Source organism: Cyrtonyx montezumae, unplaced genomic scaffold (assembly GCF_038088225.1).
Source record: "Cyrtonyx montezumae isolate F1298 unplaced genomic scaffold, pur_monq_1.0 scaffold_11, whole genome shotgun sequence".
NCBI lineage: Eukaryota > Metazoa > Chordata > Aves > Galliformes > Odontophoridae > Cyrtonyx > Cyrtonyx montezumae.
The window spans coordinates 13,069,940-13,334,707 of NW_027071837.1; the positions used below are offsets into that span (position 1 = coordinate 13,069,940).

General features: G+C 40.8%; 5 protein-coding genes across 6 annotated transcripts; 3 read left to right on the plus strand and 2 right to left on the minus strand.

Moving 5' to 3' along the window:
- The first annotated feature begins 494 nt into the window (after window positions 1-494).
- Window positions 495-90,282, plus strand: AMMECR1 (AMMECR nuclear protein 1). 2 transcript variants are annotated; one of them, XM_065729633.1, is made up of 7 exons: window positions 495-666; window positions 26,417-26,948; window positions 59,664-59,774; window positions 82,376-82,490; window positions 84,947-85,037; window positions 86,716-86,812; window positions 88,890-90,282. In XM_065729633.1, the coding sequence occupies exons 1-7, from the start codon at window positions 495-497 to the stop codon at window positions 89,002-89,004; spliced, it is 1,233 nt and encodes a 410-aa protein (XP_065585705.1). In that variant the 3' UTR covers window positions 89,005-90,282. The 2 variants fall into 2 exon arrangements, with proteins under 2 accessions (XP_065585705.1, XP_065585706.1); XM_065729634.1 differs by lacking the exons at window positions 495-666; window positions 59,664-59,774 and having other exon boundaries at window positions 26,488-26,948.
- Window positions 90,283-102,283: 12,001 nt separating this feature from the next.
- TMEM164 (transmembrane protein 164) lies at window positions 102,284-140,751 on the minus strand. The gene is made up of 7 exons (XM_065729635.1): window positions 140,642-140,751; window positions 139,917-140,455; window positions 125,425-125,474; window positions 124,239-124,305; window positions 113,300-113,378; window positions 103,406-103,506; window positions 102,284-103,012 (listed from the first exon to the last, which is right to left on the minus strand). The coding sequence occupies exons 2-7, from the start codon at window positions 140,379-140,381 to the stop codon at window positions 102,806-102,808; spliced, it is 969 nt and encodes a 322-aa protein (XP_065585707.1). The 5' UTR covers window positions 140,382-140,455; window positions 140,642-140,751; the 3' UTR covers window positions 102,284-102,805.
- A 48,321-nt stretch (window positions 140,752-189,072) lies between these two features.
- On the plus strand, window positions 189,073-201,190 carry ACSL4 (acyl-CoA synthetase long chain family member 4). The gene is made up of 14 exons (XM_065729622.1): window positions 189,073-189,618; window positions 189,895-190,072; window positions 191,308-191,417; window positions 191,508-191,646; window positions 192,250-192,400; window positions 193,560-193,683; window positions 194,517-194,588; window positions 195,323-195,462; window positions 196,418-196,590; window positions 196,776-196,850; window positions 197,083-197,274; window positions 197,807-197,921; window positions 198,603-198,760; window positions 200,256-201,190. Exons 1-14 carry the CDS (start codon window positions 189,268-189,270, stop codon window positions 200,411-200,413), a joined length of 2,136 nt encoding a protein of 711 aa, XP_065585694.1. The 5' UTR covers window positions 189,073-189,267; the 3' UTR covers window positions 200,414-201,190.
- A 4,410-nt stretch (window positions 201,191-205,600) lies between these two features.
- KCNE5 (potassium voltage-gated channel subfamily E regulatory subunit 5) lies at window positions 205,601-205,912 on the plus strand. The gene has a single exon (XM_065729793.1). It carries the CDS (start codon window positions 205,601-205,603, stop codon window positions 205,910-205,912), a length of 312 nt encoding a protein of 103 aa, XP_065585865.1.
- Window positions 205,913-212,396: 6,484 nt separating this feature from the next.
- On the minus strand, window positions 212,397-218,564 carry NXT2 (nuclear transport factor 2 like export factor 2). The gene is made up of 4 exons (XM_065729623.1): window positions 218,492-218,564; window positions 215,394-215,480; window positions 214,382-214,526; window positions 212,397-213,488 (listed from the first exon to the last, which is right to left on the minus strand). Exons 1-4 carry the CDS (start codon window positions 218,504-218,506, stop codon window positions 213,310-213,312), a joined length of 426 nt encoding a protein of 141 aa, XP_065585695.1. The 5' UTR covers window positions 218,507-218,564; the 3' UTR covers window positions 212,397-213,309.
- Window positions 218,565-264,768: the final 46,204 nt, after the last annotated feature.

Consider the following 264,768-nt stretch of genomic DNA (forward strand, 5'->3'; position numbering starts at 1 on the left):
GTACGCCCACAGCAGACAGAGGTTTGCAGAAATTAGAACTATGCAGTTCCCAAGATCTCTGTAAAATATCAGCTTGTCTGACTGCTTTTAAATGTATTAAGTACAACACTGCTATAAGACAGTCGCTACATCACAGATGCTGCAGCTGAAGCAAACTTTTATGGCCATATTTCTCCTCCCATCTCCAACAGCAGAACTTTCCTCCACACCGAACTCGTAAGGGTTAACTGCCATTGGCTGGAGGAGGGGGAAATCGGAGGTCAGCTCCCGTTCTGACACCAGCGAACTCCCGAACTCGCAAGTTACTCCTGAAGCATGTGGCTTCATTGTAGCTTCTTCCTGCCAGCGATTTCTCACTTTAATCACACACCCACAGCAACCCAGATCTTTAAATTCAGCAATTCTTTCTCAGGTTTCAGCAAGTCATTGGCAGCCTGAGCTATTTTTGGGATATTTTCTCTACTGCAGATGCAGCTTAGGAAAACGCAGGGAGCATGCTAAAGACCTGCAGCTATTTGCCTTGTACAATTTGCTCATTTCTCTTTATTTCTCTGTTTTCCTGCACCGATCACTTAAAGGACAATCTCTCTTGCAAACAAAATCCCCGGAGCCTGATTAGAGGGACCGAAGGCTCCCAGACACGGATTGCCTGCCAGCCACAGCACGGTAAGGACATGGACACTTTTGGCTAGCCTTGCATTGCAGTTTTCTAAGCTTTGCTGAACGTTTATTTGTGTCCATCGCTTCCAAATCAACACTGCTGGCATGGCAGGCAGTCTCCAGCTCCTGGTCTCCATTTTCATTCCCTAAAATCCTCAGCACTTGTAAGTAACACGTTTATACTCACCGTCTCTTTGTGTTCTAGGAATCAATGACTGACACTGATTTTGATCGGTTCCAGAGTTGTTCTTTTTCCTCACATTTCAGAATCTTTTAGAGATTTGTGATTTTTAATTCTGACTGAAATTGTGGATGTTTCTATTGCCTGATCTTCCCGATTGTAGATACATTGCTAGTCTCATTATTTAGCTCTGCAAATAATGCAAATCAGGGACTCGTTTTGTGTACTGTAGATAGAAACATTTCTAAAAAGAGCTGCTATTGCTGATTTACAGTTCTATATGGATCTTTCTTGTCCTGTGCACAGGTTCTGCTATAATAACTTAATGCTGCCACTACAAAGACAAATACCCTATAAAACCAACGCAGCAGCTGTACTGAAAGTGAATAGGTTTTATCGTGCAGTTCTTTCTGTACAGACTCACAGACAGGCATGAAGTGAGCCCTGCAGCAATGGTGAGATGCCAGTTTTACAGGACATGCTGTTTATTAAAATACTTGTAAAAATTTTTTACTGCTGCAGGAAGATGAATGCAGTTCATTTCTAATGAATATACAAACCAAATTCTGGGAATCTCTGGTGACAGAAACTGGGAAGGGGATTCATTTGATCCTTTACTGTACCCAAGGCTCTTTAGAAAACCGGCATTGTTTTAACTCTTCCGGATTAGTAACATGATGACTGCAAAATGAGAATCCTCCTGAGGGTTTCATGTATGATATCCAAATATTTGACTGCAACTCAGTGTATGCTGTCCTAAGGAGAGGTTTCAGAAAGCCTGACTTCACACCGGGGGAGGGGGACCCTCCAACAGAAGCAGTCAGAAGCTGTCTGCATCTGCTGCCAGAACAGACAGGAGCATAATGGACAAATGTAGCTCCATTACCTTCTGTGTAAAAATGCTTAGGTGTTATCATTTACAGAAAAAGCAAAAGTCATCACAGCCTTTGAAACAGTATTTTTGGAGGATTTTCAATCTTCACCTTCCCCCTTTCAATAAGGCATATTTTCATTTTCTAGCCTGAACATGTTTCTTGAGGGATTTAAAAAACTGATCAGAGGGATGGGGGAAATGCTGTAGGTGTGCAAGTGGATTGCAGGTCTTATGTTCACCAACAAAGGCATTCAGACACTTGATTCTTATTTAAAGCTTAATTTTCAGCACTGGAAAGGTACCCACGCTGATACCTAAAGAACTAAAAACAAAAGCAAAGCAAACAAAAAAAAACCCCAGCAGTCATGCAGGATGTAATTAATTAAACTTGGAGTGCTAGAAGCCAAAAGGAAAGCTTCAGTTGCTATTAGTAGGCTTAGATTCAGGCACTTGAGATGGTATTTTTGCTTCAGAAAGTGCCTCATCAATTTTAGTAGACAGTTTCTAAGATACTACGTTCCCTGAACAGCAGACTGATCTCTGAGCCTGACTCCCCTCCCACAGGCAAACCTCAGCCTCATTTCCACTGAAGTCATGATACTAAATCAGCCTAATGAGATGGATGAATTCGTCCTTTGGTCATCAGCTCCATTTTGCACTCAATCTCAAATGCTTGCTGGAAATCTTGAGACTACACATTTCACAGAGTGCATGCAGAAAACAGCGATTATGGTTGGATGTGTTTTTGCTCAAACTTAGCAAAGCATTAGATTGTTTACTGTTAACAGAGGAATTGCAATGTCATCAGGCAGCGTACAGGGCATGCATGTAAATCAAGATCCCTTATTTCTCTCAGAAAAAAGTTATATTCAGCACAAACAGAAGCAAAATGAAGTTCTACTGACAGGACAAATCTGGGCAGGATTTAATGCTTAGGAATTTAGCAACATAAAACTCATTATAATCATATTTCTATAGATAAACTATTCAGGTGTCACATGTGTGGGCTCACTTTAGAAAATGTCATTCTAAATCGTGCCACTGAAAAAATATATTAATAAAAAGACAATGAATGTCAGAAAGAAAATAATCTGAATAATGAAGGAGATGCCATCTAGGGTATATTAACTCATTTTCTAAAAAAATTGTTGCATATAGAAGCTCTCTGATTCAACAGAGAGCATAAATCATGGGGATTAACAATTCTCCAAATGTTTCAAACTGAGAACCCACTCATGCTGGGCTAATACATTCATTTTGTCTTCCCAGAGACCCTTAGCCCTTTCACACAAAGTCTTCAAGATAGGACCACAGATAGCACCTCTGCTATTAACAGAAACATCTGCTTCTGTCAGGGATCATAATTCCAGTACACAGGCTGTGTCCCAATCAACATGAATACAGCCCCCCAGTAGGACCAGAAGAAAAGCTGACTTTCAAAGAACAGGCTGAAATCACCTCCTGCTCTTCCACCTCCACTGCTGCTCAGGCTGTGCAGCATGCCCTAGCACAGGTCACACCATGCATCTCTCTACACACACACTCTTCTGCTGGCTGAGGCTGTCTCACACCCTTAGAGCACCAGATAACTTGCCCGACTCCTGGCATCTGTGGGAAGGGGCAGATCTAGGGGAAGACAGCAGCTCTCCATGCTTTTTTTTTGTGGGTTTTTGTGTGTCCATTTACTTCTAATGAGCCACACACAATACACTGAAGATTAACTGACCCTATAAATACACTAATATATAATTCAGCAGCAGCAATGATGTGAGGCACTCTATAACTCATACTTGATGGCCTGCGCCTAGAGAAAAGCATATGCAGAGAGTTGACAGCTATCAGAAAGGGCAGTGGCTAAAGTAGAACAGATGCTGATTTACAGCAGAACTTGTTCTAGAGGCAGAACAGAAATGTAAGGCACAATTAGTCCTTCACTTCAACAACCACAGAGTTTAGTCTCTCCAGTTCTGATGACATCCTCAGACACATACTGCAGTTGATATAAATCAGTTACTACACATAAGCACCACCATGATAATTGCTTTTATTCTCTACACCTAACATTTTCTTGTCATTTTATTGTTTCAATTTTTAGCTTAAAATTCAGTTTAAAAAAAAAAGATAAATTGATCCTGTAGTACTCTGTAAAGAGCTTCCAGGTGTTATAGGTCTCAATACTCAGCTCACCAACCTGCAGTAAATTTCCATGCTGCGATGACCTGCAGAGCCCTTCGTTAAAATCAAAGGAAGCCTTACTTTCTTGACTGTCACTTTGCACCAGACTGTTTCAACTCACTCCCTCAACTGCATCAAGTAGAAAGAGGACACAACAAAAAGTGAACAGCATAAGAATTCTTCAAGGGTTTGGTTTTAATTTTGAAAAATTGCAAAAACACACTGCATACTTTACTAGAGATAGGACACACAGATGACATCCATTAAGTACTAGCGAGTCCTAACTTAGAATAACTACAGTTCTGATCACTCACATTCCAGAAAGATGAAGATGTATCATAACATAATGAGCTGGGGTTATAAGTGCTGTTGACAAAGATGCCAGCAGGTGGGTTAATTATTCAAATGGTATGACAGTATTGGCCCAAGAACAAAAAGACAGCTAGAATTAAGGGGGATATACTGGAGCAGTAAGATGGAAGCATTAATTTATCATGAAATGACCTACCTTTATTCTCTCTTAAGACAGAGCATGATCAATTAATTACTATAAGCACTGTCTGTTTTTACAAGTTGCTGCAACACTACAGTCACCACAGAGTTGTTTTCTAGGTTACTATAGTCCCCTGGATTTGTGTCATATAAGGGAGGTAAGAATTAACTCCTGGATGTAACTTACGGATGAATGCATAGGTACAATAATTTACTTCAGTGGATATTGTTCCTTTTCATATCACTTGTATTTCTATACAAAGTGTTATTAAGAAGTGTTACACAGATAACACTGGTGTGATAACATCAGCTTCTATCAGGCACACAAATGAAACTGTGATTTGAGTTGGGGAGGAATGAATGGAGCAAACTTGTTTTTCATTGGTACTCTGAAGAACATAGGAAGTTTGTTATGAAGCACAGTTTAGAATATATTGAACACATTTTAAATGTAAACAAATACCAGTGCTAAAAGGTCTGTTGACAATCTACCTTGACTTTCACAAAACCTTTGACACTGCCTGCCACAGCATAATCTGGGGGAAGATGGTGGTGGCTGGAAAACTGTGCAGAGGAAAAGGACCTAGGGGGCATTGGCCAACACTTGGCTGAACATGAGCCAGCAGTGTGCCCAGGTGGCCAAAAAGGCCAGTGGCATCCTGGCTTGTATCAGAAATAGCATTGCCAGCAGGAGCAGGGAGGTGACTGTCCCCCTGTCCTCAGCTCTTAGGAGGCCACACCTTGACTACTGCATTCAGTTTTGGGCCCTGCACTACAAGAAAAGCACTAAGGTGCTGGAGCATGTTCACAGAAGGGTAACAAAGCTGATAAGGGTCTGGAGCACAACTCTTATGAGGAACAGCTGAGGGAACTGGGATTTAGTCCGGAGAAGGCTTGGGGAGACCTCATAGGTCTCTACAACTGAAAGTATCTGAAAGGAGGTTGTGGCAAGGTGGGGGTCAGCCTCTTCTCCTGGGTAACTTGTGGTGGATCTAGAGGGAATGGCCTGAAGGTGCACCAGGGGAGGTTCTGGCTGGATATTAGGAAAAGTTTATTCTTGGAAAGAATAAAGATGCATGGGGACAGGCTGCCCAGAAAGTTGGTAGTCATCATCCATGGAGGTTTTCAAAGAACCTCCATGGTGGTACTATAATATGTGGTACTAAGGAACATGATTTAGTGGGCAGCGCTGGTGGTAGGTAGAACATTGGACTACATGAGTTTAGAAGACTCTTCCAACCTTAATGATTCTATAATTTTTTCAATTTTTACTCAAAAAAAAACCCAACACCCACCAAATTGATCCAATAGCTCATCAAGCTGCCTTCACTTTGGACAGAGAAGATTGAGAGCCTGAGGCATGTATTTCATTTTTCCTAAAACAAAATAAAACTGAATGCCATATGGATAAAAGAATATAGTCTAGATCTGAGCTGATTTGCTGCTTGATGCCAATGCAAGAGAGCTTTATCTGTCAAAACCATGCCTGAGTATCAGAACTTGCTGCTGTGTAGGTACTACAGCTGCCACACAGACTGCAGGTGGTCAAACTGCAGTAGCTCAGGGGTCTTTTCCACAGGCTACAGTACCAGCACAAGAATGCTTTAAGTAGAATTTCTTTTGCAATTAGCCTTCAAAAATGAATGGCTGTTCTTTACCAAAGAACGTTTGCAAGATATCCCTACAAAATTTACGACTGAAATTCCACCCTTAAAATTGGAATCAGTTACTTCAAGTTTCACAACGCTCAAAGTGTTTATATTATCTTGAGACTGTAAGGCAGTGAGCTCCCAGAGCAGCAATAGGGAGTACAATATATCAAAGAGATGCATTTGAAGATGGCATGTCCATAAAACAACAGTGACAGGAAACAGTTCATCTGCAGTCACTGGGTAATTTTACTTCAACCAGGGGAAAGGGATAAATCCACTGGAAGAAATGACCAGATCTCTGGTATTTAAAATAACTTATTGCCATTAAAAAAAAAAACTGTTGAAAGAGGCAAGCTAAATACTTTAAAATGTTACCTGTATAAAAACTTTAGTTAATCATTTAAAAAGAACATTGCTTAAAACTATTTGGGAAAACAAACCACTGTCATTGAAGGCTCAAGAATTCAGTGACAGCACTTTGCAGTCTGCAGGACGGATAGTTAGTGTCTGATGCCATCTTTTGCATTTCTAAATACTGGCTCCAGTTAAGCACAGATGTAATAGACCCCTTAATTTCCTCCCTCACATTGGTCAACCCTTCTTCAGTCAGCTCCAATGCATATTTCTCTAATCTTGCAGATTGAGTGACTTTGGTTTTTGCTATGTGGGATGATCATAAAGAGAATCATCAGCAAAGAAATAAAAAAAATATATTTATTGCTGAAAGTTCAAGGCCAAGCCAATAAGACAGATCACCAATAATATAGTTTCTGCATGTATCATCCAATTCCAACCTGTCCTCACCAGGTAATATCACCTACTCTACCACCACCTGTTAAAGTCAGATTTATCTGAAGCTTAGGTACACAAACTCAATGTAATACCTCAAAGAATTGGTTTAATAAACATTACTTCCAATTGTTATTCTTTAAAAAGTAAAGTTCTGCTCTAACACTCTCACATTTACCCCTGAACACTCCATGATGTAACTGTTTTCTTTATGCCAGACAGTATTCGCTACCCTCAAAATCTACAGGCAAAAAAAAAACTCAAATGAAATAACTTTGTTTGCAGAGGTCAAATGCCTCAAATTAATACTATTAAGTTATGTGAAGTCTTTCAGATATGACATTAGATACAACCACTTTAGATCTAGTCATGTTTAACTTAGTGATCTAAACAAAGAACACTTCAGCCCTGTCGAACAGGCTGACCTTACAGAAGCCTCAAATTTAGTTCTTTCATGCAGTTTGTCTGTGCTGGTATTATTTATAGACACACTAAAATGGGAACTTCACCCTGGCTCAGCTTTGACTCATTGAATGGCCTTGGGCATCACATAACCTCTGTCTCCAGTTCACTATCTGCATAATGTGTTTGTCTATCCAGTGACTTTACAGAATCATGTGAATATAAATGAGGCACTTCAGAGAGTTTTCAGACTGCAATACACTGGCTTCCCTCATAACCCAGAAGTACTTTTTATAATGTATTCCCTGAATTTTAACTCAGACTTCTCTTCATCAAGGCAGCCAAACTGTTTAAGCAGGAGGAACTATTTAAGACTTCCAAAATAAGCATCCTGAGATCAGTAACTTAAGAGAGAAAGGAACCATAGCCATATAAAGCTTGGATTCTCACAGTCCCAAACATCTTTATCTGTAAATGCTTTTAAGTAAGCTCCATACTGCCCAAGGAAAAAGGAAAAAAAAAAATAGAAGAAAGCTTCATTTTCCACCTTGAGAAGAAACAGACAATGTGGATAGCAACATTTGCACCAGAAGGAAGAATCTGTTGGTTAATCCAATAAAGGAGTTGTATTATTTTGGAATCTGAGTGCAGGACAATCACATTCACTTTACTGCACCAGAAGACATAATCCCACCGTGCAGCTGAGATCATAAAAAGCAAGTAAGTTAAGCTTTTGTGTTAAGTTTTTAAGTGTAGTTACATATCTTCCTGTTTTCCCCGAAACCATTCTTCACCATGACCCCCCTGTGCTCTGAGTACAGTCCTTTCTGTCTCAGAAAAAGACCCTTTCTCCTCAAGGAAGGCCCTCAGGGGACTTCTAAGACACTGATATGGAATACTCAGATGTTCATTAATTTTTAATGCAAGCCTGAAGTAGATGCAAAAATAAACTATAGACTCATCTGACATCAGTTTAAAACAGAAAGAAGAATCATCAAAAGTTGAGTAGTTCAGCAGAGATCATTGTATCAGTGAATGCCAGGAGAATCTCCACGCAGCAGCTTTACAAGGCCCAGGCATTAGGCTAACTAGTGCTGCCTCAATGGGTACAGCAACTGAACTTTGTCAAGATGGTATTCTCTCTGTTCATTCATCCATTGTTATTTTATTTTTTCCTATGACTTGGCTTTCCTCTTTATTTGTATCATTCCAGTTCAAAAGAAACAGATGGCAATGTAAGGGAATACTTACAGGGCACATGAAGTGTATGTTGAATGCCATTACCTTTAATTATTGAGAAGAAAACTGTTCCTCAAATTCAGGCCCTCTCAATTATGTCATCTTGGAGCATGGCTCTCTAGATAGCACAGCTCTCAGGGAATGGCAAATGCTATTCCATTTCCAATTATGTCACTGAAGTGCAGTGAGGAAAAAAAGTGTATTACTCCAATAAGGCTGCATGTATGTAAGTATGAATGCATAACAGACGCCTGAAATTGAACACACCTTGTCTGTCCATCCATAAGGAAAGAGAATTCAGAGCTCTAAACTAACCCACAGCTTGTGCTCTTGTAGAACTTGGCAACAGGACAAGGAATAAGAAATCTAAAGCTGATAGGATCCTCAATAATTACAGAAATGTTATGACATAACTACAGATATTTTATACTGTGCTTGAAAACACTATTTAAAGTTATAGTTCAAAATAAGCATGCAAAAATAACCAAGGTTGAATTCATAGGCAATATTCCCACTGACTTCAATAGGACATTTACTTGTTGACAGTAGCTGTAATTCTGGCTTACTGTCTTTCCAGTAATCAGGAAAGAGTTACACCAGCCTAAAACCTACTCTTAAATCCAAATCAAGCAATGCTTAGGAGCTGAGAAAAAGGCATTTTTTTCCACAAAACTATTTGCATTTGGGCAGGACTTCAGATATAGCATCATTGAAGCAACTTACCCATATAAGAAGTTCTAGAAATAAAATTAAAAATCCTCAGAGACAGATCAGCAAGAGGCAGTCTGTCTACATTACTCTCGATATCAAGATAATCAGAAAGCAAGACTTGAAAGTCGCTCAGTGGTTGAGGAAAATAAAGTATAACATACAATTTGCAATGAAAAACAAGAAGATACCCCACCCTACTGCGACACTAACAGAAGCAAAGCTGAAGGGTCAGTAATAGCCCACAGCCAAAATAAGAGTACTGCAGCAGTTTCTTACACTGGGAAAAAAATACTTATTCATAGGTAGGGCTATCTTTATAATTGTTGTGATGATAAAGTATATATTTAGGTACTTGACTGTATTATCTGACAGATTCTACCACAGAGAAACTTTGCAAGGGGAAAAATGAAAACAACTGAAGCAGCTAAGTGGCCCATTATGTCTTCTCAGAAGAAGAAACAATGAATTATTTATGATGAATGTGATAAGCAAAACCACTAGGTTTAGAGCTTAGCTATAAATACACTTTTTGATGCAGTTATCGATTTACCATTTAATGATGGTTGGTTAAGGGATGAGGTTTCCCAGGGTCTGTATCCATTACTATTACAGGACAAGTGCCAAGGACTTGTGGATAATTGCTGTTCACCAACTGATATATTGCACAGTACAGCACTCATACTTCAATGACTGGTTAGGTCAGGGTGTGTTATTTAACGCTGACAGAATGAGTCAAGTAAAATCCCTGAATCAGCACTCTATATATGAAAACATAAAGAAGTAAGAGTTATATAAAGTACCCTCTTGAATGGTAGTTTGGGAACTGCTAGGTTGTATTCAGTAACTAGCAACTATTCTCATCCACTGTAACTAGTGCTTCACACGGGAAAGAAAATGAAAAGACAGCTCCAGCGCCCAAATGGCACTGCGAGTTTCTGCCACTAGAGTGCATCAACGCATATACGAAGGTTAAACCTCTTAGAACTCTGTAGCATTAAATTCAGACTACTGCTATGTCATCAGGCAAAGCCAAGCAGCACCAATTGACTGTATTTAATCATTTCCTTAACTGTTAGAACTTGCCTTCAGTTATACTACGGGAAGGTCTCACCCCCTCACTCTGCTTTCACTGGACCCAGGTTTTGACACGAATACTGAATAACACAAACAGCCAGGGACAGTCCTGCCAATTTTAAGACTGATTACACCTGTGTTCAGCTCAGTGAGTGAGATATCACTTCCAGGCTAAGGCTTCTACTTTGGAGGCAGGTAATAAACCTGTTATTTTGTACTGAAAAAACATACAACCATTCAGTGTAGGTAAGTGCTGCTCCTTGTTTCTGCCCATGTTAGATATGTGCTGAGCAGCTGCACATTCCTCTTGCAAAGGAAAACAAAACACATACCTATGCATAAACTGAAAATCTACTGTTGTGCAGAGAATGTGGATGCTCTGCTGTATTTAAGTAAACCAAATTGAAGAGAGTCTATAAAAGTCCCCCTCTTTCATAGCTAAAAAAATCAGACCAGTTAAAATTAGAAGTGCGTAGGCATAAAACACTGCCAGGATCAAACAGAATATGTTCAAATGTACATATTTAGAAATGCTAAAAATCAGGTTCTGCCTCCATACTTTGGAGAGTCAAGGCTTGGCCCTTTCTCCATCTGTAAAATCTCACAGAGAGCACACCCTTCTCCTCTCTTTTTGCTCATTTTTGCCTCTTTGGATTGCATGCTCTTATTAGCTACTTTGATTACAAGAGCTAGATCTTAGTAGTAATTTTTCACCACCCATAGTGCCAACTTCTTGTTGAAGATTTTAGCCCAACCCTATTAACTATTCTTTAAGATACACCAAACAACAAGAATAAAAGCCTTCCATGTGTGTAGATAGGATATCCATGGGAGAATATTCAGATCTGTAACCCCGTGCATCTTCAAGTGGATTTCTGAATGGAGACAAGCAGCAGTTCATTCACTATGTCCCATACCTCCCTTAGGAAAGGTCCTGATACACTTTTCCTTTCTTGGAAACTCAAACATTTTGACCCTACAATCTTTGGAAAGGAAATACTCAAGAGACTCCCTAGGCTTGTCTGTCTTCTGTCACTGTGTTCGGGCTGCTGTATCCTTCTGCAGTGACATCTCTACCCTCACCGGCTGAGCCCCTCACTAGCGATACTGTAGTTTGAGTGTGAAGGCCACAAAGTGAACTTGCTGCTTTTACAAAGGGGGAGGAGCATCCAGTAGAAGGTACTTAAATTATGTCCTAAGGCAGAATTAAGTTGATTTATGTCAGGGATTATTTCTCTCTCTCCAGAGAAGTAGAAGTTACACAGCAAAGTTTGCATAGACATAGACACACAGTGCTGTTTTGGGCCAGACAGCCCCTGACAGCACCTGAGAACAAAAAACACCGAGGCAGACCTCTGTCCTCCTGCAGCCCCTCCCACAGCACCTGCAGGCAGGGGTCCCAGCTCTCTCCTCAGGCAGGTGTCAGACCTACCCTGTCTGCACCGCAGGAGCAGCATCAAGCTGAGATATGCTGCTCACAAATTGCCAGTGGGTCATTTCTGCACAGGAGGGATTGGGCTCCTGCATCTACCCCAACACACCTGTCCCAGAGCAGAAAACAGAAAGATGTGGAGGTCCCCATACTGCATTTGTTGTTCTCATACCAACAAGAAACATTTTTGATGAGAACAAAATGACCTACGAATATCTGGGATATTTCTCCTTCCTTTTAAGGAAGATTCAGACCCAAGAAGGAATGTTCTTCCAGCCCTGAGACCTCAATCCAAAGCCCACAGTCATCAGTGCTGATTTTAAGTCTGGGTCAAGTCATAGCCAGTTACCTCTGCAGAACAATGAAGGGGAAAAAGGAAAACGTAACCAGGAAAGCTACCTCCTCTAGAGGAGGAAAGGCTATTGCCTCTAGATTTTTTACATTGAAAAAAGGCAGCATAATTACAGATTTTTTAAATACATAAGAACATGTATTCAATTGCCTGAAAGAACATGATCTAACTTCTTGCATTTAATTGTCACGGGTAGAGGGGGAAGATCAGTAAAAACATGCCAGAATAAAAAAAAATGTTTCCAAACAGAACACTAAAATAAGTTACTTGAATTTTAAAATTCTCTAGCAGGGATTGAAACAAACACTGCACCACATTTTCATTGCTCTAGAGTCAGAACAAATTCAATACAAAATAAAACCACTTTTTCTTGTACCACTGGAATACAGGCAGCAATGTACAAGCTCAGAAATAATTTTATTAACATATAGATGTGTCTAAATGTACCAATATCTGTATACCTGAAGTTTAACCATCTGGTGAATATAGTTCCTAAATTACAGAAGGTGAAGAGGGCCCATTCTTCTCATCTTGCTTGTTTCTTATGAGCAGCATACTGAAAGTTCCCTAGACCTGAGGAAGACAATGCAGCTGAACAAGGAAGGATTTCTGCCCAAATGTCATCAAGCAGCTTGAACTTCATGCCCCCCATTTAAAATTTTAATTTTAAAACAAGGCCTCTGTACCTTTGAATAAATACAATTGGTAACATAGCTAACTGATTCTAATTATTCTAATTAAAATTGGGGTTAATTAAAAATTCTAATCCATTATAGAAAAAGTAGCTGAAAGGAACAGCTCTTGCAGCATCTGTATACTTCAGTCTCTCAGAAATGAGATGTGTGTGCTCTCTCAAGAGCTAAGATGCAGTTTTACATTTAACACAAGTATAGAGATGCAGCAGATGTTTATGTTTTCCTAAGGAACCTATCTCTGAGTTCTTGTCATCCCAATCAGAGCAGCAAAGCAAGCTGGGACACAGGGCAGGGTAATGCAAGAGAAAAGATAAAGGTAACACTTCTATATATATCAGCATCTAGATACAGAGCATACATACTGCCTTCAGAAGCTTTACTCCTCGCAGCACAAGTTTTTATGGCAAAATTGTAACCAGAACAGAAACACTGTTCATTATAGGCTTAACTAATATATGTATACTGCCTACTAACATTAAAAACGTTCTTGAGTCCTATATTATGTTTCCTCCCCCCATTATGAGAGCACTAACATTTCTAGGAGATGATGACATCCAATAAAAACAGATTAAATTTGCACAGCTGTTTGCAAGAAACAGAACTATTTTTCAATCTGTACTTTACATAAACAAAGCTGATAATAGCAAGCCTTTTTGTGAATGAATTATTAGCAATGAGCTCTAATCTGGGTAGTGCATACTATAAGGACACCACAGTGGTAGACAAATTTGATTTGACAGGGTTTTTTTTTCCTCTAGCAGAGAAATAACAGGCTGAGGTCACTTCAAATAAGTGTTTGAAATGCAATGTACTATTAGTATTTCAATAACTGCCAATTGCCTTTACTTACTGTAATTACTCTTTCATAAGATTTTGAACAAATGTATTTTGCTGTATGCTACAAGACAACATATCACAAATTAAGATATTTCAAATTGAGACTTGTCTGACTACAAGCACATTCTGAAATCAAGGGTTTAATCCTAATATCAATTATACAAATATACCCTCAACTGCACCCATTTCCTTGTGTCCTTCGAAAAGGAAGTAGAACTCCTATAAAGCTCCAGAAAGACCTGATACAGGCAGCGTCTAAAGTGAGAAAGAATGGGACAGGTTCCTTAGCAGCGTCTGTAGTCTGGTAGGACAAGGGGAAATGGTTTCAAACTAAAGGAAGGGAGACTGGATATAAGGAAGAAGTGTTCATTTCTTTTTTAAATAGTAAGGGTGGTGAGGCACTGGAACAGGTTGCCAGAAATGAGGTGGATGCCCCATCCTTGGAGACGCTCAAGATCAGGCTAGATGAGCTCAGAGGACCTGGACAAGCTGTAGGCGTCCTTGTTCATTGCAGAGGAGTTGGACTAGATAGCTGTTGGAGATCCCCTCCAACTTAAACGATTCCATAATAACAATTACCTAAGATATTGACAATAAAGACACTAATATTAAACGCTTTGTAAACAAGTAACTATCTTTCCCAAAGATGTGAGATATTTTGAAACAAACACTGAAGGCTTCATAACAAATGACTTCATAATATACTGGTTTTGAACATGGAGTCTCCTTCTCTGGAGACATCCAAGACCCACTTGGACACCTGCCTGTGTAACCTGATCTAGTGAGCCTGCGTCAATAGGGGGGTTGGACTTGACGATCTCTAGAGGTCCCTTCCAACCTCTACAGTTGTGATTCTATGAAAACCAAAACTAATAAACTCCGATCCTCTAATTTATCTCTCGTATGAAAGATATGTGAAGGATAGTTACCGTGAGTGGCTATTACTTCCCTAGGGCTTTGAATTTGTGAACGTATGAATACCCTTATTTCATATGCAGTAGGTAGAACAGGCTTCCTGGATTGTCCTAATGGATCCTTTAAGACCTGAAACTCTGCACTAAGGCAATAACTGCAATCAAACCACATATTTCAACCTGCAATCCACAGGACTCAGGAAACAGTTCATTTCCCTGATGAACAATTTGTTTTTAATCTGTTACAGGGTTTAGAGACAGGCATTTTTCTTTTTTCCTCTGAAGCACCAGCTCAGCCCTAGCTGTCTGTACGTAAGTCCAAATGCTAGCTGCCCAGTTAATATCACAAGTTCAGACACTGCCAACAGACTTCCAACATTAAAAGTAATGTAATTCAGTAATGTATAAATCATTCTTCCACTACGCAACTTACAAAGTTCATCTGTTGATTCTTATTCCAAAGCAGGAAGAAATCATTCCACCTTCCCTTAATGGTTTCTTAAATAATTCTCTGGACTTTGCATATCTCAAACAGCTTCTGATATTTTATTTTTCCCTAGTAGAGACAGCTATATAAAGAGGACTAGAAAAGTCCTACTACATTAGATAACTCTGTTTTGGTTAATATATTTCTAGTCCTTGTGATCCTTTTTATTACTGAACAACATGATCCTCAACACACAGCCCTCAGACAGTTCCCTTGATGCATCCTCTCTGCTCTGCTATTTTTGTTTTTACAACCCTTTTTCCCCTCAAACACACTGCGTAAATTACGCATGGAGTACACCTCATGCCAAACTACAGCTTTAGACCTCAAAGTAAAATATAAATATGATCACATTTGATATGGCTGCATTACTTACTGAGGTTAGCACAATATAGTTCACGACAACTTGGGATGGGATCTTAGGAAAACATGCTAACATAAATAATGTAACTTGAATATCTATGTGTGCACAAGGTCTTTCACATCTCTTTACCTCTGCACTGGGAAGAGCAGTACATATGTCACATATAGTCATACTTCCCTATTCTGTGGAAAACTAACGTTCCCACTCTCTCACATATAAATTCATACAGAAAACTCAGATCTTTTTCATAAAGATTTCTCCTTCGTAAAGCCTATGAAGATAACATGTAAGACTTGGCAGGCAAGAGTTATGAATCTAAGTACTCACAACACTTAGAACAATATTAATTTGATCTACTTCTGATCCCTTATCTTTTTAATCATTGACATAGGTAGTATAATGAAAGGCATTTTACTCACCTCTCTTCTCTTTTGTGAATTCTCTGTGTTTGCCCTCTAACTCCTGCTCTCAGCATCTCGTACTCCCCCTCTCTGGCACCCAAGGTAACACTGTGGGAGCTCTTAGAGTCACCACAGAGCAAGGGTTACAATCCACAGAAAAACTGTCCCCTGTGAGTCCATCAGCAATGTGCTAACGTGACAGCTTAGCAAGTATTCGAGACTGCCGCTTCCAGCAAAATAACTGTCCTGAGTGGTATTTGTCATATACATGGCTACATAGCCCTCAACAGAAGAGCCCTGTAAAATACAAGCTTAATGCATATGTCAAACAGGATGCTCATAGGAACTCGTGACATGAGCACATCAGTAGATGCACATACTGAGCCAGGATCTTGGGAAATGAGCTTTCTGCTCCCTTGTTTCCACAGCTGAAGACACTGAGGAGGACAGTCAGACATCTGCACGACGTACAGCCTGGTACATAACTAGCAGAACGAGAGAAAGCATCCCAAACCAAACGTGTCCAAGCGATCTCAGCCACTTCCAGCAGGAGTTAGACAGAGCAAGGCCTGGCCCTCTCCTCAGGCTGCGTGACTCAGGTTCCCCTCAGCCCCAGAGGTACAAGCTTCTCTCGGCAGCCACGAATTCATCTCAAGAGTGATGGCAACTACAAAAACATAGTCTGTCACTCCGCAGGGTTTCATTCAGTACGTATGTACACAAGGTACATATAGACACACATATATACGAGAAGCATATCTTGACACTGAAAGCCATCCCAGCCCCGCAGCAGTCGCGCTCCACGACAGCCGGCAGCTCCAGGTCGCCGCGCGTGAACCTCCCGCCGCCACCCGGCAGCGCCCACACGCCGCGCGCTCTCGCGAGATTCGCGCGTGGCCGAGGGACACTCCGCGTGCGCGGCGTTCCCCCGGCGAGGCAAGGGCGCGCGGCGGGCTGCGGGCGGCCCGGCCCTGCGGCGGCGGCACGCGCTGGCTGCTAGCGCTGGTGTGCGTCACCGCTACTAGCGCGCTCCCTTTGAGATCCAAATTCCTGTTCGCCCTTAAAGCAGGGAGATGACCAACTCCGGGCACATGTAATGCAGCGGAAAGCACAGCAACAGCAGCAAGGTCTAAGGTCGCAGCAAATAAGGATTTGCTGAAATGCAACAGCCACAAGAACAGAAATAAAGAAGCTGCTCACCTTCAGAAGGCCACAGGGTACACAGGGAGCTCCAGCACGATATCCCCCCTCCACTGCCAACCCTTAAATGAGGTCTGGAAGGGGTGGATCCTGGCTCCAGCCCTTCTGGTCACTCAGTGCATTGCACGCACCTGAGCTCCCCTGGGCTGGCCCTGCCCTCCACCAGGTGCTCCATCACTGCTTCAGGCCATGACTGAGCATTTCCACTACAGCATGAAAAGTTGTAAGTCTGCTCACTATCAAGATTGAAAACATAAAAAATAGCAGAACCCTCATTTTCTAAGAACTTCAGAAATTATTCGTGTATGATATATATATCAGTAATGAACAGGTTCATTTCTTCCAGCCTTACTTTGCTTGGTTCTCTTACAGGCTCAACTACCCAATTTCTGAAAACTTTAACATCGCTATTCCAAATCTAATTCCTTCCTTCTGTGCAATGTGAGAGTTACTAAAAGGCAATTTCTAAATAGCTATCTATGTTCATGTACTTCTAAAGTAGAAATCACGCTATTTTTACTGTGGAAACATACGTAAGATATTATTACTGCCCTGTGAAGTTTGAAGTAAAATTCAAACAAGACGAAGATACTTCTTCTGTATCATACAGTTTAGTCTGTAGATTGTTTGTCAAGATAATTAGGTTTTAAATGACTAAATATAGACTATAATTATTATCACTGAAATATGGCTTTTAAGTGCTTCTGTTTGCCAAAAGATGCCATTTCTTTTAAGTCATTTCTGTATCTCTGTGTACTGCAAAGCGTATTTTTCATGCCTTAAAAAATATCTCACAATAATGAGGAGACCTTTTCACAGATCCTGCAAAGTTAATTGAAACAAATTGTAAAGTTAACTGAAGCAAAGAAAGCTCAGTACCAAGGTGAAGTCATCCTTGCATAGGGTTCATATTTAGTGGGCAGTCAAGCCAACAACACTACTAAAGGGAATAAAATCTGGTGTGTGAGATTTAATGATTTAGAAAGTAGAGGGAGTATTAAAATGCTGTACAGGGACATAGTCTGAGAGAGTTGATGAGCCTTAGGTTTTACTACTCACATTCGCCTATATGATTGGATGCTGTATATTATAATGCAATATTCAGATGTTCAGAGCAAGGCTGTGACACTGCTGTATAAACCATGTAATGCAAAAGGATTCAGCCTCCACAAGGTACGTCTTCGTAGGCATAGTTTTATGCTTTTAAAGGTTTTATGAAATATAACCTTTCATACTGAATGAAGGTACGAAAAACAAGATCATGATCACCTTTACAAACTTGTTCAGCTTTATTCTTCTAATTCTTTACATTCATCTGAAAATCTCAATCTGCCATAGTTAACTCATTCTGTAGCCCTTCCCTATGTTACAAATTTGTTGTTTTCTGTTCCTACTTGTAATCATGTATTTCTGTTTCTTCAGTGAATTTAGCATGGCATCTTTGGCCCCTTCTTTTTTCTGCTTGCCCTATTACAGATTAAGCTTTATTAATAAGTGTGATTTCTATAGATTCCTACCACCATTTTTCAAAATAAATCTCTGCACTTCTTTAGGCTTAACATTCTGCATTTAATCAAAGAATAATTAATGTAAACCATCTTGAAATTGCTGCCTTTTCACAGTCTATTAAAAGCCCTTAATTTATTCCAGCGTTAATATCTTTAGATATTTGATTAAATAGTAAAGAATGAAATGTCTGTTCTCATGTAGTGAAATGACAGATTGCAGATTAGTAAAAGCAAAGAATGCCATGTTTCATCTTTGTTATGCTACAGTATTTAGGACTGTGCATTTTCTATCTAACAATGAGTTAATCTCCACGCTGCCACAATTTTTGAATTTTGCAGAAGAGTAAACATCATAAAGGACAGATTCAGCTTTTTATTCTAAGAAATGATTAAATAAATATGTAACAGTATATAAACTGTACAAAACATAACAGATTGCAGCAGAATTGTCAGATCATGGCCTGAACCAATGGTTGAGCACCACATAAGAACATGTGGCTAAATCAGGGAGCTCAGGTGCAAGCAATGTACCTAAATGACCAGAACGGGTGGGCTATGCGTCCACCCCTCATTTAAGGGTTAGCAGCCAAGGGGGCAGCACCTCTCTAGATAGAGACTGTACTTTTTTTGTGCTATCATTGGTTATTGGAAGGTGTGAACTAACTTTTCTTCTTTGTTATTCTCTATTATCCTATAGTGCTTATATCCCATTGGAAGGTAGCGTCATCACCTTCTTTTGCTGTACTTATTAGTGAGCCAGCTAAGGTTCTAATCTTTAAAGGTTCCCATCAGGAGACCTTTAAAAATACTAAATTGGCATTTTTAAGTAATGTAATGGGATGGTTTGGATGGGAAAGGATCACCCCTTTGAATGAGATCTTGCTAACGTGCATCCCAAAATTCTTAGGATCCTCACATCATGGGATTGTTTCTATAATTGAAAAATAGAGCCCCTTGGGGGATGGTGGAAATATCTGAGTCCCTAGCCTGTGTGGGCCTCTGTGTGTTTTCATGCCCTCAGCAAAGATATACTGATTACTAGAGAATGACAGTTGGCTGTATCCACTGCGGCGTGGCCACTGTTGATGGCTTTAAATCAATTAAACGTGTCTGAAGAGGCTTTGGCTGATGGAAATTAACTACTATGTGACTGAGTTGAAAAACTTAAATGACAGGTCACAATACTGATGGGGAAAAAAGCCAAATCTGATCATTCTCCTACAAAAGGTCTGAAACACCTCTTTAGAAACTGCTGGAGACCCTGAACAAGGGAACCTGCGTGAACTAGACTATAAATAAAAGAACTGAAAGGTCAGATCTTGAGGTTCCACTTGAGCTGAATCCCTTTGAGATCTGACTGATGGTAACTCCGTGAGGAAAATACAAGATAGACGGGTGTGGGTGCCCACAAACCAGTGGCCCCCCACCCAAACTACATTATATAATAGCACTGCCATGCATGGCAGCTGAACTTATAGAGCTAGTACGGCAGTTTAGGCAAAAACCCAGAGGAAGTGTATGAGCATGGCTGCTCCAGTTATATGACACAAGGGCAGAAAGCATTGTTGTAAACGGACCAGAAATTTCAGGACTGGCATCCATTACTACTCACCCCATCCTCAGGCAAAGATTATATATAACAGTCCAACATAATGAGGAAAGTCATTCATTAATTCCGTGGCTGACGGCCACGTGTTGAATAACACAGCCAAATAAAAATGATATACCTTCAAACACTTACAGTAACCTGTGGAAGACTTAGACTTAGAAAACTATATTAGAGATTTAGGTATGAAAGAGGCAGTCTATGAGGATGCCTTTGGAAGTCTGGATCTGATAAAATTTTCAGCAGGAATGAGAGATCTCATCCTGAAGCAAGCTCTACCACACCAGTATGGTACTTCGGTGTCCATACTGAAGCCTCTAGTGGCCTCAGAAGCCATAATACATCAGGCTGCCCAATTCGTGGTGAATCTGGAGGAGACAGAGAACCTAAAGACCAGGTGCAATCTCCAAATGTTGGTGGAGAGGTTGGAAGTCCATCTGTGATCACAGCTTATGTGACCAGCCCCTAAAGTAGTCCAATCTGGACCCATTAGGGTCTCAAGAAAACAAATGTTCAGCATCCTGATTAGGGCAGGAGTTCAATTTTAAAAGAACAAAAGGAATTAGAATTATAGAAAGGATTTCACAAGAAACATGGAATCTAGAGGATTTCACAGTCCCATAAAAAAAGAGTAAACTTCCTCAGACAGCCTGGGCAGCCGTGGCTGAGCCATTGGAGGGAACAGACTTGGGGACTGTTGATCTAATGATGTGATAGGGGAGATGAAATCCCCCAGAACTAGGGCCTCTAGAGGGGACCAGAAGCCCTATGTTGAATTAGCAACTCATTGGGCCTGAAAGAATATTCAATGGGTTAAGGCACTAGTGGATACTAGGGCAGAAACATTGGTTATATATGGCAACCCAAATAAATTTTCAGGCACCGTGGCAATTATAGGTGGGTTCAGGGAACAGATGATCTCCATAACTCAGATGTGGCTGAAACTGGGAGTTGGGTGTTTCCCACTCCATTGGGTGTCTATCGTCCCAAGAATACATACTGGGGATAGGCATCCTGTGGGATCTCCAGACCAATGTGGAAGAATTCAGAGGAAAAGAAAGATGTACTAAATAATGCTACGAATCCTTGTGGCTGTACCCAACATCGCCTCCCTCATGAGTACCTTGAGTAGAGAAATAAAAACATTATCATTGCATTCTGGGACTAGCAAATGTGTTTTTAAGCATTCCAATTGCTAAGGAATCCCAAGACCAGTTTGCATTCACATGGGAGGGCAGGCAGTAGACTCTCCCTGTCCTTCCTTAGAGGTACATGCATTCTCCTACCTATTGTCATAATCTGCTGGCACCTGACTTAGCAGATTGGAACAAACTATCTGTCAAAGTGCACTACATCGATGATCTCATGTTAATATCTGACTCGATGGAGGCATTAAAGAAGGCAGTAACTTCACTAGCTACCCATTTACAGGAAAAAGGGTGGGCCATAAGCCCACAGAAAGTACAAGGATCAGGGCTACCAGTCAAATTTCTAGATGTTGGCAGGTCAAGTAAGACCAAGGTCTTACCCAGGGCAATCATAGTCCAAGCGTTCCAGTTCCCACAGCACCAAAACAGTGGCAGGAGTTTTTGGGTATAGTATGACAGCGTCTTTATGATCATCAATATCTGGGGTAATTGTTATTCATCATAGAATCATGGAATATAATTGTTGCATTCTGATCAGATTTTATTTCTCAGTAATTACATTTTATCCTCCTAAATTACTTATTCATTTGGAAACAAAAGATAACAGTCTTTCCTAATGCACCCCAATTGCTGTGTCCTGCAAGATTGTTGCTAGGTTTCAGTAGGGGTGGCTGTATGACTGCACTGGATAAACAGATACCTACATATTGTTGTGAAATTATTAATTTATTAAAGCAAGCACTTTGGACTCGTCACAGATCAGAAATGCCATTAATACACATGGTTGTTCCACAGTAGTGGAAAACATTTTGTGAAGGAGACCAACTACTAACAGCCATGTCAAAAAATATGTCCTAAGGCTTATTATTAATGTATTAGCTAGCATAAATCACTCCTCTGACCGCAGTGAAACCATGCTGAATTTATAGTAAGAATATAGCTGTGTAAGCTACATATTCCTTTATCACCATGCAATGGAAAAACACATTCAAAAGGATAGGATATTGCAGTAGTACAATATCTGAGGACGACTGCAGCTCACAGAATTAAGTGAAAGGAGTTCCATGAAAAGCAACTTCCTCACCTTTCATTTATTTCAAGTGTTTTGATTTTTAATTAAATAGCTTTTCTGACTCCATTGACACTTTTAAAACATAATGTTTTTTACCTCTAGGTAAAGGATTGTCCAATCCCAGATATATAAATAAATATCACATATATATGTATATGTATATATACATATATATATGTATATATTTTTTTCAAATCTATGCCTAATTTTGTAGTACAAGCACAGATGGTTTAAAAGGACCAAACCCTGCCTTTGTGTAAGAGTGATAAATGTCTGTAAAACAATGTTAATTTTAAAATAACACAGACTAGATTCAGAGCAAAGTGAAATTATGACACAGCTCAAGATATGAAACAGGATTCCAGTAACACAACATGCGAGGACCTTTTGTCTGCTGGCTGCTATCACATCCTGAAATGAGCTTTTGTACAAGATTTTTTAGAAGAGACTTCAATAAGGCCTTAATATATATGGAACAATAGCAGGATATGGCCTCTAACTGGTAGGAACAATTACTGTTCTCAGACATGTGCAAGTTAGCTTTATTGGATTTGGTGCACACTTTCTGGCCTAGATACAGAGCTGCATCTAATTTCTCATGGGCACAGCTGTGACACAGTGAGCTTAATAAAGAACAGCAACTATTCTGTCTAAGCAAAATATACTGAGGAAAACTCATCTGAGCCTCGAGAGTGTGATAAACCAGCTTGGGAATAACGTGAGAAAGCAGACCAGGCAAAATCACTTTCATCCTAGCTACACCCATAATGCCTCAGAGGCTGCAGTGCAAGCGGAGAGTCGTCTAGACAGTCTCCACAATGGGTGGGAGCACATCAGACCAAAGGAATTCTCAGCATGTAAATCTTGCAGTTTCATGGCAGAGCCATCCCAAAAAAGATCATTATGATGGAAAGATACAAAGATAGAATTTACCCTCTGAGTTTTGGAGAATGTAAGTACAGACTCTTCTCCTCCACAGTTAAAACTAGCAACTTCATAGCGATTCTGGCTGTATACGCTGTACAGAAAAAAAGAAAAAAACAAAAAATGGTGGTATAATGTTTCCTTTAATTCTAAGAAAATGATATATTTGGAAAAGAGGGCTTTCCATTTCCCTTTCTTTCATTCCCTAGCTCTGACTTTTCCACAGTCTTAAGTATGAACTCCGTCAGCATCAAGGCTCCTTTGTCACTCATCTCTTTCCTCCATGGTCTTTATCACCTGTATTGAAAATTCAAATGCTGAAGTATCATTTCGGAGAGTTTTCCCCTAACTATGTGCAATGCCCTGTTAGCCTGCATTTCCTCATTTTTCAGCAGTACTGAAAAGTTGCCCAGAGCTAGTGGCTCTCAGATTTGTACAGTCCCCAAAGAATAGAGCAACGCAGTTATGTGTCACCCTCTGACACACCAGATGGGAGAACCGATTGGCTGAAAGACAATCGAGGGAAAATAATAATTGTTTGTCAGCTTGATCCTCTGCCTCACATCTGCACAAACACCTGCACGAACACAGCAGAACGGGTGGGACAGGAAAGAGAACAATTGGCTGAGGTAGAGTTGCTTAAATCGACTGCTTAAGTTACTACTGCTGCAGAAACACACGTGAAACCACAGCCTAAACGTGCTATTTTGAGGACTCCTGTAAATCTCTCACCTGTCACAGTCCCAGTTAAAAGAATTGATACTAATAGGGCAAGGATTATATCACTCCTGCTTACAGTGCAGCCCAATTTTGGCTCATTGTTTCCTTGTTCTCATTGCTCTTATTTGCAAGTAGATTACAACATACTCAAAACTCACTGATCATCTTTTGGCCTAATACCTGACTCCCTTAAAGGCAGTGCCAGGTTCATCATGGATTCCAAAGGGGTTGGACCCTTGGAACCAGACCAGTTGGACAAGCCAGCCTGTTTCATTATTGTTGTTTGATGGCAGTCCTTCAGAGCAGCTTTGGACCACTGAGAAATGCCATTTTGCAAGCAGTTTTAATTTGCTTACCACTATGACCCTAAAAGTGCTCAAAGAGAATCACGGGTTGTGATTTTTAATTAAAAAATAATTGAAATCTCTCACTTGGTAACAGGTGACAATTCTACAGTCACTGGGACTTGAGCTCTATTGCTCACCTTGTGTTCTAACAGCCAGTCTGAAAGAAGAGCTACCTCTCATCTGAACCACACTGATTTAAGTGTACTACCACCCCTTGTAATGATAAGAGATTTTTTTCTACTGAATTCACTCAGTGCATTTCACAGCATGAACATCAATCATCTGGAGAAAATGTGCTGCAGTTAGCAGTGTCACAGAATTGTAGGGGTTGGGAGGGACCTCCAACCCCTCTGCAAAGCAGCTCCCTACACCAGGTTGCACAGAATACAGAAATACTGTGCAAATGAGGGAACTCCACACGCTCAGGGTCCTTGTAATAAGGCCAGCAAAGGAACTTTAGCTTTAACTGAAGCAAAGGGCCAATGAAACAGATGTTGCAATTAACCAAAGCCATCTCATTCAAAGAATAAATTCTTATTCATACATAAATTGAATAATTCCATTGACTTCTGAAAATTGTTTTGTAAATCCACAGAGTTCTTTCCATTTCAAGATAGTGACAAATGTTTTGGACAACAGAGTTTTGTCTTCCTGATTCCACTAAACGAGAATTTGTACAGTTGTGTTCACATATTTGCTTCTGTCTCAACAAAAGGTGAATTTGGTATGTATTGCATTGCACTGAGGGAAAAACAGGAGCACGACTACTGGTAAGCATGCAGGAAGATACAGATAAGAACATCTGCAGAAGTGGAAAAAGTAAAGTGCTTTTAATGAATGAATAACATAATCAATTGACCCTTTCCTTCAGGGAGCAGTGCAATACAAGATTTAACCAAACAGACAGTTGTGCACTGCTGGTGCTGCTGACACTGCACAGGCTGTCAGTCCTGGCTCCAGCACTGACACCAAACATCACGGTTTTCTGTCCCAGTACAGTGAGCAACTCACATTTCTATCCTTATCATCAGCTTTTGCAATTGGTATTTTTAAACACGGTTGTGTTAAAGATCGTAGTTGAAAGACTTAGGAAAGGACAGAATTCAGTACCTGCGGAAACTGTTTTCCCAAACGCAACAGAAGGTGTCACTGCTAACTGGTTTTAAGCTAATGAACCCCATAAGGGGAAGACACTGCCTTTGTTTCTAAGGAGACTTGAAAGTTGTTTGAGAGAGGGGAACAGGAAAAGAAAAAAGAAAAAAGAAGAAAGAAAAAAGAAAAAAGAAAAAAGAAAAAAGAAAAAAGACCATTTCACACCATCTGATTCCTCTCCTTTTTGCAGGAGAAATCATTTCCATCTAAACAAAGAAAACCGAATCTCTAAGTAGTTTGTAACCACGAAGGCTTTCTGTAGGCTACATTTAAGTGGGGACAGTGACTTTGAGCCTCTCTAAACCTGCAGTCTTTAGCTATACAGTTAACCTGCGTGAGACAGCCCTCACTCCCTCGCCTACCTTGACGTTGTAGCGCTGCTATTCTGTGTTGAACAGCTGCCACCTCCCATGCCAGAGACAGCTGCACAGCACTGCCGGTGATTTTTTTTTTTCCTGATCGTACGTATAGGTTTTTAAGCACCATAGTGCCATCGCGCAGTGCCTGGGCAAAGCTAGCCCTGTGCCAGCTGCCCCGGGAGGCGAAGTACCGCCGGGGCCGTAATTCAGGCAAATATGGAGGTGAACGAAACCGTGGCCGTCCCGTGTCGTAGGGGCACCCCGGCACTAACAGAAAGCATCCCCTGGCAGGCGGAGGGCACCTCAGGTCACCTGCATTATTCAGCCCCCGGGGGCTGCGCTGCTGCCGAGCTCGGGTCCGGGGTTATTTTTATTCCTTCCGCACGCGGGGTGGAGTTGCTCCACTTTCCCCACAGGAGAAGGAACGCTCGGGGCGGCTCAGCGGGAGGGAAGGGGAAGGGGAAGGGGAAGGGGAAGGGGAAGGGAAAGGGAAGCGGAGCGCAAGGCCGGGTGGGGGGGCCGGAGCCGCTCAGCGCTCGCCCTAACGCAGCTCTCTCTGTCTCTCTTCCCCCCTCCCCGCCTCCATCTTCCTCTCCCTCCCGCTCCCCATTCATTCTTCCCTTTCCCTCCGCCTCCCTCCCCGTTGCAGGCGGAGCGGGCCCGGCAGGAGGCGGAGCGGGCCGCCGCACGTCCCCCAGCCGCTCGGCCGGCCCCCCCGCCATGGGTCGGAAGCGCTGCGTGGGGGGAGACGGCTCCAAGATGGCGGCGGGTTGCTGCGGGGTGAAGAAGCAGAAACTCTCCAGTTCCCCTCCGTCGGGCTCGGCCGGCCCGGGAGGCGGCGGCGGCGGCTCCCACTGCGGCGGGGCGGCGGCGGCGGGCGGCGAGCCGGGGGCGCTGCCCCCGCCTGGGGGTCCCCGCCTCAACGGCCTCGGGGGGCTGGCGGGGGGCGCCGCCGGCTGCGCCCTGGCCCCGCCGCTGCCGCCCAGCTGCGGCGGGGGCCCCGCCGGCCTCTCCCCTCCGGCCGCCTCGCTGCTCGCCTCCCCCGGCGCCGGCTCCGGCGGGCCCGGCTGCAGGAAGATGGTGGTGTCGGCCGAGATGTGCTGCTTCTGCTTCGACGTGCTCTACTGTCACCTGTACGGCTACCAGCCCCCGCGGAGCCCCCGCTTCACCAATGACCCCTAGTGAGTATCGCCCGACCCCGCGCCTCGCGCGCGCCCGGCTACCCCGGCCGGGCACCCCGCCGGCCCCCGCCCCCGCGTGGCCCCGGGCCCGGCCCGCCGGCGCCCGCGCCCCGCGCCCTGCGGGTCCGGCCGGGTTCCGCAGCCCCGCGCCCTCCCGGCCCGAGGTGCGCCCCGGAGCTCCGCCGCCTCCTGTGCCCCGCGTGCCCGCCGGCGCCGAGCCCGCGTTGAAGGGTGCCGGGTCGGGCTCGGTCCCGGCTGTCCGAGTGGCTGCGGGCCGCGCCGGGACCCCTCCGCTAAGCGGGCTCTGAGCGCGCGTGGTCCGCGTGAGCGCGGGCTCTGCTCCGGCGCGGTGTCACGGTGAGTACCTGGAGGGATACCCGCTGTGTGAGCGCTGGTGTACCGCTACGTTCAGGCACCTGGGGTGCTGCTTGGTCCCAGAGTCCTTGCTCTGCAGCAACCCCTGGAGACAATCTCGTATTAGATATACCAAACCCATCAGCCATCTACCACGTCCAAATTCCAAAGTTCCGAATGGATCACAGCTAACACCTGTCAGTCACACCCGCCTCTTCCTCCCAAGCCTGCTTGCGAGAGCCTCCACCCAGGGCTTCGAGAGCCCCCACGAAGGGCCGCATTGTGCGGAGCTGGGCTGTGCTCGCCGGGGTCTGTGCTGAGCCCTCCCGACCTGGCAGTGCCAGTAGTGTGCCCGTGCTGCTGCCAGCATGGCTGGGCACTCCAGAGAGTAACTTTTCTCTGCAGGAAGTTACTTCCTCCTGGCTGGGACATTACCAACTGTGCATGCTTTGGGAATGCCAAGTTAATGTAAGGGGTTGCTGAAATCATTTCCACCGTTTTACTTTGCTTTACAATGGGATGGAGCTTGTGTGGTGAGTTTTGGGCTTCAGAAACTCAAGCTCGAGCTTCAGCTGAGGCTCCAGTGAGGGATCCACAGGAGCGCATGCACTGCTCCCTCCCAGCGCCGCATGACTGTTGGGCTCTGGGCAGAATGTGCTCTTTGCTGGTATAGCAGAAGCGTTCCTGTGTGTGTCCTCCATTCACATGCACCCTCACCAGTGCAAGTGGTTACTGTGCAGTCCATGTTTCATTAATGAGATGTAGTGTATACCTCTCGGTGTTAAAAATAATGTCATGTTTTAATGATCTTGTTTGGAGTCCTTGCTGTTCTAACACCCAGGATCTATACATCTCTTGCATACTTTCAGCTGCTGTCATGACAACCCAGCTCTGTGGATTCCTACTTAACCTGCCACCCCAGCAAGTCCTTCCTATGCTCTCTTCATAACTCCTATGTGGTTACATCAGAGTACCAGTAATGAAAGGAGGGCAGGGAGACTCCGCTGTGAGTTTCTTTACCCAGGTAGTTTGTACATCTGTGTCTGTCTTCTTGTAGATAGTGATGTTGAGGAGCTGCTGCTCTCAGTGGCCATTTTGCCTTGCAGTGTCCTGTGTCTGTTCTCCATCCCAGACCGTCGGAGGTTTCCATGTCAGCTTTGTGCCCTTTCACTCTTTCATTGCCACAAGAAAGTTGAATTCTGTCCTTGTCTCCCTGTAACAGCATTATTGTATCACCACGGTGTGTTTTCGGTCGTGTCACAATGTTTTGCTGAAGAGATTAGTGTTACTGTCCGTGTTCTGTTGGGGGAAACTGAGGCAGAGGTGAAGACCACAGAAATGCTTTCCAGCAGCACTTTGATTCTTCTGGGTGACCTTCACCTTTCTTCTCCCACTTACTCCTTTAGAAGTGTCAGAATAGCAAATTAGGGAAATACAAATCATTTTGCTTTAAATTCATGTGTGCGCTTAGGTGTTGCAGGGATTTAGTGCTTGACCTTACAAAAAGGTTGCTGTGCCAATGGCCTTCTGCAAATGGTACAGCCGTTACAGTGTCTGATGCTGTTTGTGCTTACTCCCGTGCTCCTGCTGGCGTGCACAGTTGTGCTGTGTGTCAGGCTGGAAGAATGATCTAATTATCATTTTATTTTTTCCCTGGTTGGTTTTGAGAGATTGGTTCCCTCTGGATCATTGTGTGGCTTCACAACCACTTGTGCCTGCACAAGTGTGAGGTGGGAATAAGCGGACAGATGGCAGAACTGCTGCTTTCAGCAGCCTCGTGAGCTGATTATGTTTGTGTGGTTGGGGAGACAACTTTGAAAAAGTTGTTCAGTATTACATGTAAAATTCTAGGTCAGTGAATAATTTGCTTCAGCCAAACGTTCAGAGGCAGCCTGGCTTCCAGCAGCCGGAAGGTTTGCAGGCAGACTTATCAATAACTGGGTAACTCACAAAGGTAGGATGTTGTATTTGAAGCTGAGATTCATCTTGTAGAGCTCAAAGGCTGAATAAGATCTGGTGTTTTTCAGTGAATGGGTGTTGCAGCTTTCTGCCAGGAATCCTTCTGCAAGTTTTGTCCTTGTATTACAGTATCTGGTCTTAAAGTAGTAGCCTAAAATAAAAGTCAGTGATTGAACTCTAGAAATATATTTTTAATTATATTAATTACAGGGAAGATGAAAGACTTGTAAGCAGGTATCCTCACCCAAGCATTACTCATACTCCTTGCAGGTCTTTGAACAAGAAAACTGGGCAGGATCAAAGAGGGGCAGGCTGCTGAATCACTTGGGCCAGAGGTTCTGGTGTGTTGTCTTCTGAACAAAGGATGCTTGCAGTGCCTCCAGGTTTTTGGAGCCTTTTTCTGCTGAGCTGAGGACCACAGCAAGGCTTGAAGGGAAGGGATTTTTGAGCAATTCTTGAAAAGGAGACAAAAAATGCCATTTTTGAAAGGGTGCAGATTTCAGACTTGAGCACAGCCCAGACATGGGGTTAAATAGCTGGCATTTTTGTGTCTCTGACTGTAATTTCCAAAGCACAGGATACAGGATGCTGATGGAGGGCATTGCTGGAAGGTGCTGGTTCAAAGACAGATTGGATTCAGAAGAAGAAAATGGGAACATGCTGAATGTGTCCAGCAGTGTCTCAGCAAGGGCAGATTTGGTAGATCCATCATGCCACAGGCTTCCTTTTCTTTTGCAGTCTTCTGTTGATCTGCCAACGTTTTCCTCTATTACTGTCTTAATTGAACAGTGTTTTACTTAAAATTTCACATCCCTGTGATCTGCTCCCTAAGACATCCCCTCCCTTCTTCTCAGGGTGTGCTCGACAGAGCATGTCCTTTACTCTTGCTTCTACCAGTGTGGTGGCTCTCAAACTGCACTGGTGGGAGTGGAAGGAATGTAAAAATTATCCTGGAGGTATGAAAGCTGATGCAGAGTTTGAGAACTGCTACAGCAGACTAAAATTGTCACTTACATAAAATATCATTCAGACATTGTTCCTGAAACTCAGCTGGATGAGGAAAGTTATGGCACAGAGCAATTAATTAAAGGCAGGGTTTTTTGCTATAGAGGTTTAGAAGTGCTAATGAAAATAGAATGGAGGAGTTTCAGAAAGTGTTGTAAAACACTTTACGTCATGCATTTTGGGGGAAGGAAAACCAAATAGCCTTTTTCCCAGTATTTTTTACCTTGCAAACAAATACTTCACATCCCATTATTTCCTTTCTGGTTTGGTTTGGTGTAACACACCCCATTCCTTCACGATCAGTGGAAACAATGCCATGTCCTGCCTTCCATTGTGGAAGTGGGAAAGGGCCGCCCACCAGCAGGCAGGGACTGAAGGTTCATGCTGCTCACTTTTTCTTCTGTCAGGAAGGTGCTTGAGTGGGAATTGTGTGTGCATGGATGTTGTCCCAGGATGGGAAGTGTTCAGAGAGTTTAGCTGAGCTGTGCTGTGCTGTGGGAAATGAGAACTATATCCCTTAAAGATTCTCAGATTTCTGCTTACTGTTGTGTATTTCCTTTAACATGCAGAGATCATCCTTCTGAGTTTCTGATTCTGCGCAGCATTTGCCTCATCTTCCTAGCTCTTCCTGTCCTCTGTGATTGCCACTCTTTGTAGAGAAGGTGTACATTGGGTTATTCGTTCACTAGCAGTCTGCATCCTTCCTGAAGGTCACTTGGGAACAGGCTGCTGCTTGGCAGGATTGTTTTGGTGGTGAGCACCTTTCTTTACTTGACACAGTTTGTTAGGGGAATGTGTGTTCTGCCCCCGCCAGCTGGTACTGGTAACCAGGAGCGAGGTTTTGCAGCTGGAATGGCCATTGCCAGCCATGCCCTGTTTCCTGCCTGGCTGAGGAGATGGATGTTTACCACGAGTGCCTTGCATCAAGTGCCTTACTGATGGCTTGCTCATATCCTCCTCATCTTGCAGGGGGACTGTGCCAGAGGCATTAAATGGATTCAGCTGATGTGCATACTTGTGGTGAGTCTGGTGCAGGAGGAGGCTGCCAGCCCCATGCACGTGCAGGGCTCCGGCTGCCGGCAGCCACAATCATTGCCACCACTCGTCTGCCCAGCTGCACCATCTCCTGTGACTGAAGGGCTCAGAGTTAAGCAATTTTCCAGGTGATATCCAACCTTAATCCAGTTAGCTTGGAAAGGCTCCAGTTCTTTTCTTCATTGATGTCTTGTAGTATTCTGCATCAGCTGTTCTGTTTGGCTGCAGGAATGAGGTACAGCTACGCTGTGGGATTGGTCTGCTTGACCTTTGTACTTCCTTGTGCTTCCAGGTCTACAGTCTGTCAGGTTACGTGTTCTCAAACAGCGTGGTGATATCACATCACCTCAGTTCTTAGCAAAGTTAGGAGGCATTTAAATTCAGTACAGTTTTAGAACATACCGCTGGCTCATTTTGTGCTGACCCATTTTCACACTTCCAAATGAAGTTGTGATTCTGCTCAGAGTGAGTGTAAATTAACCCTGTAAGAAAGAAATAGTTCCAGGGTTTGTTGCTGGCTGTCGAGGAACAGACTTGGTTTGTGTGCAGATGTATTCATGTGCCTGCTCATCTGTAAATAAAAATGTCATTGCTTGCAGGTTCGTAGGATTACGTGCTTCTCATTTTCTTGTTTCCTGACCAGTGCCTCGCTTCCTCTTTTAGTCTCTACAACCTATTGTCACATGTAAAGTTGGAGCCTTGTGCTGGGCTCCTCGTTGGTGCTGGTCTGTTTCTTTACGATCGTTTTTGTAAAACCTTCTGAAAATGTAACAAAGAATGGATTTCAGAGTACAGATTTTAAACAAGGGAAAAAGGTAAATATTTCCTCTGCAAACCCACCCCGAGTTCAGCTGTACCTACTGACATTGCTGTTGCTGATGTCAGAAGTCTGAAATTTTGCTGTTGCTCTATTGCACTTGCATGGCAGTGGAAACTTACTCTGTGCAATAATTTGTATTTATTGTCACACTCAGTGATGTTACACAACAGCTATAATGATTGCTTGGTCACAGCTAAAGATCAACACCAGTCATAAAACAAAAAACAGCATTGAAAAGTGCAGACAGCGAAGTGTTCTCCGGTGTCTGTGCGTCTGTCTGACTTCATTCTGCTTTTCATGTATGTCTCATGCTTTCTTACTAACTCCAGCATCTTCTTCTGTCTTAACACTGTCTGCACTGTTGAACATGAAGTGGTGGTTCTTTCAAAGTGGTATCCTGTGGTGGAAGTTTTTAAAATACAGTGCAGTAGAAAATGTGTGTTTTGGCGGGCATTGGCAGTGCTCAGCAGGGAATTCCCAGCATATTTTAAAGCAGGGCTGGTGACTGCAGTCTGGTACAGCAGAGGAGGAAAGTGAACTGAGCTGTATGGCTTCTGAACTTGCCTTTACTGGTGAGCTCATCTTCTGTTATGACTGGTGAATGAAGCGAATAATGATCTGATAAACTCCAAATTGAGTTAAATATAACATAATGAGGACTTTTTGCTTCATAAACTCATTGTAGTGAACTGCTCTTATGTTTATATTAGTACAAGGGATTGCATCACTGATGGCCTTAAGAAAGGGGCCCCGCTTTTGCTTCTTCAGCTAAAAGCAGTCACCACAAAGCTGTAAGTGCTCTGCTGCACTCTAATGCTACTTTTGTAGAACCGTTTGTTCCCCTGTTCCTCGTAGGGTAGGGGTGAGGTAAGGTGAGGAGTCAGCAGCCACTTCTCCTGTGCTGTCCATCTGCTCATTCATTTTATTGCCTCCTGTCTTTTAGGTACATTGGGATCTTCTATCACCTTTCCTTTTAGTGTGTCTTTCTGTTGAAGAAACTTGCTTAATAAAGGTTTCTGGGGATTTTGCAAATTTGATTTTTGACACTGTTTCTCATAGCAATATATTTCTGTGTGACCTGTCTGCGTGTGAGAAATATCCTGGGTCTCTGTATGACTTTGTGTATATGTCCTTAACATCCTTTGCTATCAATTACTGAGAATTTAATTATTTAATACAAATACTTGTTGAGTTACTAAAATCTGTTTTGCCTCATCTTTAATTGTGAGCTAAACATGTTATTTCTTATGACTCATAACTGTAACATCATCTAGCATCGAATACTAAAACAAAATAAACTGTCTTATGTGTTAAGTAACAATAGATATCACCCAACTGTATGGGCATTTCTGGTATCACACCTTTTGACTACATGTTGCTGTATAGGGACCAAGTGCTGTTGTGGACAACTTTTTGGGTCTAGCACAGCTCACTTAGTGTAGGGATGTAGGCTGTGACCAGTCAGTGAATGAAATGTGTTTATCTAGCTCATAGTTGTTGGATCTCTCAAGGCTCCTGCCATGATTAATGGAGCAGGCCCAGTGTGCCAAGTTACCCATTTTTACATTAAGTACTTGTTTGCTGCTTATTGCAGACTTCCTGTAGCATCAAGTTATTGTCTTCCAAAGGACGTATGCTAACGCAGATTTTTGAGCCATGTGCTGGTGGTTTTTTATGTGGCAAGAGCCTCAATGCAGGAATGGAAAGGTGCAAATTATGTAAAAGACATAGTGGGCTCCTCAGAGTTTGGCCAACACAGAAACTGTTGCTAGGCTGGAGGCCAAAACAAGTCCAGTCAGGCCCTGACCCTCGTTAGCAAAGCATTATGAGAATGCTTGACCTTCTTTATGATGTTTATGTTCCTATGGAGTGGGGTGATACATTGGTATGTTACATTGGTATGCAGTTCAGTGTTGCAAAGTTTGCATCTAAGTAACAGCTTGAGGCAGCTCAGCAGCTGTTCATTCACAAACTGGCAAAATCTATCCTCAAAAACAAAAGATGCTGGAAGTACAGTGTCTATAAGATTGAAGAATGAAGATGGTCACAGTGCTGCATTCAGAGAGCAGTTAATAATTTGAACTTGGAGTGATATGTGATGGAGATTTCCTTACTGTTAGTGCTGTGTTTTATGCTGACTTATGTTTTTGCTCTGGTGTCTTTCAGCCTAGTGCTGGGACAAAAGTAGGCATTTATCCTGTATTTTTGTTGTAATTGTCACATCCCTTCATGCTTGCTCTTCCCTTCTTGTATCCCAGACTGCTCATGTGCTTCTGTGCTTTATAGGATGTGTCTTCATTTTTCTGGTCTGGCTGGACTTCGGTAACTTCCTGAAGGCAGTGCTTGTTGTGTGTGGGTATTTCATAGTCACACTGAATACCTGCAGCTGAAGATATTAAAGTGCTGATTTCTTGAGAATGACATCTGGAATGCAGAACAGATCTGCTGAGTTGTGGCAAGGTCACTGGGACAGCAGCTGTGCAGAGAAGTGTATATCTTTGCAGGGCACATGTGCCTTTCTGTGTTTTAAGGAGTGAGTTCTTGTATTCCTTGATGCTTCAAAAATAAATATTTTGTGCCCTTCTTCCCTTTAGCTTAAATCCTGTGGCATTGTTTGCAAGGTCATGCTTAGGACTGAGGTGTTTGTAATGTAGAAGTCCATAATCATACTCCTGCTATTTATCTTCTGCTTCTGTGCCAGCAGGATTTCTCCTCTGCAGGCTCCACTGGCACGGGGTGGGTTCAGATCTGTGACACAGACTGCTTGTCTGGTGTCCATGTTGGAAGTAGAAGAGGAAGAAGGGAAGGATCTGTGTCATAATTTTCAAATTAGCATCAGAATTACTTCTGCTTCAACCTATCCAGAGAGTTACTTTCCTTGTTTTCCACTTGGTATGGAGCTGAGTTGTGTGTGTATGAAGATCTAGAGCTCGTGAGTTTCAGGTGCCTTAGAAAAGGTGGGAGAAGTGTGTGATGCTGCACTGATGGGCATGCAGCGTTTTGGGCCGGTGAAGTAAACAATGCTGTTTCCAGCTCTATTTTCCTGTTGACAGTAAGAAAGTAAGGACAGGGTGCTACACGGTTTTCCTTACCCACTGAGGAAGCAGAAGTTCAGCTGCCAGTGAATGACATTGCAAGGCAGATCTTTTCAGTATAGATAATGGTGCTAAAACATTGACTTTTGGAGGTTATGTATGTTATGCAGAGATTGCGTGTACGCTTTACAAGGGCAAAATAAAAATATCTCTTTTCTAGTCCTCCGTACTTACTTTGATTGTAACATTACACAGCCAATGAATGCCAATGAGAAAAATGTGCCAGCTATCTGCACGTAGACTTTCTGCAGGGAGAGCATTGGAGGCTGGGGACATGGCTGGAAAAACTGTGGAAAAGATGTAGTGAGGGAAGGAGCCACCTCCACGGATGGCTGCAGTGCTGGCAGGGAGTTGTGTAGCTGTAAGTGATGCATCTTTTAGGCAGAACGGAACAAAGCTTCAGCGACCCACTGGCCCACTTGGAAAACTGCAAGCCAGGCAATAGGAGAGTTCTTTTAGTACAGTGTTGTACAAGCAATTATTTGAACTATGAAGAACTGAATGGAAATGTAGTATTAAAGCTAATCCCTATTAACTTGTTGGGAAAATGTGTATTTCTGGTGATTAGTTCTCTTCCTTGAGAAGTAGGAGTATAATTCAGGTTCTCGTTCAGTTCAGTTAGAACTGAAAAGTATGCACATACAGGCAGCAGAAATCTTATGTGGGATATACACCAACACAGTCTGAGATCTGAGTTCTCATAAAATCAGTGGGAAAGAAGTTGAAAGAAGATGAAGATAAGTGCTGTTAATTTGGAAGGAACCCTGGGTAAAAACAAGTATTCAAAATAAAGGATATAAGAGAATGCAGACTTTCTTATTTCAAGGAAAAACAGATTCAAAGAGATAGACGTTGCCATGCATAGTGGCCACTGTGGTCCTTCTTAACCTCAAGTATGCACTGTTTGCCATGTTTGGAATATATTTTAGTGCAGAAGTCTGCACCATCACAGAAAGTAGTTCCAGTAGTGCCTTTCTTGGTAGAGCATGAAATTTGTTATTTGCTGTCAGCTTTTTTTTTCTTCTCCTTTCATTTTGGAGGATTTTGAGGTGGTAAGCTTTTTCCATACACAATACAAGTAGCTGGGTGTAACCTACTTGAAGTTTGCCTGCTGCCGTGTACTGTTCTGCTAACATACGTGGGTTGTCTTCCTTTTTAAATGTGTCAGAAGTCCTCAGCAGCAGATGAGTCTTATTTGTCATGAGCTGAAAGGGGTGTAGTTATGCTAGACAGAATTGGTGAACGTATAAGGTGATGAGCAGTCTGCTACAACTTGTTTTATGGCTGGAAACAGGACCTTCCTGTCCCTGCTAAATAAATAGGCTATTCCTAAATGCTTCTGAGTATGACTGTTAAAAAACAAAATGTATGTACCCTTCTTGAGATTGCTGTAATGTGTAACTTGAATTATGGAGGCTATTCCTAAAGTATTCATTGAAAAGTTGTGAAATTTTGTCTTGGTTTTAAGTCTTGCTTCTGTTTTTGTTTTTTTTTTTCCCCTAAGGAAAATTGCTGAGCCATTCAGAAATGTTTAGACAAGGTTTCATTGTATTCCCAACTGTTTATCATCCGTTTTAGAAGTCCATATGCTGAAAGTTGGAAGTATTTGCTTTACCTCAGAGTGGTAGTCATCTAAATGTTCGGTTTGTAGAAATAAATCCAAGGTTTAAGCAGCATAAACGTCATGCACATCCTTGACTGTCCCTTTATGTGAAATGTTTAGTGGAAATTGCTCTGGAGGAGAAAACAGGAGAAGTCCAGAGCAGCATCTGAAATTCTGACACTGGAGTTTAATTCCTCAGAGACAGCTGAAGTTTCTTGAAAGAACCTGTTGCAGAGAGATCAGTAACTGTCAGGTGCTTCTGGAGATAATGCCTCTATTTGACTTTAAGTAATGCAATTATCTAAAGAGAGGGAGGTAGTCTTACTTGAAAATGTTGCCCGTGTGACCTGTGATTGTTTGTAGTGCCCACTTTCTCTGTCTTCAGGTCTATGGAGGAGGCAAGAGTGACTCGAAGCATGAAGCTCTGCAGTGAGGTTTGGGAGAAGTGTGTTTAGTTCCTGATGGTGTCATTATGGTGGACAGATGTGGATGTGACCTTGTCTGTCTGCCAAATGTTCTTACCAATAGAAGATACTTTTAAGTCTGCTTTTAAGTTAGTAGCAAGAGAGACCATAGAAATTAGTTACTGCTGTTGGAATTATTCTTTCCTCTGACTGGATTGCCAGGAAACTCCAGACACAACTCAGGATTTTTTTGCCTAAATTGGCAACTTGGAGAACTTGGAGGCGTATTGGAGACATTTGCTTTTCTTTTTCTTTTTTTTTTCTTTTTTTTTTGTACTGTTACCCTTTATATCTGAAACGAATTGTAGTTGTATTTGTGTTAGCTTGAGTCCCTCAAAGGCTTTTGTCGCTGTTCAATTAAATAAAATTTCAATGGACATTTTTTCAAGGATAGTTTTCTCCATTCGGGTGCTCTTGGTCACAGGATCTTCCTTCGTGTTTTTAGGCTTCTGTTCAGTGAATCCTTTCTCTGAGCAAAGCTTAAGGCAGTTGCAAGTCTGCCAACACAAGCTAAAGACAAGACCTTCCATAAATTGTATTGCATAACTGCTTCGTCTCTATATGTTCTATTTGTCCAAAAAGAATGGTATCCATGGGACATTTTAGAACCAAGAGAATGTTGTGATAGCTATTTACTGCCCTGATAGAACCAGCGAACTATGGTTCTATAATGAAATAAGATCCATAGATCTATTGCATTTTTAAGAATGTGGATAAGCAGAAAGAGAAGGTAAGGTGACTGAAGAAGCTGCATGCACTGGCTGCTTCCCCAAATGTTTTTATAACCTTTGCAAATTTGTAGTTTGGGATATCTTGAGCCACGAGTAATGTCTTTCACATAAATCCTCTTCCCCCTGCCGAGCAAGGGGTGGATTATAATGAAATTTTAATGAGGCAAAGTTGTGAGGCAGATCAGAGTGCTAAGCAGGAATGTTTGAAACTGGATGAAAATCAGTATTGAAAAATGAAAATGAAAATCAGTGTTCTGTACTTAGGGGGTAATGAAAAAACCAAAATGTTTTTCTCCCCTTGGTGTTTCCCAGGTGTTACCAGTCGACTGCCAGTTACCTCTTAGTCATCATCACGTTGTATGTACAAGTGGCTATTTTGAGGAGAAATTATCATTAGGACCAGAAAGTGTCTAAGTGCTGTGGAGATCTTAATTGAAAGCCTCTATGGTTCTTCTACTCTCAAAAGCTGTTTTCTGGTTGCAGGGCAGCCTGGGTGCCTGGAAGAAATGTGAGATCAGCTAGTGAAGGAAGAGAAGGGCCGGGCTCCTTCGGAGGATCAGAGCGATGGCTGAGGCACAAAACTAGATTGCTTGGGGTGGGCGTGTGCATCTCTGTACTGCTGTGTGTGTGTGCATCTCTGTTTGTGTATATATAGTGAGAGAAAGACAAAGGGACACAAATTAGTTGTTTAAATTAAATGCCAGTACTGCCAACAAAAGGATATAAAATGACAGAATAAATTTACATGTAGGGTGTAAGATTTCCACTTACTGGAGCAGTATGGCTTTAGAGTAACCTTTTTAATAGGATTATAGAGACAAAAAATCCTAGTTTAGCAATATCCTAATCACTTTATGATAAATACATGATGCTTTACTATCAGTAATGAGCACAATAGTTTGTATGGTTTAAAAAGTACATCATCATCTGTGCTGGATTGGATTTGGTTTTCAGAAGTTGGTGTGGGCTTTTCCTTCTCTTCCTATGGTCCCACTGCTGAAGGGGACTGATGGAGGGCAGTAATCCTGGTCCCTTAACAGCTTCTGCTTTTGCAGAATGTTCTAAATTGAAAAATCATCTGACAGCAGTGTTTTTGAGGATGAAAACATTAGTTTTGCTGTTGAAGGTCTGTTGTGACAATGTGCATCTTTTCCATGTCATATTAGTGTCACTTTATTTCTGTCTTAAAAATTGTTTTGTTTTTTTTTCCATTGGAGCTTGCAGAAGTTCATAAAGCATACACATACTTTTGTACAGCTTTACCAGTTATTAATGATCCATTGACACTTCTGTCTTACAAATTCAGTGCTGTTGTTAATAACATCTGTCTGCTGTCTGGCCACTGTATTTTAAACCAAGACACCAAGGATATTTTGTTTTGTTTTATTTTGACATAGAACATTATAAAAGAGCGGTAATGGTGGATTGAGTTTGCTATCTTATCTGTGAAGACTGTTAGGCGCCCTCCCTGTGGGTGGCTTCTAAGAGAACGTGGAAGATCATTGGCTTTAGTGTGAGTTGGTAGGTGGTGGGCTTGACTCTGTGAGCCCTGCGTGGGTGTGGCAGGACTGCTGCTGATGGAGTGATGTTGTGCCAGCAGAGTGTGTAAGCCCACGCTTTAGTGCCCAGCAGGACTGCCTGATGCCAGTGCAGGCCCACCTGTTGCTTACATGGGAAGAACAGTAGGTGCCCATTTGCAGCTGCCAGGTGTGCTGACTGGAATTGCAGCCCTGAGTCTGGAGCCTTGAAGCATTGTACTGAGATACCCCCCAAAAAAGAAAGGAACTCTCTTCAGGGAATTCATAGGTGTTCTTTCACAACCTTTAAAAGCCATTGCTTTTGTATGTGTTCTGATTTTTGAAAATGGTTTGGCAGTATAAGTAGTTGAATGTTTCATCCTCTGGAATAAAGATTTGTCTTCTGTGGTTTGGCCTTTAGAAACTAGTGCACAAACAGCTAACTAATGCACGGGTTTCATAACAACAAAATAATATTGCCCTTGAGGTCACTGGTTTAATTCACAGCTGTTTCATTTCGGTTCACTCAGTGTAATGACTGAGTGATGTTCGTGTGGGATCTGCTCGTGGGTCTCTGTGGTATGTACCAAACGACCACCTTCGGCAGAGCCGGCGATTCCATATAGCATAAATACAGCAAAGGTTTTGTGACAGTTGTGAGATGCAGCGTTCTCAGAGAACCCCAGTACTGCTTCTGAGAGGCTGTGTGTGTTGTGGTGGTGCCGCAGCTTTATGAGTGCTTCAGAAATGTTGTCTAATTTGCAATTTTAAGATGAATGCTGTTTTCTCTTCGCTTTCATAAAGTGGTATCTGGTGGAGAAAAACAAAATAAAGCTTGAATATGCAGCTTTTAATGTGTCGAAATTAAAATGCATCGTGGTTATTTTCCAGTGTTCCCAGGCTGACGAGATAGCTTTTGAAATTCAGTTTTGACATTTGGAGGGATCTTACTCAAAGTGTTCTGTACATAGTTATGAGACAGTGTTTGTATCTTGTGTACTTGAGAGAATATTTAATTTTAGAAAGATGTTTAAGCTTTGTTGTGGAAACATTGTGGTCTCTTTGCTTGAGGGTAGTTCTAGGTCTTCCAGAATTATTTTTTCCTTTAGTCTTGTTAGTATTGAATAGCTGCCTTATGCAGTGCGTTGTATCCTGCGAGTCACTGGAATAACATTATAGACTTGAATTGCAGTTCTGTAATCTTTTTAAGCCAGTGTATGATGGGGATGCTGCTGAAAGGGGATCAGACTTCTCCTACGTATCACATCTATTGCAAGCACAGTTAATGGTGTGACTGGTTTGCTGGGCTGGGTAACTAGCATGAGTTAAACTCAACTTTTGGATAAGACTCTGTGTCCATGGCAAACAGCACACACACACCCTCACTCCTACTACATGCATTGATCACGGTGTGCTTGCTGTGCTGTTTCTGCCTGATAAGTCAGCAGCACTAACTGCTGCTTTTTGTCAGGCTATTTTTTCCTTTGAGTTGTAAGTCTTTTTGCTGAGCCTTTTAGTATGCTAAATGCAGGAGCTGGCTTAAGGGATTGGGACTTCCCATACTATCTGGGAAGGGATGGGACCCTCACAACCAGCCCTTGTACTGATTGTAGGCTGCCAAGAACTGCAGATTAAGTTGCTGTAACCTGGATTTGTTTTTTTGCATTGAGAATATAACTGCACTCTTTGTTGAGATGACTACAGTGTTAAGGTATCAGTGGAGAGTAGTACAGGAGAGTCAAGGTTGTTACTGGCTTCTATTTTTGTATTTTTTGGGGGGGAGGGGGGGGCTGGTTGGATTTGTGTGGAGGTTTTTTTAATTTTTCATGATGTCACAACTGATTTCTCCAGTTTTGGGCAGCATCAGCAGGTAGATTGCTGTTCGGGTACGTCTAGAAGCTATGGGAGAGGAAGCAGCCATGACAGACTTCTTTTTTGTGTATCTGCTGTTGGTGGCACTGCCAGTTTGCCCTACATCCAACTTCCCAGTCATCAGAACAGAGCTCACAAGCTGGAATAGAAGGCTAAACAAGGATATGGGTTTTGTTTGTTTGCTTGTTTCATTTTTTTTTCTCTACTGAGTTCATCTGAGTCCATCACGGTGCTCTAAAGCATGTGGTTGCAAACAGTGCAACGTGTAGCAAAGCTGTGCATCATCGTGTTACGGTGATGACGTTTGCCAGGAGCCTGCAGTATGTAGCACAGAAATGTGCTGACTGTCGCAGAGAGCCTCAAGTCCCTGTTGGATGGCTACATTACATCTACAAGTTTTTAAAAGTAATCCTGATTGATCCCTTCCATAAGACTGTCAGGTGTTCACCTGGGATTTCCAGATGAATCAAACAAATTAGAGGCAGCTGAGGCCTTTCTAGGACTCTCATTTGCAGAAGCTGTTCATACTCTTTCCCAGTAGACTACATCTTAGTGCACAGTGATCTGACCATTTAATACTTAGCAGGGAAGGAGGTCACACTTGCTTTCCTCTTATGCCAATCTCTGGGCAGTGGCATCCAGCAGTTCTTCAGTTTCAGGCTTAAAACTTTCCTGTAAACATGTGGTCCAGGTGAGCAGTACTAACTGGTCTGTCCAGCCTAATGCTCCATCTGTAATTAATTCACACTGACTTAGCCTCTCTGACCTACGTGCTGCAAAGATGGATGTGGTTGTGCCTCCAACTGCTTCACCAGCAAAGACCAGCACAGTGTTCTCTCTCCGTGAGAGCCCACTTCTTTCTAGTTGTTTTCCTGCTTTTGAGGTTGTTAAATAACTTTGCAAGGTACTATGCAGACATTTTTAATCCTTTATTTTGAATTTACCTTTGACCTCATATGTGTTTTACAATCTCTTCTGCTCTCAACTGCCCTCATTAAGCAAGGTTGCTGTTTTCAAAAGCTGTCCTGGTGTCCGAGATTCCCTCAGTAGCTTCCCTGTCAATCCATAGGTTGAGTTTTCTCAAGTGCTTTGTTTCCTCTTCTAACTGTGGTGAATGTTTTACCTGGCCATTCAGTACAGTCGTGAATGTTTGACCTGAACTTTTCATGCAGCGTGCTGTGTGCTTTGGGCTTTCTTGGGGGTGCTTTTTCATTTTTAACAGCCTCCAAGCTGTCACAGTCTTTTTGTATCCTGGATTGCTTTTTGCAATTAAATGTTTACATGTCCTTCACATATGGTGCCCTCCTCACCTGGGATTCCTGTTGGAATTGCTAGCTGACCTGGTGGCCTCTCAGTGCTGTACCTTACAGTACCTCTCCTCCCACCAAGTCTGGGAGATGCCTGTTGCACAGAGGGTGTCAGGTGAGGCCAAGCATCTGTGCTTCCTGTGTGTTATTGGGAAATACTGGCAGTGGTGTTGGGAAGTTCTGAGACTCCTATTAGCGTGCCAGTCTGTCTGACTCCGATGTGAGTAATGCGCTTGCCTGACAAGTTCTTCCTGCTTCCATCATACCTAAATCCTTTCTCGTTGTATCCCTGATTTCCTACTTTAGCCTCTTTCTCAAGCCTCACACATGGTCTGACAGTTTCAGAAAATACCACCATGAGAAGTCTGACTGTCCTCTGCCCAGTGACCCGAGCTTGCTCTGCAGAGCATCCATCCTGCATTTCCATACCCTGCCTGCTGCTACTGGCAATGGACCTCAGGGACTGCAGTTCTTTTTTTTTTTTTTGGTGGATCATGAAGCAGCCAGTGCAGATGCCCCCTGAGGTTGCCACCTTTGCATCTGATATGCATTGTGTCAGCAAGTGCTCAGTTGCCACAAGCACAGTTGGCTGTGAGTCTGCTTGAGTCATCCAGTGCCCCTGATCCTCCCTCGCCTTGGAGCCTTGTCTGCTGCAAGGGCAGGCCTCCTTGTTCAGCATGCTTCAAAGAGATTAGCCCTGCCCCAACCTCTGACCGCATGAATGCTTGCGATGGCAAAATCCATGACGAGGCATGGGGCAGAAAACAAGTAGGCAATGTGAGAACACCTTTTTCAGGGGCATTAGTAGTTCCAGATTATGAAACTGCAGGCTCATACAAAGCAATATTCTTTTTATTGTTTAGATTTGTTGTCTTGTAATGAAAGTTAAGCTTGTCAGTCTTCGGATACAAAAAATGGATTTTTGCAATATAATAAATAAAAGTGAATTTTGTTGTATAGTGTGCAGCATCTCTATATCTGCATGACTTCGTGTTTGGTGTCAGTAAAAGAACTCACCCTCCCAAATGAGAGTCTGTTCAGCCCTGTATGTTATCTCCCAGGGGTGGCTGTAGGCAGACACCTCTGGAAGGCTTAACTTGAGGGGAAGTATGTAAAAATTCTCCTGTACCCCCACGTTCTGCAGCTTGGGGTGTCCTATAGCAGAGCTCGTGTCCCTGTGTTTACTTGATGTCTCATCATATGGCAGTGACATTACCTCAGCCTTGCTGCGAGTAACAGACTGTGTGTTAAAAGTGGGGCCTGACGTATTCTGTCTGTGTAGTACTGTGTCTTTCTGTCACTTGCAGAGGAACCAGTGATGGTCATCTGGCCTGCTGCTAACGCGCTGTGCTGCTGCCTGATTGCAAAGTGCTTTTTTCTCTCAAGGGGTTTAACTGGTTGGCATGGTTATGTTACATTACGAGCAGTTTTTTTTCTGCCTTGTGCCTTACTGCTCTGCCTAATCTGCTGAAGCAGAAACATGTCTGAGAAATTCTCTGCTTTTTCCAGCAATATTGTGTGGTCTAATAAAAGTAATTTTATATTTTAATTTTATATTTTCAAGTAAACTTACTTAGGTCTCTTTGGTTCTTCTTAAGCTGTGCCATATGCATTTCTTCTCATGGGGTGCAGATGTAAGCAGTTATCCTTGCCATGTGTTGCTACCCTTGCCTCTTCTTCTCTTGGTTGTGCTGACATTGCTGTGTGTGCTCCTGCACAGAGAAACAGAGCAGAGAAATTAACTGCTTTAAGTTAAACTGGCAAAAAGGAGATGCATTGTTAATTAGATCAGTTCCCCAGTCACGGGTGCCTGTTTCAGAGCAAGGAAGGAAGCTGTGTGTCAGGGGATGGAGATGCTGGGTGAGGCTGTTTGTTCTTAACAGGAGCTCTGAAATTCACTGTTACTCAACCATCTAAGCAGTCCTTTGTGATTTAGGGGGTAGAAAGACACAGAGGTCATCTCATCATCATTTCTTGTCTGAAAACGTGATATCTCTATGCCCGTGCTGAGCAACTGCTGTCTGTCCTACTGATGTTTAAAAACATCCAATCTCCTCAGCATGCATAACTTTCAAACTAGTGAGATCTCCCTGGTTTTGAATCCTCTTTGAAAATCAAAGCCTTTAAAAGCACAGTTGGTAGCAGGTCTTTGCCATAAGGAAATACGAATTCCATCTGACACCAGTTCCAGCAGCGTGTTCAGTCTACCTCTGAACTGCACTCTTGTTGGTTCAGCTACCTGCTGAAGTTCATTGCAGATCCTGCATTGTCTTAACAGTGTTGTCTTGTGACCCAGAAGATTATCCTGTTCCAGCTGTAGAGCTGGTGAAGTTTGAATTAGAGGCCAAATGCAAAATGTGATGAGCTTGGCTTTTCAGCTCATCTTGCTGCCTTATCGTGAGCTTCTTAAAAGTGGTACCAAAATAGTGGAAGGTTTACTACATTCTCAAAATAATTCATTTTAGAAAATATTGATTGCATTTTAATTTAGCTTCTCATTACACAATTCTTAGTGCCTGAACTCTCTTGCAAGCTAATGTTCCATAGTGGACCTCTAGAATATTTAGTTAAACATGAACAAGGATCAATGACTTCTAAAAGAATAGCTCTGAATGTTTGGCTTAGTTGCAGTTTGTCCTTCCAGCTGACACCTTGGAATATAAATGTTAAATAAATGTACATACTGGTGTTAAAAAGAGTCCTGCGGAGAACCATTTTCTTCTTAGGTTTCTTTAAATATGTCTCCTTCCTTTGAAAAGTGTTTTACTTCAGCAGAAGACTTCTCTGCATTACCTTCTCACAGACATGGCATGTGGTCACCTATTGGCCAAAGCTTTTTCTGCTCGTGCCTTTGGGTGCATTGTGTATTTGGCAGATAATGGAAAGTGTCTTCAAGTCCAGATGGATGCCATTATGGCAGTATGTCTAGTGTCTTGCTTCTATAAAGTATGTGTGAATTCAAGGGAGCTCTTTTCCAGACCAAGCTTTATACGTTTCTGCCTGCTTCTTCTCATTCATCTGTTATTTTGAAAGAGTAACTTGCCTCACAGGTAGCTGAAATACTCTGAAGTGTAAGTTATGAATCATTTCTAATAGGAGAATCCTGCTTATGTCTGTAATATAATCTTATGTGACCGTTTTATTACTACAGTTCTTTCTTTCTGTTGATGCCTTGTCCAACTGCTACATATAATATTTCATCAGAATAAAAATAAAACTAAAACACCGAGCATCCCAGTTCCTAACGGTCACTGGCAGTTGAGGCAGAAGTGTCAGGTAATTAGAAGGAAAAAAATCAGTCTCTTTGGCAATGAGAACAGACTTTCTTTTAAGGTAGCATGTGTAGACTGTAAAGGTAGGAGTTCTGTTTTAAGCTGCTGTCTGAAATCTATGCAAAACAATATTCTCTGGTTCTTGGCTTGTAGTTAATATGCAGTAACTACTTGTGAGCATGCTGTAAATGGTCTCGGCATTTGCCTACTCTGTTATAAGAGTGGGAGTGATGAGGAGCTAAACTTTCAGACTTCTATTGCCCTCAGAATGCTGTTTCAACTTTTAAACCGGACCTGGATCAAGTTGCTAACAACTGAAGAGGAGATGTGTACTAGCAGCTCACTAATTGTGTTTGTTGCTTTCTTTCAAATGACTTTCCAGTGGCTTCAAAGAAGGGGGAACCCAGGAGCTGGAACTATTCTTATCCACTCCCTTCAGCATCATCTTCATTATTCTTCACAGGAGAGCATTTCTGAGGCCTTATACAGCTTTACAAAGCATTTTGAATGGGTGTTCTTAAAGCTTTTTGTTTTGGATGTATGTGACAATGGAATTTTAGGAAAAGCTGCTGCCAAATCCTTTGAAAGATGTCACTGGGAAAAACAAAACAAAAGAAAAAGCTACTTGAAGGAAAGTTTTCACTGTAAATACTGGATCACAATTCCAGTTTACAAGTAGAATGATCATAAAGTATACATTAAACTTTTTGTAGTACTGTAATTGCTTCCACTTTGACTAGCAACACTTCCAGTTATGTGTTTAGGATGACTGTTGTGTCCTCTGACAAGTTTCACTTTAACGTTGATGTCTTTAACTCAGGATACTTGCTCCTCAATGGTAGTCTGCATGGTGTGGCATTGGAGAGATAAGTAGTGCCAGGGCTTTTAAGTGCCTGTTCATTTGTTAACGTTTGTTAATCTGACTGCATTGAGTATGTGAGTGTTGAGGAGCAAAGTTGTTTTTAGTTATGGAAGCAACATATTTTTTCAGTTGGTCCGTTTCCTTGAAAACTGAGTGGGGAAGTGACTGTGCCTGTGTCCTGTCCACTCTGAAACACCTCAAATGCAGCCAAAATTATTAAATGCAAAATACATATTGAATCAGATGCAACGTATTCCTGATTTGCCTGTCTGCTGCTGCAGAACTTGTTTTCTGGGCTATGAGAAGGCAGCAGTGGGTTGGGAGAAAATACCGGCTTGGCTTTAATAGTTTCTATGAATGAAGGTGTAGCAAACCAATGGTTTGAAAATATGACAAAGTTTGTGTGAATTCATTAGGAGAAGTGTGATGTATGAGTAATAATAAAGGTATCAGGATGCAGAATTATATTTCTCAGGAATATTTAAATATGCCCCATAGAAAGTCAGTGAGTGCAGACTCTGAGGTAATAACTTTAATGATTTGTACTGACACTGAACTGATTTATTAACTTCATAGTTACAAAGTTGGATTTTCTGCTCTGGTTCATAATTGTGCAACTGGGGAAAAACTTGCTAAAGTAGGTCAGAGCATAGATGTGAACAGTTTTATGATGTAAACATCCATATCATTGTACCATTTTATTAAATACTACAGGTTATGGTGTCATAATGACCTAGAACACACTGGCACTTGTTCTTGGTTTCTTCTGAGAGTGGAGCACAAGCTGAGGTACACTCCCTGCCCTGGGTGAGCTTAGTACGTGGGCACGTTCATGTTCCTGCCGCGCTCTGAGAAGACGAGCCACGTTTTTATGCTGTTCTATAAATTCAAAATCTACCTTTTCATAATGTTGTACTGAGTTTCTGAGAACGTGCTGAATGCTCCAAATGTCTTAATCAAAGTGAGGGTTCTAGAATCTATGAAAGCAAGCAGGGACCCATTTAGGGAGAAGACCTTAAGCTCAAGAGTGTTGCCGTGGGTGTATGGCAAGCAGTAGCCCAAGTACTATTTTATTTCCTCTTCCCCCTTCTCAAAAGCTTGACACAAGGGAGATAGACTTAGGTATGAAAATGATGGTGGAGGGAGGAAGGACAAATGCAAGAGGAGATAGAAAAAGAAGGGGGAAAAAAAAAGAGAAACGAAGGACAAAAATGCTGAGAATGTAGAAATGTAAAAATGAGCATGGTGGGCAGGAGAAGATATTTTGAAGTATAATGAGTTTGGAGTCTGATGGAGGGAGAAGTAAACACTTCAGTTGTCAGTTCACCAATGAACAATTGGTGTTGATATTTGCATGTACCGATGAGATTTGGCATTGGGAATGCACAGCACGCTGCTGTTTCCATAAGGAGCCATGTAGAGATGAGCTTCTGTGCCTTCCTCCTCAGTGCCATTCTTTTCATCACCCTTCCCTTGAGCAGTAGTGACAGCAGACACTGCTGCTGCATTTCTATAAATGTTCCTTGAATAAATTGCAGTTCTGGTTATTTATTCCCATGGTATAATACCATGTCAGATCTCATATTGTATGAGGTTGGTGGAGCTGGTCTGAGGGGTGTTACGTGGCTATGAAACAGTGCCCAGTGAGCAATTCCTGTGCTGGTACTTCACAGGAACCAGGTGGGGCTGGGCTGAGCACAGAACTGTCCTATCTGCCCCAGTGCAGCAGCGCTGTGCTGGTAAGTGCCCATCTGGGAGCACTGTGGGAGGCGGCCCTGGGGTGCTTCCCCCGGGCACCTTGTATGGAAAATGTGTGTAAGACAGTATGCTTTTTTGGGGGGGAAAAAGGGCAAAACTTAGTGACTTATGATGTTAAAATGGAGAGATTTTTTTGTTTCCAAAGTCCATATGTTTACCTTGCTGGCCCAGGTTCAGATAGGATTAGCAGAAGTTTACAAGATAGAAAGCTAAACCGACTAGCCAGGGGTAAATATGGAAGAGCGGGGGATCATGCTGTGCATGATCGCAGAAAGGGCTGTGATAACTCCCTGGTGAGGAGCTTTGGCATCACGGTTGCCACGGACGTTTTAAAGAGGATGTAAACCTCTGTCCCATTCTGGTAGTTGCTTTTTATTACATCTGTTGTTTGAAGCTCGCTGACTTGTTCTGCTCAGCGTTCAGAGGGAGGTGTGAAAGGTGGTTATTGTTTTTTGTTTTTCCTTCACTTCCACAGTCTTCTGGCAAAGCTGTGGATTTTCACTTTTATTTCTCCATGCTTTTTTTCCCCTCCTCATGTATTCTGCAGCTGTGTCCTCTCCTGCCTTTTTTGTGTGGGTGACAGCTGCGTGCCACTGTTCTTTATCAGTGCGGAGACTCTGAAATCTGAAATGACTAATGGTTTCCCTGTTGCATGTGTGATTCTGACAAGAAATAGTAAACACGGAGGCTCTGTGAACACTTGCTAAAATTGGCAGCCAGGGTGCTGGAATAGCCGGGTGGTGTTGCATTGGCTAATACTTGGGGCATATCTGGAAAGCTGTCTCTACAGCTGTGTGGAGAAAATTGCTTCTAAGGTTAGATTTAAAAACAGCTGAGAAACCTGCCCTACTGTATTGGGAGCCCATGATCCCAAACCAGCTGCTTCCCAGAGCAAGTGAGCTCTGGCCTAACTGCATAGGACCTGTGTTGGATCCTCACTTAAATTCTTTAATGTCTTGGAAATACATCTGGCATTGGTGGCCAAAGGACAGCCTCGGGGACTGAAGTTCTGAAGTCTAGGTGACTTAATTTTGTTTAATGACTTAGCAGCTCTCCAGGTGTATAAAGCTGACATCTGCCGATGGAGATGTAAAACTGCTTGATGATCTTGGAGCTCGTGGTGCTGGAGAGCTGCCTGGAACGTTGCTGAAATAGTGTAATCGGAGGTGGTGTGAGCTGATTAACTGGTGTAACCTTCTGGTTAGTGCCTGTGTGCTTGGCTGGATGTCTGCAGACACTGCAGCCAGCCGGTCCCACAAATAGCTTGATTTATGCGCAGCCCTGCTTGTCATTGTGTGAATTTGGAGAAGAAACATTACATTTCAGAGAATCCCAGAATCTCGCCCTGAAAGCAGATACAGAGCCTTGAAGATGTATCAGTGACCCTAAGAAAAAGAGTGCTGGGTGGACGACGTGTCAAGGTCCTGTCCTGAGGAGGTGCCCGGAGGCCTGGTGCTGCTGCAGCCTAAGCACTCTGAGTTTGGCACCCGTGTGCCACTCTGACAAATAGGATGGTTTTAAAAGTTGATTCTTGAAAGTGCAGTTACATAGTGCTTCAAGTCCTTGTGTTTAGTTTCAGACACCCTTGTGGGCTGGCAACATTTAAAACCAGAGGATAGAGGTGCGTAAACCTGATCTTGTTCTGAGCTGTGCTTCTCTGCCTACGTGGAATGTAACTTTTGTTGTTGGTTTTGTTCCTCCGAGGAGTTGCAAGCCTTCAGATCTTTTTTTAGCAATGCTAAATAAGCCTACATAACCAACTAGTGTGATTTCTGAGTAGTTCTGGATTTTGTTACGTGTAAATATTTATTTTAGCAAAGCGAACAACGAGCTCAGAAACATATGTTGTAGGAACTCCATTTATTTCATGAAGTTGTGGACTGTCTTATGAGAATTAGAGGGAGAAAGTGCGCAAGGCAGGCGCTGAATATGGAGTAGTGTCTGACTGAGTGTCCATCTGGGTGTACCGAAGTGCTCTCCATCCCCCCCTCACCCTATAAACTGTTATTTCTTTCTTTACCTTTCTGGAGTGCTGCCCGTGTAGTCTCAACTTGTATAATGGTAACATAGCATTATAATATAATAATAAAACATAGCACTGGTTCTGCTGCTGAATGAACTGCGTATCAGCTGAGCTGAGAATTCTTATATTTTTCTCAGTTTCAATTGATGAATGGATGCAATCTTAATTATGGTGTTATGGGTTTGCTTTAGAAAATAACTTTCCATTAAGTACTCTCCTTTATTTTTAACCCCGATTATGCTGTTATTTAAACTAGATTTTCTTAAAATAGTAGCTGCTTTCTGACCTTCCTTAAGATTAGCTGCTTAGATAAGCAGAACTTGCTAACAAATTCACACCTAGCAGTTGATGTTCTCATTGCAAGACTCTTCTCTCAGGGGCACGTTATGATTGCAGGAGAACCACTAAAAAACCAAGTCTGTTGAATGGGTGAGGAAATAAATCTCTAAATGATTGTTTCTCTATAAATAGAGTAGTGTGAAGAGTTGCTCATTTGATCACCCAGTGTTAATAATACTGAAATAACATGCTGCGCCGTTAGAAGCATTTGGTAACTTTTTCAGTAATTATATAGGTTTTAAAGTAAAAATTTGCTGAACTTACAGCTGTTATGTGAAGCTGGTACGTAGTGCTGTTTGTCTTTGCATCGCTGCATGTTTAGCCATAATGAGCCTTCTTCATTGAGTGAATGTGTTGAGGAAGTAACACAGTATTGACTCTCATGAGGAAGAAGAGCATTATCCCAGACAACATTACCTTCTGTTAGGGGAAGTGCATGTTTTCAGACATGCTCAGTCCTCTGCATTTTGCTAGAGGAAACCTTTCTCCAGGTAAAAGGACGGGAAGTGGTGTGTGTGTGTAACTGGCCACATTCAGAATAATGGATTTCAGACACTACTCAGCAAGTAATTCTTTTCCCTATTGTGTAAAAGTAGTCAAGCAAGTAGTGTTTTGTGTTCTTTTAAACTCATGACAAAATATGTGCTAAGAGGCACTGTAGTGGAAAAACTAGCTGATGGAGAAACAAGAAACCTTTAAGGTGAGCTCATTATTGGGAAAGAGAAGTGACAAAAATTGCCCTACCCCTGAGAAGCTTTTTGTATTGGTATTCAGATAAGGAAAGGTGCCATGGGCTTCTCCGATTTTTCTGCTTTAAAGCCTGTTTTGAACTTGTAGCTAAAGGTGTTGAAGAGACTGGCTGCTGTTTGTGATTCAGAAAATGCTTATGCTCTGAAGGAAGCCTTGACTAGTACCTTGAACATGCTGAAGCTGCTCAGTCAGTAGTGTTTTCTGATCATTAGTACATAAATAATGTTACTTACATCTCTCTGCTCACTTCTGTAATACTGCTACAGAGAAGTAAATGTGCAGAAGAGTTGAGGTGAATGTACTTTTTCCTGGATGTTTTATTTCTGATTTTATAAGTTTGTAAGGACAGTCGTCAGTCCCATAGTTTAACCAGAAGTTTAGTATGTGAATTGTCCCTTTGGTGTCTTAGGTTGTGTCACACAGAATGAGCGAATGTGTCTGCAGTGAACATCAGGAAGATAGTTGGTCTGTCCTCTTGTTACATGGCAGAACCAGTTGTATTTACTGTATTCCTGATAGTGGCCTACTTATGTAGGCCTTCAAAGATAGTCTGATGATGGCAGCTGAACATCTTTCCAGGAAGGGAGTCCAGGAAGTTTGTGCCTCTTATTGTAATGATTTTTAAAATTAATTAATACCTGAATCAGTTTTTTTCCTGCTGTAATTTAATGTTATCGTTTCTGGAACTATCCACTGTGGATATGGAACAGATTATTCTCATTGCCTTTGCAAAAAGCCTTTTTCATATTTGATAGCTGCTACACATAGACTCTTCTTCCTGAGTGTAAACCATCTTTTCCATCTGCTTGGTCTGGGTAACAGCTAGCAGGTCTCTGGTGGCTCCTGCCACTCTCTTCTAGACGCCTGTATTAGTCAGAACCTTTATTGGAGTGCTATTTCCAAAATCTTGTCCCTATGGAAGCTTGGGCTTTACCAGGGTCTTGCTGCTTTTGTATGACTATTCAGTGTGTTTTTACTTCCCAGTACCAAGCATATTTACCTCCTACACAGGCCAGGTGTTTAACTTCAGAATTGCTGTAAGTTCACTTGTGCCACACTGTCTATTTCTATCATTAAATTACTCCTATGTAAGCATAAAACTTTTCACTTAGGAAATTATATTCTGTAGAGTTCCCTTCTTTCTATTACTGTACAAGTCTTTGGTTTGACAAGGTCATCTTCCTCTTTGCAACAGGTCCCCTTGTGGTGCACGTTTTTTAAGTGTGTTGTCTTTCCCATCACTCAGATAATTAATGAAAACATTGACAGAAACAAGACAAGAGTAATATGGCACATGGGATACACTTCTGTAGAGCACTGCTCAGTGAAGGCCTCTGTTTTGATGGTGAGCTCCACTGGTGGACAGTTTTGATCCTGACTCAGATGTCATCTGGGCCATGTTTTGCCACCCTGCTTATAAGACGGTATCAAAAATTCTTACTGAAGTCAAGATATGGTATTTTAATTCTCCCTATCTGGCAAGGCTTGTTACAGAGGGTGAGTTTGGTTTGATGTGAAATATGCTTGTCAGGTTGGACTGTTACCTATCCTGCTTCGTGGGAGTTTTTCTTGTAGTGTTTTTCTTTGAATTGGAGCTCACTGTGCTGAAACAAATAAGAGCATCCTAAAATTCAACCAGCCCAAAAAAGCTTTTTTTATTGTTCTGGGCCTGCTTCAGTTACTTTAAATACATCTAAGCTTTAACTTCAGCTGGTCCAAAGTACTTGAAAACAATCTAATTTGCTTAAATGTTATTTCTTCCTATTCTAGCCACCAGCATTGAACTTTTTTTATGGCTTGTATTAACTATATTGGTCCAGCAATTATAGGTGATGTTGGTTGTGGGTTTTCTGTTGTTTCATTTTTTTCTTTGTCTTTCTTTTCCACTTTTCCCTTTTGACGGTTCATCTAATTCTTTTCATATTCACTTTAAGGGTTTTTTTGGTTTTTTTTTTTCAAATGGGAAGGAGGCAGTCAGGAAGCTACTAGAATCAAATCTAGAATGGCTTCTTCATTTAATTTGCACACCCTCTGAGTTTAGAAACAAAGGAACAAAAACAACAACGGGAGGGAGAGCTGCTTTGCCTTTCTTGTGCCTTACATGTGTCTAGTAGTAGGCCTTGGAGCACGCTGTGTGCTTTTCTGAGTGTGTTCCAGAAGGGCACCCACCAGATTTTTGTTGTTAGTGACTGGTTCCAAAATATCATCCATCATGTTTTCCCTTTCATCACAGGCCTAGATACTTTCAACATACCTCCCTCTCCTGTGCTGGGGAGCATGTGCGTGGATGCCCTCGCTGGAGTTATCAGTGAGCGTGGCCACACCTCCTTCATTACTAAGCTATTTTCTCTTACATTGAGTAATGTGCATTAGCTCACTGAGTTGAGCCATCCATGCCGCAGCCTGGAGTATAACAAAGCTTGAATTGCCTCAGTTAATAGGGAGACTGCTGTCTGTGATTCAGACAAAGGCTGACACTGGTCGTGCGAAGGCTCTCAGCTGACTGTTGTGATGGTAACTTTAATTTCTAGTCCGAAGCAATAGTGCACGACTGTTGAGCATTTTTGTCAGTTTTAGTGTGGTTCTGAATAAGACATGAGTAAGTTCTAAGTTAAAAAACATATAAATGTTAACGTTTGTAGAATTCAGGAGCAGTAGCTTGCACTTTGGTGAAACAAAGTGGATTGCATTTTAGCTTCTTCAGAGGACTTCCTGAGCATGTTGTAGCTGGAAATCCTTAGAGCTGAAGTGAGAGCACTTTGGTCCTACAAAGGGACAGCGGCAGTGACCTTTTAATTGTCTGATCCTATAGCCGTGGATATCAAGAAATATTAGGCCTGTAAAGACTTCCTTCCCTTTCTTTTTATGAAAATGGTTAAATACCTTCTATTAATATCTCTTTCTAAATACCAGTTTACCTTTCTACTCATTAAGTTAAAATAATATCACTTTATAAGTTTCCCATTACTTGGGAATCTTCATCAGGAATCAAAGAAGTCCTTGCTCATCTTTGATAAAGGTAAATGAATATCGCTGATCTCTTACCCTTCCTTCTCTTTCTTCTTTCCTCCTTCCTGTCCATAACAAGGAGGGAAACTTTTCGTAGTACTTCTTACAGTTCTGAAAAAAGACCAATCTTTTCATGCTTTCTGCTTCTTCTCCCACTCTTCAAATTAAAAAATTACTTCACTTTTTAATTAAGTACACTGGAAGTCAGCTTGTCTCCAGTGCTACCTTACATTGAAAGAGTATATTTTTAACAGTGCTAACTACCCAGTGCCCATGTAAGCTGTTGGCATGCTGACTCTTTCTGTGAAAGCTGACTGATTACTAAAATAGCTTGCACACTTCAGCTTTCAATTGAAATATTTTCAGTAACGTGTCACAGCAAGTAGGTCAGTAATTTTGTTTAGAGTTGGCTTTTTTGGTAAAACATTAACAAGAAGTATGTGTAGGGCACTGGGGTAAGCACAGTGAATAAGACAATCCTTGTGATTCTTCCTTTCAGTTTTTATATAGGTTTATACCTTTCACCTTCATGTACCGTGCTCCAGTTCTCCACAAGTTGCAACGGATTAATGCTCAACTGAAGCTACATGGCTGTCCTAGTTTCTTCATTAATGAAAACAGTGTAATAGTAGCTGAAGTGAGGCAGGGAGCAGGGCTCTGGGTGACCCACGTTCTTCTGCTTCAACCACACTTTTTCTGGCTAGCCTTTATGGTTGGCATTTAGGATGAGTGGGATGCTGAGTATATGTGTATGTTTTAGTCTGTTAAGGCACTAATGTCTCTAATTGCAATTAATCTCTAATTGTATGCCCCTTTTGATGACAGCAGTTCAACATCAGAAAAACAATGTTAGTTTAAACCTTTAAATGCTGCAACCGTCTCTTCAACTAAGTTTCCCAAATGAAGGCAGGGGGCAAACAATGTGTAATCACCTGGTTACCAGCTGGTGTAGCAGATAACCGAAACTGTTGTCTGCTTTGCAAGATGTAGATTAGGGCTGGGCAAGACATGTTGATAAATACTAAATTAGGCAGTGGCGGGTTGGAAAGTGTTTGTTATCATCTGGTCACCTGTGAATTTGCTGACAGCAGTGAGCAGCTTTAGAGGGAAATATTTTTTCAGTGTTTAGCTCATAACTTTTAGTCCCTCTCCTAAATCATAAAATGAAGAACCTCGTGAAAGAGAAATGATTGAGAAGTTTGCAGAAGTGTCTTAGGGTCTGGGTTTGGTCCCTTCTTCTGACCCTGTGCACTCTGAAACATCTTCCGTCATTTTTCAGCTTCTGGGTGCTCAGGGTGCTCTGCGCATCTTGGGCTGTTTGTGCTGGCAGGAGGCTGTGTCAGAGGTCCCTGGCACCGTGGGGAGGAGCTGGGCAGGTACATTTCCAAGTCTCACAGTTCAAAAGTGCTCACTCCCAAGCCCAGAGCTTTTTTGTTTTTAAATGAGATGCTTCACCTGAACTGAATAAGAGAATGGCGTGAAGCTGAGTGTTGGAGTCTTCACAGGCAATTGCAGCATCTGCTTTAATGAATGTTTAAAAAAACAGCAACAAAATAAACAGAACCAAATCTTCATACCAGGTGGGAGGGAGCCTGAGCCAGAAAGGCAGGAGTGCTTCTCCCCCATGCGCTCTGGCATTCGCGTGGGATATGTGGGTTCAGACTTCTTCAGGCAAAAAGACAACCCAGATCTCTTGCCAGCAATGCGTATCCTGTATGTTGCTGGATAAAAGGGATTCCCAAGCATCAGGTCTGCCTCCTCATCTGCTTCTGCTTTAGATCTTTGCTCCTATTGCTTTTCTTTCAAGCGCCTGGATGTGCACATTTTCATTTAAGGTCTAATAAGATATTGCTCAAAAAACAACCAAACAGCAACAGACTTTTTCTGAAGGAAAATGGATGAAAGAGGAAAATAAGGATTTTTGCAAGTAGAAAAGTTATATATTTACTTAGCTATATATTTACTTAGCTGTTCTTGATGTTGACATCTGGAATTTGGCACTGTACTGCAAACCCAAGATCTGAGGCTGTTGTAAAGTTTATTTGTGGATTATTACAAGCCTTGAAACATATGAAAAGCGTTGGAGGCATGGAGAAAAGAGGCAGCAGAAACCAGGGATGCCAATGAAAAGCAGAAGAGCGTTTCTAGAAAGAAACAAATTCTTAGCATAATTTGCCTAGTTCAGGTGAGCAAGTTTTATATTGGCTCTTTAGTGTAAGAATAGAAATGCTCTGTGAAGCTATGAATGACAGGCTTGGACATGGTACTAGGCTGTGAGAGTCAGCCCTAAAAGGGAGCAGTGTGGATAGTTCAGAGATGGAAGCATTACTGCAGGTGCAAGACCCTCCTCAGTAATAATTCTGCATACAGATCTGGCTACCAGTGTTCGGGATTGAAACTGGAATAAGGTGTTGAGAAGAGCTGTGATGATCAGAACAGAAAGAATTCTTTTAAGGGAAACTTAACGAATGTGACCTGTTTTAGCTCAGCATAGTGAAGACTGAAGAGACAGAAATTCTTTGTATGTTATTCCCCAAAGTATTTATACAAAGGAAGGGAACAGAGCTCCTTAAACTGAAGGGCAGTGTTGGTGGAGGAATAGCTAGGTACAAGCTATGGGATGCATTTCAGCAGGAAATCAGGATGTTTCCTGAGCTCTTGAACTTCAGTGAGGCTTTGAGGCAACTTCCTGATTTTTCATTTGGGGTTCTTCCTTCTCCCCATTATTTCTAGAGTTTTTTAAGGTAGAGAACATAGATTATTTATGAAGGAAGTGGTATAATGTAATTTTTCCTTATGCTATTATGAGCTGTGAAGATCTCTTCTGGCCTTATTTCTAGAATCTTAACAGTTGGAATCCTATTTGGTCTCTGCATTCTCTGAACTTTGGTCTATGTTGTACTTTGAAGACATCTGCAAAGGTCTTTAGGAGAAGTAATTCTGTTTAGTAGGCTTAAGTCTTCTGTGTAGACATGCTGATACTTTAGTGGCCCCTGGGGAATGGGGAGGCAAGAGTTGAGGAACACAGAAATTGGAATGCTGGAGAAACACCTTTTGCCAGATGTTGTATTTTATATCATCTGTACCTATATAGTGCTTTCAACTAATGAGCAGAGGTTTGAATTTAGTATTACTCGTAGTACAAATGCACAGCTATATAACCTCCGCTCTTTCTGTTGGTACTCAGCGATAAGAACTTTCAAAACACATGTAAATGTCTCCATCTGTTTGGTGGTGGTCTCAGCACCTTTTCTGATAATGTCCTTGTAAAGTAGCTGTAATGAGACACCCTAGAATTCCATTTTGACAAGAAAGTAAATGTATGTGTTTCCTGGAATGCCCTCTGCTAAGTGTTTTACAGGTTATAAATCTCATAATCCAAAGGTAAAGGTCAATAGAATAAACCCTGTGTGCAATTTGAATCTTTCTTGGGCTTGTTTCTGAGGGAGAAGGTATCTTCAGGAGCATTGCAATCTGATAATTTTGTCAGTAACACTGAGGTGAAACTGAGATACCATTCTTGGAAACGTTGGTCAAATGTTGCTTGTTGATTTGGGTGAAGGAGTAATTGCACAATATCCTATCTTATACTACTGTGAGGTAGCAGTCCCTTTTGGCTTTATGCTTGTCAGTGGATTTTGTTCAAGGATAATTGAATACCCTGATGGGGAGGGACCCACAGGGATCACTGAGCCCACCTTAGTTTGGGGTGAAGCGAGGTTGTTTGTTTTTTCATTTTCCCTAAACAATTTAAAATTAAACCATAAAGGCAACGTGCAGTAAGGAACATCCTTATGTGTCTGACGTGGTTGCAAGTGTTCTAAATGTCAGCGATGCACCTCATGGCTCAGCTTTTGCACAGCATGCCTGTAGTCTTCGTGCTGAGAATGATGTAGGTTTAGGCCTCAATAGCCAATGATTTCACATAAGAATTAAGACCATGTTTAAGGTGGAAGGGCTGGAGGTGTTTGCTTATGTAGAAACATAAACTTGTGATCAAGAACACTGTGTCAGAACATTCAGCTAAAGTGACTTATTTTTTAAGCTTACCAGTAAGGGTAAGAGCAGGTGTGTTTGTGTCATCCACTTTGACTTGCTTGCTTTCTGGGGGAAAAATATATATTTTTTCGTCTCTATAACCACTGTTTATCTCAGGATTGGAAGTCTCTTTCTTAGAGTTTAGAAGAGTGGTTATCCAGGAACCGTGCACGCTTCCCTGAGAAGGTCAAGTTTCTTTAGCTTTTGTTGCTTCTGTATTGATGCAGGGCTACAGGACTGAAAAGAAGACTTTTGTCCCCAGAAGTTGTGTGGTTCCTTGTGAGCCTAGTACCTGGATTAATGCAAAGTTGTTTGTTAACAGAAATGTTTCTTTGTAATGGTTGAACTTGTGATACATACAGCTTATTAGGAGTTTTGGTCTGCTTGGGTAAGATTCTTGAATACGAACTGGAGATGATTTGGGATTCAGGGAAAGAATAACTTGTTAAGGTAGTCCTTTAACTTTGGAGGATGTTCCTAAGTTCGCTTGCTTTTCAAAGCACTTCTTGCCAGGTACTTCCAGAGTAGTTTCTTGCCATCAGTGTTAAAGACCAAAGTGTATTGAGGTGGAGAACTAACCTGACACAGGTGTTTTTCTCTTCTGTGAAGGCTTCTTTATTTATAGATGTCTAAGATGAGGCTTTTCCCCTTCTCAGGAGAAGGGCAGGATGTTAAGCATACCCTATCTGCTACCAGCAGAACTTTGTTCTGGCTATTAAGTATGTTGCTAGTATTTATTTCCTGATATATTACATGAGCAGCATTTCAAGAGCAGTCAAAAGAATTGCAACTTAGGTATGTTATTTCTCCCATTACTGAAAGGAAGGGCACTGTTACTGACATTCCACACTGTCAATAATGCTTCTGTGATCATGTCTTTCTTTTTTCCTTCCCTACAACAGCCCACTGTTTGTAACGTGGAAGATTGGTCGAGATAAACGATTGCGTGGATGCATAGGTACTTTTTCTGCCATGAACCTGCATTCAGGACTCAGGGAGTACACACTTACTAGGTAAGACTTTGTTTTCTGCAGCCTTGACTTATGTGTTTAAATACTGTATTGGGGAGATGATGGGTGTGCTTTGGTTTGTTTTATTTTTTGGCTGTGTCATTGTACTGATCGATGTAAACTTCCATCTCCTTTGGATGCTAATTATTGCCTGGTTATTTGACTATTTGGTGTCATGAGATTATGTTTTAATTTAAAAACCATAACTTGAACCTTTATTTTTATTTTTTACATTATTGGTTTGGAAAACTGTTCTCCAGTAGCTTATTGCAACTCACTGCTGTAGTGTTTTCCCCCTGTATCCAGACAAATTTTAAGCTTAATAGTTAATGTTAGGGCAGAAGACCAGAAAGTCAGATTTTGGGATTATCCTATTCACGCTTCTAAAACAGCAGGTATTCTCACCTCTTCTCCATCAGGTGCTTCCAATCAGCATTCCAATTTAATGCTACAAATTTCCATTACATGTTACTCTTCAGATACATCCCAGCCCCTGAGTGGGAAGCTTCTGGATGAGGGAGGTAAGTGATGATAATCCTTCACTCCCCGGCAGCATAATCCTTCATTTATTTTGATCTACACCTAAATTCATTCACCTTAATATTGTTCCATTTTCTTTGCATAGAGTGAAAACTAATAAGTTGATCACTAGAGCTAGTAGCAAGCTTTCTACTTGTTTTTCTAAGTTTTCTTTATTTTCTAAAGAATCGATGGGATTCTGTACGCACAGTTATAATAGATTGTTCACGGTGCTATAAAGTAGAAACTACATGCAGGCATTTGAAGATCTCTAAAACTGTCATCTCTTAAAATAATTGGTGCCTCCCAATTGCTTTGGATTGGAGGCTTCCCTCCATTCTGAGAACTTCCTCTCCTGTTAAAGCATCATGTAAATCTCAGTATGAAGTAAGATTAGTATGGGGAATGTTCTTTGTTATGTGTCTCACTATTCTGTTTCAAGCTTTTCATTTTATGCTTACTTCTTCTCAGCTTGAGAAAATCAACTGCTGGAGTCCTTTATAAACTTCTGAAAGATCTAGTTACCTTAATTGTGTTGGTTTTATTGTGTGGTCTGGAATATTTGTGTGCCCTTTAAAACCTTAGGGGGGCAAACAAATCAGTGAGAAGAAGCTTATGATCTTAAAGTAATTCTTCTGTTGAAGGTTAAATGCCTTACAATCTTAGATATTAGTGAGTCAAAAACAGAAATAACTCAGAAATGACCATTGAAATGTAAAGTTCCTATTTGAATGTACCAAAACTTTGTTCTTTTATCTCAATTGTTATTTAAAAAAAATAGATAGGGATACCTGTGAGCAGTTTCCTTCACGATGTTAGTCTTTCCAGCTACAGGGCTTCCAGCAGAGTATTTGAGGAGTTACAGAAGCAACTTTGACATACCTCAGAACTTTCAGAGCTCCACAGGCCTTCCTAGGAGGCAGCAGAAACCAGGAGATGGTAACTTGGGCTGTAGACTGTTGGAGAAGGCGCAACAGTTCCTGAAAGTGAAGAAAAACTTCTTCAGGCAAGGCAAAATTAATCAAAGTAGGTAGTGTGTGAATGGGCTGTCCATTTCAGAAAGTGCAACTTAACATATTTTTTAGTTGAGAATGATAATAGGCAGATATTCTTCTGATTTCATTTTACTTTGATGCTGGACAACACATTTCTTCGGTTACTCTAAGGGTATGGCACTGCTGAACAGAACCAAGTTGTCTGTTCATTCTTAACCTTTTTCAGCACTCTCCTTGGGATTGTGACCCAATTTTCAGTGAGAAAAATATTCAAGACCAACAGCTGTTCTTATATGTCCTGGTGCTTAGCAATCAAAATATACAGTTTCCATCAGGTGAGATTTTATTACCGACGTGCTGAATAGTGTTTAGGATCACAACAAATAAATTTTTCCTTTATTCTAGTAGTGATCTCTAATTGTATAGTGTATACAGTGTGTGGTGTGTCTCTCTGCCTGCACAAAATAGTGTAACTTCTGTCAGTAACGTAATAAGAGTTCTCCTGAAGTGAACAGTTTCCTTCCAGAGACGGAGATGCACACAAATTCAGAAAACCTTTCTTTTGTTTCTGTACAAAAATGCTGATGATGTGTAACCAGGAGAGTCTCTCTTCCCTGTTTTGAGCTCTGTTGACTGTTGCAATGGTATTGCCCATACATTCTAAGCTGGAAATTTATGTAGAGTGATTTGTCATTAATTGGATGCAACTTGCTAAGTCATGGGGAGAGATGAGAATACCCACGGTTTGAAAACGCTAATACAGTATTCCTAATAAAATCTTAGAACTCAATTTTCTCTGTGTATCAGTGGTGCAAGGAAAGAAATTTTATTATTAGAATCCTTTGCAGAAATTTGTGACAATTCAGTTTTAGTAAACGTATTTTGAAGGGACCAAGAGATTACTTGGATAGATATCTATCCTTTTTGAGAATATTTTAGTGCATTGAACATTTAAATTAGGATATAAGTTGTTCATTGTGGGCAAAATAGTCCTTTAGATTGAATGTGTAAATATCCCAGCTGAATGCATAAAAGTAAATCAATCCAGATTATGAAAAATACCTTGTGTTTTACAGCTCCTTGAAGAAAATACTCTGAACTTGGAAGCAGGTTCCCACAGAATTTCCTCACAGGTTGATAAATTATTTTTTTCATGTATTCTGTTCAGCAGTAAGACTTAGGTTTTGGTCTTGAAGTTCTAAACTCCTGTTCTCTTACACTTCAGGCATTGAAGAAAATAGTTTTATTTACCCTGTACTTTTTCTTACACTTAGTAGATCTAACAAGTATAGTTGTAGCTGCTTTTGTTTTATCCTATCAAGGCTAGAAAAAAGTGTGTGTATATACATATATATATATATATATATATGAGGGGAAAATACTAGAGTCGATGGGGATAAGGAGAGACGTTATATAAATCTCCTGTCATAGAAGAGGGCAGTGAAAAGAGCCTGGAGATCTGCAGGCCTTGGATTGGAATAATGGTAGAGAACTGGAATTAAATTTTGAAGTAACATGTAACCCACCCTTCTTAACTACTACAGACCTGCGTTTACTGACTGTGTGATGTCATCTGTCTTTTTGTTGTGCGTTCTACTTAACGTTCAAATGGGAGAGCTGAGTACCTTCATGGTTTCAGCCTTCCTTTCATAGATGTGGCTGGTGAAGATGCAAAAACAAAGAGGGAAGCTTGGGGTGAGAAGCATAAAACTAAAGGAAATGAAACTTGCAACCCAGCTGTCTCATAATTGAATTTGGATGTAAATTCTAGATGTGGCTGTTGGCTCCTGGCAGCACCATCGACCGTGCTGTGTGTGTCAGTAATTTCAGGAGTCCTGGTCAGTGGTGCTGCCGTGTTACCTGTCTTCTCTTCATGAGAAACGTTGTTTCTCCTGTTGAACACGGGAAAGGCAAATCACCTGCAAGACTGCTGTATGGCAGACTCATTTAAGAGGTAAAATAGAAAACAAAATTGATCGTGTTGAAATAGATGTCGGCCTTATTTAGTTAAGATTAGAGGCAAGTATTTGCACAGGCAGGGTAGCTCCCCTCTCTGTTCAGCTGAGCTTACCATTCTGTTTAATCTGTTTGTTTTGACTAATCATAGTCTCTTTCAATCTGCCCTGTATCTGCCCACACAACCCAGTGCTCACTTCACAAAGGCTTTGCTATCAGGCGGCGTTGCTATGGCTGTAGATAGGCACTGCTGCTGACCCAGGGCACGGCGTGCTGGTGTACCTGTCTGTCGTTTTGGGCTTGGGAAGTGGGGAAGGTATGGGGGTGTTTGATGCTTCTGCTGTGACCTTCACTGTTCACAGAAGTCAGACTGAATTAATTCCTGCCAGTAGCATTTCATGTGATGTTTCACAGAGCAGTTGTTTCTGGGCTGCCCACTGATAGTACTCTGCAGGCTGTCTTACAGTGTGGCTTTGAGTAGAATACTTCTTGAAGCCAGCTGTTTTACTCTATTACTACTCTATGTCTGTGAGCCACCAGTGAGAAAGTCCTCGTAATTGTGAGGTGAAACTTACGCTTTCAGAGTTAAACTGTGGAGCAGTGTGTAGTTGTCTCAGCCTGAACTCAGCAGCATTGTGCTATTCTGGTATGTTAAACATTGCCTGTAAAGCCAGGAAGCATCATACTGTGTCCGTTGCTTGCTTTTCATTTGTTTCTGTGAAAAGCAGGTGTGCAACAGGGAAGTCGGATGTCAGTGATAACTGGAGTTTCTAGCATTTGTTGGTTGCCTCTGAGTTTTCAAGGATGAGGCAGAGGGCTCAGAGTGTGCTGCTACTATAGATGACCAGCAACAGATGGAGAATTTCAAGGTGAGAAAACATACTTAAGGAGAGCTGTGGTAACATTGTTCTGTGTTTGGTTGAGTGGATAGACGATCCTTGCAGCCAGTTATGCATTTGAGGAGCCAGTAGCAATATACATCTGGAACTTTTAACTGCCACTAACCCTTCAAGATGCCATTTAGTTAAGCTGTTAGCGGGGATGCAACCTATACGATCGACTCAGCTTTAATAAAAGTGCAAAGGTACTGTACATGCTGTCAAATCCATTTGAAACAGTGAGGCAGCAAGAAGCATAAGATGTCTTTTGCTCATGCCATCATATCCCTCACTGAGTGACAGTCTGTGCAAGTCTGCAGTTAGGAGCGATTTCAGAGCATCTGATGTTCCTGGAGAGGTAGGAATTGAGATACCAAACTGATACTTGGTAGTTGGTCATTTTTCCCTTAGTCCAGGGTCAGATGTTTGACTAATGAAAGTTCAAAGGTACTGAACAAGTTTTGGGATTGTTTCTTTGTTAATCAGTACTGTAAACTTCACTGAAAGTTTGGTAGTTTGTGTTATTGCTGTGACATGGTCAGTATAAGGTAGAGGCTGCTCTTCATGTAGTTGGAATAGTGGAGAGGGTAATTTAAGCTTGAGGGTTTCTCATCACATTGTAGCAATCTCCAGTCCCTAAAACTCCCCAGTGAAAGAGAGGTGTCTGAGCCTAAGCTATGTTCAGAAGAGGCTTAGAAACACGTAGGCTCTATAGCCGAGTAGTGTTACTGCTCAGAAGGGAAGAAGGACTGTCTGCTTCAGAGAGGCTGGGATTATACCTGAGGAGATGGCAGGCTGTATTAGGGCAGTACATAAACTGGTTTTTACTAGATCAGTTTCGAAACTATCTGCCATCATGACTCAGAGATAAAGTGTGAGGGCAAAAGGTATGGCATCTTTAAGACATTATGCATGGCCACAGGATTTGTGAACAGCCAGTAGTTGAGATTATCCTGATTTGTTAGGTGTTATGTACTCCTCAGTATATGTTGTCAACCGTCTCTGTCTACTGGTGTGCACTGTGCCTTATTTACCTTTATGTATAAATGGTTTGCAAAGGTAGCTGTGATTTTCTTTCCCTTACAAGCTTAAATGAGTTTTGCCTTATGGTCCCCAGTGGTTGTCAGAACTAGGCCATGTGCTGTTTCTTCCCTCTTTCCTCACATACACAAAATAAAATATAGGAAGTGGAAGAGAAATTGTTAAAAATGAGTGCATTATAATTAATATCAGTAATGAGGGGAAAATTAATGAAGGTATTTTTTGTCAACAGTAGTTGGATATTATTTTTGTTAGAAAATGGATCCCTTAAGTTTTTGAAACTGGTGTCTTAAAAAGAGTCAGGTTGTTGTAAGTGAGGTAGGATGCATGCAGAGATATAATCTCTTTTATTTGGCTGATGCAGTTGCAAAAATTAGATAAGCTTTTAATTCACATGCCTTTCTGTAAGTAAGCTGTTACAAAAGTCCTTTTTAGTAATTAACAAACTTTTTTATTTAGGAGGCAAGTTAATTCAGTAGAAGCCTAGTCAGGTTTTCTTTATATTTTCATTTTCCCTTTAAATTACATTTATGTTCCCTTCTGATTGTCTTTGAAGTTATAACTTTGCATGTGAAATGCTAATATAGGAATATGGGGTTTCCAGATGTGGTCTGGGCATTCACAGTGTTAGTGAAGGTAAGGTGCACTGTGTTAACATTTGTATTTTTTCCATATCTTTATAGAAATTGCACCTGATTTAATAGAATTGCCTTAAATTCTGAAGTTGGAACAAGACTAAAATATGTTGAGAGTTCCGCAGTAATCTTTGCTTTATTAATTACTATTGTGTGCATTTAATGTGGTGGGGTTGACCTCCAAAGGTATTACTAATAGTCCTAGACATCTCTCTCCCCCTTATTATTATTACCCAAAATGCTGAAGTGCATAGTTTTAATATGATCTGTTGCTTCAGATATCTGAAATGAAAAGGTGATGTATTGACACCTTAATTTTTAAATGATAACTGATTAACCTTAGTGAAATTGAGGCAACATTGTAATAAAACATTATGCAGACTCATGTTTACCTGTTTTAAGTGTAGATGTTATATTCTGCTGAAACCTGAAGCTGTTGATATTTCTAAGTCTCATTTTAGGCAATAAAACCTTGTTTTGAACTATTGTAGACATGAATTCTGCAAATACCACTTCAAATTGGGTGAACCTTCAGATGTGTCATAGTGGAATATAATTGTTTAGTAATAAAATGGATTATTATGTAAACTCACAGTACCAGGAACTCTAAGTGAAGTATACAAATCTGAATTTATTGAGCCAAGCTTAGTTATTCTGAGTGAGTCAATCCAGTAAGTAGATCTGTAATGATTCTGTGCATACAGTGCCAGGTTGTTATTTCAGGGAACTGTTGCTTATCAGAACTGTCTCCTGGCTTTTCTCAAAACGACAAAGCTAAATTGCATACGGGCTCTAGGAAGTTGGGGAAAAATCCCTTCTGCTTTAATGATGGATTAAATGTTTCTCCTTATTTCATTATGAAATGTAAATGAAATGATGTTATTGTTCAGATAGAAGAAGCTTGTTTTTGTAAATACGTTTTTGTATGTTTGTATGTGTAGGGATATAATAACTGCCTTTTTTTTCCTTTATTAAAATGGGGGGTGGGAGTGCTTGCAGTATCAGTTTTGTAATTATTGGTCTATTATTCCTGAGAAAACCCTGCTAGACCTGTGGACTTAATGGTACGTGATATGCTGTTTCCTTAGTAACACTTCCTGAAAGAAAGCAAGGCAGAGCACTACAAATGGGAGGACAGGAAAGGAAGAGGATGTAAAGATGCCCTATCAAAGCTTTTTAAATAAAGGGAGGGTCATTAAATATCGGCAACAATTTTACTGGGAAGACTGAATCAGAGAATATGAATTCTTGGCTCAGGGAGGTGTGTTACTGCACTGGGTGGGATAAACTTATTCTGTGAGGTGACAGTTTATGAAAGGTAATTGGAGGTCTAGGAAAAATGGAATTCTGGAATTGAAGATGATCAGTGCAAAGCGGCTGAGTAAGGTTGGGGGGCTTTCTGCTGGGGCTGTCCTACGTGCTAGGTCTCAACCTTAGAAGAAAACTCTCTGAAAGTAAAGTACTTATTTCGTCATTATATTGAAGGAAAAAAAAGAAAATAGCTGTAGGCAAAAAGAACAAGCATTAAAGCCCAAGAATTCTGAGAATATGCTTCATACAAAATGCATTGGAAAAGTCAAATTGTCTTGCATTAGTTGGTATGATTTGTAGTATCCAGAATAAATCAGATATTCCTGAAATTTGACTGAATGTTGATGAGTAACTGGGGATATCCCACAATTACTCAGACTTTCCAGATGGGTTTCAGGGAGGAGCCATGTCGTTTGTGACTCTAGGCTTTCCCACGATGCTCGTGTTTTTCTTGTACTTCCCACACAGTCTCCTTTTATGTGAACAAATGGTGTACACCCCGGGAGTTCAAAGGCGCGGGTCTAGGTGGGTTGGCACACTAGTTGGGTGGAATGTCAGGTTTTCATTTGGCTTTGAATGTTACTTGACATAAATAATTGGGAAGCAGGGTGGGGTTAGGGAAACTGGCAACCCTGGTTATCTTAGCAAAGCTTTAAAATTCATTGCCAACACTCATTCTTCCATTAGTGATATGGATAGTCATTGGTATTCCAAGGGGTTTTCTTTGGTTGGCTTTTTCATCTTGTTGTATGACAACTCTCAGAGGGAATGTTCTTCAAACTGTTTCCTAAAATATCTGTTAGAATGAAAGTTGTTTTCAATTGAGAGTTTCAATGATTTCTTAGATTCTTAAGCACTACAAGAAGGTATCAGATTAAGAGGCAGTGCTGATAGCAGGTAGAATTGCGTGTTGACACAGGAGAGAAGCGTAGATGGAACGTGTCTCACAGCAGTTGTGTTTTAGAGGAAGATTTTGCATATATGGAAACTTGTAGCTAGGACAGAGAAGAAGTTGGCATAAAGTTACCTGCTTCTGGGCAAGCTTCTCTGTTCTCAGCTCAGCAGGAAATGTTTATTTTTAATACTGAGTAAGGGACGTTTCCCACAACTTTATTACTAAGGAGGGAAAAAAGCCCAAAACCAAATAGCAAAAACAACCCTTGGGAAGTGCTACATATGAGAGGGATGTTGACATAGATTGTGCCTCACTTCCTAATATGCTTGAAACTGAGGTGCAGCAAGTGGTGTATTTGATACCTGAGATAGTAGAAATAAATGCAGTCTTTCTTCTGTTCAAGAAGCTACGTTACATGAAATCTACTGTTTTAGTAGATGTTATCAGGGATTAAATGAGGCTAAAGGAAAAAGAAATGTCTCTTACGTGTACAAGCTGTTAAAATCTTTAAACTCTGTAGCTTTGTGTGGGAAGGACTGTGGGAAAGGAGTCTCGATTAAAGTTTTCAGTCTGTCAACACCTCCTCCATTTAGGAGTTTTCTGATGCTTCCTTTTGAGACTGTATAACGAAGCCGCAGCACGAACTGGGTGTGGGAGACCAGGCTCCAAAAGCCCTCATTATCTCTCTGCACTTTAACACAAAAATGTTGAAGCTCTTAAAATGTAACTTGCTATTTTCATAGTCCAGAGTAATGAGAATTAAAATGCACTTGTAAGTTATAGCAAGATTTTATGCGTTTTTAAACAGTGCCAACAGATACTTGTTTCTGAAACTCATTCCAGTTGACACCAGGAGCAGAGAATCTATTCCTCATGTCCTTTACAGTTGAGAAGGTAAGAAAGCCTTTGGAAGAAATAGCCCATCTGCCTCTGGTTGGACGTGAGCAGCCATGTGCAGTGCTGAAGAAAGTCTGAAGACTTCTAATCCTCAAAGCCTCTGACTCTGGGGCTCTCCAGCAGTCTCATAGCCCCCAGCAGCCCGTACTGTTACTGCTTCTGTCATTTACATATCTGTGGGAGTGGGATTTCTGAAGAAAAGAGGGGTAACCTGGCTTGACTTTCATCACTGACAAGTGACTGAAGTTTCACTGTTCATTTGTTGCATTAGAATAGATGGGCACATATGTGTATCTGAAAAAGAACAGGTTTTTTTCCTAAACTAATTTTAAAATAAAATACTAGGGACAAAAGGAGCTGAGGTTAGTCTCTTCTCTTTGAACTCTTCATGACATTTTCAGCTGTACTCATGAGAGATAGCAACCCATACATTTTATACATAAAACACTCCATCACAGATTTCTGCTTTTGTGTGAATTTTCAAAACGTTTCTAAATATAATGGAGGGTTCATAAATAGCCACTCACAGGAGCTTTTTGACCACAGTGGAAAATGTATTTTTTTGTTTTGTTTTTGTTTTTTTACTAATGGTACCAATTTGCAGTCTACAGAATATCTTAGTTTACAGTAAAGTTTGTTGTTCTGTTGCATAGTGTTTTTTCTTACTGTGTATTACTTGCAATAAAGGGCCAGTAGTCATGCAAGCAGTCTCTCCATCTGTGCAAGTATATGTATAAATAACTGCCACGATAACTTAGGGAACTTGTACAGATGTTAAGGAGTGCCCTGATGAGCCTGAGCACAGCTCTTGGGGAATTCCCCATCTGTCATAAAGCTGTAAGCCCAGCCTCACTGAAATAGGCTTTTGTGCAAATGGCAATTATTAATGTGTCATGTAAGCCATTATTTCAAAATAAGGTCGGAAACTTTTATCACCAAGAAAGTGTGACTTTGTTAAAGTGAACAGTGTTGTGCCTTTTTATTTTTTAGCGAGTTTTGAGTTAAGTAGATTTCATGTGGTTTGGATGGGGAAAAGGAAGAAAAGCTCTTGGTTTTCAGACATTTTCATTTTCAGACATTTTCAACATTTTGATATTTCCAGCTCAGGTAGTTCTAATGGCTTACACTATTCAATACCATGAACTGAAATGGATTTCTGAAGATGCCTGCAACATACGATTCATCGGAAGTTTAGACACTGACCTACCTGTGAGTAGCTGTTGTGGGATTTCATTCCACAGCAAAAGCCAGGTTAGACGTACGTTCACTGTGGTGCATTCTGGAAGCAACTGTCAGTTCAGAAGAGTTGTCTTTTCTGTAAGGTAAAGTTGATGAAATTAATGATTTAGAGTAAAAATATATCTAGTGTGATGAAAAAATCAGCAATTCCTTGTCTTCAAACATTGGGTTATACTCTGCTCAGTTGAAGTGTCAGTATAAAGCCAAAGATGTTTAAAGCCAAAATGGATTGACTCAGTTGTATGCACGTTGGAAGAGCTTTGAGTGACTGCATTTGAGGAGACAGAAATCCAGCCATGTGCATACGTAGGTACTTTTAACAGCTATGGTTCTCATGGAAGGCAATGAAGAGCTTGTTCTGTTACTCTTAGGCTGTTTGTGTGTTTTTTTTCTAGATGTTAATACTCTGCAGATACACAGATAGCATGTTGGTTCTGCCATGAAGAAAAAGTGTGTTTATATTCATGAATGCACAGAAAGGGAGAGGGGAAATGTGATTTTTAAAATAACGAGAAGGTCACTGCAACCTCAGCCCTCTGAGGGTATTGCTGCTTTTCAGCAGAATTATTTTCACACATTCTGTCAAGGAATTGTTTTGTTTCTGTTCCCAGAAGCTTCTACACAATTTGCAAGCTAGTTAGATGGCCCTTTCTCATCTGTGCTGAGGATGCATTCTGCAGTTTGCTCACTTAGCTAGAGAGGCTTTTTTTCCTTTGACCTAGACTGCTAATCCCTCGTTGCAAAGTGCAGCAGCTGTGCTTTGTCTGTGGAGGTCTCTGCACCGCATGCAGCCTCGATTGTTGGAGCAACCCCCTCTTTTGTTCAGCTTTTTCAGTTACTAAAAGGGTGACTTTCTGTTTTCTTGCTCCATGAACTTGAAAGGTTTTATTTGAGGCCTACAACACATGAGTATTTTCAGAAATGCTGGTTTTCAAGAGCTGTTATCTCCAGTTTCACAGAACTGTTTGAGTATTCCTGACGTTCAGGAGGTGAAACGTTTGTGAGCTGCATTCTATAGAAAGTGATGAAATCTAGTTCCATTTAAACACTTTAGATGTGTTGATTGTAGCTCTATTGAATGTAATTAAAAATAAACCAGTTTTCTGTCCATGTTGTATCCTCATTCAACACTGAATGATCAAACTTCAGTTGCTCTTGGGATAATTTGCTCAGTTAAGCATTTTTAAATATATATGCAGCAATCTATATATATATTGAAGTAGTTTAAAGCTAAGTTAACTTGAGAACTAAACAGAATTATTTGCTCTTTTAGGCTTTTACTGTGGTGAATGGCAGAACTCCTATTGCCTTCAAAGGGAGAAGAATTAGGCTTGTAGATCCTCTAAGAGGATATTATGTGAAATATTTAATTAGCAAATTTGACATTTCAATTAATTTGTTATTCAAATATATTTATGTTTATACTTTGAGTTCTAATGATCTTTTATTCTTTAGCTGAGCAGAATTTTCAAATGCATGTAACACTGCCAAGTTTAATGCATTCCTTCACCACTTACATTACCATTTGTGAGGTTGCAGACAGATGCAATGTAGCCTAAACTGAACCTTTTGCTTCGTCTTCATTTCTGAACTTTACTTTACATTCCTGCTTTTTTTTTTTCTACTCAAAATCTGGTTTCATGTGGAAAGCACATGGAGAGCGACAGCTGGCAGATTTGGAATCAAACATAATGTGTAGCTGAGCTTGCAAAGACTCTCTTGCTTAGATATCTTGACCTTGGATATAGTGATCTGTGACTGCCCCATCCAGTTACTTCTATAAGCTGAATATGTTGGTGGTGGCACTGCAAATACCTCCTGAACTCAACAGAACTGTGGCAGAAAACGAGAAGGAGTACAGTGGTAAAGCAGTGAACTGATGTCATGAAAGACAGAAGTGGTAGATTTCCTAAAAGGGAAAGAGAAGTGGTGTACTGAAGGCTTCATAGTGCAGTGCAAGGAGGGAGGGAAACGTGTAGGCAGCAAAGCCTCCAGGTGCGTGGAGTGGGTATGTGTATGTAAAGCTTACTCTGTTTTTGAATTGGTGTGTAGAGTTATTGAGCAGTCATAACTTAGTCTGCAAAACACTGAGAAAAATGTTGAGAACCCTTGCTTGTTGCCTTTAATAACAAATTAAGTTTTGTTCTAATGCAACAATTCTCATGCAGGAGTGTCTACACACCGAAGTGCTTTCTTTTGTGCCTGCATGTTCCTGTGAAACAAGGAGTGGCTATTTCTTTCCCTGAGGTCTTACTACACGTGCTGCACCACAAGGCATCCATCCTGTGCCCATCTTTTTTACTATATTTATAAAAACACTGAGAATTAGATGCCACGAGTTCATACATTAACCTTTACACTGAACAGTGCTCACGTTTGCATCGCTTTGTTGGTGCAATGTGTGCAAGAGATTGCACTCGGGGTAGAACAGATGAAAAAATACCACGAAAAAGCATCCGGTTTAACCATATCCAGGCTGAGTGGAGGTACCAATGAGGAAGGCATGTCTTAGGGAATGTGCCAGGGTGCTGTTCAGCTCTCCTTATTACCAGTGGTCTTATTCCTGTCCATAAGATTGTGTGGATCCTCAGTAAGCAGACTGCTTTCATCAGTATCTTCATAGTTTAGAATGTTTTATTATCTTCATATCTTTTTCTGTGAAATGTTTAGAGTGAAACGTCACATGAATATGACGTTTTTCCTTCTCTGTTCAATTACTGCCTATTCTAACGTGCTTTTTGCTTTCCTTATTCTTAATCTGATTGTAGGTAATTCCCTGAGAACTGTGGTTTCAAACTATACACCATAGACTATAGTTTCTGGATTTGTAATAAGCAATATCAAAATTGAGACCGTTAAATTCCATCTGCAACATCAACTGAGTTGAATCACATTGGCAACTTTAAAAAAGCAGTAGAAAGTGTAGTTTATAGTGCTTCCAGTGACAAAGTTGTGCTAAGAAAATTGAGTAATCTCTTGAAAGCCTGGAACAAAAGTTGGATAGAAATCAACATTTTTTTAAACAAGTCACAGGAAATTGAACATGTAAATGTTCAAACGATATTCCATATATTTAGGTATCACTGCACTGCTGGGTTTAAGAACGTCTGTTTTTCCATATCTGTTGAAGAGGATTTTAACAGTGCATGAGGAACTAAAAATGTTTTTATTAATTTCTTCTTTCTTACAGTTATGACTTGAACACTTCTATAGGAGGTGAGCACTGTTCTGTGAGTTGGTGACATTGGAGCACTGTTCTGTGAGTTGGGTTGAGTTGAGCAGTAAAGTGGCCCAAAAGATTTTGAGTGACTTTGGTATCTGTTTTGGGGTAAAGTGGTCAGTACTGAAAAACCTGCTGAAGCTGTGAAGAACTGCAGTGATAACTTAAGGACTGGAGTGGTTAATATGACTTGAACTTAAGAGTTCTATATCTAATTGAAGAGTTCGCTTTTGTTAATTATCTAAACTTTGCCATCTGCTGGAGAGGCTGTTAGTGGCACTGTGATTTAGTCCAGTTGGAGCTCAGTTAATTTCAGCTTGTCTTTTATGTGCTCGCCAAACAAAAGCCTGCATGCCAGACCCTGGTCAGTTTTGCTACACAATTTTTTAATGAGCATCTGGAGCAACAGTGGTAACCTGACTGAGCTATGGTGTGGGATTACTGGAAGTGCTGTGGATTTGCTTTTGATGTGTATCAAAACAGAACATCTCCATCACAAGTGTCATCCTTCAGCTTCTTGAATGTTGGCATAGGTATGACACAAAGTGTCACACCTTTCTCAATTGTGTGGTCCTGCTTTATCCCTGCATGGTAAAGACGGAGAATATGGGGAAAGGCAGAAAAGAAGCTGCACTTAGGAAGATAGTATGTGTGCAGCTGCCACAGAGCCCTGTGCTGAAGGAGCTGCAGCACCTCTCCTACGAGGAAAGTCTGAGAGAGCAGTGATTGTTCAGCCTGGAGAAGAGGAGGCTCGGGGGGAATCTAGCCTCTCCCCGAAGGGAAGGTGCAAAGAGGGCAGAATCAGGCTCTTTTCGGTGGTGCCCAGAGTCAGGACAAAAGGCAGAGGGCACAAACTGGACTACTGAAGGTTCCATCAGAAAACAGTTTTCAACTGTGCATGTGACAGAGCAATGCCAAAGTAGCTCAGGGAGGTGGAGCCACCTTCTCTTCAGGATGTGGGCCTGGGCACCCTGCTCAGCTGGCCCTGCTTGGCTCCAGTTGGTCCAGCTGGATCCTGAGGTCCCTGCCAACCATCTGGTGATTCTTTGATAAACAGAAACTGTTTCCACTTGTGATTGCAGTCAGTATCAAACTCAGGATGTATTTATTTTTAATTTTTAATATATTTCCATGACTCTTAACCTATGTGCTGTGATGCCTGCTATGGAAATGATTTTGCACGAGTTCAGTTATTGATGAGTTTGTACAGCCTGAGGAGCAGATGATAAAAACATCCATCTTCATGTACCGCAGAGATAGTGATGAAGAAATGGTTAATTGTGGTATATCCTAATTGCCTCTGTTCAGATTTAAGTAATATTACAAGTGAAATAACCTGAATTATTCTTTTTATTCCTCATATATTTGAATTGTTTAAGTTAGTACTTGTGTGAATGAACCTTTTGAGAATTCCCAGTACAATACAAACGTTGAGGAAACGCTCTGCTTTATAGCCAGTTTTTAATCCAGCTTTTGCTAACTCTTTGTTCATTACATTTTATTTTTCTTCTTAAAGTAGTCCCATTTAGTGGGGACTGTTAAGTTTTGTTGGGTTCCGTTATTACCACCAACGGTCACTTCTGGTTTGTTCTGTTCTTGACCATGAACCATTGGACATGACTTGCACAGCACTGCAATTAACACAGACTCCACCTGGGCACCTCTGTCATAACACACAGAACTGACACTGTCCCGCGGGGGAAGATGCAGCTTTGGGGGAAGACGTTCTGCAGTGAGCTGCAGTACTGATTCAGAACCTTGTCCCTGGTTTCCTGAAGCGTGTCTCAGTGGCAAAAATAGATGGAAGGCGTACCAGCCAAGCACTTCACGTGTCTAAACACTTAATTCAGGAACACGCTTTTAGTTGTCTTTTAGAAGAATGTTATTGTTTTCAAAATCAAAGCAGCTGTATAAAATAGAGTGTCAGAGTATTCCTTTTTCCTCTTAAAATGGAGGGCTGCAGCTAAACTGCTGGAAGTGTGCAGCCCGTGGCAGGGAGGAGACAGACTGGGAGAGAGCTTTCCTGGCATGCTTCAGTTTTCAGGAGTTAGGAACATTGACTGAAGAGACAAAATGCCAAATCAGTATTTTATTTCTCCTACCTGAAACACTGCTGCACTGTGATAATTAATTAGGCAAAGTTATAGAGCTATTTCTGTGCAAAATGTCAACAAGTGTGGGGTTTTTTGTTGTTTTTTTTTTCCTCCTACTCTGTGACTGCCACTTAGCAACATAATGTGCAGGAAGTAGAAATGTTGTTCTTTCCCCACATGTAAGGGAGGGCTCAGGAAAAGCACAGAACGCGTCATTCACAGTTGTTTTGTTTCCTGGAAATTTTGAAGTCTGACAAAAAAGAAAAAAACAATGGTAATTTTGGATGAATCACTCCTGGAGATCTCCATGTAAGCTGGTGAAACTGCCAGCTGAAGTCCTCTTTCTGAGAATGAGTGTGCTCTGCCCCATTCTTCTCACTTTATTTGTAAGCGTTTTGTGACACGGAAGCACTAAGGCTGTTAGGATTGCTGCTTTCTGTGACATGCATAAGTGCTCTTCAATTTCTTCTTTACTGAAGTTAATTAAAAAAAAAAAAGTAAAAATCTCAGCTACTGTCAATGATGTAACTCTGCAATGGGACAAACATATTGTTGTTTTGTTTTTTTTTCTGAAATCCCGTCGCCAAACATCTCCTGTTGCTGTTACCTGGAATGCAGCAAGCTTGCCACCTGTTCCTTTCAGGATGTTTTATCTGAAGCCCTTTGGTCTTGGTTTATCAATGTAGGACCGTTTATTTGTAAAACTAAGTTACCTCTGCTAAGCATATTCCTCTCGATGAATGAAGAATAACAACTGTGCTCACTGAGATGATTGAAAAGGGTTTTCACCAGGCAGTGTATGAAGTCATTTGCCTGCAGTGTAAAAGTAGTGCCGTGTACTGCGTGTCGAGAGTGTAAAATCTGGCCTTGTACCTGTTGTTCATCACTGTGCTGACCGTATTCAGAAAACTGTTGTTTACTTTAGGTGCTGAAAATTATAGTTTGGTTTATTTGTGCTCTATATAGGAAACTGGATTAAGAATTAAGAAGAAATGATCAGTACTAGAGTGAACTCAAAAAATAATGGATTTTTTTAAATTCATTTAAGTTTTTCTATTCTGTTTTGATTAATCTTCTGAGAGCAGTATTTCTACTCTGTAGATTGAGCAGATTGTGGAAGAGAGGCTGTCACAGAAGGATTTGTAGGAGTCAGAATTTGGATTCTGTTCTTGATTCTGTCTCTGGTTCACTGCGTAAGCATCCTAGGTTGTGTGAGTCACTCAATGTCTCTGCCTCACGCTTCCTCTAAAAGGAGAGTATTATTTACATCGTGCCCAATATTTGACTGCTTCCTTTGCATCTTATTCCTCTGTGTCATGTTAAAGCTCCCAAAGTAATTTCCAGTATTTCTTCACTGTACCCAATTTTGCCTACCCAGTTTGGGTCTGCCAATGTGACTTCCCACAAAAATAATTTAGTGAGAAATTTAATTATTACTACATTATACAATTATAAAATAGAATTTAATTTGTTTAATGCCTTCATTTGTCTATGGATAAATCCCTCTCTACTTTCTGCGGTGTCCACATACCAGCAAACTTTACAGAAGCTGTACCTTCAATCATGATGATTTTCATGCACCTCTGAACTGGATAATGTAGTTCCATTTCTGAGTTTGATTTCCCCCATTTCTATCCTTCTCTCTGCCAGCTGGCTGCCACATCACATTAAGAACCAGAGGTTCTTAAAGTCTGAGGTTGATTATTGTATTTCTTTTAGCATTTCTGTGCTCTGCAGAGATTACATCTGGAGAGTGCAATTGTGAATTGTGCTCACCTGCTCATACTGTTGTTTCGGATGATTCTGAAGAGCTGTTCTCATAGTACTTTACTAAAGCAAGGTGTAGTCCTTAGGAATATAAGCTTTAATTATGTTGTCACTAAATTTCATGCTGCTACTTGTAACTCAGAATAGCTTAAACAATTTCCTTATCTTTACATCTTTTCGATGTCTTTAGAGAGTACGCAAGCTTTTTAAATATTCTCAAGTACAAAGGGAAGTGAAACATGAAACGTGAAGTTAGTGAAGAACATATTTCTGGAGAGCTTCTGGACAGATGAGCTTCATTTAAGCAGGAGCTGAGATATGTATAGCACAGCTCAGCCCAAGAAAATGTGGTCGTTGAGCAGTACTTTGTGTTTTCTTGGCTGGCAATAGGTCTGTCTTAGTAGGACACTCAAGACTGCATAAATCAAGTATATTTAACGAGAAATGCTGTGCGTGTGTGCATGCATGTTGTGTCTAAAAATAGTTTTCTTTGAACAGGATTCAGTTCTGACTTTGCCTGCTTTGCTTTTAACATGAAGCAGAACCCCATGTGGAAAAACTAATGTCATTTTATTGGCCAGCTAAAATTCCCCCTGCTTGGCACTGCTTCTTTTCAACTCCTCACAAGCAAGTACTTCTAGTTAGTCAGCAGCAGGGTATGTAAATTCATCCTGGGCATTAGGAAATAAAGAGCAGATGGCGTAGAAAATGTTTTATTTTAATAGTGTTTTTTCCTTTAAAGTTGCTTTTTTTTCTTTTAAGTTGAACTCTGCTTAGTTTTTCCAACTTACTTTACTAATTGTTTCCACTTACCTCTCCTTCATTCTAAGCTCAGCAGAAAAAAATGTGGAGTTTATTTTTAAATCTCATACCTAATATACCTGTCTTTGCTCCAATTGAATCCTTCTGTATTTCTAACAGAAGAATAACAAAAGAATATGGCATTGAATAAAATGGTAAAGTCACGATCTGGTAATGCTTCTGTCAAATAAAAACAATGGTTTCTTCTGCTAATGAAGAATGCCTACACACGATTACATAGGGACTTCATTCTGAGCAGCTCAGACCAGTGACAAGTTTAAGGAAAGTGAACCTATGTTTTCTTGTCTCTCTGCTGTGCTTGCTTTGAACCGGTCAGTGCAAGTCATGCTAACAGTAAAAGTGAAGTCGAAGTCTGAATTTATCTTTGTAGAGTCTGTGATAGAAATCTTTGTAGAGTGTGTGAAGTATATAATAAGTGCCAAACTGTTGTCTCTAGAAACTGAAATTCTTTTTCCACAAAACAGGAGCTACAAAAGTTAAAGCTCGTGCAAACTTTCTTACTGTGGGTAAGTGCTGAGATCTGCTGGCGTTTCTGACTGTCTGTTAACCATCGCACAAAGCTAAGCTCTCAGTGTGGACAGCTGCCCGTGAGGAAGTCTGCTGGATGCCATCCACTTGTGCTGAAGTCATCACGATAGTCAGTAGATGGTGACTGATTAAATATACCTGAGATAAATTCTAGACTTACTCTGAATAACTGCAGTTTTGAGGGTTACAGATGAATTCAGAAGGGAAACATGTCTAACAACATCTATGTTTCCTGCCAACCAAATGTCCAGTTTGAAGCTAGTTTTCATAAATCTGACACAGGATATAATTTCTGGAGTACTCCATTCTCATACATTTCAGCATAGGCACACAGAATATTCTCAGTGTAGACAACCAGTACAAACAGATGTGTTCTCCTTGGCCTCTCCTTCAGTTTGTTTTGTTGATTGTCAGCGCAAATTTCTCCAGCTGCATCTTGGTTTTACCTTATGGGGACAGAGTTGTTCCGAATGAAAAAACAAATTGTAACGTGAGATCTGGACATGGGGAAAGGAGGAGCATAATATTCTGTACTGAGCAGTTGTGGTGGCATCTTGAATTCCAGTCTCCGATGGCTTTGTTCTGCAGATCGCTCGCTTGTCTTCAGCAGCAGCAGTGCTGATACTGGACATGTGCGAAGATGTCCGTAGCACTGTAGGTGCTAGGGAGCAAATTCCCTGCAGGGCGTACAGACCAAAAAGGCACGTAGTTGTGAAGGAATAGTCTCAGGTCTGGCCCACACGGCGCTGTCATGTGATGAGCAGTGCTGTAGGTGTTGCGAGGTCGTTACGTGGAAGCAAGGCGCTGTGCCAGTTTCAAATTAGCAAATAATGGAATGAGCCAGTCAGGATCACTGGCAGTGTGTGTACTGTGTACCGTGCTGCTCTGCTTTCACTAAAGTTCACCACTTTGTTGGCTGTGTTTGCCTGAGGCTTTCTGCCTTTGCCTTTCAGCTTCCACTGAATTCACAGGAAGGTTTTGTATCGCAGCTTTTTATCAATATTCAAATTCATCATAATTCACCCATTTTGTGCGTAATTATCACCGCATTTGAGATGTGCCTTACACACCATGTGTGATGTTTGTTTCCAGACAGCTTAGAAGTACGTTAAATTAAGGGTGGATCCCTGACTAGCAGTGCCAGCACAGCAGGTCCTCACTGAGTGGGACTTTGCCTGGACTTCAGCTTGTGTGGTGGCTGGGATCAGGCTTATCCCCACAGCACACAGCCTTTGCCACAGAATGTTTAAACTCAGAAGTGCATTCTGGCAGCTTTAGGGAGGGGAAGCGAATGCTGGATAAAATCCTGAATCAAGCTGTGCCAAAAGGAAGAAAAAAAAAGCCTTTCTGTTTTTCTGAGGGTCATAAATTCTTACAGTAGGTGAAATGTTTTGCATGGTAAGATTGTTGTGTACATTATGAAAAACAGGGTTAAATGAGGATGGCATATCCATACATGCTGTTGTTTTACAAGGTAACTGAACTTATAGTTTGTTAATGAAATGATGCTTGTGTCTTTGGTGCTTTTTGGTGGTGTATCCAAATAGCCATAGTTACAGTTCTAGCTGGTTATATGATAGAGTCAGAGTATTCCTCAGGGAAATGAGAAATTTGCATGTAAGCAAACTTGTAGCAGCACCAGATTCTGTTTGGATCACATTTTTGTTAATCAAAATATCAGAAGAAGATCAGAGTTTCTGAGGAAATTTCAGGAGTGTGTTTGCATGCACTTAAAAGCTCTCCATGAGTTTATTTAATAAGTGTGGAGATCCCATCTCTGGCTCCGAATTCCTAAGCTTTAAACAGCTGGATTCCCAGAGCATTCTGGGCAAGCACACACTGGGTATTTGTGTTCTTGTATTTATCCCTTTTGCCATCTGCTGCTGGTTCCTGTTTAATACTAGGCAAGATGGACTCTGGTTTGAGCTGTCCCTGTTCAGAGTATCCTCCCTTTATGCTTAGATATGTTTTTCCTATGAGGAGGAATACGAAGGCTGAATTAGCCGATCATATTTTCATCTCTCTTCAACTGTGGCCATGTAAGTAGATCCCTAATGAATGAAGCATCAGGTAACAGAGAAAGGTAACTGATTTCCCACAGTCACACAGCTGGCTTTGCAAATCTCATCAACAGAATCTTGGAGATCATCTTTGATACATCTTCAGTGAATGTCATTACTTAAACATCACGGGCATTATGCTTTAAATCCTGTTAGCATTCCCAGTTCTTCACATGTGTGTGTGGCACTACCCAACATAAATAATAGATTTATCTTGCTTAGTTACGTATAGTCCCAACATCTTCTCTCCTTGTCCATGGCAGCTTTGACTAGGCTTGCCTAGAATTACTCCAAAACACTGGGTAGAACAGACCTACCGACTGTTTCCTAATTTTACAATGAATGTATCTCCGTAATGAAAATCTGAATTTCTTATCCATTTTATAATGTAAAAATAGCGATGTTTGGAGAAGAACCACCAGTAATTCCAGGACTGCATTCTTTTTTATTTTTGTGATTGTAGCATGTCTGAAAGAAAGCCTGCTTTCCTCCCCACATCACCAAGAAGGAAAGGTTCTATTGTAATTCTTCAGTGTATGGCATTCATTCAAAATGGAATGCTATTTCTGGTGAAATGCTTTTGTTTGCTTTAATAAAATGAGACTCCTCTGTATTAAAATGATATCAGCCATATTCTGAAGGCCATGGGCACGGCTGTAACTGTATTGGCTGACAGCAGCTGCTGGCTGCAGGCCAAGCAAAAGGAGTAAGAATGATCAAGGTTTTATATGAAACATGTGAAGAACTTGGTAGTTATTTAACAAGTCTCTTAATGATAGACTCTCCTTGCTTAACAAAAAGCTTAGTTAGCAGATCACTGTTTGTGTTGGAGATGAGCGTGTTTATATTCATGTGTCATATCTAAAATCCTAAGGAAACAAGAAATGGTGGGATACCATATTTGCCTTAACCTTCCCTTTTCCAGTTGAACCAGTTCTTAACCAAACTCGTGCAAGTAGGTTCTTAGCTGTTCCTCTTGGTGGTACTGCTTACTGTCTGTTCATGCTTTGCTTTTCAAGGGGTCCTGGAATGCACACAAAAGGTTTTTCCTGTTTCTGAGTTCTGTCAACTGGGTGTGTGTTCATTTGTAGAAGGGTACCTTACCCTGAGGATTAATGTGGCTCTTTGCAAGCTTCCATGTTACTAATCATTACCTCTGCTTTGCAGAACACCTTCAAGTCCTGTAGGTTTGCAAGTGTAGAAGTCCTGGATGTTTCTCTAAAAAAGGTTTCTGTTAACCTTTGCTAGTAAGCATGAATATTATTATTGTTATTTGTAGAATATTCTGCTTACTTGGATTTATTTATTTGTTTATTTTTAAATTAAATTCTACAGTCTGGTTACTGTATTACATTTGATTTTTGCAGGCTGTAAATTTTTCCCTCTGTATTATACAGTTGAACCTTTTTCAAAAGGAGTTTACTGAATTGCAGGTAGAACAGCACCTTTTCCTGTTCAACTTTTGCCAAAACTTTCTGGTGGTTCATTAGTAAGTAGCAGAGTCCTCTCAGGAAGGAATGGCCCTCAGAGCTCCACCTGACTGGCCAGCCAAGAAATCTGAAGCAGATGTCTAAGAGGTTGAGGATGTCAGCGTGTTATGCTGACAACTGGATTATCAAACTGGTCATCATTTCATCAGTTGTTGGGTTTTGATGGTTTTTTTTAATGATATTTTTCAATTGAGCCATTAGATCTTTGAACTTTATTTAAAAAAAAAAAAGTATGAAATTGTGTTTTGTCTTCAACAGTGCCCTTAAAGATAGTCGTTTCCCCCCAATGACGAGGGATGAGCTGCCACGGCTTTTCTGCTCAGTGTCTCTACTCACTAACTTTGAAGATGTATGTGACTACATGGACTGGGAGGTAAGGATTTCACACGTCTCATGAGAAAACATCTTTGGTACCAGGAGCGTCTGTAGCAGAACTCACACCATTTAAATGATCTGCATAAGTTCAGTGTAGTCGCTGTTGGGCACTCTATACAGATTGTTCTGTGTAGCGATTCAGGAGATCATTTTGGTAGAACTGCTGTTGCCTTGGAAGCCTCAGCCAGGAAAATGGAATACAGCTGATTCCATTTCTCTTCCTTTGCTTTCAGAGCAAGTGCCCTGCACAGACCACACCAAGCCCTCATACAGTGAGGCCACGTAACTGACAGCTCTTGTTTTCCTGTGCTCCTTATGCATGGAGCAGAATCTGTTTTACTTGACTGGTTCTAGGAAACCTGCATGAGTTCTCTCAGAGCAGCAGCATAAAAGCCACAGATTAAGAAGTTTTTAGAGTTATTTCTGAGAAGGTGTACTGGAAGAAGTGTTATTCTGTATTCTTACGTTATTTCCCAGGTGATTTGGTTTTAGATGCTTGCAAAAAAGCATTACTGGACTTAAGATCGTCTTCACGTCCCAGCCAGGATGATTGTTGTGCTGTACTTTTAGACTGTATTTGAACAGATGGAAAATGTTTGAAGTTGTTGTATATGCTGCTGGACGTGTTACAGTGCCAGAGACACCTCACAGATTAAGAGCACTTTCATGTAATAATGGCTTCCCTTTAACGATGGCTTAATTCCACTGGATATTTAAGAATTCTTAATAGAAGAAGAGGTTTCCTGTTGGGCCCACACATAACAAATATGCATTGAATGGAAATGTCATTTGTTGTCACAGATGACAGATGAATCTTCTACATTTTATTCAGGAAAGGGAGTAAGACCAATAAAGTGTTATTTCTGTTAGTTTGCAAATCAAACTGTCAGCATTCTCCTAGCATGGTGCCTAAAAATCACGCAGTAACTTTGCTGAGGATTTCCCAGTAGGAGCAGACTGGAAACTGGTGTAAGCTTAATAGCTGACAGTGATCCCATGGAAGGGCTCCATGAAATCCCTCCCACGGTCTGCTGGTTAGCACTTGCCTTCTAAATATGGCTGAACTACTCTTGGCTGTAACGGTCTGACCCAATGGAGCACCCATCTTCCTCTGATCACAGTGACCACACATTGTAGTATACACGAGATGAGATTTCAGAAGGCCTTGAGCTGTGGAAGGCTGATGTGATGCTTCTCAGGAAGTTGGAGGCAGGTTGTATTTTACAGCAATCTGAAATAGCATTCTTGTAATCTGGTAGCAACTTTTCTGTTCTAACAAAAAGCCTTTCAAAATTGGTATGGGCAAAGGTGTGCAAAGGAGGGTTACTAGAAAGAGATATTTGGGGCTTAAGTGCTGATCTTTGTTTGCAGCGCTCTTGCAGCTGTGAAAACATACTTTGTTCTTATTTTAGCTATAAACTAAGCAGATTTTAACCTCAAACACCATTTCTCTTTACTTTCAGGCTCTTTAAGTTCATAATTACATCATCTGAGTATACAGATTTGAGCTTTGTAGTGGTTATGTATCCATTTTATGAATGTTAAGTAGTGAAATACATGAAAATTGACAGTGAATTCAATACGTTAGTCTCTAATTTTTCCTTTGTAAGGAATGGTAGTTTCATGCAGAAAGTTTGTGGAGGCCGTGCCCAAGACTTCTCCTGTGTCTCTGTGCTTATGTAATACATAAAAAGCACAGACATTAAAAAAATAAAGCAAATATGTGAATTGTACAAGTGGACATTAAGAGCTCTGTAGATGTCTCCTAGTTGTTTTCTCACTGTTGTGTGGTTGTGTTAAAAGACACTGTCACTGGAAAAACTGTCAGAATGTTTCCTATTAAATTTTGAGCTGAAAAACAAATACCATGCAAAATACCATGACAGCCTTTTACTGTGAGCTCTTCTTTTCCTCGTGTGAAGTGGGAAACTTTGGCTTTAAGTAGAAATAGCATCTCAGTATTTGTGTGTGAAAACAGAAGTATTAATGTTTTGAACTCCAGAGTAACTTCTTGTTGTGCCTTGAAAATGGCAGTTCCTAAATAATGCCCTGGAAATGTACCTGGCCTCTTTTGTTTTCGACAACTCCTGGATAATATACTTCTACTGCCTTGAGATGAGGAATTTTGGTTTCTGTATGGGAGGATTTTCAGGCATGCTGCCATACTCCTCTAGTAGCATGGAAACTGCAAGCTGAATGCTGACCCATACACGAGCAGGAATTCTGAGGGCTTCAGGGTCCAATTGGCAGTGACTGGTGCCCGGGCATTCTGTCAGCAGTTGTTTCTGCACCTCAGCTGGGGTTTTTGCAAAAAGACATTTTGTTTGAACATCATCTGCAACTGTGTGCAAGGTGGCATTCACCGTCGAAAGGTTCACGTGTCGAGAGCTTTATCATGCTAGGAATCTCGTCTCTTTTTTTTAATGTACTAATAAAAGTGCCCATTTCTTGCAGGTGGGTGTACATGGCATTAGAATAGAATTCATCAATGAAAAAGGATCAAAACGCACCGCCACCTACTTACCGGAGGTTGCAAAGGAGCAAGGTCATTGTTGCACTTTATTTCATATGATCTGGTGAAGAATTTAAACATACGTATAAATCTGAAATGCAATATTTGACCTTGCACTGATGTCAGATGATGGAGCAATATTTAATTGTAAGAAAAGACTCTTCTATAAAATGCCAATTATTTGTCTGTCTCAATCCCCCTGTAGGGACTCAGTAAATTGTAGCTGTTCTGAAGCAAATCCTAACTACAGTGAAGCTGTAAGAAAGTAAATTGTGGAGGGGTGGTACAGTGCTGCTACCAAATTTCACTTTTATTTTTTGCCAAAAGTTGCTAATTTTCGCTTAATTGTTACCCTGTGATGTTTAGACATGCAAAAGCTCTGTTAATACACAGGCTGTCTGCAATAATGATCTTAACAGCCAATTTATTCCCAGGTTTGCAGTGGTAAAGCTTTTCCCATTAGGTATTTGCTTCTAGTATTTAATTCCTGCTATAAACAGCGGCTTCTGGGTTTTTGGATGGGTGGGAAAGGATTATTCTCATACTAAAGTCCAAAGTAAGGTTACTAATGTTCCCCTTTCAGCAGGAGGACCGACTTTGGTTTGTGGATCAAAAAGCCTATATAAACAGCAGCTTTTGTTGAACAGCTGCTTATTGAGCCAAGCTGCTGGGGCTTTCACTGCTCACTAAAATTTTTCTCTTTCAGGCTTAAAAGTGTGTCTCAGCTTTTTAAATTTTGCATTGCCACTTCTTCATTTTCCTTCTGGTATACTAAGTAATAAGAATGAAACCTTCATTAAGAGATAGTAGATAATTTTGTTTCGCAGTGGTCACTTAAAAGCTCAGATGTGTTCCAAGGCAGTTCTTTTCCTTTTTCAACCTAAGGTTGGCCAGTTACAAAAGGGCTCTTCTGCTAAGACGTTACAAACATTTTTTAGTCTTTTTTTAAATTCAGGAATTGGGGGAGGGGTTAAATTTCTCAATAGTTGTGGTAGATTATGCATTACAATCTGACTCTTAAAATTAGCCAATACTTGTTTTTTTCTTGTTTCTTTTTTCTGTTTTAAAAATGCAGTGTGACAAACTTAAGTCTATTTTTAGAAATATTGGGCTTTTTAAAACAACATGTGGGAGTTTTGAACAGCATGACTTTATTGACAACAGTAATGAATCTGGATTTTTGTTGTCACTTTTTTAACTAACCAATCTGCCACGTATCACAGATGTTCTGAAATCAGAAATATCACTCTTAACTTTACAGTGATATTTATGGAGAACACTAATGCCTGAAGTTCTCTCCACCCGTTCAGTTAATAGATCTTTTGAATTTTAGTTCATACAGAAATGAAGCTTTCCATGCTGCCAGAGCCATTTAGGATGTATGATTGGACTGTGATTAATGATCTGAATGACTCAGAAAATTACAATGTTGTCACTGTCAATTACCTGGATATAGTGGGTCTACTTTCAAAATATTTCAACCCCAAGATAAAAATGTGTTGTTGGTAGAGCAAGCTTTATGCCTGATGAAATGCTGCACAGCACCTTTCCCTCAGTTATCTCCTCACGCAGGAGAACGTCCCGTGTTTCATATAGAACTTCAGGAGAGCACTTGTGTTACCAACTTCAATACGTACCGTACTGTGTTTTTGCAACATCTCTTCCTACTGCTGTAATACTCATGAATTTTTACCACTGTGAAATTCAACAGGATGGGACCACATTCAAACCATAGATTCCTTATTGAGGAAAGGAGGCTACAAAGCTCCGATTACTAATGAATTCAGGAAAACCATAAAGCTAACCAGGTATGCATTGCAGGATACTCCAGATAAGTCCTGTTGGTTTGGTTTTAGTGTAATGTGTTCACTTCCTGGTAAGTGGTTGCTTCAGATGTTAACAGTAAGCCTTCCTGTATATATTATTAATAATTTTCTTTCTTTTCACAACAGGAGCACAGACTTCTGAGAATATCTGTGCTGTGTGTTAAACACAATAGGGATTACAGGCACTAAGCGAGGAAGAAAGGGCTGCTAAGTAGCTTGCTACATATATACCAGGGAGTTGGCATATTTTGTTTCGTAACTCTTGAGAAATCCTTGCAGCGTGTCAGCTCTGCAGTTTTACTGTTCGCTCATTGGCTGCAGTGGATCTCAAGGGGCTGTTATTAAGGGGGATTACTTGCCATTGTCACGTTGTATTTGAGCAGTTGGCACTCTTGTAGGGCTGCTGCTTTGGAGGCTGCTGTGCCCGGAGCTGGGCTTTTCCCTCCTGCAGTGCAGGGGCTTCCTCTCCTAACGGCGCTGGGCATGCAAACTGGGGAGCTGATGTGACAGGCGCATCAGGTGTTCTAGGAAGGAAGACATAAGTGCAGTGCTTTATTTTGTACTCAGACACTCTTATATTGTGTGCCAGTGGTAATACTCGTTTAATATAATGTGCTCATGAGGGCTCACTAGCAGGTTGGAGCCAGAATGTTTTAGAACTGGCCACAGATATTCCACCCATAAAATTGTACAGTGAAAGGTGAAAGAGCAGATGTCAATAGGAAGCCCTGTAAAACAACATAATTTCATAATCATGCAGTACAAAGTGACTGCTGAGCTCTAGCTATTTATTCCATGCTTTGAGAACTAAGGATTTATAAATTCAGCGTCATAAGGTATTGACTGATAACCCATTATGTTCCTTTTCTCTGTTTGGGGATAACAAACACTATGAATGCAGCTCATAAATTCAGTAGTTAGAAACCTTGATTGACACCGTTATGCTTCCTATCTTTTGTCAATTCGTAGGGACTCACAGCTATACAGAATTTGTTTTTAAAACATTGGGTATGTTGCCATCGCTTCTGTGTACTTATTTCTTTGGGAATTCTTTCCTCCTTCCTGTGACCAGCAGCCGTTCGAGGCAGTACATCGTTAAGCAGCGCTGTTGTATCAAGGAAATGTGGGCACTGTGGTGCACTGAAGCAGAAAGCTGCCAGCGTAAGGTGTTCTGCTCCGTCCGTCTGGCAGAGGCAGCACAAACAAATGCGTTTGCCACCTGAGTTGCTGCAGTTGGTAGCTCAACAGTAGTTTAAATTTCTGTGTTGGGTTGCGAGTACAAGCTGTTGAGGCGTGTGTTGTGCTTTTTCAGACCTAAAAGGGAAAAGAACAACCCGAGCAACTCCAGAAGAGCAATGCCATAAACAGGGGAGGTGGCAATTTTTTAAACCACTGTAGCTGGATTCACCAGCTCTCATCTGTAAGATCTGTTATGCAAGGTCTTTCTAAGTGACATTTGTGACAATGTGGAATAGTGTTATTTTTGAGTAGATTTCACAGTTTTATGGATGTAAATGTGGCAATATGTTCCTTGTTGTCAAACAATACCAATGCAGATTTATCTGAAGGATTTTTTTGGTGGGGAACCGGTTCTGCTTTAAGCTATGTATAGTTTCAAAGGGGTATAACTCAGTGTAATGTCGTTGGGTTTCTTTTAAAAGCAGAACACACTCAACATTACTTTTTAAAAACGGCCCCAGAATTGGTACTTCAGAGCTTCTCTCTTTGGTTATTTGTTAGAGGGTTGGCTGATCATTTCGAACACTCTCAGTAAGTCATCACAAGTTCAAATACCTTGAGTAAAGTAGTAGGCAACAATTTTTAATAGCTTTTTTAATAGTTAAGATATTTTTCATAAGCACTTATGTTGTGACTTGTCATGTGGTTCAAGAATACCCCCAGAAAACATGTCAGTTCTCTCCATGCCCTTGTGCAACTGAAGTTTGTCTTATACTTCGTACCAGAAGCACAGAGCTGTTCTCATCATTCAGTTACCATATTTTAGTGCTGCTCATAGCTGCCCCATTGATCTTGAATTTGCTTCTTTGCTCTTTTCTAGGTACCGTAGTGAGAAGATGACCATGAGCTACACAGAGTACCTTGCCCATCGTCAGCATCATCACTTCCAAAATGGCATTGGGCACCCCCTTCCACCGTACAACCATTATTCCTGACACTGAGCCGCATGACCAGTCACTGGACCTCTCTGCAGACCTCTTCCCAGGAGACCCTGCCCCTTCTTGGTCTAGCTATCTCTATTACTGTACCATTTTATGATGATAGTTTCCGTTGCCATTTTGAGGCTTCTCCGTAGTTGGGTAAGCTCACTGTGGCAACGGGAGGGAAAACTGCATTATTACAAAGATCCCATACTTTTTTATTGAATCACTGCAGATTTTTTTGCAGCATATATAGCCCTTGGGTTTTTTATGAAATTTTAAATTTCTACTTCATTAACATTGAATTATATCAGTCAAGACTTTCTGTGACTGTGGATGGAAGGAAGAGTTTAAGGATTACAGTTAGGGATTCTTTGCTCAGAAAAAAAAAAAGGCATTCATGGCTTTTTCATTAATAGTTCTGTCAGGGAATTAAACATATCAGATTCAGGTATTATAATAGACAATGAATTGCATTTTCTTAACCTTCTTAATAGTAGTCTGTGGTAGAATATTTCATAGACTTTCTTCTTCCCTTTGGGTTCTTCCATGAGCTCCTTTGCTCATCCATCCAGGTCTCTTGCCTGGTTGAGTAAGGACTTCATGGAGGAAAACAAAGGGAAGAAGAAACTATGAAATGTGGAAAAAGGAGCTGGCCACATGGGAGGAATATAGGAATGCTGTCAGGACCTGCAGGGATGCAGTGAGGAAGGCTAAGGCCCACTTGGAATTAAATCTGGTGAGGGAGGTTAAGGACAACAGGAAAAGTTAACAGTTTTTTTTTCAGTATGTCAGTAGCAAAAGGAAGACTAGGGAAAATGTGGGCCTGCTGCTTCAAGAGGTGGGTACCCTGGTAATGGGATGTTGAGAAGGTGGAGATGCTGAACACCTTCTTTACTTCAGTCTTTACTGATTAGACTGTCTCTCTGGAACCTCAGACCAAGGAGTTAAGAGTCTGAAGATAAGAAGACTTTCCCTTGGTCCAGGAGGATCTGGTCAGAGAATCACGTAGGTGAACTTGACTCAGCAAAACCAGTGAATCCCCATGGGATGCTCCCACAAGTGCTGAGGAAGCTGGCAGAAGTGATTGCCAAACCACTCTATCATCCTGGAGAATGGGAAAGGCACCTGAAGACTGGAGGATAGCCACTGTATCATTCCAGCCCTCATAAAGGACAAGGAGGAAGAGCTGGGGGGGGGACTGCAGGTCAGTCAGCATCACCTCTGTCCCTGGAAAGGCGATGGAAAAGTTTGTTCTGGATGTCATCACCAAGCAAGTGGAAGAAAAGAAGATTATCAGGAGTAGTCAGTGTGGATTCACCAAGAGGAAATCACACTTGACTAACTTGGTAGCCTTCCGTGTTCATTGCCAGCTGGGTAGATGGGAGGAGAGCAGTGGATGCTGCATACCTTGACTTCAACAAGGCTTTAGACAAGACTGTGCAGCCGTTCAACAGGACATGTACAGGTTGGTAAGCAGGGCAGAGAGGAACCTGATGAGCTTCAGCAAGAGCAAGTGTAGGGTCCTGCATCTGGGAAGGAATGACTGCGTGCACGAGCACAGGTTGGCGGCCAACCTGCTGGAGAGATGTTCTGCAGAGAAGAACCTGGGTACTGGCAATGAGCCAACAGTGCGTCCTTGTGGCTGAGAAGGCCAACATTAACCTGGGGTGCATTAAGAAGAGCATGGCCAGCAGGTTGAGGGAGGTGATCCACTCTGCTCTGCCCTGGTGAGGCCACATCTAGAGTACTGTATTCAGTTCTGGGCTCTCCAGTTCAAGAAAGGCAGAGAACATCTATAGAGAGTCCATGAGGGGCCTGGAGCATCTCCATATGATGAAACGCTGAGAGACCTGGGGCTGTTTAGTCTGGAGAAGAGAATGCTGAGAGAGGATCTCAGTACTATTTATAAAAACCTGAAGTCTGGGAGTCTAATGTATGACGCCAGGCTCCTTTCAGTAGTGTGCAGCAACAGGACAGGGGCAATGGGCAAAAACTGGAATGCAGGAAGTTCCATAACAAACATGAGGAAGTTTACTGTGAGAATAACAGCACTGTAACAGCCTGCCCAGAAAGATGGTGGAGTCTCAATTTCTGGAGATATTCAAGACCCACCTGGATGCCTTCTTGTGTGATCTGCTGTAGGGAACCCGCAAGAGATTGGACTCAGTGATGTTCAGAGGTTCCTTCTAGCCCCTACAGTTCTGTGACAGTATCTCACCCCTGCAGTAAAGATTTCATGTAGCTGTAAATGTAGGTCGCTCTGAATGTAATGCCTCCTATTTATTTCTATGGAAACTACAGTAGACACAGAGCACAGTGACACTACTTGATAAAGAAAATTCTCATCTAGAAAACACTACTTTTCAACAGTCACCACCATTAGCAGAGACTGCCCCTCTGCTCCATCTGTCGCACAGCAACAAAATGTAATGGAATATTGTCGGGAAGGTTCATCCTCTACTACCATCCCACCAACATCTGCCTCTGATGTCATGGGCCAACATCATAAAATAGGAGGCATTACTTTCAGAGCAGCCATTGTACGTGAACTTCAGCTCCAGCACAGCCAGAGTTTGAAGGCTCATACACAAAATACTTTTCTGGACATGGAGAAGCAATTAAACATAATGAGAGGTGAGGAGCGTGCTCAGAATCACGTGGTCTAATTGGACATAATCCAGTAGGATACCTTTGTCTCCCATTCTGCACTGGAAGCTGAGGGCAGCCCAGCCCTGTCATTTGCAATGAGACAATGCCTTTCTGATGATCTCAATTTAGAAGTTGCATTTGTTTTTAGAAACAGATTGGTGAGTAGCAGATGTCATATTAGGAAGAAAAATGGATTTAGATTTTAGTGCCTTTGACTATGACATGACTATACTTGCATATAAAATTCATAGAAAAGTATAGCAAATGCGCCAGACATTCTAGCAATCTCTGTTGAGTTCTCTGCTGCTCTGGCATCAGGTTTTTGGGGATTTTCTAAAGTGAGATATTTTTCATTTTCTTTTCTTTAGCTTATTTTAGAAATGAAAAATCCCTCTTTTGTTCTTGCTTGTGCTTTTGCATTTGTTGGGTTTTACCAAGTCATGGATAGTTGGGTAACTTGTTTAAAAAAAAAAAAAGATTGTGTTGTGGAAAAGCACAGGACAACTATGCCATAATTTCTATGTTTTCATCTATTGCAGGAATAGTAATTGAGAGCTCAAAGTATTTTCTAATAATTTGCATAATTCTCCACAAGGTAAGAGAAGGAAAACCGATGGGAACTTTTAACAACTGTAAAAATAGGATTTATGAAGTGGTACGTGTGGCATGGTTGCAAGGCGAGTACGTGCCAGGAGCTACCTCCTTGCTCATGTGCCTGCAGATCTCCCACTAATATCTGCTGTAGTTCAGTGCATGTCTTAGGGGGCTCCACATCCCATCTATTATGGAAAAGACCTTCCTAATATGGACGAGTCGACTATGGGAAGCAGAAATTCCAGAGACTTTGAATAATGAACGTTTTTAGAAGTACATATGTAACTCATATGGATAAATTAAGATTGAGTTATGTTGTTAAAGAGAACAAAAAACAAGACAAAAAATGTTCCAAAACACAGATACGGATAAATTATCCCTTATGTGAGGTTAGAACGCCACTTCATTTGAAGGAGGTTCTTGTAGAAGGTCTCTTGTATTCCTTCATCCACAGCATCCGATGTCCAAATATTTCCATTTTCAGTTGTGATGCCTTAATTTATAAGCAGAGGGCCTGAAATTTCAGGAGCCAAGAGGTGCCAGGCAGACGCTGCAAAAGCTATTAGATGTTTATACAGAGGCTATTTTGGATGATACTGTTGTCTTGTTTCTACTTGGGGGAGCGGTTTTAAATGGATTTGTTTTCAAGTGGAAACTGTGAACCGGTGGCTACCTGAGAGGTGTTTTGTTTTTGTTTTTTTCCTTGCCCTTATAGGGAAACTGAGCACAAACTGAATCATTCTGCTGCAAAAAAAAAAAAAGAAAGAAAGAAAAAAAAAAAGAAAAGAAAAAAGAAAGAAAAACAAAAAAACAACCAAACAAAACACAAATTCATCCAACCCCATCTTTATCTGTCATCTCGTTACAGCACGCTCACGCCGCTGGGTGAGCCCATCGTTAGAAGTTTTTTAAAAAGATCTATTATATATAAAAAATATATATGTATTGAAAGGTGCTAATCAACCTCAAGCAGGTCACGTGACTGGTCATGCGGATCTAAAATCATATCAGATTTTTAAAAAAAATCTTCGATATATGCAGATGTTATACAGAATTTCTTACCAGTGTAATAATAATATACTGATGAATAAACAATCCTGCGGGTTTTTAAGGACAAGGTCAGCAATACTCCCCACCATGGCTTGGGGGGGAAAAGGATAGTTTTGTCTCCTTTTTGTATACAGCATAATGCACAACGCATTTTTGTCTATCTATCTCCTAGTAGCTGTTGCTTACAAATAGAGTTAAAAGGGTGTTATACAAACTGTAAAGGTGTGCTTTTGACATGACTTAATGCCAGACCCTTCTGGACCAGAGTTTTGTATCACTAATTAAAAAGCTGTTACAAAGTCTGCGGTCAATCAGGTTGTATGGTATTTCTTTAGAAAAGATTGGAATAATCAGTTTATCTACAGTGTTTCCAGGGCACCTACCTCCTCAGCACGCGAGTGCTGAGAATACTGCGGATTGTTTCTGTGTAATTGTGGGGTTATTTGTACAAAATGTGCAGTTCACTGGGACAGAATAGGTCTGTTTGCCTACAGCGAATCGACAATTGCTTTCACAAATGCCATTCTCATAGTTACGTTTATTTCCCTTTCAGATATTTCACTGGATTTAGATGTGTTATTATTTTTTAATTTGGGGGTGCTTCGTAAGAAGTTAAGGTGCAACCAAGTACCTAATTTCACTTTTTTTTAAGTTGGAAAGCTGATTTTTGATAAGCACTAATCCATCTGCCTTATTCCTTGAATTGTTATTATTTTTAATTATTCTTTTGCTAAATATTTTTGAAGTCCCCCTTCTGTAAACCGAGACAGCAGATCCCCAGGCTGGCGCGACGCTGTTCGCCGTGCCTCAGGTGGCCTTCCTTCTGCCTGCACCGCTGTAGCACTGACCTGGCGCCATCTCAGCCCCGGCTGGTCACAGCAGGGGAGGGCACCCGAGAGCCCTGACCTCAGATACAATGCTAAGAGAGTCAAATCCATTTGCACACCCTGGCGTTTGTATACGGACCTCTTGTCTTCACATGTGCGGGTTTTTAAAATTGTCGTCTGGAGTAGGTTACATCTCTTGTGTGTGTTAGACCGAACCAAAGAAGCCTCCAGCCATGCCCAGATGCTGCTCCTAAAGCCTGCCTTCCAGTCCTTGCAAAAGCCCCGCAGGATTAAATGTGTTAATTTTTTTATTTTTGTACAGTTTCTAACTGATTTTTGCTAGTGATGTTAATTGAATTAAGTTTATTTGGGGAGTCTGAGTACCTCCTCCATTTAAATAAACTGGTGACTTTCCTTTTATGTTTAAAAAAAAAAAAAAAAGGAAAAAAAAAAAAGGAAACCCAAAGTGTGCCTCTAAGATTTAAAGGGTTTCTGGTTACATTTATTCTTAAGACCAGCAATGATTCTTTATATACAAAGATATGTTTTCCTCGTTTTTTATTACTGTTAAATAAAAAAAATAAAAACCTCTTTCTTTGCTCTGGACCCAGTAATTGTGCTGGTACATAAACGCACTGAGAAAACAAACTTTTGTTTGAAACTTTTGTAACAACTTATGACTGTTTTTGTATATCGAAGTTGATTCTTTTCAAAATATTTGGATCTAGTTTCTAAGTTATTTTAGTGTTTTATATGTTACAAAAAAAAAAAAAAAAAAAAACCTTTAAATTGCTCACCAGCATCTTGAGTTATCTAATGCAGTGGTGACACAGAGTGGGCTTGGAGCTGCCTGGAGTAGCTGACAAGGCCTCTCTTTTTCTTCCTTTCTTAGTAACTTGATTGATTACAAATTATATCACAGATTTCCTGAGCCCCCTTCCTTTATAACTAGATCCTTCTTCCTTCCACATTTAATTAATTGCTATTAGTGTGAAGAAACTGTTGAAATGGGCATTTTAATATAAGTATGGCTTACAAAGATAAAATGAGGAAAAAGAAAAAAAAATTATATAGAAGGTTATCTGTGGGTCTGTGAGATATGGCTGTGGAAAGATATTGTAGTAGTTTTAACACTATTGTTATTATCTTTTAAATCATTTACCCAATAAAATAAGGAAAAAGAATCACCATTTCTTTTTATGTTTCTCTGCTTAATCGTGTGGCTTTGTCGGTTGATTGCTTTTAATATTTTTTATTTATTTTAATTTAAGCATTCACAATTAATGTTGACTGGAAAAGCTAATGCTGCTTCAGGAACGGTTGCCATTTGGTTGTGCGTGCTGCACAAGGGGATGCTGAGGGAATTCCAGCATCAGCTCATGTCTAGTGTTGTGCTTTTTACATCAGACTCTGAATGTTGCATGATGTCCAGTAAATACAGATCTGTGTTCTGGATTGAGTTCCCTTTTCTCTGAAAAGTGAAATCAATTTCAACTGCTTAAAAATGTTGCAAAGCTGCTCACAATGCTGTAACCAGCACAGTGCCTGCACTGTTCCAGGAAAGGAGACCGGATCAGAGCAGCAAAATGTGCATCAGAGTGTTTTGATCTCACCTGGAATAATTTCAGTACTTTTTCATATTACTTTCTAGGTGTGATTTTATAGAATATTGAAGCTTGCTTTGCCGTGAGGGATTTTTCTGGCCTGACAGAGCCAGCTAATGTGCAGGCTGACACGTTGACCGCATTTCATGAAAAAAATGTAGTGCTGGGTTTTCACTGACTGCTGTGGGGCTCCTGTGAAGATTAAGGAAGAAGTCCTTTTCCCTTCTCCATCTGTGCTGATACCACAGGGATGTTTTATTTCAGATGGGGAAGGAGAGCGTTCCTGCAGAGCAACAGAGCCACAATCCATCTGATGGCAAAACACAGTACCCACGCATGTAAAAGTGACATGGAAAGCTGTTGCCAATGCCAGTGTCCAGTGCACTGCTAGAAAGGTGTGTTCTACAGGTCAAGTAAGTGTTAGTTAAAGGAATTTCTTTCCTCTCAAGGATAACCTCTACAGCAAAGCAAGGAATTTCTAATGTTGCTCTGGAATTCAGCTCTGAATGTGGAAATGTTTTTGCTTGTCTTTGACGAATGTGGTTTCAATAGGTTTCATATCTTTCTTTAGCTGATAATATTCTGAAATCAAGAATAGTAGCCTTTAGATGCTGGTAACTCTGAAGGGAAGATCTGCTTGAGTAAATAGCTTCTGTTGCTGGATTTGCATTATTTTACAGACTCAGTATCATTTGTCTGAAATGGGTAAAAGTCTTCCCAGGCCTCTTAGTCCAGCAGAATGCACCACTAGTTCCCTCCTGAAAGCCTCCTGCTCTCTCTACACCAGACAGGTGTGGGGTTATCACAGAATAAAAACCAAACTTAACAGTACCAAATATTAGGGATATTTCAAAGAGGGCAGGTTGGTTATTCTTCCATTCAGCATTATTGCAGTGTACTTAGATGTCCTTTTAATTACAGTCAGAGCTTTTCAGAAATGCAGTAATGATGGCAGTTGTTTGCCATCATCTACTTGTATGAGACTGGCCAGAACGCTCTGGTAAATTACAGAGTTTTGAGCTGAAAACTCTTGTACCTTTTCTGTCTTCCTCTCGAGTTGACAGAGTACAAAACTAAAAAAAGTTATCTACCAAATACGTAGCAAGAAACATGAAAGCAGAGTAAACAAGCACATCATAATGATATTTCCAGAGCTTTTTACATGAAGGACACGAACAGGATATTTGAATAGTGTCTAGAGGATTTGTGTCCTACAGTGAAGTAAACTCAGGCTTGGCTTGTATTGCTTGCCAGATAACTGGCATAGGCCATACTTAAACGCTTTAAAGTTCTAGAAACATTTGCTTGCAGAAAGCGCATCACGCGAGACAAACTCGATCTAGCAGTACAGGCAGCTTAAGACACAAGAAGCCAAATTCTTATTGATGTGCTGACCACCCCTCTATTATCAAGTCCTTCTATGAATCTAGCTGTTAATATGAACATTCCACTTCCACTGCTAATTTCAGCTTTCTTACCTACTTTCAGAAAACAATGAACAAGACAGATGCAGTGCTTAACGTGATTAGAACGACAACAAAATTACAATACCATTAAAATGCATTTATTTGTTTTAATTCAAAGGTTTAAGAACTATTTGCCCAGTGAGCTGGGCTTAGGGCACAGCAACCAAAAAATCAGACCAAAATACAAAAACAAGTACACAAGTTATCCCTTATTTGTAAATGTTATCTCATAACCAAGTTTTAGCACATTAAAAAGTTTACAAAATTCATAACATTCCTACAAATTGTTCAGAACTAACAGCATACATGGCAGTTGGGCTTCTCCACAACCAGCCTTGACATTGCCATTCCATTCTGTGCCTGGGTAGCACTAGAACAAGAGCATTGGCTAATGGGAACTGCAGGCTTTCAAAGACCACTATTGTGCTTCAGTCCAGTCTGAGCAGTTCCACTTCCCTGGCACAGATTGGTTGGTGAGAGCAGTGTGGGTATGCTTCCTGTTCTGCCTGCTGCATCCTCTGCAGCATTGAGATAATGACTCAGTAAATGCAGAAATAATTTAAAAAAAGTACAAAATTGACCCTGAAGAAAAACAACATTATTTAAAAAACATCTTGGTTTTAACTAAGTTACAATAAAGCTGCAAGACAAGTATACAGCAATATCACATGGAGCACAAGATCACAAGAATCAACGTATTTGTTATGTATCTTGTCACTAGAAACGAAAACATCAGCATTGATCCATCTGCCCATAGAAACCTTCCACCTTTTAACGGAGGGCTGATACATGCCCTCCTTTTAGCTTTTTTGAAGCTGCATTAACTATTAGGAATAACTTAATTCCTAAGGATCCGCCTCAAGTCAAACAATTTAAGGTGACAAGCGATAGGATGTGACAAAATGGCCTCAAGTTGCACCAGGAGAAGTTCACACTGAACATTAGGAAGAATTTCTGCACAAAAAGAGCAGTCAGGCGTTGTACTGGGCTGCCCAGGGAAGTGGTGCAGTCCCCATCGCCGCAGGTATTTCAGAGATGTGTGGATGTGGCACTGAGGGACATGGTAGCTGAGGTTAATGGTGGGACTTGATCTTGAAGGTCTTTTCCAGACTAAATGATGCTACGGTCCTATGACTTGCAAACAGCAAGAACATCAAAGTCTATGGTTGTCATTTAAGTATAGATGCACTGAAAGCAAATGCCTATGGTTTACACGCAAGAATTAGAATATAAAAGTAAAATGCAGTACTTGAACAGTTGCACACAGACATTTCTGAAAGGAACATACAATTAGGCTTTAGAAAATGTTACAAAATATACTGAAATATCAAAACCCTGATTGTGGCCAGAGACAGAGGGATAAATCTATAATGAGGTACTCCGTAGTTTTAAGGTATGCAAATGAATGACTTCTCACGTCTCCCAGCCTCAGCAAGGCAGCATCTGCTTAAGCACAAGTGAGCTTTGCTTATAAGCAGCACTTGTCAAGCCCTAAGATGCTGAATCAAAACCAAAGTACAGGTGTGCATTCAGAGTTTTGATTGATGTATATAATTATGATCAAGAGCTGTTAATTTCACCCTTCAGAAGAACCAGAATGCAAATCTCTATTTGATGCTTAAACAGAAGGAATTTAAAGAGATAGAACTCATACACTGCCTACAGTACCTGAATCCTTAAAAAAAATCCTATCACTGCATCTGTACTGGACAGCTAGAACCTTGGCACAATAATCTCAACATTCACAGGCTATCAGCAGATCTTATGGTGGGTGCAGAAATTTTAGCAGCTCATTTTTGTGCTTTAGAAGGCTACTTAGACAAGGTCTGCATAAAGAAACCAAACAATTCTACTATAGTTACTAGAGAATCATTTATGTGTATACCTGAAAGTAATCTAGACGGTCATTCACTAACAGAAAGAGTAAGCAGTTTCACTGCTCCTCGCTTCTTTTGTTTGAAGTGTCTGTGGTACTAAAGATTAGAGACACCTGTTCAAACATCTGCCTGCATCCATAATTCCTCCAAAGTCTAGACTTGAGCACCACACAACTTTTTCTGGTTCTGTGCATGACTTGCTAGTGGACAGCAAACCAATCCACTTTAGGGTGAGTTTCTATTACCTGCTCTAACACCTCTAAAATACAGGCTACTGTTCAAGGAAACAGTCTGCGTGGCTGTGTCATCTGCCTCCTGCTCTGCACTGTATCTACTCCTAGTATCTTCATAACTGTTAAGTACTGAGAAAAAAAAGATGTCCTGATGACAGAGGGCCAAGACTACCTTAATCATACACTGCACTGCTCCAACATAAAACATCACCAGACTCAGGCAACAGCTTAAAGCTACTTCAGCAATTGTGTCCGTAGTGCCACAGGAGAGAATGCCCATCAGCATTTATGAATAGCAACATGGTTTTGCTCTTTAATTTCCAGCATAAATAAGAAAAAAAATCTACCAGAAATTCATCTATATAGCATAACAATTCATATAATAAACCATTCGTGGAAAAGAAAACCTGCCAGGGAAGAGAATGGATATTCCCATGTGAAGGTTAAGTATTCTATTTTACTTTTCAAACCAATATCCTACACATTGAACAAGCTCTGTCATCTGCAAGACAACTGAAGAGTAAAATATGTGAATTTCCATGATGTTTCATAAGTTCATTCCCTTTCTGCTCCCTTCTGCCCTATTCTTCCCCATGTATGAAGCTTGTGTCTCAGGTGTGCTGACAACTTTCTGTGGAGCTACACCATAAAACAAACTGAAAGACTATGTTTAAAAAGTAATTATCAGGAGTTGGGGAGATCTGTGACCTAATCTACGTGTTCCTGCTCTGGCAGGGGGGCTGGACTAGATGATCTTTTGAGATCCCCTCCAATCCCTGACATTCTGTGATTCTGCGGACAATAGCTCATCCAACTTCATTGATGGTGTACAACCAGCAAAAGAAGCCAGTACAGCTTACCATCAGGAAGAGGGGAAGACTCAACTGCCCTTCCTCCTTCCCAGTGGTTCCACTCTTCTGCCAGTCATAAAATCCAGATGCTCATAAAATCCTTACTGAGTATAATAGCTGGTTTACTTCTCTTTTCTGAATTACTATATTCAACTAGGCATTTTAGCATCTTAAGTAAAAAAGTCCAACATGCACCAAAACCAGGAAGGTACGAAAAGAAAATATGAGTTTCCCTCGATTTTAAGTCAGAAGGACTTGCAAATTTTGCATTTTAAGAGAAGAGACTGCACTGAGCTTACTTAAATGTTTTTTGCTTCTGTAGTCTTAATTAACCCAAGGCGGTCAATGATGATAAATAGGAGCTGTTTCAGACTTGTTTGCAATGCTATGAAGCATATGACTAGACATAGGAAATGCTGTCTGTTTTTTTAAAGCAGGAAAGATTATTAAAAAAAAATAGTAAAATTAGGCAAATAATAATCTAATGTTTGCAAAATTTGGCAAGATCATCCTACTGTAATAACGTTGCTTTTCAACAAGACTAGATCAAACACAAGGCACTTTGCCAAGCCTTAATAAAAAATCAAGATACACTCAACAGTAACTGTGGGAAGGAAAGAACCACTGTACACATAGCTGTTCATAGGAGGTGAAAATTCATCTCAGCATCCATCAGCAACATCATGTATTTCATCAACTGCAAATGAAATACTGACTCTTGAATTAAGCATCACATCTGATTCTGATCAGCAGCTAAATAAGTAGTCTTACACAGATGAGTTCAGAGTTTCAATACCAATGCATTTTTTCTTTAGCTCACCCCTCCACAAATACACAACACATGCCCTGCTTTACAGAAGCAGTAGTGAGACGGCTCAATAAAATTAATTATGTACTTAAGCATTTGCAGGATGAGTAATTCACAGTCAACTCTATAAGCTGGTAGTTCTTACTATCAAGTGCTTACCTTTCTCAAACTGAACACTGTAGTAGTTCAGTCTGTGCAACTGGGACTAGCTTAGTAGTTCAGGTCAATCTCACATCTCAGTTTATAGTAAATAATAATAGAGGACGGCTGCTTTATAGACATGGAAGAAAGCCAGAAGCTAGTTTGCAAATTTGAGTGTAGCAGAAAGCACTTATGGGAGGTCTACTCAGAAAAAAAAAAAAATGAAGAAACAACCAAAACATGCAAATGAAAACATTTGAAGGAGTCATCTGTTCCCTCCCCAGTTTTTTGCTTATCTCGCAGGAGAAAAGTCAATCACTTGTCATTCTTATTTCTCTTGTTGAGGTATAAGTGACTGTACCTTAACATCAGAATATAACTTCAGGTGATCCATCCAGAGGAGGTATGACGGTTTTGTTTTTATCTAGTCACAGCTATGACAACACAATGCAAATGGCAACTAACAAACTAATGTTCTGTACAACAAAATTCCTGCAACCCTGAAATATAATAGGCTGCACAACAATGGATGCACAGTTAACTATCTGGAAGAACAAAGTAAAGCTGTCCAAGCATTCCCCCCTACAGTTTCTCCCCTGAACCAGTTTACTATTTATAACTCTCTCTACTTGCATCCTGTTCTATTCCAGCACTCATGTTGACAAGAACATCTAGTCATACTACTAAACTGGAACATTGCCTTTGCAGTAGAGGCCTCTGCTGATTTCACATTTCTTTTTATACTTGTGTTTTAAAAATCAGTATGAAGAATGTATTAGAGCTGTGGAGACAGAAAATAATTTCATTCTGTTTCCTCACCAACCACTCTACTAAGGATCAAGGTAGAACACAGAGGAGGAATGTTTAAAATGCTACTAAGTGAAAAAAGAAAACTGTTTACATTGTATGTTGCATCTCTACTCAGTCTCCAGTCTAAGCTAAGTGACAAAAGCATTTTGTTTAAAGGCAGGTCAGTATAGTTGATTAAATAACTGTTATAACTTACACATAACATGGGCTTTTTTTTTTTTAATAATTTCTGAACAGTGTTTTTCCACTCACTCAAAATCATCTCCAAAGTATCAAGATCTGATGGGACCTCACAAGACAGATATTTATCCTTAGCAGGCTAGAAAACAAAGTTATTGTTCCCCAGTATTTTCAACCAGCTCAAAGGAAACATGCTTTGCACTTATGATCAGGAGATCAGGTGTATGTTGTTCCACCACCACCATTCTGCAACATTTAAGTACTAAGAGCTAAGTCATGACCATGCATTTAAAGATTTGTTCTGTTCACATCAGTGGAGAACTGGAATTGAGTTTGATTTCTTATTCTGTGGTATAGCTGTACTAATGGAAAAACTGTACTTAGTGGAAAATAAGTCAAAATGAGGTAGCGCTGCCACTCTTTTTGCTGGAATGTAGATAGATGCTCACCTAATTTTAAAGGGTAGATTAGCAAGATTCTACACGAAATGTATAAAACAGGAACCTCTTCCAGAATAAGGCCACTAATGTTGCCACTGGCAGTAGGCAGTGAGAAACAGCAGTTGAAAGAAAAACCCTCAATTGATAACAGAGGTGTTTGTGAGGCCAAAAACTGCAGGGAGAAATATAATAAACACATTGTCTTCTCATCCCTCCTCTTTGTTTTCCAGTATGAATGTACGTGTCTCTGCTTCCTGTACATACTGCTCCGTGGGGAGACATTTCAGTCTATTTTCTTAGCTGGAAGTCTAAGCAAGTCCACACTACATTTAAAGATGGGGTCAGCACTGTAAAACAGTAAGATTACAAGCTTCCCATGAGTCATAGTCATGACAGTCTGATGTCCAGATGCCCAAATTCGATACCAGCGCCCATAAAAAGGATCTGAAATGGCTGGGCATAACATGTTGTTCAAATTCACTTCTGTAACCTAGGAAAGGGACAACAAGTTTATAAATTAACGTGATTTGTACTGCACTGATTCAGACACCAGAAATGATAATTTTAAAATTACCATGATAATCAGAGTTGCTGAATGAAGGACTGTCACCTAAACACAAGCAGGGCAGCTTTCAGAAGGAAAGCAGAAATGAATTCAGTTGTGTATTTAATAGATGGATTTATGCAGGTACATGGCTGACTTATGAAATGTTTTGCAATACTTGTGAGACATTAGATACAAGTGTCCATTAGAACATGCAATTAAAAAATCTGCACACAAGTAATCTTATCCACATCCATCTGGACAACTTGGCAAACTAGTCAGTGTGTTTACGTTCAGTGTACTTGCAAACTATCCATTTATTAACCTCTATTTACTTACCAGTCCCAGAATTTGCAAGATGCTAAAGTGATATACAAACATAAACCCAGTAGATAAAAGAGCCCACCAGAAATTGGAGAGTGGTTCTGGGGTGTAGATCCCTTGAAAAGAAAGGAATACATTAGTGTTCAGTTAGTATTCAGCTGAATTGCTGTGTCCATCAAACACTCATGAATAATCTTCTCTTTTCTCTGTGGATGCTAGGGCATCTGGCTTTAGCTGATAACGTACTGAATATCATTATAATAATTAATATTTGAGAGCTTTATTTCTTACCTGGAGCATCCAAGATAATTTCCTCCCCTCCTCCCAGTCCAGCATTAAAACGTATAATATATTACATCATTAAACATCCCTAATCTTCACAAAAAACAGTGATTTTTACCTTATTTTTCTTCTGGCGCAGAAGAAATCATTCTAAAATGCAACAATGGTATAAAACGAAGTCTTCAAAAAATCATGCTACTCATACTTGCTCAACACCTTACTCAACCATACTTACTCAACATACATACTCATACTTACTCAACACCTGCTTCTTATGAGGACTGTGAGTTAAGCAAGCACAAAACTAACCCAGGTAGTGGAAGGGTGCAATATTCATATTAACCTTTGCAAGCTATCAATTTGGCAATTACCAGGAAGATTTAAGAGACTTCAGCATATGCTGTACAAGTCTGCTAGACATCCAAATCTTACTACACATACCCTAGCTATGACAGTACTCAACGGACCAAAGCTGGTACAAGTGTGCTTATGTGTGGTATTTTACATAGATAAAGGAAATAAGTACTGTTATCTGCTTTTGCCACAACAACGTATGGTGGCGCATGCTGTCTCAGTTTTACAGACCCAGAGGACTGTTGTCTCAATCCCTGTTGCCCTTTTACAGTCTTTTTTTCTGCATAGTTTTTTCCCCACAGCTTTTACACATTGTGCCAGTCTTGCTTGATGTTGAAGTAGCTACCTGAAACAATCTAATTTAAATACAACTTTCTGCAAGTGAAAGTATTCTTACCAATATTACCTGTGCTTTATGTTCTAAAACTGTTTATCCATTCACTGTCGACTCAGCATTACAGCTTCTCTGTTGCTAGTCAATAGAAACTGAGGAATTGATTGCATGCTTGAATTACTGCAGCACACATGCCCTCAATATATCACTCATTATTAATTTAACAAGCGACAATTTCAGTGTAATTATCCAAAATACAACTGCACACCATGTTCAAGAAAGCAAATTGTTACAGGGTGCTACCACAATAAATAGGAGCAGGGAAGCTGCATCGAAAGCATAAGGCAGTAAGATTTCTTATCAAATGGATGGGTGAAAGTCAGAGGAAGCAAAATCCCAAGGCAGAAACAAACTCTATATGAATAACCTTAAGTGAAGTCCTGCAGTTAAAGGGAGAAAACTCACACAACTCTAACTCTCAGAGCATGCTAGCTAAGTATGTTAGAAGTGCTGGTAACCTATTTAGTATCTTATCTAGAAACCATAATGGGAATCTTCACTTGACTAGCGATTAAATTCATTAAACTCTTCTGCCTGAAAACATCAGTAAGACAGCAGGTAAGTGAAACTACCTCACATATAGTTTTTCATTGCAGACATAAAGAGAAGAGCAACTAGCCTTGGTGTTGGAGATCAGGAGACCAAGGCTCTATTTTTGGCTGCACCATCAGTTTTAAATTCATAGATTCATAGGTACATTAGGTTGGAAAGGACCTACAAGATCATCTAGTCCAACCATCCTCCTATCACCATCCCTACCCACTGCACTACTAAATCAAATCCCTTAGCACCTCATCTAAACGCTTCTTGAACAGCACTAGGGATGGTGCCTCACCCACCTCCCTAGGCAGGCCATTCCAGTGCCTGACCACTCTTCCAGAGAAAAAATGTTTCTTCAAATCTCATCTAAATTTGTGCTACCTCCAAAGCTGCAGCATAAAGAAAATATAATTTGACTTGCAGAACTTTTTAATGTCGTCTCTGTAGTCTTATAGGCACATTTAACCAAGATGCAAAACAAAATAAGATTTAATAGAAGAATAGCTCAGTTGTAAAAGACCTACACAGATCATCATCAAGTCCTGACTGCTCCAGGCTGACCAAAATAACACATATTGTTGAGGGCTTTATTCAGAATTCCTCTTCAGCACTAGCAGGGTTGGGGCATCTAAAACTGCTCTAGAACAGCTCACAAGAATTGGTAGTAGTGCTATAACATATTTGGTTTCACGTGAATTTGCCTGGTTGTCAGTTGCTTATCTTACACCAGAAGTTTCTCTAAAGCTTGGAAGAGATACTACTGAGGTAAACACTCAGAGAAGCTAGAATCCAGAGACCTTGGTACTGAGGACAATTTGGGAGACTGAGTATGTAGGCAGAGGATAAACACTAAAACGCAGTAAAATGTGAATCCAGCTATGAAACAGGAGTGGTGAGAGAATGCAGTCATTAGAAGATGCAGTAAATCACACAAGATGACAAAATAGATCAGTGGCATGGCTAGGCTTTGAACCCATGCTTCTTGTGTCCAGCTCCAGTCCAGTCAGGGAATCATGTTTCAAAAGACACTAAGCAGTGCTGTTCCAGCTAAGAATTTCACACTCCTACATCCTCTCTTTGTTGCAGAACTTAAAAGAGAAAAAAACACTGGTGACTCTCAGCCTATACAGCCTCACTATATAATAGAAAATTTCCTCCTTGGTGGACTCACAATCCCGAGAACAATGGCACTATTTTCAGCAGCAGCATCATTATCTGGACATCAAGGGACAAAAAGGAAGCAATGACCTCCACAGAAAAACATTTCAGAGGGCTCTGGATTCCCAAGTGTATTTTGGGGAACTAATTTTAAATTCATACTTGGGATATTTTCTGTATGTTTCTCACTGGATAAATAACCACTATAGATTTTATTACACTGCAGTCCTGCCATTCAACAGATGACCGTTTAACAGAGCAGCGTGATCTATTTTCTGTAGCATAATCTTAACAAAACACACAAGCAGGAAAATTGAGACCCAGCTGAGCGGTGGCTTGAGTGGCCTGTGTTGGCTTTGGCAAAAGCTATTTGCTGCTTAGATGGGAAATCAATTTCAGTATGTAGCAGAGAGTTTTGCTGTCTCTCTATCCACCAAGGATCACAGGCAGTTCTTACATGTTAAGCACTTCCAAAAATTTAATCCAGCTGCCAGCCCAGCACTAATCTAATTCTCAGAAATGCTCATGCTCCAGACAGTTGAGACTGTTCCAAATCAGGGTCATCCAAGTAGGCTCTAACATTTGTTCTTGTGTTGAAATGCCATAGCAGCAGATCCTGCAGTTTAGATCAAACATCATTACTTTAGTAGCGCTGATAGGAAGGATTTCACCGAAGTTGAAGGGCTTATGAATCATCATCAGCTTCTGAAACAAGTATTTGGATGACCTTGAACAAGCTATGCATTTAATTTTGCCATCTAGAAAATGGAAGCATGGCTTTAATAATCTCAAGATCAACAGAAATACTCAATTTCTTTTAAAAAGTTTTAAAATCATCTTTTTTTCCTATGTCTTGCTTTCGTTCCCACTATATTTTGTAGTGATTTTCCAGTTTAGCAGCCTCCCAAGTACAGCTAGACCTGCTTAATCCAGAATTCAGCAACTACTGCAATTTCTTCATTTTCAAGATTGTAAAAAAGGCAAGGGCAAGCTTACTTCCACTTTATTTCCCTTAATAAGGAGTTATTTCCAATAGTGCGTATGTTTTAGCCTACTAAGGTAGCCTAGAGTTTCCCTTCCAGCAGAGGAAGGGATGAGCTAGTTCTCACCTGAAACGTGCCATTTCCCCACAGCTGTTCTGAATCCATGTGTTGGTTTCATATGCTACCCTATGTAGTGGAGGAGATGTATCCCTCATTATAACATATTTCACTTAGACTGGAGATAAACTAGATTTACGACTACCTAACTGTAACTGACTACATAATCAATTTTTTCCTGAATTGCAAATGTTTATAATAAAGCCTGCTTTATAACTTCATTTAAAATATGTGGAAGACTATTACTAAATACAAGCAAGAGTCACAAAGTGGCTGAGAAAGGGTACAACAGCTAAAAATGCCTTTAAATGTGCTGATTTCCCACTCTTGCCAGCAAGTCCTTAGCAGTCAAAGGGAGAGCATGAGTTTGGTTCCCCAGCTGCTTTAACTGTGCTTCCTTCTGTACCTCTTATATGTGTTCTACATCTTACAAGAGAGCCCAGCATCTTATTAGATAAAACACTGCAGTGCCCTTAAGGAAGCTGACTCTACAGAGCAGCTTCTGTCCAACCTCTGAAGTGTCACAGCAGCATGCCTTGTTGCAGGGGGAAGTTCATGAACTTCTACTGACTTTCTCTCATTACTAGAGAAATTCTTCTCTTCCGTTGCCACCTTTGAAGACAGATCAAAAAAGAAAAAGGCCTCATGACTCGAGTCAGAGAGAAAGTTTCTTTTTGCTTATGAGAAATAAAGCATTTGCCTTATAAGATGAAAATTCTCTCTCTGCTCCTAGCAAACAGCTTATCTACTTAAGTACTGAGGATCAATCTGTCCATTTGTGCTTAGTGTACAACAACCAGGACTTAAAAAGAGATGGGGACAGTTTAACGTGGCTGTCCAGATTTTGTCCCAAAAGGAGACTTTTTATTCCTTGCCCTAAATTACAATCAAATTAATTTACCATCTCCACAGTGTGGAAAACCTTGTTTTGAATTGTGAATTTTGAGGATTTGCACAGCCACTTTAGCAGAGTGGATGCTAATGACCATCTCCCCCTGCAGGAGAAATTGTCAGAACCATGCAACAATTGAGTGGCACCAATACAAAGGCCTCTGATTGAGCATGTAAGATCTTCAGGTACAGCTATTCATACATCAGATTGCTCCATAAAGTTACAAAACCCTAGGAACACCACCATGCTTGTCTACTTCATCAAGTTATTAAATCTTCCAAACAATAGTGGGGATCTTAGAATTCAAGAAAGAACATCTCAACACTGCTGTTAGGGAGTCCCTAGAAATTAACTCTTATTCCAAACTCTTATTCCAAAGCTCTGAAATCAGGGGCACATCTAATCTTGTCAAATCCCTCCAGAAAACCTGACCGAAGTAGTTTAAGGACCAAGATGGTAAGAAACTGAGATATGAGGCTATTAAGTGCAGACTGGAAACTTCTCATTGTGTTAAGAGTGTACAGTTGGCAGAACTGTCCTCTACGACACACTGAAAGTTTCTAATACTTTATTCTTAGGTCAGGTTAATTAATGTACTGTTGAAATAGCCCCGACAGTTCATGACATTACATTTGCCCAGTTGCCACCTCCCTAAGCTTTCTACCAGCCATCTGTACCCCAGTAACAAAAAGCATACTCAAGCATACTCGTATGTTTTAGAAGACCAGCTTAGTTGTAATTAATGAGTTTTCAATGAAGGGGTAGATTCCCTGAGGAAGATTCATGCTGCTGTGGTCCTATCATCTTCCCTCCACCCTGACATTTCATTTCTTGCACCTTCCCTCTGCCAGTCCTACCACTCATCCCACAACAATCCAATCCAGGAACTACAAAGCTGTGGCATACTTTTTTTTCCCACTGGGAAGTGAAGACAACAGAAAGCAGTGACTGTATCCACAATTCTGCACCCATCCTATTGCTCTGGCTCAACCTACCTAGTTATTTCAGGAATGCTGTGTCCTGCCAGAGCGTAGTATAATTTTTGGCAGAGTTCACAGGCAATGTTCATCCAGCAAGAAAGCTGAGAATAGCAGATGTGTTTCGTGCAAGAGCTCCCTTGAGTTGGGAATCTTCTGTGCTCACCTATTATAACTTCACTACCTCTGTTGTACATGAGACCCTCTTACTGAAGTTAAGAAACACATGAACCACATCAGCATTTAATTTGCCCAGGCTGGCATACATGTGTATGTATACATAAACACATGCACTTTTAGAAAGGAAATATGTTAGAAGGTTAAGTAATGAAATTTGTACTCAGTCAGCACAGAAAGAGAAGGAAGAAGAAAGTGATGTCTTAATCCCTGAATGGGAACACATCCTTGAAAAATGAGGCCTCAGTGAGTTCGCTGAGTGACATTGCTGAGAGAGATGCTCAGAGCTCAGCCTTCAATTTGACCCTAAGCATGGTAATTTCTGCACACTGACAAGGGGAGACATGAAGGCGATGCTGGTAGAGCAATGTGACCTGTCTTGCCCACTGAAAGGAGTAACAGGGAGAAAAGAAAAAGAATTACAGCCCTCCTTTACTGTCACCCAGTTTCCTGTTCAAAAGAAAACACTTTAACAGGTAACTGAGTCCGTGTACATGACTGATGTTTGATTAGCATGCCAACAGAATCTGACATGCCATGATATGTAGAATGAACCTCAGATCATCTCTGCTCAATCCTCCTTAAAGGAATATTAACACTGAGGTCCTAACAAAGCAGTCAGTAATATCAGTAGGTTCCCAATAAAACTGAAGGAGCAAAGGGTGACGCTTTTTCCATATAAAACCTATTCCATTTTTTCCTACCAGTTTTCTTCTCCCAATTATAATCTTCAATTCTCTGATGAAAATTTCTACATAAAGTACAAAAAAATACAAAATAAAAAAAGAAACCTGCACGACAGTCAATGTCAGTGGTGATAAAGCAACTTGCATGGGATACAGTGAGGACAAAGAATATGATGTACTCAAAGCATCTTTAAGCAAGCAAAGGTGTGAGTAAAGTGACAATATTTGCACATGATTTTAGGCTAATTTTCACAATACTCACACATTTAATCTCCTGTGGCATTAGTAATAACTACTTACAAATTTCATGAATGTTTTGTTAATGAGGTATTACAGTCAGTCAGGTGTCCAGGACCTGACCACATTAAGGAACTGAAGCATTATTAGTTACACAGTCGAAGGCAATCTCAATTGAAATAATTAGCCAATAGCTTGCATAGAAATGTCACTGCTATCATGTCAACATTAGATGGCAGCAAATACCTGTACATTGATAACAGGCAAAAATGTACAACTGTGACAACTGTACAACACAAAGCCCTTCAGACTACAGTTTTGTAGGCCCCAAACAAGTATCTTAAAATGACACATACTACAGGAACTTTAAAGACACCAGAAGAACTGATCTGGTGACACAACATGAGCTTGGTGTGTCATTGCCTGCAGTAGTACATGGCTGGTCACACTTCTTTGTCCCTCTCCTTTCTGTAATGATTACAAGTTTGGATAATTTCTACAAATATATCGCATATTAAAATTCATAAGTTCATAAGTTCATAAGGTTGGAAAGGACCTATAAGATCATCTAGTCCAACCATCCTCCTATCACTATCTCTACCCAACTACTAAATTAAGTCCTTTAGCACCTCATCTAAACGCTTCTTGAACAGCGCTAGGGATGGTGCCTCAACCACCTCCCTAGGCAGGCCATTCCAGTGCCTGACCACTCTTTCAGAAAAGAAATGCTTCCTGAGGTCTAATCTAAATCTTCCCCGTCGCAACTTGTGGCCATTCCCTCTTGTCCTGTCATTACTTATCAGGGAGAAGAGGCCTACCCCCTCCTCACCACAACCCCCCTTCAGGAAGTGGTAGAGTGCAATAAGGTCTCCTCTGAGCCTCCTCTTCTCCAGACTAAACAATCCCAGCTCCCTCAGCCGCTCCTCATAAGACTTGTGGTCCAGGCCCCTCACCAGTTTTGTTGCCCTTCTCTGAACACGCTCCAGGGCCTCAATGTCCTTCTTGTAGTGAGGGGCCCAAAACTGAACACAGTACTCGAGGTGCGGCCGTACCAGAGCTGAGTACAGGGGGATGATCACCTCCCTGCTCCTGCTGGCTACACTATTTCTAATACAGGCCAGGATGCTGTTGGCCTTCTTAGCCACCTGGGCACACTGCCGGCTCATGTTGAGCCGAGCATCAACCAACACCCCCAGGTCCTTTTCCTCTCTACATTCTTCAAGCCATTCTGCCCCAAGCCTATAGCATTGCATGGGGTTATTGTGGCCAAAGTGCAGGACCCGGCACTTGGTCTTATTGAACCTCATCCCATTTTGCTCAGCCCAGCTGTTCAGCCTATCCAAATCCCTCTGAAGGGCCTCCCTACCCTCAGGCAGTTTGACACATCCTCCCAGCTTTGTGTCATCTGCAAACTTACTGAGGGTACACTCAATTCCCTCGTCTAGGTCATCAATAAAGATATTAAACAAGATGGGCCCCAAAACTGACCCTTGGGGGACACCACTCGTAACAGGACGCCAGCTGGACTTAACTCCATTAACCACTACCCTCTGGGCACGGCCCTCCAGCCAGTTCTCCACCCAGAGAAGAGTGAACCTGTCCACACCACGGGCTGCCAGTTTCCTTAGGAGAATACTGTGGGAGACCGTGTCAAAGGCCTTGCTGAAGTCCAGGTAGACTACATCAACAGCCTTTCCCTCATCTACCTGTCTGGTCACCCAGTCATAGAAGGAGATGAGGTTGGACAAGCACGACCTGCCCCTGGTGAACCCGTGCTGGCTGGGTCTGATCCCTTTATTGCCATGCACGTGCCGTGTGATCTCCCTCAATATCATCTGTTCCATAACTTTCCCTGATACCGAGGTCAGGCTGACAGGCCTGTAGTTCCCCGGGTCTTCCTTACGGCCTTTCTTGTAGATGGGAGTCACATCGGCAAGCCTCCAATCTTGTGGGACCTCTCCAGATAACCAGGAATGCTGATAGATGGCAGAAAGTGGCTCGGCAATCACCTCTGCTAGCTCCCTCAGCACCCTTGGGTGGATCCCATCTGGCCCCATGGACTTGTGGCAGTTCAGATGGAGGAGAAGATCTCTGACCGTCTCTGCTTGAATCACAGGGGGTGCATTATGCACCCCGTCCCGGACTTCCAGGTCAGGGCAAGTACCATTTGGATAACTGTCCTGTCTATTAAAGACAGATGTGAAGAAGGCATTGAGAACCTCAGCCTTTTCCTTATCATCTGTGGTTATATTCAGACAAATCTGCACTACCAAAGACAGATTAAAATAAAATGTGGCCAGCATATGCCACTAGCAAGAGAGAAAACAGAGTGACCTTTTGAATTATGGTACTTTATCCTCTAGATCGCTTTTACTTGGCCTCACTCAGTAGCAGGCAGGAAAAAGGTTACAAACCTATAACTGCAAATCGTGACTGCTGGTATACAGTACAAAACATTCAGCACAGTGGAAGAGGCTGACCAAGCTTGTTCTGAGCATTCTTTAAATTGACATCAACACCCCTGTATTGTCATTAAAGACTACTGAACAGCAGGACCATACATTACAACACTTTATTTATGGTATGAAACTATTCAGCTCTGACAGAAAACGCATGTCGAGGCTAATCAACACTAGAGGGGAACAGAGCATCACCTAGATGCAGATACACTACATTAACTTCTAAGGAGCAAAGATCAGAGTACCAGTGCTCAGTGGGATTATTTGGGATACCTAGATTTGCTGAACAATTACAGTACAAAATAATGCAAGATAGTAAAATGGATGTCAAGTGAGGAGCTCATTACCCTAATGCATCTCATTTAGGGACATGCAAGAAAGCAACAGTCTTAAAGATACAGCACACAACTTAGAACATTAAAAAAAAGCCACGGACTACTCAAGATGACAACGCATTAGTCCAACACACACTAGATACAAAAATCTTCATTTTATGTTATCAGAGATGCAACTCCAACATACCACCAGAAACTGTTAAGTAACAACATACAGTAAAGTGACAAAGAGAGAATAGATTTTGTGGTAAGCATTTAGAGCAGCATGTTCAATGGCTAGGACCAGTTCAACACAGGAAGGGTAAATTGCCAACCTACCTCCTTTTCTCAGCAGATAGATGGGCACAACATAGAGCATCACATGCTGGATGTAATAAATTTCCATTTCAAATGGAAGCTGAGGAATAAGGAAAAATATTTGTAAAGAAAAATATTTGTAAATGTTTTTCATCGTTAACAACCGGAACCATTTTTCTTATGCCCCATCACAATGCATTCAGTTCAGTTCCTTTGTCACCAATGGCTGTTGCAAAGCAATGGCAGACATTAATGGTCAGTGGTTAGAAAATGCAGCTAGCTGTGCACATTCCAACCCCTTACCACAAACACATTGCAGCATTTTTCAAAGAGAATTCTCAAAATTGGTCTGAAGCACAACAAAGGGGAGAAAACATGAAACTGCTCTTTTCCTGGTTAATGTAAATTTCCAGTAACAATGCAAAAGCCCCAAGGTAATCAAAACAGAAGCTATATGAACAAACACATCATACGTCATACCTGAAAAAGAAAACTTCACTGCTAATTTCTATGTGATAGAATTCTATAGAGATGACTTTTGCTTGCAAACATTTAAAATTTTAAAATACTTAAAAGTAATCGCTAAGAGATGCTGTGCAAAAATAAACACTGCTCTATGGCAACGAGCTTCCATGTGTGGAACTGCCCAGTGTGTCTAACACAACAGATGATATCAGTCAGTCTTCAAGCTTTAGAAGAATGCAAATAAACAAGTAATCCGTTAGAGGTAAATCAAGTATTTTTCACCTGCCTAGTTTTTGGGAAACTACAATTCATCATCTGTATGCTCGTGTAACTTTTGCAGGAGAAGTCAGACAGATTGCACTAAAATAATACTCTGCTAAAAATAACTTGAACCACAACTCCCAGTTCATTCTGAGCCCCTTAATCCCAGCCCAACTAATTCTAGCTCTTCACTAGCTAGAAAAAGTGGCAGAGTGCTCTGAAAATCCTTCCATTTGTAGTTGTTTTTGCCTGTCTATCTGTTAAAAGATTCAAATTCTGAACTTCTAGTTCAGAATTCAAGCTCTTGTTGCAGCTTACTTACAAAGCTGAAAAAACATGGTTTGTTATTTTATTTCAGTTGTGAAAAAAATGGACAATACTACCGAGTCTGAATATTCATTGGAGTAAAGCAAAGCCATCAGCTTCGACTCAAATGTAATGTCATTCCACAGGCTAACATGAAACCAGATGTAAGTACTCCCTTCTTGGCTCGTGTTCCACTTCTAGACAAACAATTAACTAGGAAGAAAAAAAAAATTAAGAGCCTTCCCATTTTGTTATTGTTCCAAGACAATGAACTCATAATATTGAAACAAACACTACAAAAATTTCTACATCAACAGAATTGCAGATAGGATCTTCATGGAGCTTTCTTCCTATAGAGTAGCTAATAGACAGCAGGTAAGTAACACAGTGAGGTTTTAAATTCGACAAAAAAAAAGAAGTCTTAATTTTTATTTTTAAGATGTTAAAACCATCAGCTGGATTTTTTAGTGCTGGCATCCCTGAGCTGACAGTATCACTGTCCTTTTTGCAAACTTCAAGATGTTCTGCCAGCTCCTGAGAGACAGCAAAAACAAACAAACAAAAAAAACCTTCCATACAATCTGCTGGGTCATTTTATTTCAAAGATTCTGTACCAAAGCATGGAAGTATGTGAGATAACAGCAGGCAAAAGCAAGAATTTCACAGAAATTGTGAGGTGTACTGTATTAGAGCCTTTTCTTCTGTTGAGCACTGAGAGCGAAGAAAGGGAATCAAACAATTCAGAAAGAAACTAATGCAGTCCTCCTCACACTCCTGAGAAACAATAGCTCCTGATACACACAACACAGCATGAGACACTTGCTCCTGCCAAGGAGCGTTCTCTGGTCAGTGTCTGTGCCTTCGGAAGGGCTCCTGCACTCACTGAGCTGTGAGGGTCAGTTACACAAACACAGTGCTTTGGTCACTTCTGAAAACAGAGTGACAGTTGTTTTCCTGCAGTAGTGTTGACAGTATTCGTTTGTGCGAAACAAAACATTCTTTTTTCCACTATGAAAGATTGTTTGTTTTGAAGATGGGTGCATTTCCTGGCATAGAACTGAAAACGCAGTTTCTGTACAGCCAAGCACTCAGACTACAGTCAGACAACAGGAAAAGACACACACAAAAGATGAGCTATGAAGCTGTACATAGCAACTGGCTCAGCCAGTTCTAAAGGTCTCATCTGTAAGTTATTTTATCCATAAAGCACTCACTCGCAGATAGCAGGTAGGAATCATGTACTCAGAGAGAAAACTGAAAGCAAAGACAAGGTGGAAGAGATCACCCATTGAGCCAGGACATGGAGATCCTCTTTGTGAAAGCAGCAAAGCAAGTGATTAAGACTGACAAATTCAAAAATCAAAAAACCACTTATTCACACAATATAAGTTGAAGTGCCACATTGGTCCATCTCATCTTTGACCATAGGCACTCACAAAGGCCACGTGTATCTAAACTCGGGCTCTGGCAATCTCTGAAGCAGGCCCTAGTCCCTGGTCCCAGACTTGTCCTGGGTAGAGAAACCTTGCAGCCATTCTAAAGGGTGGCACCTCTCTCATAACAAATCAATGAAGTATCGATAAGAAAAATAATAATCTATATATTTCTTCCATCCACCTGTCCCCACAGAGTGCCAGAAACACTGCCTACTTGCTCCCAGGATGGACCAGCCTGAACTCTGTATATTAGCTGTCAAATTATTTCATGTATTTTTGGACTCGTCCTTATCAGCATCACACTTCTGGCATTGCATCCCATCCTTTCCTCAGAGTTTTAAAATAACTAAGGGTACGACACAAATGGACAGATCATCCCTTGCTGCTGCTAACTTGCATTCTAGGCTCCCTGACAGCCTCAATGAATACAAAGTACAGGCTACCTTGCTACTGAAGATAAGCAAGTTTTTCTCCTTTGAAGAATCTTTGAGGAAAAGCAGATCTGCTCATTGTTCATTCATAGGTTTTGACTTTGGTATAAAATCATATACATTTCAAAATATATTAAACAACACTGACATACAGAATTCTTCTAACATACACTCAGTACCAAAACATGCTAACAAAGCACTCTAAGTATTCAGACCTCTCATTTTAACATGCTGCATTGACATTTCTGTTAGAAAACAAATGGCAACTTGTTCTTCCAGGAAGAACATCAGCCTACGATGTTGATTCCAAAGTGCCACACTCCCCAGGCACATGCTTAAAGGTCCTCTGGTAAATACCAAGAACAGCAAGCACGCACTAAGCCTCCATCCCAGGGAGGCATCAGTTACATGCAGTGCTACTGGGCTAAATAAACACCACGCCATTGCTTGTGAGTCTGAAGGAAGGAAAAACTGTATGACGAAGGATTAGAGCACACCTTGTTCTTTCTGAGTAGAAGTCACAGCCATCAACACATGCTCACTGAGCTGTAACAGGATAACCTAACTTAAACCAGGCTCTGCTCTACAGAAACAGCGAGCTCCTTCTATTGACTGCACGAAGCTTGGAAAAAAAATCTCAAGACAGTGCAGAGTTAAGCCCAGAAGCCAGATATTCAGATGAGAATTTCCCCTCCAGAAAGTGCAGCACAAGATCCATTTAAACAAGCTTAAACCCACAGGCAGCTGCTTTTCAGTGGCCCATGAAGTTGCTACTTCGCTGATTTCTGAAAGTAGCACTCCTGTTAATTATTCATAGGTTCATAGGTACATTAGGTTGGAAAGGACCTACAAGATCATCTAGTCCAACCATCTTCCTAACACCATCCCTACCCACTGAACTACTAAATCAAATCCCTTAGCACCTCATCTAAATGCTTCTTGAACAGCGCTAGGGATGGTGCCTCACCCACCTCCCTAGGCAGGCCATCCCAGTGCCTGACCACTCTTTCAGAGAAAAAATGTTTCCTCAAATCTCATCTAAATCTTCCCCAGCGCAACTTGTGGCCATTCCCTCTCGTCCTGTCATTATTTATCAGGGAGAAGAGGCCCACCCCCTCCTCACCACAACCCCCCTTCAGGAAGTGGTAGAGTGCAATAAGGTCTCCTCTGAGCCTCCTCTTCTCCAGACTAAACAATCCCAGCTCCCTCAGCCGCTCCTCATAAGACTTGTGCTCCAGGCCCCTCACCAGTTTTGCTGCCCTTCTCTGAACACGCTCCAGGGCCTCAATGTCCTTCTTGTAGTGAGGGGCCCAAAACTGAACACAGTACTCGAGGTGCGGCCGCACCAGAGCTGAGTACAGGGGGATGATCACCTCCCTGCTCCTGCTGGCTACACTATTTCTAATACAGGCCAGGATGCTGTTGGCCTTCTTGGCCACCTGGGCACACTGCCGGCTCATGTTAAGCCCAGCATCAACCAACACCCCCAGGTCCTTTTCCTCTCTACATTCTTCAAGCCATTCTGCCCCAAGCCTATAGCATTGCATGGGGTTATTGTGGCCAAAGTGCAGGACCCGGCACTTGGCATTATTGAACCTCATCCCATTTTGCTCAGCCCAGCTGTTCAGCCTATCCAAATCCCTCTGAAGGGCCTCCCTACCCTCAGGCAGTTTGACACAACCTCCCAACTTGGTGTCATCTGCAAACTGACTGAGGGTACACTCAATCCCTTCATCTAGGTCATCAATAAAGATATTAAACAAGATGGGCCCCAAAACTGACCCTTGGGGGACACCACTCGTAACAGGACGCCAGCTGGACTTAACTCCATTAACCACCACCCTCTGGGCACAGCCCTCCAGCCAGTTCTGCACCCAGAGAAGAGTGAACCTGTCCACACCACGGGCTGCCAGTTTCCCCAGGAGAATACTGTGGGAGACCGTGTCGAAGGCCTTGCTGAAGTCCAGGTGGACTACATCAACAGCCTTTCCCTCATCTACCAGAATACTTTAATATATACTTTTTCATAGTTTAACTGTATGTATGTCTAACAACAGCTCAAATACTTCACCGTAGAAGAGCTCTCATTCCATCATCCCCTATAAAGACAACAGAGCACAACAGAAAAAAAAAGAAAAAAAAAAAAAGAATTGAAGGATTCCAACTCATAGGCCCTAGCCTTTGCTAGAGCAGCCCTAGCACAACCTAGTCATTCTGTATTGGTCACCTTCTTCAGCATCAGCAGTAAATCAGACTTGTAATCTGTGACAATTAGTTTCCTAAATATGATCAGTAATCCAGAAATTAAAACCACAAACAGGTTTATTTGACCAGCAAAGCAGGCCATAGTACAGATCAGAGAAGAGAAACGTATACAAAGGTGTACAATACAAAACTCATGGGACAAACAGCTACTAGGTCTAGGTAATAAATGATGTTACTTCTCAGCACACTGAGGATTGGGACAGCAAATGAATTACTTAGCAGAGGAGAAATAACTGCCAGAGAAGTTTAGGAGACAGGTCTAAAGACAGACACAAAGACCTCAAACAAGCAAAAAACCAACAAAAATACACAATAACAGAAATAAACAAGGGCTATTATGAAAAGAGACTCCTCCCAGTCTTACCAGGATTCATTTCTCCAGCAGACATTCGAATAGGCAAATGGCCCAGAAGCTGCTTAGTGTTCCAGTTACTGCTACACTACTTGGGCACTTCTACAGCTCAGGCACCTCCAGCTTACCCAACACAGGGCAGAAAAGCAACCTCAATTTATGTAAATAGAGGGAAAGAGCAGAAAGAAAAAATGGTACGTAGAAATAAAAGGAGTACCTGGGCTGCAGAAAGCATCTGCAGAGGAGTATTACCCATCTGTGTGACATGTGAAAATCTAAAACTGCTTCCTAAAGTTTTATTGCAACAAGTTCTTTCCATTGTATTTTAGGGGCGATGTTTCAGTTGCCTGCTATGCACCCTCTTCTCTGCACTTTATAAAAACATATACACTCAAAAAAGGTTTCAAGTAGGTATGTCAGTCAGTACTAATTTAAGCTTTATCTAGTTCTCATTTTCAGCTAACCCTACTGGTGCAGAATATTATTATATATTACTGAGGGAAATAATCAGCATCTGTACCTGCTACCAATGCGTGTTACCATGCGTGAGCTCAGTCTTAAGACTCCATAGAAAAGCTGTCTGCAGAGTACATTACAATACATTACAGGGCTAGGAACAGGACTACTTCTACTAGTCTACAAATGCCAGAAAATCCAGGTAGGGAAGCCCTCAGGATTCCAACCTATAACACACCCAAGTTCTGACAAGTTGTAAGACAGTTTACTTTCTGGGCCTGCAGCTACAGAGGATGAAGTTTACTAAGGAAGTCAGGAAAATATGGCGCTCAGTGCAACACTGATCTCAACTATATGCATTTGTTCTTCCAGTAGGGTTTTAAGTATTAGACTAGCATTATATTTGAAGTTTACTGTGTTTCATAAGGCACAAGTGTCCTGGAGACAGACCATTTTTATCATACAGACCAGCTCACATTGATGGCACGATGGGTTTTATCAGGCATTTGTAGAGTAAGTGTAAAAAGTTTTAGATAATAAGTAATACCAGCTTCAGAAACAGCATTTTTCCAGTTCCTCTAGAGATAATATTTGGACTACTTCATGCCACCAGCAGATGGTAGATTTTTATTATCAAATAAAGTTGTGACTGTAGTCTGCATTTATACATCATATAGATGTACATAATATAGGTAACTGCAGAAAGATGCAGAAACGTGAGCGTTAGGACCTACTAGCAACCAAAGCACATTTTCCCCTCAGACCCCAGCATGCAACTGTCCTGTTATTTTTCCTTGTTCCAGATAGATTAAGCCAAAGTTTAGATATAATATCACATGCTACCACAACCTATCCCATTTTGCTGTTCAGACAAAGACATCTCAGGCAAACTGTTTAGTGTAGTTAATTATTTATCATCTTAACATGCAATAGAAGTGCAGTAGACAAAGATCAGAGGTGCTACGTGCTGTGTGCAGTAAGTACTGCTTAGAGTATGATTCTGTTCCTAAAACAGATTTAGAATGTGTAATTCTCAAGCCAAATAGCTCTAATAATAGAATATAACAGCTTCTGGAAATATTACAACTGCACTATCCCAGCTGCATGAACAGAGACAGCAAGTTCAACATCTCTGGGACTTGTCCTAATTTTTACTTTATCTATATCAAAATTTCCAGGACATCAACTTGAGGAAAAAAAAAAAAACCCACACAGAAAGAGCCCTCATACTTAAAAACCACCAGCAAGTTTCCTTTAAAACCTGATCAATGCAACACACAAGTTCAAACGTTTATAGTTAGTCTATACACTTGTTTTTTGTGGTAGTTAGATGAGTTTACTCACATAGCCATATTAAACAGAATAGAAAGAAGTGATCTGCTTACGTATTTCTTATACCTTTACAGGGTTTCCACCTGGGAAGCTAACTATATAACTCCTTTAGCATCTTCTCTAAAATCTCAGCATCTTCAGCTAAAACCTGATTTAATTTTTCGGATGCAAGACTCTGGAAGGCTGAGCCACCTGGGGCTGTTCAGCCTTGAGAAAAGAAGACTCAGAGGGAATGTGATCCACGTCTATACATATCTAAGGAGCAAGAGGCAAAGGGACAAGGCTGGACTCTTCTCAGCAGTGTGTGGTGATAGGATGAGGGGAAATGGTCACAAACTGAAGCATAGGAAATTCTGCCCAAATGTGTGTGGGAACTTCTTCACAGTGCAGTGATGGAGCACTGGCACAAACTGCACAGAGAGGTGGTGGGGTCTCCTTCTCTGGTGATGTTCAAGACCCACCTGGACACCTACCTGTGCAACCTGGGCTGGGAGCTGGGGGTTGGACTCAATGATCCCTAGAGATCCCTTCCAACCCCTACGACTCTGTGATTCTGTGACAGCATTTAAGGCTAGATTTCAAACCCTTTTCATAATTTTCACTATATTAATGTGCATGCTTGCTTTACAACTTGTAAAGCCTGTTCAGTAGTTCATTATCTCACATACCAAAAAACTGATGGATTCCAGATGACTTGTTCTTACCATGGTATTTTGTAGCATAAATAGGCCTATCATTCAAGTTCCTTAAATAACACAATTCCATCTCCCTCCCTGCTAAGTGGTGCCCTTGCAGTACTGAAAATAGAAAGTTGATTAGCTGAGCATGCTAAATACAACACAGCATTCATCTTACGGTCACCTATAACTTCATGCTTCTATTATGTATAAATCCTGACATTCACTAGTTCTTAAACAACCATCTGTCACACCCACCGAGATGACAATTAGTTTTTTCATTCCATATCAATAAGCTGCAAAAGGCAGAAGATATTTACAAAGAAAAAACATATTTTTAATATTTTCTCCTGCTCCTCACTAGTGATACACAATTTGCTGCTGTGTACATGCCTGCTGCTCAGCTTGCTAAGTTAGCAGGCTGATTTAGCCAAGGGACCACAGGTCACCAGTGAGCACCTGCTGTCTGTGAGACAACCAAGAGGCAATCCACTTGGAAGAGAGAGGATAAGGAGAATGTCAGCTGAAGACAATGAAAACTATGCATATTCTAAGCTTAAAACACACCTTACACATGATGAAAGGCATTGTGGTGCTCTGTGAAATACACCAGTTTGGTTTTACAGTCTCACAAAGTGATGAGAGACGTCTTCTGCTTTCCAGTGCCCAGGGACCTCAGAGCTCTTGCTCATCAGTCCCTACAAGGCATCCCCTTCCCCACTTCTACAGCAATAGCTGTGTCAGGTGTCCAATTTTTCGTGCTCATGTGCCAGATACAATATATTACAACTGTTTGCAGACACAACTAAGAACACGTTTTTGTATAAAATGCACACAACAAAATACATATGTTAAAGTAATACATTAGTGAAATTAAAAAAAAAAAGATATTCTCGATCAAGTCAAACATTTCTTCATTTAGATTCTATATAACAGCACTGACAGAATTAATGCTTTTTTTTTTTTCTTTTCTTTTTCTTTTGTCTACCTCCTAAGTTGTAAGAGAAGTTCCTTGCTTTTGGGACAATGTCAGTGTAAATGACAATGACATTTACAGAGCAGAATGTGCATCCACCATGTCAGAATTCAGGCCAAAGCATCCATGCTATAAAACATCACCCAAATTATCTTGTGCCTGAAGAAACATTGAAAAGAGACTAGCCTGGCAAGCAGCTGTTAAGCCAAAAATAACCTAAGCTGTATTTATTCCAAAAATACTTGCTCTTCAACATTATCCTTTGCCTCCTTTATCCCTAATTAAGGACAGATTTTTGTAAGTAGTCCATATTTTTCCTGTTTAATCTCCCCCTCCCTAATTAAAATGAGATCTTCAAAATAGCAGAGAAAACACAAGCTAATGATTAAATATTTAAACATTTTATCCTGAGAAGGTAACATAGAAAAATCCTTTTGTCATGCTAACTTAAGAACTAGTTTGAAATACAAAGTGAGATTTGTTCTCCCAATTATCAGGCAAAATGAGTACAGGATTATTATTATTTATTTATTTTAAATGTTCCTTCAGCAGTGGTTAGTTTTATTAAAACACATTGACAAACTGCACATAAGCAGCTATATATGTGTATATAGACAGATATGAACGTATATACACATGAATATGTGTTTTCCCCATATATATTTTATATATTTTTTCCATATATATAGGTAAGAACATATGTAGCAGAGAAGGAAGGACAACATTAAACTCGAATAAACTGTATGGTTATTTTACTACTAAAATCCGAAAAATGGTTCAACTTTCTGTGTACACATGTTCCATGTAGTGAGGAAAGTAATTTCTAATATGTAAAAGTCTACAGATGGATTATCCTCTCTCCAGTAATTAAACTGTGTCTCAGGGGAATTTTTTCTTGTTTTAAACAGGGGAAGAAGGAAAGCATGCACAAGTCCAAAGGAAAAGCCTCGGTTTTCAAGTCTCCTAGGTACCAATGTGGACAGCCAACATGGCATATCATCAAAATTCAATACAGATGCTGATTTATAGACTTAATCCTGTTAAGACTGTCAAGATTTGTAAATGGACAAGCACTAATGAGATTTGTAACAAGAGTCTGAAGTCCCTAACAATATCATTAACTCACATGCTATGCAGATATAGATATGAATATATTATCCAGATCCTGTAAACGTGTAAGCAGATGAATATAAATGAACTCTATTTTAATAAAGAGACAAACAGTTGCAAAAAAAAAAAAAAAAAAAAAAAGAAATGATCTTTGCAAATTTGTCATGGCTTTCTATACCAGGTAGAAGTTGGTAGCTCTTTTCTTATCCACCAACGCTATAACCCCATCATAGGCCACTAAATTTGTCCGGCGCTATTTGCTGTTTCCGAAGCTACGTTGGCTGTCACCAATCACCTCTTTGTTTTCCATGCACTTTTAGCAGAGTTTCCAAGAGGATCTACTCCATAACCTTACCTTGCCAGGCACAGAGGTGAGACTGACCAGCCTGTTGTTTCCTGATTCTTCCTTTTACCCTTTTTAAAAATGGAGTTGACCTCTCCCTTTCCATTCACTAGAACCTTCAGACTGCCACAGCTTCTCAAGGATGAAGGACAAACACCTTAGCTAGCAATTTCGTCCACCAACTCCTTCAGGATCCCCAAATACATCAAATTAAGTCCCATGGATTTGTGTATACGCCACACGCTATTCTATGAATTTTATTTCATAGCCTCTATGTTTTACCTCTGTTCAGAGGCCAGGCCAGAATTGTCAAAGTACTTTCATCTACACCTAGAATATAGCAGTGGTAACTCTCCACACTGATTTATAAACATAACCACAGAACTTTCGGGATTGGAATTTTGGCTCCATCACAGTGACTTGCACCAGGAATCTACAGCCTGGTAAAATGAACTACATACAGTCAAATGAACCAAAGGACAAATAACCTTACAGATAAAAACTTTTAGAGATAAATTAAAAAGGAAAAGGAAAGATATAGTACACTCACCAGGCGTGTATTAACAACAGGAAACAGCAATGCCAAGAGAGCCCCATTCAGCATATGCATCTGCAACCTTAGGAAAGAGGAAGTGGTATTGTCAGACTGGAAATGAAATACAGTATTTTCACTTTTTATGCAATATCTCCTCAATAAAAAGCAGTCAGATCTGAGAAAATTTGAATAAAGCCACAGTTAAATGCAATAACTAGGATAAAGCCTCTCTTTAAATACACATTTAAATACTTTCCTAAGTAGGACTGCTTTCTGTAATGAGCTTTGGATTCCTAGAAGGCCTAGGCTGCCCATTTGTGTTAATCCAGTTCATGATACAGCTGTTAAATGATTGGAATTTTGCTGATCATTTGTCATTCAGAGCTTGAAATAGTATATTTGTTAAGTTTTTACTCCTGAACAACTTCACATGTGTACAACTTCAAAAGTAGTACAAACTTCAAATGGTTCTTCAAATGTCATTTGTATGTCAGAGTGAAAATGCTGCAGCCACAGAGCAGCGCTTCCATAAGGCATGCCCCCAGAGTCATTTTTCCAGTCACTGCATACACTTAGACAAAAAAGAGCAGCACAAATTGCCACGGTGGTGACCAAAGCTATTCTTGATTACGTTTCCGTCTAGGAAGTCCCACGACCCTCCCCACACTCCAACTAGTTGCTCCCTGTAACTACTTATCAGGCTCTGCCTGCACACTGGAAACCTTTGTGGTTCCAAAAATTAGTAACAATATACAATCTTTTCTAAAATGCTGCTTATCTTTGAAAAACAACTCAAATCCAGCAAGAATTTGTTTTAGTCAATTGTCTTTTTAAAACTAGATACATATTGTGTATGTACAATGTTCACTGAAGACCAAATACTAATTTTAGTGAGGATGATCAAAAGATATGAGGCACATGAAATTAAGCTAACAAGCACACGTTAGTCTGTGGGAGGAGGAGTGTAGTTTCAACTGTTACTGAGCTAATGTATATTGCTAGTGAGACCAAAGCTATCAGAACAAAAGAACCAGGGGTATGTGGCTCAGCAGTCAGTTTAAGCCATTACCTTTCACAAGGTATTGCTTTTCAGTCCAACTTACATGCATATACATCTTAATATTTAATTACTTAAAGCTGTGATTAGTTTCTAAAATACATTATGCAAGTAGACAGAAATAGAGTAAACAGGAGGCATTACCTGAAGAGAATCATTGCAGCCCGACACGGAGGGCAAGCAAGAAGAAAAATCTGAAATATCAGAAACAAACATTAAATTAATGATAACATCTTTTAGACTCCATTTTCAATATCTTTCCTTCCAAGCTCTAGATGCAACAACCCGTTTCTAACCAGAAGAACTGTTTTACAGTAAAGATAGAAAAGTCTAAAAATCATCAAATTAAATAGCTTACACATTCCTTAGGTAAATTCACATTTTCTAGGTTTAAAAGGATTATGGAGAAAGAGCAGCATCTAGGGTTGAGCTTCTGCCAGTGCCTAAGGAACACGTCCAATTCCAGTCTATTTGATACTATCGTTTATTTCAAAAACAAAACAAAAACAGTCTTTCCAAGGCCTCACATAAAGCAGATTACTGTGCTATCAACCCCAGTCATCAGTGTCCTCACTAAGTCCTCACTGTGCTAGTGACCAAGTGTTTACACTGACAAGTCTCCCCTTCACTTCACAGTGTAGGTCCCAGCTCTCAAAGCTTAAAATTGAGATGGTTCTATAAAAGCCTCTTAGTACCTCCCCAGATATGGCTACCACAGCACCTGTTCTACAGGTGAGCTTAGCATTCATCTTCAAACGTGCCCACTACATTACTCAGGAGAGTATTTTCAGAAGTCCTGCAAGCACATGGCCAATTATTAGCCAGACATTTCACAGGTCCAAGAACAACACAACACAACTGGAGAAGATTGTTTTTATTTGCAGATCACACTGCTTCCATAAATAGGATCTGATTTAAATCATTACATAGTAAAACACTGTTGCAACTATGCCCCATATAAATTCAGAGGATAATCACCATCCTTCGATACTGCTATTTAATACCTCTCACAGTAAGTTAAAGCACTTCATATCAGCAAGTCTTTAGAGATGAAGAGATGACATAAGTGCTCGGCGATAATTACACTGTATGCTACTGAAAATAAGAGAAATCCTGCACAGTTTGGTCTACTCTCTGAAAAAAATATTTTGGCAAATAAAGGGAATTGTGATTTTTTACTGCTGTTGACAAAATAAATTCACAATAGATAATTCTCTGCCAACATACAAAACAAGTTACCATTAAACCACTGGAAGGAGCGAACATTTGGAGAATATGCCTCTTTTGCAGACAACTCACCATAATTTCCTTCAAGTGCTGCAGGGCATATCTGTGCTGTACCTCTGACATATTCAACTACTGCCAAGTCACATACCTGCTGCAGCACCTGTAGAAAAGCTGATGTCCAGCTGATACTATTGATCCCCTGTTTCAAAGTGGGGCTTACTGTCATTGCCAAACATGAATGAAATGTAAAAAAATTCTGAACATTTTATTTCCAGTTCAAGTGAATACACAGGCATTTATTTCTCTGATTAACTTACTTGTATATTTAATTCAAGTCAATCAGACTCAGTAACAGTTTAGAACATATAGAATGTTTATATATGTATGTATTCTCTAAGTCATACAGAACTCTAATACAGGCAAAGCAAGAAAGAGACAGAACCGAAAGCACCTCAAGATATTTTCCTCAGTAACAGTGTTGCAGCCCAGGATTACTCCAAAGCCTTGTATTCAAAAAGCAATTCAACAACTCAAGACAGGCTAAAGGCCAGAAGAACACAATAGATGCAGGATGACAATCCTCTACTAGATATTTTCTTGTGCTGATGAAAACAAGAAAAACAAATACATGCCAGCAACTTCTGTGAGGGCACGTAACATCATACAGCTGTTCTCTGAAGTGTCTAACAAATTACATCTCCTTTTTCCATCACTGCATATTTTCACAACGAACTTTGTTTACTACCTAAAATACTTTAAACTATGGACTACCCTTCATTTGAAAACCATAAGTATTTTCTGCCTGTCTCTTAATAACTCTGTTCCTCCTGTGCTACCTGCATGCATTAAACTTTTTGAACACCCCATGCTGTATGTTAACAAAAGGAGATAATGGCATTTGGAGTCTCAATAGTTCCTCCAAAGTTTTCAACTCAGCTATCCCATGGCTTCCTTCAGCTCCCAAGTCTGACAGATAGATGCTGCTTTTGAAGCATAGTTCATTCACATCAATGTGGAAAAAAAAGCTGCTCTTTCGGTATAAAATATATTTTCTTATTTCTTTCATCTTAAATAATAAAAAATAAGTTTCTTTTATCCTTTGTATGCACAAAATAAGCAAAACAGGACTATGTCTTAACCACATCACTCACTTCCTTTCCTGGCACAATGCAGAGTGCTCCAAATACCAAGCCAGCACACTGCCTAGTGGCTGAATGTCACCAGAGTATAAACAACTGCTAATATTAAGGAGTATGGCACTGTCACACAGATTGAGATGAACGTCTGAAAGTACTTCACTACCACGAAGACCAACAAAGAAGAGTAACAGATTCACAGCTACTCATTTTCAGGTCAGCTCTACTGTAAGAAACAGTTTTGAGAACTAAGGAGGCAAAACAAGTATTAAATATTTTCAAGCACACAACTCCCTTGGTTATGGGGGAATCTTTCAGAAAACATGTTTGAGGGCAACAGTGAAAGCTGGAACATTTATGTTCAAGCTTTATAATAATGTAAGAGATTTCAAATGCTTCAGAGTTAGCAAACTAGCACCAAGCAGTTTCTCTCTAAACCTGTAAGTACCTAATAACCTGTTAAAAGGGATGCTTCACTAGAAACATTTGGATTTGATGTTCAAAGAACCACGTCACCGAGTAGATTTAAACATCATAAAAAAGCATTTCTGTGAGTTCAACTCACGGAGTAATTAACAGCCTGAAAATAATCAAGTTCCTAGCAGACAAGCTCACAGTCTCTAACACAAGTGTTCACATCCTCATCCCAAACTCATATTACATTTCACTGTCAGACTGGAAATAAAACCCTTCGCCTTGCAGGAAAGAAAAACAGTGTTTTGTACACCGAACAACATCACATCGAATTAGTGCATAGCCGTGAAGAATTCTCACTCTCTGCTTCCCTGCTGGCACTCCCAAGGATTTACACACACAGCCCATCACAGATGTTGCCTCCACCTCCTCGCCAGGGCACCGCACAGCACTGCTGAGAACAAGGCAGCACCTCCTTTCAAGTACCCTAGGATGGGCTTCTCCTCCTTCAAGGCAGAATAACTGTATTTGCTTTGAAAGAAAAATTCAAAGTACCAACTTCACTGTCCTCCCCTGTTCTGTCAAATGTGTTATCTGTTAAATGTGTTACAAAGAAGTAGGAGGAAAGAATTAACCAGAAACCCAAGATCTACCAAAGAAAGCATTTGGGGAGGGAAAACCAAGCTATAAAGATGGACACCCCCTTTGTGTTACATGTTGTACAATAGTTCTGGGCACAGTTCTGACAGCTCCTGTCCACTCTGACCTCTCTCCAAAAAGCAGAGATTGGCAAGTATGACCAAAGGACTCACCGATCTGTTAAAAAATGAACAAAGAAACTATAAGGTATAAGGGAAAGAGAGGGTACAAAATCACAAGTAGCCTTGTGGAAACGTACAGACAAGGGATAATATAGTGAATAAGGACATTCAAGACTTTCATCTGCCACACGACCAGAAGATTACCCAGTTTTTCCTCAGGCAATAAGCTGTAAGGAAATTCACAACACTGTTAGATCCGCAAACTGAGGTTCACTTCAACTTTAAGGACCTTGATGAAAGTCAAAGTCAAAGTCAGAGTCATTTGTAACTGCTCTGCCATAAATACCATTGTCCATCCCAATGGGAAATATTTCTAGCATGAGAAACTGCCCAGCCAGCACCCCCTGCACAAACTCAAGTACAAAGGTCACACCACAACACATGACAGATCAGCAGGGCTGTTACCATTTGGAGACTAACATATGGGATTGCTCTGCTTAACTGTTCCTTTACCAAGACAAAATCAGAAAGAAACAGACCTCACAGCTAACTCAGAAATGGGTTGCAAATCCATCTAGTCCACATTCCCCTTCTTTGAACCATAGTCTAAAAAGTTCTAAATAATACCTACGGGATTAGGACAGACTGGAAGGCAGAAGGAAAAGGAGGGTATTTTTCTCCCTGCAGCAGTAATTTTTGAATTCTAGAACACACAGGTATGTGAATTTGCCATTAGCTATTTCATGCAGTTGCCAACAAATATCTTGTTTTATTTCCATGAATTTCAGAGAACACAGTTTTCTTATATTTGTTCGTATAAATTGTTTGTGTTACTGCAGCAAGTAGAAGAGCCTCTAAGCAAAAGGCCTACCCTGAAGACAGCAAGATCATAACTTTGCTGGAGTTTATTGAGAAAGCTTCTTTAACTACTGCACGATCACGTGAAAGACCACAGATCTGAAAGTTGTCATTTCTACCCTTAGACCTAGGAACTGTGACCTCCAGCAAAACGTTTCTTCCTCTGGTTATAGATCAACTGTTGTCTCTAAGGAGTGAACACAGCAAAGTCTATGAGGACTCACTCCACCATTAAGTGAGGTCAATGGAGAGGCAGAAACATGCATAACAAAGGTTATTTTATTTGATCAAAACAAACTGAAGAGATAAAAAACAATGATTCGAAAGGTAGCAGTGGAAGAAAAGAACAAGTCACACAACTGGTAGCCAACAACAGGACACAAGGGAATGGAACAGCTCTACACAAAGGAGATCCAGACAGGAAACTGGGAAAGATTTCTTTATAAATGAAGGTGGTCAAACACAGGAAGGGGCCTCCTAGAGAGATAGCAATGCCCCACACCCGCCAGCATCCAGGTGGCATTTGGCCAATAACCTCACTAATGTGCTTAATTTCTGGTTAGCCCTTTCTTACATGTATTAATGTACATGCCACAGCTGAGGAGATTTAAAGATGTTAAAAAAAATAAATTACCTTTTAAAGGTAAGGTTAAGTGCTCTTCAGTGTGAAAAAAATTCATCTCCCATACCCCCTTGCCCCAGAGATGAAACATAAGGGTTTCAAGGTACATTCCAGCAGCCAGATAATATAAAAGATGCAGAACGCTTTAAACCCTGAAATGCATTTTTTGCAGTAAGTTCAAAGCAATCATCCCATCATTTATCAGAAAGCAGCAGTTTAACAACTCCATCACACAGCTTCCATTTGGTGCCCAGGCTTATTTTAGATGTTGCCCGTTTGTGCATAAATTATCAAGTAAACACAAAACTGTAGAATCATTTAAAAACCATCTGTCTGCCTTCTAAAAAAAGGAACTTTAAACAAGAACACAAAGACTAACACTGTTTTAGTGTTACTCTTAGAGACTGCCAAATCTGAGGAGAGAATGAGGATCAGAAGATCTTACATTATCTTTGTTAAACAGCAGCTATTTGAGTTTGCATAATATTTTAGTATAAAAAGCACAGCTCTCCTACTACAGCTGTCAGGAAAGTTCAGAGATTACTTAATTTGTCCAGTAGAATTTTTAATTTAGCATTAAGAATGCTCATAATTCAAAGCAACACTTCTGGCTGATAACTAAGTAATACCACAGTAAGAGTAGCTCCTGTGATCTATAGAGGAGACTTGGGAGAAATACAAGCGTGTCAGCCCTTCCTTCCAGCCTCACAGTTCCACTGAGATAAAAGAAGCACATCAAACTATTTCCATCCTCTACTCTACAATCTAATGTTCCCTAAATTATTGATGGTCCCTTGAACATCTCTGGTTAGCCTTCCCTTCCACAGGTTTAGCTGCTTTACTCACTGAACCAGTATTCACCTTCTTTTACAGTCTTAGGTGAAAGATTTGTAGATTTCTTATGTTTTAGGTTTAATTATTAACACAGGACTAAGCTACTTCTAAGTGTGCAGTAAAGTTAGTTAGGATATCTTAGGAACTGGGATTTCAGAGAAAAGATGTCCCTGAGCTTATTTTTCTTCCCCGTTCTCTCATCAACATTTGCATCATCGCTTTGCTGTCAGTGGCTGGCTTACTTCCTCTTCCATTCCTAGCCTAACACATTTAGAAAAACCTGTTGGACAAAAACTTAGGGGGAAAAAGAACAAAAAGACTGGCAAAAAAAAAAAAAAGGTAACCAAACCTCCAGCTTCTTAACAAAGCTAATTCATACAGAATTTAGATTAATTTCTGTTTACACCTGCTACTGACACTGCGGGAGCTTGCAAGGTTTCCCAATAAGATTTTCATCTGGACACTGACCTATCTTCACTTTCATTACTTTCTCCCCTGAGCATGACATTCCATATCCACTTCCTACAGTAACAAACCTGAGAGAACAGATGCCTGCTCTACCCATCCAGGCATTAAATTTCAGCTCTTCATTAACCCATCCTACAAACAGCATCTCCTCACCCACCGTTACTCTCCATCTACCACAGATAAACATGTTTTCAATTCGGTCTTCAAAAAAAAAAAAAAACCAACCCATCTTCATGCAGGGAAAAAAAAATCATATAGCTACAAACAATTAGAACATCCCACAAGAAAGTTATATTTTCAGCACACAACTTGGATGGTCCACTGAATGCTTCTGGCTTAGATTTTTTGGCTACACTGGGCAAAGTGTTGGCACCTTAGGCCTCAAGCAGTGAAGGACACAACACCTGCTTTCCACACATACTAAAATTCAGCTGCTCCCTGGCCTTCTGCAACACTTAACATAGACATAACCCTTTGTTCAACTGAAGAAAAGCAGTAAAAAAAATATGGATAAAATGCTTTTCTCCCAGTACTCTGGGCTTACATCATAGAACACCATATGTGGAAAAAAAAAAACCAAGTAATTTGCACCCCACCAATGATTCCTCAGCAAATATCCCTAATTTGTTCTTCATATTGATAAGGAGAATTATTATTCAGAGAAATCCTTATCTACCATATCTTCAACTAATCATTTTTCACATTTATTAGTTTAGACTTGAGAGGCATGGGCTGATATTTCTGTGCATAGAGAGGCTTTACCATTGAGAAACCAAGAAAGAGTGCTTTTTTTTTTTCTTGTACATTAGAACCTTAGAGAATAAAGAGCACTTTAAGTTTGTGGGTTAACACACAAGTCAGATGTCAGCAGGCTTCTACTTCTCCAAGTGGCAATTACCCAACCATTCTGTTACATGTAACTAACCGGATATTTGGAAATCATTTTTGATTGTGTACAGTGGACTATAACAAGTGTATCCCCTACAATGAGAAGCATCTCAAAAACTTTAAGACAATAAACATGTAACAGGGTTTTAATACAAAGCATAATTTTCCTCAAAGAAACAGAAATACTAACACAATCCATAAAGAGCTACAACATATGACATCATATTCCTGATAAGTTCCTGAAAAATGCCACCTACTATCAAAGTATTACACTAATAACAATTAAATTCCCTTGATACAACTTACTTGGCAATCTGAACAAACGTGAACCCTTACTGTATCTAACTAAAGCCCTGAGGAAGTGCCACGAGAAACTTGAGCCCTATTACACATGCAGCAGGTTTCAAATTCATGGCACAGAACTTCCTCTGGGTGAACATCGCCACGGTTCAGGTTGCTGTACGTCATACACCTGCTGCAGAGAAGCTCCCCATCTGCTACTACAAGAGCAAACACGCAGAGCAGTGTAAGGGAGACAGCAAAGGAGCATTTCTTAAGAATGGAAATCAGAAGATGAAAGTCACCCCAATCCCTGGAACACTTATGGTGTCCCATACAGTTACTTCTGTTGTTTCATTTATCCTACAACTGCACTGAAGTTCCTGTGGGCATCAGACAGTGCCTCCTGAAAGATCAGTTGAAGCTGCTAGCTGTTTTGTTAAGCTGCAAAATAAGAAGAAATCCTAAAATGTAGTATGCTTAATGGTGAAGCATGTCAGCACTGGGCAGAACACTGAAACCAATCCTAAGAGCCCCATTCTCCAAAGTAAATGTGACCCTGTGTTGCTCAAACTACATAAATTACATTTTGATTAATATTTGTATCAAGTCTATGATTTTATCAAAATAACATCCACTTTCCTAATAATTCCTCTAGTTTAGGTAATAAACCTCAGTGTAAATATTTAGGCTAACAAGCTTTTTCCATCTACAATTACCAATTACAGAGTCCCTACTTTTTAGAGCATCATAGTACTTGTTGTTTCTCCCCTTTTTATTTCTTTTCTCCTAAGAATACACAGGATAAAGGGGAGAGTTACCAAAGTATGCATTCCACCCTCAAACACAGCAGGTATTTCTAAAGCCTAGCAGTTCAATCTAGATCTTCAACACAGCACATTCCTCAACTGGAATACTCATTGTACCATGAGATAATGTCATGATCTGCAGCACCTTGAGCAAAGTAGATGTGTGCCTTTTCAGCTGAAGATACAGCATGTGCTGGCCAAATCTTGTCCAAGGGGCTGAACTGTAATCTCTTCAAAGACAGCAAATTGTGATTTGCAGTCTTAAAACATTTGCTATTCTTTTATATTTATTGAAGAGGCTTATACTATTGTGAATAAGAATCCTTGCATTAACTCATAGTGATATTTCTCAATTCCTTTACTACAGACCCAGATTTACTAAAAATAAGCAAAGGAATAAACTACCTATACAGTGTCATACTTATCATAGAAAAGCTTCTCTTCAGCTCAATAAATTGTGACATTAATTACAGCATCAATTAAAGCCTCTAAAAAATTGTAACAATTTAAAAAAAAATTAGTTACTGAAAAGGCAGATTAAACCATTTGAGCAGCCATGTCTTCTGTTAACTGAATGCCTAACTATTAATCCAGGAGCATCCCAGACCAAGCATGAAGGAATTGCTTTTTGCCCCATGATACATCACCTCATCCCTGTGGCCCCTGAGCTGACACTGTGCTTCCAGAAGGAAAACACACCCATAGGTTAGAAATAAGACTTGCCACGAAGAACTACTGCTGCTTTCTTTGCTTTAATTATGTTTTCCCTCTGCCCTTCCCTCCACACGTTGTGATGAATTTCCCTTCTAGGAATCAGCTTGAATAAGAAATATCAGAGATTAGTTCACAGTTACAGAGGAGCTTGTACCGAGGTCTAAAAACCAAGCAGCACACTTCATAGACTGGTATGTTTGTGAGCTGTGGCTGGGCCCACCTTCCACTTAAGTGATGGACTTTATGGCTACCAGACAGTGCCCTGAGCACCCAGAAAGGATTGCTGCCCTTGCAACAGCAGTCTCACACTCCTCCTGAATGTACAGATTTGGGAAGAAATAGTGCCATACTCCAAACACACAGCATTGATTTTCATAAGCCTTTTTTGTTTGTTTGTTTGTTTTGTTTTTAATTTTTAATCCTTAAAATGACAAATTCAACTAAACCTTAGTTTTATCAAATCTCCTGAAACCTAATCCTGACTTCCAGAGTGCTTTAGAAGTTGCAAGTCCCGCAGGTTTGAATGTATCAGCATACATAAAAATTACATAGATAAGGGAAATCTACAAACATTTTTAAAAAGGTAGCTTTAGAAATACACATTTGAGGTGTACATTTTGAAAAATGCATAAATTCATGGGAAACTTTGCCTTTGTCTTTTTACATCCTGCCTGAGGACTGTAACACATGCAGCAGTGGACAGAACTATTCAAAGTATCTTCTCTTTAGAAGGCTACAACCTGTTAAGAACTGAACAACTCACTGAACTTTTACTTGGAGGCAGTTGCTTACGTTACCCAGTAGTACCTCTGGCCATTATTTAGTGCCATTTCTATAAAAATTGAGAGTATTTCTGTAATCTAAGTGTCAGGATATGAATGCCTCCTTAATTTTAGTTCAAGGTTTTGAAGAGATAGAATATGGAAAACATACATACTCTTGCAGATATTACAAAGCATTAGGAGCAGTGCGTACAAATGAAATCCACACTCACACAGCAGCATGTCTTGCAGAGGACAGGAAGGATCCAGGTGGCTAAGAAGCCAGAGCTGGAAATAATGAACACAGGATTTAGTATTTACTGAATTACAGATGCACTTAGCATTGATTTTAGTTACATGAGCATCAGCTCAAAACCACTGGATGAAACTGGACTCCTCATTACGTCAGGCTCATCTTTTCCTTACAGCACACAAATACCTGTCCTTAGCTGCATTAAGTGCATTCAGGGTACAACTGGAAGAGAATTATGACCATCTACCAGCTTAGGATCTACCTTAAAGAAACAACACTGTAGGAAGAAAACTTGCAAACAGCCTTAAAGAAAACTTATCCTGAGGCAAAAACCAACCTAAATCTCATTTCATAGCTTGGCGCTAAGTCATCATTCTGAAGTAAGGCACTGGCACATTTAAAACAAAGTGGACAACTCAGAACATCCTGAAAGAGCCATCTGTACCCCAACTCTGACTGCTGTGTAGGAGTTCTTCCTACATCTTATTTTCCAAATCTCTTTTCCACAATACAGACTAATTTTATCTCTGGGTTCTAGTTTATATCTGTCTACATTTAATCTTTACTGCCCGTATCTCCTGCTGATGCCCTGTGGAGTATTCAGGACAACTGCATTTCATAGATTCATGGTACATTAGGTTGGAAAGGACCTACAAGATCATCTAGTCCAACCATCCTCCTATCACTATCCCTACCCAACTACCAAATCAAATCCCTCAGCACCTCATCTAAACGCTTCTTGAACAGCGCTAGGGATGGTGCCTCACCCACCTCCCCAGGCAGGCCATCCCAGTGCCTGACCACTCTTTCAGAGAAAAAATGTTTCCTCAGGTCTAATCTAAATCTTCCCCGGCGCAACTTGTGGCCATTCCCTCTCATCCTGTCATTATTTATCAGGGAGAAGAGGCCCACCCCCTCCTCACCACAACCCCCCTTTGGGAAGTGGTAGTTTAATTTATACCATTTAGTTAAGTTACACTGACTGTGAGCAACAGTTGCAAAAGCCTCTTCCACAAAGTATCTAAGGAGATCAGCAACATAGTAATTCACTACTGGGGGATGAGCGCTCCCTCTTGCTGAGGCAGAAACTTTAAATATCTCCTTCACATTCCTAATTTCAGCGCAATAAGTGGTTCCTAAAATATCCTAAAGGATTAATGTCTTAAAAACGTAACATAGTCTGCTAAACATACGCTGGATTTTTTTTCCTGCTTTGCAGGGGGAAAAAGTTGACAACAAGCTGTTGGAACTCATTTTTTAATAAGGAAAACCCCACACAGCTTCCCCGCTCATATGCCTTGTATGCTGGATTTGCAGCAGTGTCACTGATCCAGTCATACCAGCCATACACTCAGTCCTAAAATGACTATACATTTCTGAAGATTCTTCACAGAGCTTTTTTATTGCACCACGTCCTGTCCTTCTGCACAAAAACACCCTCAACAGTACAGAAACAACGCATTAAAGATACAAGATTTTTCATTTCACTTTTTGCCTAAAACACAAATTTATAACATTCATTTATTTCTCAATGATGCTGCGCTTACATTCCTGGTGAAAAAAACATTGTTTCTAAGCTAAGCAAGACACCAGCACCAAGAATAGGGCTGGAAACGAGCAGCTGTGTTTCCATATTTATCCAAATAGGTGGCATGATGGCAACAAATTTAATCTCATAACCAAGACAACAGCTTCGCCAGTTAAATACCTTCATTCAACCAACACTCCACCCTTACATTAACACATGTACACTAGTTTTTTCTGCTTATGAAAAAATCTGATGTGAACATGGGTGGGTGTGATAAGCAGAAACTGGACATCTGATCAAAACAGACTCATTCACAGACCACAGCAGCCATACCTTGCACAGTTCTGTCTGCTCAAATGCACCACACCTATAATTCCCATTTTATTTTGTCGTTTCATTTCAGCCTTAGGTCTTTCAAAAACGGGAGTTTTATGCAGATGAAGTCTGAAGGACAATTTCCAGTTCCAAACATTTTTTTGGCCTAGAGCCCAGAGCTTTTGCTGCTCTGAGGTGAAACAGCCTCACATGAAGAAAACAGAAACTGAGCGGAAGAAGAGACCCTTACACACAGCTACTGTTGGCTTCCCTCTGACAGGGCTGCAAATGCTACAGCAGGCTTCAACTCTTCACCTCCTACCTTGCTCATCCTCACATTCAGGCCCTGCAGCAGCATAACGTACAAGCTACTGCGAGAACAGAATTGCAAAACAGATGACGTTTTCATATATTTCATCTTGCCAACCTGTTGCTGTCAGCAAGCTCAAGCCAGAAGAACACTTTCAAGATTCTACTTACTATGTATTATTTTTCTGCTGATGGAAGTCATCATCTGTCACTGTTTCTAAGCTGTTTTCTCTGCTGAAAGCTGTCTGTTTCACAATTATTTTGTTCCCCTACTTTAAGCCCAGGCCCACTTCTAACACATCTGTTTCAGGATGAAGGGGCATTACTTTTGAACTTCATTGACATATCAATGTTCTCAACTTCACAAAATGCTGTAGTGCCATTTCTAGTGAGTAATCAGCACAGGATAAAAAATAAAAAAATAAAAAAAGAAGGCATCACAACTGCTCTGAAATAGATTAAGCATTGTCCATGTCTGACTAGAGAGGTTAAGCCTCTACCACTGAAGGAGAGCACTAAAACGTGAGCTAAACAGTTACCCCCTGATTTACCCCTAAGCACTAACTTTTCTTAGAATCACAGAATGGTTTGGGTTGGAACCAAATTAAATGTTTGGGAACATTTAATTCCAACCTCCCTGCTACAGGCAGGGACACCACCCAGTAGGGCAGGTTGCTCAAAGCCCAGTCCAGCCCAGCCTTGAAGGCCTTCAGGGTGAGAGCACCCACAACCTCAGTGGGTAACCCATTCCCTGGTCTCACCACTCTACAGTAAATAATTGCTTCCTATTACCTTGTCTAAATCTACCCTCTTTCAGTTTAAAACTATTTTCCCTCATCCTGTCACTACATGTCCTTATAAGAAGTCTCTCCACAGCTTTCCTGTAGGCCCCTTCAGGTACTGGAAGATCGCTATGAGGTCCCCTCAGAGCCTTCTCTTCTCCAGGCTGAAGAGCCTCAGCTCTGTCAATCTGTCCTCACTGGGGAGGTGCCCCAGCCCTACGACCATCTTGGTGGCCCTCCTCTGGACCTGCTCCAGCAGCTCCCTGACCTTGTGTCCAGAACTGGACATAGTACTCCAGATAGGGTCTCATGACAGCAGAATAGAGGGACAGAGTCACCCCCCTCACTCTGATGGATATTTCAGATGGCACAATCACAGAACAGTATTATAATACTATATCTAAGCATTTAAATCATAGTGGTAAACTGTCATCATCTTCTTCCCAGAGAATTAACAGGAAACATTCCAGTAAACAGTGAGCGTTGCCAAGCAATGGAATGTGGCTATATTGTTTTATTTTTCAATTATTTGTACAGCTCTTGGAAACCTTCTGTTTTCCACTTCCTTACCAATACTAATTGATTGTGCAACAACTGTTACCACTTAATGGAAAGCATTTCTACTATGGTGTAAAATACTGACCTAATGCTGCCTCACAGCTTTGGAATTCACATAACCTACTAATTAAATTCTGGAACAGGAACTTATTTTCTGTAGATGACCCAAATATTGCTGTAAAAGCCCGTTTGACCCCTCTTGAAAGGATCTCCATCAGATCTTTAGCGTGACCAGTTAGACATCTGCAAACTGAGACGAGGAACGGTACAGGTCCAATTTTGGATTGTTATTTCTCACTTCTTTTTAAACCATAGCAACTTTTATGAAAGCTTTTTTACGACAACCTCTGATTTGTTATTGTGTTTTAATGATGTAAGATGCCCAGTGTCGATGGTAGAGTATTAGCAAAATTAATCAAGGATTATTTTTGACATCCCACATTCCTGAACAATCTCAGTAAGTTAAGTACACACATGGAACTACTCGTAAATAGTTGTAAGCTTTAGATCCCACAGTTCACTCACTGATTGAACTGAGCAGCCACACCAGCTCTGTATTATCATCCAGCAGCAACTAAGCCACAAATTGTTAAAGCACACAGTTTATCCGTTAGTATCAAGCCACCTCAATTCATTCACCACATTCACCATTGTGTGTAAGACAAGGGTAACACCTGTTTCATCATCACGCAGCTTTTAAAATTAGAAAAGCAAAACAAGGTTGTCTGCACCAAAGAAAAAGAAAACACCTTATTTGCTTATTTAACAACTTCACACCCTTGAAAGCCACTGGCTTGAAAAAAATTATGTGTAAACCGCACAGGCTCTTGAGCAGTAACCTTGTTCCTAATCAAACCTGGTGCAAGTTTTCCCACTGCAGATAGTAGAAACAACATTTTCCGGTGTTTTTTTCTTCCAGAAAGCCTTTCCAGCCACACAGCTAGACATTAACGTTAGCCACAGTTTCACCTTTTTTGCCTCTCCACGTTCAAGTAAAAGCCACGTCCTAAACGGTTCATCCAACCCCCCCCACCTGACCCTTCGCCAGGCACTTCTGCTTCACAAACCGACCCGGGGACAAACCTCTCCTTGACAGCATAAAGCCAAAGCCGGGCCTTACCTGCATCACGGTGACCACGTGGCAGGGGTTCAGCAGGTAGATGAGCGTCCTGGTGGCGAACTTGAAGCCCACCTCGAGCCCGAAGACGAGGCACAGCACCACGAGCAGCAGGTTTTTGCCCAGGCTCTCGTGCTTGGCGCGCGGCTGCAGCAGCAGGTGTCCCTCCAGCTCCCCGAGGTGCAGCTGCCGCAGCTTGCAGAGGGCCAGGAGGATCTCGGCAGCGCCCAGGCTGAGGAACACCGCGCTCTCCACGGCGCGCTGCCGCCCGGACAGGAAGGCCGCGCACTCCGGCCCTCCGTTGCCGGCGAAGCTGGGGTCCACGCCGCCGTACAGCCAGTCCAGCAGGTTGCGGAGGCCGTACCGGGACATGGCGGGACGGCGCCCGTCCTCCTCCCCGTCGCCGCCCGGGTGCGGGTGGGAGCAGGTCAGAATCAACGCCGAAATGCCGTCGGGCCGGCGGAACATGAAACGCCGGAGGTGCCGCTTCCTCCCCGCGCCTCGGGGCGAGAGCTCCCTTCCTTCCCTCGGCCGTCGGCAGCCTGCAAGGAGACGGACGGAGCGGCGGATGAACGGAGCGGGCACCGCCGCCACCACACGCTGCCGCCCGCGACAGGACCCCCCCACTGCGCCCAGCCGCCCCTATACCCGCCCCGCGCCGCCTTAGCCTCGCGCGCCTCGTCCCCCAGCGGCCGCCGCCCGCCCCTTCTCGCGGGCCCACCCCGTACCACGGGCGACGGGAACGGGCCCGGAGCGCCCGGCCTCGGCGAAGGAGGAAGCGGCGCTCTCCTCAGCGGCGGCGAGCCCGAGCGGGCGGGCTGCTCCCCGCCGCCCCGCCGCCCCCTTCCCGGCACCGCAGCATCACCCCACCGACGTGCCTGCCTCACGCCGAAAAATGGACGAGCCCCCCCGGATTGGCTGAGCGCGGCCTCCCGCCCCGCCCCCGCTCCGCCCCGCGCGCTCCCGCGGCCGCCTTCCTCCCGCCGCTCCGCGCGCTGCCGCCCCTCTCTCTCTCTCCCCGACCGGGGCGAGTGCGGGTCACGAACGTCAATTTGGATGCGAACTGCTCGCGTTATCAGAAGCGAGGAAGTCGGGCGGTCGCTCACACAGACACAGCGATAGGACGAGAGGCAACGGCCCCCGGTCGTACCAGAGGTAGTTCGCGCTGGATATCAGAAAAAATATTCTCAGAAAGAGCCGTGCCGCGCTGGCACAGGGAGGGGGCACGGACCCTGGAGGTGACGAGAAAAGGGTCAGCGTGGCACTGAGGGACGTGGTTAACGGGCTGTAGGTGGACAGCCGGACTGGGTGATCTTAGAGGACTCTTCCAACCCTAATGCTTCCACACAAGATGCGTGGGAACAACCCCATTACTTGCTGAAGTTTCATCACTGCAGCCTGGTGATATGAACTGGAGGGCTGCACGTGAAGGAAATGGTGTTACTGACTGAGAGCAGCAGAAGTCAGTAGCAATCTCATTCCCTGGCTCTCTCCACACCACCTCCCACCTGATCTTTTTTGGTGCTTCTACAGTCCCCTGCACCCAGATGCCCTCAGAGTGGAGGGAACCAGCAGCACAGCACCCAACCAACACACTCATCGACATCTCCATGCCTCGAGAACCCCCAGCAGCCCAAGACTGCCACACCAGCTAGGGCTGGTCTGAAACTAAAGGTGCACCCATGGGCCTGTCACTACGAGTCAAACAAAAGAAGTTTCTGCAGTGCTTACATATTGAGCCTGTTCTCCCTTAGTCACATATCCAGGTTTCCTGCACCCACCCAGTTATGAGAAAAAAAGGATTGCTAGAGTGTGACCACAAGAGGTTCATTTCCTTGTGAACGCAATCTAAAGAAATTAATGTCAGGCGGTGTTCTCAGATACAATATGTTGCTATTCTATTTATAGGTCTTTTTCACCTATACAGTGAACTCCTACTATAGAGGAGCTCAGAACAGGAGAGATCCCAGAAACAGCCCACAGGCACTGCAAGAGGTGACAGGCTGGATGAAACACAGATGCCTGCAATTGTAGCTGCAGTAGTTGTCCCACTGTAAGTGCCTGAGAGATGGACACACTCCAGGTTGTTCGTGGCAGCAAACAGCCCAGTTGGTAGGCTTCATGAGGCAAAGACCCTCTGCTTATCTCTGCAAGCAGCATTCCTGTACTTTACAAACAGGGGAAGAACTGCCCAACCATTGGTGCTAGTGCTGAGCTGCTCATGGGCATTCTACGATTGTTAACAAAAAGCATGTAATAAAAATTGCCATCATTTGTGGGTTTTTTTTTAGAAAGAATGAGTATATATTTAATATATAAGAACATTTATGTTGCATACTCCATTTAAGTCAACATAATTGAAGGAAGAAAGTTATAATTGTAGTAAATAAGAACCAGGTGAAATCATGCAAGTGTTCAAGCCTGATCCACTTCTACTACTGCTTTCTCTGATTGTTTATCACCATTTCAATAACATTAGTATCACTGTTAAAAATCTCAGAAAAAGCTCTGACAGAATAGCGCAGATCTTAAATCTTGCTTTGAGTTAATGAGGACCTATTAGAATAGGAAAGTGAAATTGCAAGGGAGTGGTATGGCCTCTTTCAAAACTGAATAAATGAAAGCTTAATACCACTGCCAAATAGCCTATGTTCCATAATAAGCATAGAAAGAACATTTATGAAGTCTTTTGCAATAAGAGTTCATTACTGTATTGATTATTTCTACCTGAATATGCTGGATGGTTTCTGTTAAAATGTGTAGTCAGCAAGGCAACACTCTCCTAGAATTTCATTATCATTTAAATGGTAAAGAAAATCGAAGTGATCAGTGCCTCTGTTGTACCAAACTTCAAAAACAGATCACCTGCAGGCAGATAGTTAGAACAAGCGATGCCAAGAACAAAATGCTTGCAGCCTGGATTATGGAAAGAAAGGATTAAAAGCACTCAGTAAATGTTTTCAAATTGTCTGAGTTTAAAGAATAGGATACAATGATAATTAAAGAGATAATTGAATTAAGAAAACAGATGAGATGCTGAGAATAATGGAAGAAGCATCTGTGTCTTGCAGTTGTTCAAGGTGGTAGAAGGTAATTAAGGGGGAAAAGCCAGTGAAATGTAGATTGGTCAATGTAACCAACTTCAATCCCCAGAAAAATCCTAGGACAAATCATCTCACAAACTACTATTAGCACACAGAGGATAACCAGAGAATGATAGTAGTCAACAAGGACTTGCCAAAAATAAACCACATCAGATAACTTGATTATTTTCCCTTCAGTAAGGAAGGACCTTCCAGATAGGACAGAACACATCAGTTTGATTAGGTTTTTGACAGTTACATGACATTTTCATTAAAAAGTTTGAGAAATATTGTCTGAATACATGCATTACAGTGTCTACACAAAACTGATTGGAGAGCAAGCAATAGTTCACTGTCAAAAGGAGAGATACACCAGTGAGTTCCTAAAACCAGCTGTCACTCACATTCTGTTTGTGAATGTTATTAATAATAAAGACAAGGGAATAGAGAACATCCTCACCAATTTTGCATGTGAAATAAAGCTGAGGAGGATAGATTTATTTTTTTAATATTCATGGCCATTGTGAATCACTGTTTAAAAAACAACAGTGAAATCCAGTAAGAACAAAGTGAGTCATAGCACATGAAAGTAGCATAATCCAGCTGCTACAAACCACCACTGCCTTTCTCTTCCACATGCTACTCGTTCTCTCACACTGCCTTATATGCTAGCCAAAGCTATTCTGGGGCTTTACGATTGGTATGGAGGAAACTGATGAACATCACCATTTTAATCTCAGAGGCAGTTGTAACCTGTAAGCGGGACAGTGGTAACTTCCCAGCTCTGTTTAACTCTGCTTTCAGTTATGGTGATGGATGAGGTGACCTCTCTAGATTTCTACAGCCCTATTTCTCTGTGATTATCTACTCATTAAAAAGCAGCACTGTTGGTATAAAACTGGGTATCTGGACACAATCAGTACCCTTTTGCAACAGCACAGTATTGGTAGTTCACATTCAGGTTGATTCACTGCAAAGTCAGGAGATCTGGGTTCTCCAGTCCTGATCTGCTGACTGACTTACACAGCTCCTTCATTATCTCTGTTGGAGTATCAACTTCTTTCAGAAGCACTCTGAACTCTGAGTAAGAATTGAGTAGTACTGACAGAGCACTGAGCACTTGCTCTCTTCTGTTTGTTAACCGCTTCTTCTCTTCCTTTCACTAAGGAATTTATGTTCTCTTTAAGACCCATTGTAAACATACATAACTCATATGTCAATAGGAAAGGATCTTTAAAAGTAATAAATTCCTGCAACTAAAGTGTTTGGACAAGAGCCTCAAGGATTTTCTTCTACATAACTTCAGATTTATTTTTGTCTGTGACATTTTAAAATTACCAAAATAGTGAAATCTAACATCAATATGTGAAGACATGCCAGGGTCTCAAGTGTACCAGAAGCCATCCACCCAGATCAGGTTCACACGGAGCCTCTGCATGCACAACATCTGCCTGGGGGCTCCCTTTTAGCTCTGCCCCAGTGCCAGGGGATTTATTCCTGTTTCATGAAAGAAACCTGAAGAATAAAACAATTATATCCTAAATTCACACAATAAGTCTGTGGCAACTGCAATGCAATAGAAAGCATAGCAATAACAGCACAGTAGCAAAGCCCTAACCTGCAGCAGATGATGATATGCTCAAAATATCATAGCAGCCATAAACACAAAAACAAATGAAAAAAAAACTACTTACCCCAGAAGACCTCAGACACACAAGAATCTCAAATGAGATGCTCACCTCCACTGCCAACCCTTAAATGAGGTCTGGAAGGGGTGGATCCTGGCTCCAGACCTTCTGGTCACTCAGTGCACTGCATGCACCTGAGCTCCCCTGGCTTGGCCCTGCCCTCCCTCCAGGTGCTCCGTTACTGTTTCAAACTGTGACTTTGCATTGCCACTACAGCAGACAAGACAGATCTGAAAAACCTATGTTTTATTCTCTTCTGTTTTCTCTTTTCTCCTCCCACTGTTACTAAACATCTCTTGGTTAGCCATGAGCAATGCCATCCTGCCAGGATGAGCGTGCCTTGTGAAGAGAAAGGTTTGCTTTGTTCCCTCAGCTTGGGAGTTAATGTTATTTTACGTGCCTGATCTAGGTAGTGAGAAGTGTGTTACATGTGAATTCCTACTCTTGCACTCATAGGTACTAGGAAGGAAATGAGAAATGCCTACCAAAGACAGAAAGCAAAGAGTCCATGTGGACTGAAGGGAAAAGCAGGAATGGGGACAAATTTTGCACAGCACTGTTAGCTGCCAGTTAAAGTACTGCAGTTTGTTTACTCAGATTTTTAATAAAATAATATGAATATTATGTGCAGCATCTTTGATCTGATCATCTTTGGAGACGCATGTGGTGTCTGAGTCACAAATCTATCCTTCTTATGCACTTATAATGGAAGGTGGGTTGAGTCTGCTTGTTAATCTGTCATTTCCTGTATGAAGAATAGCACTTGGCACAGTACTGCAATCTGAAGTATGCTTTGAGCACTCAGAATGAGACTTGCAATAGCCACAGAGTAGCAGTTGCAGACTTGGGGCATGAATATATTCAAGTCATGTGCACAGAAAGCAACAACATTTCTGCTGCTTAGACTTGTAAACCAGAAGGTTTGTTTCAGTTCAAAGTAGAATCTAAAGCTTTGGATTTCTAGCTGCCCCCTCTTCTCACCTGGCCTTTTTGCAGCACAAATTGAATCAAACGTGTTTTTCTTTCACAAATAAGGAAATTTAGTTCCCTGCTCTGAATAATTTGTAAATACATGCTTCTTCTTTTCAATGTTGTTTTCATTGTCAGCTTGGCTGTGATATGCCTAGATGAGATCTACTAAGTCCTGAAATATTTTTACAGTCTTCGGAAAATTCTTCCCCCTTTTTCCACCTTTCAAAAAGTAATCAGAATCATGGTCATCTGTAGAAGCAGTGCAAACAGTGTTATACCAACTGCAGCAAATGCTGCTTACTTCCTTGTTTCGCTCTATTGACCATGATCAAGGGAAGCAGACTGATCCATTCTGAGCCTTATTTTTAAACTTTATCATACTTCAGTGGCAGGGCTAGAAAATATCCATTCTATTCTTCGAAGATGTTTAGTTTAGGAAAAATACCTAACCAGGAGCATTTCTTCCACTGTTAGTTTTCACAAATATATTTCTCCTGGCTCATGCTTGATCTGAGCATGCAAACAGTTCAGATATAGGTCTCTACCCTCAGTTTCCAGAGTAACTGTTGGCAGCTCGTTCTCAAGTTTTGACCAAAAAAAATAAGTATTTCCCCTCTCAGGGTGCAAGAACAAGATTTCTCTCAGCACATCTTCCTGCATGCTGGTATCAGCAAGTGAAATATTCTATTAATCTATAGATTAAATATTCTGCCCCCTAAACAGAGATGCTTGTTTAGGCACTTTTTTAGAAGACAAATTATTGTCAGTTCTCACTTTTACAACTACATTTGCTAGAATTGGCTACAGGACAGCTACCCAAAAAGAGTCTGTTTGATAAACTTAGTGCAGAGCTGTTTTTCCTTTCCTTTTATTTCCTTTGTTGTTACTGATGTTTTTCCTCACTAAAACGTATTTTAACAGTGATACTACCATTTGTTATACTGAATACCCTCTGTTGTCTCAGTTGTTCACAGATGTTATTTATGAATTTAAATCAAGGCTTGTTGAAGTGTAATTGTTTATTTCCTCTAAAAGAATCTTGTGAGAAAGATGAAAGTCTGTATCACTTATCATACCTCTCCCTGTCAGCTAATTTAGCTAGAACATATGCTAGACAATACAGATAAATAGTAAATGTCAACTTGAAACATTCAAAATCGAAGCTTAAAAAGATTTCATATTTCCTTTACATAAGAAGCTGCAATATTAATAGGCACAAAACTGGTTGGACGTAAAAGCAGGCAGAAATAAAGACAAACCTTTGACATGTGAGACTAACAAGATAACAGTTCTCCATTTTGATTGCCCTACCCACATGGAAGTTAACAGGTCAAACTGTACTGTCAGTAAGTGGTACAGCTTGAAGGTGTGTCTGAGAAATGGTGATGTGTTTCTTTGTAGGCTTGTGTGTTAAATGAGTAAAGGAATTCTTTGAAGACGTTTGGAGCTTAGGAAAACAATATTTTCCGTTAAGATGAATTCGAAAAGAATTAATCTGATATAAAACATATCTTAAGAAAAAAAAGTTATTAATTAATAATTATTAATAATTAAGTAATGAATTAATTAGTTAAAGCAGTTATTAGCATTTCTCCTAAGCTTGAAATATCTTCAGAACTAAAAGAACAATATTTCCATACAATGGTAACTAAACATTTTATGCCTTAAGTGTTTGATGATATTTACCCTCGTGTTTATGTCCTGTGTTGTTCAGCTATTTTTCAATTCTCAGGGCAATTGCTTTATTACATGTCCCGTGCCAGCACCATATTATTGCTAAGTATAATAAAAGGCATTTCACAAAGACCAACACAAACTGTTTTCCTTGGAAGCTCAGCCTCAACAGCACTTTTCTCACTGTTGCCTTCTGAGCTAAAATGTTATGCTGTTAACATAATGCACACTTCTACATGCTTATATTCACAGCAGTTCAATAACCCTCCAGTCAACATTAGCCAACCTTTCAACAAACCAGACTCAAATAGAAGGTGATCTCTGAAACACCTATGGAGAGCCCTCAAGATGCTTCTCATGCTGTAAAATGAAGTTAGAGAATCAAATCAGGTCTGAAGTTGATTGCCATATTAGTGTTACAAGAACTGTTAGCCTGCTTTGTGTTCGTTGATTTACCCATGGCTGACATATACACAGTTGGATGGTTGGTATGTGATTCTTTAAGCCTAGACAGATATGCAGGGGGAAGACTCCGTGCTTTCCAGTTTTGTTCTATTTTGCTGTAATTAATTGGACACACTGACAGTCTTACTGAAAAACACTTTAATTCTTATCAATGAAACCTGTCAATCAGAGACAGAAGAGCTTACATGCTAACAGAAAAAACCAAACTTTTAGGAAGGCTTGTAAAAGGATTTTAAGAGTGTAAAAATTGAGATATTTATACAAAACTCAATTTTTTAAAATTTGCAATTACCCACTAATCATATGCAAATAATCTCAGTGTTCAGCAGCTTTGATCAAAAATGGTACATAATGTGGATAACAAGAAGGAGAATTAGAAATTAAAAAGATAAAGCTGTATGCAGATTCTGAATATAGATCAGTGCTTAAAATAAGAATTATTTTTCCAGAATTAGATCCAGAATTGTACGTTGCCCATCAAGAGCCTGAGAAGCACAAGTACAGCTGCAGGCACTGACACAGCAGCTTATTTGAGGTCAGTGAATCAAACTTCTCCTATGGAACAGAGCCCTTCCTGGCCACTGAACTCTTGAGGAAACTTCAGTAGCCAGAGTGACCTTCTCCCACATCCTCAAATCAGTAAAAACAATGTCAGTCTGAAATATGCTTTATTTGTTTTCTACTGTTGGTAGTACACCAGATTTCAACAGAGCAAACAAAACAACATCGTCATGACAGTGCATGAGAATGAAGTTGACCTTTGAGCAAATTCTTCTCATCTTTAAAGGTAGAAGTAAACACCTTGAATGGGGCTATGGAGGTGAGGCCATACATACTCCAAAAAGATAAATAAAAGATAATCAATGTACTATATCAAAACCTGTTTTGTGTGCACGGAAAGGGTCTATTTCCAAAATTACACAGTCAAGTAACAGGCATTTTTCTAGTATGAATAGGAAAGAGACTATTTTAGATGAACGTGATGAAAATAGATGGTGAGTATATGTATTAGTTCTTTCATGTCAGTAATAATTCAAATTGCCAAACACGAGAAGCTGTGGGAGTTAAGCACTAGAGTAATAAATCCATGATCAAAAGGAAACATGGTGTCTGCATGTGGAGACGGCAGTGAGATGGTGAATGGCGAGTAGAAAATAAGAATTTTTAGATCTGAAAGTACAGCAGCCTCACATAAGACAAAATGATACTGAAGTTCTCTGCTTTTGACAGACTTTCTCCATCGATTTTGTTGAAATACTACACGGAACAATGAGCCCTCTAGCGGTTCATCCTCTTACATTCTCATAACATTCTGTGTCAACTAATACAATTAAACGTTTTCAGTAGCAGCACCATTTGTGTTAACTCTTGAGGACATTGCCACCACTTTTCTAAACATGGGAAACGAAATAGTAAGAACTGGATCAGTTCAGCCTCAATGCCTGAAATGAGTACCAGTAGAAGAGATCCAGGATCACACCCTCTTAATGTAAGGTAGTCTTCTGAAAGGGAGTCTTATTTTAAATACCAAGAAATACCGAGTTGGATTCCAGTGATGACAGGGCATTTGGCACCGGGAGCTTGGCAAGGGCCTAAATATATCAAGCATTGTTTACTTCGTACATGGATAGAATAAATGCTGGATAAAATGGTCAAAGTCTGCAGGAAGGAAGGAAGGCATTGCGTGCTCTCCTGTTATTGCTGAGAGAAGGAAATAGATTTAGCAGTTATCCAAAGGGAGGGAGCAGAAAGAAATCAGCTCTAAGTTACAGCAGTCACTGGGCTGAAACCAATGATAAGTAATCTGATTTAAGTATTCTTGAAATGCATAAAGATTGCATTTTTAGGAATGCACTGACATGCAAATATAAGAGGATTTTTGCTTAGGCCAATGTAATGCAAATTGGTTAAAGGAAACAAGATAGTCAATCTCTGCCTTTAATCCCACCTCAGCATTTAGCTGGGTCCTGTAGCCAGGAGCTCCTTTATTAGTATTACATCAATGGATGTATGCCAACAGCTTTCAGTGATGCAGTGGGAGAGTTGAAAGGGTTGTTTTTTTCAGGCTGGTCAAGGTGTGACTTCTAGATAGATCAGCCCCTTTTGTTTCTTTAGTCTGTTTTATGGGTCTTGGAAATATTTACCACCGAGCTCTCTAAATTTATTAGGGCTCAGAGTTTGTGTATGTGTAAGTGCTTTAATTGCTCGACTGATGAATTGCATCACACTTAGACCCAGCTGCTTGTTTTGTCCTCTGTGAGTGCTAGGAGTTTTTCTGTGCTCTCAGCCTCAATACAGTCTTATCCTGCCAAGACAGGGGCTCAAGGCTGCAGTGCTCACTACAGCCATGCTACTCAGTGGACTCACTAACTGATTTTTCCCTTCCAAAGTTCTGACTAATGGTGAAAAAAGGCACCCAAATTATTTTCTTTAAACAAAGCATCCCTAAACAGAAACGAGAGGAATTAGCAGAAACTGTACAGTGAGTGCATGGCTCAAAAGGAATGCTCAGACCTCCAGAAGTACACAATTGAAAACTTTGTCCAACAAAGGGGAAAAGAAGTAACAGAAAGATATCCCAGCTTGAAAACAGTCATGTAATTCATGTTTTCAGATCCATTTGCTGCTGGCTATAAAGTCCAAGGGGTACAAATGTCAGCAAGATAAGCAAAGAAAGCTCCAGACATCGGGCCACACAAACAGAATAAAGTACAGATTTCTCATTAAAGGATTTCTTTCAAACCTTCATATCAATACTAGTGCACGCTCTCTCATATTTGGATAATGCCACTGAAAATTAAGCAAATTAAACATTATATATTTAAAATATATTTGTATAATTGGTGTCTTTACCTGTGGAAGTATTTTTACAGTATACACTGCTACTACTGGGCAGGGAGGTGGTATTATATGGAAGGAAGTACAGCATAATCAATGCTTACTTAATTGGTGTTATTAAAATAATTGCCTGTATTCTGATTACTATTTTGTAATACAAAAGAAACCTGACAAACAATTCCTTTGAGTGGTGCATAATCAAATTCAAAACATTCTGCTGACACAGTTTCAACCACAGTGTACCATCCTACCAAAGCACTGATTTCTGTGCTGAGATCCTCAGGCTACTAGAATTATTCAATGTCTTTTGGCCGGATGGTTTTGATGACTGGTAGGTCTGCCTCTTCTCCCATTAAAATACGAAGCAAAAAAATGGTGCTGTTGCAACAATATGGGAAAAATATAACTATACTTCAGTATGAGCTTTGCCAGATGACATCACTACGGGGACTTCTGAGGATTGAGGCAGGATCTGATCAGTTTTTATAAGTATCAAAAGGGAGGTGAGAGGCAAATGGATGAAGCCTGCCTCTTCTCAGTAATGTATAGTGATAAGACAAGGAGCAATGGCCTAAAACTTGCACATAAGAAGTTCCATGCAAATATGTGAAGAACTTCTTTACAGAAAGGGTGACAGGGCTCTGGAGCTGGCTGCCCAGAGATGTGGTGGAGTCTCCTTCAATGCAGATATTCAAGATCTGTCTGGACATCTACCTATGCAACCTATTGTAGGGTATCTGTGTTAGCAGAGAGGTTGGACTCAATGATCTCGAGGTCTCCTCCACCCCATGCAGTTCTGTGATTCTGTGATTTGTTATTTTCATCTATTCTAATCATATACTGTCATCCAAAATCTGAGAAGAAAACTCTCTAACTTCAGTGTGGTGTTAAAGTACCAGAAACCACACGCAGAAATTACTTGCTCTCTTCCTCATATTCCTATTTTTATGTTTTATCAGTGACATTTTTATTGTTTTATTTTATTAAAGGATAAAAGTTGCTATCATTCTCATGAGCTCATGTGAAGCATTTTAATAGAAGGTGATGTGGCAGAGTGTACAGAAGCTCAAGTTCTCATTGTGTAATAGAATATTTGTGATAATCTGTCCTCTTGAACCCTTTTGCTGTACTCCAAAAGTCAGAAGTTCAAGGAAAACATTTCATTCAAAGAAGAAAATTAGAGTGACAACACAGGAGGCTACTAATATTCATATGGCTTAACACATCAGCTCTCATTTATTTAACTGTCAGAACCTGACAATTTTCCAGTTTTTCTCCCTAATAGTTCCCTTCCTCCTTTCAAACGAAATATCCATAATATACCGTAAGAACTATTATTTTTAAAATTACATTAATAAAAAAAATTTAATGGACCTCACTTTCTGGGTCATAAGAGCATGAGCAGTCAGTTTCTTCCTGCATTTCACAAACATGCTTCCAAAGCAAGTTGTTTCTCACAGTAACTGTTAAAGCAGATCTATATGTGGTGTAGCTTTATACATACTAAACACATTTAATAAATTACACAATTTCTACATTTTACTTTGTTATTATGTACATTTTATATCCTTAAAACTTTTTGAATGAACTCCCAGATGAGACCAGAAATGCTAACAAACCTGTTAGGATCCTAGACATTAGTAAAAGCAAATTGTTAACTCTGGGCCTGTGAGCATGGAGATGTCCATTTATCAGTTACTGAGTGAGATAGTGAATTATCTTTTACAAGCCACATTTTCCTCAGTAAAAACCTGGCTTAATTTTCTATTATCTGGACGGTTAAAGAAAGATGTTATGTATTCACACACTTTCTAAAATAGTTTGTCAACAGTAGTTGGTATTTTGAGGCTATTTATTGTGCACACTCTCAAAATAATGTCATACAGAAGTGTGCAACCTTCTCAACTGAAGCACCTGTCCATTTGATTGCATATGAAACTGTGGACAGTGCACAGCAGAAAACACACATAGGCACATTTATCTGAGGTTTAGTCCATCCCCATGTGCCTGAGTCCTCCTCTCAAGAAGGCTCCAGGAGCCCTGAGAGCAGCCTTTCAGTACCTGAAGGGGACTGTAAGAACGAAGGGGACAGATTCCTTAGAAGGGTTTGTTGTGACAGGACAAAGGGAAATGGTTTCAAACTAAATGAGGGGAGATTTAGATCGGATATAAGGAAGAAGTGCTGAGGCACTGGCACAGGCTGCTCAGAGAGGTGTTGGTGCCCCATCCCTGGACACTCAACGTCAGGCTGGACAGGATCTGAGCGCCTGATGGAGCTGTGGGTGTCTCTGCTCATTGCAGGGGATTTGGATTTGTTTACCTTTAAATGCCCCTTCCAACTCCAATAATTTTACGATTTTCTTAATGGGATAAATTATACTAGACATCAGCGACTGCATTTTGCAATATTGCCTTCTGCTAACATTTTTTTTCATTTTTATTGATAACAAAAAATAAGCGTGCACAGCAGGTGGCAGCACAGCTCCTGCTTGATATCAGCCTCATCTGTACCTCAGAAAAATCTACAGTCCCGTACAAGTTGCTGCTATTAAACAAACGTCCCTTCCTTTATTCAAAGCAGCTAATGGAAGGAGAAGGTTTCCACAACATATTTAGAAATGTATAAATGCGCTCTACTGATTTCTCCCTGCTAGTCAGGCTGCCCTTGGGATCCTTGTGGAAGAGTGATAACCAATCATGACGCTGATAGTCACACATACCGTGGGATTTTTAACACATTTGTTCCGGGTTTGGAAAATTAATCCAAGCTCACAAAGTTCATTCACCAGCTCTAACAACTGCACCCATTCTGTCTCCAGGTTTGCCTACAAAACTTGATGTTATCACTGAAGGCTAAATACCTTACTTCCTTTTTTAATTGCCTTACCTAGCCTGTGGGGGAAAAAAAAGGAGTAATGCTTTTGGAAATGCTTTGATCATTAGTTAAAACATGACTGCATTTGTTCATAGTATTTTATGTTAAGACAGACATTTTATCTTGCCTTGCTAAAAGCATTTATTTACTTAGGTATTTATTTGCCTGAATCACACATTTCAGGCTCTGGCTGAAGTGTCACCCCACACCCAGGAGACTTACGAGATTACCAGGCTTACTTAAACTACTGCAGACCTCCTGTGGTGCTGAACATGGTTTGGTTGTTCTGAACTTTTTAATCCAGTATTAAGAGGAATTGCCACCAAGTTACACCGTAGAACAATCATTAGCCTAATGTAAGATCTTGAGCAGCCAGTTTAAAACTGTTTAAGCCTCATGGTTATCTCAAATCCTCTACCACTATTTTCCCAGACATTTGTGTGAACACTTCCTGTAGCACACAGGCTAGATCTGTCCCCAGTGTAGAACCAAAGAAGTCAACAGAACCATACTGGAGATGAATTTTGTAATGTTTGACAACATTTCAGTCATCTCTATTGCTGGCCTGGCAATGCCAGAGCCCTGTGTGGCTGAAGTCAATGGAAGCTCATTAAGTGCCTGATCCAGTTCGTGAGCCTTGGTTGTGTGGAAATACCTGTCCCTGCTCCTTTGCTTTGTGTGACAGCTTCCTCACATTTAGTTTTTATCTACTTTATGTTGTATATAGGAATAGCACAGCGGTGTCATTCACTGTTTTTAACACACACCAAAAAAAAAGAGAGAGAAAATAGTTTAAATAACTGAAATAATAGTAAAATCTTTTCCATTAAATAAGTAGCATTTGCTCATCTGAAATTCCCACCAGAGGCAGCGGACAAAGCTTGTCCCACAAGATAACCAGGACTGACTGAAGATTTCACTTCAAGAGCTCTGAGAGGTCTATGAACAGAAAGGCATCCTGATGAAAGCAAGCTCCTCATTGTTCTTAAGCTTGGGCGCAGGCTGAAGTTTACCAGATAGCTTCTGTGAGGTAGTGTAAGCAACTATATATGACTTAGCTAAAGGCCCAAGAGTGTTTTTAAAGGCAAAATCGATGTACTCTTATTTACAGGTCTCACACAGTAAAAGTTAAGGGCAAAACACTGAGAGTGTCATATTTATATCATAGCCTCTTCTTTCACAAATTAAATTTATCAACAAGAATTTGAAATGGAATGCTATATGTGATAACACAACTATAAAATATAAAGCTCGCCAAATGCATTCTAAGATTTCCTGGACTTTCAATAATTAAAAAAAAAAAAAAGATTAAAAAGTAAGTCTTTATCCAAAGTGTTCCTCTAGCAAGGTGTTTGAGCTCTCTTCTTTCTTATGTCCCCAGTAAAGAAAGGCTGCAGTGAGAGGCTAATCTTTAATAGGCAAAGATTACATGGAAGAAGAGCTAGGGATTCAAATCTATCATAAAAAAAAAAAAAGTTAAGCTTCACTAGACCTGTTGTTCATAGGACTAGATGTTTATTTCTCAAAGCAAAGAATATTTCAGGCTATAGTCTTTCTCTGCTGTGGTCAGCTATTTCTGAGAAAGGAAGTGAACATCAGTGTAACACTGAACAAGAATGTCGTTTTTAATACTCTGTTCTTCTGCAACATGTTGTCAAATGTTCATGTTGAACTTTCAAACTTCCTGAGCGCATTATAAAAGAGATGTTCCATATTTCTACATTCTCTGTACTTTATTGACTAATACTAATCAGAATTTCAATTAAACACTGCACTTGGAAATGCAAGGTGTTGCAGACACTATTGTAAAGGCTTATAGCTGAATGTGTGTCTGCCACCAGCACTGCCTGAGGGATGAATGGGATGCTCAGAGAGATGCAAAACTCAGCTGCACAATTTGTACTGACAACGTTCCCGCAGGTACTGGAATAGTATATAGCTACAGATGAATCCAGTGAAATCAAATACAAAGCCAGAGTTCTAATCAGCTGCAAACGGAATAGGTGGCTATTGCAGTTCTGTAGTGCTCAGCCGTGTCAGAAACACCACTCCACCTTCAGTCATCAAAAATATTTCAAATTTACCCTTCAAAATGTTAGAATTAAAATAAAGTGAGAGGATTTTGGCAATCCAATTTATCTCAAAGTATTTCTTGTTTTGTTTTGATTTCATATACAGTAAGATGATACCTGAGTTCTCCTCTTCCTGAGTCAAGAAAACATAGAAACATAGAAACACAAGGTTGGAAAGCACCTACAAGATCATCTAGCCCAACCACCCTCCAATCACCATCCCTACCCACTAAGCTACTAAGGAAGTCAATGCTAAGCCAAGATTTCAAATGAGCAAAGATTTGAATGAAAATTGCTTCACTGTGAAATGACAAATGAAATCTAAGTTGCAAAATCTACATACTTACTACCTACAAATATCTTACAGATCCTTCGGGTATTGTTTTCTAAAACCATTCCCGTTAACATCTTTGAACACAGACTCAGGTGACTTGACATTTGCATTTACTCACTGACAGAGTCCAAACGCGTGCTCCTTCAGAGCGGATGCACTGTGTGTATGGCAGCAGGCCTAGGCCTGCTTCCAGTGGTGTTCTCATGGGCTGGGAACCTACAGGACCCACTCTGTTTTTTTACTCATATTTAAACATTTCTAATCTCCTAAGGTTTTGCTGGACTGCCTTTTCTTCTTCCCTTTTACCCATTATCTCTAGCTAATTCTTCCTTTTTCTGGAGTTCATTTGAAAAAAAAAAGCGGATGTGGAATTGTCAGTATAAACAAGTTGTTTCTTCTGTCACTGGACACTCTGGGATCTTTTGTCCTGCACAGGAAGATCCCTCTCTGCAGGTGGACAAGATCTTTCCTGGTTAATTGCCTTGATAAGCTTTCTGCTTAAAGCGTTTTAACCCTTCTGTAACATTTAAATTCAACATTGCAACACTCTGTACTGTAACTGCAAAGCTGGTGGATGTCCAGGGGATATTCTTCCCCTCCACCCCGCAGACTGACAGGTTTGTTTTGGAGAACCTCAGCACAAAGCACATTCCTGTGACAGTACTGGGAAGTTCAATGGAAGCAGATTGCAGGCTGGATTCTCAGAGAGAAAGCTGGAGTAATGGGGTATGTTCAGATATAAATACTTGTGGAAAGAATGGGGAGAAAGAGGGAAAGGAGTTAAATGATGTTCTGTTATGTGCTTTGTGAGTCTTCGTATTATAGAACTTAACTTACAATAAGAGAAATTCCCACATAAGAAGGAATGAACATACTGCTCAAGACAATAGACAGTGTTCTGGGATTTTAGAGCTTACCTAAAATACACAAATAAAGTGAGAAAAAATGTATTAGAGGTGTATCTGCTTTGATTTAAGAAACCCTTTACATTCTGAGTACGTGTGCAGTCCTCTACTATATACTCTGCATCTGAGATTTTTAAAGTTTTCCATGCTTCTCATGCACCAGAACTAACTGCTGTTTAACCTGTGAAGAGAGGAGAGGTGTTACTGCTGCTGTGCTTCACTGTCCTGAGCTGCTGGCTCAGACTGCTGCTGCTCCTGACTTTTCTCCTAAAGGGTATTACTGTAAATGTTGATCAACGATGGCTAAAGAAAATATAGTAGTGCTGTTTGTGGCCTTGATCAAGACAGAACAAAGCCAAAGTTTGTCAAGAGCAACATCTCTTATTATAGTGACATGGTTGGAAGCAGTAATGAAAATAACATTTGAAAACCTGGTAAGAGATGGGATTGCTCAGATATTTGTCTGCTGACTTTAAGGTATCTTCCATTACCCTGTCTCTTTTGGCACTACCTGTTAATTTCCTCAAATTGCTACAAGTCTTTTATCCGACGATGCTTCTGTTGGATATTAACAAAGAAGTGAAGTTATCTAGGCAGCATGGGCTAAAGCTGAAACTCCGCCAGCATCATCTTTCTCAACCAGCATTGTCCATTAAGAAAATAGGTCTGTAAGTGATACTATTCACCTAAACAAAAAATAAACTGTTATCATGGCCTTGGTCAGCTATGTGTGATACCGATATCTGGGCTGTCCTTGGGAGCCAGCTACCCTTACAGATAACGTGGTGGTGTCCACTTTCAGGCAGATCTCAATCCTGACTGTAAGAACTGCAGAGGCGGAGGAGACTTCAAAATGTAGCCCTTCCCCCCCAGCAAGGTTTCACTCACAGGCATTTAGTTCTGTAACTACAACAATACCAATTATTTCTGCAGTGTTTTGTGTATGTATTATCATGAATAAATTAAATTATTGACTCTGGAATTAGAACTCCTGAAAGAAATGAAAGCATCATCATTAGAACTACTGTATTAATAAAACATATTCTATTTATATTCATACATAATGCTATTTATTATAAAGATTATATATTATATGTGTGTATATAGATAGATAGATTATATAGATTATTTTATAATCTATCATTATAAATGGAAACAAATCAATTATGACCCAAAGATTCTGACAATGAAGCTACCACGCACAAGAAGTGTTGACTCATTGACCGGAAAGTGCTACTAAGAATACAGGAAATTGTTATTCTAGCATCTTTGTCCACATAAACAAGAGCCTACTTGGATGAGCAAGAGTCTCATGTGGATGAAGAGAGGTAAAACTGTACGAGAGCCATGTTTTGTGGATGGCTTTTAAAGAATCTGGCAAAGATGACCAAGAAAATAAATTGGTACACAGTAGTAGTATAACATATGAAAATGCTAAAGGGGCACCACCACTGCAAACCAATTGAGATCCATAGAGACATTTTAAAAGGCTCTCATCCAAAAATGTGTGTGCTTTTCTCAGTGGTCCACATTGTTATGGACTAATGGGAAACAACGAATGTGGGGAATCAGGGTTGATTGCAGGGATAAATCAAGCTGCAAAGAAGGAAGTTGCACTTGAAAAGATATGACTGAACATTTTGTTGCAAAGAGAGAATGAAAAGATTGCAATACCAACAAAACCCAGGCATTCTGACAAGCTAGGCGAGTGAGATTCTTACATGCACTCCATCCTGCAAATTATGACAGAAAGGATGGAAGCTGTAAGGCTGTCTTGTAAGGACTCCTTCATAAGTTTAGGAACAAGCTGAAGCAGAACTGCTGGAGCACGTCAGGGCAAACTGACAACTTGCTCTAAATTAGACAGGATATGCAGAATAATTTAAGACTGCAAGGCTACCTAGCTGCTTTAAAGCATATGTAACACTAATGTCCTGGGGCTGTGAGTTTTGTGTGTGGCTCTGTAATTGCATTCTTTGGGCACAGTAATCTCTCAAAACAAAAAGGAAAACAGGAATCAGTTTGTTCTGATTTGTATAAGGATATGTAAGTACATGAACAAAATGTTCCAAGTGACATTTATACAGTTTGATTTCAAAAATCACACAACGGAGTCCACAATAACAACAAAAAAAAGACAAGACTTGCATAAATAGATAGCGATTTTTTCACTACTTTCCAGAGATTCTCTAAGACATGATCTTACATGAATAAATAAATGAGTTCACAGTTTGCTAGTGCTGAGGTCTAAAAGTTGATTAATGGCTTTCTTGTTTTAAGAAATGGAACGCTAATAAAGAAAGAGAAGTACTATTTAATTTTCGTGTATGGTTAGATTATTTTATAGGAAGACAGTTCTTCTAAAATAAGTAATTCCTTGTGCACCAAAACATGTTTTGGGCACAAGACTACGTCTGACCTTCATGCAAATCTGCTGATTTATATTTGTCCCCCAAACCTGCAGGAACAACCAGAAGTACATAAGCAATAAGTTGAGTAACTCTTATCTCACCACTATTACTTCTCACATTACGAATTCTGAGAAATACGTGCACGTGTAAGAACTACTTCTACAGGAGTGCAGCAGAGATACATTCTGTGCCTATTACACATTCTGAAATGTGTGTCAAGCAGCAGTCAGCACACAGACACACATGATTAGGACCTGAGAATTTTTTTTTTTGGTCACATCATATTTTTATAAAAACTGAGCTCAGATGACAAATCAAAATAAAGTTAAGGTGAACAGGAAATTACTGTTTTATCACCTAGGTTCTAAATTTAAGGGAAAAGGTACTGACTGGGAGGCTGGCTTTGCCACTTTTGTCAAGACAAGCTTCTGCCATGGCATATGTAAGAAGAAAATCTATTGAGGCCAAGGCCCTGAATTTTAGTCTTTGCTCTAGCAAACATTCAAAACAGTTTCAAACTGAATTAAGGTGCTGTAGTTTAAAATATTATGATACTCTTACAGGAAATTGCAAGACTTGGGGATTCATAACATTAAGAGCATGGAATAGACTGGCAAAAGACAGTTATTTAGCCATACTTCATAGTAAGCCTGGCCTGTGAGGCTAATGCTAACTGTGGTTGTGCTTTTATGACTGGGTTTTGTGAAAAAATAAAAAAGCATTTTCATAGCATTCTATTTTCTTTCTTTTGGATATTTCTACGGAGCACTGAACATATATCATTATGTGAGTTGAAGTCCTTGCAGTGGCTGCTCAAAGTGTGCTCTAAAGTCCAAAAATCATTCTTAGTATTTTTTATTTGTACAGTGACCTGATGACAGTACAGTTACATATGTTCTAAGAATGAGCATGTAACTGCACCACCATTATTAAATTCAGAGTGCCAGATCTTTTCCTAGATTGATTACAGTACAGTACAGGAATACCTCTGTCAATACCACTTTCTTTTCCTAAAATGTACCTTCATCTGTGTCCATATAGCATCCTATTAGGGGTCTGAAGCTGCGATCCTGGTGGGATCTCCAGTTTTGTCACAAACTGCACATGAAGACAACACTGAAACTCCATTCTCCTTTGACTGCTCTCAGCAGTAGTGCAAAGTGCTGATTTGACTCACAATCGTTAAATAATAAGTGCCCACTTGGACAGAAAAATCCATCCACATACACAAAAACAGGGCAATGTGTGCTCCCATAGCTACAGTATGTTGAAGCCTAAAGGACAGTACATATTGTCTCTGAAATGCTGCTGATATTCAGGTCTCATTTCATAGCAGATACCTTGGTAATACCACAATAAGCTGTCTGCCTTGCTGCCTGGAAAGAAAGTTACTGCCAGCCACTGCCTCTGGAGAAAACCATAGCTAAACTCTGCACGGTAATTAATGGGAGGTTTTAAAGAATACAAATGTTATGTCTGCAAGCAGATACATGTTTCTGTTTCATGCAAGGAATATAGCTTAAAAACAAATATTCAATTACATAATGTAAGTATACGTTCAATAATTTCAAGTCAGTGTAAAATTTCCTACACTCTGACTTGAGAATGAAGTCAGATTTGTATAGAACAGAGTAACAGAAATGATTAGTTTCTTTGTTCAGGGGACCTACCAAATTTTGCCTCCACTTCCTGCCTCCTCCCCAAAAGCCTGTTGGCTGCAGATACTAGATGTGATAAGAAAAAAAATAAATCTTTATGTAAAATATACAAATTGGTTATTTGATGGCAACTGCTCTAAGCACATTTACATGTTATTTTCCAGTCTGATTTGATGTATAGTAGTAAGAAGGGAACTGAACTACCTTGAAAAAAAGTATCAAAGAAAGAATTAAATCGTATCTCCAGAAGTGGGCCCCTTCTCCTAAAATACCACCCTGCATTTAAAAGGCCATCTCCCACCTACTTGAAATTCCTCCTTGAAATCAATAATCCTTTCTAGCACTTCTCTATGTCTGACTTCTATGTCGTTTGTGCTGTGTTTTCTTTTAAATCTTGAGTCTGTGTGGACAGAACTAGAGTGCACAACAGCATGTTACACCTGCTAGAAGGATATGACATGGAGATCTAACACGCTTCAGCCTTCTTTTTTAATCGTGCATCCTAAATTAATTAAGAAATAGCAGAAACAATTAAAAACCTTCACTGGCCTAAGACAAAACTGAGACAGCTTTCTTAGGAGCACTGGCTACAAAACACAAAGGAAGTTTATGTGCAAAATGTGTTTTCCCTGTTTTGAGGAGTCTGACTGTACATTCTGTGAAGAAACAAGATTGCATCAAAAAAAAAGAACTTGATTTCACCAGACGCTGCTCCTAGCACAAATAAACAGCCCACGAGCCTTCAAATATTGATTTTCTACTTAGATTAAAAGAGCTGACATTATGCAATTCTGCTGAAACAAGAGCATGGTGAGAAACTGTTGAGAGGTTTCATCTCATTGCAGTTGAAAAGCAGAGATCTTCTAGATTGGCTTTAGTCTCTCCTCAACATAGCTTTCTCTTGCTGCTTTTTGACCTCCATGATAAATATGAAAATTAGAGATGGTACAGAGCAATGACACTGCCTGGGAAGTTCTGTTATGCTGATAACGCTCCTCACAAATCGTTGCTGTTTTTTTAGCTACTAGGAAGAGAGAAAGCAGTTACAATGCAAGAAAAAAAAGAGCCCTTTCATTTGGAGTTGATTTTAAAGATAGTGTGACATACTGTTATGTCAAGGCAGTTTTTATTTTTGGTTGTGGACTCCTGAAATATTTGCAGAGTACTTTTAGCTCTTTTCTAATGACTGGAAGCTTCCTGACAACAGGTTTGCTTTTCTTAGCTACCTTTTCAGAAAGCTGGGGAAGTATTCTGCTTATCCTCAGGGTATTGCTAGTCAACCCTAACTTAATGTTTATAAACAGAGAACAAATAAATCTGTTTCTGATTTCCTTTCAGCAGAGGATGTTTGGAACATTTTGAAGAATTTGTTTAAAAGTAACTTTTTCTTATGACAAACAAAAGGGCATCTGCTACATCACTAAAACCTCCATCCTCCCTTAGGCATTTGCATACCTATAGCTAACAGAAAGGTCCCCCATGGTGCTGTCTGCTAAACCTCCACAGAACAGGGTGCATTAGAACTTCACGTGCACACCTTCTCTGTAGTAAGCTTATATTCGGACTCATTATTGTAATTGGAACCTGACAGGTTATATTTTTTCCTTAGATGGTAATTAATCAAAATTTGTTTCCAACTTGGCTGAAGTTATCAATTTGACACAATTGTTTACACCTTTAAAGCAAATAAGATTCCCAAGTTCTTGGTTGCACACTGTATCATCCCACTAACCAGGCTCTTTGTAACTATTTTTACCTGGTATAAGGTACCTTGCTGTGGTTTAACTTTTGTCTGGGCAGCACAGTTGTTCGCTCACTTTTCCCTTCCCAGTGGGATGGGGAGAGAATCAGGGGAAAAAATGTAGAACTTGTGGGTTGAGATAAAAATATTTATTAAAATAGAGAGAAGAAAAAGGTGCTAGGCTTTGACCATTTACAACAATCTGACCTACAGCTGCATTGGAATGCCACCCTTTCTCTCAACTACCTACAAGAGAGAGGCAGGGCTGGAGCAGATCCCAGCTGGGTTATCCGAGTACACAGCCCACTGTGGGGGCAGGCATGCATCTCTGAGTAGGAAGGGCTTTTTGTCATCCCACTGCAGGGACAGCTGCTAGCCCAGTCCTAATAAAACTGTCATCAGACCCTTCAGGCACAGGAAAAGGTCAGAGGGAGAGGAATGCAGAGGACATACCTCCTGTTTAGCAGAACCCCTGGCGGAGTTCAAAAGGCAGGAGAGGGGGGAGGGAGTACTAGGGTCAAAGGCTTAGAAACCATTTAAGAGATGGACGTTTTGTTGAGCACGGGAGACAACGGCACTGAACCTGAATGTCATTCAGCAGTGACAACATGAGAGGACACCAGGAATCTCCACTGACCTTCTCCCTGTGGCACACAAGCCTGGCTCACACAGGGTCAAGATGAGGTAGCCGAGGTCCTAAGCCTGGTGAGGTCTCCTTTTGGCAGGGTGAGAAGAGCTACAGTCAGCAGGAAGGCACAGCCCGACGCGTTTGAAATTGATGTGGAAGCAAGAACATGCAGTCTGACATGGAGGGATGGAAGCCCCAGCCTGAATCTGTTTGAAGCACTGTGACACTGCACCTGGAAAGCACTAGGCCTGTCAGCCCAGAGCAGAGATCAATGGGGCAGCAGTGCAAGGAACATGATACGCATCTGCATGGAGAGGATACAGAAAGATAATTCATCATTAGTTAGCATAAAAGTCAAGGGATATCAAGTGGAAAGGCTCTGAGCACCCTGTTGACGGCAGGGGAACCCTTAAAGGTCCCTTCTGAATCAAATGACTTTGTGATGGTCCTATGATGAAATATCACCCATCTCAGTCCTCGTGATCAACTGCTTTGAAATCGGCACAGCCGGAGCTGCAGTGGCTGATTGCGGTACAGGGCGGCTGTTCGGGAGGTTCCAGTCCCTCGGGAGCCGAGTGAGAGCGGCCAGTCCCGACAGATCCCGGCAGCTCTCTCTCGCGAGAGGCTGACGTGACGTAGGCGTTGCCAGGGCAACGGCGGGGGTTTTTAAACGGTCAGAACGCAGCGGTATCACTCAGTCTTCGTGATCAGCTGCTTTGAAATCGGCGCAGCCGGAGCTGCAGCGGCTGACTGAGGTACAGGGCGGGTTTTCGGGAGGTTCCTGTCTCTCGGGAACCGAGTGAGAGCGGCCAGACCCTACGGCTGTTCTCCGAGAGGCTAACGAGGTGTTAACGAGGCATAGGCGGTGCCAGGGTTTCAGCGCCCTCACCCCTCAGCTGAATAGGGCTCAGGGAGGGCAGCGAAGTGTCACTACCCACTGTTTGTTTGTTTGTGTTTATTTTATATATATATTTTCTAATTATTATTATTATCTATTTTTAAGTTATTACAATTCATATCTATACATATATTATTATACAGTATTATTTATTTATTTATTTACTTTCAATTTGTCATTTATTTGTTTTTATTCTTTTTTGTGCCATGGTCCCTACTAGACAGAGGGCTTGCCTTTAAAAGGCTGTGGCGACCCAGACAGAAGGTCTGCCTAGAAGCGTGGCTACACAGGTCTCTGGTTGCAAGGAGTGCCAGAGCCTGCTGCTGCTGGATGAGGGTGCTAAGCAGTTCTCCTGTGCAAGGTGTGAGCAGGTGGAAGATCTGCTTAGCATGGTGGCTGAACTGAAAGAGGAGGTTGAGAGACTGAAGGCCATCAGGGACTGTGAGCGGGAGATTGACTGGTGGAGGAGCTCCCTAGAGCGCCAGAGAGAAAGGCATGGGGGAGATCCCCTGCAGTTGGTGGTGGACTCCCTGACCTGTCCCCGTAGGGCAGAAGGGGGATATCTGAGGGATAGGGAGGGCTGGCAGAGAGTCCCTGCTCGGTACCGTGGGCGATCTCCCCCTCTGCCTCCCCAGTGTCCCCAGATACCCCTAAGCAATAGGTTTGCAGCACTGGATGTTGAAGAGGTGATAAGAGGTGAAGTGCAGGAAGATTCCCCCAGGAGGTCACCAATGGCAAGGCAGTCAACTCCGCACATTGAGACTGCTGCTACTAAGAAAGAAAGGAAGGTGATCGTAGTGGGTGGCTTGCCCTGACCTGCAAGTCTGGGACGGGCTTAATAATAATGCATAATGCACCCCCTGTATAAGTGCATAATGCACCCCCTGTGATCCAAGCAGAGATGGTCAGAGACCTGCTCCTCCATCTGAACTGCCACAAGTCCATGGGACCAGATGGGATCCACCCAAGGGTGCTGAGGGAGCTAGCAGAGGTGATTGCCGAGCCACTTTCTGCCATCTATCAGCATTCCTGGTTATCTGGAGAGGTCCCACAAGATTGGAGGCTTGCCGATGTGACTCCCATCTACAAGAAAGGCCGTAAGGAAGACCCAGGGAACTATAGGCCTGTCAGCCTGACCTCGGTATCAAGGAAAGTTATGGAGCAGATGATCTTGAGGGAAATCACACGACATGTGCATGGCAACCAGGGGATCAGACCCAGCCAGCACGGGTTCACCAAGGGCAGGTCGTGCTTGTCCAACCTCATCTCCTTCTATGACTGGGTGACCAGACAGGTAGATGAGGGAAAGGCTGTTGATGTAGTCTACCTGGACTTCAGCAAGGCCTTCGACACGGTCTCCCACAGTATTCTCCTGAGGAAACTGGCAGCCCGTGGTGTGGACAGGTTCACTCTTCTCTGGGTGGAGAACTGGCTGGAGGGCCGTGCCCAGAGGGTAGTGGTTAATGGAGTTAAGTCCAGCTGGCGTCCTGTTACGAGTGGTGTCCCCCAAGGGTCAGTTTTGGGGCCCATCTTGTTTAATATCTTTATTGATGACCTAGATGAGGAGATTGAGTGTACCCTCAGTAAGTTTGCAGATGACACCAAGTTGGGAGGATGTGTCAAACTGCCTGAGGGTAGGGAGGCCCTTCAGAGGGATTTGGATAGGCTGAACAGCTGGGCTGAGCTCAATGGGATGAGGTTCAATAATGCCAAGTGCCGGGTCCTGCACTTTGGCCACAATAACCCCATGCAATGCTATAGGCTTGGGGCAGAATGGCTTGAAGAATGTAGAGAGGAAAAGGACTTGGGGGTGTTGGTTGATGCTGGGCTTAACATGAGCCGGCAGTGTGCCCAGGTGGCCAAGAAGGCCAACGGCATCCTGGCCTGGATTAGAAATAGTGTAGCCAGCAGGAGCAGGGAGGTGATCATCCCCCTGTACTCAGCTCTGGTGCGGCCGCACCTCGAGTACTGTGTTCAGTTTTGGGCCCCTCACTACAAGAAGGACATTGAGGCCCTGGAGCGTGTTCAGAGAAGGGCAGCAAAACTGGTGAGGGGCCTGGAGCACAAAACTGGTGAGGGGCCTGGAGCACATGAGGAGCGGCTGAGGGAGCTGGGATTGTTTAGTCTGGAGAAGAGGAGGCTCAGAGGAGACCTTATTGCACTCTACCACTTCCTGAAGGGGAGTTGTGGTGAGGAGGGGGTGGGCCTCTTCTCCCTGATAAATAATGACAGGACGAGAGGGAATGGCCACAAGTTGCACCAGGGAAGATTTAGATTAGACCTGAGGAAACATTTTTTTTCTGAAAGAGTGGTCAGGCACTGAATGGCCTGCCTAGGGAGGTGGTTGAGGCACCATCCCTAGCGCTGTTCAAGAAGCGTTTAGATGAGGTGCTAAGGGATTTGATTTGGTAGTTGGGTAGGGATAGTGATAGGAGGATGGTTGGACTAGATGATCTTGTAGGTCCTTTCCAACCTTATGAACCTAAGTCTCTAAACATAGAGCAGTAATTTTCAAAGAGCATGAACTAGAGCAGTGAGACTACATCAGGCTGTGGGTGTCAGAAGCTTATTAAAAAAGCAATTGGGTTTTTCTTGCACAAATTTGTCCATCAAAGGGCAGGAACGTATTACTTTTAGCTACAAATGACTGAGCTGTGGACTTCATTTCCTTCCCCAGAGGTTACAGGTCACCATGGAGAGCAGCAACCACACAGTGATGTCCTGGCTCTGACCCAGCACAGCCATCCCAGGGGGCCTGGTGCTTACAGACAAAAACATGCTTCCTACCAACCTTCATTACCTCAAATCTTAAGGCTATGAGAGGTATAAAATACTTATCTTAGCCATTGGCACACTATAAAAAAGAACTGAAAAACAGTCTAGTGTATCTGTTTTAGTTGGCAAAACAAAAAAAAGTTTGTAGGTTTGTTTGCCTGACCTTTCCTTAATACAGAAAGGTCTAGATCAGAAAATATTTAGTCTGCACGAAGCGCATCTGCCCTGAGGCATCTTGCACAACTCTTCATTAGCGATGACCTGACAATAAGGTAAACAATGAGGTTGGAAACAAATTGCAACAAAGCAAGAGTAATGAGGCGCTGCCCTAAAAATCCTGTAGCCCAGGCAAAGCAAAACCCACACTCTGCTCAGCCTCCACGCAAGGAGGTGATGCACTCTTTGCTTCTCTAAGTACCAAAGGCAACAAACACCCTCACTACATTCTGCTGCTGCCAGAAGCTGCTCGCTCCTGCCAGGTGCTGTCTTTTATAGGAACAAGCGCTTGTTGCCAAACACAGCCAATGCCAGCTTTTCCATCTCCGTTTCACACATCCCATCCCACTCCATATGGGGTGGGGGAGGACCGTGCTGGACTTCTGATGAGAGCATGACACGTTTTCCCTTCTTAACGCGTTGATGTGGCTCCGTCTCCTTGACAGCGTGTGTGGAAGCCTCAGACGTGTGTGGCCATCTGGCGAACTTGCATGAATCACGGGGATATTTGTGGCCTCTGGCTCGGCGAACTGCGCCGCAAGGAACCCGTCCGCCAGAGCTGCGGGTGAGACCCTTTTCTCGCACCGAGCAAGTGCCCTCAGCTCAGCCTGGCGGTGTCCAAACCCCACGTTTCGGCGGGGTAAAGGACCCGACGGCCCGCGCCCCGCCCTCGCCCCACTCAATCGGGGGCCCCGACCCGCCCCCGCCCCCTTCCTCCGAGCGGCACGTCAGCAGGAGGAGGGCTGCACGGCGGCGCGGGGGCTCGCTCCTCCTCCCGCTTCCCCTCGCCGAGCCTTCTCCCCTCCCTCCCGTCCTCAGCCATTTTAGCGGGCGGCTGAGCCGCGCTCCCCGTTAGCGGCGCGGGGCCGAAGCCGGGCGGGCCGACCCGAGCGGAGGTGAGCGCGCGCGGCTGCGGCGCAGCGTAGCGGCCGGCGGGGCCGAGGCCGGACCGCCGCCGCCCCGGGGTGGGGGGACGAGGTGAGGCGCGGGGCCGCGGGCTGAGCTCCGGGACCGTGCGGTTCGGCGCTGGGGCGCGGGGCTCGGGGCAGGCGCTGACCCCCGGGGGTGGGACCGCAGCCCCGCCCGCCTGGGCGGGTCAGCTACGGGGAGGCGGGGGTTACGCGGGGTCAGGGCGCGGCGGCTGTGGAGAGAAGCGCCGCGTCCCTGCCGCTGCTGCGGGGCAGTCCTGCAAGGGCCGGGGCTGCGGGCCTGCCCGAGGCCGCCGCCGGCGTCATCTCCTCCCTCGCCCCCTCTCAACCCCCCCCCCGTGGATGCAGAAAAGGGGTTGGCTCAGGATGTGGTCTGATGCTGATGTAGCGCGCGCAGGAGCCCGGGGAAACGCGATTCGTGGCTGCGCACAGCGCGTGTTCTGTGTCGTGGCGTGAGAGCATCTGTTAAAGCACAGCAAGGAAGGGGCTGCGGGTTTCTGTTCTCAGTGCCCGTGGCAGCCTAAAGTCCTCCGCGTGCCTCGTGGGTGTGCTCCCACCCGCAGGCGGGGCTGCACAGCAGCCTGCTGTGCCTTAAGATCTGCGTTAAGGACCTGATGGCCGCAGCCCATCAGCGCCAGGTTAAAGATACATTCCCGTCATCATTTTGGTTTTGTTTTCTTTTTCCTTTGGGAAACTTACAGCGTTAAAAAAGCCGGTATGGCATGCTTTGTCAATTACTACTAATGATGAATTTGTAATTGTAGCCCTGCCAATTCCCGGTGTGGAAATCAGCAAAAAAAGCTGCGAGGAGCGATTAGAAACATGTGATCTTTATATTTTTGGTCTGCTCTTCAGTTGCTAGGATTTGTCATCTCTTGCAAACTGCAGTAATTACAAGCATGGATTATTTTTCTCTTCTAGCACGTGAGGAATCTTTATTTCTAAGCAGGCAGATCCCCAAACCGCCGCTTCCTCACAAATGAAAGCCATCACTAACAGAGCTCCCAAGTTTTGGGAGAAAAGAAAAAAAGACTTTTCTTTCTGTTCTTCACCTGAAATTTGCACTAAATACAACACTACAGAAGCCTTAATTATTCCCACACAAAAGTTATGTTAGTAAATATGCATTTTTAACATCCTTCTCATTTTCATGTATTTGACAGTTTCCCTTCACTGTGGTTTTAAACTACACCATCATTTAAAACTTAACATGGGTGAGGCAGATTTCCCCCCCACGCTGGGGTGAACCCTGTGGCAAGGTTCATGAGTGCTGGGTGCTGAAGGATTTGCATTGCATGGAAACTCCCCTCATGTTATCAGTAACACTGCACACAGCACATGGTCCAGGTGACAGCAGTGCCCGTTGTCTGAGTGATCCAACACTCACCAGTGCCTATCAGTTCTCAGCATCATAAACCACCAGTGCTCCCCCTTTCTAACGACGGGGTCATGCTTCAGCCCTTTTATGTAACTCTGGAACTGAGGCCAATCACTAGATACAGATATATTCCAAGTGATGTCAGGCTACACACCTGGTGAAACAGATGCACCTTGCTGTGCTGCTCTAAATGAAGCTGATACGCAGGTGAGATACTTCAACAGTAGTAGAAGCCAAATAAACACGCACCATCTATTGAAGTTAATCATTAATAGAAAGGTAGTAACTGTGACCAAATTGCACTCAGAGTGAACAATGAGTGCTTGTAGGTAAGAAAAATGTTTTTAATAAGAAATTACTTAAACTGAAAAGAGTTGGAGTTAATTATTAAGGGAAATAAGTAATAAGCATGTGGGTACTGTGCTTCAGGACATGCAAGCTTTTAGGAGAAAGGGGGGTTTCCCTCCCCTTTCACAGTGGAGTCCCCTGCGAGCCTTGTCATCCTAAAGGTGAGCCATCTTCTCTTTTGTATTATTTGTATACTGTTTATATAGAACTACTTAAAATATACCATCCCCTATACTATCTCTTTGCGGAGTACCATCCTTGGGAGTTATTTACCCCACAGATGTGCTTTACTGTAGACAGAAATTATTAATGCTTTGTTATTGCTTTTCCTTGTTTTTCCATCTGAGGGGGAAAAGGAAGCTAGGGTTGTCCATAATTCACTTGCAGCAATAGCTGCATGTTTCCTCAAAATCTTGAACTCTGTAGGCAGGCATGTGAAAAATGAAAGCTGAACACAGCACTAGTTACTTCTGTGGCCTCCTGCTCACCGGCTAACTTGTATCACACTGAAACTGACACACTTCAAGTGGTTCAACAGGTTTCTCTCTTCCTTCCTCAGAGCCATGCGGTCTGCATGAAGCCTGAGGAGCTGGGGCCCTTTCTCATAGGTTACTGTCTGTGTTCTGGGTGCTGAGTCTCCCAGGTGGCTCTGTTAGGATGTGCTGGAGCTGCAAGGAGCTTTCACAGGTTTTATGTGAACCCAGACTGAAAGACACTTACATAATGAGGCTCACATTGCAAAGAGGAAGGCTGACTGGTTGCCAGGATTGCTAGGGAGATGTGGTTTCAGTTTTCTTTTTTACAATAGATACTTAATGTGATCTGCATTAGACCTGCTCAGCCAAGATCAACAAAAGTAATGGACAGAACCTAAATAAGCTACAGCAGATGTTCTTTCCCTTCTTCTTAGAGCTATCAGTTTCTGCCTAATACTTAATTGCAATACTGATTGCAAGATACGGCTTTGATCATACATCAGATGTGCCTAACATGATTTACCTGACCACGTGTGTGATGCAGAGGTTAGGAATGGGTGGGGGTGGTGATTCCTCATGCCACTGTTATTGCCCTAGATAGGGAAACCCTCCCACTCTGCAGGCTGCTGTGCTGCTTTGGGCATTTGCTGCCATAGCTCTTTGCAGCTCAGGAGTCAAGACTGAAGTTGGTGCTGGCCTGAACCTGAGCTTCTATAAAGGTTGAATTTGGCGAGGAGCACATGAGAAAGGTGCATTGGTACAATTTGCCAGGGTGTTATTTTACATATTAAGGTGGCCCTAATGATGGTAGAAACCTCTGAGGGACGTTGAGCTATTATTAAGCATGGGAAATGGATTGCACAGGCAGTCTTTGGAAACAGAGAAGCTGTGTAAAGAAACGTGATTGTGGGTATGGAGTTAAGAGGGGAAATGCTTTCACGTAGGCAATGTATTGCCAGAATGCTGATTTATTTAATGAATTATTTTTAAAGTTTGCGTATGTGAGCTTCTTATGATGGGAGTGAGGGTGGAGTTAATGATGCTGGGGCATCACAAAGTTAGCATGTGTTATGTTTGCTTTGCTTTTTTGATTAATAGCACTGTAAGGTGAACAACATAAGAAACTGCTTTCCTTTTTCCTTCAGATAGAGCTAAGATCTTAGACTTTATGTTGAAATAATGAAGTACTTTTCACCTCATTAAAGTGTTTTGTAAGGAATCCTAGATACTGATGATCTATCTTAGTAGGGGTAATATCAAATCATTGGATGTTGTGCAGCTGGGAGATCACTGGGCTTCAAGGGGATATCTTTATCTCCAAAGTGGTGGCATAGTGATCCACCAGTGATTACAGACTTCAGGGTGTCCAAGCCCAATCCCTTTAAATCTGACACTCTTAACGCCCAAATACCAGCATGGGGGGGAATACTAGTGAAGTACTGTGTCTTTCACTACACTGAAAGAAGTGTGATTGTTGATTCCCTTCAGCATGATACTGTTCAGTGTGTTACTGTTTCATCAGTTGAGCATCATTTTCTAAAAGCACGCTTGTAATTTGTCTGTTAGGCAGTACATTTTCATTTCTTTACTTCTTATACATTCATTGGCCTGTCAAAACCAGCTATTAAGTATTAAAATCCAGAGCAGAATTACCTGTGTGTGCACCTGTTGCACTGTGTGCAATGCTCTAGTTCATCTCATGGATGTTGCTCACTGATTTGTCAGTGTGTGAGGAAAATGCCCTTATTTTCATTCACTGCTGATCAGAAATGCTTTTTAGCGTAGATGTAGTACAGCAGTTAAAATATTAATGCATATATCAATGGAAAAAATAATCTAGCCTGTGAAATTAGAAACAAGTTGATATGACAAGAACACGCTTAAATAGCACACTGTATTCCGATACTTGTACTTTTAACACCTTTACTAATGAAAGACTTGCAAATGAGTATTGTATTAATTCTGAAGTGATGCTCTTTTATAATGCTACTTATTCACTTGCTGTCTTATTTTCTATAATAATACACTTCATAAAAATGCTTGTGTTCAGAAGACTGTCAGTGGGTATTCAGATTTGTAATAAGTAGCTGCTAATGACATGACTAGACTAAGTCATTGTGTTTTGCTTCCAGAAGAAGCATGGATGACACATTAAAAAAATAAGTTCTTAATGTCCAGCTACTGGTTATGTTTTGCATGATTTCTTCTTAGATATGTACCACAGAAGTGATTTATTATTTAAAGATACTTCTTGATATTGTGCAACCCATTTTCAAGTGAAAACAGTGTTAGCACAGCATATTCTGTCCTTGTTCTACTTAGCCAGGTGCCTTACCTAACTGTTTAGCATTCTAAATTTGTCACCCCTCTTAATATATGTGACTTTGATTCTAGGAGACACAGCAGTAGACTCACATAGCATGAAACAATGTTTGTTGTTTTTTCTTTTTTTTCCTCTTTTTAAACCTCTCTTCTACACATTGTTAAGATATAATATGTATTCTGAACTGCAGCTTAACTGAGTGTTATTCTGTGTATATAACTACTCAGTTTCAACTGTACTTACTGGAGTTAGATGCCTGGTTTATAAAACTGCTTTTCTGTGCATTTGCTGTGCAACTTTTACTCAAATTACTTTTCAATAGTAGCCTGTTTAAATAAGACTCCTACCTGTATGTCCTTCCCTGGCAGTCCTCAAGCACACCCTGTGTGAGGTGAGACCATTCAGTGCAGCAGTGCACAGCCCTGCACGTGGGGGCTGTGTCTGCAACTGCTGCCATCTTCACAGAGCCTGTGGGACAAAACAAGACTCCATTAGCAGCTGCAATACAGTTTGTACTTGATAGTAACCAGCACTGTAATTGTGATAGCCAGTTAACCGTTACTCAGTTCTGCTTTTTAAGAGGAATTCACGACTTTCCAGTCACCTTTGGAAAGCTGGTTGGAAGCTGATCACCTTACATAGGTAAGCTGGGGAAATGATTGGCCAGTGAGCAGTATTTCTCCAAGGAACACTACAAAGCTCTTGAGTTCACTCAGAAGGCTGCTCAGAAACACTGTCATGTTCATGAGAACAGTTTTTCACATCTGATAGCTGAGCTGTTAATGCCAAACTCAGTGCACTGTTCCTGTGCTGGTTGTACAGGTCTATCTGGAGTAGCTCTAGGCATATCTCCCTGTTCTTGAGGGTCCAAACAGAATGAATGGCATGCCAGAATCTGAAACAGGTGCTTGAATTCTTAAAACAACAAGATACTTCAGTATAATAAGATTCTTCTGAATTACTTCCAGTGCTGCAGATAGATAATCTTAGGTATAGCAACCTATGTGCCAAAGAGCTACAGATCCTGTTAATCACTCCTTTAATGCTATTTTCTGTTAAGCTAATTATTTACTTTCTTAACAGAAGAAACAGAGCATCCTGAGAAACAAGTGATTTCTCAGTGATATCCCCTGTGGCACTTCTTCGTTTGCAGGCTCCTAGCTGGGCCTGGCAGCAGGGCTGTATCCTATTATACACCCTGCACTCCACTCCTTTGTCAGAAATGGAGAGCAGCATGCCAAGTAATTGAATGACTGCCCTGCCTGGTGACTATCCCCTAAGCCTTCCTAATGGCCTCATCTGCACAGATTCTGCTCATGGAAGTAGAAGAATATTAGCACAGAGAAGATCTGAATACATTGCAGGTATGAAATTAAGTATGTAATTTCTTGAAGAGAATTTCTTTGTTCAGTGCTGGTTGTTGTAATAAGCAGCTTTTTTGGCTTTTGTTTTTTTTTCCCTATTTCCCGATTCAAGAATGCAGGAGGAACTGCAGAAAACAAATAAATGGTTTCTGCAGAGCACACGTATGCCCTGAGGCACTTCTTTTGTGGCTGTCAGAAAATCTTTATGTATTGCAGGAAGAGCAGTGCTGACACTTGTATTTAGTTTTAAATTAAAGTCTGCTTGGGCAAGCACATTTTTCTTACCATCGTTACACCTCATTAGCACAGATGTTTTTACAGATACAAACAGAATATTGATATATACAGTAGCTTGTCCTGTGACCATATTCCAGCTTGTCATTTTCTTGCTGTGGAGCCCCAAACCTCCTGGATGCAGGCAGGCTCCTGTTGTGCAGCCTGCCCAGAGTGTCTCTCTTCTGCACAGGATTGTGTGCCTGCTCAGACCCATATCAGGCCACAGCATCAAGTGGGCATGCCTGTTGATTCCTGTCCTAGATGTTTTCTTATATTAGCTACTGCTGGAGTATATGACTTATGCTGCTTGGTTCAGGAAAACGTGACGAGCTTGAAACTCAAATTAATCTCTTGCTGATCTTTTAAAGTGAAAGCTAAAGGTGTGCACTGGTTTTGAGAACAGAGCAACTTGTTCATTTCACCTCCGGTTACCTGGTTCAATAGCAAGCCTCATATGAGACAGTATTTGCTAAAATATGAACTTTCCCAAAATAGAAGATCATTTTTCTGTGTTTCTGTACTGATTATTTATCTGGCCACAAGTCTGACTCGATATCCTAAATAGGTTACTATTTTCTGAATGTATTATTTGTATTTCTGCATGCTAGGAGCCACCGTACTACTTGAAGCAGGAAACGTACTGAGAAAGCTCTGTGTAGAGAGACACTGGATTGCAAACAAGGAGTATTCATCTCCTAATGCTCTGCTCTGTCAGCTCTCAGCTCAGTGAAGATGCTAATGCTCACTGTCTGTCAGGTTAGGCTAGAGATCTACTTAAGTACTACAAAACCTTAGGTCTGACTTTGAGTGCTGCAGTGCACGGTTCTATACATCTTTGTGGTGAGTGGTACGTACATCTGAAGCAGTCTTTCCAAATCTAAATGAGTGCTGCCACCAGTGTTCCATTGAGCTAACAGGGTTATGAGGAACTGGAGTTATGATCCTTGCCGAGAAGAGGGTGCAAGTGTCTTGCTGAAAAAAATAGTGAATTTGGATGTAGATGCTCAGGTCTACCAAAACATTTCACATTGCCCAATCATCTGTCAGGCACTTTGTTGTCTCCTCCCCAGCAGTTACATATGCAGTCCCTTTTTTTGAAAGATACTGCTATTTTCAGTTACCTGAACTAAGTGGAAAATGACTCACTATGTATTCTACTTGCAACAAGCATTTTATCTGGTAAGCTTGAGGAACTGAGCAGCCTGTGAAATGTCACTGCTCCAGATAAGCTAGGTACTTTGGAAAAGCTGGAAACTGCATATCACTGTGCACTAAATGTTAGTTCATAGCAAAAACAAAACCTTGTAATGAGAGTATTCTTTTTGTAGCTTGAATTCTCAGCTCGATAGTCAGCTGCTATCCCTGCACCATACAACCACGTTGGGTTAGGAAGTTTGGTAACTAGCAATCTGACCTTCAGTAGGAGCTGACTGATAAATGAGCTCCCAATAAATAATAAATTGCAGATATTAAAAGTTTTTTCTGAGGTATATAAAATCAATCTGCAATCAGTATTAAGACATTTCTGTGCTTGCAAATGTTTGTTGGTGGGTTTTTTTTTGGTGGCTTTTGTGTTGGCAGTGAGGGGGAGGGAGATAAGGGTTTTATAGTAAAGGTTGAAGTAGGTAGGTTATCACACTGTGGCATCTGGTTGCTTTTCTCTAACACAGTACTTACATGAACACAGTAGGCCTGCAAGAGTTGCAGCCAGCACTCCTGCATCCTGCCGCAAGGGGCAGACAGAAAGGGACAGAAAATGTGGGAGAGAGCTGCTTGTTGCAGCAGCAGCTCTGCTACAAAGCTGCAGTGTAAACGTGCAAGTAATCCTATGTCAACTGAACTAAACCGAGGCCACTTCCTCCTCTGCACTCACATCTGTCTGACTGCATGAGGAGTAGTCGCTTCAGGTAACTGACCTGACTTTAGAGTTACACCTCAGTGCCTTGCTGCTGAAAATGCAGCCCAAGGGAACAGTCCCTGTGAGATCAGGGTGGATTTGGGTTGAGCTGGCTGCCATGAGCCCAAACGTGCAGAACCAGCAGTTCATTGCCCTGTTTTCACTTCTCTGTTGGAGCCTCCATTATGCCGAGGTCATATTACTGTGAACCCAGTTATGCAATTTGCCACAACCATGTATATCTCAGCATTGGCTTTATGATATTTAAATACTCCAATCCCTTTTCTGTTCTTAGCATGACACTTCTTTGCATTCTGAGAACTTAGACACTCAAATAATCACAATGTTACATAGGTCAAGTGTAGCTTTACAATATTTTCCATAGCTTTGAATGTTATATTAAAAGAGAGCTGAGACAAATCTGCAGCTACTGGTAATGTCAAATGATAGCCGAGCAATGTAACAATATGGGGGGAGTAAAAAGGAAAAAGATGCAAGAGTCTGTCTTGTGGTGTCTGTGGCCTTTTGCAGACCTCGAAGCAGGAAATGAGGAGGGAGCAGTTTGTCTGGCCCTCGTAGCCCAATGGTTTGTTCTTTGGTACATTTCTTTACATAAAGACAGCTGCATGTACAACTGATCCCTGCTGTGTGCTTGCACAGTGTTGTTTCCTACCTGAATGTAGGATAATTGTGTTTTTGTTCTGTTGTTAGCTCAATATGTGTTTAATTTTCATGATGGGAATGGATTCTCTGTTTATTCCATAACCATGCAAATAGTTTTGCATTTTAATGAGCTCCACTGTGTTTAAACAAGTTGGTCAGAAGCACTTTGGTTATGAGGTGTATCTGTGTGGGGAACAAGAGGATGGTGCTGTTTGTAATATAGCAGGGTAAGAAAGTGGGAGTTGGAATGGGTAGGAATGAGATCATGCTTCAGAAGAGCACAAAGAGCATCCAGCTCATATGGTGCATGACTTGACATCCCGGGGTTGTCAGTACTTGGTCTGTTTGTGGATTATACGTCTTTGCTCTTCCAGTTTGTAGCAGAGAAGCTGTATAGGCCTCTCAGTATGTCACTGAAGTTTGGTCTTCAGAGCATATTTTTCTTATGAGCCTTCAAATAACAGCAATTTATAATTTCATAAATCTGGGCAGAAAAAACCCAACATATTAAACAGCCTGGGAATTTTAGTCCAACATAAACGAAGATTAAAAACTTGTCCCAGGAGACAGCTGGTTGTGTTATGTGAATGCTCTAACGTGCTTTGATGAATTATGACCACATACACAGAGGGTTATCTGATACACAAAAACAAATATGAATTATTTTCAGATCATGCTAAGTAATAAAGAAGGTGATCAGATGGTGAGCAGTCTCACTCTGTTTCCCCCCATCTGTCAATGTAAAAATATAGCAGTTACCCAGTATAGCCTACGCTCACTTTAAAAGAAGATATCCTATTGTTTGGAGATCAGTCCTCGTTTAACATGGATCATAACTTCCAGAATGTATGCATGGAAAGGAGATACCCGCATAGCTTGTGTGTATGCCAGTGCTACTTTATATTTTAGGAGCACTCCAATTGTTTTGATGCTTGTTTTGCTACCTCCCTGAAGTGGGGTCTGTGCCCAGATACAGAGGGGTCGAGGGGGGGTGATTCTGTTCTCTGAAAGCCCACAGTGGATAAGGTCTCTGTTGGCTGTTTCTCTGAGTGAATTCTTCCATGAGATTGTTCTTCGGGCAGATAAAACTGTTTAATATGTTTGTTACATATTATCTCCTAGTTTATAAATTTACCTTCAGCTGAAAAGCTGGAAGCAAAAAATATTCCAGTAACATGGCTAGCTGTCATGGTTAAAATGACACACCACAAAACCATGACACTAGCATTATCCAGATTTACCTTTAATAAGTTCAAGAAAGGTAAATTTGAATCCAGGGCTATCAAGACTTTTAACAGTGAGGCTCTTAAAAGAGTAAATTGTGAAGCTTTTTGTCAGGCCCAGTGTTTGGCAGTGTGTGACACGCTTCAAATATCTGAAGGCACTCAGTACGTATAACTTAGGTGAAAATGCAGCACTTTAGAATGATATTGTAATGAGTTCTCCGTGGTATCCTGTGATGCAAAGTACAAGATCACTCTGTTCCATGTTTTCAAATAGCAGGTACTATTTTGCAATTGTATAAATGAGAGTGCCAACAAACAGCTGACAAAGCTTGCATTACCAACCCAGGAAAAATCTTGGCTCGAATGGTCTGTTTAGATATGTCTATAACCTCAGAGGTGCCCAGATTTTTCACTGTTTAATACTTTCCTTTTTCAGATATTCATGAATTTATCTGCCTGCTCACCTAGAAACATTCCAACTGCAGTTGTGTTAAAGGTAAAGACCGAGTGGTTTGTTTTTTTGTGCCTGTGAGCAGATTGATGGCAGTGGGGGAATGGGCACTTAACTAACCAAAACCCTGAAACAGTGAACTTTGAGTACTGATAAACTCAGAGCACAGACTCTATTTTTAAGGAAACAATTCTATCAGAGTTAGCTTTTTGAGTATTTCTGCATTTGTTAGCAAATCAAACTCTGTTTTTGTTGTTAGCTGTAAACTGCTCTTGAAATACACAGTGTCGTATTAAGCATTTTTCTCTCCTTTTTTCTTTTTGGAACAAAAGTATTCCTAAAAATAAGCTGAAAGAATTGTCAGCAGTGCCAGTCTGCTCCTCTTGCTTCTTTCAGAAATGAAGCCCTAAGACTGTCCCTTTAGGTTAAAGCTGTACAAATAGTTTCTTACTTTTACAGTTGCTACCGTTACTCCTGCTTGATTCATTTTTAAAGTGATCCAATTACCTAAATGTCACATCAGGCCAGTTGAGTCTTAAATTTGTGCTCTAAAGCAAATAGCCACTCAGACCCTTTTTACATCTACTGAGCCAGCAGGGCTTGAACCAGGTCTTTCAGGAAGCTCAGGAGCTGTGTTAGCATGTGGCTGTCCCAGGCTAACGAGTGTTGCTTAGTGGTAGAACGCACTAGTGGAGGTGAATGGTGTGATCCTGTGGCTGCACACCTCGCTGGCAGAGCTGCCTTGCTCTGTTCCATCCCTGCTTTGAGCACATGGTACTTGACCCAGTCCTGTATGTCCTCTGCTGAATCACAAAAGCGACCTGGATGTTTTGGACTGAGAACATCCAAAGCTGCCTGCCTCTGAAATGTTGACCAGGCATGCTGATGTTGTTATGCCTTTGAAAAGGTGATTTGTGTATGTGTGACTAAGTTTTTCATAAAATCAAGCAAAATTCCAACAACACCAAAACCCCTTTAAAACTGTCAGGGGGCTTTTTTTGTTTTTAACTTTTCCTGTTTGTTACACTTCCTTTCTCTAAGAGTTGCTAGTTTCTTCCTTAATTTCCTGTCTTGGTAAAAGCTCTTGTGTTTGGAGTACTTCTGTTTGGTCTTTTTTTGTTGTTGTTATGGTGGTATCACAGTGATTGAGCAAAACCGTGTTCAGAGATGTTACATCTAAAAATTGAATCTCCATATAGCTTTATAAGATAAAATATACTGAATTGTGTTGGTCATCAAAGAGCTGCTACAGTACAGTCAGTCAGTAAGACTGCCTTGCCTGGTAGAAAATGCCACCACCAGCGTTATAGCCCTTGCTGACGTGTAAAACCCACAACTCCTCTGACTAAATTGGTGTATGTTCTATTTATTGTCTATGTACAGCTCATCTCCAGACTATACCCCCAGATATTCTATATATAAAAATATTGAGTTGCAAATAACGTTATTAAAAGAAATGAACCCTAAAAATCTGTCTGTCACAGAGCACAGTGTGAAAGTAGCAGAAAGCAAATTCAGGAACAGAACACTGAGAGTAAAGTGAGTAAAAACTTAAAATATGAAGCTCTGTCTTAGCTGGAGTTCTAAGATTTAGCTGTGGATTTAGAGATGAAAGAAATGTAAATATCTAAGTCTGTCTGACTAGGATGTACCAGACAAGAGACTGCACTAAAATTTTGCAAAAATTAAAGACCACAGTCAAATTTGATTCCTTAAACAGACAGAGGACATCACTGATTTTTTGCTGAGGAATACTGTGCTTGTGCAGAACATTACAACATGCTTGCTGCCAATGCTCTTAACTTTCATTGACCCTTAGACCATATCCTTCTGCAGCTTAACTAGTTGCACAATGAGAATAAAATGAAAAATAGTGATGGCTCATGCCCCTCAGGGGCGTCCATCTCAGAGGCCATGGGTGGGAACGCTTCTCTTAAATGTGTTTTTAAATGCACTCTCAGTCATCTGTGTATCAGAACATCTGCATGGAGTTTCTTCAAATTGCAAATAAAATACAGCCTGATTTCCCGAAGTAATACAGAATATGTAGAACCTCTGTGTTAAATTGCACAACAGTTGTTGTCAGCGAGGCATTCAAGAAGAAGAATATAATCTGCCAGGGTAACCACAGTGAAAAGGAGAAGCTGTTGCAGAGCATTGCTGTGTATGGGTTTCAGTGGAGTGTGGGAGGTTAATTTCACTGGAATCTTTCACTGGAATCCTTCACTAGAGCATTAAAGATGGGATTATGATCTGTCCTTACGCTGCAGGTTTGGCTGCCAGACTGGGCTTGAGTTCTTGCACTTTGGCATTTTAATGTTTGAGTTGCTCCATTCACAAAAAGGTTATTATGGAACAGTGCTGATCCATTTCAGGAAATGTATAAATGTAGGAAGTAGCTGTCAACAACCGGCTTGCTTCTGTTCATATTACCAAGCTTTTGTTAAACAAATGGACCAGATGAATCCTATTTAAAAAAATAGGAGAATAATTCAGTACTCGCTTTCTCCTATGTAAGAACTTCTGTTCTTACACAGTCATAGATTCATACTCCTACTGTATTTTGTATTGGTAAATGCTGCTTTACTTGATGTATTTCTAGTGAACTGTCACAGGAGCACATAGTCTCGTACAGCTAGTGCTGCACAGGTATTTGCTAACATACCAAACATGGGGCCATGAAGCAAGCATGAATATTTAATCTATGTAACAACAGCAGTATATAATAATGGTTTTTCTACTGGAAGCAAAATACTAGTTAGAAAGTACAAAAAATAACTTGTGTTCCTGCAGTAACTTCCCCACCACATGTCCATTACTATTACAGAAACAAGAACACTACATCTGACTGTGAAGACTGTAAAAGGTCATATATTACTTGTAATGTGTCCTGAAAACACAGGCAAAACTGAGTGCTTAACTGATCCTTATGTAAAAAAATGACTTTGAGTGAGTGTTCACTTTTGTAAGAGTGCTCCAACTGGGAGACAAAAGCAAAATCAGACTGGCCCTTTGCTGCTGAGTGAGGGGACCTGGCAGCGTAGCTCAAGAAGCTGCCTGAAGGAAGTCAATCGTGGGAGTGTGGCTGGTCCCTCTTGATGCCAAATAAGACAGCTCAACTTAACAGTTTTCTGATGCCCCTATTCCATACAAAATAGTGGGAATGTCAATAAGGGCAGCATGGAGTTTCACTTGTGCTTTTGTGTTGTTTTACTTCTCCCTTTTCCAGCCCAAGCACCTTTCTTTGGCCTGTGGTCAGCATCTTGGATCACATTTTCAAGTTAAAATCACCCTGAAACATGAAGCTCTAAACAAACACTGGTTATTAAAGGTAGAATTAAATGTTTCCTTGTCGTTCCATATTTTGCACAACTGCACAAACAGCCAGTGATGCAGACCTGGACAGAACAGCATGCATGTTCAGAATTTTTCTGGTACCTGCTTCATCAGCAATGCTGGGCAATACGACAAGGCTGAAGAGGGCAGCTGATCTCCTAAAAAAGGGAGTGTTTTCCAAAAGTTTGACTTGTCTGACCTCAAAGGAGCTGTGACTTTCATTCTGGTGAAGCAAGTGATAAGACTTTTTTGTAATTTTTATTAAAACCAGTTTCACTAATTATTAGATTACTTGAGTTGGGTTATAGAATTTCTCAAGGGCAGAGTTTGTGTTTTTGCCTGGAGGGTCTGGCAAGAAAAAGCTTACAAATGATGAGGAAAATTGGCCTTTATATTTGTGGGTCTCAAACTGATCTGATCTTCTAGACTATGTAATCCAACAGTTGTAGGACAGTCCACTACTTCTGTGTTGTTGTGAAGTAATTTACTGCTGAGAAAGAAGCAGTGAAAAACAGAAAGATGATAACTTAAACCGCCTTAGTTGGGTCATTGGAACCACATAAGCCATAGCCTTTCTGTTGCAAAATGATGCTGTAGCAAAGCACAGACTCAGAACTGGCTGCTCTGTGCAATCGTTACATCATGCAGGATGGAGATTATCAATTTCTAATCAGTTGCTTTTGGAGAACTTCCATTGCCACACATCCTCTGAAGTTTGCCCGTGGTCATTCTGCTTGCCTTTCTGCATGCCTGTCTGGTGAAATGCTAGCACTGCATCACTGCTGCTGAAGCACAAGAGTGCCAGTAACATTTTCCATTGTGCCTGATGAGTCTGAGATGTTTAAATCAGGATGAAATGTTTTTTGAAGAGTACAGAGTGTGTGCTCTCATTTTTGCTTTTAACTTCTGTACCCTTTAGACTGAGTATATTTTGTAGATGTTGGAGGAGATTGGAGGCCATATCAGCATTTTTCAGTTGAGTGTTTACTGTTTTTCATCCTCTTCTGAAATACCCACTGTTCAAGCCAGCAAGCTGTGTTCACTTCCTTTAGCAAGAATACCAGTGAAACAAAAGGTTGCTTTTCAATTCCTTTACCACAGGAAAAAAATAAATAAATTGTTTTAACTTCAGTTTAGTTGAGTGCTGGCATACACAATATGGCAGTATGTGAAGTGGACTGACTCAAAACCTCATGTGCTGGAGGGCTATGATCAGATTGCAGCTTGACCAGTACAGGGTGTAGAGTGTAAGGAGTGCAGAGTGCAGGAGTGTAAGGGAGGAAGCACTGCAGTGAAGGAGCCTGAAGTGTTTACAGTGCAGGTTCTGGGTAGAATTCAGAAGCAACAGAGGTGGGCCTAGAGGAAACACTTTCCCAGTGCAGTGTGTTCTCAGTGGACAGTTCTCAGTTGTGAAATCATGTCTCGGCCTTTTATGTTTCCTGCCCTTGGGGCACACAAACAGGTCTTATCCTTTCATTAAATATTTGCTTGCTGTCCTGTAAAGATTAGGAGAGACAGTTTCACACCACTCTGTTAGATAATTAGGAAATGCAGGGTAAGTTCAACTGGTCTGGCTTCCATTACAGTGATGCTGGAAGTTCTGCCAGCAGATGTCTGCTCTTGACGCTTATGAACTGATTTTCACTTTTTGATTTATGTTCCATGTATGTGTGTTTTGAGGCACTAAAACGATAATGATTTTTTTTATTGAAACTAAAAATAAATGTGATCTTTGCTTAGTCACTAAGTAAATGTCTGCATTCACCACTTGTTTCTTCTCCCAGGCAGTAGTAAGAAAAGCAAAACTTCCTAATAGAACATGTGCTTTTGCTATTTCAAATATGTATGTTGTCCTGAAAATAATGCCTCCTATTTATTTCCATGGAAACTACAACAGATACAAAGAGCACAAAAACACTACTTGATAGAACAAATTCTCAGCTACAAAACACTGTTTTCCTACGTAGTCACCAGTGTGCACCTCTGCCACCAGTGATCAAACACCTGCATGCTATGCTCATAAAAGTTTGTACCAGCGGAGGTGTCCCACTGTCACCACTGCTGAAATGCACCACCCACCCCTCGCTGTGCTCACAGCCACTGATTGCTCTCCAGAAACATTCAGCAAGCATCAGTGAATGGCAGTGGGTGCCATGTTTTCCACATGGAGGAATTCACTTTCACCCCTTCATCTCATCCACACCTCCATGTCAGACACCGTTGTGTCAGACTGCCCCTCTGCTGCCATCTGTCACACAGCAACAAAATACAATGAGATGTTGGTGGGAAGGTTCAGCCTCTACTGCTGTACCACCACCATCTGCTTCTGACATTGCTGGCCAACGTCATGAAATATCAGGCATTATTTTCAGAGCAGTCCTTTTGGAATGTATATATTTAAACAGGGACTCCAAACTTGAGTCAGGATCCTCTCTGTGTGACTTCCCCCTCCCCTGGTTTTCAGACACAGGCACTTGTATTTGCACTGTATATACAGAGCAAGAGCTCTTGAAAACTCTCAGACTTTGAGTTGCATTCAGAAGCATGTCAGGCACCTGCTGGCGCTGCTCTGGAGCCTTTCACTGCCTCCAACATGCAGAACTGTGTAAGAGGAAAACATGGAGAAATGTGCCTGTGAGGAAGGAACAAAAATTGGACCTTGTGTACTTTTTTCTACCATGAGTAACTTGCAGTAATACTGGCAGAGTTTGCTTTCATAAAAAAGAAAAACAACACCGATATGATGCAAACACTGAATCATTTCCCTTCATTTTTCTTCCTTCAAACTTTCTAACTACAAAATAGTTGTAATTAGTCCAAAGCTTCTTCTGACTCTTAAATGGAAATATTCTCTCCTCCTTGTGTGTGACATGAGTATGTATAGGAAATCAAGAACTGCAGTGAGCCGGGGAGTGTGTGCTCCTTGTTTGTAGTGTTCAGCTTGCTGCTCCCTTCTGGCAGTGCTGTGTTTCTCAGGGATTCTGTAATGTAGTCTCTGAGTTCCAGTAATGGAATGAAGACTACGAGATACTGATTAAATTCCCTTGCAAAAATGGGCTGCAATTAATAACTCATCTATTTATTCCAGTTGGTTTGTTTAATTGGGTTTTTTTTTCAGCATGTGGATCTGCCTTTCTGCTTGTAAATTATAAATGCTCACTGTGCTTTCCAGAGTGCTCAGATCTTCCTGATTGCTAGAGACATTCCAGCAACAGTTGTTATGTATTCAAAATGCATTGTTTTGGAAGATTTTGGTACTCCCTGAAAGGGGTCAACCTTAAATGACCGTGCTAAAGCCAGGATTGTGTCTGCCTTTACAGGGGAGCTCAGTCATAGAACTGGGATTTCCTCTGGTGTTTTTAAACTAACAACTCCTTATGTTGCAGATCCCAGTTCTGTGTGGGTTTGGTTGTAAACCGGAATCTTTTCCTGTCAGCATTCTTCCTAGAACACTTCCCTAACTTAAGGAAAAAGCATTTAAAAAGTTACAGTGAATGTTCTATGTGGATTGGTAGAAATGTTTTCTTCTCATGACAATAATATTTGGTAAACTGGATCCTTCTCATTATTATTTAAAATGAGAAGGAGAACAACAAATGCTGTTATTCACATACTTTCAATATTAAGCCTTTATGGTGTTTGAGGTTTGGCTAATTAAAGCTTTTCCAAGTGAAGGTAATAATTTGCTGCCTTATTAGAATTAAACTGCCTAGGATAAAGTTTCTAACCACAGGTACTTCGGGTTTTGAGTTGCACTCACAAGTGTTAGCTGTCAGTGCAACTGCTGCATAACCCGATCTGTGCTGTTCATATATCTAAATGTAGAGATAAAGATTAAGGCATTTCTCTCCAAGGCAAAAACTTCTCCCTGTTTCCCCCCACTTTTGTCCTTACTTGGTCTCGTAATCTTTTGTTATTATTCAAAAGCTTATTGTTATTATTATTGTTATAATTATTTTCATTTAAATTCATTTAAAAAAAAAATGAAATGTTTGGGAATCTGTCCTCTAATTTCAAGCCCTCCATGGCCCTGGCTGCAGGATGGGAATAAAGGGTTGCGTGTTGCCTGACTGCAGCATTTAATAGAGAATATCAAATGAGCAGCTCTTTGGTCTGGCATAAAAGTCAGCTGGTACTTGTGTGAGCATTCACTCTGTTATTTCTGTATAGCAAACTTGAACTTCCCAAGTCTGTAAACACCCAGCATGTACTAATAACAAGGACAATGTGACCTCGTGGATGAGCACGCTGATACGTATGCTGTAACATAACACTGTAAATGTTAAATGAACTCTAGTCTACAGAGACACCATCTCAAATTTGATAAAAGAAACTAATCATTTGAGGAAAATCCTTTGGAAATGCTGAAAACACAGCTATCCAGGAGGGAAACTCTGTCTGCTTGTGATTTGGTTGTTTTCTTAGACATTCTTAGTCATGCCTGACGCACGCTTACTGTTATTGCCTGGAATGTGATTTCCTACATCACGATCTGGAAGTTCTGCTGTTTCCAAAGTAGACAGATTAGCTTCCAAACATTCTAGTTACATTGCACAATTAAGTGGAATAATATGTTTTGTAAGTCAGTATAAAATACTACATATTCTAAATATTCTAACATCCTGTAATAGCTTTACTTTGATTTTAATGTGCAGTACACATTCTTTGCTTCATGAGCAAAGCTCTCTGAGAAGATAGCTGTTGGCTTTGGTGGCAGCCAGCATTTGTTGTGCCTTGTGGGTATCTGACTGTGCATCGGTACGGATGTTATATCCCTCATCATCCCTTTCTCTCAAAGACTTATTAAACTTTAAAAATGACATTGAAGGCCTATGGTGTAATTTGAATAGCTCTGTCTGGCTTTTAACCACATGGGATTGGTATCCAGCTACTTTTTCAATTTCAGTAATGTCGTTCAGTTATGAATTGTATTTAAAATATGACAAACATTCACCGAGCTTGAGTACAGGATGGTCTCAATTCATACACTATTCTTCTTCAGGAGCTTTAGGGCAGAGATTCTAAAACCAGCAGTGGAAAGAACAATTTCCTCACAACATTCTCTCTGCAAGGCAAAAAATACCCACCCTAAAATATACTTCCTTTTTATTTTCTGTTTGAATGCAGATCTAATTGACATTGAATAAAACTCGGACGTCGCTGTCAGATACCTTGTAAGTACACGTGTGTGTGCATATATGCATGTGTGTGCATGTATCTGTTTTTATAGGAATATGCTCAAAGGGAAAAGTAACGTTTCTCTTCTTTGGACTTAGCAAGTTTTTCCATCTGCCTGCTGTTAAGAATTCCAACTGATTTATGTCAAAATAGAAGCATTATAAAGGACCACAATGAGAACAGAGTAGCAGAGTTCTCCGTTTATAAACACTTCTAAAAGTATTTCAAACTAGTCTGAAATTTCAAGATGAAAGTAATGCAACCTTTAATGCTTGCTTATGTGACCTTTAACATAACTGCCTGCAAGTTATGTTTGTACATGCAATTAATTCAGATGTTTAGAATGATTTCAGCAGGGCATCAGTCTTACGACACAATCTTCTTTCCCATTAAGATCCTTTAGTCATTATTTTGTTATTTCAGGCAGATGTTCTGATGAGGTTTCTGTGTTAGTCTTAGCAGTACAGCTGTCTTGTTTTAAGTACAAGCTCAACTGCATCTTTCAGAGTACTGAATTAACTGGGATGAGAACATCAGATTTGTGATAAAAACCACTGACCTTCATTTTAGAGAACTGGTGCTTGCAGGGGAAGAGGAGTGATCTCTCCTTTGAGGTTTGACAGTTTCCTGAGCAACTGATGATGAAGTTAACTAAAGCAGAACAAGCACATAAGCTTTGAAAAGAATGTAGAATTTTCTGTTAATGTAAGATCCTTTCTGAACAAGTCTGAGCTCAGTTTAGTACATGACACATTCAGTAGTCATTTTAGAATACAGGTTTAATTAAAAATGTACCAACATGGCAGTCATGTTATTTTGAGTACGCGAAGATCTCTCCATCTTACACTGCATATTGTTGATATTGGCTACAGCACAACTGCACATGTTGGGAGTCTTATTAAAGACCAACAGCCTATTAATAGACCTCTGTTGTGCTGTTGGTAGTTGAACCTGAAACATTAATTGCAGCCTCCCTCACCTGGGGTGGCAAACACGTTAATAAAGACACGCTTTGGGGCGTGCCTACATTCTTTTAATGCTTGATGGAGCCCTGCAAATTTCCTATGTATTTTCTTATCAGATCTTGTCCACGAAAGATTGAGCTTTGCTATTCAGCAAAGCTAGTCAGCATTGCTCCTTTATGTGTCTGAGGTACCGTGCCTTTGTCAGTGCACCTTTGTCTTTCATTTTTCCTGTTCTGTGTGTTTGTGCTGTGTTTGCATGCCGTGTTTGCATGCCGTCCAGGTGAACATAAGCACCTGTGTCATTTGTGTGCCAGTATAGACCAGTTACAGACAAGTGGGGTGGCCACCACTGTGGTTAGTGAAGTGGTTTTGTTCCTCTCCCACTTTGGTCTTTTTTCAGGCCCAGTTCTCCTTAATGAAGAAAGGTTTCCGACAAAATCTTGCTAAATTCTGCTTCATTTTAAATTGGATTCCATTTTCCACACTTGGAGTTCTGAAATGCATATATTGAAATAAGGTGTGATTTTTTTTTCTTTTTTGGGGGGAATGGCTAAATCAGTGCAATCCCTTTTCAGGAGTCTGACATTCATAGTCGAGAATTAATTGATCAAAAATACAGGTGTTGTTGTGAAGTTAATAAATGTTGGGATATTGCATAATTCTTAAATTACAACATGAAGGTTTTTGAGGACTGTATACATTTTTATCTGAATACAGGTTGACTTAACAATCTGAAAGGCAGTAAAGACACCTACTCAATCTTTCTACTGCAGTCCAAATATTTAGGGGGAAAACAGCTTGCCCTTTCCCATCGTTACGCAACTGAAGCATTACACAAACAGTTTAAACACAATGTTAAGATGTAAGAGGACAGACTTCATATCTACAGCCCTGAACAATTCCAACAGAGATGGGGGGGAAAAGCAAATATTTGTGGATGGAACAAACAACTATGGTAGAGTCATCCTCTTTAATCAGAGCAGATGCAGTGATCCATCATGCAACCACACGTATCAGTTAATTCAGTCTCCTTGGTCTTGATGCATTTGAGGTGAAGTCTTAAAGGACTAGAACTAATGGACTTACTGTAATACTAATTCTTTTTTTTTTTTTCCTGCTCTCTGCTTGGCTCTGGTCTTCACCCACAGGTGTCCGCTGCTGGCTTTCAAAGGTTACTAAAATTTTAGCAGCTGCCTTGAAACCAAGCTACCTAAGCTTCACTGTTGCTTCTCCCTATACCACACTGCGCTGCCGCTTTCGCTCTTGCCTGCTCAGAACACACTAAGAGATTTTCTTTTTCAAATACCTACAATGAAACTTAGGCTAGAAGTATGTGCCATTCTTTTGCTGCCTGTGTACTTGTTAATATCTGTATACAGTATGCTTGTATTTATTCCGTGGTATTTTCTTACCAATGCTAAGAAGAAAAAGGCTATGGCAAAGCGTTTAAAAGCTAAGCCCATCTCTGACAAACCTGGAAGCCCCTACCGTTCCGTCACTCATCTTGACTCACTAGCAAACATAAACATTCCTGGAGCAGACACGCTGGACAAACTGTTTGACCACGCTTTAGCAAAGTTTGGGAAAAAGGACTGTCTTGGGACCAGAGAAATACTGAGTGAAGAAAATGAAATGCAACCAAATGGAAAAGTTTTCAAAAAGGTACAGTTTACCATTAAGCACTTAATTCTGTTTTGGTTCTGAGCTCTTCTACATTTTGGCTCAACAGCAGAAGCAATATTAGAGGTTTAATCTATTAATTTAAAATGTACACTTCATAGTAGTTAAAGAGTAATGTGCTAGAGGATGCGCTCCTTATTTCGCTACAAGAAAAATGGAAGCGCTTGTTGTGTTGAGCACCAACTCACAAAAGCAGGAAGAGCTGTACCAGTCACTTGTTATCACAGTGGTTTTTTCTGTTGTTACCCCCTCCTCCAGCTAATCTTAGGAACGTACAGATGGCTGTCCTATGAAGAAGTAAATCAGAAAGTGAATCGCTTGGGGAGCGGACTGATGGCGCTGGGGCTGACCCCAAAGAGCACTGTTGTTATATTCTGTGAGACCCGAGCAGAATGGATGATTGCAGCCCTGGCCTGCTTCAAGTACAACTTCCCTCGTGAGTGCTGAACCTGTGTACTTCCAATATATTTTAGAAGCATTCTGCACTACTGCTTTGACTGTTAAGAGAATGTGCCAGTCCTGACATTGATGGTATAAGAATTTATTGAACTTATTCTGTGTACGGCCTGAGTTTTGAAGTTTCCAGTATATTCTGTACATAGTAGAGTTCACTACACTTTACTTGCTCATATGTATAAGCCCAACCTTTTGGACTGTAGCAACATTTTAGACCTTAGCATGACAGAAAGGCCGAGTTCCTGTTCCATTTTTAAATATGTGAGGGCTTAGTAGTTGCATTTTACCCGCAGACTGAGGAATGTTTGTAGCATTTTCTGTCTATATTCTGACTTCCAAACCTGAAATGTAAAAGGTTACTGGAAGAATGATAACCAAAAGGAGATGCTAGGCTGAGGGGGCAACCTGGTAACATAGCCAATCTGCTCAAGTTTGTTACCATACATGCTTTTCTTTTTTACTTTATTTAAGCAGTTAAAATATTTAATCTGACTTACATACAGCCTTCTCAGTGATGAAGGAATGTTACTACAATCGTGTAACATCTCTTTTTTAATCCTTTCTACATGATCGCTACTTCACAGGAATACTACATTTTTTAAATAGTCTTTGGAGGTTCAAATTTGAGGTACCAGTATGACACTGAAGGATTTTCCTTCAGGTGGATTCCTCAGTGCCTGTGAGACACTCAGTAGCATTACTTTCTCAGTAGCATTACTCTGGGGTTAGAAAATAATCTCACCCCATGAACACCAGTCTGATTTCTTATTCTCATCTCTGCCCTGCCCCCATCAGTAATTTCATGGGAGCAAGGAAGCAGATGGCACAGAGGCTGGAAGCTGGCACTGAGCTGGAAGTGCAAAGCAGTAATGGTGGCTGGTGCCCTGCAGTGCTGAGTGTCAGCTCTCCTGCAACGTTCTGGTTGTGGAGCACTCAGAGGAAGAATACATTCTCAGCTGCTTACTGTGCAACTGCTTAGTGTGTTTTTGTTGAGTTTTAGTGGATCTTTTTGTTCCTACTATTTCTCTCCTTCCATATAACTGTCCTCCTCATTCCAGAGATCTCCTGTAGAATACAATTCTGATATGGGAAGATTAAAAGCCGCTTTGTTTCCTAGTTAAAAGAATCCCCATTGAGCTCATTCCCCCCACAATGCATTGCAGTGAGCCAAAGAAAGAGCCTTAACTTCTGTGTTCATTCTCTCTGACATAACAGTTGTTACCTTGTATGCTACGCTGGGTGAAGAGGCAGTAACCTATGGTCTCAATGAGTGTGAAGCATCGTATCTGATCACCAGTGCAGAACTTCTTGAGAGCAAACTTAAGGTATCTTTACCCAGCTTTACCTGCTTCCAAGCAACCCTGCAGTAATTTTACAGTGCATACATTGCTAACTATTTTCTTTCTGTTCTGCAGGCTACGCTGCCACAGATCTCCTGTCTAAAACATATAATTTATGTGGACAATAAGACAATCAATAAATCTGAATACCCTGAAAATGTTGAGATTCATAGCATGCAGACAGTGGAAGAGCTGGGAGCCAAACCAGAAAATGGTAAGTGAATCACTTCAGAGATCTGATCAAGCAATGTGAATTCAGACCTGATCAAAGAGGTTGGGTAGCAGAAAAGGCAAACTTGCCAAGTCTCAGACACAAGGGAAGTGGCAGAATGACAGTTTATCCTCTGCCCTTTAAAGAAATGGGTAATCTGTTGGATCCCTATTTACTGTCTTGTACCTTTGTTCACATTTCGGGTATTTCAGGATAAAACTTCAGTTTCTAAAATACAAGCAGAATAACTCTTTAAGACTGCCTTTTTTTGGGGAAGTGAAGTGAATCTGGTGCAGTGTTCCATTTTCTGCTACTCTTATTCACCTTATTTTCACTGTTTTTCCTAAGAAAAGAAAAGCACTCGAGGGTATTTTTGCTTGTGAGCTTGGAAGTGTCTTTTCTGAGCCAATCTGATACTGGAAAGCATCCTGAACAACCACAATAATCATTACCTATCTTTGCTACACTGAGCAGCCTGGAGTGACTGAAACGTCTTCAAGGAAGGAGAAAATCGAACCCTGATCATCTCTTTTCCTTACCTCAGTGGTCTGCACTTAGCCAGAAAGTAGGTACGAATTAATGCAATTTTTCTCTTGCATTTTGTAGCAAGCATTCAGCCAAGCAGACCTGTTCCCATAGACCTGGCTCTAGTAATGTACACCAGTGGCTCGACTGGGAGACCTAAAGGAGTGATGATGCAGCATAAGAACTTGATAGCTGGAATGACAGGACAGTGCGAGAGAATACCTGGGCTGGGGTAAGAAGCTTTGTTGCCAAGCACTGGAGAGGTAAAACGACCTCTAAAAGTGTGTAAGTTTGTGGAAAATCTGTTGCTGGCACCAGCTATTGTCAAGCTCCTTGATTTTATTGTGAGCCAACTAATCTTTAATTTATATGAAATACATGTTGTGTTTGTGATCTCAGCCTGCTCTTTGCAAAGTACGCCCTTCTAGATCTTATCCCACATGCTTTTTCTGCTCTGTTTTGTTTGTTTGGTTTTTTTTCCCCACCTTTATCTAGAGCTCTGGGATGGATTTTTGTACTCTTCTATGCATTAGAAAACATCATATGAAGTAATTATTCATCTAGTCAAATTTGGGAAAGTTTTCCGCTAGACATTTTCAGTCAGCTCAAATCACTTCACTTCAGGAAATAAATCAGATCCTACTACTTCCACTCATCTAGAGACTCCTGCTGGATGGATAATACACATGCTGCTGAATCTGCTCCAGTACACTGCACTGAAATGAGCAGAGAAATAATGAACTGTTTTGATGACAGTATAACCATCTGCAAACTCCCTCACGAATATTTTGAGAAAACATTTTGTGAATGTGGATGTCTTTGTCACTGCATTCACAAATGCAGCTAAGGTAACCTACAATAAACCCTTTGTGTGGTAGGATATAAGAGCCATTCTGACCTGATGTTGGAAGCTTCTCTAAAGTAACAGCTCTAAGTTTATTCTTGAGAAATCTCTGTGTTTCCTGAAATAAGCCTCCATTACCTCAGTGATCAGGTCTCCTCTAATCCATCTGAGAAGGAGATGCTATGGTGACTTAAAGGATTTGAATTGTGTTGGTGATAATTTAAAAATAGTGATTTCATCCTTAATTGGGCACCTGGGATCAAATCTCCCATGAGGAGAAGAAACCTGCAATGGAGCACTAAGAAACTGGAGCTTCCTAGAAAACTAAGGCAAATCCCATAATTCATAGTGATTTCAGTGAGGTAAGATTTTTTACTGATTCAGTTTATAAACTGATTTATAATCACACCCATCTTTCATGCAGAAGAAAAAGTCTCTGTGACCTGAGTGTCTCAGAAACACAGCTAAACACACCACAAAAAAAGGTGAAGCAGTACTTCAGTCCCCTCGTGCATGATTGTTCATTAGATGATCTTTCCTTTACTAGGCCCAAGGATACTTACATTGGTTATTTGCCCCTGGCCCATGTATTGGAACTGACAGCAGAAATTTCTTGCATCACTTACGGCTGCAGGATTGGATATTCCTCTCCACTTACACTGTCAGATCAGGTGAGGGGCGGGGGGAAAGCAAAAGCAAATTTAAGCTTTCACAGTCAAAGTTCTTGATTAGCTCTTCTCTTCCTTTAAAGAAGTGCTGATGTATATGGTACACTGAAAAAATAGGGGTTTTTTTTCAGAAAATGATACAAATAAACATTCCTGGTGGAGATACAGCAACAGATCCTACTACGTAACGTTTTATTTAAGCTTTTGTTGTTATGATACTTAGGAAATCTAAAAGAAAACCTAATAAATGTGTATAGCATAATCCTAGAGAAAATCAGGATATGAACAGCTATTAAAACACTAACTACACATAGGACTCCATAAAATGATTTAAAGTTCTTATACTCAGTTCAAGTTCTTTAGTCCATTATTGCAGCTCTTCTATTTAGCTTTTTTGCCTCATTCCATTTAATAATGAAGATAAATAAGAGCAAATTAAGCTAGAGAAGAATGTTTCTGTACATTTTGCTGGTATAGAGACATCAGATTTTAAAACAAACAAAAAAACACCCCACAGTTAACAAAAAACCCATGCCACAAAATACTCCTGGAGGAATACAGAGGGAGTACAAGTACAAGAAAGAGAAAACAAAAAGTTACACAAGGTGGACTTGCTTTACCCAGCTGAGCGTGCAAAACATCTGAACTTCTGGTTGAAATTGTTGTTAGTAGCTACATTTTCAACCACAGTGGAAAAGCAAAGTATTTTAAACAGGAACTGTTATTTAGAGAGACAGGGGAATATTACATGATAGCATATCCCCTCTTTGTTAGTCCTCTTCTGAAGAGCTGCTTCATTTTCATCTTCATAAACGATCATTTTTTCTGTGTTACAGTCCAGTAAAATTAAGAAGGGAAGCAAAGGAGACTGCACTGTACTTAAGCCAACACTGATGGCAGCTGTGCCCGTAAGTACACAGATATTTAAAGCAAAAACAGTGCTTTCTAACTCCTTCACGCTGGCATGTCTATTTAAGGACTTTGTTTTCTGGTAAAAGAACTTGTAAAAGAAACTTAGTAAAAGGCAAGAAAGCAGAATATAGAAATTCCAGTTGTCACTGCTTGAGTTGGAGAACTGATGCTGCAAAAAAGCACAAGAATATCCCTATGCTAAAGCAAAGATTTTTGTCGATCCAAAACTGTAAATGCTTTTCAGCAGTTACAGGTGATGTTTTACTGGGCTACTGATGCAACAATAGGCTACAGGAAGTCTTCGATGTTCAGTCTGAACATTCTTTTTGCTTAGAGAGCAGGTGGAGTTTGCTACTACCAGCTATGTACTACAGTGGGAGGGCTCTTCCTCTCTGGTGATGCTGTTATGAGGTGACATAAGCAACCAGAGACAGGTCAGGAAAAGTTACTCATTTTTCTGCTGCACTTTTGACACTTCATTCCACCTATTTCAAACAGCTCCAGGCTGCAATGATCTATAAATTGGCTAATTGATAACATATTAAAAGCATTAGAGTTAAGCATTGCTTAACCAATGGTGCAGATATTTTCATTCTTGATGTGTTACTAATTTAAAAGGAAGAATAACAGTTCCTTAGTTTTTGTTTTTGTTTGTTTTTTAATTGTTATTTTTAGCATAGAATTTTATTCATTGTAATAATTCTCCTTGTTTCTTTTTAATGCTTTACAGGAAATAATGGACAGAATTTATAAAAATGTCATGAGTAAAGTTCAGGAGATGAACTATATTCAGAGAACTCTGTTCAAGATAGGCTATGACTACAAATTGGAACAAATCAAAAGAGGATATGATGCACCTCTGTGTAACGTGTAAGTATTATTCATGGCCCAGATGCACTTTTTTCATTGTGATTTGTTAAAGCAGTCCAGAAGAATCATCATCTGAGCTATCTGACATCAGACAATGCTATTCCAGCATGCAAATATGATCTAACGACTACACTGAAATAAACCAAGTTCTTACAGGAAACAGAGAGAAGATGTTTAATGGTAATCACTGAATCACACACTGTCACAAGTGGGCAGAAACGCACAAGGATCACCGAGCCTAAGCCCTGGCTCCACACAGGACTACCCAAACCCTATGGCTGAGGTCATTATCCAAACACTCCTTGAACTCCAGCAGCTCAGGGCTGTGCCTGCTGCCCTGGAAGCCTGTTCTGTGCCCAGCACTCTCTGGTGAAGAACCTTTTCCTAACACCCAGCCTGACCCTCATCCGAAAGTGTACCCACTGCTTGAGGGGAGGCTGCAGCAGCACAGAGCAAACCCTTCCCCTGCCCAGCTGGCAGTGCTGGGCCTTGCACACCCCAGGGTATGGATGGCCCTTCTGTCTGCCGGGGCACGGTGCTGGCTCAGATTCAGTGTGCTGCCAACCACAGCCCCCAGATCCCTTTGTGTGAGGCTGTTGCCCTACCTAAAATGACTGGTTTCCTGTAGGAGTGATTAGTCTAAAAGTGACTGGTCTGCAGGGTGAATGATTAATCTCAAGTAAGAAGGATAAGTCTTCTGAACAGATGACTAGTTAGTTTTCATTGGCTTTCCTTTTTGTTTATAGAATTGAAAGCTTTATTCATGTAAGTTGTAGGAATTCTGCTGTCTTCAAATGCTACACAAGAAGGAAGGTTTTTGATTCTCCGCTCTCCTCTAAAATCTGTGAACGATTAAGTTATTTTTGAGGTGTTCCAGATATGAAGGATTCTCATTTCTTTACATAAAAGTGAGCTGAGTGAATGACCCTTAACATACATTTTCCCCTCTTTCCAGGCTGTTGTTTAAAAAAGTAAAGGCTCTGCTAGGAGGGAACATCCGTATGATGCTTTCCGGAGGAGCCCCACTCTCACCCCAAACACAAAGATTCATGAATATCTGCTTTTGCTGTCCTGTGGGCCAAGGCTATGGATTAACAGAAACATGTGGAGCCGGAACAATTACAGAAGGTAATTAAAATACTTCTGGGAGTATGTTTTATTTTGTACAGAGTTTTTTATAAGGGAAATTCAGAATAGTTGTAGCTTTTAACTGCAAGAAAGACAATTGAGTTAAGCTGTCTTCACAGCTGTCGCTTGAGTTTATACTTCAAAATGAAAACAATCTTTGTGTTCTTCCTTGTTCTTTCCCTAAGTTGCTGATTATAGCACTGGAAGAGTTGGAGCTCCTCTTATTTGCTGTGAAATAAGACTGAGAGACTGGCAAGAAGGTAAGAGCATCCGATGCTTTGGCTTCAGAGCAAGTAATTCAGTAACTTAACCAGTGCTTAGCTGGTTTCCTTGCCTATCTGCTTAGCTAGGTTGTAGCATATGAAGTAATTGTTTGTCTTTGGTAGCAGTGATTAGTTTGCGCATGAACTTTAAGCTGAAGCTTCAAAACATTTTCTTAGCAGCAGAACATATAACTTGAAAATAACTGTGAGGGTTTTTTTTCTTTTCCAGGGGGCTATACTAACAGAGACAAGCCTAATCCTAGAGGGGAAATTATAATTGGTGGACCTAATGTCTCAATGGGATATTTTAAAAATGAAGAGAAAACATCAGAAGATTTCACCATTGATGAGAATGGTCAGAGATGGTTTTGTACTGGAGATATAGGAGAATTCCATCCAGATGGGTGTCTGCAGATCATAGGTTGGCCTCACTTTTTGCCGTCTTAACCTTTTATAAGATCTTGACTAGACACAATTGTAAGGATGTGATTAGTCCTGTTGGCTTTGATTGGGCTAATTGACCTAAGATTACCTACTTGCAAAATCGTACCGTAAGACTTTTCCAAAGCCTTTACAGCTATAAGAACATTTTGGAAGCAATGCCCTTCCCTGCCACCCTATCACTGTTTAATTCCTGTGTGCTAATGAATAGATGTAAGATTAATTTTTGGTATTTAATATAAAACTTTAAAATCAGAATCTCCATCATGTTCATACACATTGCATGACAAGAAGTGTAATGTTATGTAAACTTCGTGGCAGAAGCCTTTATAAAGTTACAAGAATATGTGTATTCTCTTAGCATCTTTATAATTAAAATGCTTTAATCCATTTTTATTCACTTTCACGTGGCATAGCACCAAATACGTTTTGGCTTTGCAAATGAGTCTGCGGAAATGCAGAAATTTAAATGGAGCAAGCACGTTTTTTTATCCTTTCCCCTCTGCTCCTAGATCGTAAAAAAGACTTGGTAAAGCTACAGGCTGGGGAATACGTGTCTCTGGGCAAGGTGGAGGCAGCACTGAAGAACTGTCCATTGATTGATAATATCTGTGCTTACGCCAAAAGGTAAGAGCAGTAGTAACTTCGTATAAACATGAAATGCAAGCTGTGACTCACTTCTATACTGACATATTAGAGTTTTCATTGTACAAAAGCCCCTACCAGAGTGTGAGTTATAAATTGCATCTCTAAAGTAACATGCATAAGCTCCAAGATTCCCCTAAACAAGAGAAAGTAGCTTATGCTTTTCTGTTGGCATTTCTACTACTGTAGTTCAGTCTAGTTTGTTCCTACCCCTGCCCTCAACAGGTATAATTTAGCTCTGACTTTGGCTTTCTGTCACAATAAGAGGGAAAATTCATCTGGACGTTCTGGACCAGAACTAAAGCTCTCTGAGTTTTGGAAGTAGGCCAGGTGTCTTGTCTCCCCCTACTTATTCATACTACATGAAGGGAAACAGCAGAGAACTAGTTAAACACAAGATGCATTTGGAAAGCTAAATGACGCTGTAGTTTCACAAGTGTACTTGGAAGTAAGATAGTGATCAAACCTAACCACTTACAACTTAGATCCTGAGCTTTCACAAGTTGTAAAAACCTTGTGAAAAAAAAAGACTGTGTGGGCAGGATGACCTACAGTTCAAGAAGCACTGTGCATCTTTTTATCTACAATCATGTAAGCATTTTATCCTTGAAATTGAAGCTATAACTGTTTTTTTCCCTTCCCTCTCTTGCTATCCTGTGGTAGTGACCAGTCTTACGTGATCAGTTTTGTGGTTCCCAATCAGAAGAAGCTGACAGCATTAGCTGAGCAGAAAGGTATAAGTGGAACCTGGGTCGAAATCTGTAACAATCCTACAATGGAAGCTGAAATACTACAAGAAATTAAGGAAGTGGCAAACAAGAGTAAGTAAAATGCCAATCTCATAGTGCTTATTAAGGCAAAAGTTTTCTGTTGTCCCCACTGACTGCACTTCCTTCTTTCCATTGCCTCAGTCTATCAATACTTTTATCAGAGGCAAAGGCCACGAGAAATTCATACCTCTTATTCCAGGAATAGACATACTTTTTGGTCATCTTAACTACTTTCTCTTTTTGTTATTAAAACAAACAAACAAAACCAACCTTTTTTTTTTTTTTAACAGTTAACTTCTAGAGAGAGGTTGCTTGTTTAATGCAGTTATGATCCAAAAGGTTTGGAAGGGAAGTTAAGACATTTGCAGCAAATAAATTACTTAAGCAAGACATTTCAGAGCTTTGTTCCATGCAAAATTGTGTACTACTGCTTAGAACAACTATGACCCTTATGTTTATAATGGCTTAGAGCCTTCTATTCCTTGCTACAGAGATAGAAGTGATCAAAAACCTCATCAGTTCTTTATAGGGCCAAGAAAAACAAAAAGCTAACTGGAGTCAGGAATCTTTCTAAAGTGCTACACACCTCATACATGGAAGTAGTAAAACAATGTAAGTAAGTGCACACTAGGCACTGCCTCTCAAACCTGGAGAATCTGCCTTTCAAAACCAAGGAAATCAGAATGAAAGGCAGTATCAATTCTTCCCAAAAATGAAATGAATATTTTTTTAGGGGTTTGACTTATGTATAAACACTTTCATCCACATTATTCCATCATGAACTAAGTAAATAATACATAGTTTTGTTATTCAAAGTCTCCACTTACACATTCCTTTTACTGTTCAGATAGTAATCTACCGTTCAGATATAATTAATTTGGAAGGTTTTTTCCAAAATTACTTCGAAGAGATAGTTTTGGTTTTTAGCAACACATAACATACCTTTATGAGGAGCAGACATGTGACTAAACAGGAGGAAGCAGTACATTCCAATAGCAGTTTGAAGCTAGAGACAAAACAGCTCCTGGGGTCAGACGTCCCAGCTGTCCTGCACTCGCTGCCACCTAGAGGCTGTGCTGCCACAAGTTGTGCTCCAAGTTCACCAGCAGTCTCAGTAGCTATGATAGGCCTGCATGCAGGACCTGGCAGCAAGGTCTGTGCAGTACTGCAAGCATGCAGGAGTTCCCTGCCCTGTTCCTGGGGCAGGAGAGGCTCTGAAGCGATTACCCATCTCCTCCCTTGCTCACCCCCTACCCCTGTGATAGTCTCACGTTCCTCAGGATACAGAATTCTTTGTTCCGAGTACTAGATTTCTCACATCCGATACAAGGTATAAGTACAGTATGTTATTAGAATATTTGCATGCTATAACGTTAGCACTGAGCTTTGGTACACAAATCTGTGAACTGCCTTTTAGGTTACTCCATCAAGTAGGTCACCATATTATAAGCACTACAGAGTGCTTGCCTTAGATTTCTAAGTAGCACAAATGTTTCATTTAACAGTGTTATCATACTCATGCTTTTGCTTCTTGCTGTCCCTGCAGTGAAATTAGAGAGGTTTGAAATACCCATCAAAGTGCGGTTAAGCCCTGAACCGTGGACTCCAGAAACTGGGTTAGTAACAGATGCTTTCAAGTTGAAAAGGAAAGAACTGAAAAACCATTACCTCAACGACATCGAAAGAATGTATGGAGGCAAATAAACAGGTTGAACTGACTAGACAGCTGTGCAGAAGGTTCTTTATCATGCCTTGATTTTGGATGTCTTTGTATACTGTAGGTATCACATGTATTCAGAAAATACACCAAATTGATGAATGTTTCTTATCTCTAAAGAGGGCAAGAGAAGATCTTAAAGTCAAAATTCCTACTTAATGGCAGAAAATGTTGATGTGCTTCAGAGTTTCGTGTGATCATTTCCAGTTTTGAGACAGACATAATTACATGAAGCAGTACAGCCAGATAATTTCTTTATTCTTTCTCTAGCATGTTCAGACTACTTGCAATTTCTCTCTAATTCATTGTGAAGCCTAGTGGGTAGGGAAGAAATGTGTACTTCAGCCTTCCCCATTTAAAAATAAAAACACATTAGTGAAGAACATGCTAGAGATCACTATTAATGTACTGCTTAAAAACGGATGGATTCTTCTGCACATCGGTTATCTTCAATATTTACAGTGCCTATAAGAGAATATAAAATACACTTACCTTAAAGGTGAACTGAAAAATCTTCCTAAAGAGAAGTTAGTTATTTGAAAACATTGCTCAAGACCATTGAGTCAACTATCTCAAGTTCCTCTCCCCAAATACATTTGTACCTGCTGCCACCTTGTAATTCCAGCAGAGCTTTCCACTAGGACATAGCATGAACGAAAGCAAAGACGTGCCTCGCTGCAGGAGCTACTGATGAAAATCATCAGCTGCATGCAAAATGCAACACCTGCATCCTAGCTGGCAGATGACAGTGAAATTGATTGGCAGTTGTCTATAAACAGATCCAAAACTTGAAGGAGAATTTGTTCTTTTCATTTTCATTTTGGAGGTGGCATGGTGGTTTTATTTTAAGGGCACTGATCCTCTAAACCTTCATATGAGCGTGAGTAGTGGTACGTCACCTCCATGTAGTTTACAGGATCAGGGTCTAAAGTCCTTCTATTTACTTTATGGAAAGGTATTTCTGTTCACCTTTTATAATACAGTATCCCAAACGAGCCAACCAGAAACCAATAGCAGTTTCTCTGTGTCTTGTTTTACTTATGACTAAGTGTGCCGTGGCTGGGGAAATCTTTGTTTTAAGGAATTAAGGAAAAAAAAGGGACAAATCACTCTATATAGAAATCCTTACAACAAAAAAAAGTGTTCTTACATTAACTGGAAACTGTAGGTGCGTTGAAGTGGGAGGTTATAATTTAATAATAGTTTATCATTTTGTGTGCAGCATCCAGCACTGTGTTTCCTTTGACTTGTAGTAACTGAGCTCCCACGTCCCTGCTAGCTCTTCACACTTGAAGCACAAATGCTGTAAGAAGTGGAGGTTCTTGTGCTGTTCTACTTTGCACTTTCCTTAATATTTTGTATGTGCTGCGTTCATTTTGTACAAGTGTGGCTCAGCCGCTATATATTGCAAATTCATTTTAAGTATTTATAGATTTCTTCTATTCATAATGTGTTGTGTATATGATGGTTAAAAAGGAAAACTATTTGTTACTGTCACTGTACAGAAAGTAAAAGGTTTTGTATGATGCTTCTCCTTAGCAAACTGGCACATCCGTGGGTTCGTGAAGGCAGGAATTACTTTCCCTTCCAGTTGCAGCTCTCCTGGTGACTCAGTTCTGAAGCTTTGTTAGCAACTTGCCATGTTTCAAACCAGTCACTGTTGCATAGCCTTTATACAGCCTGTTAGCATCACAGAAGTTAGGTGTGCAGGAAAGTTACTCGCACATGAGTCCGTCGACAAGTTGTGTGATTCTGTTTTTTTAAACCATGAATGTATTTATATGAAATGTATTTTATCTAGACTCCAGCTATCTTCTGTGTGTCAGCTGACTGAGGATTGCTATTTTCAGTGTATACATATACACACCATGGTGACATTTCAAAATCAGAATACAGTTGAAATGGTTAACCAAGTTTGTGTTCTGGAGTGTACTGCATGTCATTTCCAGTTACTGATCAGCACCTCCCATTCTCTACGCAATGGAGCATACCCTAACAAAGCATACCCTTCTGCTGAGGCAGAAGCAGCAGCTCAAAAGAACATCCCCAAGGGTAAAACACAACCCAGGGAAGGCCTGCATGATGTAGCACATGCTGCAAAAGAATTCATACATGTCAGCTTCTCAGGTATTTTTGGAGAAGGGGGAAAACATGAGGGAGGCATTACAGTAGGCTTGCTTCAGTTGTAGCATGGAGATGACTTGCAAATATAATACTTGCACTTTAGTAAGAACTTTTAATTCTAAATCCTTTTGTGACAAAGCTTGTAGAGAAGTGAGAAACTGTATGTGCAGGAATGATGTTCTTGTCATGAGGAGAAAGGGAACAGAACGCAGAAGTCACAGCTTACAAACGTGCTAGTTCCAGGTGAGAATCCTGAGCTGGACTGAAAGGGTGGGCAATGTGCGACTGAAGACTGAGCAGCAGATGATTTCCTAATCCTGAAAGCGACAGCTGAAAGAAGCTCCAGGATCCTCAGAAAGTAAAAACCTAAAAGTCGTCTTCGCAGAAATGGCCAGTAACAAACCTGATTACCTTCAGCTGCACCCACTGTCACCCTCAACAGAGGCATAAAGGAGCTGTCTCCAAGAGACAAGGAGAAACAAAAAAGCTTTCAGCAAGGATCATTTAGGAGCTGGAACAATGGAGCATTTTAAAAGTAAACCCAGAACTTCTAAACAATTCCTTATTAAATGCTGAACTAGTTGCTCAAGATCACCACCACTTAAAGTTTCTGCAGCATCAGAGACAAAGGTTAAATGAACACCCTTCAAGGGTGGGTTTAACACAGAACCTCAGGTAAGAGCTGGGGGTTGAGATTTGCTTCCTGTACACAACGCAGCAATAATGCTCACCTACCAGGAGGCTGCCCCTAATTGGCTTAGTATAAACAGGGAAAGTGATGGTTATTCCCTTCAGAGCAGGTTAATTGGTGTTTAGCCAGCCCATGTAAGCCAGCACACAGAGCCACAGTTCCCATCAGACACTTCCTGAGCTGTATGCGTGGCACAGGATATAAGCTGAGATCATGGGTCATCAGTTCTGTCAAAACCAAACCAACACCCCCCACCTCCCGGAACAATTGTTTCCAGTAACCACAGCATGCTCCAATGATGGATCAGTCACGTTCTGCAACTACAGGCAATCACAAAACACACTCTGGTTATGTATTTGGAAGCCAATCTATTAGCTAAATGCTATTTGCATGAGAAAATCAGTTTCCATTTCAGGGCTAACATTTAAACACAAGAAACTAAAAAAGACAACAAAAATAATACAAACAACAATATTCCAGTGCTGCTTTTGCATAAAATGCCACAAAGGTGGTTTACAAAATGCAATCCATACAGCCTGCAGCCTCTGCTCACATGGAATGCTGAAGGCTGTGCTCGGGCATTTGACACCACTGTGAAGATACCTGGATTGCTGAACACTTTCCCAATTAACCAGTGCTACTGCACAGTGGATCACTGGTTAATTTATTTGTTTGTATTTAATACGATGGGGTCACAATGGCCATGGAGAAATAGGGCTGACCACACAAACACATTTGTTATTGAACTATCACTGTCACTTCACTAGGTACGAATGAGTGCTGGCAGCAGCGGGGCGTGCCACCTCTGCACTGCTGTTTTTGCTGGGAGCTGCAGCACCTAGAATCTCACTGCACCTCTGCTGGGGAAGAGAGATGCCTGGAAGAAAATCAGACCTGGCCTATGGTGGACACTGACCCAAAAAAGTGTTCTAACGAAGCATGCAGCAAATTACTCCAGGTAACTTGTCAAAACCTGCATTTACTTGGAGGTGTTAGCCTTGACATGCGGCCAATGCCAATTAAACCAAACAAAGCGAGCTCTGGGGCACACTGATCCTCAGAGCCCTCATGCTTTTAAAGAAAAGAAGCAAACACTCTAACAACAGAACAGCACAAAATGAAAACTGCTGAATTTTCCATCTGTCCTCACATTTTGAACCAGGGCTACCAGCAGGCTGATGAGCCTATGTAGGATCAAAGCCCAGCAGCATCTGGGCTGAGCCCTCACACTGTGCTGCACCTCGCAGCAGAGCCCCAGGAGGCACTCTGGGTTTGTGTTTGAGACATGGTATCTAACCTACCCCTTCTTGTTGGATCAGTTTGTTACCCATGGTGCTCCCCCAGGGAGTGGGCATGAAGAATAGGAACACTGTTCTCCACAGCTGCCTGCTCTGCTTTACTCTTTGTCCTTTGAGTCAGAGCAAAGCCAATCGTTTGCTCTTGCAGTTCCAAATGGTTACACACGATGAAATTGAGCACCTTTTTTCTACCTGCAGCAGAAACAACTGCCTATAGCATGCACTGCTTTATGTTGGGCACTGGCCAGCACGCCTCCTGTCAGTGCTGATGAAGCAAGATGCCCACACATCCCTCATCCAAGCATGGCTCTGAAGGGACGTGGTTTTGTAAAAGGGCTCTACAGAGGAAATCAAAATGGAGCACACAGCAGGAACACACAGCTGACTACAAACAGACAAGTAGTGCCCCTGTAACACAACCACTGCAGCCACTTGTGAGCATGGCAGCCACTGAGCTCAGACAGCAACAGGATGAGCCAGCAGGGAACAGGGATACATGAGGGCCTCCAATGGCACGTCAAAATCCACAGGCATGGGCACAGAGCTCTGGGGAAAGAAGAGTGAAGGACTTGCCTGTGTCACAGCCTTAGGCCTTCTCTCTCCACCACACAGGTAAGGAGCAGCCCAACACCACCCCATCCGTAATCAGCACTCCCCAAGCCTTACAGGTCAAGCAACAGTCTCTACAGTTAATTACTGTTTAAATTACTCTGGTTTATCAGGGGCGCTTTCCTTCCAGCTGAACCTTTCAAATAGAGCTGGAGTACGTGTTCCTTTCTAGAGTGCATATGTATATTTGAATGAGACCCGGCGCTGCGAGGGTGGCACGGGCCCTCCCAAGCACTCTCCCAGCCCCACACTCTGCCCTGAGTTGCAGCGCTGCAGGGAAAACCTCAGGCCGACAGCGGCAGCGGACGGAGGGAGGCAGAGCCGCGCAGCTCCGGGCGGAGCCTCATCCCTCCCGCACGCCCCATTTCTCGCCAAGCTCCGGGCGGGTCGGCACGTCACTCCGGAGCCCGGCGCAGCCTGCAGCTGCACGCAGGGCACCCCCCGTCCGTGCCATGAACTGCAGCGAGGCGCGGCGGCTGCAGGCGCTGCTGGGCGCAGTGCTGCGGGAGCTGCGCGGCGGAGCCAACAGCAGCGCGGCCGCCGCTGAGCCCGGGGCTGGGGGCGACGCCTCGCTGTACATCCTGCTAATCATGATCTTCTACGGCTGCCTGGCCGGGGGGCTCATCCTGGCCTACACCCGCTCGCGGAAGCTGGAGTCCAAGCACGACCCCTACCACCTCTACATCGAGCGCGACTGGGACCGCGGCGGCCCGGGGCAGGCGGCCGAGGAGGGCGGCCCGGCCGAGGAGCAGCGGCCGCTGTGACCCCGCGGAGCGGAGAGAGGGGGCTCGGACCTGCAGCGCGCTACGGGACGGCCCCCGCCCGCAGCTCGGACCCCGCAGCTCGGAGCCCGGTGGTACTGCTTTCTGCAGTAAACACCTGTGCCACCGCGCGTCCAGAGAGCTCTCATCACTCATCCATCTAAAGCTCTTGCCCAGTTTGGCAGCTGCTGCATCTCACTGCCTCTGCTCTCACGTGGGGAATGGCCGTACGTCGGCTGCACGAGGGGATGGGGTGTTTTTTTTTCCTCTCTACAAAAACCCTGAAATGACAGGAGCTGCACACAGCGAGCACCAGGATCAGCACAACGGGGCCTCAGTCACATCGGAAGACCTTGTGCAAGGAATTCCTTCAGCACAACCAGAATTAAGCTGACAACCAACGTTCCCCAAAGTGAAGAGGGAATGATTACACATCCAAACCCTTTTTAGCTTTGTCCCAGTGAAGGAACACTGTCAGCAGGACTGCAGCCTCCCCGAGGCATCACAGACCAACAGCTCAGAAAGCACCTGCAGTGCTGACCACCACCGCTGGCTTCAGGTGGGCAGGGCAAGGACAGAGCCGGGGCTGTCACATCTTCCTGAGTATGAGACTCGCACACACTGACCCTCGTGCTGCACGCAGCCTGCTACAGCCCTTCCTTTACTTATATACACCCTCTCTTGCCAGAGAAAAACATCCCTCATCCACAGTCACACCTTTCATGTCATTGCTTTTTGACAGTACGTACACTTGTAACAGCCAATTTCAAGGGAGGAAGCACAGGAGGCAAACTCCCCCCGAGCTCACTGCCAGGTGTGCTGGCCTCGCGACAGCAACCTCACACATCCCACTCGTTTTGTGGCATCGTTGCTTTTTTAAAAAAAATATTTCAATAAAAATAAAGATAAAATAAGTTTTGTTACTTCTATACATTGACTAGAGTATTTATATTACGTGGGCTGCTCCAAAAGTAATGCCTCCTATTTTACGGTACTGGCCCACAACAGAGGCAGCAGTGGTGGCAGAACCTCCCCACCCTGTTACGTTCTGTTGCCGTGTGAGAGATGGCAGCAGAGGGGCAGTCTGACATGGAAGTGGGATGCAGCAAACGGGTGGGACTGAATTCCTCCATGAAGGTCAACTGCCATGCACTGATGCTTGCTGAATGTTTCTGGAGACCAAACAGAGGGGTGGGCAGTGCACTGCAGCAGTGGGGCACCTCTATACTGGTGCAGACTGGGATGAGCATGCAGACTCTTCATGGTTGGCAAAAATGCACAGCTGATGAAAAACCGGAGCAAATTCTCAGCTACAAAGCTCTACCAAGCAGTTACTGCGCTCTTTGTATCTGTTGTCACTTCTATGGAAACGAGGAGGCATTACTTTCAGAGAGACCTACATATATGTGGCCCAATTCAATTCCCCTTCACTCAGTGTGGCCCAGGGAAGCCAAAAGGTTGGACACCCACGTGTTAAAGCTTCAACATACTCAAAATTTCAATGTGCTCTCAGCATATTTTGTTTAGCATAAGTTACTATTCCTCACTGCTCCATCCTACAGATCACCACATGGCAGTTGTGGCAGTCCCTCTGTACCAGCATTCAACCAATACCACTATGTACCTTCATACTGCAACTCACTCCCCAAAAAAACAACGTGCAATACACTACACTTAGATCCTGTCTGAAAAGAGGGCTGCCCTTGTGAAAACATTTCAAATAAGTAAGGCACAAAACCTGCTGCCAAGTAACCAACAAAGCACCTGCTTCTAATTATCTGCAGTTCTACTGGTACATTTCAACACCTGAAAGAAGCTCTAGGTCTCGGTCAACCGCAGCAACTTGCAATTTTCATTAGTCCATCTGTTCTGCGTTATAGTTACAGTTCAACCAGATGTTTAAATAAGATAACATATTATCTACTGGTTAGAAACCTTAAAAAATAGCGAGGCTTCATGCATTTGCTATGGCTTTGAGCAACAAATGGACCACTTTTTGGCAGCTGATCCCAGCAGAAGCCATCGCACAGCACCACTGCAGTGTGCTGGCAGCCCCTCCAGGCTGGGTGACCTCGAGGAGGACAAATCTCGGGGCATCACCAGCCTCTTGCTGCTCCACCAAGCCCTCAGCCTGCTCCTGATGGGCAGCACCTCCCACGAGGCCTCTGCACTCTGTGCCTCTGCCCCAGGTGGAGGAAGAGCTGCTGCACACCACGCAGACCTCACTGCCTCACAGCCAAGAGCTGCTGTGACTGCCACCTCAAAGCCATTCCCAGGGGGACCTCATGGCCCCATGGCTCTAGCAGCTGAGGTACTCCACTCCAGCGAGTTATGCCTCTATCTTTTGTGGTTAGATGGTGAATTATTATAATAAAAAATAAATTACCAGTCCTGCTCCTCTTAAAGCACTATAAGTTTCTTTTTTTCCTCCCCTTCGTGCACATTTGAATTAAAATAATGCCTGGATATGCCATAGCTGATGATGCTGCTGTGGATTTTACAACCCCTGGAAACACCTTGGAAGTGTTTAGAGAGGAGACACTGCTTTATTTCTGTTCGGGGTGCAAGGCAGGTAATCACAACTGAAACAACCCAAGCCTTCACAGTCAGCTATCACTTCACAGCCCCAGATCCTTCCCTGCTGCGCAGGTTGCCAGGCACTCTGCCCCACACCAGCAGCACTGCATGGGGCTGTTGCCACCAGTGCACAGGACACAGCACTTGGTCTCACTGAAGCTCATACAATCGGCCTCAGCCCAGCGACCGGCCCGTCCAGATCCTGCTGCAGGGCTTTCCCATTCAGGCAGATCCACACTTCCTTCCAACTTGCTGTCATTCACTCAATCCCCTTGTCCATATCATCAATTAATATATTTAACAAAGCCAGCCCTAGTACAGACCTTGGGAAACACCACTAGAGACAGAGACTGGCCAGCCAGCCAGCTTTTTTACCCAGTTTAATTCATTTAAATCACTAAACCCAGCCTTCTAAAGGACTCAGCTATCAATGACCTAACTCTTTTCCATTAGGAACAGGGAAAAAAAATAATAATAAAATAAAAGCAGTTTCTTTAGAAAGACTTAACTAACATTGGAAGACAAGTGTCTAAATTCACATCTGCCATACAAGCAAAAATACCTGGTGTTTTATCCCAAGCCATGATTAATTTTTCCCAGCATCCCTAACTACTTATGTAAAGGCAAAGGGACCAGCACAAACAAGGAGGTGTTAGAAAAGAAAGGAAAATGAATGCTCACCCATCTCCAAGGATCTAGGCTTGCAGGGGAAGAACTCCAAAAGAAGAGATTTCCAACAGAGATCCTTCCTCAGTGGCAGTCAGCCCTTACATGAGGTCTAAGAGGGTGCAGCCCCCCACCTTGCCTTCACCTGTGCTCCCAGGACTTGGTCTGTTCTTCAGGTGTTCAATCAGAGTGGTTCGGGCCATGACACAGCAGTCCCCATACACCTTATGCTGCATAAGCTGTCAGAGTTCTTTTCAGAATAATTACTGAAAAGTGATTATTTGCAAAGTCTCACTGAAATCTACACCTTCAAACACAGCAAGAACATTACAGTATATATATATATCCCTTGCTTTTAGAACAATGCCTGTTTTGCACAGACACTGACCCTGCATTACCATCGCCTTCATCACCAGCAGTTGAAAGCTATCCATGCTAAGTGATCATCAGTCATTTAACATCAACAGCAAAATAAAGTGAACGAAGCATATGAATTATGACATGAACCATTTCTTATTCAAGTGCCTCATTTTTTCTTAGCACAGGAAGAGCAGAGAGCTCAACAATATATTCTTGGATAGTAAATATTTACAAACCAAGGTTCTGGAACAAGTTTTGCTTGGCTTCATACAAATACTTGTTGGACAGCAGTCAAAACATCAGTAAATTCTACAGAACATAAGGACAGGCAGTAGCAAGTAGCTTCAGATAACCCAAAAAGGGCAGCAGTCCCAACCTGGTAACAAAGAAGGAATCCTTTACCCCTTCCAAAGGAGGCAAGCTCCAAGAAATGTTTCTCTGGTGGCTGCCAGATTATGGAGGTGTGGACCCTGTGACCCCCCCTTCTGGTGGCACTGGCGAATTGCTTCCACCTGTGCTCCCAGGGCTGGCGACACTCCTGCACCAGGAGCTCAGTCACTGGCTCAGGCTGTGACCTAATGGTTTCCACAGAGAGGGAAGCACCAATCTGAGGCTGATGCTCTGGCCAGTTCATCACCATTTACTGCTTCTCAGTGCTCTTAGTGAGATGCTTGCTATAGATTACTTATTACTCCAAATAACTTTTCTGACACAGCCTGTTCTGCAGTGTCCCAGCACCAGCTGCAACAATCAGAACACATAATTCACATCTAGAACACAAGCAGTAAAGATAAAGCAGCCATGAATTATTTCCTGAACTTTTAATATCTTAAGAACAAACTACGAAAATGCCTTTAGGAAAAAAAAGGGGCTTTCTCTTTTAAAAATGGAATCTTACAAGAGGTCTTTTAACAACTCTGAAAACTTACAAAATATACTCAAGTGCTGATAAATCAGCATTGCTTTTATAATGTGCTTTTTCCCAGTCAGGGTAATGAAAAGTATGCATATCAAGTGTCATTTGCATAACAGGAACAAATCACTTCTCCCCATTCCAAGAAACAGTACAAGTATCTTAGGTCAATTTAACTGCGGTATGGTAGAACAACAAAGCAACATTAAGAACCGTGACGTATAAAGACAATACAGGGAATGCACACAAGACAGAACATCTACCAAGACTTCTGCTGCCACAACACAGAGCATGGATGTTTCACTGTCTGGTTGTACATTACTGACTTGGGATCAAGCAAAACTATGCTGGCATTAGCTCCTGGTTACAGTTCAGAGCTTAAGCATGTTCACTTCCTCAATGCCCACCAGAAGCTTGATATTACACCTCAGTCAACAAGAGGGAAAATTAAGTACCATATCAGTCTGTGCTTGTTTAGAGGAATAAAAAGCAGTTGTGTTTCCTTCTTTTAACTTCACCACAGAAGTAGTAACAAGCTGCAGTATCCCTCACTTACCTGCTTGGGCAAGTTTTTTGTCTGTAAACAGACAGCACACAGCTAGTACTTCCCTATAGCTAAAGCAATAAATCTCTAATAAATTTCCCTTCCAATATCCCTGTATGCAGAGTATAAACTGGGTCTGTACAGCTAGACAGTTAGTAAATCTCCTATGTAACGTCAGGTAGGTCTTTTTCTTTAAGTATTAATTGCAGAAGTCAGATTTAAAAGCAGTGTATATTTAAATACCATGAGAATAATCAATAGGAATAAAATGATCAAAACATTGTTTCAGATATTCAAAATCTCCCACTCTGCATAGAAAAGAGCTTCAAAATTAGTATACAAATTAGAACTTGGATCAAAACATCCATTAAGTACTTACTCCCAGAACAAGCTTATTAGGTGCAAGTATAAGTGTGTGTCCTGGCATATGTGTTTGAAGTTCAAAAATAAAATGATACCCATCACTACATTCCAAGAGACAAAACCTGTTTGGTGCATGTAATCAAATTACACTGCCGATGTAACGAAGAACAAGAAAAGCACAGCACACCAGTGTCACAGTTCAACAGTGCTATATGAGAAACAGACAGATTGAGGGTTCTCTTCTCGACTCATAGAAGAAATGTAAATAGACAAACCTCGCATATTCTGTTAAGAACAAACAGTAATTAAATAAAGCAACCCTTTCTTCACTACATACAGATATAACAATGCATTTACAGTATTTACAATTTTCAATAATTTTGGATTTTTTACATTGTTTGCAGAAACCAAGTATTCTTCAGGTTGAAAACAAATAGTTACACAGCTTCAGAAACCACTCAGTATAGCAGCAGCTTCTGAAGTAAGTCAGATCATCAATTCCAATGTACATCCAATGACATCAAGAGTACCTTTAAATGAAATAAAGTCACTCATTTCACCTAAGTATCCCATTACCTACAGGATAATATCACGCCATCCACAAGTGTTTTATACAAGTTAGATACTGCTCATTTTCACAGTTTTCCAATTTAGGTAATAAAACTAAGTGAGCTGCAGTCCTAATGGCTGCTGCTGTCACTGCAACAGTATTAACAATTTCCCCTTGTATTTTCATTAGCAAGCAAGTGTACTATCACATATATAACCATATAAAAGCATCTATATTCAGATCTACTTTATAAATTCCCAAGTTAAGATAGGCAATCTTCTAGCCTGCACCCACAAAAACTATTCTATGAAAGCTGAGAGAAAAAAAAAAATACAATAGAATGAATAAATAAGGGAAATGTTAAAGAAACATGAAAACTGTAATAAAAATCTGCAGGCAAGGAAGATGGTACTTGTGTTCAGAGCTTCTTTTGCTACGCTAACAGTAAACAAAGAACCTGTTAAGAACAAAAATACTGAAGAGAAGAACTGAAGGCTTCACAGTAATACACACCTTTAGTGTCATTATTTTTATTACAATATTTCCGGAAAAGATAACAGGGATTCAAAAACTGCAGACTTTAAATGGGAAAAATATTCCGTCCTTCACAGTGACAGAATTGACAGTGAAAGCAGACAGAAATGATGTTAACTGACCTACTTCTTACACTACAAGACTTCAAAAGAAAAACCACGGCTGAAGTCCCTTCACACACATTTGACAAGAGTTGTTGGCACTGAAGTTCTGAGTTATTCAGTATTCCTAAATGTGGATCAATATAAATTAACCACAACCAAATTCTGAGATGCTTAGGTCAAACTTGACAAGACACAGTCCTTCCGTATCAATGAAGGTAACACAAGCTTTCCAACAGACTACTTGAGAGATTATACGCTCACAGGCTGCATTTGCAACTTTCACAGAGCAGAAATCATTGCCAATCCCCACAAGCCTCTTACAACCAGGAGCAGGTAGCTTTGAAAATTCTATATACATGTCACAGGCATCTTCTTTAAAAGAGGTAAGATGCTACTGTAAAAACAGGCCTTTTCAAGTTGAAGCAGTTAGATGTTTGGTCAGAACTATACAATAAGAGAATTTTGTGTTCAAACAAAGTTTCTGCATAACATACAAAAAGTCTGTAAGTGGCAGCACAGCTGCACGTAAGGCATTTTAGGAATGATTCCAACACAGCTCATTACCTTCAGCATTTCCTTAGGTTCAACTAACATGAACAACCCGTTACATTTTCAGATTGTTTATTATTAAAGCCACGGCCATTGGGATTGAGCCTGAGACATCTGCAGACCTTCCATAGTGACAGATGCAACACGAAGACTGAGCACAGCCCACGCTCACGGAGTGGCCAACTCAACAGCCAGCGTCGTTACGTGGAATGAGAGGTCACTTCCTGTAGGCAATCCTCACTAGTTGGCCCAGTCCTGAAAGCGGAAACAGTCACTCGCAATCTTCCATACTGTGCTGTTAGATGTGGCTTGTGCTGTCAGCAAGAAGTTCTGGTTGAAGTAGCGCTGCTTGTTGCCATCAAATTTTACTGTCCCACAAGTCACCACGAGGACTGTTGTCTGGCTTTGAGTAGCTTGCTCTTCACAAGAAGAAAAAAACATAGAAAACAACCCAAACAAAGACTAACAGGTGAAACAAGTAGGAAATATACGCCTTTTATTCACTTCTGTTACACTAGTTACAGGCTACTGGTTGGTTACATGTCCATGAAAAATACAGCTTTCTTACATCGTTTCCATATATACAACAGTGTACTTGCTTGCCATCAGCACTTTAAAATGGGTTTTATATTTACATCTGATGTTGTTCATTTTAGAGCACTATAAAAATCCCCTGCATTTTTTTAGAAAAAGCTCTCTTGGTTTGATATGATATATATATTTATCAAGTCGCATACACATTCACCTCTCCCTCCTCTATTAGAGCTTCTATTCTTTTACAGCAGAGGAAAGCAAGTATGCTTGACCACAGGCTTTTGCCTTACTTATATTCCAGAAATATCCTTTAGAAGTTATTAATTAACTTCTCAATTATGTAACCTTTTTTTTTTTTGCAATTGCTAATTAGAAATCAAATGACCTTAACATCTATTCAAGATGTAAAGAAGTCAGAGCACATACAGATTAATGGTTTGTCCCACATTCTATTGCATGGCAGTACTGGAGGCTACAGCAGAGGTCTCTTGACTCTCACACATGGTCAAGAACATAGACTGTTAAGCCCAACCTTTTCAATACACAAAAATGCAACAAATCTGAAAATGATCTTAATAAAAAAAACCCCATCTCCCAGACATGAGGGACAGTGTGAGTTGCTGCACTGATTCGTGATTTATGCATGGCTTTACCTTCCAACCCTCAGTATTTTCACTAATCAAATAGTCCCTAGAGAAATACTGAGCACTGTTACAGTTGTTTTTCTCTATCCATAGTTATAAAATGACTAAATAAATAAATAGTAACAGAAGCTTACCATGAACAGGCTGGCAGTCCAACACATTAACCTGGAATTCACTGGATGGCAGCATTTCAAAAAACTCATTGAGAGCCTCTTGCCCAGACACTGCGTTGCCATTCCAAATTAACGTCGCTTTGTCCAAATACAGTCTGGTCAGAGCCTGAGGGATTACAACAAGCATCTTTGGGAAAAAGTGTAAGCACATACAGTGCACAACATCTCAAAATAGGAGTTGAAAGAATGTTTTGTATTACTGATTACTTCTGTTCCTTGGGGAAATAAAATGACCTCCTCCTTTACTAACTTCTAAAAATTAGCATTCCCCACCAAGAATTGAAATAGATGCATACTTTGCTTTATAACTTGCCAGATGACTTGTACCTCTAAACTTAAATAATGATGACATTCTTTTAACAAACCTAGTGATGTAACTGAACTGCTTGCTAACGAAAGGAAAGCCCTACCTTCGCACAATAAGCTCATCACTGATTCTGTGTGCATGCACATGCAACACCAGTTGTCAGAAGGTATGATTTCAGGTAAAAGAAAAGCAAGATCAGGAGCAGTGGAACCACGCAAGAGGACAACTATCTGCAGCAGATCAGAACCTCCCCAGTATTTCATAGGCCATAGCTTACGACTGACTACTTCTCATGCAAGCTGCTGTACATCCGTGCCTACCCTGCTTGAGCAGGATATGACTGAGCAGCAATATGCAGCTGTTGACACTTCTACTCCACTTTTTAAAAATACATTTATAATGCACTATACCTCAGAGGTCAGGTAGCAAATCCTGTACCTCTAGCATGCATCTGGATATTCTAACAGGCCTCCTTCAGAATGATGCTGCGCAGTTACACAGAACAATCCTCTACCGGGCAGCCTAGGAGGACAAGCTGAGACCTCTGCTCCACAGTAACCAACTTCACGTGTTAAGTACTTCGAGTACTTTCAAGTGTAATGGTAGCTAGAGAAGGACATGAAACTATTGAAAATAGCTCAAAGTATTGGCAGAATATGCACATACCCTTCTTCTTTTATCCATTGTCTCATAATAAATGTTGACAAATTCTTCTGCAGCTCTGCAGGCTTGATCCACATAGGTTTTGAAATCCTGAAGGTTAAAAAAAAAAAGACAAAAGCTTAAGTATTTTCTAATTTTATATTTAATTATTATCCATTATATTATTACTTATATTTTACACAAACTAGCCATCTAAGCAGTCTCTCCAGCTAGTGAACAACCAAATCACTATATACTCCACTCTCACTGAAAGATGATGTCAAGTAACACTGAATGCACACTGCTTTTCTACCTCCTGGAGGTATCATATCAGCTTCCAGCAAGGGGCCGGTGTTAGGACACATCTCTGAATGCTGGTTTATTTGTTTTATTTAAATTGAAAATAGTTACATTGGAAAATGGGCTCCAGCTGGTTGAAGCACTGTGAACACAAGAGTATTACATGGAAAGAGCTGCTGCTTTCTGTGATGACCGTTCTGAAGTAAAAGAACAAAATTCATCCAATGTGTTGCTGAAAATGAACAAGAATTCCATCACACCTTATTTTTTTAAAACCAAATTCATACAGGTATTTCAAAATATCTCTGCAGAAATAGAGATACATATACACAGTCACACACAGATGTATGTAAAAAGTAGTAACAGTTCTAATTGGACATTAGCAGGGACAGTGTCCACAAGCATGCTGAACACATTCTAGTATTAATCACTCTAGTGCCACATCCACAATTAAAAACTAAGCACTTCTCACATCACTTCCAAAGGTATTGGCATTTGTCATCACATCTCAGTTAATAATTTACTCTGTTTGTTTACCTGTTTGGCCTTCTTATAGACCCTGAAAAGCCATATCTCCATTTCTTGCCTACAGATCTACAAGGACTACTCCAAAAGCAATGCCTTCTATTTTGATGCTGGCCTGCAATGTCAGAAGCAGATGGTGGTGGTACAGCAGTAGAGGCTGAACCTTCCCACCAACATCTCATTGTATTTTGTTGCTGTGTGACAGATGGCAGCAGAGGGGCAGTCTGACACAACGGTGTCTGACATGGAGGTGTGGATGAGATGAAGGGGTGGAAGTGAATTCCTCCATGTGGAAAACATGGCACCCACTGCCATTCACTGATGCTTGCTGAATGTTTCTGGAGAGCAATCAGTGGCTGTGAGCACAGCGAGGGGTGGGTGGTGCATTTCAGCAGTGGTGACAGTGATAAAGGGGCAGCTCCAATGGTGCAGATGTTTACAAGCTCAGCACACAAGCTCTTGCTCACAGCTAGTGAGAAAGCATAGCTAACGGCGGTGACCGTGTTGGAAAAGAGTGTTCTGTAGCTAAAAACTTGTTCAGTCATACCGTATTATTGAACTCGTTGCATATGTTGTAGGTCCCATAGAATCACATAGCAGGCATTACTTACAGAGCAACCTATCTGTAATCTTTAATTTGGTTCTGTAATGATGTTCTGTTTAAAACGTTATCATTTCTCATTCTTCTATTTCAACGTTATATTCTCAACATTTACAATTCCATCAGTACATCACAATACCACTATTTTTCTTGGTGGTCTTTAATAACTACATACCAAAACTGCCACCAGTTCCTCCAGTATCATCCCAACAAACACTTTTCCTTTAAGAAATTTCCATACTGCAAAATATTTAATAGTATATCAAATCAGTGCTTACTCTACAGGGACAAACTATCTCACATTACTAATTTTTAAAATTCCTCATGCAAGGACATTTTACTGTTCTTCGCCTTTTCATTTCCTGCAACAGTTTCTAAACCCAGAGGCCAATTCTCATGCCAAAGTGACGTAGCAGTCTTCAAGACACTGCATTCCAGCAAGTGCCAACTGTGGCACTGTGAGATAAGGAGCGTCAGAGCACACGCTGGGGAGCAGCAATCATAACTTGCCTGGTTAGTTATTTGGGACAGATAGCTGTTATCACTCCATCAGCACGCATTTGTGCACACACGCTTTCCAACCAGCGGCCAAACACACTCCCAGTTAGTCACCACGCAGACAGAATGGGTGGGATGGAGACCAACAGAGAAACACCAGGGCACAGCAAAGAGCAGTTAGGGAACCAGGGATGTAGAATCAGAAGTTGGAAGGGACCTCTGAGAGCCATCTAGTCCAACTTCCCTGCAATGAACAGGGACACCACAGCCAGATGAGGCTGCCCAGGGCCTTATCCAGCATCACCTTGAAAGCCTCCAGGGACTTAAACAGGAATTTAAGTCAAACAGAAAATAAGTCGTACAAATTTTGATACTCAGGACAAATTCCTTTTAGCAGTAGTCCTGTATACTATATATTTAGAAACCTCCACAGGGCATCTGATCTGGCCTCTCACTCAAAGACCGGCTCTGAGGTCTGATCTAGCTCCCAAGTCAGGCCTATCTGCTCAGAGTCCTAGCTCCAGTCATGTTTTCATGAGGATAGGGATTTCAGATCCTCTTTGCTCCCATTCCAACGTCTAACCACCTCATAGAGAACCTTTCTTCTCAGCACTTAACAAGAATGTTGCAAATCGCTTTTTTTTTTTAAGACTCCGATGACGGTTCCCAAATATCAGCTTCCCCTTTCATCCCCTACCGCCAGTTCAGGGCCCGAAGCCCTTCAGCCACAAACCGCTTAGACACCCTACAACTCGCAAGCGCACGGCCCCGAGGACAGAGCCTCAGACGGCCGCAGCGCGCTGCGCAGAGGGGCCGCGGGCCCACGGGGAGGGCGGGACGGGCGCGGGGGAGGAGCCGGCCTCTGGCCGACGGCAGCCAGCATCGCTCGGGCACCGCGCACAGCCGAGGTGCAGAGTCCGCTGCCGCGAGCAGCTTCCCGCCGCCCCTCTAGTCACCGCCTGCCCCACGCGGGCATCCCCTCACCTCCCGAAGCGCAGCACTCGGGGCCAGGCCCAGGACAGAGTAGGCCAAGCGGACCCGCGCTCCTCCCCGGGCCTCCTCCGCGTGAGGCCGCAGCTCCCCACCACACAACGTGGCCCTCACCGGCGGCTCCTTCCTCTCCGACCCCTGCCGCGGTGACCGAGCCCCGACCCCAGCCCAGCCTTTCCGTGGCGCGGCGGGGTGCGCGAAGACTCACCACAGAGGCGGCCATGAGGCGGCAGAAGGCGCGGCGGGCCCCTCCCGGCGCGAGGCGGGCGACGGAAGTGCGCTGCGATCAACGGCCGCCACTTCCGGCCGCGCTCCGCCGCAGCCCTTCCGGCCCGCTGCTGGCTGCCCGTGGGGCTGAGGGTTCGAGACCCCGTCCCGTCCCTCCTGCTTCCGCAAGAAGAGCCGCCTGAACGCTGCGAAGGAGCGAGCGCAGTTCAAGCGCCGAGCGGCTTACGGGCGTGGCAAGACTGAAATGGCTCTGTTGTAGTTAATTTGGTGACCTTTTCCGCCAAAGACGACCTTCAGGTAACGCTAATGTCAGTCTGGCATGCTGAGAGAGGCAGCCTGCACCGCGCTGCCTGCTCTCACGGGAAATGGTTTATCACAGCTTTAATACATTAAAAAAAAAAAAAAGGAAGAAAAAGTGAGTTTGGGTGGTTCAGCGCATTCCACAGTTATGAAAATGTTCAAGAAGACTGCAGGTGGATAATGGTAATGGTATGATCTGTACTTCCAAGTGTGAACGCAGGCACAGACCGAGGTGCCTTACACGTACCGGCAGCAAGTGGGGCGAAGCTGCAGCCAGTGTGACATGATGGCAGGCTGCTGCTCCCACGGACAGCGTGCCTGGAGGACTGCAGGGTTACAAACAGGTCTCCGTGTGTGCACCTGGTCTCTGTCTCTGTTTTTCCACCTGTTTCAGATCTGCTCCCGCTCCCCCTACGCGTACCCCTCTCTCCAGGCGGTGGCTGATGGGGAGAGGATGGGGAATTTGGGTCAGGGCATCTGAGGCCGTGCCCTTTGGTAGGTTGAATCACGTCCAGCAGTGTCAGCTGCGTACTCATTTGTCATTGCTGTGTAGGAGTTGTAATGCTGAGAAACAACATGACCTGCTGAATTAACATCTGCTCCCCGAAGATTGCTTAACAGAAGAGTTCAAACGCCTTCCTGTTTGAAATCTCCAGTCTGCCAGCATGTCACTACATCACCATGTTACTTCTTTGCTTTAAATTAATAAAAGTGCTTCATAATATCTCATATAACAAAGAGGTATCATCAATTTCCAAATAGAAAAGCAATGTTGCTTGATTTGTTCCAGATCACAAGGGGAGACGACTGCAGAACTGAAAACTCCAATCCTAATCTTTTATCTTCACTACGTAAACATCTTTACTACGTTGGAGTTATTGATGTAAAACTAAGAATCACCCCAATCTCTTATCTTCATTCACTATTTCCTGTTTATTTTCTTCATACAAGTGACAATGTGTCTGAAAAGTATAATGCCATGATCCTTTTCTACAGATTGAATTTGTAGGAAATGAACACTATAAATCCCAGTGGAGCAAAGGAATTACATTTGTGCTATTACAGAGACTGAATTGCCTGCACAGAACAACAGAGCTGTGACAAATACTAATTTGCACTACCTCCTCATTTTACTCATATGCACCTGTGGAGCCTGGATGGAGACCAGGCTTAGCAAAGGCCTCCCTGCTGGCAGACTATGTGCAATTCTCCATCTTTCAAACACATTGAATTAAGAATCTGATAAAAAGATTTTATAAACTCTTATTTAGCAATGTCTGCTCCAACAAAGTAAGTAACATGTAAAGAATAAAACCAGAAATAGCAAAAACGGAAGTAGCTAATTCATTTATAATACCTTCTTCCTGTCACATCAGGATTTTGTCTACGAATATGCTTTTCTTTCATTCACAAATACTTCACACAGTGCAATCACTGTGGGGTTTTTTTTGGGGGGGGTTGTTTTTTTTTGGGGGGGGGGAGGGTTCTCCAGGAGGATTCACTGCAGACTCTCTGCTGCAAGCTAGGGAAATGGATAACTGGGAGATTCGCTATGCTGCTGTCTGCCTGCCTTAGCTCCAGTCATTACTTGATGAAGTAATATGTCCAGTGATAGATGCACTAAAAAAACATGGGTGTGAAATTCATTCTCAGATTCTTCTAAAGATGACACAAAATTCTGGATATTACTTCAAAGCAATTACTTAATGTTGAGAAGAAAATTCTTTTCCTAACACCAGGCTGTATGCAAGACATTACTGTGAGAGCAGCACACAGTGGACAAAATGTATTTAGGGCTACAGAGACCAAGAAACAGAAGTCCACCACCACAATATTTAAGAAGTAAAAGCAGCAGCAAGAAATGTAAAAGGCTTATAGGCAGTATGGAAACTCCTTAAAGGCACATTAGAAATACGAGATACTCAGAACAAATGAGTATCACTTAAAGAAATACTTTGGGAAAGATCAAAAGGGTCCAGAATACTTAAGAACCAGCAATAGAAAGTCAGAAGCACAGAGTCATCCTCCAAAAAAGGAAATTGTTTCCAAATGAACAGGGGAGAAAATGTAAAGTTTGGCTAGTGAGATATAACAAGGAAGCAAAGCAAATTGACACAGTTCTGAGAAACGTTTTACTAAGGCAGAAACACTATGAATGAAATCCTTTTTTCAAACACATCAAAAGCAAGATGTTCTGCCAGAAAATCTGCAAGGCCACGAGTGAACAGTATGCACCAAAAGAAGACAAGGCTGTAGTAGAAAATTAAACAAACTCCTTGTGTCTTTGATCAACATGAAGGAGTTTATAAAGTATCTTGCATTACAACCTTTCTTAAAAGGGAATGAAATGGAGGATATGTCATAAAGTGAAATGTCAGTACAAAAGGTTTTAGAACAAATCTATAAAACAAATAGTAACTAATTGTCAAGTTGTGTGCCAGTTTATGTGTGTACTAACCATGGTGGCATGTAATCTGTGATTTACAATAGGCTCTGACCTCAAGGAATTAGAAGACACGAATTTGAGGCTGATTTTCTATGAAGAGATCCAAGACAGATTTGGGGAGCAATGAACCAGAAAATCTGATGTTTGCACTATGAAAATTGGTAGAAACTATAATAAAGAACAGGTAGATACTTGAATAAACATGACATATTAGAGCAGACTCAACATGGTTATTTAGGGAGAAGTTATGCTTCACAAATCTATTAGCTCTCCAAAAGAGCCAAGAATCATGTGGAGGTAAGAGCCTTGCTAGTAAACGCTTCTTCTACTATGTGATTTCCTTTAACTCTGAGATTGTGCTGATTCATGGTTCTAGAACTGTTGTACTTGGAAGCAGCTAACTAGTTTTAATATGACTTATTTTATTTATCTGTACAAGTCCAAGTACCAATCCGAGTTATGTCAGTTGAACTGTAAGACTCTGCTTGTCACCACTGACTTTATTATTCACCTCAGACATCAGAGGTTTGTAGTATTTTTGCTGCCATTTTTGATGATTAACCAAAATCAGACTGCCAGAACACTCAAGTGACTTTCTGAAAATACTTTTTCTTTACTTAGAAAGTATTGTTTGCAAAGAATACAAAACACTGCATCTAAATCATCCCAAGGACTCCTCCTTTAGGTATTTTCCCTTGAGCAAGCCTTTAATTCAGATGTTTGTATCTTACACTAGTGGGCAGACAAACACAATTTCCATTTTCTGCCCACACTGTATATTGTCCAAATATTCTGTAAAAATGCATGTGAATTTAGTTCATGTAACAACCAAGTACAATTCATAATTTCTCTTCAAAAGCCCAGTTAAATTCCTAAAGTTTTTCAGCTTTTATCTCCACTCCAGTACCTCCAGCCAACTCAACCATGCACCTCAACCTTTTCTGTTCTGGAAAGAATGCATAAGGTACAAATGCCAGAATGATTCACCAACAATGATGCTGAACTGCCATGCATTTTAGGAGGTCAAGCATTTTACAGCAAGATGACTCACCAAAATATATCTGAAGATGGTTCCTAGAATATGCAATTGTACTTAGCATATGGAAGGGAGTTAATTTAGATTTCACAGGCCAAATCAGTGGCAAAAAAAAAATGTAATTGTAGAAGTAGCTGGAATCAGCTACTAAAACTGTGAGATGAATTAGACATATGGGGTATTTTTCATTCTGTAATCAATAATGCTAACCATTAAATTTTTTTTTGTTGTTGGAAAGCTTCCCAAATAGCTCATACTGAGAGCAATGAATTAATAGTGCACTCACAAGTAAATGGCAAATAGGATGACATGCATATAGCACAAATACCAGCACGGAGATACGAAGTAGCTTTTAGAGGTGACTGCTTTGTAACTTCAGTCTAATTTACTCAGAATATCATAATTAATGATAACTAGATAACTAAAAATGTATTAAGTTTACAAAAATGTATTCAGCCATCTGTGTTATACCAGTTGTTAATTTTTTTCCCCATCAGTTGATACTCTGTTAATTAGAAGTGCTAGTAAAATTCAGGATGATTTCAGAATCATTGAAAAAAAAGATTTTTTATTGTAAGTTATTTTGATACTACCTGAATAATGACCACAGAATGAATTCAGAATTCATTTTTTCCATAATATCCTCACATGAAGGCACTACGCATTAGCATCTATGCAAAAGTGAAGCCAGATTGCATAGGGAAAGGCTACTTTGCAAACAAATCCTGTACTGTGACACAGAAAATGGTGAGTTTTCTGCAACGACTTCAGTAACATGCTAAGATGAGGTCAATAGGTCCTAATTATCCCCAGTAAAATGAACAGTCTTTAGTTTTGTAAATAAAATACTCTTAGGTTAATGTGTTTGTATTTTTCATGTTTTGTAATTCATTTGTCTTTACAATTACATTATTAACATTGACAAAATTTGAAATGGCATATACTCTATTAAAAAAGACAATAAACTGCAATGCTTTTTAATTTCTTGATTTCGAGAATATATGTAATATTGCTCAAATCATAAACAAACTTGAACTTGGCAGGTTCAAAATGTTACTGCAATACATGCATGCTGAAGGGCAAATTCAGGAGGAAGCAGAAGGCAGCATTCTTGCAAATTAAAATAACTATGCTACTGAAATTAAAGGAAAAAAAAAACAAAACAGGGACCAAGCAGTGATCCATGACCAATGTCAGCCGTTAAATTTAAACTGGTAGGTTCACTTTCTCACTTAGAATGGTTTATCAGCCTTCCTTGATTGAGTGCCACATACAGCATCCTTGTTAACAATGTCCAATTACAGCTCAAAGATTTAGCAGGTACAGCGATGTTTACCAGAAGGATTCCCTCAAGGTCAGTGATTCACACAGCACTTCAGCCTTCAAGTTAGTAAAGCAGTATGTTTAAAGGCTCTCATGTAGCACAAAGGCATGCTGTTCTCTGTGACCTTGAATCTTTCTGAACAGTGAATGATTCTTTTGAAATATGGTACTCCAAACTTTTCCTGAAGTTATCTAAATGCATAAGTAATTGTAGCCATGTGTAGATAAGTTCAAGGAACTACGTCTTAAAACAAGAGAAACAAGTGACACTAGCCAAATCCACACAGACTGTGCTTGATGTGATGCCTATAAAGTCGGGTTATGACTCAGTGTTTTGCCTGAGCAAGAACTGAATGAGAACTCAACTGGATCCATTGATTTCAGTAAGGAGTAGGTCTCAGGTTCCCTGCACATTCACACTTGGACCTATAGGCTGGATAAAAAAAGTACTGCTAAAGCTGGATTTTGGATTTATTAAACCTCAGCAAACTTAAGAAGGTCTGGTTTGGCCAGTTCATTTGCAAAAAAAAAAAAAAAAAAAAAAAAAGAAGAGAAATATTATTTCTCTGGATAGACACAGGCAGAATATGCGTTTGTTACAGTCCTAGGAGGATGTACTGCTCCACCTCAGATTCCTGTCATATTAGAACTGGTAGAATGTGATTACACTTATCTCGTGAAACAACCCTCATGTTTTTTAAAGAAAACCAGGTCTTGCTATGTTATAACTGATAACCATTGGGCAGACCACCAGGATATAGAGAGATCGGTTATAAATAACTATTTGAATGTAATTCATGTCAAAACACTCCCAGGGGGGGATAAATAATCAGAACAGGTCAGTTCAGTATCACCGTGGCAGATAGAAAAAAATTTAAAATCTTATCCATTTCAGTAGGCAATGAACTGGTACATAAGCTCTTATGAAAGTCCAGCCATATGTAAGCAAAAGCTAGCTAAACATATCTGTATTACAATGGACTCCACAATAGTTAAATAACTGATAACTAAAATCTATGAATGTACACATAGGCATATTTGTATACCAGACAGAAGGGGCCCATAGCCTTACCTTTCAGACTTGACAGGTAGTTCTCTTTGCACAAGTCCTTTCATCTTAATATTTCAGACTGAAATTCTGACCATGGCTTCAGCAGTATATTGTATCACTTTACAGTGCAGTGCCAGCTCACGTTTGTCTCCTGTATACACAAAACAGCATTGCAAATTTCTGTTAGCACAATATATGAATCATATAATGCGTTGCATCATCTGACAAGAGGATTTTACAAGCATCTCTTGCAGCACACAGCCATAGATGCAGCGGAACCAGTATAATCAATAATCATTTCTCATCAGGGGCTGCAAGCACTGCAGCTGCAATAGGCTGGCTGGTCCTTTTTTACATCTCATCTAGTACATCTAGTTTTTTCTAAATCCTGGGAAGAAGTGAGCCTCTCTTTCTCCCTTTACATCAATTGCTCTTAAGTAGCCAGTCCATATTTTGAGGAAAAATTCTGTATCTAAGTATAGACCTCACCCTACAAGGCATTTATCAGGCTCAGAGACAAAAGAAGAGCATTTCAATTTAAAATGCAGATAGCACTCTGTTTTCCAGACTTATAGAAAACTGGGAGGAAATATCTGAGCTACAATACAACTTTCAAACCTGTACTAAATTGCATCATGGATCTGTCAGGAGCTGCGAGAGAGCCACTGCTCATCTCTTTCCCTTCCTTCTTCCAAGGTGGAGTATCTGATATTTATCCTTTCATGTGTGTTTATAAATCCTAAAAAGCCTGAGTACTATCACGTCTTCTGATCCCAAATCAACAAATCTGCTCATAAATAACCCTATTCCCAGTTTCTTCAATGTTGCTTCACTCCTGGAAACTCTGGTTCTATAGGCAGGCAAATTCATATGAGACTCTAACTGTGCTGAACAGGAAAGTTAAGAAATTCCCCCAAAAAGTCTGATGTTCTTCAACCAGAAATCCATCAATCAATAAAACAAACAAGCCTGCAAATATATCAATTTTACATTCCATATATGATTTCTTAAATTCAATTGTGTTTTTTGAAGCCAGTGTAATTCTTGGAGGCAACAGAAGGCTTGTAACGTTAGGATGAATCTAAGGAAAGAACTAATGCAAACATTAGGTTTAGGTTACCTCAGTAGAGGTGCAGAGACTTTTTAACAAATGCTTTGCTGTCATGTTTTTATGGCTTTAGCCAAATTTGTCTCCGCTTTTAATTTAGTTTCTTTCTGAGGTTCACAGGAGGTCTATAAAGGCTGTACAAGTGGAAATAATCAGAACTGTTTCTGATAAAGATGTCCGTGTATTGATATTTCTTTTTTGTAGAGGGAGCATATAATCCAAAAGCAAATAAATGCTTATTAAATGTGACATCCTTCAACATGTTTTACTGCTAGTATTTGACTTTCCACTAGAAAAGGTCTAAAATACAAAACCTTTGCAGTTTGGGTCTGGGGCTCTTGTGCAATCCAACTCTGCAAAGCCTTCCAAAGTTCTTCCAAAGTAATTCTGCTGTGTTTTTCAAAAGGTTGAGAAGTGAGCTATTACCTGTTGTCATGACCTAAAGGATTCCTTATGTCATGACCCCCATAAAACAAAAGCTACAAATACTCTATGTAAAGGGAGAGTAGACTATGGAATAAATGTAAAACACAGAATTGTTTCATGTTTGTTTCACTCTAGGGTCTATTCTGGCAAAGACTGCCTGTTATAAGAACTTCCAACAACTCCAAATAGCAGCATATCAAGAGTTGGAAAATCAGTTTCTTTTCTGCCGACACTTTAATGAAATCAACATTTTTTTAAAGTTAGAAAGACAAGAAAGAAAAAAGAAAGCATTTGTGAAGAAATTTTAATCTGTTCAGAGTCAAAATCAAATTTTCTCCCCAATTTTCCATTGTATTTTTGTTGTTTTCTTGTTTTTATTCTTTGCAATATCTTTTCCTTTTTGAGAAGCAGAGTCTTTTTTTGAGAATAGTTCAGGTCAGTTTGTAGCATATTCTGAGATGAATTTACAATTGACTTAGATTTAAATGCTGGGCATCCATAGGTAGACCTCAATGTAATAATTCTCCAGGGCTGTGACTATTTAAGGAATCATTTTGCAGTAAAGAATCACCTTCTTCCATCTGGAAGTAAACAGATGTATCACTTGATTTTGTTTTATTTTTAGTGGGAGAGTTTTGTCTGAGCACCTGAACAGTGTCTCTGCATCCAGCTGACCTGGCACAATAGCTCAGCAGTTAAGGCAGTGAAGATGGAATTTGGAAAGAATGAAGGAAAGAATGAAGGCCACTGCTCTCACTTTGTGAATGTGGATAGCAAAGACTGCTTATGAAAGGTATCTCACCTGAAAAATCTGGCTTATATAAGCGTCTCTCATGTGTTTCAGCACTCTCAAACACAAGGAGAGTGTAACTTCAATGTAGATTAATTAGATTCTCACCATGAGTATAAACAAGTAAATTATTCTAGGGATATATAATGGAATCTGTTTTATACTTTATATGGATTATAACACATTGATCGGAAAAAAGTCAAATTTCATTGGCAAAGCCAGCACATCTATTTTAATCTATTGAGTTACTTGTTACTTGTAAATCATAGAGGAAAAGTTGTTGTATTGGACTTTGCAACCTGCTTCTCTTATCCTAACAGTCTGGTAACTTATATTCTATTAGCTTCATTTATATCTTTCCTTTGCATCTTTGTGAAATTTACAAACTAAATCACTTGAGTGTATTAAATCTACACAAAGGCTTTTGTTGTTGGTGGTGGTGGTGGTGGTTTGTGGGTTTTTTTGTTTGTTTGTTTTTTGGTTTTTTTAGTTCCTGGAGAAGAAAAAGAAATATTTACCGAAACAGATTTGTCCTCATCTTGTAGTCTATTTCTGTATCCCCATGCCTTTTGCATGGGCAGAGTAAAGTGAGGCTTAAGCTCACAGAGAAATGAGCTGCACAAATGCCAGGAACCACCTAATGAACCACAACAGAGCAATCATAACTGCAAAAAGAACCCAAGAGAACCAAAAGAACCCACTCCCCAAAATTGACTCACATACCAAATGCTTGCATTTGAAGAAAGATAGTTGAAAAGCAACCTGGTGTCAGTGGATCATTTGGACATGAGATAGAAGAATGCTGACCACAGAAAGGAAAAACAGAAATAATTTTTCATCTCTACTTCTGTTTTCAAAACTTAGATAATATGATCTTTCTTGACAGATATATGGATCAGCAGATGGTGGGAAACAGTTATTGTTCTGCAGAAATGGTCCATTATTTTACAGTTTGTGATTAACATCTTACAGTGTGCTTCCTGGGAACGGGTTGTTTCAAAGAGAGCTTTCACATGTTGTCTCTTCCACAATGTAAGACTGCAAGGAATATTCACTAGGAGTAACTGTTAAAATGTTTCCTCTTTTTAACATAGATATTTGAGCAAGTGAAGCCTTAGAAATATTTCCTTTCTTTTTAATGAGGCAGCACCTGCTATTTGATAAATAAGCACGCTGCTCAGACACTGGGTTTTGAATTTGTACTAAAACCCATAACCAAAAGAAACTGTCTTGACCTGTATTCCCCATGGTCATGTGCAATGCATGACTGCTGTAAATGCAGGGTTTCTAACAGTAAAGTACAAGGACCATACTACTCTGTGTTCCCTGAAACACCCATAGTCCAGTAATAAACTGCTAAAACAACGGCAAAGCTCCAAGAGAAGCTGGATCTGGCTTAAATATCAAACAAGGGAATAAATAAATTGTCCTCAAAATGTAACTTTAATCACTACCTCAGTTACAGCCTCATTGCTCGAGCTGCAGTTTTAGCAGATATCTTGGCTAAATGTCAAACAATTCCATCAGCTCTTTGAAGACAAATATTAGACGGTGTCTGAAATAATTTCCCCAAGCACCATTCAATTAACCGACTTGGCCAGAAGGTGATGTGAAAATCAATATTTTGTAATAGATGCTTGTGTTTCATATGAAACTAATCAATAGGCATCAGAGCAATTTTAAATTAAGACCAGTATACACAAAGTTAAAATATCAGGCAGTTTAGGCACCAAACGTGCTGTAACTTAGAATAGCTCTATTATTTGGTGAGTGTGGGATATTCCCCTAGTTACTATTGCAATGTATTAAATTCACGATGACTTTTCTAAAAGAAAAAATAAACAATTACTGTCATTTTGGGAGAACTCAAAGAACAGGTGTGAGATCCCCGAGTTTGTTCTGCAACAGCTGTTAATGGGAACTGTGCATTTGGTTTCCTTTGAGTATTGAATAGACCTCAATATTTGGGATTTTTCTGTTTGTTTTTCACAAGCAGTTTCTCTCTCCCTACTCCTTCTAGCCATGGACGTACATAACCAGATGGAAACAACAGGGCACCCAGCCCAGAGCCCAGAGGATGAAAATGAGTATCAGAGGCAGTGTTACTTTGTACCTACAAATGACTCAGGGAAACCTTAACACGTCCCAGAAACAGATACAAATAAACACAGCTTGCCAACAGTCCTAAAAGTTTCTACTAACTCATCTATTAACTAAACACTTGTCAGTATTAAAGAGGAACTGTACAAAATGAGCTGATGCCAATCAGTGCTTTGTACTATAAATATACCCTCCAATAAATTTACCGAAGTAAAACATAAGGCATGCAGAAGGACTTCAAGTGAATTTTCCCAGTTCCATGAAATCAATGGCACACTTCTGGCCAGTTGCTACATCCCTTTGATTGCAATAGCAATTTGCTTTCTAGCAGTGAGGTGTAGCAATAACTTCTTTTCTACACTAGATAGATAATGGTAGAAGAGAAATGCTTTTTCCAAATGGATCAGTCCAAGATAGTAAGTAAGGGTTTCTCTGCGTGCAAGTTCTCCACTATGGTAGGGCATTGTGAAGGTAACCCACACTCTGCTCCTCCTTTGAAACTGTCAGCATAGCCATGGGATACCATGGAAATACTGGAGCTGTCAGTGTTGCACTAAGGTTTCCATTCACCTGTGTTCCTCAGTGATCAAATGGCAAGCTGGACATCTTTGTGAGTGAGGACTTGCATGAAAGATCCCATCAGCTCTTTTTTAATTCCCCAAATATTCTTTGTCCTCTGCCAGATCAGAGGTAAAACATAAGATTTGGTTGTGTGCCTTCCTACCTCCAGTTGTTTCAAGTGACATTCACTAAAACAGCAATGTTTGGTCCCAAAAGTAAGACAGGATTAAGAGGCAAGCCCAGGCATAGCTTGCATTTTACCTCTGTTCTTTCACAGGTCCTATTTATTTATGGAGATTCAAAGCTAGGTATATATATATATATGTATACATAAAACATATACATAAAACCTTTGACAAACACATACAACCTGATCTATTTTTCTATTGACAAGCTATGACCTTTGGAATGGATCTCTTTTAACACAAAGTATGTGAATCTTCCTACAACATTTTTACTACATTTACTAAGTATTCAATAGAATGAATTTGCATTCCCACTATAGTTATTAATAATAAACTCTGTAATGATTGACCAAAGACCACTAAATCTGATTATTAGTTCCCACGATTGCCAACGAGGACTGTACTTAAAAAACAAAGTAGTAGGTATGGGGAAACTCAAATTATGTGTGATTTATAATAACATTTATGATTGTATCACCAAACTGCAGAGAAATGTAAGCATTCAGAAAAGAAACAAATCCTAAGACATTTATTACATTTTTTGCACTTCTTCAGAATTTGCATCAAAGAGGAGGGGTTTACAATCTTTAGAAGTATTATTCTTCCATGGCACCATTCTCCTGAGAATAGGTTTAAGGATATGAAGATTCTCTTCAGAAACATGAGGACTAGAGCAGACAGAAGCATCAGGGATTTCCTAGATGACCTCTGGATTTATATATCAAGATTGTTCTGCACGGATACTGAGAGAGATACTTTCCTTATAGGCTCTAAAACAAATCAGGTAGTAAGGTGATTCAGATGTTGATAAAAGGTTACAGTCCTACACTTACAAACTTCCAGACAAATCCATCCAACTTCTTCAGGGAACTCAGTGGCATTTATTATTGGTCCTAATTTAGATCTCAGAGAGTAAACAATTTCATCAGTAACGGCTCAGCCCTTGTTCCACCTGGCACAGTATCCCAGTCAGGAAAATGAGGCTACAAGGTTAACAACTTGTAGGTAAAAAGCTTTCTCTGCTCCTGCACAACTTAAGACATCTAAAAGACAAAGTACAGGAAAAGGGAACATCTGTAACCATGCTTTAAAAAATCAAGATGAATGTATCACTGAATTATAATTGGCCATGTCCCTTAATTCTTCTGTATTCACAATCACCATAAAACCTCTCCCTTTTATTCAAATTCTAACAGTTTAATATGTAATTGTAAAAAAAAAAAAAAAAATGCTTCCTAAGGATTGAGAAGAGAGCATCCAAGAAGCTGTTAGAAGTGCCATCAAAACAGCCAAGAATAAACCAACATGCCAATGCCGTGCTGATTTATTCCAGAGTGATGCACCTGGACCCTCCAGCTGTCACACATATTCCATCTGGAGTAGCAGCTGTTGGCTCAATAGTTGTTGTATTAACTGACACAAACAATTGCTTGTGAAATTTGTCATCAGTGAAGAGTGAGAAATGCTACATTTTGTCCCTGTCCTTAGGATTTGGTCATTTTTTCTTACATAGCACGCAGGGATCCCGAATGGGAGTTGGTGCAGCTGGGTATTCGTAACTGTCATCAAACTTACAGATCCTGCAGCATCTCCTGAAAGGTCAGGTTTGAGGTAGTTCATTGGGAGCTATGGATATTATGTAAGGAGGAGTGGAAAGTGATTTTTAACTTGTCAGAATATGTAGCAAAGAAGGTGGAAGGATCTGGCCAGATTCCCAGGCCAAGAACATGAAACTAACAAAGACATTTTATACAAGCTATGCTGATGGAGGGAGACAGAAATTTTGGATCATGAAAAGTATGGAAGATGTTACACCAGCCAGGGCTGGGGAGTGACCTAAGAGAGTCACAGCTGTGGGGAAAGAACAAACATGTTTACTAGAAATGCTATTAGGGAACGTTTTGCACAGAGTGGTGGAATCTGAATGCTGGATGAATAAAGAGCACATCATTACAGCGTTGAGCAACGGGGAGTTCTGCGGTGTTATTGCCTGCGAAGAAGATATTAGACAGGAAATGAAGCAACACTGTGATAGGAGAGTGCTTAGAAATGGAGAGGTAGATCTGAAAAACTTCAGAGCATGGATAAACTTCGAAGATGAAGGCTGATGAAATCACCATACAAATGTGTGTAACAAGAAAATGTGGAAGCTAAAGAGACGTGTAATATATCTGAAAAATGGAGAGAACAGAGGTGTACCTATGACATAGATGTTTTATGAAATGTAGGAGAAAAGCACCAGGAGCAATGGTAATGAAAAAAGGTAGGTCTAGGTGCATCTTGAAAAAATTGCTTTTAAAATATATTCCAACGGGACATAATAGAATCAGTAAAGCACATAATGGTTGGGAAATCAGTTAGCAGAAGTAGTACCTGCCAGACCATTATCCACCTAATTACTTCTTCGCATCTACTGTTTGTGGCAAATGAGAATTTGGAATGAGTGAAACTACTCAGTGTGCAAACTTACACTGCTCACAGCAATCAGAACAGCAACAGCCACCAAAATTCTCCCCCAAAACCCTTTCCTCTTACAATACACACTATCAGAAGCACATGTGCTTTATGGAATTCCAGGGCACAGCACTTGGCTACGTGAGCAGAACTGCTCTCACATTGCAAAGGACCAGCTTTCCTCTCAGCTGTGTGCAGCCCCGGTTCACTGATGCCTCACAGCATTTTGGATTTGCTTACCTTTCTGGGCTAAGCTAAAGGTTGAAAAATAACAGATAGACACCCTTTTTTAAGGGATTCTTTTAGGATTAACAGTGTGGACTGACCAAAATAAATCCCCAAATGGGATCTGATAAACACAAGCTTATAAGCTCAAAAAAAAAAAATGTTAAAGGGAATCTGTGATGTAAAGGAACAAAGCCAGAAATAAAGAAAACAGCAGATACCGATGTCATTAAAAAAGCCTTCTATGGAACTCAGGTTGACTGATGCCAATGCTTACATCCACCGAATATAGAGAAGACAGGCAGGCAGGCAAACAGCAAGAAAACCCAGATGTGTTTTGCTGACAGCGCTGTTCCTCCTGTGGCCGACAGGCGGCCCTGCAGCCGCAGCCGAGCGGCCGCTGAGCAGCGGGCACCGCCGGGACCGCCTTTCCACACTCCAGCGATGATTTATAAGGTCAGGCATGGGCTAAACATTCTTAGACTACCAAGCAGTATATGGTTTGTGACTGAGGTCAAACAGCGGGGTAACATTTAGTCATCACATGTCAGAGTAAAGTCTAAAGGACAAAATTTGGTGCAATGTATTTACTTTCTACTGCTGGAGGAGGAATTTTAGTTTCAAAGAGTAAGGAGCGAGCAAGCAGAAGGTGTCTTTGTAAACGTTCCGTACTAGAGCTATATGCCCATATTTAGCTGTGGATATTAGTGTGGCTTTCAGTTGTCCGGGTGCTCCTTTTACATTCACCACCCACACCACACCAATACTGAAACAAGATCCTCGAGAGGAGTCGGGCATGGATTTCTGCAGAACTACTGAAACTCAGAGCACGTTTATTCACCTTCGATATTTTGCAGGGCTTTTAAAACCTTTGAAGCTGTGCTGGGAGATGGATAAGTGTTTAAGGAGCTTAGAGCCCTGAGACAAAGCTTTAAAGCCGTTCTTAAAAGCAGTGTTTACTCCTGGTGACCACCATCTCAACAAAGTGCTTGGGCTTCTCAGCACCACTTGTATAGTCTGAGCAACTACTAATAGTACCCAATAGTAAAAATAAATTTCATTCCAAGCATGGCATTTCTATAACTGAGAAAGCAAAAGAGTCAGCTCGGGGAGTCCAACAGGGGCATCTGTTACAATCTGTGAGATCTTTGAAGAAATAATGAATAGAAGCTGCAAGAAACCAAATGGATAGGCTGCCAGAAAGGACACAAGGAGATACTCACGGCCTTAGTGCAGATCGCTGCTCATAATTAAAACATCCATTCTTGAAAAAGAAGGAGCAAAATGAGAGAGAAGAGGAATTTTCATGTAAACATTCAAAATTATTTCATGACAATATTTTAAAATCTGGTGGGTTTTTTTTCTTTTAGAATTCAAACAATTGTTCAGATTGCTAGGTATTCCCACGAACATTCTAGGCAAATACACTTGAATGTCAGAAAGTTTTCTCAAGCGATCTAAAACAACCTGCACACCCAACACTGAGCTATAGGCTACAGCTTTTCAGAACTGCAGGTCTCTGTCCAACAGCCAAGACATGAAAGCAAAATAAAATAGATTTGAAAATAACATTGTACTAGATGTTCTCCACACATGGACAGCACCTTCAAGTGCCTCACAGTACACGACTAAAGCAACAGTACAGGAAGATACTCGAAAAGTGTTATTTTTATATTCACAGATATTTGGAATAAGACTATAGAACTGATATATAGAACTTATACAGGAACAGACAAAATACACATACACTCACAGTGATCATTTAAAGCAGGTTCTGAGTATGCAATAGAGCACTATAGAGAGGGAATTTTGGCAGTGTTTACAGCAGATGCCCCAGGCACTGAGGACTGTTCAAAAATAAAGAAATTTTGTCTTTGGTCTTCTCTGAAGTCTTCTATACACACTGAGGACATACTTCTATTCTTATCACAGAAGGTTCTGCAAGAAGAATGTCTCTTCCTAGCACCTTAACTTCAGTGACCATGGCAGTCGTTTGCCAAAATGAACAACACAGCCATTGTGCGCTGAGAGCAGCACTCCCCCGTGCCCTGGTGTACTCAGCAATGTGCTATACTCACCTACCACTGTTAGCATTAGTGTCAGCTGCTTTCTGGTTGGTCTCATTTGAGAAAGGAGGCAGGAATGTGCACCAGGGACGTGTTCTGATTTTTATTTTTAGATAGATCTTTACGACCTTGAACAACTATCAAGAAAAAGAAGAACCCAGTGTTGTAAACAAGCTGTAGAAATTCTAGGGTAATTACATCACTCAGACAGTAGAGGCAGTGAACTGCAAAGGCTCTGTGAAGCAAAATGCTTGGTGCTTCCCATTTCCATTTCTGTTCTGGCAGACTACCTCTCCTGCAGTCACTCACCCGCCTCACCCTGTGACACACCTCAGTGCCATTGCTCTACCAACCTCCTCTACTTTTGAGACCCAAATAAATAGATCTGAAATATTACAGAATCCCGAAGCAATGAAATGAGAAATTCTAACTTCTCTTACATGCCACTGTAGACTTGAGCTATAGTGGTAACTAGCTGATGTAGAAGTAGGAAGGATTAGAGGAGTCCTAGAAAGAACCATGTTTTGTTAATCCTTTCAAGTAATTTTAAACTGTTTTCTTACAGGATCATACTGGGTTACAGCCTTTAAATGCTTGTATAAATTGGCAATACACTTTAAAAAGCCTGACATGGAGTACACCAGCCCTCAGATAAATTTCTGTGAATTTTACCCATGATAGACACAGAGTCAACTGAGCTACACTAGCATACCAGTGTGGGTGTTTTATGGACCACAGGAGGAATGTAAGATAACGTGATTAGGGATTTTAGGCTTGGAGTGGGTGCATGTGATGCATACTCCTCTGAGAATACAAATTTATGGGCAGAAAGTAATTTATTCACATAACCAACACTTCTGCTTTCCTGCATAATGCTGTAGGATGTGGGCATAACAGTCAAACCCCAAACTGCACTACATGAGCAGTACATTCTGCCGACTGCCCACTTCCCTCCTCCCATTCTATTAAAAAGGAGTAGCCTGATAAAAAACAGGTGGGCTATTTGTAATGTGATGATGACACCTCAAATGATTTTTGTTAAATTTCAACCCGTTCATTCCACAAGTTGCTTAGTAGTCTCTACTACATTTTTAATGTGCCTTAACTAAATTAGTGGACAGGCTATATCTTGGGTAGGCTATTTTGGAAGAATTCTAGCTGAGAGAAGAAATTGTGCAATAACATAAGCCCTTGAACAACAACAGATTTGCTGTGCTTTGAACTGAAGGCTGTATCTGCTGATTGCATCCCCAGGCTGACCTGACCCCTGTGCAATGTCAGACATCTGTTATTGCAGGGGCTCTGGAATGTCACAGGTTTACTTGCCACAGCACACTTGCCACAATGCAGCACACAACTATTCCAAATACACAGACATGTACCTCTTGTTTGCACTGGAAGATATCCAGTCCCTCAAAACTCAATGCAATAATGTCGCTTCCTAACAGAGGAGAGGATGTGTCTGCCCTGAAAAAAGCCACGTACAGCATGAGAAAGTTTCAGTTTGCAGCCCTAAATAAAATATGCCTTTGTATCTCTAAGTCCAAACATGGAAGTCTGAACAGACAAAACAATGTGGACACAGGAAGAGAGAAAACATTCTGCGCTGTTACATTGCTGTAAATCCTGCAATCAAAGTAATTCCTCCCTGCACTGGGGATCGAATTTCTGGAGTACAGTCTATATTGATGTATTCCCTCATGATGATTAAAGATAACAGTCTCTGTACAACAAGTTTCATGATGAACTCGGATGATGATAACACTAATGATGAGGACCAACCTGTTTTCTGTGCCTGCACCAGCAATTGCAATGCAATTCTCTAATCACACGATCACTTCTACTTACCTCTCAGTATTTCAATTATTGAGATACTTTTGGAAAGGAAACACAGATCTCTCTCCAGATGAGAGTGATACAAGAAAACAGATAGCATTTTTTCACACTGCTCCAGGAGGGATCCCTGCCAGCAGCTGCCCAGCATGCTGGGTGTGCACACAAGCTTCTCCACTTTGCAGTCTGCTTAGCAGCTCAGTTTAAAAACTGAAGTGTGATCTGCTTCTGCCTCTTGCTCTTTATCTTGATAGTTTGTCTGTCAGGACAGCGTTTTATGTCTCTCTGTGGATTCATTTCACTTCCTTTACTTAGCTTTGGAGCTCCTTCTAGGCTTTGTCTTTCTCAGCCTTCCTTATTATGGAAATTTCATGACATCCTCCTCTCTTCTTTGCAGCACCCTCTCTGCTCCCCGTCATTCACTTGTAAAAGAAATCTCCATTTCATTTACATGGAAAAGAGATGGCTGTGGGGAGACCTAATTACCGCCTTCCAATATTTAAAGGAAGGTTCTAAACAGAAGGGAAATCAACTCTTTACTTGGGTAGATAGCGATAGGACAAGGGGGAGCGATTTTAAACTAAAGGAGGGAAGATTTAGATTAGATGTCAAGGAAAATTTTTTCACAGAGAGGGTGGTGAGTTGCTGAAACAGATTGCCCAGAAACGTGGTGAATGTCCAGTCCCTGGAGGTGTCCAAGGCCAGGGGCCCCGGACTACCTGATCTAGTACTTGATCTAGTGGCTGGCATCCCTGCCTGCAGCAGGGGTGTTGAAACTTCATGATCCATGAGGTCCCTTCCAATGCAAGCAATTCTGAGATTCTATGACTATCATTTCTTCCTTCTTTCCAGCATGTATTTGCTTGTATCTCAGCCACAGCTGCCCAAATGTGCCCCCAAGGAGCCAAATGATTTTGTGGGTTTTTGTTAATAGCTTTTTAGCTATAAGAATTCTGAGCGGCAGATGGCTGACTGATAGCTGTTGTTGGGTTTGATCAGCATACACTGAAATGCCATGTGAATAATGGCCATTCCTGAAGATCCACCTTGCCAGATGTGTGTACATTGTGATAAAACAGGCTAACATATTCAGAAGGGAGAAAACTGCAAAGCTGACAACTAGGGAAGGTAAAATATCATACACACATGAGTACGTGGATGGTCGGTAAGTGCTAAGAGCTGCATTGCCCACTGCTGGAATACATGGAAAGCAAAAAAGGAAGCATGAACAGGAGAAGGAGCAGCAACAAGAACATGATCTCAGTGGTGTCAGCAAAACAAAGCTCCTGCATTCCATCACTCCTCAGTGATCATTGTACAGGCAAAGATTTTGCCATGGAGACCCAGGCTGTAAAGAGAGCAACAGTTTTCTGATCACTTTTAAAATCAAGTTGGTTGCTAACTACTGTTCACAGACACAACTGTACTGAGTCAGACAATACCTAAAACCAAACAACCTTCCACGCTTACCCTCAGCAGACATGAGGAATTGTCAACAACTGTTTCAGCATAGTCATTCAATTACTATGAAAACCACAGTCATAGATTTTACAGTGAGGAAAAAGCACTGGGAGGAGTGCATGACATTGTCACACTGCAGAGCAGAACACTAGGAGGGAGGATATCTTATTGCAAAGTGAAATGGTGAGGTAATGGTAACTCTATTTTATAAACTGCATACACATCAATGACAACTTTAAGCTTAATGTACTGGAATGTCTTGAAATAACAGAAAAAGTATTCATCTGACCAGATAACAGGCACAGAACATCGTTAATGACAATGCCAGCAATAAAACCAAGAGGAATTTGGTAGGCTTACACTGACCTGGGTTGCAGACCAACATTCCTTGTGTCTGTGTCAAACAGTTATTTATTTTTCCTTCCCCCAAAAGGCCAGTATAGGAAAATATAACAGCACCAGATGAATCGATCATGTGCTACTGTAGCAATGAAAGCTTAACAAAGTCAGGTCCACACTGCCTGCACATTCTGCAAGAATGTAAGTCAGAAGTACTGAGTATACTTATAAAAAGTATAAATGAAAATAGTATCAGTGACCTGAGAACTGCTGCTGTGCTAGCAAAGAGCTCAGTTGTTGTTTCCCAATAGTAACAGCCAGAAAACTGGTGTGACTGGGGAAAACAGAGGTGTGGCTAGAACCATGTCTAGTGCAAAATGATGATGTTGACCATCACATGGCTTGTTATTTTGCCCTGTAATAAACTTTGGTTTTGCATGGGAAGTGAGTGCACATTCACCACTGTAATACCGAGTTCTGCTAAAAGCTGTACCTACTGTTGAGCAGTTTCTTTCCTGTGAACTAGTTCTGTTTGAGGCTGTATAAGACCATGGCAGGGGGCAGACCTGTCAAACCCCAGAAGCATTACTAAATAAATGACCAGCACCTCCAGCAGAGTTGTTACTGAAGTTACTTAAGTTCATTAACTGATGTCATGTTACTAATAATGCTGCCACTGATTTCTGCTGGAGCCTGTGGGGAGTAGAGCTATCCTACGATCTCCAGTGCCCGCTATCCAGCCACAGCACTGGCTCAGCTGTTATAAAACTACATCCATTCAGTATGTGTTTTAATCTCTTTTAATGTGCTGCCTTGAGCTACATATTAGTTTTTGTTCAACTTTTGGCTTACACTACTTCCAAGGCATTTGCTCCTCCCTCCCTTCAGCCGTGCTCAGGAGGCACTAGCACTTCACTTTTTATCACATTACCTTGTCTCAATATTCTACTACTATAAAGACTACTAATTATTTTTTTTCAGATATGCATTATTTATCTTGAGCTTTAAAAAGGTTTGATTTTGCAAAATAGTGAAAACTTTCAATTCCCATTAGCTTATGTGGAATGTAAAGATGTCCTCTTCCTCCCTTCTTCTCTGCTTTGCTTTTCTTCCTCTTAGACATGGATTTCTGTAATTTCTGTAATGCATCCACTCTGTTTTGCTACTGAAATGTTTTCTGTAATGTCATGTTTGCTCCAGCTCTCTCAAGTAGTGTCTCAAATTTCTTCTCATTCACAAACGTGCTTTCGCATACTATAATGTCGTTGGAGCACTTCCATTCAAACAGAAGGAAAGCTATAACTCTGCTCTCCTGAGATTCTCCTTTGAATCCATGTACCAATTAAGGAAGTTATAATGCTAAGTGCATATACGCATGTAGGCCAAAAAGGAACCAGTGATGTTCATTGTATAAGGAAACAATTTGGCTGAAGAGGAAAGCAATGACAAATTCACGCTGGGAGAGTCCCTGAAACCTCCTCCTAACAAGCACACTCGTTGTGCTTTTTTTATAATACAACCTTGCATATTAGTTAAATCATACGTATTCATGGTACTTGTCCTTTTGTTTAGAAGACCAAATTAAATCCAGGGTAAAACTGAACAATTAGGAAACAACAGCAATGTTGTCTATTGAACGCTGGTTTGGTCTAACTTTTCTATATTTCAGAGTGATCTCATAAGCAATAGTTTAAGGATGAAGGCTGGGAAAGCTGTTAAAGGAAAGCTGAAAGAGGGACTGTGTCAAAAAGGGGAACAAATTTGGATCCTCTCACTCAGGATCACTCACTAATATTTGCAGACAAATGATTGACCAGAATTTTCCCATCTCTAAATCCAACTAAAAGTTCCAGTGAGTACATAGGTATCATCTGGAGAAAAAGTGTAAAACAAATTGGTGGCATGCTGGGAGAAGAACAAACAATGATAAAAAAAAAGCTGTGTATTTGTTTGTCATAACCTCCTATTTTTCCTACTGCTAATCTATCCACTAATAGGCAAGCAGGCACTGAGCGACTGGACACAGCAGAATCCCCGCAGCACCACAGCGGCTGCGTCATCCCCCGCTGCTCAGGGTGAGCTCGGTACCCGTGGGTGAAAGCAGACACTGCTGGTTCAATCACAGGCTCTTCCTTTCCTGCCAAAGAGGACTGGAAGTGATCTGAAGTGCAAAAAAGAGACAGAAACCACTGACTTCAGTGGAATGTGAGGCATGCTTTCTCCTTTGTTTTCCAGCATGTTTGACTATTAAAAGAAAACACTGTCTCTAGCTTTGAATCTTTCCAACTATAACATTGGCCAAGGCAGAAAGGTGCTGAGCTCTTTCTGGGAAGGTGCAGAGCTCCATTTGTCCCCATCAAGGCACTGTAGCATAAAGAGGCAGCCTCCTGACACTGAGACGTGTTTTGCAGCTTTCCAACTGTAACGTTTCTGTGCCATAATACTGCCCCGCTGGTACTAAATCTAATCAGTGCCACGTGCCCCATCTCTCATGTATGCATGTTTTGGAGAATACTTTCTACAATAGCTCATCTGTGGATTCAACCACAAATGAAATGTCTTGCTCATGTTGCACTGCCTTTCCTGCCTGCCTGCACAGAATAAAACGAAAAGCTCCTTCAGTTAGCAGATTCTCCCTCTCCTTCAGTCTGACCCCATTCAGCATGTCTCCAGGGTTACTGTATTTCTAGGCTCCCTGGAAGCACATACATGCATACACATGCACATATAAATATACCATGATCATTTCCTGTTGCTACGGAAATTGGAAATGAATATGGAATACTTCTGACTAAAAAAAAACACCTTTATGGAGCATTCTAACAACAAAAATCTACTGGTGCTAATATACACATATCTGAATAGAATCGTAAGAATTGCTAAATGAATCTTCGAACAAAAACAATTCCTTCCCATCAAGACCTTGTAAATAAAAAATATATATATATACATTAAAAATTGTGTGCTTATCTTGTTACTCATACATACTACCAACCAAGTCATACAGCCATTCACCAACATCTGTGAGGATGCTTTCTACCCACAGGTAGAGCTCATTCCCACTTATTACCTTGAAAAATGTTTATGAAAAAAGGACTTTACTCTATGTCGGTGTTAAATGTTTGCAGATTCTCCTTTTACTGATCCTTGTACTTTTCATCTCTTGGATTCCTGAGAAAAGTATGTTGTTCTTTTGATGTTGGCCTCTCCATATAATTCCCTCTACTAAAACTTCTTACACTGCCAGTTCTGTGTGCAGCAAGGTTTGCTAATTCCTGCTTATTTGGGAAACAAATGTTTGAATGGCTCCTTGTGAATATCACCGCCCCACAGTTAGCCCAGATCTCCATACCTAAAATGAGTCAGATTTTGATACCAACTGCTGTTACATTTTCTTAATTGACATTTGAACAGGCTTCTGGTATGCTCGTTCTCCAGTACACTATGTAAAACGTTGCATGCTCATTTGTTTTTAATTCTTAGAAAGCTCACTAGTTTTTTGAGGTTACTCTGTTGCTGTTTACACAGTGTCGTGCCTGAATGGCAGAGGAGGACCGTCAGACTCGACACAGGAAATCGTTCAAATTCCTGCTATTCCTGAAGCAAACTTCCCTGCAGCCCCTTCCTCTTTTCACTTTCCTGGCACAGAGCTGTAAAGTGCCAGCTATGGCACTGAACTAACCTACTATCAGATGGACTGCTACACCTGAGCTACCAAAGCTGCATTTTTAAGGTCAATCACACAGCGTTTGTGAATTAATAAAACACAGATGTCATTTGCTCAATACTATTTTACTGTTTGTGAAAGCTTTCTATCTGAGGAACTCAAAGTATTTCCTTAGCATTAGTAAGCTCATCTTCATAACCCTCATGAGAGTTATTGTCCCAATTTATCGCTGACTAAATAAATGCAAATAGATCAAATGGCTCATTTACACTCACAACAGAAAGAGTAATATTTGTATTTCAGCAGTATGCAGAGGCTGCATCTGAGCTCGATGCCCAGACATACACTCAGTTCTCAGCCCCACAGAACTTAAATTCTAAATGAAGACAAACACGTGGTTGTGGCGGAAACAGAGGCACAGAGGGGCGAAATGACTTTCCTTTAGTCAGACAGAAATCCAGATCTCTGATGCCACACTGAGATAAATGCAGTATAAATGTCAAACCTCCTTGCTAAATAAAGTCCAGACATGCAATTCCGAGCCAGAAGAAAAACCTACCCTTTGCTTACCCTTTTCTTTCATCTACCCTTTGTCATTCTTCCCTTTTTAATGTGGTATTAATCTCATATTGTATTACAAATGTTTTCTGGTACCTAGAGACAGCCTGGGATGGGAAACACAGCTTTAGCTGTCTCAGAGAAGAGGGGCACATTCTCCTGTGCAACAGATGCACAATCAGCCAAGGAACTTTTCCCTTGGCTCTTGAAGCTGCAAATATCTTCTAATGTATGTTCTAGCCTTGTTTCACAGTAATAATTTTAGGGAAGCAATAAGCTGGGAAACACCCAGCATAAAACTTATGTGCAAGCCCACAACAAAATATATTAAGTTTGCATTTTTGCCATTCTTTCTATTCCAGTTAGCAAAATAGAAAAACTGCATTGGTCCTTTCAAATAAAACCAACAAACCAAGCAGGCGTTATTAACAAGTGGCAATTAATGGTAAGATGAAGCCCAACAGGAAACTATCAGGATTATTAACATATTCATTTTATTTTATTTTTTCTCCAGTTAATTCACCTCAGGAATTACATCAATGATGAAATTGCCCAATAACAAGGTTTGGGGTATGTTACTGGGAATACTTGATTGCCAGGAGTCAAAGTCCCAGTGAAAACCATATTGCAGAATGCAGCAACACAACGAGATCCCATCCATTCATGGGAGGGGAGGAACCATCTGCCATTTTACTCCTCCTCTTTCCCCAGTCAGACAAAAAGTGCAGAGACGCAGAAACCGGGTCAGCCCTCACTCCTACTCTTGCCTTGAACATCAGTGACACTATGGGAGCTCAAGCAGAATATTTCTCAAAACTGCAATCCTTAAAAGAGAGCAAAATATCTCTTCCATAAGCTACTTGGAATGCTTCTACAAAGGGCTCTGAAAAAGCTGTAGAAGACTATACCTTGTATGTGCTAACTATTTAATATCTGAATATTTGGATATCTGTGAGAATTAAAAATAGTATTTACTTATTTTGATATCAAAAATAAAGCAAACTCTTCCTCCTTTCCCTAGAGAAAAATAGATGTTGTTTTTTTTTCCTGTAATAGAAGTGTTTTTATACAAGGGCTAATTCTTGTTAAATTGGACCTAAAGCAATTAACCTATTTCTAACTGTCAGTTTTAATTGTAAATTGACCTAATTGAAAACTAAAACCTGTGGTACACCTGTCTGCATTGCGTTTTTTTCTTATCGAGTCTGAAAAACACATCTGAAATAGGCAGTGCACAGAGGAATTAAACAAAAATGTGGGTCTGCTGTGCTTTTGGATAAGCATTTCAGTGGCTAAGCATTTCCAGGAGATAAGGAGAGAGTCTGTTGATTTCAAAAAGCACAAAATGGGTCTCTTCTGACCTCTCCCTGAGCTGCTGTCAGTGAAATTACTTTAGCTATACACCAGAATTAGTTACACGTGAACAGAGTGATCTATTTTTAAAAAATGATCCAGAATCTGAAGAGAACACACAGAGAAGCTGTATTTTAATAACTTCCCATCCACTAATTTCTAAGAGTTTCAGGCAACTGTGCTAACATTAGGTCTTGCTATCTACTATTTGTTTATTAGTCCACTATGACAACAAGGAAATATGTCTGGAACACAACTAGGTGCTCCTGTACACTGAAATTCCTACATTACATCCCCTTATATATAGTACATCCCCTATATATAGGGGATATAGTATATCCTGCTATACAGTACATCCCCTTTTTTTCCTGCCAAAGGTAAATCCTACCATCAGAAATCCAGCACGTCATTTATGTTACATTTTGGTTTAAAACAAAGTGGCTTGAAATATCCTTCCTTTTTAAACACAGTTTGTTCACCTTTGAAGCCACTGGTGCTTAATATCAGTTCCAAAAGACTGATTGGGGCATTTATATAGGAGTACATTTGTGTGCATGTGTTTATGTAGATGACAAAATGTTACACCTATACATAACTCAAAGTTCTTTCCTATACTACATCCAGTATGTATTTGAGCTTGCACGGAGCCTGCCTGGATGTGTCCTTGTTCTGAGAGCCTTGCCCTAAATTGCAGATAATTGAAAGTGGACCAAAAGCGGAAGGCAGTCTTGAGTACTTGAGAAAAAGTTATAAATACTTTAAAGAGCTTGTTAGGGAAGAAGGAATCATTTGACTGGGCTGAGGGCTGCAGCATATGTCATTTTGCTCGAGGTTGTTTTGACTACAGCGGATACTGCATGGGATGATTGAATACTTCTACCTCTTTTGCCTGAAAAATGACCAGCAACCAGAACTATCACACTCCAACAGATGGAAAACAATGGTTCAGCAGATTTTGCAAGAACTTAAAGCTTTCTTTTTGTTTGGGTGGATGCTCAGAAGTACACTTTCACCTCTGCTGTACACAGAAGTAGAACAGAACAGAGAGATTTTAAGATTTGACTTAACTCACACATACTGAGCTAAGCCTAACAGAACTGTACAAACTGATCCTATGGCCCCATAAATTCTGCAAGTTGCAAAAGGCCATGGATATGTCAACCGATTCATTTCTCTGGTACTGGAAAACCGACTTTGCTGCAGTAACATGCTGTACTTTAAAGGTCAGAAAGAGTAGGACTCTGATAAATCAGGCTGAAAACCACAGAATGAGCCCACGATAACAAAACAAGGAGTTTTAAAACAAGTAAGTGATAAAGTATGTAGAATAGCCAGAATTATCTTTTGGTTTGACTGGAATAGAAAAACACTAAGTAGGAAAGGAGGACATTTTCTGTTGCCTGCAGCATTTTTCAAGTGCCCATCACAGTACTAAGATGACATTAGGATCGTTTTCTTCACTCCTGCTTTATTGATTTGAACAGTGGTTGTTCCAGTAGCTGTTCCAGGAAGGAAGGAATCTCATACAGTTCTCTTTCCCATATACTTACTACTTCATATATGTACACAATCTGCTCATTTCTTCAGAGAAATAATTTACATTTCTAAAAAAGAAAACACGCTTCAAACTTCCTGCCCATAATAGCAACAGCAGTTGTCACTTACTATAAGACTGAAAATGACGAGATCAAATACACTGAAATAAAATTTAAAATACCCATACCAATCTTTTGGAATACCAAAGCAATGAATGGTAGATGGCCAAATGTGCAAGCAAGGGAGCTTGGCAACAATAGGCTTTCACTGATGGCCAATAAGCAAGTGCTCTGCTCTCAAGGCACACTGAATTGAGCGTACTGGTTTTGATTATTAATTTTTTTTTGCATTTTAAGCATGCACAGACTCATGCTTGATTTATAGAATCTAGCTTTCATTACATACTCAATTTGCTTACTTGTCTCAGCAGTCAGAAAGCAACATACAACAACCACAACAGCTTGCTCAAACTTCCTGTTCCTTATCTAAGTTCAAACATAAGAGTGACATTAAAAAATACAACACTCATATCAGAAGTCCAGACTTTGTGGAGCACTCTATCTTACTGTAGGTTAATTTTATTCTTATATTACTACTGTATAATCAGTCTACAAATAGGACACCTGTCATTATCATTCATTCAGCAGGAAGATACAGACATTCAGTATTAACCAGGGTCTGCACTTGAAGAATAACATCTATCAAAGACAAACAACACATGCCATAGTCCTAATTACACGTCACTGAAATACAATGGTGCTTTGCTTTTGACCAAATATGTATTTATTTCAAGCCTTACTCTGAAATTAACTTACTGTACCTCAAATTATTGCAGACTATAGATCTAAACTATGTCAGAGTTGTTTTTTTCACCAACTTCTGTGAACTACCATAGGAATGCTAATGCTTAACCTCACGAATGAAGTCGGGACTGCTTTCTTTTCATTGTCACAGCAAGCAGAGTTATTCTGCTAGAAGCAAGAACAGGTAAAACATGAGATATCTGGACATGTCTGCATCGTAAAATGAGGTGCACTGCAGAAATTCTTGAGCTCCTGAAAACCTGAATTGGTATTTTCATGTGGCATGATGCACTGCCAGTGGAGATATTTGCTTAGGTACAAAAAAAGATTAATAAAAAAATTACAATTTGCTTAGAAAAATTAGAGTTTTTAGTACAAATTAAGACTGGAATACCAGTAATCAAGATACTCTTTGTGCAGTGGTGACTGAAAATCAGACTCTATGGCATCAATAGAGCTAAAACCATACAGGTTGGCTGCTGCAGATTTTTTTTTCTTTCTTTCTTTTTTTTTTTTAATAAAGAACAGTTTAGATTGAAAGTACATGACCAAGTAGACCGGCCAGAAGGGATGTTAACTGATCCCCCATGGGGAAGCTTGTCAGAACCTGTAAATATTTCTGCTTTGATATTACAAACAAACCACTTCATACAGACTGAAATGCTTGGTTATTTGCTCATGCCATTTTCATTGATGTGATTCCCAAGGCAAGTTCTAAATTTTATCAAAGACTTCCTTTTCCTCATTTAAAGAGGAATGACTTCCTTGTATGGTTTTATCAATGGGCCAGAAAAGCTGATAAGATTGCTTCCTTCCTCAGTTAGATACACTTGGACTTCTGCCATGCCATTTTGAAAAGTAATGCATTTGCTTTCCCGAACAGTGCAGAAGCAACAAATGGGTGTCAACTATCTCCATTCACAAAATGTAGCTAGATTGTTGATGTAAGCAGCAGAGAATCAAACCAACAGGTTTGCACATGAGCTATTCAGCTTTTCTGCTATTGCACTTACAGCTACCTACTGCTATAAGGACTACTGCAAGAGTACTGTGAAGCAAACTGCTCCTCCTCAGAAGACCACCTGTGAACTACCACCAACCTCCCTCACAAGGGAGGTACTCAGGGCCCTAAGCTCTCCTCCTTCATTTCCCTTGTTATTCTGCTCTTCTCTTCCCCATCACACACTTTTGATATGGAGCTCTATACTTATCAGCTCTTTACACACCAGAGTGAAGTAGGTGTGAGGAAGACGATACCATGACCTAATTTAATCCTTCACTGTACATTTCCTATGTAAGGGCTGCAGCCAAAAGTGATTCTGCAGTTCTGTGACAATATGGGGAAGATCTTTCCCTTCCCACTTCATCCCCACAGCAGGAAGAACAAATTTAGATTTAACAGAATCTTCAGTATTTATCACACAGGCTCTTGCATCCTATGTTGGACTTCAGCCCAGTGTGTGAGAGAGCACAGCACAGAGGGAGCTCCGTATGCCTCCTGTGTATAGACATTAAGAGGTATGAGTCGCTGCAGTTATCTGGTTCCTGAACACAAGCATGAAAGCAGCAGCTGTTTTTACAAGATACACACTATCACATCCTCCTGGGTGTAAGAGAGTCAGTCCTGAACTGCTATATAGTGCTTTAACTAAAAAAACTCCTACTATTTGATCAAGTTCCCATAGCATTATTTTTTTTCTGTCAGTTTTAGCCATAGTTAATTTGCGGGAGAGTCCTCTGGAAGACAAACTGCTGTGATGCAGCCCAGTGTATCCAGAGCACTTCAGATGCTTCCTTGTGGTTACTCACCATCTGTGCTCCAACAAAGAGCAAAGCCCTGGGCATATCCTCGACTGTTCCAGAACACCTATGTAATACTGACTAGAAAACTATTGTGAGGAGGAGGAATAGCCTGCATTTTCATGCAGTGTGTTTCTTCTGAGGGGCAGTATCTGCATGGTAATATATAAAATGAACCAGGTTCATTCTCCAGAAAGGAGTGTGACCACTATATACACTCATACATTATGTGTTTAGATATCTCTGAGCTAGTACGTGTATCCATACATATACATAAGTACTTATACAAAAATACTTCTATATAAATGCAGCAATTATTTGTTCCTTCGATTCCTTACATTTTATACAAGGCTAACCAAACAAACTACATGCTCCCAGGGTTCCAAAAAAATAAAGTACCATCCATTCAACTGCTGAGAGTGGCACTTGTAACAATATGGAACAAATTAAATTCCTGAGTTATGATATGGTTGAATATGGCTTGGAAAAACTGCACTTCTAGTGAAAATCAACCTCTTGAGCAAATTTAAGAGGTGAAGTCATAATGTGGGCTGCTTACTGCCAGAAGAAAACAATGTCAACCCGTGCTGAAATGCTGACTGACCTGGCAGTAGTCTGAATATTTAGGGTATTAAAAGTATAATTCTTCAGAAGACTGTAGTTGTTGGATTTGTTAAAAGCTGATTTTGAACTGTAAAATCTGAATTTTGTATCTTCATCACAGTAAAAAGCAAAACAAGCAGGGTGAGGGAAGAAACAGATCAAGAAAGCTTGCGAAGTAATGGGCTTTTATTTTCCATGACACAAAAATATGTGGTCTAGTGGTCTGGGTACTGCAGCAAGAGCCAGGAATTTCACATTTCTCAGCCAGTCTGGATCTCTCAGAAGCCCTAAGAAAGCTGATGACCTACACACTGCTGTTTTTCAGAGGAAAGAAAGCTCAATAAGAAGCAATGGCAAAAATCTATTGACATTATTATTTTACCAAAAGGGGAGAGATCTCTAAGTATAAACTGGGACAGAGAGATTACCCCAAAATGTCCCATTCCAAAAGAACAAGAGAACCTAAAATAAAGCTTGGTTTGTGGACAGAAACAAAACTCTTTAGCAGAAGTTGGATCTTTGCAAAAAAAAAAAAAAAAAAAAAAGCCCATAAAATGTAGTATGGATTGAAAATCTACAGATCCCAAGGAAGTGGAAAAATGTTCTATAGGAACACCACTTCTCTAAAAACGTTATGGATCCTTCCAGTAAAACACAGGCTTTCTCTGAGCATTGCAGAAGTTTATAGAAGAAATATGAGTTTCTGTCATTACTGATTATTACGATTATTGTGATGAGCTGATATTTGTAGATTGCTTCTCACTTTCTCTAAGAACTGTAAAGATATTCTTTAAAGAAAGAACCAGACTTCCATGCCTGAAGCTCTCTGTTTCTTGTTTAGACTTCACAGTGAAATGTTACCTAGGAAGTTGTTTGGCCTTGCTTTTCTATTTGGCAGCAGGAATACAAGATAATGTACAGCAAGTACATAGATTAAAGGCAATGAACAAACATCAGGGTATGTTTGAAACTGACTCTTGAGGACTAGACTTATATTTTTGTTTTTGTTGCTTTGTGTTACAAAGTCGTCAATTCATGGCATGCTACATGTTGATAAGAATTCTAAAAGAGCACACTCTCCAAAGTCAGCACTTCTGAGAAAGATTGTATAGCACTGCTCTCTCCCACTCTGCACTGCCTCTGCTCATCTGCCAGTGGACATGTGTGTTTTTTGAGAGACACTGACGTCAGGCATCAGAGACAGGCTTCATATGAGTCATAGTGGTGAAAGACTAATGCAGACTGCAGCTGGACGAAGTTAAATACTTTCAAAAATGCAGATTCAAAAAGCCAACCTTATACCGCCCCTGACAGTATATATTCATCCTTACTAATTAAATCAAACATTAAATCAATATCTTGAGATTGAATGTGTGTTTGTGAAGTTAACCATCATTTCAAGACTGTACTACTTGGGAATGGGAGAAAATCCCTGATTAAAGTGATGAAATTAAACGAACTTAGTTGCTCATTACATTCTGTGAGCAGAGGGTTTTCTTTTCACAAAACATGTCTGCATTCCTCCTGCTTTTTTTTACATAACTTCTGACATGCCTTATCTCAAAATGCATCCCAAATTATTAATGGATTCCTAAGGGCCTTTGAGTTATTTGTCTGTCTTTGGTAGAAACTTCTTCATTTTTGTATCATACTTCAAAAACTTAACTTCACATACATCTCCTGATTTCTGGAAGCCCTGTTTAGAACTGAAAGCTACAGAGGACCCGCATAGCTCCAAATGAACTGGATATGTTCCCTTCCTATATGTTTCCAACCATGTGTTGGATAGCAATGTACGGCATTCCCACACTCAGAAACATAAATTTAAGTAGGAAAATGGAACAACAGCATACAACAGAAATTGCTTATTTAATGTTTTCCCTCTGTAAGCAGCTTGAAAACCCATGGAAACTGTGGTTTTCCTTAACTTAAATAATGAAATAATTATGTGAGATAACATGCAACTTTTCTGCACAATAATTCTTGGTCTGCTGCTTAAATAATTTTTGAGCATTTGCCATTTCAAATATGTATTTTGAATGGTGTTCCCAGAAACTTAGGTCAGCTGACAGGTTTTGTTCCTTTGTTGATAAATCAGATACGTAATTACTGTACATAAGTATATAAGAGTGGTTTTATAAGCGTTGATTCTTTCTGAGCTGTTAATGCCGTTTCAATCAGTCCTTTGCATTCACTCACCCACATTCTCCTCCTCAAATATTTCTGTCTTTTCAGCCTACCCTTCTAATACCTTTTAAAGTCCTTTAAGTAACACCATCACCTCACTTCTTTAATACAAAGTCTTTTCTGTAACAATGATGGGTACAGAGATGTTAGGCTAAAACATTCGTTTGGTTTCACACCTTACTGACCTTCTGGACCTTACTGCGCTTATTCTGTCTCTACTCTGATGACGAGTTTGAGTTTTGAGTTTCTTTTAATGTCTTGCACTATGTTAGTAAATCACTCTTACTGTATTCATGTTACTTGGATTCTAGTATCTAGAAACCTCAGTTATGTGCACTGGTGCACAGGGTGAAAAATGACCGCCCTTGCTAATTCAAGACAAAAGCAGTTATTTGCTCCGCTAAATCGCGACAGCCCCCTTCCATGCGTTTCCAGCAGACTTTGTACATCAGTTCCTAAATATTCCAACTGATTTTTTTTCCAGCACTTCCTCTGGGAGATTGTTTCACAATCCAAAGGGTCTCTCTTCAGCTGAGGTTTTATGTTTCCTTTCTAAAGTGCAGTATTTCCCTTGCTCTTGCATAATTCGCCACTTAGAATGGAATCCCTGTTAAGAAGGGCCACAGTGAGGTTTTGATGAGCTGCTTCTTTCGTGTTTGGGATAACTTTATAGGCTGTAATATGCTTCTCATCATTTTGCCATTGCATATTTTGAAATGTAAGTTCAATAAACAAACAAATCAAGCCTTTGGGACACTCAGGAACAACATGAGTCTGCAGCTAAACAAAGTACAACTATTTCATCTCGGGCTTAATCTGCAATATTTCCTTTATATCCTATGAAATTTGTCACTGGGCTTCCTTTGATGTCATCATTATCACACGCTATTTTACTGCCCAACTTAACATGCACGTTGTATGATACATGCATATTTTTTCACTTCACTTTTTTTTTTTTTATTGAGCTAATATTGAGTGGATTAATTTTCTACCTATAATTTAGAGAAGATTATGCTAATCTGCTCCTAATCCTTGAAGGATCTTTACAATTATGATCTGACTTTATATTTAAAGGACTAAGTTTAACCCTGGTGGGTTAACCCTGGCGGATAATTAACATCCTATGTGAAACAAACACTGTCTCCCACATTTTAAAGGCAGATGGGCCGGGTCTGAATAATTTAATACTGCCAGTGATTTTGCTTTTGAAAAACATGCTGTCTTCTAGTTGATAGATTTAAACCACAGCAACGGAATCATCAGCGCTGAAGTTCTAGTGGTGGGCTACCCTATCAACCTGTGAAGGTCTCTTGGTCACCACATTCTTCAAACATAAGAAATCCTGCATACAATTAGAGTGAAAGCAAAGCGGCTGCCAAACATCTGTGAGAAATTGAAGACTGCTCATTTATAATCTGAAACCTGAGTGGACAGCTTGTCGTTGGCCTCTTCCGTCTAGACTGCTGCTGCTCCCCGCCCCATGTGAGAGGGTCAGCCAGGATACCAGTGACCAATGCTTCTCATTCAAGTAATCCAGAGTTCACTTGCATGCTCTTTTCTCCTACCTCCATCAAAACATCAGTAACAGGAAAGCATGATTTTAAAGTTGACAGTTATGAAAATAAAACGCCTGGTGGAGTTTCTACTGAAAGGCATGCCCTGGTTTCAATTTGTATTATGTAGAGGGCCCCTAAAAGTGAAAAAGCATGTGGCATGCTCAAGGCCTCTGGCAGCTAAAGCACTGGAAAGAAAATAAGTTCACTTATGCCCTATTTTCATCACAAGATTTTTCACATGAAGGTGCTTTTATAATCTCTCAGAGTTCCCTCCTTAACCCTCTTTGGATTTTTACCTCTCACAGAAAGCTATCATCTAGAGAACTTAAACCACTGAGTTTGTGAGGTGCTAGTTAAGCTTCCCAAATTGCACTTACATTGAATAAAGACAGGTATTATATTCCTTCATTTGACAGACTGGTAATTTATGGCAACATATTTTTAGGAAAAAAAATTGTGAAGAGGTGCCTAAATTTGCACGGCAACATTTTGAAGTAATGTATAATGAAGTAAGTACAGGTGTTTTGAAGCTGGTTTCTGATGGGTTGATCATTCAGACAGTCAAATGAGTTTAATTACTAATTTACAACATAAACAAGACAAGCTATGAAGTTGTAGACATTATATCACAGTGTGGTTGTAATTAATTAAACATAATTATATTGTCAAGTTGGAAAGATCCGGATTCACTTAATTAACATTGACATGAAGCCAGGATAGCACAGTGAATAGGTCAAGATCTCAAAAGAGGTGATCCCCACTGAAACTGGAGCAATACCATAACAGTATCTATGGCAAGAAGCTGGAGAAACATGATGTTGGTGGGGACTCATACATTTAATCCAGTTTGAATGTTCACATTTATGTGAATAAGAGCTATTATTCTACACTTCAATCTCTGTCATTTTCATCTCTGAGGGGCGAAGAAATCAACTTATTTAAACCAAAGGTCTTAGCATTGTTTATCATTATTATGTAGCTTTGTACTTACTACTACTTACTACTACTATTATGTAGCTTTGTACTTACTACTTTGTACAGTAGCTTAGATACTAAAATTCATATAGTAACAAATGTGATAAACAAGATAAAATGCCTCTTTTTAGTTCCCATGGTATGTCCTTGCAGACAACTGTATCTCTTTTCTTAAAAAAAATCTCACATATAGCTCTGAATTCTGCTGTATTTTTATCTATTTTAATAGCTTAAATGTTCTGATTCATGGGAAGTGATTTTTGCTTTTAGTGACACAGTATCTAAACGGTTCATGTTAAATCCATAATCATATTCCTCCTGTATCAGTTTTTGCTTTTGGGTGCAACAGCAGAAGTGGTCACACAGCTTCAGCCACGTAGAAAGAACAAAGAGACAATTAAAAACAAAGTACTGATAACCACAATGAAGATGACTGATAAGCACAACACAGAGGTTGTAATCATACAGCTACCACCACTCTCCCTACTTTTGAGTTGAAACTTGGTATTTGACTGAATAGATCAGAGACACAGACCTTGCAAATAGGTTACAGCTTAATTTTAGTAGAACTACTTTTTAATTATCAGTCTAGTGAAAATCCAAATTTTCGTAGACACAATACAGTTGATATTTGAAAAATATAAGTGCTCGAGAAAACATACAATCTAAAAAGAATAGAATGAAATATGGAAAGAAGGTAGTATTTTTTTTAATTGTACAGGTTGGAAACTAAAATTCTGAGAGACTTCAAGCTCAGCCCAAAACATAATGATTTCTAAGGGCTTTGGCTCCTGGATCATACCAACGCTGCATCACTTATTTCTGTAATGGTCTCCTGATACCAGGAAATTAAAATAAATGCAAAATAGCACTGATTTCTATAGGGTAAGAATTTACTTGTTTGTTTTTTATTTCTACTTCCTTTTCCCTCAGTCCTGCTCTGGCTTTGGAGAGCTTAGCATTGCCTTTACTGCCACTTAATTTAAACTATCAGTGTTGTAAGCATGTGATTTCATGGATTAATTTGCCACACTATAGTGCTTGAATTAGTTGAAGCTGTTCTTCTTTTACCAGAGATGTCCAAAATTTCTGTCAGACCTGAGCAGGCACTACATCTGGTAACACAGATGGAAGTAGTTCCTGTGTGGCAATGCAAAAATGAAGCAAATTAATTTGTTAATTTGCTCACTATAGATTGGATCCTGCCACTTGCATATGCTAGCAATTTCCGTGGTATCCACTATGATGGCAGACTACATGATGGAGCCACTATCATTTCATTCAAAAAAAAAAGTCCCCATACATAGAAGGCAGTTGCAAAATATGTTTATTGCTTTCAATTTTCAGCAGGGCATATTAGGCCAATGCTTCAAAGCTATAAAACAAATTAAACCTCGCAATCTCTTTTGGAATACAAGTCTACCTGAGATATCAACAAGTAATATTCAGCCACAGGCCCCCTAAAAAATTGAACATCAACTTGCTTACAAAATGCCTTACAGATCAGTCTTCTAAGCTCCAAGTTGTGCAGGCCTTAAGCAGCCTGTTTAGATCTGTGCGACAGATCTAAAAGAATTTCAGTCTGTCCTATATGCTTATTTTCTTATTGCACTTTGTATATTTCAATTTAAATAACAGAATTTGCAAGCTTGCAGCTTTTGACAGCTGCAGTTGTTCTGCTGCTTAATTCTTTATGCAAACATATATTATCATCTTTCTTCTCCAGTAGATTTTGAAGTTTCCAACATCACAAATTATCTGCCTTTATATGTTCACATGCAGATATGAGTAAATATTTAGGATTCAGATGAGGATGCAGCAATTATGATAATCTCCACTAGGATTATATTGATATTCTCTCTTTTGGGGCAATATTCCTCATTAACTATACATATTCATCCTCATAAGGTATCTCTAGTAGGGAGACTTAGAATCATAGAACCACAAAATCACAGAATGGTTCAGAGCCCATCAAGCTCCAGCTCGTGCCACAGGCATCCAGCTTGTCCTTGGACATCTCCAGGGATGGGCACCCACAACTCTGGGCAGCAATGCCAGCACCACACCACCCTCTGAGCATGAAGGATTTCCCCCTAACATCTAACCTACATCTCCCCTCTTTTAGTTTAAAACCACTCTCCCTTGTCCTATCTCTATCTACCCACATGAAAAGTCAATTTCCCTCCTGTTTGAAGAATGTACCAAATCCAAAATACTTTATGTCATTACCAAATAGTGTAATGACATAAAGGGACTGTATTGAATGACAGCACAAAAAACATTCTCACCTTGCTTAAAGCTTTCTAGCTTCTTTTGACATTTTTACTGCCTTAGAAATGAAGAATGTAAAGGTATTTCTGAACAGAAGCCTATAGATTCTGTCCTAGCATTTGCCACAAACATGAACAAGCAGTCCCATATGATGATTAGTTTGCTCAGTGAAAAAATTCATGTGGATTTCCTTAAGTTATACATCAGACATTCAACCAAAAAAAAAATGTAAATACTTTTTCAAACAATTCTGTGGGCATTCATTCCTTCCTTAAAATGGCACTGCCAACCTGCCTCTCACTGTGTTTAGATTAGGCCTGTCTTCTTTTCTGTCTGGGCCCTGAAGGTTATATTATGCATTAGTGTGTATAAAACACATTTATTTACATATTTACACAAATACTCATTCTATTTCCGCTGAAAGTCTATTCCACATTTGCACTTTTATTTTATATCAACTTTTAGCCTTTCAATTTTTTACCCACCTTCTTATTCCTTGTATCCAGCTTAGCTCTTTCCTTACCCAACTTGAAGTATTTACTCTTGTATTTTACATGCAGTTATCATACAGACATGTACCTGACTCTTTGCCCCTGCCACAGCTGTCACCTTTCACTTTCATGTACCTAGCTCACTTGCCCTGGTCTTGAGCAGCAGAGGATGATAAGGGTTTTATAAGTCACCAGCTCTTACCAGCAGAAAGAAGGAAAAGTAGAGTAAGCTCCTCCCTATTGCCATTGGAGCCTGCCAAGCTCTACAAGTCTCAGACTCCTCATGCAATGCTTTGGGGAGGATTTACACTTTTGCACACTGCCACAATTTCCTGCAGTTGCCACTCAGCAGGGAAGCACTGGGTGCACGAGCCTCACTCCCTACCCTTTGGTGAAAGTCTGTGTACTTCCCTTCTGCATATACAGAACAGGTTTTCGCAACATATACTCAGGGACATGAGGACAGAATATAAAAGCAAGCTCAAGTGAAGAAATTTGGACAAAGATCAGATGACTTATCTGCCTGACAATTTGTTTTATATAATCTGTCTGTAGTAAGCACTTTATTTCTGGGCTGATGTACCTCCTTTCCTAGTAGTACTCAGGTAAAGAACTCCTCCTGTAAAATCAAGTTTGTTCTCAAGTTCATGAGCGTTAATCGGGAGTTCTGGAACAGTCTGAATGCATTTGTATTTTTAGCACACATTATGTTTTTTGCACCTGCAAAAGGCTAATCTAAGCAAGAATTCAGTCAGCCAAGAAAGACTAAATATTGTTAGCCCTGTATCTACCCTGATGACACAGAAGTCAGCAGAAACATCCTGCCAATTTGGAGATTCAACAGTCAACATTTCCATTTCCACAGAGAACTGACATATCAAAGATTTCCTCTGTCGCAGTATTGTTCATCTATGGGTTTTTGTCAATATTATTCTGCAGTTGATACTCTGTTAATACATTATTGAACTACGAATCTGAACAGAATGAAATTGATCACTCTTAGTTGATTTGAGTTAGTGTTGTTACGAGCAGCAGAACTATTTTAAACAAGCCAAATACCAGTAGCTAGAAGTGACTTGGTGACCTACAGGAAACAAACAGAATCCTGCGTAAGTCATCATCTTTGCACAGTAATCTCTTCTTTATGTAATACTAATCTTATTGTCCTGGCAGCTGATTCAAAAGAATGTTTTTGAAAACCGTTTCAAACTCAAAGCTCTGAAAAGGAAATTCATAAACCGAAGTCTAGTCTTCTGTTTTCATTGAATCACTCTATAACTGATTTGCTTGTGTAATAAGATTTCCAGCAGTGAAGGACCATGTTCTTTTTCAATACATTCTTGCATCCTGTGAGGGTAATCTGCAATAATCAGAACTAAATCTGATTTTAATTTTTGTAATTCCTCATTACCTTTACAATAGCTAAAACTTCCCAATCTATAACTTCACAAGGAATAAGGAGACTGAAATACAGATCTGGATCCAAATTTTGTGACTGGAGTCAATAGCAAATATCAAAAGAAATGAATGTCAGCTATTTTGGAAACATTGGCTAGCAAAGATTTACCTAAAAACAAAAGGGATGGCGTTATTTATTCTACCAAAATCCAGGAGCCACTTCACTTATTAGCTAAGCTGTTCTATTCTTTCCAGCTGGCTGATTAGATGGAGTTATCAGATGCATGAGATGATATTAAGACTTCTGTCTTCATAGCATGGGCTAAATAAATAGGATACCAGAAGTAAAATTAAAACTTAAATTACCAATTTTAACACTCCTAGTGCTTATCACAAAGGTAAAAAATAAAAGAGGTAAAAATAAAAAGGTAAAAATATCAAGAGGGAAGGCAGGCCCTCGGTTCCCTGCGTACACCACAGGTGCTGAATACATAACAGACATATAAGAGGGACTGCTGTTGAGCTCTGTAGTGGCCACCTCCAAGCAAAGTATGAGACAACACATTAGTAGAAAGGAGGAGAAAAAGGTAAGAGCTTTGCAGCAGAGGTGCAGTGTACTCCAAAGGGTACACTGGTCATAACAACTTGGCTAATCAACAGTCTAACCAACCTCCTGCTATGCTGACATTGTGTTTCAGTTGATAATGCAACTTCTCAGAGCCGCTGTGTTTCAGAACAAGTTGTACTTGGCAGATGGCCATGGTGCTGAGTGATCCTTCTCCTGCGGGATTCCAGAGCTTCCACAAACAAAACAGGTCACTTTCCACTAATGTGACATAAAAGAAAGAGATTGAAAATGTCAGTGTTGACATTGGATGCCTGCTGAAATCAGTATGCAGAACCAAGCACTGTTTACTAATGCAGATACCTTAAAGGGAAATCACACTCTTCCCCCACCTGACTCGGCCTCTCTCACATACCAACGCACTGCCACACCGAACAGCTGGCTGGAAAGAGTCTGAAAAGAACCCTCAAATTAATGAATTTAAACTTGTCATGGTTTTATGACTACTGCTAACAAGTGCACACCTGGTCAAAAGCATTGCGCGGCCTGCTTGCAGGTCGAGCCTTGTTCTGCCAGTTGGTGCTATTGGAAGGAGCACACACAGCCTGCAGCGAGCACTTGGGATGTTTCTCAGCCTTCTTTAAGTCTGGTCAGTGAAAACACCTTTTGCAACATTTTGCCCATTTGAAGGACTTCTTTTTTCCTGTTTCTGTTGAGGGGTTTTTTGCTTCTTAAAGATATTTGATAAATTGAAGTCACAGTGTTTTGCTCATAAATTAGAGCTGCAAGTATTTTCTCGTATACTCTTGTAGAGTAGGTAATACTTTAAACTTTACTCTTGGTTTATTAGTGCAGTTAAGAGACACTTGAGCAAATGTTGGAGAAGCACTTTTTTTCTTGGCCTGCCACAGTGATGTCGACGCGAGTTTCAGATCACACAGGCAAAACCAATATTTGAAAACCAATGTCACGTGTGAGTAAGTAGAATGGCACACTTGTAAAAATGTTCAATCTCATGTTAGAAAGTGGGGTCTCTAAAATATAAAATGGAAGATGAAAAATTGTTAAAATGCTCTGGAATGCAACCCATCAGTGTTACTGATGGTATGCTTCAGATTATGCTATAAAAGAGGGTATGTCAAAGCACACAGGGGACTATTCATTTAGCTTTAGCAGGCTGACAGCTGTCTTGATTTCTCTCCCACAGATCTGCGTTTATACCAAGGATAGCAGATTCTTAGGAAAAAAAAAAAATCAGGAGAACGCAAACAATTTACACAATTGCAGATATAGCACACAGAATCCAGGAAAAGAATAAATAATTAAATCAGGACAGCTTGCTTCCTAAACAGACTTTTGAAACAGCAAAAGCCTCAGCAGGCCATTCAATAGAGGGTACTACTATATGAATGTCAACAGTATTTCAATCATGCACCATCTTGTAAATCCCAATATTTTTACATTAATGAGTAACTCATTTCATGGTAAATCTGTGAAAGATGTTAGGAAACAGAGAGAGAACATAAATTGATTACCCAGCCTGCTTGTTTGGATTCTTTACAATTTTCATCTATGCCCTGCTTCTGCAGCCTCGTTGTAGGGCTTCAGCAGAAGCTGGCTTGCCACAGACAGCTTATACAGCTTGTTTATTTGTACCCACTTGTGTTCACACTGGAGCTGGCTGCCTACCAATTTCCCTGTCTCCATGGATTATCTTCTCTATTTTCATACATTTTCTGAAGCCCTATGGCAACTGGATATTAAAATAAAAACTAGAGTGTTATTTGGAATCTTCGCAGTAAACTTAGAATTTTAATCAAAAAGTCTTCTATTGTGGATGTGAAATTCCAAATCAATTAATACTGAATCACAATCATACTCTGGAAGCTGTAGAAACTTGCATCAGCTATCTATTTTTAATGGAATGTTGGTATTTGAAATCTGTTTCTGTGAAAAAGCACAATTCAATCCACAACTAAAAACTACATCTGTGCTTGAGTATGTTCTGAAATCACAGTCATAGTAAAACTAACATTTGATTCTCAGTTGCTTTTCTATTGCTGAGTTTTTGAAGCCCCTATTACGTTGGCCTGACCGTATACGTTTCATAAAAATAAACATTAAAAACAAAGGAAACAGGATTAACTGAAGCCAAATCTTGCTTCACTTGGAGTCACATGGGGAACAGAAGGGACAGTGGGTACCGGTTCCACTGGGAGATGTACCATCTTGATTTAAGAAAGAATTTTTTTGTAAGTGAGAACATTCATTCACAGGAACAACCTCTGCAGGGCCACAGTAGAACGCTTTCAGGATGCCATGGGACAGGGTGCTAGACAATCTCATCTAGGCTTCTTTGTCCCAGAAAAAGTAGAACCTGAGAATCTTTTGAGGTCCCTTCTGACCTGGGCTGCTGTATGAGTCTGTAGTTATTTCTTATACTTTAATTACTGCTACAGCTTGATAAAGTTTATCCTGCAGGTATAAGGATGGAAAGTTTGAGTAATGCTTCTTTTCCAAATTGCAGTCTAATTCCATCCCAGCCCAAGAAACCAAAATCTCAGAAAGGACCTGTCTTTCACAAATATGTGGAACCATCTCAGAAATGTGAATAAATAATCAGGTGGGCAGCATGCAATAAGCAACATGCTATTACAGCTACAAAACCCACTGGGACAACCAATCATTGATTTTTCCTCTGTCCTTTAACCGTTTATTTACCCAAGGGAGGATTTTCACTCTTAATCTCTGACAGTTTCACCTCTGTAGGAACGATCAGTAGGTGTGAATTTGTGTTGGCTTTTGGAAATAGAAGGAAACTGCAGCACTTTTTTTGTTTCATTCATCTGCTCTGCAACTTTAGAGATTCCAATAGATTTGTGCCAAAGCTGTGTTGACTTACACTGAACAGTATTTATTCCCATGTGTACTCTTTAAGTAGTTTCTACTAATTTGCCTTTTGTGGGATTTCGGTGCTGTAGGATTACTATCCTTAGAGAGGGAAACACGATCTATACTTTCTTTGCGTATCATAAACAGAAACTTCCAAGACAAACTTTCATTTGGCTGTAACTATTGCTTATCAGTCAGCAGCTGGGCTCTTGCGTAAGTCACCACTGTGTACTTGAATAGGAGATGAATGATTTGAATTAAATTTCTTAGAGAAAAAAAAATTAAAATGAGCATGTATAATTTAATTAGTATATTCTCTATCTCTTGTTTTCCAATTATACTCAGTTACAGAGCATAGCTTAATGAAATTGGTTCCTACTGTATAGTGGGCAGAGCACCTCTGACCTGTTGACTGAAGCACAGCATGGAAATATCCAAACCTGTTTTAAGGGGATAGTTCAGGTGCTGAAAGCAATCTAACTGAGGTGTCAGGGAATTCAACGTTAAGCAATTTACCAAACAGAACCCTACCCTTGTTCAAGATGACTCAACTTACCCATTGTAACAATAACTCAGGAATGCTGGGTAGTTTACAATGAAACTATCACAGTCTTTGATCTAATAACAACATATTAATACATAATTGAGATTTCCTAAAGTCAAAGGTTTGCCCACAGTATGATGCAGGGCACTACCTGCTGCTACCTGTGCCATGCTCAAACTGGAGGTTATAGGGAATGTTTACACAGCACAACACTGGGAAAAGCAGTTGCACAGCTATTTTGCAAAGGCTGTTGACCTAGTAAGTCTGAGCAGTGATCTGCTAACAGCTATACTGCTTTTAGGACCTGAGCTCTTTCTGCCCTACACAGCACCCAGTAAACGTTTTCTAAACCTTCTGTTTACTCATGGATCGGGTATGGCAAGCATAACAGCCAGGTAAACTTCTCAAATCACCAAGTATACCCTAAGGTCCTTCTGTGGAAATATTTCAGATGGTGAGAAGACAAACCAAGGCTTTAAATTCTCTCGGTATTGCTCCTCTGCTGAGACTCCTGGCTGCTTTTGAAAGCAGAGCAAGCCATGATGCATACCGACCAAGGGGCAGCCTAGTGTTACAGCCAGACTTATATCTAGCTCATGCCAAAAAAGATCCGTCCCTCCCCAGCTCCTGCCTCCACATTCCCAGTCTCTTTCCTGTTATGAAATAGGACTGTAAAATTCCAAGTTTCTTTCCCATTTCCTGCTACAGAAATTAAACCTTTTAATTGTGTCTTACAACTCCGGAGCTTACCAAGTATAAAGTCTTGGCTCAGTCTCTGTTGCTATACCAAAGGAGAATCTTCTGGCCAACAAATCTGTATAATCTAAGCCAAGCCTCACTTCACAATTTACTTATTTATTTTTACCAGAAATGACGTTCATCTCCCTTGGGAAAAAACACATTTTCTAATTATGCACTAAGTTCTCTGTTCCCATCTCCTTTCTTATAGCACTTAAATCTTTCTTGGTTAAAGGTGCCATGACTGTATGCAGAGAATTGCATGGGGAAAGTTCACAGTATAAACAGCAGATAGAAAGTACATATTCACAAAATTGGCCCTGCAGATTTTAGATAGCTTTGCTTCCTAGCCCTTAGAGTCATCTTGTTTGGTTTTGGACTTTTTGTTGTTGTTGATTTTTAATTAAGTAATAGTTTATTATATGTAAAGAAAGGATTTCCTTGCTTGACACAATCATCAGTAATTCAAAGTAAAAATTACTCAAATTTGGAAAATAGAACTGAAAGGAGCATTACACCCTCTTGAACATCTGCAAGATGAACATAAATTCATTATACTATGAACTGAGATTATAAACCTGCCATCCAGATAGTATTCAAATGTACATACAGAACTGAATATAAGGTATGCTGTTCCCATAAACCATGTTTCTAGATTAAATGTGAAAGGAATCACAGACCCAGTACCTCATCTAGCCTTTGGAGTGCACTGCAACTTAGTCTTGTACCAACAAGTGATGAGGCGCTGAGGAATTTGACTGTTGTTTTAACTATGGTAGGACACTAACAGACAAACAAAAGGTTTTCAGTGTTTCTGTTCCATAAAGCCAAGGCTTGCACTTGTGAGAAGGTCTTGTTTTTCAGACTCTCAAGCCTAACTCACAGAATTTGTTTATCTTTGGTTCAGTAGCACAGCTTTACTGATGGAAAGCCATTCCTGTCAGCTGAGAATCTAAATCAGACTTGTACTTTAATTTTTGTCAACTTTCATTTGTGTATTCTATCCAACAATTAAAAAAAGTCCCATGGAAGTTTCTTTAGAGAGAAATGGAGAAGTTCTGTTGGGTCTTGCAGTCTGGTTTCAACAACAAATAAAAACAGTGCATTCCTCTAAGGAAGTATTGATATGAATCATGTTATTTAAGAAAAGATGTATTAGAAGGGAATGAATCATTGTTTGCTCTATGCAGTATTTCAGCACATTGTAGGCATAAGTATTATTCATCCAAATGCAAAGGTACTTCACTACAACATCATTCTTAAGAATTCTATCCATGGACACATTTTCCTTTTGGAATTTATAACTACCTTCCATACATACTGATACAACTGAAATGACTGCCGGCAAAGCAGTCTATCTAGCATTATCAAGTGCATGCATCTGTTCTCCTGCTAGGCTACCCACACAGAATGAAAGCACTCAAACTACGCATCACCAATCTGAGTTAGCACGTAGATGGGAGATCATAAAACACAGAATTAGAGCTGATGTAGAACAAAGAATTGTGACTGACTATTCAAGACATATTAGGCCTTGTAAATAAAAAGATTGATTTATTTAGTCCTACTGCTGGTGCTAAATTCACGTGGAAGCAAGAGAAAGCAGGAAAGATGAATTCCAGGTTCTGGAATCATAACTTCATGGGTAAAAGTTATTTTTCATTTCTAGAAAAGACATGCAAGAAATTATCAGGTCATTTCTTTCTTCCCTTGTGAGTTCAATTAATGATAAATATACCCATGAAGTATTTTAATTTTCAAAACTGACAACAGTGCCAATAGATTAGTTAGAGACGAAGATTTTATCAAGGAAAAAGGGAAGAAGTATTTTAAGGAACATATATAACACTGTTTTAAGTTAAGAAAATGTTATTTAAGTGCAGTTCTAAAAAGTAGTTTGTTAAAATACTGTTGAAAGTGTGCAACTGAACATAACCTAAAGATTTTCCTGGTAAATATCGTTTGCCTCTGTAATAGAATAAGTAATAACTGTAAAGTCAGTAGGTTACATGAGAAGGGAAACAATTCCATGCCAATAGGTTGGAATATAGACAATAGTATATTACTGTGATTGTATCCTCTTTTTGTAAAAAGTAGTTTTCCCCTTACAGTAGACATGAATATTTTGTATTTTATCAATTATAAAATTCTCAGTACAGCAATTTTTTTCAGGTTAATGATTCAATGCAAGATAAATATGAGATTCAAAATATGTTTTCTATCAATTGGCAATAAATCACTCATGCTTACTCGGTTTAGGCTAAAAGTGACATTCTTGAAAGAGTAATTGGTATTAGACTGTATTTCTGGATTTTGGAGGAACTGATTCTATGACCCTGTACTGTATAAGTTGAGCACAGTACACCTTAAGAAGTGAATTTAAGTTACGTGCTATGTTCTCCATACATCCACAGCAGACAAGATGGGATCTCCCTAACAGAAGACATGCGTACATTCACAAAATTAGCTTTGCCTTTACCTGAAGAGTATCTAAAAGGAAATTAGAAACCAGGAGTCTTTGTTTAGTTCACCTATTTGTATCAATCTCAGTGTAGTTTCTAGCTACATTTGAGTTTATATTGATTTTAGTTGATCTTAGTTTAACCATTTATGTTA

What these genes read in the sequence shown, in the direction of transcription:
- AMMECR1 (XM_065729633.1), top strand. Translation starts at nt 495, where the DNA reads ATGCTAAAGACCTGCAGCTATTTGCCTTGTACAATTTGCTCATTTCTC. An exon ending in TGCCTGCCAGCCACAGCACG is followed by an intron (nt 667 to 26,416) that starts GTAAGGACATGG and finishes TCCCCGTTGCAG; the next exon opens with GCGGAGCGGGCCCGGCAGGA. An exon ending in AAAACCATAAAGCTAACCAG is followed by an intron (nt 86,813 to 88,889) that starts GTATGCATTGCA and finishes GCTCTTTTCTAG; the next exon opens with GTACCGTAGTGAGAAGATGA.
- TMEM164 (XM_065729635.1), bottom strand. Translation starts at nt 140,381, where the DNA reads ATGTTCCGCCGGCCCGACGGCATTTCGGCGTTGATTCTGACCTGCTCC. An exon ending in GCTGCAATGATTCTCTTCAG is followed by an intron (nt 124,306 to 125,424) that starts GTAATGCCTCCT and finishes CTCTTTCCTAAG; the next exon opens with GTTGCAGATGCATATGCTGA. An exon ending in TCTTGCAAATTCTGGGACTG is followed by an intron (nt 103,013 to 103,405) that starts GTAAGTAAATAG and finishes TCCCTTTCCTAG; the next exon opens with GTTACAGAAGTGAATTTGAA.
- ACSL4 (XM_065729622.1), top strand. Translation starts at nt 189,268, where the DNA reads ATGAAACTTAGGCTAGAAGTATGTGCCATTCTTTTGCTGCCTGTGTAC. An exon ending in CTTCAAGTACAACTTCCCTC is followed by an intron (nt 190,073 to 191,307) that starts GTGAGTGCTGAA and finishes CTGACATAACAG; the next exon opens with TTGTTACCTTGTATGCTACG. An exon ending in CACTGATGGCAGCTGTGCCC is followed by an intron (nt 194,589 to 195,322) that starts GTAAGTACACAG and finishes AATGCTTTACAG; the next exon opens with GAAATAATGGACAGAATTTA.
- KCNE5 (XM_065729793.1), top strand. Translation starts at nt 205,601, where the DNA reads ATGAACTGCAGCGAGGCGCGGCGGCTGCAGGCGCTGCTGGGCGCAGTG.
- NXT2 (XM_065729623.1), bottom strand. An exon ending in CAATGGATAAAAGAAGAAGG is followed by an intron (nt 214,527 to 215,393) that starts GTATGTGCATAT and finishes GTAATCCCTCAG; the next exon opens with GCTCTGACCAGACTGTATTT. An exon ending in GGACTGCCAGCCTGTTCATG is followed by an intron (nt 213,489 to 214,381) that starts GTAAGCTTCTGT and finishes CTTCTTGTGAAG; the next exon opens with AGCAAGCTACTCAAAGCCAG.